At 36.8% G+C, this 269,290-nt stretch overlaps 4 protein-coding genes and 1 long non-coding RNA gene across 52 annotated transcripts; 2 read left to right on the top strand and 3 right to left on the bottom strand.

Moving 5' to 3' along the window:
• Positions 1-2,585: 2,585 nt before the first annotated feature.
• ANKRD37 (ankyrin repeat domain 37) lies at positions 2,586-5,209 on the top strand. The gene is made up of 5 exons (XM_014263239.2): positions 2,586-2,711; positions 3,039-3,191; positions 3,906-3,997; positions 4,453-4,682; positions 4,963-5,209. Exons 1-5 carry the CDS (start codon positions 2,685-2,687, stop codon positions 4,974-4,976), a joined length of 516 nt encoding a protein of 171 aa, XP_014118714.1. The 5' UTR covers positions 2,586-2,684; the 3' UTR covers positions 4,977-5,209.
• On the bottom strand, positions 4,681-20,339 carry UFSP2 (UFM1 specific peptidase 2). 6 transcript variants are annotated; one of them, XM_088056187.1, is made up of 12 exons: positions 20,294-20,339; positions 18,031-18,109; positions 16,069-16,249; positions 15,907-15,982; positions 15,439-15,596; positions 14,473-14,665; positions 12,865-13,011; positions 12,231-12,395; positions 10,815-10,939; positions 9,117-9,193; positions 7,304-7,428; positions 4,681-5,828 (listed from the first exon to the last, which is right to left on the bottom strand). In XM_088056187.1, exons 2-12 carry the CDS (start codon positions 18,092-18,094, stop codon positions 5,742-5,744), a joined length of 1,398 nt encoding a protein of 465 aa, XP_087912313.1. In that variant the 5' UTR covers positions 18,095-18,109; positions 20,294-20,339; the 3' UTR covers positions 4,681-5,741. The 6 variants fall into 6 exon arrangements, with proteins under 6 accessions (XP_087912313.1, XP_087912315.1, XP_087912312.1 ...); XM_088056189.1 differs by having other exon boundaries at positions 15,907-15,973; positions 20,294-20,337; XM_088056186.1 differs by having other exon boundaries at positions 20,209-20,336.
• A 14,070-nt stretch (positions 20,340-34,409) lies between these two features.
• PDLIM3 (PDZ and LIM domain 3) lies at positions 34,410-57,760 on the bottom strand. Of its 3 annotated transcripts, none has more exons than XM_005517670.3 (8): positions 57,434-57,760; positions 52,042-52,193; positions 50,377-50,461; positions 45,018-45,205; positions 41,234-41,497; positions 38,528-38,655; positions 37,294-37,405; positions 34,410-36,408 (listed from the first exon to the last, which is right to left on the bottom strand). In XM_005517670.3, the coding sequence occupies exons 1-8, from the start codon at positions 57,524-57,526 to the stop codon at positions 36,219-36,221; spliced, it is 1,212 nt and encodes a 403-aa protein (XP_005517727.2). In that variant the 5' UTR covers positions 57,527-57,760; the 3' UTR covers positions 34,410-36,218. The 3 variants fall into 3 exon arrangements, with proteins under 3 accessions (XP_005517727.2, XP_005517726.1, XP_087912245.1); XM_005517669.3 differs by lacking the exon at positions 45,018-45,205 and adding an exon at positions 44,494-44,561 and having other exon boundaries at positions 57,434-57,682; XM_088056119.1 differs by lacking the exon at positions 41,234-41,497 and having other exon boundaries at positions 57,434-57,758.
• Positions 57,761-71,206: 13,446 nt separating this feature from the next.
• On the bottom strand, positions 71,207-264,074 carry SORBS2 (sorbin and SH3 domain containing 2). 41 transcript variants are annotated; one of them, XM_088057052.1, is made up of 30 exons: positions 263,946-264,074; positions 195,498-195,625; positions 147,313-147,362; positions 140,361-140,453; positions 139,724-139,750; positions 138,631-138,755; positions 137,031-137,648; positions 130,724-131,203; positions 125,746-125,890; positions 123,352-123,527; positions 118,017-118,083; positions 117,156-117,200; positions 115,790-115,973; positions 113,291-113,405; positions 106,181-106,264; positions 104,022-104,078; positions 100,253-100,305; positions 99,388-99,575; positions 95,597-97,156; positions 92,825-92,916; positions 90,403-90,449; positions 88,973-89,087; positions 88,749-88,877; positions 87,581-87,784; positions 83,799-84,587; positions 82,512-82,622; positions 80,425-80,532; positions 76,854-76,903; positions 73,985-74,091; positions 71,207-73,226 (listed from the first exon to the last, which is right to left on the bottom strand). In XM_088057052.1, exons 3-30 carry the CDS (start codon positions 147,320-147,322, stop codon positions 73,165-73,167), a joined length of 5,841 nt encoding a protein of 1,946 aa, XP_087913178.1. In that variant the 5' UTR covers positions 147,323-147,362; positions 195,498-195,625; positions 263,946-264,074; the 3' UTR covers positions 71,207-73,164. The 41 variants fall into 41 exon arrangements, with proteins under 41 accessions (XP_087913178.1, XP_087913177.1, XP_087913175.1 ...); XM_088057051.1 differs by lacking the exon at positions 263,946-264,074 and adding an exon at positions 263,717-263,886; XM_088057049.1 differs by lacking the exon at positions 263,946-264,074 and adding an exon at positions 231,960-232,157.
• Positions 96,944-108,210, top strand: LOC148184139 (uncharacterized). Its single transcript, XR_015772813.1, has 4 exons — positions 96,944-97,064; positions 98,195-98,342; positions 98,709-98,795; positions 107,515-108,210. It is a non-coding gene; the product is annotated as an uncharacterized LOC148184139 (long non-coding RNA).
• Positions 264,075-269,290: the final 5,216 nt, after the last annotated feature.

Raw genomic sequence — 269,290 nt, 5'->3', positions numbered from 1 at the left:
ACAACACGACTATAGGCGAAAGGGAAAGAAACGCTGAATGCAATTCAGAGAAAAAGGCACCAGGCCATGACACTTCAGTTTAGCAGGCGGGACTTCACTTCCAGTGATCAGAAACTGTTTGTTGTAATGCAGTTTGCTTTGCCCATATAGATATTAAAAAAATGATAATTGAGGGAAAATGCTGTTCGAGGTTTCTCCTGGAATGTAAGGCATTGCTTCTGCTTCCGTCGATTGCTTCTAGCTGTGTCTATTACAAAAGGGAATAATATCAAAATGCCTGAGAGTGCTTTCAAAATAGTCTTTAACCGTGTACCCAGCTTCTTCTTTTTTTCCAGATGGTTATCATCCTTCCATTTTTGGCAGTGTGATCTGTTTCTATAGCAACAGGGACAGAGGCAACAATCAAAACGAGAGAGTGATGTCTGCAGATTTGTGTGGTTAAAACTGTGGGCTCAGTGTGATGTTTTCCAGCAGCCCCAAGTGACTTTAAGTACAAAGAAACTCCTAAAATTAATCCTGATTCATTTTGTGTAGATGATACAACCAAAGAAATCTACAGGAAAATAAACGTCTTTTTTATTATTTTGTTGTTGTTGTTTTGGTGTTTTGGTGTTTTTTGGTGGGTTTTTTCTGGGCTTTGTTTTTTTTTTTAAGCATCAATTAATTACTTCATTTAACAGGCAGAGTGAAAAACAGTCTGTGAAAGCAGCAGTACTTTTCAGCAAAGACAATTAACAATGGGCTGCATGGCTGCTTTTGATGCAGAAGGGTGTGAGATTCACCAGCACACCTTCATTTATCTGACTGCTTACACATTTATTAGAACAATTTTTCCAATTTAATTTTGTTGATACCTATGCAAGATGTGTGACCTGAGATAGAAAGCACAGAGGAATTTTTGCTAAGTTATATTCCAGAACAGCTGTAGCCAGAGAGCCTCGTCCTTAACCGGCACTTGGGGCTGCCCCATACAAAACAGATGAAAATCATTGCTTCTGTATTTATACCATATATTTATACATTTATACCATACATGAATGTACTGGATATTGAAAAGCAGAAGAGTTTTGCAGGCACTAAAGAGGTACACCAAATGTGACCTGAAGCTCAAGAACTAATTAATTGCAGGAATTTGAAGAGAGTTTTGGCTGGCCGGATGCAGATGTGTGTGTGTAGGGGGTGCTAGGCTGGAAAGATGAGATTCCTTGGGTGCAGCTTGAAACCTCTGAATCACTGAGGTAATGTAGGGAGGGAAGATCTTTAAAACAAAAACAAAAAAATCAAAACACAACCTCTTGGGCAATCCGAAACTGTTTAGTCTTAAGCTAATTCTGGATATGTGTGTTTTCAAGTCTTTTAAAGTTGCATAAACAATGACTGTGGATTTCTGGCATCTGTGCAGAGGTATTTCATCCCTAACAAAGCATAGTTAGAAATGTAGGAATTTTGTTTGTTTTACTAATTTGCTTGGCTAGCTGTTTAGGGAAAAAACCCAATACAACAATCTGTAATTACACAAGTGTACTTTCCATATAAAAGAGAAGTGAAAACTATCACTTACTGAAATAATTCTGCTGAATTGATCACAGGCTATCTACCTTTAAAATTTTTACTGTAAATGCTCATATTCTACTAAAATAATTTATATTACCTTTCCCGAAGGAGAAGTGGAAGGTAATTTCATGTTTGTGAATTCATTTCAGAACTATGTATGCCCTAAAGGAACATTGTTAGGCTTCTTTTTCCCTATCTCTGTTTATTAAAACCATGCCATTATCATTTGTTTTTTTAAATATGTGACTTTCCATTATTTTTTTTAAGTGATGGTAGTGATTATGAGGAACTTCCATAACAAACATGTAGACATTTGACAGAAGGAAATACCATAATGCTAAGGGAACAGAATTGTGCACCTTGGACACTCAGGCTTCTCTGGGATACTTCAAGCTCATTAAGTGACAATCAAAGTTCTGTTTTTGCAAACGTGTTTTGAGCAGAGATATAACAGGTGGCTGTGCCCAGAGATCCACCATTGCCAATTCTAGTTCAGACTGGTGATGAACTTGCTGTAATTATCTGTGCTGAAGGGGAGAGCTGGGTTTCACACCGTGGCACGGCCGGCCAACCTCCCTGGCTTAGAGACAGAGCATGGGCAGAATGACGGTACGGATTTATTTTTACTAACTTAAGCTTTTTTGGGGGGGAAATACCTAAATTAGTTCTCTATTGTTTCCGTTCCTAGATCCAAGTCTGCCTTGATCTAGCCTTCCCAAACCAGCGTTAAGGTCCGCTGGCAGAACCGCCGTGCAGCAGCACAACCGAGAGAACACCAGGCCGCGCTCAGGGCTCGGTGGCTCCCGGCTGCCGGCGGCAGCGGTGCTTCCGGCGACGCCCGCTCCCGGCCGGTGCAGCAGCCGGTGCCGGGCTGCCCGGGGCTCCGGAGGGCGCTGCCGCGGCTTTCGAGTGTGTGCGGGACGTGCCGGGCGGCCCCGCGCCCCATGGCCGCCCCCGCCGCCAGCCCCGGCCCGGCGCGGCCGCGGCCCCGCGGTGCCCCCGGGGCGGCCAATGGGCGGCCAATGGGCGGGGCGGGGCTGCGGGCCCGGCGCTCGCAGCCGGACGGGGCGGCGGGCACGGACGGACCCGCGCCTCCGGCCCCGACAGCCCCGCGCCAGCAAAGGGAAGCGATGCTGATGCTGGACTGCAATTCAGAGGTGAGCTTTGCCAGGGGCTGTCTGTGGTTTTGTCTTACCTGGAGCCCAGCTGTGAAAGTGAATGAGATGTAGTTTGGCTGGAGCTGCTGCTGTTAATGTTGGGGCACTACCGCTGTCGATCGGTATTTCTGGTTAAGAGATTAAAAGCCAAAAAGTCTTTCTTGCACTGCTCTTTAAAAAAAAATATTTTAAAAGGTAGTCTCAAGGGATGTGAAGGTCCAGTGATTTGGAAGGGGAATGTTTTTTGCTGTGATGCACTGTTCTGACACCTGCCTTGGCTTACACTGGCAGTAACATTTCTTTTTTTCTTTTGGTGTCTTGTTTCAGTCTGGAAGTTTCAGCAGCCTATTTGAGACAGGAACCGGTGTGAATGCACCTGCAGATGCCTCTGGTCAGTCTCCAGCTCACTTAGCTGCTTGTGGTGGTGAAGCTTTTTTTCTACTTTGGCAGCTGCAAACAGGAGCAAATTTGAACCAACAGGTAAAAAGCACAAACATTTTATTCCTTCCACTTCCAATCTGGCATGTCAGTAAATCCACGTAATATTATTTACATGCTTTTTATCTAAGAGAGGGTTTTTTTAATACTCATTTGTATTGCATGAGGTATCTGGATTTGCTTATTCTAGAGTAACTTCTAGAATGAACCAGAAATACTGTCTATGTTGCATTGGTAACTTGCAATGTATAATTTCATTTTCACACTTACAGAGCTGCATGCAGATGTCTAAACAACTTAATTCTTTTACACAACTGGGTATTTATTTTTCCTCCAAAGATTTGTCCCTACTTCCAGTAAATGTAAGGATTCTTACTCGATCGAGTTGCTTGTCTATTTCCTTATACCTCTGAGCCGGTAGCAAACTCAGATTGCTGTGATTGCTGGTCACAGCAATCCCTGAATGGTGCTAAGAGATGCTGATAATCTGCGTAGAGAGTATTCTGTTTAAGTTATCTTTTAGATAGACAAAGGTTAAAAATGAGTTCTGCAGGAGACAGCACTTTTACTTTGTGGTGATGAATACATGAGACATTTAATGGTAGTTACCAAGTATGCTTTACTAGCTATATTCCTTTAACCTATCTTTCAGCTCACAACAGACTGGTATACATAAACAGTTATTTTAGAGAACAAGACAGCTTTATCCTACTCCTCTTCTTGCAAATGACTGTTATATATAAACTGTGTTTTTAGGATTGCCTTGGAGAAGCCCCGATACATAAAGCAGCAAAAGTTGGAAGTTTGGAATGTCTTGCTCTCCTTGTTGCTGGTGATGCTAAAATTGAGTAAGTTGAGCGACATTTAGTAAATTCAGTAAGAGTGTGAAAGGATGTGCATTTTACAGAGTGCATTTAACTTGCTCAGAACACGCATGCTAAGGCTGCAAATATAGCATGCCTATAGCCATATGAGTATTAAAAACTGACATAAACACCAAATGAGCACAGACCGGTGCTGACAAGTTGTTTAGCTATATACCTCTGCGGTAACTGCTGAGAGAATACTCCTGATCATAATCTTACCCTCGTCTTGCCTTTCTGATATGCTAAGACAGTAATAGCCTGATGACAAATTTATTTTAAAATAATTATTCCTTTCTGTATTTAATACCAGCCCCCTTGGCAAATCTTCTTGGTATTGATTCTCAAGACTTATTTTTATACACCTGTGTAAATTACCACTTAGTCAGTGCTTGCTCATTATTCCAGTTTAATTGGTTATTGTTAATTCTGTATTTCAGCTTGTGCAACAACAGTGGACAAACAGCAGCAGACCTTGCAGTGGATTATGGCTTTCTGGAATGTGCCAAGTTCCTCAGGACAATTCAGCACACTCAGACAATGAAACTGAGAGGACAGTCTGGATACTTGCTAAGTGACAGACATGGCTTGTGGAGAGAGGATCCAACTGCACAGAAACAAGAAAGCGAAACCAGCAGATACATAAACAGGAAGAGGAGAAGATCAGATGGTATGTAATAGTGTTGGTTTAATACAATTCAGAATATTTTAAAAACGTTATTAGCATCTAAGTAAAACAAATGTGTGTCAGACACAGAGCAGTTAGATTTAGAAGCCTCCTAGTAAGGATGAACTTGCATAGGTACTTAAGGTTAGGGTCTTCTTGGAAATGGACATGTGGAATGCCACTTAAGAGGCTACTTTAATACAGAAAAAATAAAAATCATAGGTACTCTTCATGATGTACTGATGACATAGCTACAGACTTATTTTGTTTGTTTCTATGACAGATCTTGTCTCCTAGCTGCCAGAAAAAACAGTAATACCAACATGAAATATGGGGAATCCGAAGTCTGAAGAACCATGACTGGATGAAATACTGAGCAGTCAGATGTGTGTGCTGGGACATTGTCTCCTTCTGAGAAGGAGGAAAGCTTGTTTATTGTTACTTCTTACAGAAGAATGTTGTGAGGTTTTTTCCCCCCCTGGAATACTTGTATTCGTTCAGCTATAAATAAATGATGATGGAAAAATGAATTCTCTTGGTTTTTTTTCTGTGTAAATATGAGAGCAAAATTAATAAAATGCAGTAAATATAGCCATTTTTTTTCCCACTCCTAAAGTGCATCATCAAGAATACCAGCAACAAACAAGGCCTTTGAACAGATTCATAATGGACACAGCAGCTGGCTAAGTGGAACCCTAAAGGCAGAGGACAGTGTATCTTTTTGTCATGAAAATATTCCATAAAACAAAAGGATTTGGCATTTAATCTATAAAGATTCTAATAGAAGAGAAAATACTATATAACCCTAAAATTGTGCTATGAAAAATTACAGAGTGTTTGTTGCCTAGTACAATGCATTTGTAAGGATACAGTTCAAAGCAGGTAACTCTTATTTCTAGAGGTTTCATTAAAAAATATAGTTTCTCAATTTAAGTCATTCAACCAACATTTCTATTTCAACTGGGTTTTGATTGACTTAAAGCATTATTTTGATAAATAACAGGACAGTTTTATCTAGATTAGCTACTATTCTGTCTCAGCGCGTTCAGTGTAAGACTGAATTTAAATAGCTTTTGGTCGTTGAGGTAGGCACAGATTATAATAGGCGTCCTTGTTCCAGAACTCCGGGCCCTTCCATCCACACCAGCCCTGCCCAAAGAAAAGCAAGACAGCTTTTAAATCTACTTCAAATTCTGTTTTTTCCTGTCTACTATAATTGAGTCTATTCTAATTTTACTAATCATACTAATCGAAGATGTATGAATTATTTTCAAATGTCTACAGAATGCAATGGCAATTTTCAGAAAGCTCTCTACATACCTGGAAACACATTAATGAAAACATACTACAAATACTCTCTCCCCTCTCTCCCCCTTCCTCCCTCCCCAGCTTAGTTTTTAGAAAGTATCATCTTCCCATCCCACCTCCCTTCTGCTGCTCCTGAGAGGCTCTGAAAGTCCGTCATTCTCACAGTTTTCCTTTCTTATCCTGAATCCTTGCCTTCTTTGGTAACAGTTGATATTTCAGCCCCAAACAGAGCTCCTAATACCAGAAATTGTGCTATTCAACCTGATTCAGCAGAAGCAAATAGTCTAACAAAAGCTTTCAATTTTGCAGCGTACCACATTATTGGAGGTGTTCTTAAAGAGCCTCACTTTTGATGAGGAAAGTGGGTTCTGCATTTATTTTATCCTTCTGGACCACTGAACCATTCTTTACAGCTAGTAGCTGTAACAGCCTTTGGTCATATATATTCTTTGGAAATCGTTTCTTCCTGATCATTTCAAGCTTTGATCATTATAGGCCAGCAAAATATTTCTTAAACAGCTCTTTTTTTGTTTGTTGTTGTTGGTTTTTTGGTATCTTTTTTTGTTTGTTTGTTTTTCTGTTTATTTGGGTTTTTTGTTGGGCCTACACAAGGGTATCAAAGATTAGAAATAAAAGTTGGTATTTTCAACTTAATATGAAAAACAGAAAAGACACTGATTAGCTAACACTTAAAGGATTATTTAGCTGCTTTTAGAGTTTACATTTCTGATGCTATATTTACTGGTTTGTAATGGGATGCGTCATCCCTTTTAGTGGCTTTAAAAGTGGAAATTACATTACACACTCTTAAGCGGTTTGGAGTTTTTCCACATTTGCAAAACAATTCAGTACCTACCCTCTGAACATTGTTCAAGGCCTGATCTGAGAATGGTTAGTGTTGGATTTTACACTATCATCAGAAATCACTTTTACAATTTAAAATAAATTATCTTCTCTGCTTCATTTAGAGCATCATACAGCCTGAACAGAATTTTCTGTTTTATTCAAAATACAAAATACATTTATCATATATACTCCTGGATAAAGGGGAGATGGGTGAATTCATACAAAATAAAGAACACTGCTTTATAGTACTTGCTGATCTTTTACATCTCCAAAGACAGTATGTTTCAGAAACTGACAATACTTAGTGTATTGTAGCATGCAGGTTAACTGGGGTCAGTGCTTCTTCCATAAAGAATGGAGAAGCCATTCAACAAAATGGCAAATTTGCATTTGGCTGGACATTATTTTTTAAACTCCAAAATACATGAATATACATAAATGTGTGAGTATATATGTGCATCAAGCCTCACCTTTTCCAAAATAACATGCAGATCTTCTCCTCCAGTGTAATGTGGGTCTAGAATCAAGTATTTTATGTGCCCTGTAGTCTCATTCCAAGCCACTCCTAATATTGTGTGAGCCAAAACACCTCCACCTAAAATAGGAGAAACACATATAGCTGATTTTTTTTTCATTGGGATTGACTTAATGTGCAAGGGTTAAATAAAAGTACATCAACACCTTTAATTAACAGATTAGCTTTTATCAAGATGATTCTGAAAGTGTCTGACATGAGATTCTTCACATTATTAAACAATATATCTTTACTACATCTAAGAAAGGTTAGTTGTAGTAACTAAAATAAGTAGAAATGCATTTTCCAAATTTGTTCCAAGTCAGCAAGGCAGACTGAATCCTCAACACTTCCACCAGACGAAGTCAAGAATATTTCAAACATCTCTTCTGCACTTTAAAGAAACCTAACTGTAGGAAAGAAATCTGCAAAATTTCCTGGTTGTAAAAGGACTAAAATAGAAGAGAAATCAGAACTCCTGGAAGAAGTTTATCTGCTGTTTTCTACTAAGTTATGTCAATGAATATTAGGGGCAGAATAGTGAATTCTAATTTCCCTTTCCCCAGCCTGCAAACAGGAAAAAGGGATATTTTGATGAGATGGGCACAGGTTAACTCTTGAATGTTTCTTTCAGATAACATGCAATACTTTACGTCCCCACAGTACTGTAGTAATAACTCCACAAAGCATGTAGGGATTGCAAAATCGCTGGAAGAATACAAGCAAAAACAATCCCCAAACCCCACCCTCAAAAAGCCCAACTCCAATGATAACAAAAATTAAACAACCTACAAGGGAGCTTTATAGGGAATGGTAAGTTACAGACTAAAAGATTTTTCAATATTGGATTGTACATTCTTGAAATTCAAAGAGGCTGCTGAAAGGCCAAGAATATTTAATAGAATCATAGAATGGTTTGGATTGGAAGGGACTTTAAGTATCACCTAGTTCCAACCCCCCTGCAATGGGCGGGTCACCTCCCACTTGACCAGGTGCTTAAAGCTCCATCCAACCTGGCCTTAAACACTGGGCCCCTGGCCTTGGGCCATCCACAGCTTCTCTGGGCAGCCTGTTCTTCTGTCTCACCACCTTCACAGGGAAACATTTCTTCCTAATATCTAATCTAAACCATCACCATATCAAAGTCTGGACTTCTGGCACCTCTGTTTTGAGAAAGTTACACTGTGTTATGGAATGACGAATACAGACTGCAAAATTGCTTAAATTAATGTTATTAAAGTTGAAAATAGTAATATCAATATTACTCATTTCCTAAAACACAGCATGGAAAAAATAGTTTAATTAACATCACAGTATTTTTACAAATGGCACTTCTTATCATACCAGTATTTCAGATTATTAAAACTATTCTTAAAGCAAATTTGGATAATACCCTTCTCTTCCAAGCCAGATAAACAATGCTCTTCTCTGAGAGGAAGTTTTGGGGAACTCTATGAACTTCTGCTTCTTAGAGAATGGAAGTCAGGTCAAGTTCTGACTTAATAGCAATATTTAAAAACACCCTTTAGACTGGCTTTTGTTACCATGTTTAATTAATACTGAGCTTGAAAGAAATAATGAATAAAAAGCTACCAACTAGACTAAACTGTATCATTTTTGAGGCTGCCTTGGGAAAACTGTAATTTTTAATTCGTCTACAGTTTTGATTAACTCTTGTACAGTAAATTAAATGGGTTCTCATTGAAACGAAATTCAGCACAGGGAGGCCACGCCCTTTCATTACCATTTGTCAACACTCAAGCACTTACCAATCATAACTGGAGTTCCCTCGGTCTTGAAATGATTAGCAAGCTCTCTTCCCTGCAACGCTAGTTCAGAACCCTGGCTAGGTAAGAAAAACAATAGCAGATTTGTCATTTTGTCTAGGTTTACTTCTCCAATTATCCATTAAACTCGTTCACTGCATAGATAACCAATTAGAAGGTCTCTTGGATTATTCCTGTGTAAACTTCCTGAGAAAATCTGAAAAACACTTTCTAACACAAGGTCTATTTGCTAGGCAAGGAAATTAATACAGACATTTTTAATGTCTTGTATTTATATTTCTTTATATAGTGACTAATATTTTTAAAGCCCCAGTGAGAGTCTGTGTGCCTGCTTCCCAAGTACAGAGAATTGATTAAATGCAGACAGAATACAAAACTGGGAAATGGTGCATTTAGTATAATGGATCCAGTACTGGTATTGCTGGTGCAGCTGTGAACTCTTATTTTCATAAAGAATTAGAAATGCTAGCTGGAAATAAGCCCAAGACAAAAATGCTATCCACTGCCAGTGACCAGCTGAAAAAGCTGCATGATTGTTTCCTCTTTCCGGCATGGTAGTGACGTTGGTTTTTCATAACACTGAGATAAACTGGTGCTCCCTTGTAGCAGCACTACAAGCAATTCTATCCAGTTCAGAAAAGAATGTATTCTATATTCTCATATGCAGGAATAACAATCTTCTTACTGGCAGGGCTCGTCATAGATGCTATAAATAATAGGTGGATCATCTCCAAGTACAAGCTCTGGTACAAAAAAAAAGGATTAAAATACTAAAGACCTGAACTATTTTCCTAACATCCCCATGGAAGGATCCCCATCACCATGCTCTTGTGGAATAGCTATAGTTTGAATTTACTCTAAATAAACATAACACATGAGAAGTATTTTGATTTGTATTTTCATACAGACTCTTAGTGTATGTTCTTAATTTCACGATTGTATTTATTTAATGTTCAGGGTCTTATTAGTCAGCTAATAGTGTTGGCTTAGTGCTGCCTAAATGATAAAAAATATGGTAATTTTTCTTCTGATAAATGGTAAGGACTATTCTTTTTGTCCCAAATATCTTCTTAGGGTCCTTCATTGTGTATGAGAGCATCAGATTGTCAGAATGGAAACAAATTCCTTGCTTTATATGTCACACAAATGCAGAAAGGGGAACATTATTTTCCAGACTTCTGAACAATTTGCCTCAATCCTAAACTCACAAGTTAGGTCTGTAGCCACAGTAATTATTTGTCAGTGTACATTCAGTTCTCTGTGGACATCAGACTGTGTGCCTGCATCAAAAATTGTGGTGCAAAGGAATAGGATGAATTCCATATCAGTTTGCATACCATGAAGGAATTTACAGATTAAGCACACCCACTGGGAGTCACATTTCTTGTGGAAGCATTAGACCATAGCTTTATGAAACTGGGCAATTTGCATATTATTAAGCAATTTATAGCAACTGGAAACAGGAACCCCAAGCTCCCAAGAAATTAACACTACCTTCATCTATAAGCACTTAGTACAACTAAAGGTAAGAATAGAGGGTTAATGAGCAAAGAACCCTTGAAAGATTTATTATCTCTATAATTATACCTCTTCTCCCATGTACTGTAATCACGATTTGCATTTTAAGGCATTCAGTCTTTTTAGCAATTACCAAGCTACTAAGCAGATAGTGATTCTTACCTGACAAATAATATTTTGGATGTTATTCCAAAAAGCTGATTCAGAACAAGCTGTACCTCAATCGAACCAATCCACTGCCGTGACCCAACAAATGCTGCAGGCTTGTCTCCAGCATCAACCAGTGCCTTTGCAACACCACAATGAGGAAGAAACAGAAATATTAACAACATATAGCAGGGAATTCCACCCTTTTTGTCAACCAAATAGGTTTATATATATGAGCATGTGTTTTGAACCTAGCTAGTCAAAAGCAGACCAATGAATGTTAAATTCATTCACTGCAGTTCTGTTTTGGAAATGTTCCTTTGAGCAGTAATGCAGAACTGTGTCCATGAGCAGAGACAACAATCCTAGGTCCACAGGCAGACTTCAGGCTGGGAGGGCGACCACTGAGCTCTTTAATAATGGAGTGCATCATCTGTACACTGAAGAAGCCACTTCACAGACTGAAAGGCTTGGATTTCTATTCAAAGCACTCCGGAAAGGATGCATAAAATAGTGCTCTGAGGAAGAGGCTACTGATCCGTGTCAAAGGTTATGGTTTATTTTAAACTCTTCCTCATTCTGAGGCTTATATGTTACATTCAGCACTTGAGAGGGGCCTTTTCTGCTCAGGACACAAAGCCCAAAGGTCTTCTGCAGGCTACTACCCTCTTTTAGACACCTACAAATACTACAGGAGTGCACGGATTTCAATGGCATTCAGATGTGGATTGAGAACTGTTCAGGAAATGTGGTTTTACCTTTAGTATTTACATCCCTGCCACATATGATAAATGCTTTTTCACTGAATGAAACTTTACAAAAATGTTCAGTAAATAAATAAAACATGAAGAATTATATTTAGAAGACTGAAGGTAACTGCAGTATTCCTTGATAGGCATACTCAAGAATGGGTATTAGCTACAAGTCTACAATTTTACTTCAGTGCTGTTAACAGAAATTAACATATTCAGGTATGCATTTCAATTCAAAACAGAAAAAGAAGTGAAAGAGAGTTCAAAAATCAGGAAAAGTACACTACTGTAAAAGGCAAAGTTGCAGAAGTTGTCAGTAAATTCCTGTATAGCATCTGGGAACTAATCCAGCTGTCACTGAATATGACAGCCAGTTTTAAAACTGAGTTTAGCATGACACATTGGGTTCTTTGTTCTTTTCATTTCACAAAAACACTGAAAATGTCATATCACAGCTTCTAATAGAACATTAATCCAAGGAAACATTTAAAAGATTATTTTAATGTATCTTATTTGAACAGATAATGTCACTCAAAGCAGATAAACAATTCAGAACCACCAGTCCAATTTAAGGGACAAAAGATATCTTCTAAAATATATGAATTTGATATTTTAAAATAATCTACATAAACCTTTTTAGACAAATATGCATAAAATAATCTCCTTAAATGTTCTGTACCTGTTGAATTTCCTTGTGTGTTGGTATAGGTCTATCCATGTAGCCTTGGTGCTTGAACCAAGAGCAGATTGTCTGCAGAGACCGATAGGCACAGCCCCAGCCACTGTCATCCATGCGGTCCTGCATATAGTGGTGGTAACTGTATACACCTTGCACTAAATAAACCTGCACAGAAGGGGAGAACACAGAGCCATCTGATCACACTTGCATCAGTTTTCAGAGAAGTCGTATGACCTGTCACTACCACTGTAAAGTTTTCAGTTGGGGACTGCAAATCTTTGGAAGATTGAAAGGGTCATTATTCACACATGATTACTGCACTTGGTTTTGTCTCCTAAACTTCTCTGTTCATAGTTTTAGTTTCTTGTCCTGGTTCTGAGGAACTTTTTTGAATACATGCTAAAAACATGGACATTATTTTCACAAGAAAATCCAATTTCTTTGGGACAAATACAGCAAATTAAAGCAATGCCATTTTGTGCAGAGAAGCCCTTTTGCTTGAAAGGTCAAGCCAATTATTTCATTTCTCATCTACACATCATTGACTATCTAAATTACTTCTTTCAATAAAAAAAAAAAAACCTCAATTAAAATGAAAAGATACTTTCTGCAAAATGTTGCAATTTAAACTTACCATACCAGACTCCATGCCAGGTGAACTAAGATGTAAATGTGGATTTCTGAGATACCCATCTTTATATGGTTCATCTGGAAAATGATAAGCATTTGCTCTCTTGAAATATGGTCTGTCACAAGGCAGATTGTATAACCCATGCAATTCCTACATGCGAGTTCAAATAAAAGTAAGAAACACAATTCAAATTTTGGATTAAAGGAAAGACCACATTGTAAGCAGCAATAAAGATATAATTTTAACAGCACAGTATAGCAAATTATTGAAATAGGCTTAATTAAACATTCAGCAGTTATGTTCACTACTAGACCTCATCTCTCCAGGGAAGCTCATGCAGGCTTACCTCCCATCTCAAGGGCCCACTACTTTATGCAGTCTTGTTACATAACACCTGCTGCTGGGGCCCCACTAAAAATACCATGAGTAACAGGTTTGTTATGAAAGCATGATAAAATACACCATCATAGAAAAGGATTACAGCTTCATCTACACAGTAATGTAGATACACCAAATTATAATCTTAACTGATACTGAAGCATACGAATAACATGTACTGAGACAAAGTAAAGGTATTGGGCTTATGGTTCAAGCAGATTCAGTTTATTTTAAAATCTCTAAAGCTCTGTTTGCCACACAGCAGCCACATTTAAAAGAGATATATTGTCTTATTTCACAGAGCTTAAGAGTGGAAGGCATGATGAGATCATCTAGGATAATGTATGTAGCACAGGTAATACATTTTAGGCAGGTGACCCAGCACTGAACCCAGCTACAGGAGCTGCAGTAACACTCCCATCAGTGGGTAAGCGTGAACAGCAGACAGAGAGCAGGAAACACAGGCAGTGCCACCAGTGCCTGAGGCCTCTGCAAACACAAAGCTAGACTGGGTTTTATACACCCAGTAATGCTTCACATAGAAAAAATCCCCACAGCTTCTACGCCTCTAAGCTGCAGAATATTCTTTCCCTGCTCTCAGTACATGAAACTGTGTGACCTACACTGGTATCAGTCTCAATCTGAAAGGACTGCCACATCTTGGCATTCTTTCACCTTACCCATATTATTCTTTCTAGATGTGCCAACCCAAAGGCAAAAACAAGCTAAAAACTAGCTAAGTCTGGTCAGCTGTGAGCTACAAAAAGCAGCCCCCTCCAAACAGACAAAAACCCCACAACACCATAAAACCCCAAGAAAGAAACCAAAACTAAGAAACCAATACTACCCCTTTCAGGACGTTTCTTAAAACCTGAATGCAGTAATACATCAACAGTAAGCTGATGTTCTACCACAGAAGAACAAAAAAAATGAGAAATTCAAAGAATACTGTACTGGAAGTATAATTTAGAGAAAATATTTATCAACCAAATTTTATGTACTTCTAAAGTTTCTGTTGTTCCCTTACAAAAATTGTATCTGGCACATTCTATAAAATAACTTCTAATACATCAAGCTTCTTCATTCAGTATACTGCTTTGGTTATAATAAAAATAAATCTAAACAACAGCAGTATCTGCTGTTGACATTGACTAAATGGAAAGCCTTACCACTGCTTCAATTGCAGTAATTAAAAATAAAAAATCAGATTCTATTCCAGTTTGTTGGCTTTACCTTTCTGTAACTTTCCAGCTGATCATCTGAAATACCCGTAGGATATGAGACTGTTATGAGGTGATTTTTTCCTGGTAACATGAAATGAAATTGTTCTGGTACCACAATTGATGTTCCTTTCACATATTTCATGATACATCTTTCCATGTCAGTTAATTGCCCATGAATTGCTTTCACTAGGAGATTCTGTACCCTGAGAAGTACAAGGGAGAATATTTCAAATGATTGTGAATCATTTTTTCTCACAGCTGTGAGTTATACAATACCTAAATGCATGTCTGACCTGGTGAGATGACTGCACTACTTCAATGCTTCTGCTCCCACAGGGAAAGGCAGAGCCCAACTGTGCCTTACTCAAAGCTGGTCCACACACAGAAACGAGTCCCTACTGATTCAGTCCTCCCAAATGTGGCTACCCTGCTCTCTTATCAGAAACACAATCAGTATGAGCATTTGCCAAAATAAAAATTAAATGGTTTTGTTTTGCATTTTATGCACTCCATTTAGCATCGTTCAGAGTCAAATCCTATGGAAAAAAAGCAAGGAAAAAATACACAGGCAGAGTCAAATGTTTTCCATCTGTACCAACCCTGCTGCAGCCCCAAATGTAGAGCTGAGATTACAAAGACTCATCAAATACATCCCAGCTCTCACTTTTATACACCTCACATATAAACATTTCTAGAATGTTTTCCTGATTTTCTCAATTCCTTGCTAAGCAATGGTTATGAGTTATCAAATCTGTCAGACATTGATAAACTGAATTTTTTATAGATAGCAAAAGGATCATGTCTCAAGATTATTAACAGCTGTCTACACGAGCTTTTATTATTTACACAGTTAGAAGTACACCACAAAAATACTATATACTTTTCATTAAACTGATGAATGATATAGTTTGACTTCATTATTTCAAGAAAAAGCAGAAATTATGCTGAAAAATTCCACGTCCAGGATAACACTTACTTTCCCCACGGTTCTTCTGGAGAAACAGATACAACAACATCAACTGGTAATGTCATATTTATGTAGTGGTGTTCCTTCTTTTCCCTTTCAATGACTGGAGCCAAAGCAGCTAATGAAGATGTCATTTCCAACATGAGGTCTACATTGATTATCTGCTGCTGCAGAGTATAAAGACACCAATATTACATCTCCAACTACACATGAATCAAGAAGGCAAAAGTAAAGTTGCAGATATTTGGTATCAAACTCATTAATTAAATACTTGGGTTAAAAAAATCTGGTAATATTAAAGACAAACTTTTATGTGCTGATCTACCATAGGTGGATTTCTGCATTCATGTTGAGTCTCAATGACTTCAAAAGCCTTCTTTAAAGTCATGCCAATGCCTATTTGTGTACGGAAAGGCCTAGGGAGGGCAAGTCCAAAAATGTTTAAATGATAATTTGTCTTATATGTTGGAAACATACCGTATCCTGTAACTTTTTATCCTTTTTTTTGCCATGCTTTCGTTTGGTCTCATCATCTTGATCAAATCTGAATTGTCAACAGAAGGAGAAATTTCTATAATATGAAATTAATCTGTTAACCTTCCCTGCCCCCCCCCCCACCCCGTTTTTAAATATACTTACTGTATAAATCGTCTTATCTCCTTACATGCAGACTCATCAGTCAGCTCAGGAATTGTAGTCATACCATTGTTAGGCCACACATAGACTGAACTGTGGCAAATTCTGAACACAAGAACCTCTGAGGATAGTTTGTTTTCTAGATCACTGAAAACATATCCTAATGCCTTTTTTGTTGATGCCTCTGAAACACAGTAATGATATAATTAGCCTAGAAAATTCCCTCACCATTTTTTTATAGCTGTTGGGCATACATTTAATAAAATTGTTTTGACTTGGAATAAAAATGCAAGTGCTGTTATGATCAGAGAAATGACCGGGTAAACAAAACTGAGTTAAGATTTCAATTAACAGGTCTGTCTGACACATTCACACTCACCTCCCTGAATGAGAGTGTACTGTTTCTCTAAGATGCTGTCAAACTTCCAGGAGAATAATCTACTCTGCTGTCACCACATCTAATAAGTCTTAACCAAGCCTACAGCTGCAAACAAACTTTTATGTACAAATTTTTATGTATATTTAGACTTTTGAAAAAATCCTGAAAATATTCAATCTAAGTCACTCACATGTTTCTGACCTCATATCATTGTTCAGAAATACAAACTAAAACCAGACTAAATCTTTGGAAAAGCAGGGCCTACATTCTAGCTGAGGACCAAATTTTGGCCAACATAAACCTGTACGCCACAGTCAGGTTTGCCTGAATCTTTATTACTGGTACGTACAGCTGTCTTTCAGAGCTTGGTAAGGTGTTTTACCCACATCTTACAACCTGAAACAGTAATGGATATGACACTATTGGATATGATAGAGTAACTTTGGCACATTAGCCACATTTTTTTCCTTACTGTGAAGGTTAAAAACCATAACTTTGAATACAGTAAGTTAAAAAAGCCTAACAAGCTATCAAAGACTATGCTGTATCTCTCTGATGCATCAACTTAAATTTGGTCACTATTAGATAACTTTTGTACTAGAAATCTGTAAAAACTACATTACTAGAAAAGCCAAAGGAAAATTGCTCCAAAAGAAAAAACACTGCCCTTCAAAAGGAGCAGTGTGCCATATTTACCCAATAACAGGTGTGAATACCATACACTTGGACAATTCAAACACCGCTCTGCTTCACTGTGGTTACAATTCACTACACTGTAGACGAAGTCAAATAACCCAACTAAGGATGCACTCACAAAAATCTGCTTTGGAATAGGCAAACCTATTCAACACTTCTGCTCCACGTCATGAATTCCAATAAGCCCAAGTTCCTTACCAAGGTTCACTAGATGGAATTCAGTGTTTCTGCTAGACACATCCTTTCAAAATGCAGAATGACCAAGAGCTGAGCTCAAAACAGGCTTCTTCCCCCATCCTACCCTATCACAGCCCAATGGCCACTGATCAGGTGGGCCACCCTGAGCAGGTCTTCTGAGGAGAATGTCACTTTACTGTAACAATGGAGGACTACAGGAGCCCCTTAATGCCTTATGGACTAATCCCTTGCTATCACATGGAATTGCAGTAGTCAATCTTGCCTAAATTCAGTAGAGTGACTTGTTAGCTTGCTCCCCTTCTCTATTTCTCTGGACAGATTGGACCACAGTCTCAAAACTGCATTATTAATACAGTCCCATTATAATAAAATCCATTGCCTTAAAGCTATTGTTTGCTTAGAATTTTAGGGTCAACTTCAGCTTCAAGCTGAAAAATGATCCCAATAACATATCCATAAGTAAGAAGTATATGCAAATTAAAAATGTCAATGTAAAGTTTATTTCAAATTAAATTAAAAAACACAGGGTGGAAAAAAGTGTCAGAAAATTTATGGAGATAAAGAATAATCTTTACAGGTTTGTGTATAAGCACTTAACACCTTGTAAAATGCCAAGAAAATCAATATAACAAACAGTTTCTTAATAGAAGTTCATATAAGTATTAAGAAATCTATTAGTATTATAAACACACCATCAGTAGTTGCAAGCTGAAATGCAAGATCCAAGCCTCCTCTTATTCTGAAGAGTATATCCATAGCTTCTAGAATTACCTAAGGAGGAAAAAAAGCAATGAAAATGAACAGCCATTTCAACATATCTTCTCTCAAGCCACAACTCACTGCTGTTATACCACAGTATGTAAGCACAACAGCAATTACTGCAGCCGCTCAGGTTACAGAAGGCCAGTGAATAAACATGGAAGTGCGTGGTGCAGCAGTGCACAGTCGCTGCAACCAGCGCCTCAATTACACCTAGGAACACATTTCCTACCTCGACAAAAAAAAGCCATAATTCTATACTTCTACCATATAGAAATACTTTAGGAAAAATGTCATTGTTTCTCATTGTTTCAATCCAAATGTTTCCCATAATAAACAGTCACACACACACACACAGACACATATATATTCTTCCAGCTCAAGTAAAGCAAGGACAGAACTGAGCAGAAAGATAAGTAGGCACATCTGCAAGTATGCATTCACGAGTTAGGAAACCACAGTTTCAGGGAAATGAGAAAAAATAAAGCGGGGATGATGTGACATGCACAGCCTCTAGAATTAAGGCTGAGTTTCATATTTGACAGGAGAGCTGCTTATGCCACCATAGAGACCAGCCAGCTGTTTCTTCCCACTTCCAAAGTCCCTGCTCTGTGTCCTCATAACTGCTCACTGCAGACATTTTACCAGAGAACTCATGCAGATGGAAAAACACCCTTCTATTTAGAGATGGTTTTATCAGATAGATCAATCCCCAATCAAGTTCAATGTACTAGACAAAAACAGCTGTGGCAGTACAGAGAGGAACAAAAGGTGATAGATGAGTGTGCGTATTGTTCAGTGTAACAGTCCACAGAAAGAATGCTTAACAGCTTTAACTGCTGCAAAAAACCACCAAGCACCAGGAAAAATAATTATACTAGGACCCTTTGGAAAGATTTATTACACAACTGTTTGCTTACAAAGTATGAGACACACATGCAATGGCATTGTTACTCATGAAATAAAAAACTCAAAACATAGGACTAATTTTCTTTCCATTAAAAGCATTCTAAAGAGAAATATGCAAAATATGCATGACTGTTAAAATATAATCATCTACTACAGTTTATCTGCTGGTGATGGATTTTCATGTTTCTGGAGATGATCACATGTTTCCAGTGATTCTGGAGTGCCAAGAAACAGTTTGGTTCCTGAAGCATAATCCTGAAGTATTTTAGATAACACAGTTATCTTCATTAATAGGGTCTTGGGGTATGGGACCCACAAAAGCTCCAGCCAGAATACGAAAAAATGTTTGCCTGGGTTGATGTAAAAGATGTTTTTTATTTGAATTATTACTATGCGAGAAGAATGCTCATGAATAAGAAGAACAGCTCTGCAAAAGGAGCTCTGATAGTGGCTCATCATGGACATTATAGAATCAATCACAGCATGGGTGAAGCTGGAAAGGACCACAGTAGGTCACAGAATCACAGAACCTTCTGAGTTGGAAGGGAACCACAAGGACAACGAGTGCAACACTTAAGTGAATGGCCCATAATGGGGATCAAACCACAACCTTGGTGTTAGGGTGATATGGTCCAACCTCCTTGCTCAAGCAGGGCCATCCTAGAACATATTGCACAGGATTGTGTCCAGACAGTTCCTGAATATCTCCACTGAGGGAGACCACAGTCTCTCCGGACAATCTGTTCCAGTGCTGTCACTGCACAGTAAAGAAGCTCTTTCTCGTGCTCAGGTGAAACTTCCTGAGCATCAGGTCCTGCCCGTTGCCTCTTGTCCTATCGCTTGGCACCACCGAGAAGAGCCTCGCACCATTATGATGACTTCTTCCAACAAATCCCTGACTAAAGCCAGGCAAGCTGAGTCCCCCAAGGGCGATGGAGAATGGCAGGGGGTATAGCAAGGCATCAGTGAGGGCGGCACCACCGCCGCCCGTGTGACACAACCTGCAGAAAGTGGATCGCGGGGGCTCAGCACCTCCCCCCGCGGTAGCCCTGCGGCTGGAGGCCCAAACGCCACGGCCGAGCGCGCATCCGGCAGCGGGGACACCGGTCCGCCCCGCCCGGCCCCGCCGCTAGCTCTGCCCGAGCGGGGGCGCTCCCCTCCGCGCTGAGAAAGGACACCCATCCACCCACCAGCCTACCTACCTAGTCTTCCACCCATCCATCCATCCATGCATCCGTCCCCCGGGGACGGGGAGAGGGGGGCCGGCCAGGGGAGGGGCGGACTCACCACGTCCGTCAGCGCCGCGGCGGGGGCCGGGCCCGGCCGCTTGCTGGCGGCGCACGCGCCCTGCGCCGGCGCGTGCGGGAGCGCCCCGTGGTGCCGGCGGGCCCCGCCTCCCCCGCGCCCGGGCCAGAGGCTTCCCCTTCGGCCGGGATGGGGCGGCCGCGCTGCCGCGAAGTTACCCCGGAATCACCCCGCAATCACCCGCCTTCCCTGCCGTGCTGCCGTGCCTGCCGGCGGCCGGCACTCTGCGGGGAGTGCGTGGGGCTAAGCGTTCTCTCCTTGGGCTGCCATGGCTGCGCTCAGCGCAGTGTGTCTGGGATCAGCGCCCTGCTGCCAAACGGTGCTGTTATTTCCTCCGCATTTCTGCAAATCCATGGGGAGACGCTCCAGAGTCCCTCTGGCCCGGCTGCTGCCTCGCGTTACTGCTCCTTCCAGGCCAGGCTTGGCCACATCCAGGTCCCAAAGTCGTCCCCATTAATCCCTTGATAAACGCTCTGTGCGTTAAGATGTAGAATTTAACTCCAGGTCTGTTTATATCCGATAAATTATTTCTGTCCTCCTCACAAATAATGCTAACTAGCTTCAAACAGCAAACCCTTAAGCAGGTTTCCAAGGATCATTTTTCCATCAGCTCGGGTTGTTTCTTTCTTGTCGCCTGCCCTTCAGTTCCTTACTCGATGTCGAGGTCTCCCAACAGTCGAAGAACAGCATTGAGCCTGATGAAGTGATGGTGCATTTCACACAGTGTGAACCAACACGTCCCAAAACCCCTCCCCCAAAACAACCAAAAACTTGAGCTCTTTAAAACTTAGGCATACTGTTTGTTCCACATGCTAAGCACAAGTAAAATACAGCTCACCCTTCCATCATACAAAGTGTTTCAGCATATTGTTTTTTATAATAAAATGTATAAAATCTCATTAGATGTGTTTGCAGTGCTGTGCTGCTGCAGCCAGACAGGGCTGATGTGTGATACTCATCTCTCAGAGCTTTCTGTTGGAAGTTGTGGTGGTTTCACCCCAGGCAGCAGGCAAGCCTCACACAGCCACTCACTCAGTACCCCACCAGCAGGACCGTGGAGAGAATCAGAAGGGTAAAAGCCAGAAAACTCATGGGTTGTGTTATAGATACATATTATATTATTGGCTTTTCGCAAATATTAAAATGAATGTTATATATATATATATATATGGTTAGAAAACTTTGCTGTATTAATATAGTTCCTTCTATTTCTGTTATTGATGAAACTTAGAAATAGTGGTATAATACATATATATGTTAGGCTGTGGCATAGTATTAAAATAAAAAACTGCTTTGGTTCATGTAGCCTAGAGACTGAAAAGATCAGAAATGCCCCTGCGTTCTTAGATTATTTCATCCAGATGAAGACAGCTGTGATCAGTGCTCCAAGGGAAGAATTTATTGAACCTCTGTTATCAGGAAGTGTGAGACTCAATGGAGCCAAGAAGATTGATCTATTGGGGAGGGGGTGAGTTAAAGCTAAACAAAGGAACATCTAAAATTTAAGAGGAATGTTTGAATCATGTATAAGAATTTACAAATATGTACTAGGGTTCTGTTTTTAAGTGACAATCCTTTGTTAGTAAGGTGTGCTGTCTTGGCTGAATGCTGAGGCACTCGGCTGTATTTGTACATTTTGCTTTATTTCTATCTCCTAACTGTCCTTCTATTAAACTTTTTAAATTTTATATAAAAAAATGTAAACCTCGTTTTTCACAGGCTGAGAGACAGTTCAATACGGAAAGCAAAAGCCACACACACAGGCAAGGCAGAACAAGGAATGAATTCCCTGCTTCCCATGGGCAGGCAAGTGTTCAGCCATCCCCAGGAGCACAGGGCCCCATCACAGTAACAGTGACTTGGGAGGACAAAGCCATTGCTCCAAACCACTTTACATACTGAGCATGATGTCACATGGTCTGGAATATCCCTTTGGTCAGTTGGGGTCACCGGTCCCGGCTGTGTCTCCTCCCAACCTTCCATGCACCCCCAGGCTGCTCTCCAGTGTGGCAGTACCAAAAGCAAAAAAGGCCTCTTGGCTCTGTAGATATTTTTAATCTACTGTTTTTTTTTTTTTGTTGTTGTTTTTTTTTTGAGAAATCTGGCAGTATCCCACAAAGGTTCTACCACTCAGGATTTGACCTTAATTTTTTATTTGGAGATCTTAAGCAAGAATGCAATTGTGACCAAACAGTTCCAGTTGAAAGCACAGTAATAGTTTTATGTTCTCAGAAGAATGGGACCACATTATCTTAGATGCTATATAAAACCCCTATTGTTCCTTTTCTTGTGTAAGTTCATAAATATAAGGAAACTCATAAATTTTCTTGCACTGGTTTTATTTATCCTCTATATGTTCACCATATGTAGTGAAAAATGTCAGCCAGAGAACAGTTTTGGTCTAGGGTAAGGAAAAAATTAGAAGAAATAATTAAACTGCCTGCAGTTGAGACCAATTCAGAGTCAAAGCTAAGCATTCAGTGCAGAAAATGAAAACAGAGAAAAGAAGGGATAGTTTCCACCGGGAAGAAAAAAAGGAAAGAAAAAAAAAAGGAAAAGGATGAAATTGATGGGAATAAATATCTCTGCAGGGCTTAGAAGGCATAAGAAATAAAGCCTGGAGCTTGTATGAGGAATATATAAGAACACACTTCATTAGCTGATTAGTGTCTGAGATGCAAACCTTAAGGAGTTTTAGATTTTGGAGAAGATGGGGTTTTAATTGGGAATTGACATTGCTGGAACTAACTAGAATGGAGTAGGCTGTGCTGAGATTAATGAAAATAAAGGGGCAGGCCTTGCTAAAACTAAAGGCAGAGAAGCCTTGTTAAGGTTAGAAGTTAATTGTTAACTATGCCAGATGTGAATGTTTACTCAGCTGGGCTTGGGAAGAGAAACAGGGAATCTGATAAGGAACTTCAAAATTGTACATTGGAAACTCATTGAAGACAGGAAACAAGGAGCCCAGCCAAGGGCCCATTTGTCACTTTGCATTGAAAAGGTAGAAAGTTCAGAATGAAGAAGAGATGTATCCCTTCCTCCCTTCCATGATCCCTACTCATAAAAAGACCACCAACCCATTTCAAAGGACAAACTCTGCATGTTTAATTGTTTTTTTTTCTAATTAGCATAAGAAGCAGAGAGTGGGTGGTAACTGGGTTATGAAGATGTATTTGTATTCAATACTTCTGTAAGTAAAAATCCTGTACTCACCTGTACTCAGTGCTGCGGGCATTAAGGGGTGACCCTGCACACCGGCCCAATACTGTTATTAAACATACACTCTGTGACTTTAAATGGTTAGAGAGTCTTTGTCTGTCTCAGTTGGATATCGATACTAGATCATATCCATACTTTGGTAAATCATGTCATTGTTTCTTAAAATCTAAACGGATAATATTGCATTCCACAGAGCATTTAATCTTGATCCTTTCTTTTTTTTTTTTTTTATGATGCTAAATTTATGCCATTCCCTTTAGACTAAACTTTAATTTCACTTTTAAATGGGTTTATGATGCATAAATATCTATTCAGTGACTCCAGATAACTAATACAATAACTAATACAATAACATCTGTTAATCTGCCAGTTTCCAGCTCTTCAATTTGGAGCTCTGTCATCAGTCATTTAGTACTGCGCTCTGCTAATCACAATTTTCCTTTTATTATGTTCTTTACCTTTGATTTATTTGACTGACATTGATTCATCTGAGGAAGATGATGAGAGCAAGGAAAATGTAACTATTCCAAAAGAGAAAGCAAAAATGCTTGCACACTTATTACTGTGCTGGGTGGTTGGCCTCATGGATGAAGCACCTGAGATCTTTCAGAAGGGAAATCTATTCAGAAAAGTTAGCTGCCAGAAAGTCAGGCTTGTCAGGCTGACAGTACTGGTGATCCCATGGCTCCCATGGGGAGCTCCAGGCTCCCTATCCTTCACACTATAAATGGTTTTCCCAGACATTTAGGTTACACATACTTCCTAAGCTACTGCACCTTTTCCCTCTCTGCAACATAAATTATTATGGGAAAAATTGCTTTATTTTTGATTAAACTGCTTACATCTCTACTTAGAAATGTAGCTGCAGCAGACTGGGGTTTAGCTGTACTTGGAGATTACAAAAAACTAATCAGATCCCACAATGTTTTTTAACTAAAATTTTCCACTCTTGCAGTATTGGTGGACATAATGTTTCATGAAAAACCAGTGCTGGATTCAATCCTCTATGTTAGAAAGCTTATTGACAATAATGCCCAAGCTCTTTTGTATGTAACAATCCCAACACCAGTACTGGGCTTGGAGTTTATCACTATAAACTGCAAGTGACATAGGAATTTCCTTTTTTTTGCCACATCACATCTCATTTTAGTGTTTTCACTTTTTCTGCCACATTTTTAAGATCCTTTCCTCAAAATCCAGTCTTATGAAAGAACATTTAAAACTAAGAATTCCTCAAAATAATGACTAAAATTTTCCTTAACATTTCCATTGGAAATCTGAGGAATATTTGGGGGTTTTAGGGGATATATATATACACCTATATATATACATACATACATACATACATGCATACATACATATATATATACACACATACATACATATATATATACATATATATATACATATATACATATATATGTATATATATACATATATATACACATATATACATATATATACACAAAAATATGATGCAGTCATTATTCAATATTATTACATGCTTCTGCATAAAAAATATTTTCATTAACTCAGTTATATTGTAAATTGGCACTTGGAGAAGGTCTTTTTTTCAGCCAGGTGATACGAAAGGAGGCATTTGATCCTTACTCAAGGCATTCTGCTGACCCATGTGTAATTAAAGTATAATTTAAAAAATCTAAGGATGTCATAAATAATAAAGAACAACTGATTTTTCATCATCCTCGTGGACCAAAAAGCAGACTTGTTACAAGCATAACAACTTTAAATGTGATAAAGTATGCTTCTCTGAGTTCTTGTTTTGTATATGCTATCAAAAGTGATTAGCACAGTTGTTTATTACTGTCTAAAATAATGAATAAGTGAAGAAATGAATTATTTAAAAAGGGGGAAGAACTTGGCTTTCAAAATTTATTCCTACTCTCATCTGAAATTCAAGATAAGGCTATATTGGTCACAGAGACCTTTAAAGTCATGCTATACAGATGGCACAGAAAAATTACTATATTTTATTCTTTTCTGACTTGATAAATGTAAAAAGACCAGGACTGTTTCTGTTCAAAAATGTTTTCCCCCTATGTTTATGGCATAAAATTGGCTCCCTCTGCTGGCAGACCTAACATTCGTTGATTTAAGTCTCTGAAGCTTTTGGACGATGGCACTCAAAATGAACTCCGAACTACAACCAGTGGAATGCTAAAAGAGATTTGTTGTACACACTGCATATATATATAGGTAGGTATGCACAAATATTTTTTTTCCTGTTTTATCCTTCTAAGCTGTTCCGCCTGAGGAAAGACATAATTGCTCCTTTCTCCTGCTCCGGGATTGTCTGAGCCCTGCTGCCGTTCCTGGCACGGGACAGGATGATCCACAGGAGCATTAGTGCTGGGAGCGGCCCTGGGGAGCAGCCGGGGCTCCGCCAGGAGTGACTCCGCAAAGAGGCGAAGCAAACCGTGCACAACAGCACCCTCGGGGCACTCGGGGCACCACCGCGCCGCTCAGGGCCAGGCGGGACAGCCCTTCATTGCAACACAGGCTCTCCTCCGCTCCGTTTTCCTCCGCTGTGGATCAGCAGCCCCGGGGCCCGGCCGCAGGGTGGCGGAGGAAGGCTGGGAAGGGAGGCCACGGGCAGCCCTCACTGCCCGGCCGCCCTCAGTAGTGGCGGCGGCCCCCCCCTGCGGCCCGCTTGGCCCTCAGAGCATACCGCGTAAAAGCTAAAGATCTGGCAGATTTGTTGGTGAAAGAACAAGATCAAACACAACCTTTTAACAAAATCTGTAATCTAATGATTAAAACTCTGCAGAGCGCTTTCTGGATCAGGACTTATCTGGCTACCAAGGCACTCACAGGGAAGAAATCTCTCAACAGAACGCTGGTGGCGCAGTCCCAGGTTTTTGAAATATAATTGCTTGTCTAGTTTAGTGGTAGGAGATGTTGAAGAAATTTGGGCTTTTTAATATTCAGTCGCGGGGCTTGTCATTCAGTGCTGATGCTGAAAGTTTCCGTGTGTTTATAGAATTGGAGGGTCATAGCTCTGCAGACTGACAGAGACATTGATAGTTGTCCATTTGAGCATTGTTTTGGATGGGTAATTGCAGTTGTGTAGGTACAAGAGTCAAAGTGGGGTGATGACCCTCAGTCCTTAAGAACGGTAATAAGGTTTTCAGGGTCTCTGAATAGACCTAGCATGTTTTTGCAGAAGTACAAAGTTAGTGAAACCACTTTACACCTGTTGAGAGACAGCTGAAGGGTTTAGTGTCTGGAATTAGGCCAGCAGTATTACACAACAGCAACGAACATGAATCTTATATTTAGCTACTTATCAATGGAGAAATAATGTATTTTTGTTTTTAATTTTTGTGGCATCACAAGGAGAAAAACAAATTTTGGTTTATGTGTGCAATCCATAATAAATACAGCGTAAAATCTGTTGCTAAAAATCTGTCCCTTGTGTACAGTTTTTGAGAATTTTATGGATCCTGTTCTAAGATTAATGACAAAGTTGTCTCAAGATGTGTTTATTCAGTGCTTTTCTGTTCACTAGAATTAGAATCTTTACTGGGAGTCGCTGATGGAGAAATTTGCCCTTAAATTTTCAGGAATGGCTTTTAACAGTTACTGGTCTTCATCTTTGAGTCAGGCATTTCAGCCTGTCCTTAAGCTAGCAAATCAAGTAGGATTTTTTTTGTTCTTGTATTGGGCTGTTTTGTCAAAGGCAACTTACAAAATGTTTGTTAAATTGTAAAAAAAACATACCATGAAAGGTCTGGGGGACAGCAGAAAGCATTTTTTCCAAGGAATGCAAGAGCAAGAAGGATGAACTAGTGATGCAAGAATAATTCACCATTTGAATTGAATAAATGTTAAATTAATCAGCTTCTGATACAAGCCATCCAAATTGTGGAAATTTCTCAGAATATTGCATCTTCTTTATTAATGAGGACACAACCATTAAGACCCACAAGTTCTGCTATTATATGTGGCAGGAATTGACATACACATCAAGTTAGCATTACCAGAAGTATGTGTGTGAATCTCAGCCAGGCAGAGAGTTAGTCCTGTGGTATACTTTCAGTTTACTGACCACATAAGGGTTCTAAATAATGAAATTATAGATCTACCCTGAAAGAGAATGTTTACTTGGAAATTTCTTCATGGTATTTTGCTGCCTGTTTGTGTCATTGTGGGGGTTGTGTGCAATGGAGACTGTTGTTTGCTTATCTGTGTTGTGATCTTCCTAGATTCCTGAAAAGTTGGTAAGACCAGGAGGGACAACAATCTGGAGTTGTCAGCTCCTATTTGCTGTAAATAAACAAGATGAGCTCTTTGAAAATATGACAGCTTCCTAAAGAGAGAAAATTGTTTAGTCCCAAATTTGAGACAAACAGAGAATGGGTATGGAGGTCTTGACCTGAAAACATAATGGAAGTCCTGGCTTGAAAACAATAGGATCATTGCAAAATTCAGATGTACATCTTTATCTGAAACAAGACCAATACATTGCTTTGTTTAGCAATAAACTACATTGTGCACTTCATTTTCTATAACTGCACATCCAGATATTGACACATGAGAGACCCTCTGTATTTCTCCAACAAGAAAACCAATGAAAAATAATGAATATTCTTTTTTGATTTCTTATGCGAAATACAGGAAAATTTTCCAGTGCAGAAAGATATTCCAGGAAGTTAAGCAGTGCGCAAAATCACAGAAAACAACAGTGAGACTGTTAGTTAATTATCTGAAAATGAAGAATTGGTTTAGTCAGTCTTAGTTTTTTCTGTTTTAGCAGCCAGTGATGATTTATGTAGCTGTCCTTCCTTGTCTCATGAGCTCTCTCTTATAATATCATAGTTATCTGTTGTTAACATAAAGACTCATCTAATTTGCAGCTCCATTACAACATGTTTCTTATTAAAACCATCCAAAAATATTCACAAGATGAAAACCAAGGACAGGAGTAGATTAAATAGAGCAACATTGTGCATCAGGAAATTGCCAGAAATTCAGCAATAAATGAACAAAATTCAGGAAGTATTAAGAAGTAAAATGAGGAAAGGCATAGTAAGGATTCTGAAATACATGATTTGTATAGTGGCATGCAGTTATATATTCTGGTATATTCTTAAAAACTGCTGAATACATTCTGAACCCTTAAAATACTGCCTAGGTACTGATTTATTTTACAAAATGCTTCAACTTCATCTAATTTAAAGCTTTAGGAAAATGTCTGGCATTGCTCTTTCAACATGAAGGTTCAAGAAGTGCCAAGGATGACTCCTGTTTTCCTTAACTGGTGTTTGACATTGGTTGTCTGTTCCCTAAAGAAAGCTTTTACAGAAAAAGTCAGCAACAGTTATTTGCTGACTGGTTTTAATAAAAAAGGAAAGAGAAAGGAAAGAAGAAAGATGTATTTGAAGCAGTCCATTGTTCTCATAACTTGCAATGTCAGATGGCAGTCTGTTTTCAGAGAGCATGACTCAGGTCTTTATGGCCTCATGAATCTTCTTAAGGAAATATGGGCTAAATATGAACAGCTAATGTAATTTATCTACATCACTCATTATGATAGAAATGTTAGAATTGGCTACAGGCACAGCTGTTGCTTGTTGATTATTGTGAGATGATCAGTAGACATGTTCCACCAACCTTTGAACAGGTGCAAGCTTGACAGGTTTATTGAAACATGATAGAATATAGAAGTATGTGAGTCATTGGGATCTGACCGGGTGATCACAGAGACAAAATCCGTTAAATACTTGGAAATGTCAGTTTGATTCTCTAGCTTGAGAGGCAATGTGTGAGTCAGAGCTGTTTATGTAAATTGACCTCTCCAGCAATGTCTGAAGTATCAAGGGCAGTCATTTAAGAAAGAAATTCAGAAGAGGATTTCTGGTATCACACTGTTGGCAAACTTGCCCACTTTCATATAGGAATCTGTATGAGTGTAACTATTCATACTGTTCTGCTCTACTGATTATTTTGTACCATGTATCCAGTGTCCTCTGTTATTGGTAAATGAAGTACAAAATTAGACACAACATTTTTATCTGACCTTGGAATTTTGGGAAAAAAGAGATTGTCCTACTTTTCTGTATTATGTCTTGTATTGCGGTGAGAACATGAGTTTGAGCCCCTTCAGCACTCAGGAGGAGGCTTTGTTTCCAGAAAATTTAATTGCCATGAAAAGTCTTTTGGCAAACAGCAGTGAGATTAAGTACAACACTGTGTTCTGAATGCCTCAAAGGTTTTGCTTTTTTTCCTTACATGCCATAGTAGACCCATGATTGATTTGACAGCTTGTTACTTGCCCAGATGTTACCAGTGTAAAGCATACTTTACTCAGTCCTTACTTCTGCCTAGAGCAGGACAGTAACTGCTGTAATTTTTGCTAATAGGCATCAAAAACCCCATCTGTGTTTAGGCATGTTTTTCAAATAAAAATATCACCGGGTCATTAAAACTTCAAACTTAATAAGGGAACTTACCTTGTTGGCATTTCTGTGGACTTGTAAGGAAAAACAGCACTGTGTGTCAGTGTGTAATTTCTGAAGCACTACACTTTCATACTCTGTCAAGGGTGAGAGTAGCTCTGGATTCAGAAAGGCCAGTTGTTAATAAACAGTGAAGAGGAAATATGTAGGGAAGGCCATTACCAGAGCTGGGTGGTGCATGTGCTCATAGAGAAGAACCTCCTAACAAGCCAGAATGGAAACACTTAGATGAACAATGAGTCAGAGAAGTAACAAGTAAATATTTTTAGAATTATACTCTGGTATTAGGATTAAGGAGTCTTCTGAAGTTCCTGAGATTGTGTAGCCATACATTAATTTATACTCAAGCATCAGTTAAAAAAACTAGTCCTGTTAATACAATACAGGATCCTTACCTGACTTCTCTTTTTTAAATTAATTTTAACTTAAGGAAGAGAGAAGTTGTTAGGAGCCAACCGGGAATTGGATCAGCTGATAAAAGATCTTGCTGGCATATTGGTGTATGACTAGTTTTCACACGCTGTGTGTTCTTTCTTTGTGCTGAGTGATTACCTGTGCATTTCTCCCACTTTGCAGTTCTTACAGCTTCTTTATTTTAACTTCAGTCCATTAACCTTGTGTGAAGAAATGTTTATATAACTCATCATGCCATTTTCACTTCCATACTGTAACTACCTTGTCTGCTTAGTCTAAATTTTAAACTGTGAGCTACCAATTTCTTTTAATTCTCAATACAGTGGCTGATAGAGTTGGACCATCTCTGCTTGATCTTGTAATATACACTTTAATTGTAGGATGAGGTAAGGTAGACAGTGGAAGAATTTAATTTTGAAACAAGTAACGTTTTAACTTTCTACATCCTACTTGTGTGTAGTTTTGAACTGGATTGCTGAAAGAGGTGCAAGAGAACTGGAGCAGTGAACAGAAGCTCTCTGTAAACATGACCATGATTTGGAATATAGGGATAATCTTGCAGTGAAATTAAAATGAAATTGAAGGAATTTGCAACAGTAAAATAGCAGAAAGGAATGCAATTCTTGGAAAATACTAGAAAGCCAGAATAAGTGTCTTAGTTAAGTGTCTCATATTTGACAGTTTTATTCCACTCCAAATTTTTTTAAATGTGCAAGATATGGAAGTAAAAATGTTAGAAGTCCAAACTGCACAAAGTAAAACAGAGAATTATTTGTGACACTGGCAATTATAATAGAGAAATTTCATTCAGAAAAACGATTATTAAATAGCATTCATTTATTATTAATGCATTGAATGACTCCTATACAAATGGAATTGTCAGTATGTGAAAAGGATATTTTGTCTGTAAATAGAGTGAAAGAATGATTGCCATCTGTGCAGTCATAGATTCTCTTTGGGATTTACTCTTCCTCACAGAAAATTACCTATTCCTGTGCTTTCTGTTTACAGCCTGTGAGTGCCTCATAGTTACCCTGCAAAGCTGGTGCTGGGAAACTCAGATTCCTTTCTCATTGCAAATGAACTGGATATTTCTGTGCTTTGTGCTGGGGCTGTAAAGTGTTGCTACTGACACCCTACAGGTTTTGCATAAAATCGGAACATTGCTTTTTGTTGTAATACAGAAACTTGGTTCTGGCCTGAATGTGTATAGACAATTGGCTGCATGTATTAACCGTTGTTTTTTTTGTTTTCTTTTTGGTTGCCACTGAACATATTATTCCATTCATATCTCCTTGGATGTCTGGTCTAATTAATATTTAACATTCTAGAAACTCTTGTTTTTACAGTATAATTAAAACTTTCTCAAATCAAGAATATACTATTTTTAAAAATTATACAGAGAATGAGTCATCTGTATAAATCTGGTTTTGAACAGAAACACGACAAGAAAAATTTTGAAAACCTTGCAAGTCATTTTTCCTCTCAGAATCCTGTTGGTATTTAGGGAATGTTTTGTTTTCTGAGTAAAAGTAATAATCTTTAGCTCTTCTACAGTTTCTGTGTTTTGTGATTTGTCACTCTAACACAGCTGTAATTTTGTTTGCCCTGTATAAACCAGTATTTATTTAAAGGTTTATTTTGGACAACTGTCCTCTCCTGTGCCAAAGAGAGCATTATTTTTCATAGTAATATAATATACAATCTTTCAAGAGTAGTAAAAGCTTTACTGGTTTCTGGATTATGTTCTGTTGTGCAGAGAGGGAAGATTAGGTGGAGCGCATGCAACTGAAAACACTAAAACAAACGTGTGCTTTACCGTACATAGAAACAAAATCCTTTGTGAACTCAATTGTGTAGATAACATTTTTTATTCAGCATATGCTGTGGAGGCAAAGACTTTAGTTGATGCCACTGACCATAAACTGAAGCATTGTATTTTGAAACTTCATGCACTTAGAAAAAAAGAATAATCTGCTTGTGGAGATTTCTTGTTAACACTTTCAAAGAAGCTATCTGAATAGCTTGTTTGGATGACAGGAGGAAAAAAGAGAAACAGAAATGGGTAAATCTGCAGAGCATGCTTGCCTTCAGAGAGAAAATTTGCTGGATACATGCCAGCAAACATTGTATTTCCCACCATTTCATTTATAAATGTATGAACCCACTAGAAAAATAATGGTCTTGTCCTTGTGAACGAGACACATAAAATGGAGTTTAAATCAATATGTAGTTTTTAAACAAGTTGGGACTATGCTGAGCTGCACAGTTATTCTCTTTGATATGGTTTATAGAAAATTGAACCAGAAGTCTTGATCAAACAGCTCTGAGCTTTGAAACATCTGAAATCAGGTCCAACTTCTGAGACTGGATAAGCAGTCAGTAGTTTAATTTCTGTTAAGAAGCCTTTCTGCTATGAAACTTGCAAGCAATTATTAAAACTAGGTGTGTTTTAAAAGGCAGAGGGGCAATAGGAGCAGGTCAGTTGGTGTTGAGGCATCTACCTTAACACGTTTCAGGCGTGCTCTATTCAGCTCTAGTTTGATTCTGTGGATTGAGTTGGTGCCATTCATTAGTTGGTATGCATTAGCAGTGCTCCCAGATCACAATCTCTGGTTGAATTTCATCCTGAAGGAAACCACTTTGTTCACTCTGAAGTTGTGCAATGTGAACCAAAATGCAGTCAGTGGGAACAGTGGGGGGTTTACATTCTATAGCCCACTTCTGATCTGAACGAAAGTACTAATCTAATTGTTTAGGTGATGAAATGTAGTTGAAAAAATGAAGGGAGCTATTTAGTTGATGGAAACAACACAATTTCTTTAAGATACTTTAGAGTACTTTCTAAGATTTCAGATTTTTGGCAAAACTGCATTACTTATAAGACCAAAAGTATTTGTCTTGGAAGAATTGATTCAAAAGTAACATGTAAATTAATCTATGCATGTATTTTCAGAAGTAATTCTTGGCTTCCTCATTTGGCGTACTGCATTTTCTTATTAGTTCTTAACATCTCCCAGAACAGCCCTGCTGTTATGCAGCAATAGCATAGCTAGGGAAAGCTTTTCACACTTGTTGATTGACATCTGAAAAGTTGAGATGAAAAGCATGTGAGGTCACACTTCCTACCTTTTTCTCTAGCTAAAAATAAATGTCATGTCTGCCTTTGGCTTGTAATATGTGTAAGAGTCTAGGCACAGCTGAGAGGCATAGTAGCATTAAGCTACTATCATGATTGACTGGCTTCACTATTCTGAAGCTGGAAGATAAAGGGGGTAGATCTTTAGGTGGACACCTTGTGTGCCAGGAGCCAATGACACCCACTGGCATAAAGAATTTCACCTTCAGGATGCAATAGAGAGAATTGGTGTATCTTCCTCTCACATTTAAAACTATATACAGTTCTCCCAGACTGAAGTGACTGTAGGATGAGATTTCCTATTAATCTTCCCTATCAGGATCAGAGATTTCAGAATCTGCATTAACTAAAATCATGGTTTATTTGATGTTGTATTGTTGCATGTGTTTTCATATAGGTCAATATCTGCAATGAGATAGGCTTACCTTTTGATTCTATCAAAGCCACATCCAACTTCAAACTCCCCAAAATAGCACTACATGATGATGCAATACCACTGAACTTACCCCACAGTTTTAGCATCGGGTCATGTTCTATGACTTCCTAACACTTCCTGTATCTGCATTTCTGAGAGTTTCCCCATGTTTACAATTGGTATGTTTGGGGTGTTAAAGAGAACAGTTTTGAGTCTTTAGTTTGGAAGGCACATGATCTCGTTCTGTTTTAGAAAACCCTGGATGTGTACTCAAATGCCTAATAGAAAAATTGTCTTTCATTCTTGCCAGGGATTTGATCAATCCAAAGCATACTGCTTTCTCAGACTGAAATCCAAACCTCTGTTATTGTCAAGTCACTTGACACTCACACTTGCTCATTTTCCATACCAGATGAAAAGAAACACAGAACATTTAACATATGTAGTAGATTTATTTTTGCTTTATTTACTCCACAAAGACATAAACATTAAACAAACATTTTAAAACACCAATGACATTTTAAGTTTGTAAAAATAGACATTATGCACACTCATATTTTCAGAAGGATTTTCAGATTTATGGGCTTTATCAATGGAAAAATATTAATACTACAGATTACCTCCATAATACTTGAGGATCAGAATTATGTTTTGTGCCCAAAAATAATTCAGGAACTAACCTTGAAAAGGATGCAACACTTTTCTTTTAATCGCTGCTTTTGATATGGAAATGTAAGAAATGAAGTGATACATTTTTAAAACTTTTGAGTTCTGAAATAATACTTTAAGACATTTTGAAAAGTCTTTGACTATGTGGACATTGTATTTCAATCTTCAGGACTTGTGAATTTTAAAAATAAATTTAAGGTATGTATAATTTATTTTGATTCCATATTCTACTTGCATTATAGGCTTGTTACATTATAGAATGGGAAAAGTATGTAAGATTGTTTGTCACTGGGTTGTTATTTTTTTTTGCTAGTGTTGTGGACTTGATATAAAATTTTGTAGATTTTTCTACTTTCGAGTGCGTTCAAAACACCCCAATAAAGAATTTATGACTTGCTTTGGTATTTTCTAAAAGTGCTGAGTATGGTTTGCCTGTTAGGTGTATTTATGTAGCTGACACCTACCAGAAAGCAATGTAGCCCTTGACAAGTTTCAGAAATTGATTACAATTCAGTTTGTTTTTTCTTTTTTATTTCTTAGAACTTCACTAGGCTTTTTGATAAAAGACCTTGCCTTTGCGTATTTTAATTAACATTTATTTTTAAAGCTGTCCAAGCTTTTAATTTACCAGCAATATATTGTGATGATGTTTCCCCATTGTTTCTATTATGGAAATTGAGTGACGGACATACAAAAATCCAGTATCATTTTCTGCAGAAAAGGTTTAAAATTTACTTTCATTCTCAATTCAAAATGAATTCCTGTTAGAGTGTGAGGTTCTTTTTACAAGAAAACCCAACAACTTATGTGTGTGCATCCCTCAGAACAATCTTTTGCAAAGAGATGTGGAAGTTGATATCATTTCAAAATCATTAAGACAACGCAGGACTTCTGCTTTGCTTCATACTAACCAGTCTTTATTATACTAACCATTTTATTGTGTGACTTGACATTTATTTTTTTATCACAGTTTCTGCATCAGAAAATTAAGGCAATATAACCCCAAATTCAGAGCAAAGTAAGCAAAACATGTTTGGGGTGTACATTAATGCTAGTTGAATAATAGCAGACATGAACAACTGCTTGTTTTGTATTAAACATATAAAATAGCTGCTTTTCTAATGACCTGTCAAGTTTTTACATTTATTGTGGCCCAGCCTGTAAGACTTTGATGGTGTTGGTGTTTGCACAAATACTTAATTTATGTTAAAAATAATGTCTTGATTACAGCACTTACGTATATTATAAATATATATATATATATATGAACATAATGCTGTAGCATTCATGTAATACCTCAGCTGTTTCACTTTTTGTATTCCAGGAGAGCTGTTTTAGTTTATACTTCCTTGAGTTATACTGACAGTTTTAAAAACAATATTTTAGCAGAATTTTGCTGGTGTAATGTGCTATTGCTGGCTAATAAGGACTTCCACCTCTCTCAGAATCCCACAGGGAAAGGTTTAAAAGCTGCTACTTTGGGTTTAGGCAGAAGTCCTGACACTTGTACTGCAGTTCTAAGCTGGTAAAGGCTCTTTGTGTGCATGCATATGTTTGTGTGTTAGCCTAAGACTAGCATTTTGGGTAAACCGTAACTGTTTCGTACCCCTCCGGTGGCCTCATGCGGGCGCGTGCGTGAGCTTCACAGTAAAGCTGGCCCTCCACAAAGAAATAGCCTTTTTGTTTCAGGTTGAGATCGCAGTCGGAGCACACAAAGCATTCTGGATGCCGGTATTTATCACGTGCCTTCACCACCGTCCCTCTGTATGGAAACAATGAAAAGAAAAAGCCCAAATTAATTAATATGAATTTAAAATGAGAAAAGAAACTGCAGCAACCCGGTCTACTAGGTGTGCCTACCCTGGCAGGAGGGTTGGAACTAGATGATCTTAATGTTCCTCCCAACTCAAACCATTCTATGATTCTATGATACAAAGTATGTTCTAGTTATTTATTTTAAGGCTTTACAGTTGTTGATCTTGGTTTTAGAAACTAGTGTATAATTTAAGGTTGGATGCTGAGTTTGAGTAGGTGACAAAATGTAGTAGAGTTGATAACATAATTCATGAGCACTGGAAAACAAATTTTAAGAAACATGTTAGTTTGGTTACAAGACAGAAAGCACAAACTAACCTATCAAAAGGGTGGCCAAATGGCTTTCAAAACCACATTCCTTTTTCTTTGTGTCTGTGTTTTCTCAGTAAATCATTATCTGTGTTCTTTGCTGAAGTTAGTGATGTCAATCAGGTAGAAATCTGATTGTTTTAAAATAGTTCTACAGAGCTTTCTGGATATTCTCACTGGATTGGGAGAAGGATGTTTTGCATTAACAAGAAATTTTTGAATTCACAGCCTGACACAGTACAGCATGGATAACTGCTGGTTTCATTAGATACTTCTTAATGGTTGACTTGCAAAAGGTCCTCAGAAATCTCAATTAAAACCTCAGTGGTACTTTGTCATAATTTATGTAATCTGTATTGAAATTGTTGAAGGTACAAGTTATAATTTGACATTTAGACCAATATATTTTTATATCTTGTTCTCTAGAAGCATGATGGGAACACACTTCTGTAGTTTGCAGGGGTGTTTGGGGATGACGTGTGCTTAAGCTGGGGATTTCTAAAATGAAAAAGAAACAACTTACAGAATCCCACTCCCACATTTGTCACACAGCGGCACTTTCTGGACACCAGGCATGGCAGTAGGTATCTTTGTTACAGGTGCTTTCACACTTCTTGTTCCCACAGGGCGCCCATCTGAGAAACAAAACAATCTTGTTATGTATGGGCTAATATAAAAGCATCTGTAAGTACTTTTCTGCAGTCTTCTGTACTTTCTGTACTGTACATACACTTCTGGATGTATTTACAGGCTTTCACTTCCATGAACAAACAATGCAGTTTCACTAGAAAAGTTTGGTAGGCCAGATTCCACATCTTTGGAATCAGGAGAAATATTGTGTAAGCTGTAGCCAAAAGCAAGTACAAAAAAGATTGCATATGCAGTGCTCTCTGCCTCATGGACATCACCTAATTCTCTGAGAGTAGGTCTTGGATATAGCAGAGAGGCAGGAGGATTGGGATTTAACATAGAAACATAACATAATCAAGGCCTACTGTCAGAAAGCTTCTTATTTATATAACTAACCATACAACAAATTGGAAAGATTAGTAACGTGATATGAATACAAAATAATAGCAAAATACGAGAAAATGATAAGTAAAATCCCACAATGATATATATGCAGACAGTTAGATGTCTTTATTCCTTCTCTAATAAATACTGATATATAAACATTAACATTTAAAATACTACCTTTTAGGTTAATTTTGCTTGTATTTTGCTCTTCATGCTTATTGTAAATATAACAAACTTGCAGCCTTTAATAATTTTATTTTTGAAACTTCTTAATTTGAAGGAAATATGACTGTAAATTAAATTTTCTCTCAGTTTTTATTTAGAATGAAGAGGAAATAGGCTTTGAGGGGAGTTGGTTTAAATTCCTCTTTTTCTGGATGTGGAAGAGAGTGTTTTCTTTCTTGGTGTCATGAATATAAGCACCTTGTCCCAAAAATTCTCACAGATAAAATTTTATTGTTCAGTTAAAGTCAACTTTGGATATTAAAGTTCTTAAAATCTGAGAAGAGATTCTAGAAAATGTGATCAACACCTGCATTGTATTCACAGAGGAGACTGCTTGCTATACAAGCAAGGAGGTGAAATGGCAGGGGACTGGTGTGGTAGCTATAGGGTCTGGAATGATTTGGGCTTTCAGAAATTTTTGTATCTCTAATCTTTCTTATTTTCTTCATGGATTCCCCCCTCCCACAAGCATTTTAAAATTATTTGAACAGGTAGAATATGTTGTTTTTAACCACCTTCCTCGGAGACTAAATTCTGGAGCACCTTAAAGGAGCCAGACTGGCGTGGCTGACTGGGCTCCTCCTGGTTGGCGTGCAGCATCTTGTACACGTCAGATTGAGACACTGAGTTGGGAGATGGGTCACTGTATTAAAGGGAGGAAGAGCAGATAAAAACAGTTTATCAAACATAACTCTAAAGCAGTATCTCTACCAGGCATACAGTATGATTCAAGAAACAAACATAGACAGCATGTTCCTGCAACTATTGAGAACCTTCCTTCCACGTAGCATTGCTTTACATAGCCTCCTTTTGATCTAAAAAGTGCTGAAAAAATTAAATTAATGCAATTGTTACAAACATAAATCTAGAAACTCATTCACATATTTCCATAATTACTGTCTTGGCTCTACTGGCATTTGAGAAAAGGCCATTTAATCTCAAAGTAGTTTCATTCCAGTAATCATCTGCTGTTATTACCAGGTGCTCTTTTCTGTGATATCCAGAAGTCCCCTTTTTGCAGCAGCTGCTCTCAAGAATGTTGTTCAAGTCAGAGCTCATGCCTTTACGTAAGGTCAGCCAAAACCTAACAAGTCAAATCTTTTTGGACAAATATGATTTCTAAGTTAGCTTGATCACTAAGTAATATAGTGATTATCTGGCTAAAATAATTGTTATTTACTAAACTTACAGAGATTAAAAAAAGGAGTGAAATAAGTATTGCAAAATAGGAAACATTGTAAGGTGAATACTGAAAAATAAAAGTTCTATTTCTTAATTTAATACAAATTAGATAAGGCTTTCTTTTGCAATGGCAATGTTATGCTAAAAACATAAAGTAATTTATTGTCTAAACAGCAGTTTATGCTTGAATCTCAAATTATTTGTGAGACAAAGATTTTACTAAGAATATTTAATGGCGTTTTAAACTCTGCTGAATATTTTAAATTGTTCATGATAAATGGCATCCTAAGTAGTCGAGAGGAAGAGTAGATAACTATATACACTGACAGAAGTTTGATTGAATATGTGGCATTTGTAAATTTGATACACTTACTGGGGGTAATCAGAAACATCCAGATTTACTTTGATGAAGTCTGTTATCTTACAGCTACACGCACAAATATCCAGTTTAAATTCCCTGTTGCAACTGGCTTCCTACTGTCCACAAAGAATTAGACTGGGGTTGGCATTAAATGGTCTGGTTTCTTTCCCAGGGTACTATCCAAGCTTCCAAATGGCCCAGTAAGAGCAGCAGAAATTGGACAGTGACCCTTGTTGCTTATTTTTTGTGGCTGAATTTTTTGATCTTCATCAATCAGTAGATTTCTTTGAGCCATCTTTAAGCTGGTGAAAAAACTGCCAGTTTCTTGTCCTGTCAGAAGCTTTTAATGAATAGAAGTAGTGTAGTTTTTACAATTCTTGGCAATATTTAATAAAAGCCCTGAATTCTCTCCTCTTTACTAAAATATATCTAAATATAAAACAAGTGATAATGCAATTACATACAGAAGGCAAAAAAACCCTAGACACAAATGTGTCATCTTAACATTTCGTAGTGCATACGTAGTGAAAACTGTCCCACAGCAAGAGTCATTTCAAACGTGCATAGAGAAAGTGGGTTCTCAAAGTGGCAATGTCACAAGCAGCGTGAAATCTGATTACTTTGGGCTTAATCCATTATTTCACAATAATGAAGCGGCAAATTTTTCTTTTATGTTCTTTAATTTTTCTGATTGAAAATAAATATTCAAGCAATAGAGTGGCTTCACTCTGAAAAGACTTCATGAACCACAGTTTTCATCAGAGGATGAACCTAAATACTTTTGTATAAATACATTTTTTTTCTGTTAGTAGCAGCCAAATTGAAAGGTGCTGAAGAAGGCTCATTGGTGCTAGTGACTATTGCTTATTTAAAATATTAGTAATTAGCTGTAGTTTACACCATACATATTATGAATTATTAACTTAAGTACTGTTGTGAAACAGGAAAATAGGTTACTATTATGCAAAGGTAAAGATAAAGCAACCTAAATGGTGAATTGTCTCCTGAAAAAAAAAAAGAGTATTTTAAAACTTTTTATTGTATAATCATAATTGTTGTCCATATACATAAGTTTCCTACCTGACTTTAGTCGTTCACTGAATAAATTCATAAGTCATACATGGATTTGTAGGCCTACTGTAAATTCTGCCTCTTTTTATATGAGAGATAGTTGTTCTGAATGAGTTGTCTAGAGTGGGAGTTAAGTATCCAGAACACTATGACCATCTACAATATTTCCTAATCTTCGTCACCTGAATTTCAGCAGAGGAAATAAATTTTATTTATTATTATTTTATGAATTATTAGTAAGAGGAAAATATTAAATCATTATTAGATAAATATAATAGCAGTAAGAAGTTTTAAATTTTGGAGGGAATCAGATTTGGGACGGTCAGTTAAGTAATAGTCCAGGCAGTATCATAGTTTTTTATTTATTAGTTGCAATCCTAAAATTATTACCTATGAAATATTTATTTGTATGTTCTGAAGGATTTCTTTCGTACTTTGGGTTAAAACACAGAAATTAATAATAATTTAGTGAAAAAATCTAATGGTTTTAAATTACTTGATTTCTGTCTAACCCTTTTCCCCTTTTTCATATAAGCAGTGTGATACTATTTTTTGGTATATTTTAAATTTGTGTACTCAAAAATATTATAGATCCTGCTCCAATTACCTTATGACAGGTGTTTCCCCCAGAGCTGTAGAAACTTGGCCTTGCAGTGTTTCCATGATATTGTCATCTGAGTACAACTGCATAGGTGTGTTAAACTGAGCGTGCACGATCTTGACACCAGGAAGCTCCATTTCCAGGGGAACGTTAGGGGCTATCTTAGACACAGCTTTCAGCTCGGTGGGGCAGATGGAGCTGACCGTGCTAATTGAAGAGGGTGTACTGCGCCCACTGCCACAGTCCAGCCCCGAAGGAGTGCTGCATCCACTGTGTTCATGGCCAGAGTGCACGAAAGGGTGCAGTGGGCATTGGATTATGGAGAACAGAGACAAAAGCACAGGGATACGGTGATGTTAACAGGGTTGAGAAGCATAAATGGAACAAGCTCCAAAAAGCAAAAGTACAGAAAGTAGAGAAAAGCAAAAGTGTGTGTAGTCATTGGTGATAGTTTTCCTATATAAAGTATCAATGCCAGCTATAAAGCAGTCCTTAAAATTCTGGCATGCATTTTCTTTAAAGATAGTAAAAATCCTTAGATAGATTAAATATAGTATAAAGATTATTTTATATTTTTAATGATAGGTTTTATTGAGGAATGATTAGGCTTCCCTAAATGTCTTTGTGTTAAGTGAGTAATTCCTATAATCTATAAAAAGGGTGGCAGGCAAAGTTTATGTGATTTGTCCAAGTCAGAGACAGAATAAACACCTGCAGCACTGGAAGAATCCTAGAGACATCATTCCAGTTCTGTACCTCACAACACTGCTGAAAAAATACTCTGAATCAGTGTGCAATACTGAATGTGACATTTCCTAGAGTTCCGTAAATTCTAGAGTAAGATATTTATGAATCTTTTAAAGCTAGTTTAACAATTTAAAAAAAAAAAAAATTTGTTGATCATTGCAAAGAAGAAAAGTTACTAATATATCCAGGCTTACTTTTGCTTTTCTAAATTACAGTGTTTCCAATAGAATGTAAAGTGGTCCTTCACAAGAACAATTCAGAGAATTAATTTCACTGCGTTTGAAGTAGACTTTACATATAATTTATATCTAAAAAATAAGTCATACACTTCTAAAAAATATTAGTGTTGCTTGACGTTACTGAAGTTACTGTATATCAATTCAACATACCTGGAAAAAGATTAGCAAAAGAATGTGAACATTAGACCTGAACTCTTTTTCAGTATCACTAGTTTGAAGGCTTCAATCTTGTCTGCATAGTACTTCAGAGGCTTTCTTTGTTATGGGATATTTCTTTGATGTTGCTGTGTAACAGACCATAACCAAATCTTTCTACAGTCATTGGTTACCATTTATGTGATGTTCTCAGCTGTGGGACAATAAATGCTTCATCTCTGTCCTCCAGCCTGATATCAGGGTTTTGGGTAGTTCTTTCCAAGAAACAATCCTGTGTAAACCTGGGACAATGCTCTGTTTCCCAGTTTGATAGTACAGAACTCTGCCCAGTAGCTACTTTGGAGCTAGAAAACCCCAAGTTTTCCCTTTGATTCAAAGCAGAATTTGTGCAGGACCACTTTCTCAAAGTTTTAAAGGGAAATATACATTTTTTTTTATCAAAGACATGTCAAACAAAAGCATTCCTGAAACGGTAGGCAAGCCTTAATGCAAATAGAGTTATGCATCATCTCCAAGCATGAGCCAGCCAAAATATTAACACAGGGCAACATAAATATTTGTGTGAATTTTCTTTTAGAAGAAATAATACTGCCTTTAGATTCTGCAGTAGAATAAGTCAGTGCTAATAGTGTTAGCAAATGGGATATAGCAGGAAAAGACTAGAAAAAGCACAACTCTCGCTCTTGTTACGCCAAGCCAAAATAATACTAAAACAGGATAAATTATAGGTAAAAAATAAATACCATATAGTTATATATTAAATACAATTTCCAGTTAGTTTCACCAGAGTAAAGTCCAAAATTATGTCCAATGTCCAATCCATTAGCTCAAACCCACAGTCCACAATCATGTCCTTTTTTAGTCAGTTCTGTGTAGCCTCTGCTGTCCGTCCTAAAGGGATATTTAGAGCTGAGGTGGTAGGGTGTTTTTTTTCCTGTCTTTAGCAATGGATTAAGTCAAACTGATGAAAAAGTAGTAGAGAAACTGTGACAACCAAGGTTTTGTAGATGTAACACCCCGTGTCAGAGATTCTGCAGTTTGCAAGTGCAGATCTCCCCAGCGCTAGAGCTCCAGACAGACCTTGCCCAACTGAAGTTCTTAAACTTGTTGCATTGCTGCCAGGATGGTTTTTGCAGTTTATTTTCTTCATCATGCTGGTAAATGGCCATTTACTTCAACAATTTCATGGAAAATACTGTTTAATTTTTATTTCTGAATTGTGAAATCAGGCTTTTGATACTCATTTGACACTTCACAATTGTAATAGGTACTTGTGAAATGGTACCTGGTGGTCCCGAAGCCAGCTTTGTGTGGTACCTAGTGGTCCCACAAACTGCTGCTGCTAGAAAGGATAAAGGATCATATCACAATGCGTTTCATCCCTCAGGCTCTTTTGAGCTTCTTTGTGTTTTTAGCCACAGAGTTTGCATTGTTTTTGTCCCCTTCGTAATAATGAAAACAGTAGTAAGGAATTCCATTACCAGTTAAGACAGAGATTTATTACACTAAAATGGTGGATGTGAATATATATGATTTTCTGCATTGTAACTTCACAAATCTGTGGCATCAGTTTTCCTACTTTTAGCACAGCAGTAGATTGCCCTCTGGAAAGAGATCTGCTGAAATGCAAATTTGAAATCTCTGAATGGCCTAGCTTATAACTCTCTATCTTTAGCTATCTTTTATTTATATGTAGGGTATCTTTTATTTAAATGTAATATATATGTATTATGTGGCTATCTTTTATCTACAACATTAACAAATTACACTGCATTTGGTCAGAAGAAGTTCACAGTGCCAAAGATCTGTAAGTGTACAATATCTGGTACTGCGCTGTAAACTGGATCATGGCTGCAGTTACTTCAGACTCTGATCAGGATAACAGATGGGAGTGTAGATCTGCTTTCTTTTGTAAAGAGAAATTTGAATTTGAAGCCTGAGCTCTGAAAGTGAACCATTTAATTATTTTTGTTTGTTTGCTTTTAATTTCAGCATTAAGCTGTCTAGTACTGTAAGTAAATTTCAAATGCTTCATAATGCTTAATTAATGTCAGTGGTGAGTATCTGTCCATTAAAAGAATAACACCATGCATCAAGTCCAGCACAGCACTCAAAGTTTATAACCTGCTTCGGCCTGAGATTATGAAAGGTTTGGGCCGAATATTATGCTTGTGTTCAAAGTAGTTGATATCCTGTAAAGAAAAAAGAGATAAATAGATTTCTTTGGCCTACAAATGCTTATTCATCCATAATGCTTTTTAGTTTAAATGTATCTAAAATTGTTTACAAATTTTAACCATGAAGTAACCATGTTCAGTTTGTTCATTCCTGGTGTTCAAAATACAATCACTGTAGTGTTCAGAAGCATTCAGAGTAAAGTGAAGTTACAGGGGAGAAGGTGGGAGGGTAGTGTTGCAGCCCAACACAGAGGGCAAAATTTAGCTACCTGCAGCAGTGCTACTAGAAAGCTGAATGGATAGTTCTTGGTGTTGGAAAAAAATGTTTCCTTGAGCACCCTTTTTTTGAATAATGTATAATCTCCTGATTCTCAGAAAAAAACAGCAAGAGCTGGACTTTAAAGTTAAAAACAGAACAGATAATGGTGTACCACAAACGACCACGTATCATAAGTAAATTCTAATACTCACTTTTGTGATGAGTTAGGAATGAGACCCCTCAGTTGTCCATGAAGCGCATCTTGAATATTGCCAGATGAATAAAGCCCAATTGGAGAATTATAGGAGGAGCTCACTACCTGTCTTTTGTCATCAATATTTGCTGCTGCAACAAAAGGCTGGGCCCTTCTGTTGTGAGCTGTACCAATAGGCTTGAACTCCTGTACGTGATAGGCAGACAAAACACACAGAGCTACAATGCACACCAAAGCTAGCAATGAGTAAATCTGACAACACCAGTATTGTTAATAACTGCATTTTTACTTTTGCAACTCTGTTATTTTTTAACTGGTACAAGCATATTATATTTTTCCATTAATTTTGTATATATTGCTTGAGCCATACACATTAATTTCCCATGTCCAGGCAAGCAGAAGGCTTAGAAGAAATGGGAGGGATGAATATTAAAGTGACCTTTCATATTCGTCACTAGATTTGACACCTTTTACAGTATGCTTTTAAAACATTTAATGTATGCTTATCTTAATTTCTTTGCTTTAGTACTGATCTCTAGCTTCTTAATTTTCATCACATACTGATAGAGGGACTTCCAAAAGTATGATTTTATTGTGTCTTACCTAGAAAACACGTAATTTTTAATGCTTCTTTTAACTGAAATTAAATCTTAAACATACTTCAGATTGAGGACATTCTTCAGAATGTATTTAATTTTTAAAGCATATCTGTGTATCAAAAATTTCACTGCTCTATAATTTAATGTGAAATCATCATAAATAAGTAAAACCCAGAAATGGGTAAATTTGAAATCATTCTGCCTGTGTGCCTGTATTCTGACATACTTTCTCCTTTTTTTGTCATTGGCCAAGATAATTTCCTCAGTTTGTGGAATTCAAATGGTTAAGGTCTGGAAAGAAAATCTTTGATGATCTTTCAGATACCTTAAAATGTCCTTATGTGGGGGTTGGCCAGGAATGATGAAGACTTCTGACTGCATGAAAATTCACTTATTTCTATTCTGTGTATTTATTACTCCTAAGCCTCAGAAATAGAGACTTTGAAAAAAATTATGTTGTCATCTGCCAAGGGTTTTTTTGCCTTTTACCCTAGTGGGTGAAGAACATTAACTGCTGCAGTCCATCACCTTGTCCTGATGACACGTGGCACTCTTTGGAAACAGTGCTGTGAGAGCATTTCAGCTTCCATCCATATGGAATAAATAGCTTTTATTTCTAACTAATAGGTTTCTACAACCTGAATTGGTCTTTTCCTTAGAGACTTGAATTGCAATGTTAAGATGGCACAGGTCATTAACACTTCAATTTTCCTAGAAATCTTGTCCAGTTCTCCAGTTTGGGTTTGGTTTTGAGTACAATTGTTAAACAACAGTTTCCAAAATATGTTTAGGATCAGACTAAAGAAAAGTCATGGATATATAGAATATGCAAACAGAAAATGTAAACAGTAAAAAGCAGTTTTATTAAATGAAAATGTGTAGCAGCATTGCACTTTAAGAGACTACTGAAAGCAGTAATCAGATAAATGAGCACAAAGGTTTTACTTGCAATTCCTTCTTTCTGTCTGATAGAATGGAGTTGCAGTTAACAAAATGTATTAGTAAATGGAAATAATCTAATAGTTTAGGACCATGGCTACTTAATGAAAGATATTAATGTCAAAGTATTAAAATTGATTCAAATCCATATATGATACAAAACGAACAAAACCAACTGAGAACATTGTAATTTCATCCCCATATTTCATTTCTCATAGAGAAATGAACAGAAGATGTGGCACCATAACAGCATGTTTACAATGGAACAGTTGTGAAACAAATATTTGCAGTTAGTGAGACTTAAATTCTGCTTTCTTTATAACTCATCTATTAATATAAAATGTCAGTGACAGAACATACAGCAGCAAAAACAGTCCAGCTCTTGTGTTTATTTGGTATCATTGAATGTGTGAAAAGTCCTCTTTTAGTTCAAAAGCTAAATGAGAACTGGAAGTTGTTGAAATTTCTAATTAGGAATGTGGGAGAATTACAGTACTTAATTTTTAATTATTTTTTCCAATTGACAGATTTTTTTTTTTTTTCAGGGCTAGGTACATTTTTGCATTGATACAGGTATCAGGAATAGAAATAGTGTAGCACCAAAAGCCTGTAGAAATTTATCCATCACAGCCCATATAATGGCATTCCTTGCGGTAATTGTTACAGAATTCTGTTACGGTAATTCTGTTACAGAATACAAATGTGTACCTTTTGGAGGTATAATGTGACTAAGATCTTTATCTTTGAAAGGTGTTATAAAGATGGGTAGGTCTTCAAAACTAGCCCAGGACAATTATATTGTTTCAAAAATTGATTATAAATGGTAATAGACTATAAACTTAGAACAATGGGATATGTTTTTCTTAGATTTTTATACTTATCTACATGCGTAATAAATCTCCCAGGAATGTATAATCTCCTTCATGGCCAAAAGTCTAGTTTGACTGAACAAAATGTTCAAAGACAAAGATAGAAGTAAGGAAGAGAAGTTCAAATAAAAACAATTCAAGAAATTGTGGTAATGAAAATTATTTCCAATGAGGTTAAAAGGATTGTAACAGAAAACATTTATGAGTCATTGTATTCTTTTACACTTACAATATAGCAGAAGGCATTTTAAAAATAATTTTATGATACAATTTGCCATTTAGACTTTTTTTCTCTTTCTGCTTATAATTGTTGAGAACCTTATGTTCTAAATTGCTTTTATTCAGAATACAATGTGATTGCATTAGTAATTCTTCAAGTGGTCTGCGATTTCCTACTATTTATCCATCACACTATAGGTTGCTCCAGACTATCAAAATCAGTGTGGCTGTTTTTTGTGGGGGAATGTGTAGCTTTCAAGAGTGACTCTAAATCAGCCACTTATTGCTGTAAATTAGAATTGTTGCCTCAGTTTCCTCTTCCCAGATTTACAAATAATGAGAGCTTTCACTGTGCTCCAACAATTGCCTGTATCAGTCTCCAAATGGCTTTTGGGAGATTCTCAAGAACTGCTGACTCAGAAGTTTGCTACAGTGTGAAGGCTCCTTGTTCTATAGCTGTACGTAGGCAGAGTATTTAATTGCTTATCAGGTTTCACATTGCCATCTCCGTGCATCTGTAGAATAATTTTCATTCATTGAAGCTAAAGTAAGCATTCTTTGGCCAAATATTTAGCCACATTGCTGAACAATTTCAAACAGGGTTTCCATTAATTTGTAATTATATTTTATTAGGTTACAGATTTGAATGAGGTACTTATTAAGGAGATTGTGTATGTTGTCATTTGTTATTGTTATTTAGCTGGATTCTAATTTTAAATAACTGACTTCTCTTAACTTTCTTAGTGACTATAGAAATTTGATGAGAGTGAAAAAAATCTGATACATTCATAAAATCCATGACCTTTTGGGTAATTTTGGTTATTATATAAATAGAACTCAGTGGTCTTCCATTTCTGCACACCAGTAAACATATGCAATACTTCTGAGTAAAAGAGTTTTACATTTGAAGTAACAATTTCTGCTTTTGCATTTTTCTCCATTCATCCTGGCTTCAGTCCCTGTATTTATTGTTAGAATTCAGCAAACTCTCATCAGACTTGGACAGCACAGGTAGTAGTTGTGCAAAAATTTGTCATCTGAGATTCAAGAAACTTCTTACTGTTTTTTCTACTGGTATATATGCTTCTGCATCTCGTGTTGTGACAAAATATGCTGTAAAATTTAATTTCAAATCCCAGCAATTGTAGAAAAATAGGCTATATTTATTTTTTATTCCTCAGGAAGAGATAGATACTCATATGGAAGAATTTAATCTAAAATGTAAAACATTCCAGGAACAGTTTAGTACATTTGTTTACAAACATTTCTACTTTTATGATGCCTACTATTTATTAAATATACCCAGTACTCCTGAACTTCCTAGGAATGAAAAAGAGATACATTAAATGAAAAGACTGGCCATTTAATCTAGGAGGAACAGTTATTTCTGATTGCCCAGTGGAGACTGCTTTTCAATAGTCTGCCAAATAGCACTTAGTGAATTCTTGTAATCTATTTTTAAGGAACCGTCCTTTTTAGGAATGCAGCTTTCACGCAGAGGGATTACTCTTGTGTAATGCATGCCTGCATGGTTTTCTCTATAGTTTTTTAGTGAATTTGTTCCATTGCTAGTCATAGCTATCCATAATGTGTATCCTAGCTCTTCCACAAGGATATGCATTTAAAATACTTTTGTTTCTTCACTAAGGTATTCCTGCTGCTGAAGAGGCTATATTATTTCTGATGGAGTTTGCTGTGTCACTTAATGCAAGTCTTAGATCAGAAAGAAGAGAGAGAAATGTAACACTGAAGTGCTGTATTCATGTTGGGGAGCATCTCTGTGAAAACAGAATTGGTGGAAATACTTAGTGCACAGGGTTTATCAAAATGGAATCTAGACTTTTTTTTTCCTCTTGGATATCATAGAATAAATACTTTGACATATTTTCTTTGAACCTGGCCTTCCAGGATCAGCAGAATATTCTTCCCTCCCTGCTCTTGAGATAACAGCAAATGTTTATGTAGGTTAAAGAGGAATGACAAAAAAATAAAGTTATAAAGTTGATAAAGAAATAGTTGTAACCAGTACCTAGCTAATTCACTATTAGCAATATAAAGACTTTGACTCATAGTAGCTTTTTCCTTTTTTGAGTTTGAAAAGAGAGATGGCTGTTGATTGATTGGATTTGCTTTGGCCATATACAACGATCAAGACTATCCTAGTCAGAAGTGGTGAGTGATTTGCTTATTGACCAAGTACATGGGTCTTGTGTGAGTATGTAAACTTCAGTTCTGTGGCATAGTATAAAAATGTATGGAGGTAAAGAGATCCAGCTTTTATGGATCTCTGTGTTTAACTGACTGCATCTAAATTAATTTTGTGATCTGATGAGTTCATCACTTAAATACTTGATATTTATTCCCGATTGAAGAACTTCCTCATATGATGAAGAATCTCTAAAAGAGTTAAAGCAACTTAAACTGTATCAGAATAAGAGAACATATTTTATTTCCATAATAGAACTATGGTGATATGTGGACTCTTAAAGAAAAATGAGAATTTGTTGTAGCTTCTTAATGTTTTTTTTTTTCTGTTATAGCTGAAAAATCAAAAACATTGAGTCAGATAAAATGGTGTTCCTGAATGTCATAATCATGGTGGTTCATATGAGCTTAAACTGGCCAATCATGGATGAAGTTCTAGTTAATGAATTTTAATGACCACAAGAGAGATTATTTGGTGTTTAAAAAGGCAAATGGAAATGGTTAGGTAACTTTGCACAGTTCATACCTGAGGTTCAGCTTCCAAATTTATCTTGAAGGGATGTGCTCTGCCATCTTCTGAAACTTGTGGGGACCATAACTTAGTTCCTGCCCTAGAAAGAAAGAAAGGCAGAATTGAAACAATTTGAATTCCTACAGAGTTGTGTATGTCCCCATAAAATATAATGGAGCTTGTAAATCTGTAGGTTTTTTCTATGTTTTTTTAGTGTTTTGACATAAAAATATGTTAATGATATGTAACTGATATGTATAAAATGTATTTACATTTTAAAAAATTATGTATCCTATTAACAATGGGAAATAGGTTCTTAATAATTACCAAACACAAAAGGAAAGGGAAATAAGTGCCTTTCTGACCTGAGCTGACCAAACTTTTTAGTTTTATTTTTTTAATGGTTGCTAGAATGAATGTTGGGTCCTCAGAATATTTTATATGAACAATCGAGTGTATTAGTAATCATCCTAAACATCAATTCATTTTTCTTTAAAGACCATAATTTCCATGTCAAGCCTACTTTTCAATGCTGAAGTGCAACCTAGGTATGCAAAGTATGTGCAAGGGGAAATTGAAGTTGCACAGATGATTCTTTCAGCCATGTAGGCAGAAGTAACAAACACAAAATATCAGCTACATTTCTGTTTTCATTGACAAAGGGAAATGTGGCAGCTAATTTTAAAGTAGCATAATAGTAATTTTAAATATTAATCTGGTGCTACTTGTTATATATACATTTATAACATTTTGAAATTGGCTTCCCAAGATAGTTGTTAAATGGCATATATCAATCTGTAGCGGAACCTTGAGTTAACAGAAGGAATTTTTAACTATGGTGTGTGCTCTAATCATTCAACAGTATTCCTTAAAAAAAGAGAAACACTTCTATGTTTCAAAAGAAATATTGCAGTCAGCTGCAATAAAGAGCTGTGGCTCCTTGAGAGCCTCAGGTTAATCAGCCCTGTCTTAGTTTTGGAGACAGCTTAAAAGAGTGTGCCAAGTGATTCTGATTACAGGCTGAGCAAACTCAGCTGGAGATGTGAAGCCACAAGTTGTTTCTTTTCCTGGCTCTAGTAGAGAGAAGTGAACACAAAAGTTTCTGGATTACTGCAGTTTAGGTAAGACGGTGTTTCTCAGTTTTATTTTGAACATTGCTTGAAAATCCTTTATGAGGCTTAATATGTTGTGACCAAAGAGATTGATTTGCTTTAAACTCACTCCTTTGTTGCCCCTTATGAAAGTGACATGATGTTGTTTTCCCTAACTGGGATGATACAGTAGTGGCTTTATGTGTGGTTGGGAGGAGGCAGTGATAGGCACCTGTGGCTGAGGGAGTGTTAGAGCAGAGAGGTCACTGAACAACTGACACTAGATGAGGATTTTATTATTTCCCCAAAACATGAAGAACTGCTTGCTTACTGACAGTAAACAGAGGATTTGTGCAGTTGGCAGAATTACAGTGTGAACAACCTGAGGGAAGCTGTTCTTTTTGTGCCTACAGAGATGAGTTCTGGGGAGTCTTGCTTGACCTGGAGCTTAAGAGGTAGGTCTGGTTGCTTGTAAATTTAAGGATCTTGGGAACTTCCTCAAACTGTTTGTAATAGTTACACCATATAATAAGTATACTGTTGATTGAGTAGTATCTTCTTTAAGCAGTAGGCAGACATGTACACGTACCTCTCTATTTTCAAACAAAGCTGATGTGTAGCTGCTTTAATTCTCTCCTGGGCATCATTATGTGTCATGTTCTCTGTGCCTAGACCATCAATAGCTATAATAACATCACCAGGGCACAGGTTGGCAGCTGAAGCCTTGCTTCCAGGTGTAATCTGAAAAGACCAAAATGTGACTGCTTAATCACCCGAAAATTGCATGCCCGAAATTGATAGAGACAATGAACTTCATCACATTCCCCTATTTCCTGTTGGATGGGGGAAATATTTTGCCAAAAGTTCTGTAGTTCTATCGTCAGGAAACTATATGAATGTTTTATTCATCATAACTCCAAATTAGATAGAAATTATCTTCACATTTCTGCATTAGTTTCCACTCTGATTTCTGTAATTATTGTAACTTTACAGTATTTAATCTTTAAATCTTCTTTCTCCACTGCCATTATATATACAATTTGCTTGAAAAAAAAAAACATCAGAAGAACAAACAGCAGAAGAAAAGAACTGGCAAGAAACTGTGTTGCTGAACTCCTTAAAGTGCTTAGGTTTAAGTCCCATGGCATTTGAGTAACAGTGGCCCTGATCCTCCATGGTGGTCTGTGTGGTGCAATTCATACCTTGTGTACCTATACCACTGTCTGTGACATTCAGAGAAAATAGCCCTAAGCTTATCTTTATATGCTTGCTTTTTTTTTTTTTTTTTTTTTTTTTGTCGACAAACTTCTGTATGGTTGTGGAAATAATTGAAATGCAAAAAAATTTTGCTTTAAAACAACTACTGTATAGAGGCCATGACCTTAGATGTTACTGAAGCTTGTTCTAGGATTGCAGGCCTCCATTTGCAAGAGTTGACTTCTCCTGCCACCACAACACACATACCATATACACCACAGGTCTTAGGTCACTGAGTGGGATGTCTGTCCCTTACGTGTGTATTGCCATTTTAGGCAACTCTTGATTACCTAGACGGCGACATGAAATTGATGAATGTAGCCCATAAGCTTCTGAAATTCAGCTCTTGAACAGCAGAAGGGACAAGTTGAGTCATGCAAAGTAATATTAGCTGCCTATATGTAAGTAAAATAATCCCAGTGAAGGAAAGAAATGTCAATATAGTCTTATTTCCAAAAGCAGTTATTTTATCTGTGGCATATATTAAATGAAAAAGCTATTGGAGAGATTTTTTTTCTTACTGTGGGTTTTGCTGTTCACAAACACTGTGAATTCTGTTCAGCAAAAGCACATCTTATCTTGACTGGAAAACATGCTGTGGAGACATTATTCAGCTCTGGTGTTTCAGTTTTCCAGCAAAGGAAGAGAGTAAGCTGCCCAATGTACTTCCAGCATTTCTAGTTCTGGTGAAGCTGGCAGACTTGTCTCTGAAGGGGACACTACTGTCAACATAAAAGCCAAACAGAAATTATTTTTAATATAATTTGCACTGTATTAGTATTAAAATAATGGCAAAAATCAGTGAAGAGGTGTTGCTCTCTCCTCCTTCCATCTCCATTAGGTGAGTCTGAATGATCAGAGAAATTGTTTGGTGAGCTCTTTTTCTGCATTCCCATGTGTAACCCTATTTTTGATATCACTGTAACAAACTACAATGCAAGTGTTATTACCAAGTCAGGCAAACTTTCCAAAGAGGTCCTTGTGGCCAGCTGCAGGCTTTTACACCCTCACTCTTCAAAAAAATGGACTAGAGTACTGTGTGCTTAACAAAGTGTTCAGGTGCCTGAATAATCTGTTTGAATATGAATCAAGGAAGTTTATCAATTCTAAGTCTGAAATTTCTAAAATTGTCTGCTTCTCAAACTTCAACAGCTGCGAGAGTAAGTGATCAACACTGAGACCACTTACACCACTATAATAAGACAGGGGTTAGAGGTGTGATTATTCTTCTCCCTTCAAGGTAGAATTGCTCCTGATTTAGCTTAGCATGTTGTGAATATGTCTGCAATGACAACCTGCAGCAGAATTCCTCGTGTTCCAATGTGACTGTTGATGCTTTAATACCTATCTGGGCAAACCAACCATTCTTGGTTCCCTCTAAAGAGTAAGTTAGCTTGTATAACCCTTACGGAGGTTACTCTGCAGATTATGTTTTTTGCACGTCACCACAAATCATCTGCTGTACCTGTGACATACTGCAGCAAAGCCCTGAGATAGTGATCCTGCCTTATAAAGCAGTGTATCTGCCCAGCACAGTACATTCCCCTGCAGCTGTACTGCTAGCAGGGAATGCCCTGCTCTGTGTTGCTGCTAAATCCCTTGGCTTTTGTAAGTCATCAGTGGCTGCAGTGATACCATTTAGATGTTTGAATGGGGTTACCATCATTTGGTGGGAACGAGGAGGGAAAGACACAGGGGTCTATATTTCCTCTTCCTTGTTTGAAGTGATCATTGCCAAGCTTCTGAGATGTGTCTCTTGGGCCTTAACACCTTGATGGGGGTGCTGAGCTCTACATGCCCAGTCTTGCTAGGGTGCAAAACAGGCACCTGCCCTGCAGAACGTGTTTTATAGAAAGGGACCACATTGTGCAGTGCAAGATATCATGGGTAAGATGTTGATATTGTGGGTACCTCAATAATATAAGTGGTACTATTTCTTAAGGACTTACTAATGACACATTAACTGTGTATTTTGAACACTTAGAATTCTGTTCTGACTGTAGTGTTTGTTGCTCGCTCACCCTGGCTTCATGAGGTAGCTTCTAGTGTTGCTTTGGGAAAATTTTTGCCTTGCTCTTCAGGCCATGTCTGCATGATAAGCCTGTTACTCCTGTATCCTGGGTATCTTGGATTTGGATAAATACAAAAATATGTGTTGATCATTCAGATGTTGCAGACTAATTATTTAACCACATGAGGGTCAAATGTCTCCAATGAAACTTTGAAGAAGATCTCTCTGCATCTGATAATAGACTTGAAAAACTTATCACGTTGCACAATCATAAATATTTCAGGCCCTGTGTTTTCTGAAGAAAGTTATGAATGTCTGTGGACAGAGTGGCTAAACATAAAATTGAGTTGATATGAATACTTGCTTGTGATTGGTAAAGTTCTATAAAAATAAAATAGAATTTAAATCTAGAGTTGATAATACTTTACCATTCTCTCCAAATTGCACAAGTTTCAATTGTTCCTGTAATCAATTCCATTAATGCAATTTATTTCCATCTATGCAAGATTCCAAGGATTTTAAGATTTTCAGTCTTTGTAGTTAATTTGTTGTTTCTGACTGTAATAGAACTTGAATGTATTGATTTTTATTCCCCTCCTGTCCTTCCTCTCTCTCAGTGATTATGGTCTGTAGTTTTTGCATTTGCTTGAAAAAAGAACAATTTTCATATGAGCTTTTGAAGTGACATCTGTTCTTTAGACAGGTGGATAATGATCTCTTAAGTCATCTGTCTCTCTTGACAAGTCCTGATAAAAGCTGTCTCTTGTTGAACAAGGATATAGCCAACCAATCTTGACACCTGTCCAATTATTTTATTCAGAATATATTTACAAGTAATTTCTATTTATTGTTTATTTTTTTTCTTGTCAGGACAATTAAGCCTAGTATGAATGGGCTGCTTATGATAACTTTTACAAAAGGAACACCTAGGCCCAAAGAGGCAAGACTGATGAATCTTTTGAAATGTTCTCTATTTCTTAAGGGATATTGCATGAATACATATTGAGGGACTCTTCTAAATTTATGCAGTGGCAACAAAAATATTAACTTTAAACAAATTTACTGTTAATAATCTTAAGCCTTAAATAAGTAAATGTGACCTTTTTTCCCATATGTGTATATATATATTTAATTGTAATACTTGAAATGTGATTTTGGGCATTTCTGTAATATGCCAGAAAGCAAAGGCTTATGTCTTGTGAGGCATTTGGTAGGTATGAGTCAACTGCAAAGTAATTTATTCTTTAGAAAGTTATATTTATAGTAACATCCTTTGTTATTGCAGTTTTAAACTTCATTGCTCTTAATCTAAACACAAAGAAAATACAAACCAGACACCGCTAAAATATTTTTCATTAGAGATAATGGAAACTATTTTTCTTTTAGAGGCCCATAAAAGGCAATGAAGGCCGCAAAACATCCAGAGATTTTTTTTAATTCAATGTTTCTCTCTCCTGTTTCTCCAAAGGCTTTGCTATATTCTGTGAGTATTTGTTATGTAACTACATTCAGTCAGATAATAGCATTTTGATTTACTTATATTTAAGATACATAAATTTTTTTATGCTTTTATAAACCTTGAATGAATGACTAAGTTAATTTTTATGAGTTAATACTGAAAAGATGGCCCTTAAACTTTCTACTGATTCTTGTTTGGAAGCATATTTACTGCAAGACATCACTAGTGGTATCCATCCTTCAAGGCTTTTGACGTTTACTCAATACCAGGCATCGTGTATATAGTGAGTCATAGTGTAGGGATTTTTTTTTTTAAACAAAAAAGGAAAAACGAAGCAGAAAAACAATAGGAATCTGGAGGTTCATGGAGCACAAATTTGGTGTGTCTAAGGTCCTGAAAAGCAGCAGAAATATAAGGAGAATTAATTCTAGCCTGGTGTGCATTGAACACAATTAAAAACAAAAATTCTCAAAATATGTATCCTGTCTTTTGAGCAGATCCGCATCTGTAGATGCAGGGCAGCTGACAGTGTGTTGTATGCTACATTGATCGAGTCACTGGTTTCTTAAATTGCAGCTAAAATCCATGAAAAATAATGAAGGCTCAAATTCTTGCCATTTATTGAGGGGGGGGGGGTTAAGGTAAGCTTTTAGTTTCTAAATATGGCAAAACTCACCAAATAACTATCTCTTTCATATGCAGGACTGGTTTACTTTCTAATAACTTACTCATTTAACATTCATGGAAGTGAAAACTTTTAGATATGTAAAAACAGGTATTGTTGCCTTTTCTGGCAATAAACAGAACTTGGTTTAATTAAATAAGAGTCAGATAAATTGGCAAAGTACAAACTCCCAGGCATGAGGAGCTGCTGCCAAGCAGTCTTCTCCCCCAGTGATCAGAGAGGCTAGCTGTGGAAAGCACAAAAGTGAGGTCTTGCTTTTAGTAGGTTTAAATGTTAATTTTGAAAGCCTGGGAAATCATGCCAGAGTTTTTCTGCTGCCAAGGCACTTGAATTTAATTTTGAGACCTAAGTAGAAGTGCAGTTCAAGTCTCTTAGACCAATCACAGAAACACGTCACACAAAACTTGTAAAAACTCTTAGTATTCAGCTGGCTCTCCTCAGAATTGGCAGCTAATTTTTAATCTACTCACAGCTTTATCTGCATCTCTGAACTCTAGAAAAGTAAAAGGTAAAAATCTACAGCAGCTATTAAACGGAATAAATAGAAAGGAAATGTAAAAAGTACATACCCTGGTTATGATTAAGGGTTGGTTAAAATCTATTCCTCCTGAGAGCCTGAATCCCCAGGGTGACGGTCCTTGGAGAATAACGTTTTGTGGCATTGTGGACAGATTTTCCTTGGTTAATGTTCTTTTTCCCTTGGGTCCGTGTGAGGAGTTGAGCTATAGGAGGAAGGTTGCTGTCAGCAGAGCACCTGCCAGACAGGGCAGCCGACCTTTTTTACCTCCTAAGAAGTTTTACTCATTCCAAAGCTGTGGGCACTGCACTTTATCCCTACTCTTTGGGTGACGTCAGCCAGTCCCTCGGCTTCTCCACCCACAGAGGGGAGTATCAAACTCTGACAAATAAAGCTTGAATGCTGGAAAGTTTACAACAAATGCATCAACTTTATCTGCTGCTTTAGCTTCCCCTCAGCCCGACAATCAGTAAACTTCAGGATGCAGCGTCCTTCTGGTTTCTTAAAGCAACCTTGTTCACTTGATAGCACGCTGTTTATGTTGCCTGTGTTTAATTCAGCTATGCAGTGCAGTGCTTTGACTTTGCACATGACTCTGGTTCATGTAGACAGAAATACTAATAAGGAGATTTCCCTCTCAAGGTCCTCTTTGTAATGTAATAGTTTATTGCATTAAACAGTCCTTCCAGCTCTTCAGCTGCATTTTTTAGATAGTCACTTGAGACCATGGCATGCACCAGTCCTAATGCCTTCAAAAATCTGGACTGATGTCATACATATTTCTCATACTGTGGAAGAGAAATGTGGTATTAGGTGATGATGTCCTTTTTTCTTTCTAGAAATCTTGGCTTTCTAAAGGTAGTTGTCCTTTACTTGTGGCTTGCTAGTAGGTAGTAGTGTTCACCAGAGGTTTTTGTAACTGTGTTCTTGTCAAGAATATTTCAAAGATATGCTCCATTATTAAAGTATAATTCACATCCTGATCAGAATGAAACACACAGTAGTGACTCTTTGAAAGTAAACCATCAGAAAGGGTATCTGTATCACAAAGAGCTTGCAGGGTGACAGTCAGCTGGTGGGGACACAGCTTACCTAAGGAATGTGAAGGAAGAAAGGCACATTTAAAGAAATAAGGCAGGTGTTTAGGTCAGTGGTGTATAAGTCTTGATAGCTGAAATACTTTAGTGTATTTTGAAGTTGAGGAAAAAAACCTTCTCATTCCTTCTGAGTGGTGTACATACTCTGGTATGTCCTAACATTTTGAGACTGGTTCAGTATATGCCTTCAAAGTATTGCCACTATACAGTTCATCCTGACAGAGTACACTGTGTGTGTTCAAGGTCAGAACTTATCACAAAGTAGTACTTCAGTTTCTTACCTTTTCTCCTCTTCCATGATTATATGTTTTGAGTGAAAACACCCTGCATATTTGGTACTCTGTTCACTTCTCCTAGTGAATCCTGTAGTGTGTTTTGATTTGTAGGAACTGAACAACATATTAGATGTATTCATTTAAAGAGTTCTTTCCTGTGCAATTTGCATTTTCTTTTTCTCTGAACACTAGCAATGTCAAATATTGAGATTGCAAATCCTGCAGTAGAAAATATTTTTGAAATATAAGAATTTCAATGTCAGGTCAAACAGTATAATCAGACCCTGAGTTTCCAGTGTCAAAAATTATGCTTGTATAATAACTTGTTCACTGGAGAGATTCCTTCCAAATTCCCATTCTGAAGTTTCTGATTTATATCTTAATGTGCAGTTTTACTTTTTGGTGTGGTTTTTTTTATTTGGTTGTTCGTTTGTTTTTTTAAGAAACCCAGGTTTGGGATTGCTTAAGTGTCTGTAAAGTTTGTTCATGTTTCTGTACTATACTGAAATTTGCTCATATGTTCCTTCTAATCTTCCTAGATATAGGTAAGGGCAGGGTAGACTTAACCTTTTTCTAGGCAAGTGATTGCTCTCAGTTTACGTGGAAATCATATGCATATATGAAGCTGAGCTCTCGCTCAAAGAATGATTCTTTTTCTGCCTGGTTTACTGGAAGGGTGGCTTGCTCTCCAAGGTGCTGTTGCTCTGGAAAGCAATTGCTAGATCTGGTTTTATTGATATTTCCCAGATTCAGCTGGTTGGTTTTTTTTTTGTTTTGTTTGTTTTTTTTTTTTTTTTGGTTGTGGTTGTTTTTTCCTCTTGGTAATTAGGGAGGGGAAAGAAAAAAAGAAGATTTGAAAGGCAGTACTGACTTGATGCTTGTCACATAAGACTATTTCATAGTTCCTTTTCAGTGACTGCTTTTAAGAAAGTCCTTCACCCACAGTATGTGTATGTATTTTATTGGTTTATAAAAAAAAACCTAGAGTAATTCTGTTTTTACATGCTAGACCAAAATGACCAGCTGAGCTGGACTGAAACCAGAGCATTTTATCCACTTTCCTTTCAGTAAAGAACATTTTCTTTTTTTCTTGTCTGGTTTTAGGGCATCATATTTTCTTTCATAATAGTTGTAACTATGAAAATGTATTTTTGTAAATATGAAGCAATGTGCTGTTTCCTTTTTTCTTTTTTCCCTTGTGTCTTTGAAGCTTCCATATAAGAAAACAAGTATTTTTAATAATTTTCTTGTTTTGTACTGTAGGATCATTGGTGTTACGACTCTTCTTACCTGCAAATATATATCCTCTGAATTTAATGGTGGTGTTATGAATTTTTGTATAAACTGGCCTCCTCAGAATAATGATGTAGTCTTTTGGTTTACAGTATGACTATCCAAATGTTTGAAGCAGACTTTTGCTTTCCAGGTTAATATTTCATTTGATTTTTGTGCCAAATATCATTCTTCTATCCAGTGAAATCTGGAAGAGTACAACCACCATTTTCAACCTGCTTCCTCCCCCAAAAATTGAAGGAGAGAAGAAGCTATGTCAAATTCCTTTGTGTCACTCAACGTTTTGAGATTTGGGAGCTGGGGTTGCAAATTAGGCATTGGAATGGTAGCATGGTACACAAATCTGTCATTGCACACCATGACACCTCTCTAGCTTTGGACAATCAAACTCCTGTGCCCATGGCACGGCATTGTTTTCCATGTTGCAAGCAAAAGACATTCTTCTTACCTCACGTAAGAATGTTTTTGGGCATAATTTTCTTGTTTTTTCTCCCAGTATGTCTCTGTCTTGATGGAGGAAAATGTTGTTTTCCTGACAACTTGGCAGACTGAGAGTTGGAGAAAAATGTTTTAAGGAGCAAATGTTTAAAACCAATTCATCCTTCTGTAAACTCATGGAGTGCTCTGCTTCAGGCTGCAGAACCAGAATAAACCCTGTACAGGCTGAAACAAACAAAAAAACCTCAAACATTCCAGAGTCCACTTTTTAAGTCCTAAACCTCCTGTCTTACTTCAGAGCTTAGTCTATATCATAATAAACAATATTGGACTTCATTGTTTGTGGTGTTTAGACAGCAACAATCTAGGATGCTGAATGGAGCCTGAAAATCACTTGCACATGTGGAACAGCATGTACTGAAACTGGCTGTACAGAGGCGAAAGGTCAGAGTGTTCCAAACTGCACAGCCTGTTTTCTGTTTCAAAACTCATGGGTATATGGGAAATCTTTTTATAAGAAATACTACTTATTTTAAAAGAGTTCCCAAGGCAATAAGACTGATTATATACAGATTGTAGTTTTTCCTAATTCCATTGTTAGGGAACAGGAATGATTAATAATTTGAATCCTGGTGAATTTACCAGCTTTTGGTTACAAATTAGCAGTACCCTAAGTTTTCCCGGCAAGGGAGAAATCCTCTCTCATTTTCCTGAGTGACGAGCACCTCTCTTATTCTTCTCATGCATCTAGAAAAGAAGGGAGGAGTGGAGCTCTTGTACTTTACCCCTCTCCCAGGCATTAGAAATTCCTAGGCTGGAAATACATGCGAGGTGGAGGACATTCCTACAACTCCTCCCTACCTGCCCCAGCTTTGCAAGTGCTTTGAAGTGGTGATTTAGGTCAACTGACCTCTAATGTTAAACTTCTGGCTATCATTTTTACATAACTCTGGTATTTTTTTCTCTGCTGTTTAGATTCTGAGTAGCAAACTGAAACTGATAAGCATTTTCTTAGATTTTTTTGTATGCAGATTTGGGAAGTCAGGAATGCGTGGTTTTTTTTTTTTTTTTATACCATTTTACCAAATGGTAATGGTATATTTGTTCCATGAATACTGCAGAAATGGAAGATGTAAACATCATTTTTTTTCAAGAAGCATCCTACTTACCAAGTGAGGAGTAGGTGTCTTAGAGCCTTTTAAAGTGCACATTAAGGATCTGTCCTAAATTAACAAGCCAGTAAGTGGAAAGTAATTTTTTTTTTAATGAAATGATATGTTTCAGAGGTGTTTTATAAAATTCTAAGCAAATTGAAACAAATGGAAAATAGAAATTAAAATATTTTATTTTCAAAAGTTTTTTTAATTACAGATGTGATTGGTTTTCATCTTAACTGATTTTATTCCCCCTGTTTTTTAATTTTAAAAAAATGTAGGGGAGGAGTTGGGGACATTTGTAAAATAATTAAAAATATTTTAATAGAATCCAGAGTATATTGAATGGAATGAGATGCTGATGTCACATTAAGGTATTAAAATTACTGCTTACTTTAATTCTGAAAACTCATGTCTATACCCTATGTTTACAGCTCTGTGTTTGCAAACTGGCCTATGCATATATTGCCTTGCAATCTGTGTTGCTAGTATTCTGATTATTCAACTCATTTTCTGAAGTGTTGCTTTTGTCATATTATTTCAATTTTGCCTATTTTGCAGGGGTTTAGATATGGTTATGACTAGGAAAGAAATTTGTTGTCCTTTATCAGTTTCATTGTGAGCCTGATGTAATGTCATCTCATAATTATGGCTCCTGCCAAAAAAGTTGCAAAACATTTCTCAAATTTTGTGCTTAATTGCTGCATTTCTCAAATTTCACAATTAATTTTATGTGAGTTAGATGTTTTCTGAGAGGCTGTGTTTTCCTGTTGTGTATGGAAAAGGGCTTGCCCTTCAGTTCTGACAGCCTGTAAAAGTTCTGATGGAGAATCTTAAAACTGAGCGAGGAAGGAGTTCTTCTTTTCAGCTCATTTACTCATCAGTGGTTCTGCTCCCTTTAATAGCTGCAGTCAAACGTCATGTCCAAATTTGGCAAGCTGATGCCTTTTTTGTTTAAAGTTAAAGCCCATTTTGGCATTGGAAATGAGATAAGCTCATTTCAAAGGACTGAAGTTGGAATGAAGTTAACAAGGCTCTGTGCCAGCAGATAAGTCCAGTATGCTTCATAAATTAACATGCTGGCACTAACATAATTTTTTGAACAACGTAAGCTGGCTGTTACACAACTCTCTGATGTGTTTGCTGTTCAACATTACCTGAAAAAATAATGCACAGCAGTTGTTAATTTTATAGAACCCCTTTCATGAGGCATATTATAGAGCAGCATTCAGGAAACAGTCCAAATACTTCATTAGGTGTGCAATGACATGTACCTACAGGAACGATAACATACCACTTCAGACACTCAGCACTGCCTCTATTAAAGGCAAAGTACTACTATTTATTTCTATAATAATTAGTCCTATTTCTTAATTTCATGTGTGATTTTATGCACTTAGCTATGTAATCTTTTATTGCTATGTGGAAACTTTTAACTGTGTCTTTTCAAGAGAAAAGCTTATATTTACGAAAGGGATAGTGAAGACATCAAATGGCGTCAAGACACTTATCTCTTGTTCTTTTCAAACCTTAGGTGTAAAAGGTAAACATTTACCACTAGATTATTATTGCTTGTGTCTGTAGGCCAAAATACATGTCTGGATGCTGTTAGTATGCCAGTGGTAGCCAACCATACATCTTTTCTTGTGCTGGGTTGTATGATACAAGTCAAGTATGGCAGGGCCCAGGAAAGAAGAGGCTGGAGGAAATAAGATGATTAGGACCAGGGAAATGGGCAGTAGAAGTGATGCAGGCAACACAAGGCCTTCCAAAGAAGTATGTTAAATCGTAATTTAGCAGACAGCAGTAATTTTAGATACTCAGACACTGTTGGCCAACTGTGTTTCAGACATGATCCATTCAGCTTCTCCTGTATACATGTTCCTTAGACATTGCATGCTTTCTTTTCAGACATGTATTTTGTAATTTCTATTCAAGTCTCATTCATGGGATATGAATTACTGTATCCACGCTATTCATAGACTAAAACTGGCACAAAATGCTGTGGTATGTCCCTTCAATGTTAGTTATAATTAACCTTTTTCTGCTCCTTATCTTATGAAGATAAAAGGTTATAGGCAAGTGAATGTACTGGAATTACGTATGCTCCTACTGGAGAAGGAGCTGGTTCTATTCAGTAGCACTAGATGTAACAAAAATTTCAGAGAATTTTGCAAAACTCAAGACTAAGAATAGATCCCTAGCAAAGCTTGTGTGACTAGAGGAACCCATCAGGCAGGAGGCAATAGCAGTGCTTTTTGAATAGCATTTTATCTAAAAAATATTAGATGACAAGTGAGAACTTCTTCTTAGAGTGGTAAAACTGTCAATGAAGATCCTGTCTACAGTGTATGTCCCTCTCTATGGAAACATGCGTGTGTATGTATGTTTTCTCCCTTCTTCTGGTATATTTTTGTCAGTGAAAGTTATATCTGGAAATGACCTGAAGTGTCAAGAAAAGAACAGTGATTTATTGGTTAAAAAAAAATGCTTATCCCTGTGTGGTTGCGATTTATACTTTATTCCTGCTCTAAGATTTTAAATTTTTTTTCCATCTATGATTTTAAAAATCATTATCTTTAGACTTATTACGAATGTCTTGCATTGTAAATAACAGATAATAAAAGTCTGGGATTGCTATGACTATCTATCTACAAAATACCTTTAGGAAAGACAGAAACAAAGCAGGAGGCAGAGCTGCTTATCCTGTCTGGATCCTCTTCTGAAGTTTCTGCTAGTTTTCATTCTAAGCAGTTCTGTTTAACCACACCTTTATCCTTGGCTGTAAAATACTCCTTTTGCATAGGGCTCTTGGAATATAGCAAAGTGCTTATATGCAATATAAGCAATATATGCAACTGTACTCCAACTGTGTGAATGCCACTGAGAGTGTGCCTGGTGTTTCCCTGGGGCTGGCTACAGGTGTTTTGGAGGCATCTAGGCAACAAGAGACCATAAGGATTTGAACCATGGTGGCTCATTCTGTATTGCTGTACATGACAGGTTTTTCTGTCAACACCTTTCTGTGAGCTTGTGTGCATTTGTGTCTAAGAGAGACACAAATGCTTGGTAACAGGTATTTACAGTTGTTCTGTGTTAGTCTACTGACCCAAGACCTCTATCTGGGAAGTTTAGGAAGATGGGAAAACAAAAGTTCATTCTGTCTTAAACCTGAAAAAATATATGGATTTTCTTTCCTAAGTACAGAGCAGTCAAGTGTCTCTTGAAAGCATGTGTCAAACCTCTAGATCAATACCTTGACCTATTTTGTGGTCTCCCAAGAGATAAGACTCCATACACAAACAAATGATGAGATCACATGTGAGATCACATGTTAGGTCATAGTCACTTGTAGTCCAAGTGCCAAAACTTCTGTATTTTTCTCTTAGAAACAGGCATCAGAATGTCTTTTAATATGCACTTGTTATCTTATGTTCCATAAAGTACTGTATTCAGCATCTATTTTTCTTTCGCTTTGTGGCTTGGCTTTAGCATTTTAACAGCAGTTGCTATGGAAGAGTTAGCCATGTTTATTGGGTCATGACAAACGGCAACAGCTGAAAGACAAATATTGTATTCTGTTTTAAGTATAAGGTGGGCTCTGAGCCAGAGATTAGAAGCTTCAGAATATAGCTAGCCACAAAGCTGGATCCTTGGGTCCTGACGCACTCTCCAGTAACTCAAGCAGAATGCTTAAATGTAGCTAGAGACTGTAAATATTTTCCCCATTACTATCTTGATTAATCTCTTTCTGCTTATTTAAAGGACATTGGCAGCCTTTTCATGTCCATTAATTAGTTTTTTATCAGCAAAAGAAAATACTAAATGAAAGTAATTAATTATGTATTTCACACTGTGTCCTGACTGGATTTCTTGCTTGATTCTGTTCAGTGAATGTGTGGATAAGTGCACCAAATTGAGAAAACATTTCCAAAACTGTCTGTATTGTGAAAAATTATGAACTTCAGCAAGGATAAAAACAGCAGAAACTTAAGCAGCACAAACTTCCCATTTTATCAACATGTAAGAACTGTATATGAAATGGTAGATGTGAAAAATGTCAGATATGCATATCCACAGAGAGTCTTAAAATTGGTATCCACTATTGCTATACACCAGCATGTGGGGAGTTAATATAGTTCATACCATAGCTGGGAATTTTTGTTCTTGAAGTTTGCTGCCGCTGTGGAAATCCAGGCCAGAATATGGGTGTAATTCCTCCATGGCTTTTCAAAGGGTAATCCTCATTCTACAATGTAAAGTAAATCCTGGTATTTACAGGTAGTGCTTTGAAATGTGAGTAAACTCTCCCTACAAAAATCTCTCTGGAAATAAAGACCTGGAAACGGTTTTGCTTGCAATCCTTACCACCAAATCTCTCCAGCTAAAAAAAAATCTACCCAACAAACCAAACATCAAAAACACTGAAAACTAAAATACTCTTCAGAAATGCAAAAAAATGTCTCCCTAAGACTGATTTTTTTACCCCCTCTTGCTTGTGTATTACATTTCAGCAGTTTCTTGTTTAGCACTTCTCAGAACTTAGAAGTAAGGACTTGCTAAAGTCCTCTTGTTTGATATGGCTTGATTGCCATAATATTTAAAGTCAGGGTCTTCTAACCACCTCCAGTCTGTGTGCTGTGGGAGCTGTTAGCTAACATTAGTTTTATGGCCTGATGCAGGAGACCTCATCTTTGGAAGTTCTGGATTTCAGCAATGATGTCAAGATGCTGAGGTGTTTTGGTAGACCTTTGGATAGGGCAAGAGCCAGAATGTCAGGCTTGAATGGAATAAAACAGAATTGCAGTAATTTTCAGTAGTAAAATGTTCTGTATTCCATGGATGTCTGCCTTCCCCTCAGTAGTACTTTTGCCTCTGGAGCTGACAGGAAGAGGAGGAGTGGTAGAACAGGAGAGAAAAGTAAGGTAAGTCACTGGTAAGGGGGGTTTATGGGGAGGCTGAGCAAGCAGCTTACTTTCCAGCTAGGCTTAAAACCAGGAAAGTCAAATATCCAGCTGGGCTTAAAACCAGGAAAGTCAAATATCCAGCTGGGCTTAAAAAATATCCAGCCGGACTTAAAACCACACCCTTCAGGGTGGGCAGGACCATAGAGCCTGAAGGATTTCTTTGGGCTTGCTGTAGCTGCTTGTATCTTCCCCTGTTGATCTTACTCTTGACTCTTTTCAGTCTGGTCTGACTGTAATTGTTACCTTTCTAAGGCTTTCCTGGGGAGCTATAATTCATGGAAGCACAGGATGTGTGTGGTGAAGGAAGAAGCCTGACAAGGCTGGCTCCATAACATGGCCAGGTATCCTGTTTCTAGGGTCTGAAACAGCTCTCCTTGGTTTTGTCTGCCTCTGATGTCCCAAATACACTGCTCTTTCTTCACTAGTAGCCACCCAGCTTCTCTGATTTTGGTGTGTTTTCTTGTGTATTAGGGTTTTTTTGTTTTGTTTTGGTTTTTTTTTTGGTTGGTTGGTTTGGTTGTTTTTTGTGGGTTTTTTTTTGGTTGTTTTGTTTTGTTTTTTGGTTTTTTTGAGTGGATGAGGTTGAAACATCTGCTGTTCCTGTATCTGAGGTACAGGATGTACCTTTGAATGTATGTCCATAAGTGACACAACTTTTTTTAATTTAGTGGTGTTTTCCCCCCTGCATTAAAGCAATGTTTAAGACCTTAAAGGACCAAGGACATCTTGGCATGAATGCTGTACAAGTAAGTTGCAGGTTTTCTGCCTTGAGGATTCTTGTCTCAAAGCCTGCACTGTTTTTGACCCTGCAATGAAATAGATAAACAAAGGAAGTGTGTGTTGCAAAGAATGGAGAAAGTCTGGATAGTTAGCAGTAATTTCAGGATCCTATGCACAGATTTTATCACTGTTATGAATTGAAAAGTCAATTTTCTGTAACTACTTAAATTGCAGAAGTTTTATAATTAAAGCTGTGATGGTCAGAATTTATTATCTGATACTGATGTAGGTTTGGGCCAATTTCTTTCCTCCACCACTCTTTTTAAAACTCCTTTTGACTGAAGTGGTAGGTACAAAAAATTTGCACCCCTTTGTAGCAGTACACTTGTTTCAGAATGTTGAGTATGGATTAGTGGCTATCAGAGGGGTTTTTTGTGTGTCCTGGGTGTTTCCCTGTGGTTTTGACGGCATATGACTTTCATACTTTCTGCTTCAGATTGTCTTGTGTGCTGCTTTATGTCTTGTTCCTCAGGGCTGGCTGCAGGAGCAGTTGAAATGAATCTATAAATACTTCCTTGAACTCTTCTATGGCATATAAATATTGCTCTTTACTACCCCAGACATACTGGGCACATTCATTTGTCCTCTTTTATGGTGTAAAGGAGGGAAGGGCTCATTCTCACCTGTTCAAATACTTCCAGTTACAAGTGAAAAAACCCCCTATCTATAACAGATGAATCTGCGATAGTGTAAGAAAAGCCTCTGGTGGGTATTAAACCAGCTGGTATTTGTACATGTTTCACATTACAGTTTGGAACGCTAACCCAGGGAAGCATGAGTTGGGTCATTGCGTGCTTGGGGTTTATCTAGCAAATCACAGCGACAGAAGCGGTGCGATGACCCACGTAGAACGACATGTTCAGGCTCCTCAGCGTTCCCCATCTGCAGTGCTGGTTTCACTTGGATGCTGAACTCAGGGGTGAGGGAAAGAATCTCAATGCAAACGACTGAAGGCTTGATTATTTTAATAGAGCAGTTTATTTCTTTGTTCCTTAAGCGGCACTTGTAGAAAATCTTGAGATAATGTTACTCCATTTTATATTAATGTAAGGTGGCCAAAACAATCTTAAAGGACCAGACACTTTAAGACAGTTAAATAGCAAATTACTCTTCCAGTCACTTGGAGCTAGAGCTTGGCCCCCGAAGTGGACACAGGCGAATACTGGGCCCTCTCTTGCAAAGGGAAACTGGCTTATGAGAGACAGAGAAGTGAAACCCCTCCTTTTGGAGGGAAGTATCAAGAGCCACTGCTTGTAACTCTGGTAATTCTTTACTGGTAGAAATAAATAATTACATTATTCTTGGGATGTTTTTAAAGTGGTTTACTGATTTATCTGATGGATGGAAAAAGTAGGAGGATTACTTTGCTATTTGTTTACGTGGGTGATGAAATAATGGCTTCCAAGTTTGTTCTTTGTGTTGGCAGCAAGAAACATGAATTGTTGAGATGCGAGTGTCTGTACTGAGGATAGCAACACATTTCGTGTTGTCAGTCAACATTTCCCCCCACTCCCTGCCCTCGTGTCACTTGTGATGTAATGCCATTCTGATGCAGTGGAACCCTCTGGGGTCCTGATTTGTAATTAGATGTGAGATCATGATACAAAGGTTGCTCAAAAAATTGGTATGGGATAATTTTTATAGGTGTTCAAGCTACTTTAGTAAGAATGTTTTCTACTTTTTTGTGGTATAAAACAAACTTAGCACAAAACTGCTCCTTTGTGACTCCTGAGGAAACAAAATCTAAATATCAAAAGGCATATTTCTAAATACACTATATATGGGATTCTCATTGATGCAAATGAAACAGATGGGAGTCCTGGGTGCAGCTACAGAGTATAAGTATTTACAGCACATTTGCACTAGAAGTTGCACCTGCAGGATTTTTCAGGTTCTTCCCTGCTTTCATCACCACATATTAACTAGAAGCCTCTGCTATTTTTTTTTATGTTTCAGAGGTGACATAAAACCCATAAATGAGAGCCTAGCAGTCACCAGTATCACTTTCTTTGGTTTAATTAGTTTCTGACTCAGGGAAGTGCAAGCAGGAATTCACTCATTATTTTGTTTCAGTGGATTTCTATCATTCTGCATAAATATGTATAAAAGTATTTTTAATTTTCAAAGGAATGTGACTTCACTAGGTGGATGTGGACAATAGATTATATTGGGCAGTCTTTAGCTAGGACTTGGGAACTTTTTTTATCTGGCCATTACAGGGAGGATAAAAGTAAAATGACAGTTTTTGCATCCAGTCAAATAAATGGCATGATGTTGATTATTGATACAGCTGCAGAAGAAAGATTTATTAAATTCAGCATTACTATTTACTGTGTATGGATAAGGTAGCAATTTACACTGTGTTGGTCTGGCAGTTCCCTGCTCTGTGAAATGGATGGATTCACGTATTGGTCTGATTGATATTTGCTTGTTGCAACAAGGGGTTGTGATGGATAAAAGAGGTTTTTTTAAGCTAACTTGACAGTTAAGTATTAAAAAAAGAGAACTATCTGCTTTGCTCTGTTGGGGGAACAGTTAAAGAAGTGGATTCTGGTGTCTGTGTGCGCTCACACTTTTCAGTATAATAAAACCAATCCAAACTGGATATCCAGTTGTTCTAGTGCTTCTTTCTTGTGCAGTTTTAGTTTCATGTTAACAGAGAAATCATTACCAGTACTGTGAGATCTGTTGACTTCAAAGGAGTTTGCTGTTAACTGGAGCCAAGGCAGGGTTTCACCCTGTAACTATTAATGCTGTAAGGGACTATACTTAGCAATGACCTAAGGTCTTTCTAGAGCTACTGACTTCATGTTTCCAGCTTCCCATGGGCTCATGCACGGCGTTTTCAAATGCACAGGAAGCACCTCGTGTTCCTGTCCGGGTTCTGTATATCAGCATTTAAAAGGCAACTAGTAAATACCAGGCATGGCAGAATGACACCATGCTTTGCTTTGGCACGGGTGACAGAATGTGAGACCTGCTAGGGTGACCCTTTGCTTAGTCTGGGATATAGATCACTACCCTGAATTGCTCATGCATTAGTCGCCCTGGCTTGTTGGTGTGTTACGGGCTTTCTTGTTTTAGGAAGCCTTTGCCTCAACAGCAAATATACTCGCTGCAGGCTAGGGACTGAGATCACCTGGTTTTTAGGGATGCTGTGGTTATGTTACCTATTTGTCTGTAATGTAGTGCAGCTCTGCAATAGACTTGATTTTTTTGCACTGGTGCTGACTTTTTTCTTTTCTGCAAATCCAGCTGCCAACTCATAGCATTAAAAGCAAATCCTAAGAGAAATCAAGAAGCACGCTACATATGGTGACATGAGAAAATTAATCTGGTTTGATACATAATTTTTTAGAAAAACAAGTGAATATTTGAGGCTTTTCATTGATCCGCTTTCATATTTTCCTAGATATTAAACTAGCTGGCCTCTAATTTCCCCCATCTCTTGCTCTGCTTTTAGGACAAAACATCCCTACTCGTGTGGGGTGTCCTTCATGGTTTTATAGGGGCTTATCCAAGGAAACACATAAATCCTTTAGTTTGTCCCTTAAATACTGTAGTTGGGATTTCAGCAGACTTAGCTTAATTGAGTATGCTTGGTTTACCTGGATATATTTAAATATTTCTCTACTTTTTAACTGAAAGATTAAGACTACAATCTTCTCCTGAAGTGTCAATGGCTTGCCATTCTCATTACAGTGTGTGGGGTGGGTATGTGTAGGTACAAGGTGTAACTGCATATAAGCTTGAAGAGTTAAGCACTTTGCAATACTTAAGTGATAAGTTACTTGTATTTGGAGAAATGATGGGGGAAACAGTTTTGTACTCCAAGCAAAATTTATTAGAAGTCTATTCAGGAAAAAAAACCACAGAGACCTTTTGCTTGTAGGAATTCAAAGTCAGTTACCTGAAAGCCAGGTATGAAAACCCTGCATTTTCTAAAATCAGATACAGAGTAGAAACAGTACTTTTTAAATATCACAGGCAACAGATATTTAAGTCCTCAATCATAAATGGCATCAAAGATAGTATTAATCTCACAGCAAAGCTGCATGCAGATCTAGTTTAAAATTGAAAGCCTTTGAATATAAAGCTTTTGCCATGAAATCTGCAATAATAAAGGTATGCTGCACAAAGATGTTTCTTTACCTTTGCCTTAATGACCTTTCTCAGTAATAAAGACATATGTACATTTAGATTTGGCTGGTAAACCATATTTTAATTAATAAAATTTTGCATAAAATGCTATCTTACAGAATTGCACTATCCAGATGTGCTTATGGTAAACAGAGCAAGAAAAGAAAAACACATTGAAATGTTCTGTATGTGAAGAGGGCAAATAAGAAACTTAATCTTTTAAAAATCAATAACCGAATGGCTCTGTACAAAAAAGCAAAATTATATACAAAATGCTACAGAGACTACATACATTTTGATAATTTTGATCCTTTTCCCATGAGAAATGCAGCAGAAGCTTTTGCCATCTATAAGGTGCCAAAGAAACCAAATCCAAATTTTTATTTTTATAAAGCCATAGTCATTATCATTCTGTGCCTTAATTTCATTTGCTATTTATGCTTACCTTTGCGTATGGAAAATGTATGTTTCAAACACTTGTTCATTCACACAAAAAACCAAAACCCAACACCTCTAAAATATATCGGTTTTAATACTTGTGTCTTTTTTCTGTCTAAATTCCTAAAAAGAATGTGTAACTTGGGTTTCATTAACATACATACACATATATAGTGAAATAAATCAGTACATGATGCTTGTGAATATTTTTCAGGTGGCTATGTTAGGAAAGAAAAAAACCAAAACCCAACAACCCTTTGCACTAACACTGTTTATCTTCCTGCTTCTTTAATTTCCTGATAAGTAAAAACACTAACCTCTTATACTTCATGGTGCTTACTATTACAACATTTTGATTACAACCATTTAATATCAGACATCAATAGCAGGTTTTTATTGTCTATGCTTACAGCATTGTCTCGCTTTTCCTTAAATCCTCTTTCCCAAGTCTTTCTGCCTTTTGTACTTCTTACCTTTTAACAGAAAAAAACATGTTCACTACTGTTTTTCATGAGGGAAAAGACAAAAGATTTAGCCAATACCATTGCACCCATTCAGAACACTTGCAGTTCTTCCATTTTTCACTTTGCTTCCTTGAGATTTTACAATCACTGTGCATTTGTTACAGCATACAAGTGCAGGCAAAAAAATCTATATTATAGTTTGTCATACATTGTAAACCAGTACAATAGGCAAACCCGTGACACAGCAATGTGGAAGCAACAAATGCTGCCAAGCTAATAAGAATGTGTAAAATCAATTTTTTAAAAAATAGTAAACAGCAACTTTCCTCTGTATTACATGCATGCTGAAAAAAATCCCACCAGACTTCATGGTAGTACCACAAATGTTCAAACTAGGAATAATTTTCCCCCCTTTCCCCCTACCCCCCATGGCAACTCATCTGTGTACCTGTCATCAGGCTTCTCCTATTGTGTTTCACATGAAAAGACTTTAAAGCAGGGAGTATTTAAATGTTGAAATGATTCCTCTTGTCTCAGAAAAGCTTAGTTATTCACACTGTGGTCGTTGCTGTAATACTGCTGGAACGGTTTGGCGGGTGGGATGGGATGAGGATGAACTAGATGGCCTCTATTTGAGACTGCAAGCAAGAAAACAGAAGGCCAGCGTAGCATGTTTTCTAGCAGCTTTATGCAGATGTGTTGCAGAGATGCAGCATAAATAAGTAGAAAAAAAAATTTCACAGCCTCTTGACATAGTTTCCAGGGAAAGTACCAAAGAATTTGGTTCTTCTTGAGGTTCCTGAAATTAGAAGCAAAAGATGAAAGATGGGAATAATAACAGAAAATCACTATGTAAGCATGGCCTTAAAATTTTTATGTTTAGTATTGCACAAACAGAATGATCTACAGTTCCTTATGCTAGATAAGTTTATTTGTGAGGTTTAAGAAAGTGTAACTGCAGGAAGGCAAATGCAAACAAAGAGGCATATTTGATTAAATTGTTAGGCCTGATTAAAAGCTGTGCTAAAATTCTTGGTACATAGAAATAATTTAATTTCAACAACATAAATTCTAAATAATGTGAATTTTTTAAATATTAGGGGCTTGTCAGATGATTAAGTTAGCTGCTGTATGCATGAGGGTTTATGAAATGTTAAGCCACTCTATCTTGGCCTGGTTATGAAATCATCGTTTCTTCAGTAATTCTTCGGTTTCACAAGTGGTCAATGCTGTGGATGTGTTCATGTGAGAAGGTTTTAAGTTACCTGGCATTTATAAAGAGAGGCATAATACACAGTCCATTTGTGTCCCAAATGACAATGATGCTATATAACAATCCAGAGGCGTGTGTCAATTTGTGTCTATCAATTTTAAAAGACAAAAGTGCAAAATCACCCGCTAGTTTCAGTGGATTTTGGTTGGGATTTCTCCTGATAAAGCCAGGTTCATGTTTATTACGCTACATGCCAAAAATCAAGTTGATTAAAAGACACTACACAAAGAGGGCAGCACAGGTCAGGGGAAAAAAAAAAAGAAAGCAGCCAAATTAAAACATACCCACAAACCATCCATCATCACATTTTTCCATCACATCAATGACATCTCCCTCTCTGAGCTCCAATTCATCTTCGTTCCTAGGAGTATAGTTATATAGAGCCTGAAACCTTAAATAGGACAAATGATGCATTTTAAAAAGAAGAAAAAGTTCCTTGCACTTTTGCTCAAGTAAAGGAGCTGGTTTAAACATTAAGAAGAAACACTTGCAAATAGAGGGGAAAAGGACTTTATTTTGCCTGGTGCACTTAAGGATTAGGAATTTATAGTAAATAAAACCTTCATTAGAAAGGCAACTCATGAGACACTGAAGACTGGGTTTAAAGGCAAGCCTGATGGCTCCTCAACCAGTTGTTTCAAAAACAGATTTATTTTTTTTTTTTAAACATTTTCGTGTTATTTTATAGTTCAGTCACCAAACAGAGCACTTCTAAAGGAGAGTCTAGATGTGCTAGCCCTGTAACCTTCCATGATCAGCACCTAACACTGTGGTTCTACCTTTAAGCTCTGAGAAGCCAGTGGCAGCACAAGCGAGGGTACCCAAGACAGCAGCTCTCACGCGCTGTCATTGTGGCTGGGGGACCTCCCTGGGCTCTTCAGTGGCTACACAGATAAGCCATCTCTCCCTGAGAATGAGGGAGAGGCCTGAATCAAATCAGAGGACGTATGGATGGAAACTCAAGCAATATTCAAACCCTGGGCCATGCTTCTACACCTGGCCATAACTGCAGATTGCAGGATGTAAGGTGGATAAATGGTAAGAGGTGTGCAATTACTAAATGCATTGTATTCCAGTTCTTGCCAGCTTTTAATTAAAGTTTTTTGAATTGAAAGAATAAACTCTGACTAGGGGGAACTGAAGGTTCTTGGGCTGACGGCCCACAGGAAGATTGTTACACAATCCTGTGAGTCCTGCAGAGTCAGAATTGGCCTTTTTCCCTATGCAACTGTGCCTCATAACTGACTGTCTAAAAAGAAGCAGGGTACAACTGCAGAAATTGAGAAAAGGATATAGTTTTCATTTTAGATTACTGAAGCAAAATATTATTGTATCCATTCTTTGCTCTTAAAACAGTTCACTGAATTTTTAACCTTAATACCATAATTACACTTTCCCCAGTAAAAACAAGATAGCTTGCTCATTGATGTGTTTATCATTCCAGCTAAGTTTTCATGACTTAAATAACATGTTTATTAAAAAATTCCTGCTCCTGAAAGCTCAGTTTGAAAATCGTATATACAGACTGGTGCTAGGTTTAGTTTAATGATGTCTTCTTGAATAAACTACACTTATTTTTCACATTGCTGGTTTGGAGATTAGAAAATAAGAAAATGTTCCAAGAAAAAAAAAGAAAAAATTAACTTAATTTCTCATCACTGGCAATCATCTTCCCAAGCCACAAAAGTATCTTTTTATATTTTAATTACACTAACAAAATGGAAAGAGACTGGTTGTTTAAGCAATTACCTTTAGTAATTTATGTAGCAGGAGTAAGAGCAATCTGTGCAATAAACTAAGTGGCAATAATATTTTCTGTTATGCTTATCATCATTTCAGGAAAGCAGAGCTATGGTGATATTCCAAAAAATAATTCAATGCAGCTTCCAAGGGGACAGGATTTGCAGATGTAATGTGTCATGAACAGGATTCAAGCCAATTACTCAAGTACAGTAACAAGAACTTCCCAATGAGCACTCTTTGTACTTGAGAAATTGAATTTTAGTAATTTCTAGATAATCCATTTAACAAACTTCTTTGTAGTAATTTCATTCTCTCTATGCTAATCTAAGACTTTTGTAAATATGAAAACTCTACTAGCATTTACAATACTGACAGAAAACATATTCAAGAGAAAGAATGGTTAGTTAGCAATTTAAATGTATTTCTATTTTTCATTTTACGAATCAGTAACTTTAGTCATGAACTACGTATACTATCTTGAAAAAAATGAATTAGACAATTATTGATTTCAAAACTGAGTTAGGTGCTCCAGTATGCTCAACAATACCAACAGAAAATTTTGGTTTTAAAGAGATTAAATATCCAAATCGAATTATATCTGTAGTATAGCTATTTGGTAACTTTTTAACCTCTCTTTTCCTTCTACAAATGACTGACGAAAACTTAAAAATATTTTTAGACAATAAACCCTAGGTACATTTTATGAAAAATGCTATAATAGAGCATATGCTGAAGTGCTCTGATGCTAAAGGAAGATTGGCAACTGGTTTCAGTGATCACTGAAGTAGGGCCCGGTGTCAAGACTTGGGGTGGGGGGGGGGTGGTGTGAATCTCAAGACAATCTTGCACTGAACTTGCATTTTAAGAGTCAGTAATGAAATATCCCAAGCACTTTAAATGTTTGTCAAAATAAGACTCGAGTTCTGCAGTTTTCAGAGAAGCTTTCCTTGTATCTCATATTTGAATTGCACTTGTAAATCACACCAAAATGTGTGAGCCTGTGTTCCTGTGATCAACATTATCAAGTTACTTGTTTTCTCTCTATTCAAATCCAGAACTGCTTCTGGATAAAACAGTAAAGCACATCAATTGAATCAATGCTGAATCTGTTATTGTCATTTTGCTGAGATGTAAAAATGGAGAGAATAAAAAAAAGTCAAAATCTCTTCAGTAAGTACAGACAATGAAGAACTGTTAAGTTGCCATGTCTGGCTGCACTGAATGTAAAATTAAATAAATAAGGCTTTGCCCTCTGGGACTTTCTTGGCTATCTTCCTACATCATGCAGTTATCTATAAATCTGTGAAATCACTTCATAATTGTACTTGGAAAGTTAAAAAATTATCTGATGATGTGCTGGCTGTTACTTAAACGTTAGGTTTTGGTTTAGTAGACAAGAATTATACTTACGGTTCCCCCCCACTGTGTATATTTTCATGAGAAAGCACAGGGCGCTGTGGCTGAAATGAAATGATTTGAAATGTAATAAAGATTTGCAGTTTAAGGTCCAAATAATTGGATAGGGGTGTAACACATAGTTGCTCAAGAGTTCATATTCTACCTTGTGTAAAACCATGGCCCATTCTGCCCCCCTTCCAACTCACAATAAATTCTTAAGAGACAAGTCAAACAACTGAATCTTGGTACATTTAAAGATCTGATTTTTGGAGATCATAATAAAAACTAAACAAAACTGTGAACATCATCAACAGTCCATTCTGTTTATAGAATAGTACAAAGCTGGAATAGAAGCCTGCTGCCTCTTCACTGTGAAACAGAAATAACTTAGAAAAATCAGATGCAACTAATGAACATCATACATTCTTTGGGTAAAATACATTTTTAGATAAGCAGAAATAAAATCTCCTACACATAATGGCAGAATCTAGATTATTCACAGACGAACAACATACCAATTTACATTACACACACAGAGTACTAACTTGGCAGGCATAACATGCTATGCTTTAACTAATTCTGTTTCATCTCAAGCCATGCGGGCTGCTGGGAGGCAAAGAACAGGAAAAATTTTTGGAAGAATACAACAAATTGTGTGAATATAACAATTAACACTTCAACAGAAAAAAGTAGTCTGTATTTCCAGTGCAAAGCTTTTTGAAAGGAACTATGTTCCTTCTTAATGGAGCATTAGTGAGCAATAATATTCAATACATCTGGATGTGATGGAAATTGAAAATACTAATCTTCTACAGAAACCATATCCTGCTTAGAAAGTCATTGACCTATACTGATTAGAATCTGGCTGGGGCCAGAAAGTGCAGGAGCAGCTGCTTGGGAAAGCTCTTGATATGAGCAGGGATCATATTCTTTGTTGACTGAGGATGCCCTCTGGTCATGCTGTAGAGACAAGTCTGGGAACCATATCTGTTTTGGGAGTGTGGATATCAAACACTGCTCATAACACTTTCTTTCATGAATTGAGTAAACTGCAACCTGATCTCTAAGCCATGGAATTTGTCTTGTTGCTCCATGGTTCTCTCTTGGTTTGAGTATTCCAGTCACTCTTGTATCACTCTTGAAGATGATATAGTCTTCCAAGAGAGAAGGCAACAGTAAACAATCCACAAGCTGATGGCAAAAATTAAATGGAAAAACACAGGACGTAGTTTGTTAGGTTTCTTCCCCCCTCTTTTCCCTCAGCATCTCCAGATGAAATTAGTTATATTTCTTTTCAGAAGTTTCTATGAATATGTGCAGAAAATACTGTGAACAGTCTGTACTTTACAGTCTATATAGTATAACTTTTAAAAAATGCCTAAATATACAGGCAGGTAGATAATGGATTTTTTTTAAAAAATTCATATAGATTTTCAAAGTAAAAAAAAAAATAATTTTTTTTTATACTCTTTACTGTCTTCTCTCTCTCACTTAACTCTCCTCTGCCAGTGTACAAGAAAGATGGATAATTTTTACTGAAGAATAAACAGTAAAGATTGCAAATTAAACAGTTCCCAGTAAACCTTCTTTTTCCTTCAATTGCTGGCTTGTCAAGCAGTAGGAGAATAGTCAGAATGCTTTGTATTTAGACTGGAATCTGACCTGATTTGCTGCTAATCTTTCATCAGGTCTGTAACTGAGCTGAATGCCAAAAATAGTCAGAGATGCAAAAGAACTCAAGCGAGGTTAAGGACTTCTCCTATAAACAATCGAAGTAAAAGTTCTAAACAATGCTACAAATGATTTAATGCTTTGAACATAATACCAAGCCAGGAAGAAACTGGGTAGGTTAGTATTACCTTCTTTTTTATGCATATGCTTCATAAAAGGTTCTATTGCTAATTAACTACTGTAGAAATAAATAAGAATCAAGGTGACTCGTGATTTTCAACTGTATGTTATTGCCACAGAGAAAACAGTCTTGTGACAAAATTAAAATCTTGGAGAAACAGGGTGAAGTAATTGGTGCTATGTCTGAACAGGGGGACCTTGGCACTCGCTCTTTGTTTGGATGCATTCCACAGTAACACCCCAGCTGACATCCAGAAGCTTTCTCCCTGTTTTCTTTCCCTAAGCTCTCATTCCCACATACAGTTGCATTGTCTAGACAGGGGACTGTTACAAAGATTCCTAGTTTTCAACTGCACCTCACTTTACTAGACTATCCTAATATTGCAGGACCTAATCCCAAAAATATTAAGGAGTGTGAAATCAAGTCAATGGTCCCAGTTGTGTGCCTGATTTTCATGCATGATTGATACTGCACTTGCATATAAGTTCTGTAAAGTCCTGAGCACGCAAAATTAGGTGCACGATATATGCTCTTGTACTTTAGGAATTAAAATCATAAGTACACTACACATCAATACACTCCTCGTAATATACTGGTTACATGTCACTCATTTGTAGCCATGTGCAAAATTAAAATAGGGCTTAATTCCTTTTTTACAGCTCTCATTCCTAGTTGGACTTTTTGTGAGATGCTGTTTGCTACTACAAGAATCCTGGCCTTCCTGGGATTGAACTGTCTTTCTTCAGTAATGAAGAAAGCACTGTCCCCTCAATACCTGGAGGCAGAGGCCTGCCAAAAAGCTAGGACTTTGGAAGTTACACAAACCTGCATATTTTATTCAAATTTTAAAAAGGGAGACACCAGAAAGATGATCACCTAAAATCAGCAGCAACAGCATGGAAAACAATTCATCCCATTACTATTTTTACGACCTAAATGTTAAGAAACCAATGCAAAGTACAATTAAATCCTAAACTGAAAGTAAAACATACGCCATAAATTCCCATTCTCATATTTGTTTAGGTTGAGGGTGGGCTTTTTGTGTTCGTTTGATTTTTTTTTTTCCCTTTTTCATAATGTAGATTACCTTTCTGAGCAAAATCCATGCAAATTCTAAACAACCTTTCTGGCTAGATGAAAATATTAGAGTTGTGTTACAGTTACATTACAGATAAGAAGTGAAAGGTTAAAGAGTATTGAAATCTGGAATGCTTAGATAAAGAGAACAGTGTTGAATGAAAAAAATATAGCAGGTGCAAAACATTTTGAAAATAAGGATGTGGATTCAAAACCAAAAATTCAGCCTGTATACATGCTAAGGCCTGGATACATGCAATGGAGAACAAATTTTTGACTCTTAGAAGCTGTAATTTAATAAACTAAAAATGCTTTGAAAGAGAGGAGTGATTTTAATACTATATACTAACAATATTATTATACTATTTATACTAACTGTAAAGAACCAGACTAAATATAAATTTCCCTATAGCACTGGAAATACCATGCAGTACTGCAGAGATACAGTACACTAACAGATTTATATAAAAAAGTTCAGGCACACAAAGACCCATTGCCTTTACTCAGTCATAGCACAGAAACACAGCAGAAAGAAAACACAGCATACTGATAGTATTGAGACACTTGGGTAAAAGCAAAATACTTAAAGACTAGACACTGAGCTCCTTGTCCATGGAAAAGCTGTTATTGCACACTGGGCATCCAGTACCATACCCTGTGTGAATAGCTGTGACCTCTGACAGGAGAGCTGCAGGATCTCGTAGTCATCACTGGGCTACGAGGAGGTTTACCCATAACAAATATCTCCCTCTTTAAATTAGCCTAGAAGAACCACAAAAACTTTGTCAAGTGAGAGTTTAAGAATGAAGCATTATGGGATTTTTGTTGCTTCATTCATACATGCAAATTAGACATGCTTTTCCTGATAACAAAAAGCAACTGTTACAGGTAGAAGGAAGGTACTATTAGTGTACAGTATTTTCATTGCTTTCACTGTATCTTTTTTCCCCAAGTGTTTCCTGGTCTGGCACATGCCCTTACTTGTTACAATTAGAAGATTAAAAGATGAATAACATACAGCATATGCAGTTGGAATAGTTATTGCATGTGTACCCCCTGAAGTAGCTCAGATAATAACAGAGAAAAGCTCAACAGCACTGAGCAGAAATGCTACCTTAGAAATACCAATGGCAAACATAATCCCTTGCTGTTAAACGGAATACACCCCTTGGATTTGCATTTAGAAAGCAAGTAAATGCTTGGTGGAGAGTACTTCATGAAAATATCCTCATTTTGTTAGCATCACTACAAATCAGCTTCATGTTTGTCAGAATTCAGTTCTTAAGGGGTTTGTGTGCAGCAAATGTGAAATCTCATGAACAGGGGGGAGCTGTGGGGGAATGTGAGGAGAATGGAGTGCAATATTGGAAACCTTTTCTTAGGTATTTGTGACTGTCAGTAGAATGCGACTAAACAAAAAAACAGCCCCCTCTTAGGAGGAGAGGGGTGAATAAGAACAACAAAAAAGATACCAAGAGAGGCCAAGGAGGCAGAAAAATGTCAGCATTTCAGCACATGTTAGGATGTGTCTTCAGACTTCTTCTTTTGGAAGACACATCCATCCCACCAACAAAGTGCAAAGTGACACTTCCCACCCATAGCTCCTTGTATTCCATTTAGTTTTAAGCCATATAAATATATATATATGTACACACATGTATGCATTTTTAAATTAACAAAAGTTATTGAAGCATCAATATACAGTTTCAAGGACTTATATTCCTTCTATTTATTTTCAGCCCAGATTAACACACCTTGCTCAAATAAGGGCAAAGACTATAAAGGTCACCAAAAAAGAATTTCAGTATAGATGAGGAATATTTTTCTGGTTAGGCTAAGCAAAAGCACCAAAAGCACTCTACGAACTGCTAAGTTATTAAAAGTTGCAGAAGCAAGTGTAGTACTCTGTTTTACCCCTTCTTTGAGGTGGAACAAACCTAAGCTCATGATAGATTCATGTCCTGGAAAGAAGTCTATTCCCTACTTCAGAAAAAACCCAACAGATTCTTTAAGTCCATTATGACTGTGTTTTCTGTGAATGCACATTGTAAAATGTGGTAGCTCTTAAGGGAAAAAAAAAAAAAGAAAAAGCAGGGTATTTATGACTGATGTAATGATCACTTTTCTAGGATAGTTCCTCTTTACATGACTTTTTATCCTTTTCATGAGCAGATGAATCTTCTGCAAGTCAGCACTGCAAAATAACTTTGTCTTCCTAGAGGAAGTTTTTATTTTTCTGCCACAGAGCTTAAATGCTGACACAAACTGTAGTCCTGAAGAGGAAATAATCTTTGTCTAGTCCTTTGACTAACACAATCGGTATTTAGAACATGACCCTCTGCAGTGGTGCTTTCCTGTGAAATTTATGACTTTTCTCCCAGGCTTTGGATTAAAATAGAAAACAGAAACACAAATGTTATCTAGTTTCTGCATACTTGAATATAGTATTTCCATCAATTAACTAAGTTACATTGGCTGTCCTGGTATGGATCTGAAAATGAGTTGAAGGCTTTCTGCTTTCCTATCATTGGTAGCTCCTTTAACTATTTAATTGTATCATAATGGTTATAGTTTTACCTTGTGTTTCATTTGAAAAAGGCCTATCAATCCTCCAATTCCTAGGTTATTTAATATTAGTAGAGAAAGCAATACATCTGCGAAGATCAAACTCAGTGTTAGCCTTGCAGTTATTTAATAGACAAGAAGATTTACAACAATCCATATTCAAGAGGTGCAGTTACCTTTAACTGTAGTGAGTCTTTCTCCTGCTGATGTAAGGGTTTAGAGAGGAGAGGAGGTGAGAGGGAAGCAGTAGACTGGGATATTGTAGGAACCGAGTGGGAAGTAGGTGCCTTGGCAGAGGGAAATGGAAGAGTAAAAGAAAGATGGAAAAGAGGATCAGTCTCCTGATGTTCCAGCCCAAAGCAGAGCTGGCTTAAATTTTTAAGAAATATGAGAAGTAGCTGTGCTATAAAACTGTGTTACAAAATCAGCTGAAGGATGTCAAATGCTCAGTAAGGGGACATGTAACTAACCTGAACAACCACAAATCTCACGCTAATCTTTTTATTAGTCATCTACTTTTCTGGAAGAAATTTCTTGCCTCAGAAAGCATTAAAAAGTTGCCATTTGTGGCCATGGATTTCACCTCTGTTTTTAAGTTTTTCTCCTGTGTTTTCAGGTCATTTAAAAGTAGAGGTAGACTGCAAAATGTAAATAAATAGCTTAACATTTGGCCTAAAACACATTGTCCTAAGCACCTGACTTGCATGCTGACAGTGAAAGCACCTGAATAGTCTGTTGAAGTAAGTGCTGGACAAAAAAAAGATCTATGCTGGAAACCACACAAGCTGTATAGCTATATTGTGGCATTTAATGGCCAGCACACATTTGGGATAGTTCAGTGATGTACTGTCCCAAAGAGGAACTGGGGAGGGCTTCAGGAGGAAGCATTTGTCTAACTGCCAAACATAACCTGATCTGTTACTGTTAGTCAGATCCTCCTAACAGAGCCTTCTATAAATACATCAGCTGCTGAACTGACACATGCGAAACACAAACCGCAGTCTCTGCAGGAGGAACATGCCCCTCCCTCTGGAGGCTGTTGACAGCATCTGCTTGCTGGGGCCTCTCTCTCAAAAGGGGCAGTAAGCAATGGGCTAGTGAGGGAAATGGTTCACTGGTATTTCACGTCAGAAACTCCTCGTCAAACAAGGACAGGAGGGAAAAGAATAATTGATAGATCATAGAATTTACAGTGGTGCAAATGCCTGCTTCTGAGAAGGGACTGTCCCCTAATGCTGATAATTTTTAATCATAGAATCATAGGATGGTTTGGGTGGGAAGGGACCTAAAGATCATCTAGTCTCTGCCATGGGCAGGGACACCTTTCTGCTTAAACCAGCTTGCTCTAAATGCAGTTATGTAAAATGTGCCTGTGCACAATACAAACATGTAAATACAAGGCAGAGTATAATTATACTAAGTTATCTGAACACAGAAGTCAGGGTTGTCAGAAATTAAAATACCTTATCAGTATCTGGTGAAGTATATCCTTCATAACAATCCACAGAATCTTCTCCACTTGCTATTGGGAATTCTAAATAGTCATGTACCAGATCCTCATCTATATACAGTCTAGTCAGTTCTTCTGTTGTGTCTTGTGTTTCTTCAGAGAAATCTGATTCTTGAGGTTCTGACTGATCCCCTCTATTAAGTGACAGGTCTGCAGTACAGATTTCCTCTTCATTTTCAGCACTTGCAGCTAGCACACTGGACAAGGAACCTTCTTCATATGGTGAAGGGACGTTATGGATAGCACCATGTTCACCTTCTCCTGTAGTATCTGACAAATCTCTAGATTCTTCAATAACTAAAGGGTCAATTATGTCTTCTAAGTTTTTATCTTTTCCTAACTTGGTATTTTTGCTGACATGCTTATATGCTGTGTCATGAGATGAGCTGGCTGAAGATGAGACAGAGGGAGATACAAGAAAGGACAGAGGAAGAGCTGTAGGAGAGCTGAGAAACACCTCTGTATTTGGCACAAAGTGACCATCCTTAACGTGGTGAATGCTGTTATCTGGGGAGATTGCTACAGTTTGGGAGGCTGCTAATGCCAAAGAATTGAGTTCTTCTAAGTCACAAAGAAAACTGTCTGGAACCGATGGAGGAATTAAGCTGCGCATGCCTGAAGGTGAAAGCCCAACAGTCCTTGAGAACAAGTCACTAGAGTCAGCCTGGAGAATCTTTTGATCAGTGTGTGACCAAGATGAGGGAGGTTGTCTGGAAAGTGGGGTCAGTGCTTGGGAAGACAACTTCAAAAAGAAAAACATGGGGATTGAGATAGATAAGCATGACAGAGAATTAGGATATGGGTAAACTGGAAAAGAAAAATGTCTGTGCCATCATCTGGATTACAGGGTACAATTCCAGTGACCATGGGTGTCTGAAATCACTACTACATGAATCAGAACAGCGGGAAAGACATTTGAAACATGAAACTATCAGGTTCTGGCTTAGGGCATAAATGTCAAACATTAAGACAGATTTGAATCATTACATTCATGAAGGCAACTGCATTTGATCTGCTAAAGTTATGTTACTTATGGTGCTCTGTTAGTGAGCTTGTCAAAGGTTATTAAATCATACAGTTAATATTAATGAAAATTTCCCAAACCATTACTCTTATTTTGAGAATAGCATTTTCAGAAGTACACTTCAGGTGTCATTAAATACTTCTTTCCAAGTATAACAACTGAGGTAAATTCTAATTATTAAAATGAAATATTTCTACTTTTTCTTAGTAGTTCTAAGTAAATGTTTAAGAAACATCTTTAATACATTGCATACTTTTATTAAGGCATGAGCAGCTACAGAATGAATGTGTTTTTCAAAATTAACCCTATTCATTCCAAATGATGTCAACATTTGTGAAAGGTACATTCCGGTCAAGCTAGACATAGGCAGTCAACAATGCTTTTAAAATAGTGACAACACAGTACACAGCAGTATGCTTTGAGTACCATTACACAATATTGATTGAAGTATCCTTCTGGTAAAAGAAACGTCCTTTTCTAAGAATGAGAGACTGGTGAGTCATACGTACACAGCATCAGTAGATATCCATTGCTTCAGTAAATACTGAAAATGCATTTTTGTTACTATTAATCCTCAAAATTAAAACTAAGCAAAAAATATTTTGATTTTATCATTACAGCTATCCAAAATAATTAGATGTACACCTCTAAGTTATCTGGACTACTACCAACTTTAACTATTAATGTACTAGAGAAAAATATTTTCAGAAGTCTACATTAATACTGCAGAATAGGGAGGTTAGTTTACTTACCTTCTGCTTGAATTTTCTTGAGACAAACAGCTTTATGTTAGACTTAGACAAACCTTTGTTACACAGTCTTCTGTACCAAAGTAAACAATATAGATTGATACAATCTGCTAAAGCAGAGCTAGGCTCTTACAGAGATACTCAGCCTCCTTCCCTCATCATTCCTCTTAAGCAAGGGCCCCCTAACCTGTGGTTTTAAGGTCAATAATACTGCTGAGGAGACCACCATTTTTACTCCAGAGGAATAGGGAAAGTGGTAACAGAAAGTGTGGTAAATTCTAGAACATCTTCTTCATGGTATTCCCATTTCTGAGTACAGCTAAATCCAGAAAAAAGGTGTCTGTTTAAGAGTCTCAATGGAAGTTGTCTTTTTTTTTTTAACCTGATTATTGCAGAAGTATCCTGTGTTAAAAAGAAGGCTTCTACCAATTCCCTTCCCTCATGAACTGATTTAGGAATAACTAACTTAATAATAGTGGCAGGATAGTTTTGTAATATGGATGGAAATGCTCTGAAGCATCACCTGTGCTCAACAAGGGCCATGGAGCTTTAGCAGGATACCTGAGACAGAAGCCTGTTTCATACAAAATAGGGAGAGGCATCTCTGGAATATGAAGCACTTAAGCTGCCTCATAGTCTTGACTTGTCTTCAGGACCCTCTGGATTCCTGTAACAATAAGGGGCCCTAGCTTATATACCTCAGTTGGCAGCTACAGAATTTGATGTTACTTGAACAGTTTTGTGGGAATAGAAGAGATAGGATCTCATTCTCTGTTGTGACACATTCTGGAAAACCAGACAAGACCTGTTCTAGCATCTGTCCCAAGCCAACCAATATGTAGTAATAAGAAATATTTTCAGAAGATACTGTTGCCTCTAAATGACATATTTTGGTAGCTTTTTACAACCCCAAAGCAGTAAGTAAATGTGGACCTTATTTCAAAGTTAAAGCATGTGGATGACCACCAAGTATGGAAGTAGATCATAGTAGAAAAGGAGACAAAACCAAATGAAAAGATGGATTAATAGCAGTATAAAGAAGTTTATAATTACACACAAAACCCACTGCCCATGTTGAAGAGATAAGCAACAAAGGTAAAGAGGAAGATCTAGGCAGTTTCCATCTTGAGTGTTCAAAATAACTGAAAACATGTTAATTCTAAGCATGGTTTGTATGCAGGAATTTCCTTAGTTTCTGTCACTGACAAAAAATGTTATGTTCCCCACACAGGTGAGTGCAAAGCCTCACAAGTGAATGATAAACCAGAACACAGGAATCTTTCTGCAGCATCCTGTAGTATGATTTGTGATGGAACCTACGATACACATTTGCTGTGAAAAATATACAACCATAAAGGTCTGAATCCAAGTTCATTGACAATGTGATGACAATCTACTTACTCCTAAATGAAACAATACTGTCAGTTTGTACCACTCCAAAGAATGTACCAACAGCCTCCTCCTCGGCTGATTAGCAATAGGAGGAAGGTTTTGGTACAGAATCACTGGCTGTTCTCCTTTGCTTCAAAAGGTAGAGAACTGGTCTTGGTAAGCTGTGTCCTGCATGCTTATGGAACTGTAGGCTTTTAGGACAGCTGTGTTATGGGAATGTCTTCACACTTTACTATTAGAAGTCTGCTAGGTATACCCTTAATGCTCAAAATCTTGCTAAGATTCCCAAATAAATTTTTCTGTTGACTTGACTTTTCTGCCCAAATTTGGCCTGTCTCTACTAAAAATAATGTAATAGCCAATGAAGAAAAGAGCATAAATCCTGGCAGAATGTGAGACACACTTGTCTATAAAAAATAATTTATTAATAACATAGTAATGCAATTCTACCTGTGCAAGAAAGAAAATGTTGTGTACTTAATGCCTAAGTTATGTATAACACTAACAAAAAAATTACAAGTCCTTCTAAACCCACTCTAGGGGTTGCAGCTAACATCAGAAAATCCTTACCTTAGTTGAACTTAAATGATGTATTCTGTCACTAGAATAGCTTTGTGGTATTGGAGGGTCAGGATAGTCATCAACATTTTTTGATGGATTCTTTTTGATGACTTCTACATAGGAAACAGGGAAGATGCCTTGTTTGTTGGTTCCTGGTATTTTACCTTCATACCAGTTTTGATCAACTCGCTTAAGAAGAATTACTCTGTCTCCCTGAAATGCATTATGAAATAAGTTATCAGCACATACATTGAAAGTTAATTTTGTACATAACAGGTATTATTTTAACGCATAATAGTATCTTCCCTACAGTGCTGTTTCCCATCAGTGTTGAGCATTATCTCCATTTTCTCATTTTTCCTCCCATTAATAACAACCATATATAAAATTACCATTCCAGTAAAATGAGGGGTTAGGCATGGACTGAAAATGTTGTTCTTTTATCTAAGGGGAATCTCATGTAGTCCCCTCCTCTTGCTTGGGAGATTAACATTAATAGTTTTCTTTGGAACATAACCTGTTTTAGTTGTTGGCCAAACTACTAGGTAATGCTCCAACTATAGTATGCAACAGTGACTGCTATGCCCATTTTTTCTGAACTCCTTAACAAAAAGAAAAAAAAAAATATGGGGCAGAACTTCCCAGTGGATGAGAAGTACACACTACTTACAACTTAATATTGAGTATTTAATATCTGCAATAATAAAGTTTCTCCACAGTATTAATATTCCAGTGTCTAACAAACTTTAGAAATTAAACAATTATTTTCCTTATGTTCAATCAGGTATAGCCACCAGGATATGCATAGGAAAGATAATAGAACATTATAAACAGAGAACTGTTATTAAATAAAATATTTACATTCATAAAAATATCTCTGAGGCTTTTTTTTTTGGTATCTTCTATCTTCTGTAATTTTCTATTTATTCTGCAGCTACTCTGCCACAGTCCCAATTAAAAGCACAACACATTTACAGTATTTTCAGTATTTGAAGTACTTGGTAGCTGAGACAAACTATCAAGTTATTAATGTTAGAATTTCCTACCATGGTAGTGCTTTGGGCATTGCAAATCTCTAGTGCAGAGTGCACAAAGCACAGTATTTACCTATATATTGATTCTGTGTAGCAGGAGACATTATAGTGGTATTTTGATGGAAGATAGCTCTCAACTGTACCTTTCTAAGTGATAACTCCACATTTGTGTCTGCGCTGAAATTATATTTGGCAACAGCTTCCCCAATCTCTCCAATCTGTGCAGGGGGAGGTGGCCTGGCAGGCTGTGCTTTTTCTGGGGGAGAAAGTTTCTAAGGAAAAAGAAAAACCCAGATTTTCATCATACTCATGTGGTTTGTGGACCTATTACCCAAATTAATTAAAGGAATTAAAACAAAGAACAAACCTCAACATAAGAAATTGGGAATATTCCAACTCTTCCATGGTGCTCACCCTCATACCAGTTTTGATCAATTTTCCTGAGGATATAGACAGTATCTCCTTTCTTAAAGGACAGCTCTCTGTAACAAATTTATTTATATCAGATGTTTATAGCTTTACATTTAACTCTTCTCCCTGCATGGTTCCTGAGATCATTACAGTTTGGAACTGAAACAGAATGTAACAACTAAACATTTGAAGAAAGTGTGTCACAGCTGTGGTACATTTACCAGTTACCATACCATATAAAATCAAATGACTTGCATTTATGAATCCCATGCAGTATGTATAGGTTACAAAGGCCTGTTTAACATTGTGATTCCAAGGAAGTATTGCTAGTTACCACCAGACCACTTCTTATGATGTCTGCATGCAAGTATGATGTCTTTTGGATCACCTGTTTAGGTACTGATTTTATGACAGGCATCAGAGGGGTACTTGGTGTGTTCTTTATGAATACAGTAGGGAAATCAGAGTGTATTCCACATCTACATGGCCTGTCACTACCTTCTGCAGCATAACAGCTTGGTGTCCCTCTGCTCTACACATTTTTTTTTCATAACAGCTATTCAGAAGCATGAAGAATGCAGGATTATGTTCTTACCATTTCTTGATACTCAGAGACTGTGATATGTTAAATGTTAGATACCAAAAAAGGGACTTTTTAAAAATAATTAAGAATATTTTCAGATCTTGGTTCAGGAGATCTTTGCTGTATCATCCATTTGGTTTTTGAAGAGCTAATGTGCTGCTCTGGTAATTTCAGCTGTGAGTTTTGTCCCAAAAAAGCTAATGTAATTCTAGTGTCAATGTTTGGCCATATCTAAAGATGGTTTAAATGTCTTGGATCATTGGAACAACAGCAGAAAAGACTTGTAGACATTCTGCTTTGACTCTCTCATATCCTATATCAGTGGTTCCCAATCTTTTGTTATGGACCACTGCTTTTTGTGTTGCTTTGTGTCTTATCACATCCTGCAGAAAGCCTGTGCACGTTAAGACAGACAGGAAGAGGCTGAAGCATTATACAGACTAGACTTCTGATAAACTCATTATCTATGACAGTAGTTTAAGCAATTTACCCTCTGTCACCTAAATGTAATTCCCAACAAAGAGCATTCAGTGTATGTCCCTCACAACCTGTGCTCTAGAAGGCTGAAGATGCACAGCTATTCATGTGCTCAAACAGATACGATTCAGAATATAGTAATTTAAGATAATTTTATTAAAAAGTAACTTCTCACACAGTTTGTTAATGCAGGGACTACTGTGACAGCAAGCACGGTTCTTGTGTGCATGGAATTTGCTGTTGAAACTGGCTCGAACACCATTTAGGTGGTAGAAAGGATTTGCTTGAATTGCGAATTCTTAAATGAACAAACATCTAGTACTTACTTAGAAGTTTGAGCCTTAAAGTCATATACAGCTCTAGCTGGCAGTTTCTGAAAAACAGGCAAAGTGATTAATATATTCAGGTAGTATTACTATATGATAAATGTGTTTCAATTTTTAAAAGGTGACCAAAAAGAAAAGGATGACCTTTACAGTGGTTCTTGACAAAATAAAAATACATTCTGTTGTATTTAATTACTTTAAATTAAGTTGAATTTATTACAAAAATTAATATTCTGTAGTATTTTAGGTGCCTTTTATGTTAAACTTGTTATCTGTAGGCTAATTTCAATTGCAGATGATGCATTACATTTATATATATATGTGTGTATATATACTCTGACAGCTGGAAATGGCTGGAATATTTTTGATTTCTATAATTACATTCATAGTTTTAAGAAAGCACAGGACTGGAGGTGATCTGAGTCATCTGTGCAGCTCTCTTGCTATCATAGGCAATGACATTATAACATTTCTTTCATACATTTATCAAGTTCTGTCACCAAGTACATGTAAGCTCAATATTGTTTCAAAAAAAGCCCCTGTAAAACAGCCCTAACTTTCCTCACCTGCATGGATGACACATTTTCACTGTTTTCGAAGCTGTAATGAAAATATAAACTGTGATCTGACCCAAAAGCTTCACTCATGGACTGTCTGCATCTGACAAGTAGCCAGATACTTCGGAGGAAGTGATAAGCAGAACCACATGAGGGCATTTGTTCAAAGTGATTTAGTCTTTCTCTGCAAGTACTCACACAGATAAGATTGCCCCATGCTAAAATATGCCTCTCTAGGATGTACTGGTGAATAGAATGAGCTGATTATGCTATTTATGAGAGATACTACTTGTCATGAAGTAAAGGTGCACATCTTTTTATGACAAGAATAAAAATGGACACTTAAAAATTTTGCATTTTACCTGTATTCCAGGCCATGTGTTCATGACTTGATTCTCTCCCTTCTTGTCATTTTAAGACTAGCAAATCTAGCACACCTACAGAATTGTCTTCACTATAATAAGAAGTCACTGAAGTTATTATAGGGATCATGTCAACTTGAATTTTGCAATACTAATAAAATTTTTCATTACAGATCTCTTTCAAATAAGATAGCCTAAATTTAAAAGCATTTTTCTGTTCCTTGCTGTTATTAAAAATGGTCTTTTAGGCAGGGGGGATATTCATATCAACATATGATTCATATCAACTGTAGCTAAGCCCTATTCAGTCATTCCTGATTTTGATACAGCTGGTCCTGTACATTGTAAATACATCTACAAATGTAGATACATTGTAACTACCAAAGCAAATAGCAGAAAAAGTGGCTATTAAAAGAACAGTGGAGCTGCTTAAATACAAAATACTTTGAAATATACAAAATATACTGGAAACAGGGATGCCTTTCCTCTTTCATATTTTTAAAACTTTTAAAGTGATCTTAAAAATGGCTTGTAATTTAAGTATTTTATGTATTTTCAAACTGAAAGATGACTTTCCATGTCACAAGATTCTTCAAAAGAAGCACACAACATGGCTCCTAGAATTTTTTAGCCTGTATTTTGTAATAAGTCTTTTGTAAAAAAATCAGATTTTAATCTAATTACAGCAATAAAAGCATTTCAGTGGGGTATAAATGAATCTGAATTCAGTTCTAACCATACCACCATTTATCAAAGTATATATAGCCAAGAACAAAATCTTATATATTAGCAATTAAAATACAGTAATCTTTTATGTTGTTTGGAGAGCATTTATAGTTCTAGATCTATAAGCATTCTTAAGATACAGAATGATATACTTTATTTTTCAATATATACTTTTCAGTGATGCTTTGTGTTACTTTAAAGCTGGTATACCTGCTTCCATTTCCTCTTCCAAAGCATGACTACAAGCAATCAGTATCTAATTACACCCACCAACTGCTACAGATGTTAGAAATTGCTCTTAGGATAACTGGTTTTGTCTAATCCACTAACAGCAGTGGTTTGCTTTCCAAACAGAAATAATGGTGAAATATTGATGTTTTGTATCAGTTTTGAAACTACCAAGGCAGTTTGTGTAATACTTTGTATACCCGAAGTATTTGTGTAATACTTTGGGTTTCTAAAAAGCCTTTCCCCAGTCACATCTGTTGTTTTTCTGTGTTCCAAACACACACTCCTATCAGCTATGACAGAGCTGATCAATAAATAGTGAATTTATGTCAATATCTATTTAATAATAAACAGAAGAATACAGTTTATCTTACAAAGCTTGATATTATTTGAATTTATTGAAGTACCAATCTTCTTAATGAAAAAGGAAGATGCCGTTCCTTTTGTCTGCATTATTATAATTTCTTAAAACCAACACAAATCTTGTCTTAAATATGTTACCAACTTTCCATATGGATATTGCTGCATTATTTATTATTGTATCACTACCTCTTTGTCTGTAGTTCCTCTTCTCTCCCTTGGAGTACATCTTCCCACATCAGTGAAAGCAGAAGAATAGCTTCCAGGAGACTCCTGGTCTACTGAAAACAGAAATTATGTGAAACTATGATAAACAAACCCATTCAAATCTGTGATGCTGTTGCTTTCATTTAGAGGGGTGAAAAGATACTGAAATCTATTATTTTACATTTAATAGAAAGAAAAGCACATGATATGATGGTTAAGAGTACCTTTAAAGGAAAAAAAAAAAATACTACTAACTTTAAGCAAAGGCTAAGGCCATCCTCTGATCCAGAGCAGAAGAAACTAGATGACAGAGGATCGAAAGAGCATATTTATGCCTCACTGTGGAAAGGGATGCTCCCCTACTGGGCCAAGTGGAAGACATGACAGCAGTACTTGGACTTCATCAGGCTGCATGACATTGTTTTGGAATGCCAACAATGTAAACACATAATTACATGCACAACACATGATTCAAGCATGCTTCAATGACAAAATGTGAACAAACACTGTTTCCTCCTAAGTGATCTAAGATGCAGTTCTACTTTACCAGGGGCACATGTTAGGCAGCACAAGGGAATTTAAAAGGATGTTACTTCATAAAAACAACTCTGTTTTAAGAGATGGAATGCAAATCATATTAGTCACCAATCTATGTGGCAGACTTTTCTAAAGCACAGTTTACCAATGTTTATCACAGGATGGTGAATATTTTCTCATGCTTTAATAAGGTTAAAATCAAAATCTTATACATTCTATAGCTCTGCAAGTTGCCAGTGTGAAATGAAAATAGAACTATTTAATGAACTGCCTCTTAACTTCTGAGATGCACTGTTTTAGTCTCCTACTACCACAGTGGTACTTTCTAGTGGAAATGTGATTCATGTTTGTCTTTGACATCATTCCCACAATCTGTTGTTACCAAGCTCATACATTTCTAAAGAAAAAGAAGTGGAACAAAGAAAAGAATTGAAAGCATCTCATCCATTCTAATTGGTTGTTGGCTAAGCCACAAAAACTTGGGGCTATTGATAAATACAATGGAGGTAAAGAGATAATTTTATTATTTATTCCATTGGTTGCAAGCATGTCATTCCCAGTATCTTACAGCCCCAGTTCTGGACAGCTTTTTTGATGTGGCACATAATCCTGAATGAGGATATACATCTGCAGCATAAACCTAAAGATACAATGACTCCAAACATATCTATTTTTATTTTTTTTTTAATTTCTAGCAATAAGAGAAGGATATTGGAAAGGAGTGAAAATGCAGGAGCTTTAGGACAAACATTTTCATTTTTTTTCTCTGCAGCTCCTTGTGCAATCAATATTGGTAGTTTCCAGTCATCTGCTATGACCTTCAGGTCCCTGTATGGCAGTAAGAGACACACACAGATCCAACAGAACACGAAACTTGATTAGAAGCAGAGCTCAGCCATGACTGGTGCTGATGGAAACTAACGGAATATTCTGTTTTACTCATTTTCCATGCTACTTTAGGGATATTAATGTTGACAGAGTGTATTGCTTTCCTCATACCAGGCTCCTTCATAGCTGCAAAATATTTCCTTTACACTATGGATTTCCTTATTTTCATAGACTGTAAAATTCTCATTTAGCAACTATAATACGTGACCAGAACATTTTTCAACAATTTCACACTCATCGTGTAGTATTGTCTGCCAGGGTTAATCATGATCAGGCCTCGAGTATGACCAATTCTGAACTGTATTTTATAGCTGGTTTTTTACCAAATTTTTTATTCTAAATGTGTCTATTAGAACTAGTTAAGAAAAGATGGTAATAGCTTCAATTCTGATTTCTCTTGAAATATTTATTATTGTGCTTCTTGCTAAAGTTACACAAAAATATGTGAGAATAAGGATTAGATGGGTCTGATCAAATATTGCATAATTTCTATATTAAAGAAATTCTCTCTTACATCCACTTGGGATTTCAAGAATATCTTTCAAGTTATCTTTTCTTTTTTTGATTAAAATAGAAGAAAAGAAGAAAAAAAGAAAAAAAAAAGAAGCAGAGCAACAAACTACTCAAAGCAGTGACTTTAAAAAACAGATTGGTCATATTTATCCTGACAATTTAATTCAAGTTTTTATTATTGAGAAATTCCCTTCTAAGAAGACAGGAAATGTCTCAAAAATTCATAGACATTTTAAAATTCTATGGAAAAAATTAGTTTTGCTGCCACAGAAATTGGAAATTGTATTGTTTGAAGAGTGGAAATGGAAACTTCCTAAAATGACCTTAACATCTATTCACAAAGTAACACAAAGCAGTGAATCATAAGGAAACAGAATCAACTTTCTATGATATTGGCAGAATTAACAGCATTTTTATCACCTACATTTAACAAAATTATGTAGTAAAACACATTTTAGATTTAGATTATTTTTTTTTTAGTGATAAAGGGTTATCTGCATATTGTTTTCAGTTTGACCAGCATCTTATGATGCATGAATTTACTGCTTAATAACATCATTGTAATTTATAGAACTAATTTAGTTTCAATTAGTTGAAATGCACTGCTACTTCAGTTGTCCTGATTACTGTATTTTGTGAATAGACAGCAAATTTATCTATCCTCAACACCTTTGTGAAAATGATGTCCTTCACTAAGAATTTTGTGGGATGAAAGCCTCTTATAGATGACACAAAGTGGAATAAGAAAGGGTGGGAAACACAGGGAGTAAGGTTGGATAAGTCAATCACAAGGATAGAGGAAGAAAGTTAATCCACCTTGGAAACACAGTGCACTATCATTGTTGTTAGTTGCATCCATGTCTGGAAAAGAGGCACTAAGAGGTAATCTTCCACAATCATTCTGGTACAGTGGACAATGGATAGCACCATCTTGAGGCAGTGGATGAAAAGGCTGGTGCGTGGGACTCTTTTTCAGAGCTTTAAGAGATGAATTCCTTTCTGGAATGTCTGGAAGCAGCTCAGTAATAAGTCTGTGTAATATACTGTTGTCGGGCAAGCTTCCCCGCCTTTTTTCAGCTTTAATTTGGTCACAGATGTCTTTAAGTGCAGAATCTAGTGCTTCAAATACAGATGACTTGCATTTTTTCTTTTCAGTTTGTTTTTTAGGAGCTGCACTTTTTTTCCTGCGGAAAGGCACTGGACTGACGAGGAATGCTATCTTAGACAGGCCAGATTCTGCTTCCTGTCTCCTTGGATCCTCAGTGGTTTCTTGCTTAGCCCTTTCATGTTTTAGCATGGTGGTGAAGCGGGTGTAGGATGCTGGGCATCGCCCTTTGCAGGAGCTGATGAGATGCCTGTGGTGGTGGTGATGGTGGTGGTGGTGATGGCCTGATCCATAAAAGCTTTCAGATGAAGTGAAGGAAAAGTGATCGAAGTCACTTTCACTACAAAAGGATGAACCCTCTATCTGGATAAAGTCACTGAGATCAGAAACCACTCCATCTTGATCGCTGTCTGAAAAATCGATATGTGATCGTTGTGGCTCATCACTGGTCACTTCAATATGAATTGGCACCAGGGTTTTAGACTTGTAGCTCCGTTGTACCTGAGAGGGATGTCTGACTGGAGTTTCTTCTTCCAGCAGGGATTCGATAGAAAATCGCCTCTTTGGACACAAGCCATTTTTAGGAGGCTCTAATGTAACAGTTGACAACATGTCATCACCAAGGTTCGGCATTGATTTTGACTTCTGAATTAACTTTTCAAATTCAGATATTCTGGTTGGCACCATGTCTCTGGGCACCTCCTCAGTAGAAGACTCTCTCCAGCCTTGAAGAATACCTTTGTGCTGTTCTTTTTCATACTGCAGTATTCTGGACTTGACAGAACAAATCACCTCAGAATTCATCAAGTCCTTGCGATTGATGCGGTGCATCTTTTTGTACATCTTCAGGAAACCTGGAGCATCGTGTGCAGATCTGTGACGAACTCTTGACCTACCACTACCACGGCCCTCAACATAAGGGGAGTTCCAGTTCATTGAGCAAATTTCTTTGGAGTCCTCCTCACATAACAGAGAGCCCATGCTTTCAGCCTTGGCCTGTGCATCGGGATAGCTATCGTGATCATCTGTTAAGAGGTCATCACAGCTACGAGATTTCCTCTTTGGAGAAGCGGTTTCCTCTGTGCTACTCCAGACTTCTGCATTTTGGCGAGTCATTTGCCAGCCATTCTTGTAGCTGGTTGCCCTTCTTGAATCATTTGGAACAGCTAAATGTTGTCTGTAAGTGCTACAGTAATCTAATTCATTTGAGGTGTTGTGGTTGTGCACCGAGTAACTTAAAAGGGATGGATATACTTTGCTAATATCCCCACCTTTATAATCCACAGAGCAGCATGGTAAAAAAGAGACATTGCCAGAAATTAAAAGATTCAGAAAGTTGGAATTAGCATCAGTAAGTATTAGAAAGACTAGAAAAGAGATAGCAATTAGTGCATCTATCAGCTTAGGTCAGCACATAGTTTGTTACAGCCTAGGACAGCAGAACTAATAATTAAGTTATTTTCCAGCTGCAAAAATGCACTCATCATAATTTGAACAACAAAAAGAATTCCTTGTTAATTACGGAGATGTTATCTCCTCCACAACCCCTGCCATCAAAGCAACATAAGAAACCAGGCATTAACTGGGGATTAATTGGGATTTTTAAGCAGGTTAACAGACAATAAAAGCTGCAAAGGATTTAAAGATGAAGCCATACAACAAATCTAGACCTCTGGGTAATACTGATTTTTCTACCTGGGCATTCTGAAAAAGTTGTTTAGGATTTTTAACCTGTATAATGCTCAGAATTCACAGCATCCAAATATTTTAAATATGGTTAAAATAAAGATAAATCTTTGTATCAGATCAAATAGGAAATTTCTCCAAGTCATTCACAGGTAGCCTGCTCCTTCCCTGTGTGATAGCACTGAAGGGAGAAGTGTTTTGTACAGCTTTTGCAGGTCAGAACAAGGCAGCTCAGGAAGTGCTATGCAAGTATAAAGGAAGGTGCATCAGTTTACTGAGCCTAACGACAATGTAGAAGTAAAAATAACCCTTAGACTGACTACCATGACAAAGGCCTGAGTTTTCAAGCTTTAAGACATATTTTTATGTGCATGGTAGATCTAGAAGACACTATGAGACAAATTTGGAATGGTGGTCTTTCATAATTGTATTGAACTTTCAAGAATGGTCTCAAGCGGCAACATTCAGTTCAGTAATGATGCTTCAAACAGCTCAGTCTGCTTTCTAGAAAAGAATTGAATCTAGATCTGATTTGGGTTCAAAATTCATGCTGATCAAATAATTTATAATGTGCTCCTTCTTTAACAAATCGGTTAATTTCAAGAAAAATTAACATTCTACAGGGGTCATAATGCTGGGAGAGAACAGTGACACCTTCTGAAAGCTAACTGGCTGTGGAAGATATTCTTAATGGAAGGATTTTCAAACACAGGAAGTTCTGAAGTCATACTCAGTGCTTGTTATTGGTGGTGGAGTCAAAGTCACATGCAGGCAAGTGGACTTTATCAATTTTTTACTGCCTGGCCTGGTAAACCAAATGGACGAGTTAATCCACTTCTAAAATTACTGCTATAACACTTTAAGGTTTTAAATGTTTAAAATACATTTACTTTTCAACCACCTCACTCTTAATGTTCCTCACTGCTTTTCTTTGACACATTCTGTTGCAGCCTGGATAGTATGTTCTTTTCACTGAGAATTTACTTTTACAGAGGTTTACTGATTAGTATAGCTACAAAACAGAGCAATTGAGATAATAATATTAATAATTTGAACAGAAGCAGACATATTCTATGCAGTATTATACTATATATTGCTTCTATTTTATGCTTTGCTGGAAGTTTTTTGTCTTTCTAGAAAAATCCATCCAAACCTCCAAACCCAAATGAACAACTGACTCTGTGATCTCTTTCCTGGGGAGATGTGGAAAACAGTAACAGGATGGTGAGTTACTTGCCAAAAACAAGCTAATTATATTGCATCAACTATACTAAATACTTCCAAGGATTTAGAAAGTAAAAAAATCAGACTATGGATGCTTTTGTGATTAAATTAGGTCCTGATAACTATGGCTATTTGCTTGATTACATTAGGTCCTGATAACTGACAATGTCTAAGGTATCAGCTATGTATTTAAAAGGTCTACTATCCTGGAAACACATCTTTAATCTTATGGGTTATTTGTCTCGATTTACTTTGTCAATCTAATAAAACTAGTATTAAAATCACAATAGTCTAGTAAGAGAGTAGTAGAGTTAAAAAAATGCTTATATATTCTGGTAGAATTCATATCATAGTCTTTTAGTCAATTCTCTTTTGTTAGAACAAGCAGTTGAAACTGGAAAATTTTTGTTACAAATCCACCTTTTCAGCTTAAAATTACACCCATAAGAGTAAACAAGTTAGCCTTTCATGAAAGGCCCCTCACATCACATTCCCTGGGGCAACACACCGAGCAGCAGGAGGCTATTGCTACCAACACATAGTACAGCACATCATCAGTGGTTTTCTGCTAACTAAAATGCTCTCCTCTTACCTTTTGCTCTTGATGGAGAAGAAGGAGATGAGCTAGTTAAAGGCTTCCTAAGGGTGGTAGATGGGCCCTGTGTGTCTGTACGGCCCAGGTTAGGTCTGTTGGCGTTCTGATCACTGTGTGCCCTCTGATGACTTACAGCAGGTTCTGACTTCCTTCGCTTTCTGTAGTCACTCGCAGTGCTTGCAGAACTACAGAAAAAAAGCAGTATCAGTAGCAGTCTGATTCTGAGATCAGAATTCAGGAATCTAAGAAGTAAGGTCACAATTAAATTACTGGTTTATAGATTAAAAAATGCCAAAATAAATAAATAAATGAAAAGCACATAAAGAGAAGAAGCACTGGTCTTACACATCTTACAGCCTATTTCCCAGTGAAAAGATTGATTTGTTCTTAACCTGATTGTTTTAAAGTTTTACACAACATTACTATGCAATTTTCTTTGAAATAAATGTACTGAGTTCTTTTAGACTATTTTTTGCAACTAGAATTTAAGTGCAAAGATAGGAAAAAGACAGAGACCAAGAACAGTCAAGGCATCATGCTTAGGAAAACAGCACTGAATATTCTGCAGGCAGTAAGGGTAAAGAATAAATCACTGCTGTTGAGAGAGAAGCTTCGGGATGCTAGTGGAAAGACCCAGAACACAGTATGGTTAATTTGAATATAAACACAAAGTCCCTGTAAAACTAAAATAAAATCTACACATCAGTATCAAAATCAACACTCTCTCCAAGCATCTAATTTGCCAGTAGCTCACAAGGTAAATGTTAAAATATGACTCTTCACAAAATCTGTTGATTTCAGGTCCCAAAGAAGACCATCAGGCTGGATAATCCGTGTCTGTTGAAGTAATAGTATGTCTTACCTGGAGGGCCTGTCCAGGCCTCTGTCTGTTGAATAGTGATGATACAAGGAAGCCTGTGAAAACAAACACATGGATTGTTACAACTGTATTTGAAAAAAGAGTGACAATTTTTGTTTATCATGTTTGATGACTCTTTGTTACTCTGTGGCAAATCCTATAACAGCCATGATGGTTAACATCCTGGGCACTCCATCACAGACAGGCAACATTTCATGAGAATAAATTATGCAGCTTTTAAAAAGCGTCATTAGATTTCATTTCCTATTCTACTTAAGTAATATTTTTTCCTTAAAGCACTGCTAAGTAATGAGCCCAAATCATGCTTTTCTATACATTTTTCAAAACCAGAAACAGAACAGATGAAACAAATCTTTACTATAAAAACATAAAAATCTGAAAATTATTCCTTCATGTCCATGTGAGATCTGCAAAGTTTCTCCTCATCCCTCAGTTACTCACCAAAATCCCACAGTCAATAATAGCAAGAAACTTTTGTCAATCCCATGACGTTTGTGGTCAGCAACTGGCCTTATATACCTTATAACCCTGGTAAGAACAGTTCTCATCACAGAACATTAGTCATTGCTTATGGAGTTGCAGATGTAGCTACTGCATGAACACTGGGAGATCGAACTTCCATACTTGTATTTTTAATACAAAATCAACCTTGAATGACTACTGATTTTAAATCAACCATTTCAAGCCTTCAGCCAGAATTAAGTAATATTACAATTCTGGTAACCAGGTATGATTCTAAAATGAACTGTATGGTTCCTGGGGTATTTGTTCATGGGTACATGGCAGTCTGGTTCAAGAATTAAACTTTTTTCAAGTTCCTGGCATGTCATTTCAGCTTTCCATAACCCAATGGACTAGAAACAGAACTATCATACAGATTTCTAAGGTGCAGGAAATATTTTTCCCCCTTAGAGAGAGTCTTGTTGGATTTTTCCCTGCATGGAAAAACCTTTGTCCTGAAGCATTTCCAAAGTAATGGCACTCATGGCCTGTCTAAGTCATTTCCTTTGTAAGATTCTTTTTTCCCCCAGTGATTTGATTTGCAAGTTCATGAACAGAAATTCACCCAGATTTGTTAACTGACACTTAGGTACACCTCCAGAAGTCACCAGTAGTCTTAGAATATTTGGGAAAAGATTTTGTAGGACTGTGGGACAGGGAGAGCCACACAAACATGCCACAATATGAAACAAATGTTATCTAAAACTCAAGCTAAGATAATTCCAAATGTTCATGTAGTTCATATTTTCAAGTTTTTCTTTACACCTTCTGAAGACTTAAAAGTACTTTATGACGATTCTCCCATCACTCTCCAAATTCACTGATTTTAACATATATATAAAATACTATGAGGTCTGTCTGCACTAAAACCATAGAAGCCAGACACAGTGTTGTCACACCAACAGCCAGTATAACCACAGTGAGCAAAGGCCTCAGGTCTGGGTGCTTCCCTACACTACCCAAAAAACACACATCCAGCCCATCCTGGAAAACATCTGAGTCTCACTTCTAAACTGGCCACAACCATCTTCCTTCTCTTGACCAGTCACTGCCATGGTCTGGAACCAGCCAGGAAGGAAACTCAGGACCACAGGTGATCTCTCAGAACTGTTGCATGAGGTGGTACAAACATTGCAGATAAATTGTCATTGTGGATTTTTCTGTGCAGATACCAACCGCTTCCAGTAGTGACCACTGACCACCTGTGAGGTGACAGTGGCCAAATGGCCCTGAGGCAGTGATTGCTTCCCACCACCTGTGGTAGCTCCACAGCTGTAGAGACCATGGTGTCACTCCCAAGGGTGGAGCAGAGCCTCACTGTCTCCTATGGAAGACTATGGGTAAATCCCACAACAGAAGTCGCACCAGAGGGAATTTCCTTATGCACAGCATTTCCCAGGCCATACACAGTGCCAGTGATCAGCCTAAGATGGCTAGAAGTGCATATCATGCCAAAATTGACTGCTGGATTACCATATGGCTTTCGCTTTTCACCCTTTAAGATTCTCTTATCACCTTGAATGTAACTTGCCCTTTTATCCTTTATTTGATGCTGGTTTTGAAGTTTTTTCTGTATGACAGATCCTGCATGTTGCCCATTCTACAACAATAATTTTTACTACAGGCACATTATTGTTTATAGAATGTGTGGCGTTTATACCTTCTCTCCACAGCTTCACTGATGTGACATATAGAGGAAAGGTGAAAGTAAACACTGTGTGTGGTTGTTTTTTACTGCTTGTTTTACTGTTTGCAGCTGTCCTGTCAGCTCTTGGGTGTTTATTGACCTGCTTTTAGATGGCCCAACTGAACACATCTCTCTCATCTCCGAAGATAATTAGCCATCTTCCACAATATTTAACACTGCTCTATTTGAATAAAGGCCACTTGAAAAGAAAATTAAATATTGGAGATGACAACTCCAAACTATCAAATACAGTCTTTTTTGAATATTTTGATTTGGTTTTACTAAAAAAATGAGATATACATTTAAAAATAAGCCTGCATTTTAGCTGTTTTCATGCATCAATGCTTTAATACTGACTAAAAATGGAGCTAAGGAAAGTAGGTAAAAGTAAAAGATAAATAACAAATAGGCTTGTTTGCATGATGGTTATAATACTTTATCAAGTTATTTTGAATAGTCTCCCCTTCTGGAGAAATATTAAGTTGCTGTAGTTTTTGAACGTGATTTCTCATATTTAAAGATTATTAAACTTTCAAAATTAAAGACAGAGCTTTTTGTAAATTAATCGAAGAGAAAATCAGTGTTACTTAGCAACAATTTTACCCAGACCTACTGAACACAGAAATATTTCAAAGTCATGTTATGACTTTTAAATTGTCCTCCTTGTTATATTGAAAACCAACAGGAATTAGAAAAGGCCAACAAACATTCCCTTTCAGAGAACTGGGCCCCAAATTTCACAACTATAGTTTTTTCTAGATATATAGAGAGCTTAAAAACAAACCACAGTAAATTGCAAACAATTAACAATTTAAGACCACAATTTGAGTTTAACTTTTGGAGAAGCTACGGAAGATGAGAGTGAATCACAAACATGAATGAAGTAAAGCCACCATATGAAGCAAACTTGCCAGCAGAAGATTTACTGACTTTTGCCCTAACACTGTTAAAATGGGGAGGGAGTGGAGAAGGAATGAAAGCCTGAATCTCTCCCACTCAGAGTAGGGCAATGTCAGCCCACGACCTGATCTTGATGAATTTTATTTGGAGTACTGACAGCAACTGTCAATTCTGAGTTATAAATTACAACAGTATTATTAACTGCTGTTTTACCTGATGAGCAACCTTAGTCATAAATACTTAATAGGAGAAATGACAGCTTAGCCACAAAGGCTTTCACTTGACACATAGAATTTGCAGTCAGATATTTTAATAAAAAATATACTGTGCTGATGGATTAATTGTGCAATGCACTTGCCCAACTCTGAAAAGTGGGAATTTGTCAAAGAGTTAGATACGTATGGAGTATTGTGTAATTCTGGGTGTTAATCTCTGCGAAGTTTTGGGGATAAGGACTCACAGTTCCTAGGATAATAAGATCAACATCCAAATGCACTAGTGATCTGGAAAGATATGAAGACAAAGATACAATGATTGTGAATTAGAAATGTCTCATAGCTATCAGAAGGAAACCACTAAATTTTAATGAACTTAAGACATAAATGGTGAGCATTCCAACCCTTCTTCCCAAGAGAATCATCTGAAAAAGAACCATTCATTTACCTCATAGGAAACACCAGTTGAACTGTCTTGAACATAGTCCAAAAGCTTTTTAGGTGGCTGCATCATAAAAGCAGAAGTGTAGAGATGAAATGGAGTAGAATCAATGGCAGCAAGGAATGAAACATGTGGAAAAGGTGACACAGTTAGAAATTAAGTGTTGACAGCATCAGATACAAAGAGTGACACACATGGGTAGAATGGAAGGATAAATGTGTTATTTTTAAAAAATCTTAATAAAATGTTAGTAACTTTAGGTGGTAAAATTTACAACTGGAATGGCTGAATAAATACCAGCAGTTTTTAATACTGATAGAGAAAAGTGTAAAGCATCACAATTATGCTCTCCTGGAGGAATTTCAATGTATTTTATCTTAAAAGTTATTGTTATCAGTAAAGTATTGTTGTAATACAGTTCATCAGAAGAATTTATCTGTCCTGTTTCTTCCCACCTAGAGGGAGGAATGACAATATGACTTGAAAGGCAGGATAATGGAGATAAAAAGTAATCCATGACAATGTGGTAACATTATAGACCACTGCAGAAATTAAACCCAGATATATTTACCCTTTTTTTTTTTTTAATTTTCTGAGGGTATTCAATGGATAATTCTTTAAAATGCTATGATTAAAACATTAAGGTTTTAAAGGAGTGTATACGATTTTCTTTCTCTTCTGCTCTCACTGAAATAGCAGAGAGTTCTGATTTTGGCTTATGGCTAACTACAGAAAGGGACTAAGGTCTTCCAGGGTGTCCTCCAAAGCACTGTGTCAAGTGCTCAGACTCCTCATGTAGCCTGGCATGTCACTAATTTAAATTCACATAGGCTTCCAGAGGTTGACAGGGAAAGAAAAGAGTGGAGATATTTTAAATTCTGATACTTTCAACCTCATGTCCACTTCAGATTTTCTGCCTGCAGCCTGTGGCTTCTGCTTTTTAAACTCAAAAATTCCTGGGGTGGATCCTGTGGAGCTATGAGAATACTTAAAAAGACTGACAGAATGCTTGGGTTTACTTCCCTTCTTTTTCTAAGGGGATTTTAATTTCTTTTAATTTTTCACCTGTCTGGATATTCCAGCTATCCTCTTAGATACTCTTCTGGGATGAATACATTTGCTATCCTTTTTTCTAAAGATGTTAGAGTGTACGGAAAGAACTTGAGCTCTGTGGAGCCAGAGAGGGAGTGTGCAAAAGCAAGAGCAGGTGCATCTCCAACCTAGTTGTTAAGGCATTGTGCAGGGGATAAAGTGAAACCTAGTTCTCGGTGTTGCCTCAAGGGCAATGTTACTGTTTTACTGTTGTAAAAAATATACAAACAGCCTTAGGTGCTTAGCTACAATTAAGCCTAGGTTAAGCAGAAGAAATTTGCAAGTGCTTAAGAAATCAAGGTGAAAAATTGAATATTTCTGATTTTTAGGTGTTTCAGCCAGATGGAACTCTTCAGATTTATAATTTTAAATGTAAGCACTTGCAGCAGGTCTAAACCAGCAGCTGTTTGCCAGAGCCCTTTTTTTTTGGGTAGGGGCTACGTGTGAAAATAGGAGCAGAACTGAAGTCTGTCCATTCAAACAGGTGTCCAGCTTGAAAACAGAGCAAACCAATATCTCTGTGTTCAGGTACACAATATGAATCTGCATATATGCATATAAGAGATGAAAAAAAGGAAAAAAAAACCTCTCAGTATTTCCTGCTATAAGAAGTTAGTTTATGGTTTCATACATTTAAATTCCGATAGAGTCCTTTAATAAAAATATATTTTTATTAATTGAGTTGATCTGCAACTTAGCATCCCTAATGCAAACTGTCATGTTTTTCTGTCCTAGAAGATTGTTCAAAAATAATCTAGCCAAATGCAAAAGATTTAGGCAAACTAGCAAGCATCCCTGTTTAACACGGAATTTGTCTTGTTATTTAATACTTACACACTACTATATATCTAATACATACTCCTTATTAAAGCTATTAGTATAATGACTCTAGCAAGTTGAGTCTATTTGAAAAAAATACTTATATTCATGGGACTTTACTGCCCTTCTTCAAAAAAAAACCCAACTTATATTAATTTTACTGTCATATACTTGCTGAATTTGGTAATTTAAAAAGCTCTTTCTAAAAATATTTTTTCCTAAAGTGTATACGTCAATATTCTGTCCTCACTTACCGGACGTCCAAACTCCAGCTCTGAAAAGAACTTATACCAAGGTTCGTTTTCTAAATCTATGTCATCTGGGTTTATGCGATCAGTCTGGAGCAGTTGTGAAGGAAAAGGGAAGGAAAAGGCACACACTGAGCAAAGTGCTAGAAATGCTGTCACTTTAACAACAAACACACAGACATAAAACAAATACGGGGAAAGAAATGAAATAAACTCAAAGAATAAAGATGGTATTAAAGACAGAGAATATTCAAGTGTTCAAGAGCTGTCATTCACTGGTAGCTTTAATACTTTTCTTTTTGTTGATGTTATTCCAAGGACTGGAAGATGTTAAACATATTAAAATTACACTTTTAAAGCTAAGAGGGTTTTTTGACCTTTTCTTTAACATCACTGCATTAGTTAATTACATTTAATGCTGCTAAAGATTCCTTGTTAGGAAGATGGTATAAATGATTGTCTTCTCCAGCACAGGCAGCAAATTGCCCATCTGATCAGCAATAAAGACACAACTTTATCTGTACTGCTTTTGGTCATTCCTTGTCTTCTCACAGAGCGTGTTGATTCTGAATCTTGATGTCTTGAAGCAAGCATTGAGCAGATATAAGGAATATGCATCATGCAAGCACAACTATGTTAAAAAGCCACTTCAGCATATGAAAAGGAACTGGTATATTTTAGATCCTATGTTCAAAACATAGGGACCAAAAAAATTATGCATTCCATAATATTTGTTTCAGCAGTACTGTGAAATGCTTTATCTCACATAGCCTTGTTGACATAATGAAGCATTTTTTTCCACAGTGAAATACATTGTTTTCATCTGAAAATTCTCACAGCCAAGGGATAAAGTAGCAATTGAAGATAGTATTAAGGAAATCCTTCAGTGAACAGAAGAGTAATTGACAGATTTATTCAAGCAGCGTGGAAACATGACAGTGCAAAACAGTACAGCTCTCAATGGGATATGTAATCTACTGTAAACTTGGCTGCATTAATTACTTTCTAAACAGCTTCAGTTTCTTTGTAGCATCTGATGTAGGCTTTCATGCAGCACAGAATTACAATGAATTGCTGGCTTAAAGATCTCTGAAACAGAGAAATCCTCTTGTTAAAGACATTTTTGAATTTAAAATTTGCTTCTCCATAACTCTGATTATCAGAACGTAGACACTAATTATGGTATGCCCTAGAAAGCAATCAAGAATGACACTGGTGATCAAGTACATAACACTTTCTCCTCGGGAGTCAAACTGTCACTAGTAGACCAGAGCAACCACATACAGCTATTTCTGTTTTCAGAAAGACAAGAGATAATATTGTGTTTTTGACCATTTCAGGTAATTAAACATCCTACAGCACTTTTCTTGCTGCTTTTGGTGTTACTGGGACAGCCTGCCAACTCTTCTGTATTGAAAGGTCAACAACCCTTCACAACTACCTTGGTGGTCACATATCTACGAGCTGTTCATGCAGTATCTGGATCCCAGCTGTTGTTTTATGCACTTATGTTCACAATGCCCTTTCAAGTAAGGGAAGCAGTATTCCTGTGAATGCGGAAGGAAGTGAATGTCACTGATGAAAAACTTGCTGTGCTCCAGAGAAGGGTTAGGAAGTGAAGTGCCTCTAGAGTTTTGCCCTTATATTTCCACCATCCACAGCTGAATCTCAGCAGTACTGACAAGTGCTTGAATTCAGCTATACACACCCAAGTCCTTTGTAGAGAAATCCTACTGAAATTAGTTTAATGAACTGACTACTAAAAGTGTGAATTTAATAGACACTATGACTAATTTAAGAAAAAAACACGGGATTCTCTTCTACAGAGATATGAAGGCATGAGGGCAAAAAATAACAGATACAAAACGCAGAAGATAACTTTGCAGTATATCAATTTGGTTCCCATTAAGAGAATACTTGCCATATTTAGAGGGGTTTTTTTCCTTACCTTAAAAAAATTCCACAATTTTCATCTGGATAATCTGAGAAGACATTACTAACCAATTCTTTTCCATCCTTTCTCCAAACTAAGTTACCGTATGTTGAAATATTGCATGTTCTTACCTTTATATTCTACCAAAAATTTAATTTCTACAGAAATGTTGGTATCAATAAGTGAGTGTGTTTACATAAAATAAATATGTATATATTTTAAAATATTTAAATAGGGTTGGATTTGTGGAGTTCTTGCCCCTAGAAGTTCTGACCTACTGACATAACCCTGTGAGCCTCAAGGTGCCCTAAAGAGAAGCAGCCCCACAGCTACACAGTGATGGAACATGTCCCTCCTTGCAGGGAGGCAGAACACACCGACAGATCAACTGGGCTCCCCCAATGCCAGCCAAGGAGACAAAAATGAGAATGGGAATTGCCTCCCTTTTCCACTTCCAATACTCTTGCAATTAGCCACAAGCTTAAAATCACTTGTGTTTCTGATGGTAAAGAAAAAGCTAGAAATAATGTATTTTATCTAGTTCCTAAGTTTTCATTTCCACTCCTGTAGTAGTTGCAAATAAAATGAGACCGATACTAAGTATGTAGAGCTAACTCCACGCAGCCAAGTCCACTTTAATTTACAGCTTCAACCGCAGAGGGCAGCAAACAAAAAGAAACTGAGCACTGAAGTCTGCAAATTCCCTTCTGCCTGGCACTTCTGGAGAGGACTGCATGCCCTGTTCTACGAAGATCAATACACAGGCAATTGATTTTGCCGGGCTTTTGGATTCAGTTTTGCTGACAGACCTTTTTCTATTATCTCCCCTTCTAAGAGACTTAAAATGAATAAATCATTTTGACTTAAAAGCTGCACTTGGCTTAGTCTCACAAAGTATCTCCCAAACTACTGGAATAGAAAGTAAAAGCAATAAATGAAAATCCCTTTTTATGACTTGCCAGTCAAGTACTGTTCCTACATTCTGTCCTTCAAGTAGCAATATAGTAATATTTTGATTATTTGTTGAAAATATACAACTAAAGACCACTAACTTCACTCCCTTTGCATCAGATGGTCAACACAAAACTGCATCAGCATTCTCAAGTATAGAACATGGTCAATGAAAAAATTACATCTGTAGTATTACATGTAGCTTTGCCTGTTCTTGGTTTGATATACAAATAGACATCAACAGGTAATAATCAAAACTGCATTTCAACTCGTGAGTTAGATGGTTCTTACATGTAGATCAGTATTTTGCATTTGCAGGTTCAGACACCAAACTGAAGCCTGTGTGGAATAAGCTGAGATGCCTGTTGTAAATTTGGCTTTGGCATTTTATTATCTCTAAAGAATAATTTTCTTTTGGTTTTCCTTTTTTGGACTACTTTTTAAATAGCTGTGGTAACTCCAAGTCTACTACCAGATGGACTTAGTCTATTTCTTCATGAGAAGAAATATTTTTTAATGACATATTAAGCAAACCAAGCAGAATATTCAGATAACCAGATTGAGATGTCAAAAGCAACCAAATGTGCATGTTCTAAAGAAAATTTCAAATTTTTCACTACATTAAAAACCAAACCAAATGAAAAACAACAGATGTACATCATGGAACAAGCCCAGTCTATTTCTGGTATTTGACAAAACAGTAATTTAAAAAAAAAATATTATAATTATGAATTCCTCTTGCAAATAAACTCAGCAGAAAACTTGTATGTTGAACAGAGATTAAAAAAAATAGAACTAAAATTTAACCTCACAGTTTTATTTGACTAGCACATGTATACTTTTATGCTTAGAGTAAAAAAACTAATTAAAATAGAGGCATTGCTTGTACCAATTTTATAAGGTCTTTTTTTACAGTAACACTGTGATCTTTCCTTACTCTACTGTAGAAATAGATATATGTACAAGTATGGAGGAACTGCTTCTCATATATACAAAGTAGAAACTACTGAATAATAAAATTTAATTTATTTACACATGATTAAGTCGTTACATTGTTATTTACTTTTTAATGGAAAGTAAGCATCCATTTTAGGAAACAAGTCCATTGTTTGGATGATACTGGAGAAAAAGAGGAATATTTAGTTGAATTGCAGACACTGGAGATGGAAACAGACATCAAAACAACTTATATACCACCCTATCAGTGGCTTCTTGAAATAGGAAAAAAATGAGCTGCATCACCATGTCTTGTAATACTATTTAATGCCTATTTAACAACCTTCTAGTGTAATCTCAAAATACTACTCCAAAGCCTCTACTTTTTGCTGATGTTTTATACTCTTACAAATTCAAAATATGGAAGAAAACACAGTAACTTCCTGTTTCATGGAAAAGGCTACTACACAACACAGCAGTCTGAAACTTCACTCATCCTTCTGCATCTATAACTAAGATAATTGGTTATTCCCCACCAATCTATCCATTTAATGTTTATTACTAGGTCAATGTTTTAGTTTTTATTTCTCACATTGTTTTGATTAACACAGATCTTCTTTTGATCAGTGAGGATCTGCTGAATAGTGTTTCCCACTAAATGTCAGCTTTACATTGAATCTCAATTTCCTTTATTCTTCCCATGTTTTCATCTCCACATTAATCACAACTGATTCCAATCGACTACATACACCAATAAAGGGAACACTGATCTGTCAAGTCTGACTTGTCCTGCTCATTATGATACAAGGTAGCTGTAAGTATTTTGTATTTTTGACAGATTATTTTGCCATGAAAACTACAATCTTGTAGACATGGAACTTATGTAATTAAAAAAAAATTGGGGATTTGGATTGTTAGAAAAACTCCCTTTGACTTTTTTGGTTTTGACAAAACAAATAAAGTATGAATTTCTAGTTCAGACACTATAAATGTCCATCTTTTGCAATATTAATTTAGTGCATTTATTTTATATTCCACATTTTTATTAATACTTCCCTTCAGTATCATCAAAATTTTTCAGACATTAAAAATCAAATCTTTTGAGATTATCAAGATGGAAGATTTAATTCATGCAGTACTGACATATTTGAGAATTTGGAGTTTTCATCTGAATTCGGAGCCAATGCATTATTTTCTGCTGTCAGCTTTTCCAACACTCAGTGAAAAGAGCTTCTGACCTGCTTTGCTGATCATCTTTTAAGGAGTTAGTTTTACCTCCTATATCCCATTCAATGAATACAAATACAAGGAAAGCAAATACTTCCGTGAAACAAATTTTCTGTTAGTAACATGGTCCAAAAGCAGTATCTTAATTACATAAAACTAAATAGCATCTTTATCAACAGTAGACATTCCAGACTGATGAAACTGTGATAGCTCCCTATTTTTTTCAGCTATGTTACGTTAGTGTCAATACAGCTTTCATCTTATATTTTGTTATTTTTTACAGCTCTGAATAAATAAACAAAATCTCTCACAAACAAAAAAATCTCACAATTCTGTACATAAATGTACTTTTCTCAGCTCTAAAAATTTCTTATACAATGAGATGGTTCCTTGTATGTACATCAGCTAAGCCTAAATGTTTAGTCTAAGCTTCAGATGACAAAATATGACCTAACCCTTGATGTGTATTGCTTAGTAGGTACAACATGACTAAAGCTTTCCTGCATGCAAATATTTTAAGGACCAAAAAAAGCTCAAAATTCCATCTCTTGATTTAGATTAGCAAAAGTAAAATGCATAAGCAAGTGGAAAAAAGTGGAAGAAAGCTCACTTTTTTGTTATTTTGTTAGTTTGCTAGAATTGAAACAATGTAGCTCTGACAATATTAATCAGCACTGCAATTGTCATGTCAATTAATTTTGTTCACATTACATTATCGGAAAATGTAATTTATTAGAAAAGTGAGGCCACTCTTGGAATACCTGAAATCAGTGTAATTTGCTTATTTTTAATTTGAATCTGCTATTACTCTTTGGCATTGGGAGGACTGGAAAATTACCTCACTGTTTTTAATGCATCCATGGCACTCAGAAAGTACTCAGGACAAATGACACTGCCTTTTAAATAAAATTATTAAGTTCATCTGCACTCAGATACTAATTCTATTGATTCATTACCAGTTCCTACAGAAATGCCAATTTCTTCTTTGAGAAGCACATCAGTTTGGCAAGAACTCAATTTCACAGAAAAAGAGCTTCGTGTTTTCTAGCTAACAAAAATTAGATTCCTGCAAAGACCACAAAAACAAAGGAAGAGGTACTTGGTTCAGGTGTTCCACTGTTGATATATTGCGTATTTAGAAATTCAGTTATTTCCTTAATTTGCTTTAAATTGGCAAAATAAATTCTGTGAACAAGCATATAATACAGAAGTAAATAGCAATCCAGTACTGATTTCATAAACCTCTTCTTTAAACCTGGACTCCCTCAAACATTTCAACCTTAAAGTAAAAGACCAAGAAAAGAAAATATGCCATGACATCTTTCCTAAAATAAGAAAATGTTAAGATAGTACAAAGCTAAATTGGAAGGGCCGGGTGAACGTGTCTTTCAGCAAATGAAAACTTCCGTGAATTGTCATTTTGCAAGCATTAAGCACAGCTTTATTCCAAAATTACAATCATTATTCAGAAAGCAGGAATAAAAACTTCTAATTACATGTTAAGGTACACTCATTCATAATGTACACTCACTCAAATCACAGAGCATTTGGGGCTAGAAAGGACCCCCAGAGGTCATTCAGCCCAACCTCCTGCTAAAGCTCTAATCATATCAGGTTGCTCAGGGCTGTGTTCAGGCAAGTCCAGTCTGGGCAACCTTGGCCAGTATTTGACCACAATCTCCTTAGATATACAATTCAGCAGATCCTGAAAATGCAAATATTTTATTTATGCATTAATTAATCAGATATCATATGTGCTGTTAATACTACTGAAAGTAAGTGTTGTAGATGCACACCAGTTAGAAAAACCAGCTTCCATCTGTTCTGCCTGTCATCCATGAGGTTTGCACAGTGGTGATTTCTTGCAAACACTGCAAGATGTAAGTTGAGTAAATAAGCCAAACCCCATTTTTCAATACAATCATCAGATAAGAACAAACACAAATTTCTGCAAAATTGTATTGTAAAAAGGATCTTCAATATTCCTCTAAGTAGTTATTAAGAATAGTAAACAGATAACCTCTTACCAAATCTCTTACTGTATTACCCATTTCATTTACGTGTCTTACCGGTCTTTCGTGTTCAAGGATCGATGACTTTCCCGGCTCATATTCAAAAATACTTCTTGGTTCAGAACGGAACTTGCGAGTATCTACCTTTCTGTCAGGAGGATCCCAGTCATTCCTAAACAGCAAATACAAGCAACTGAGCTAATTTACTGTCATCACCTTGTGCTTTACAGCTCTGTACAACAGAAACCTGCAAAGCCAAATGATGTTCAGAACAGCAAATCTTTCCAGATCTCAGCTGTGGAACATCTAGCTTGGCATCCCAGTGTTTTGCTGTATAAAACCGTAGCTCATACATATTTTTATTTAACTCTTGTGTAAAATGACACACTAGTAACTCAAAGGTTGGAGGAAAGGGAAGGGGAAATACTACCATCTATTGTCTGTATTTATGATAAGAAAGAGCATACACTGATTAAATTTTATCTGGTGTGACTTGGTTTGATGTGACCTGACATAATAATGCACATGTCATGTGCCTTAAAAAAATCTATGGGGTAGCTTTTGTTTATAGTAATGCTTGCAAGTGCATTTCAGTGACACAGACGCCTCTATTTATAAAATACCCTACATTTCAAGGGAAGTAGTTCTACATGGCTTTATTGTTTATTTTCACTGAGGAAAAAATTGTTTTCAGAGCAGAAAAGGTTGCATTTTTTGAGAATGAACCGGAAAATGGAAATATTCTGATGAAGTTGCAGTATACTGCAAGCCACTGAAGAAAGAAGGATGCTATTGAAATTCTGATTCATGCTCGGTTCAACTAATTTACAGTTTTCAGGTTTTTATCCTGTATGGACTATATTTTCAGCTCAGCTGCTAATGCAAACCATATCTTGCCTCTCAGCTATGAAACATGATATATGTGGACCTAAGCCTCTTATGTGAGATTTTAAAATACTCTGGCTTTATAGGCAATTAAAAAAAGAATCTCCCAATGGCAGGAAAAGATTGACAAGCTATAGCTTTCAGCAGTGGGCAAAGCATAACTAACATGTTTGGCATCCCTTGGCCTGGAGAACACAGATTTCCACTGCCTGTTGTATCATGTGGGAGATTAAAAGCAGAGGTTAAATAGACAAATTCAGTGCTGAGCAGTTGTTTCTAAGTTTGACAAAAGGAACTGTAACAGGCCTCAGTTTCTGTGACTGAGGCATTTGGCCTAAGCACAGGACAAAAACTCACACAACTTCAGAGATCAAAGCTAAACAGTGCCACATTTTGGTGTCTTGCTAAAAAAGTCTGCACTTCTGTATGACCTGCAAACAAAATTCAAGCCTCATGGCCTCTGTGAGGCAGACCAGCTCTAACCTTTAGATTTCCTCTTGACAATCTGTCCTTGGCAACAGGAAAGCTAAAATCAGTAACCATCAAGCAATCCCATCTTCCTCTGCACTATGTGTATCTACAGAATTACGTTTTGGATTGCCACTACCTACAAATTTTTCAAAAAGCCATAGTTGTGTCTTAATTCTAAACACTTAGTATGGTCTTTCCTCACAATATTTTATTCAATCTGCTAATTACTTGAAACTGTTAAATATAATTAAATTTCTTCATATAAATATGTCTGCAATGTCCAAACTGACAAAAATGGTCAAATTCTCTTTTGTTGCTTGAGTGTAACCAAGAGGGGAGCTTGTAGGCACAGATGAAAGGGAAAAATATTACCCTTTTAATATAGAATATATACATACCCCCACACATATAGATTTATAATAGCATAATATTATATTAACATGTTGTAGTACTTAATGTAAACAGTAAAGAAAAAGATTTTTGCTTAGCCAGTACCTACAGATATGCTGAAGTCAACAGAATTTGTGTGCAGGTCTATTGCATGGTTTTATCACAAGGATAAGAACTTATTTCCTGAGTTATTCATTACTAACTTCTTCCAGACTGGGCTCTAACCAATGGGAGCTGGTTTTGTGCAGAGAAATTGGACAGAAAACTGTGAGATATCTGAAATGCCTCTTTAATCTGTAAACACTATCTTGGTCTACCAAAATGAAGATTGAAAAAATGGAGGTATAAAGTACTTCTAAGCTCTGGGGAAATGTGGGTTAACTGCTACACTCTTGTACAGTTTTCCTCTCCCTTGAATTTAGAATTACATCATCTTTTTGATCCTTTCTCTTTGGTGCTGGATACAACGAATGGCCTTTCCTACTCAGAGACTATTGAAGACAGCTCCTAGAGCACAGACTGTTCTGAAACACAAGAAGCAGGACAATACCACTAATGAGAATAAAAATCCTTAATGCTTATGGTTGCATCATGAATAAGAATAAACACATCTTTAGCACACTGAAGAAATGACAGGACCATGCATAATGCACAGACTCCTGGTGAAAATCACCCCTCATCATCTGACTGGCCCTTGAATAAAGCCCTTGAAGTCATATTATTCTAGAGCTTCTATTTCATCCTCTGTTATATTCTGCAACTGGAATACTGTACATAGCAAGAACACCGTGCAAAAATGCACTGACTTACTTTTCTGGTGTAGACCGTTGGCGCATACGATGTGGTGGTACCGGTGGTGGCACATGGGGTGGCAGAGGGGACGAGACCTTAAAGGCATCGGAGCTACTGTCAGAAGCGCTTTTGGACAGTGGTCTGTACGTCTGTGTCTTTGCAGCGGGGTGTGCCTGAGCAGAGAAGGATGGACTGTAGCTACCTAATATGAAACAAAATCAGTAACAGTTGTTTAAGACTTACTCTTAAAAAACCACAACATGGAATGCCACAAGAACCCACAGTAACTCAATGAAGCGGCAAGATTACAAAAATGTGAAAATGAGTTTTAAAAGTACATTGCTGCATATTACGTAGCTCATTAGAGAACTTCTTATATATTTTTACACAAAATTACAAACACACAGATAAAGTGCAGTACAATTAAAAGAAATTAATTTGATGGAGAAGTTAATGGGTGTATAAATCCATCACATCTGTTAATGACAGCCTGTAATTAATCTCCAGGCACATCCTGTTGCTCAGTCGTTCCATGTTCAGAAGGTAGAGAAGAGGCAGGAAACACACCTTTTTTCATTGTTTTAATAGCTAGTTGGTTTGTGATGATGAGGCAATAGCCTATCTTGAAGAGGATCACAAGGGTACAAAGAGATGCCAAACCACTGACCCACAACAAATCTTCTGAACAGCACAGAAAAAGGCATGATTGAGAGCATGTTTAATGCACCAAAAACTGAAATAAAAAAATTTTGAATGGCAGTTTTGCAGAAGGCACTGTGGCCTTTTTTGCACATAGTCTATTCATGCTTTCATTTTTGCTTTTTTTTTTTGGAAATAATTTTACTATATGGGTATAATCTTCTTAAGACACAATAATTATATATCTTAGATAAATATGCCTTTTCTTGTGTCTAAATAACGTTAACATGAATGCCTATAGCAAAAATGGCCAAGTTTGAAAAACAATCAGTTTTATTAGGCATTCTTGCTGCATATTTTTAAAGTGTATTCAGTACATTCTTTTTATCTTTCCATGTCAGTAATTAGTATTTTCATTTTCAAACAGTAGTTCCCTTTCCATTTCTATAAGGAAAGGCTGCGTTACTAACAATCACTAGTGAAAATAAATGCAATGTAATCAAGTAACCACAGTGCTAAGTATATCCCTCTACAGTAAGAGGTCCACAGCTGCAATTAATTTCTGTTGCAAGAATGAAACAAAAATTAAACTTGTTTCATTTGGGGGAAAAAGGCATGAACAACTGAGATCAAACGACAATAAAGTGTGTCTACAAGCTTTATAAAAGCGAGCGTGAACAGTTAACTACACCATTACTTGCTGACATTAACAAAAGCGTCATTTTGAACATGGAACAATTCCTACCAGTATTGTATGCATATGCAGTATTATACAAGTCTGTGTCGTCATCTACAAAAAGAAATGCATGTGTTACAGTAGTGCCATACGTGCCAGTTCATCACAGAAACTGAGCTTTGTTTTCGCAAATACAAATAGCAGACTGATAGGCAATCAAGCACTGTATTTCTTTTCCTTGTCTCATAGGTGCTTTTGGATGACTCCATCTTCCCATTATACTTAGGCTGTATTTACCATCTTACATCTATATTGTATTGTATCTTCTGGTCACATCACTCATATTGCATACTTAAGAAATAAGCACTGAACTGCAGATTACTTTTTGTCTGTTTTTTTCCCCTCCCCAAGCTTGATTCCTTCCTTTCGTCAGCTTTTCTCTGCTACAGACTGTTAAGTTGTTGTTCCTATCACAAATCCAGTATATCTACTATGTGACTAGTGCTCAAAATAGAGCTTGTAAGCCAATATTCTGCTGCCTACATTTCTTATTCTCCCACTAACATTCTGTGTGACCATACTGAATGTTAGCTCTACCTCAGATGAATAAAGTCTCCTTCCTTCTGGAGGTGCAATGAGAATCGTTTCCATTTATACAGTTTCCTGACATCCTTGGGGCAAATCATAAAGGACATTAAAGCTAGCAATGTCACCAAAGCTCTGTTTCAGCAAAACCAAGTAAGATATTCTATGATAACAATGAAACTCAAGCACAGAATTTGTCCTTAAACCTGCCTGTTTACTAGCCCACACTGTTTTAACAGTGGAGTTCTCCAAAAGAAAGGCAGTACAGATGGTAGAAGATTTGCAGTAGACAATTTCTCATCCCTCAAACTGGACATGAGGAGACAAAGATAAGAACATACTCACCAGGCTTATGAACCATATGGATTTGCTTGAACATTGTCTTGTACCAATCCTTTGGCCTGTCAACTGTCTAGAAAAATATAGTTTTGACAATTAATGACAAAATAAAAATACCCACGTGTATAGATGGGATTAGACATTTAATGTTATTCTGGACAGAAATATTACATGTTATTATTTACTGTAATAATTTTCATGTATTTTGAATGTATTTATGCATCCCTGTAACAAATTCTGGAAGACACTGAAGACTGAGTCAGTCTTGGACTCTGATCTTGGGAGGGTGTAATGGTTCAGAACATAGGAATTATTGTGAGATCAACAGTTCATCATCTTAGTGCCCCATATCTGACAATGATGAATGCTAGATTCTTCACACGAAAACAGAAACACCTCGGCAGTTATGATTACAAGCATGTAAGAAGAGCTTCTTTGGACCTCCTGGCAATTTCCAGCTTAAAATACTTTCAAAATGTAATCGTTAAATAATGCAGAAAAACTTTGTAATACTACTGAGGAAAGAACTAGGACCACACTATATTTCAGAGTTAATATCTGGATTTGTAAACAAAGAGTATTCTTTTAACCAGTTTTAAAAGCCCTTTCCGGATAACTTTATTTTAACATTACTCATTAAATTATCCTTATTTTTGCAAACTAAGTAATCCCAAGGCTCCCAAACTCTGCTCATATCGACACCTTTTTGTGCTTCTTTTATCTCTTACCCTTCTGAATTTTCTCTTTTGCTTCAATTTTCTTTGAGGTAGGATGATATTATTTCAGAAAATTATTAACGCAAAGGCAAACATGTTTTCAGTATTATCCTTAGGTGCTAATATTTTACTTGTCCCACAGTAGTCAGAAAACCAGGAGTTGTAATGCAAAGAATCATGGAATCATAGAATGGCCTGGGTTGAAAGGGACCTTAAAGATAATCAAGCTCTAACATCTCTCCCATGGACAAGGACAACTTTCACAAGGCCAGGTCTCTTGGAGCTCCAACCAGAGTGGCCTTGAACACCTCCAGGGATGGGGCATTCACAGCTTCTCTGGGCAACCAAAAAACCCACCATATTAAACCTCATGGTACACAGAGAAATTCAAGGGCCCCCTCTTGGAGTGATTATCTTGCACCAGCTAATACCAAATTTGCAATCACTTTGCTTACTCCTCTTTACCACAAAAAGAAAAAATCTACAAATTCTTCCCTACAGACTACTAGACAGATTTGTGTTGTTCACCACACACTGCCATCTTTACTAAATCACACCTTTGCCATGATTACTTGTTATCTGTACATAACAAATACGTTTTGTTTACAATGGTGAGCTCTTAGTATAAGGGACTAGGCAGAAATGCTACTGTATTCTGAGGACTCATACTGACTTCTCATAAAATTGTTACTAAATAATATTACAGCAATGTTTAAAATAAGAGCTGACAGTCAGTTTAAGAACTTGGGGATCCCCTGGGTAAGAAAACAATTAAATAGAGTTATTCTTTTTACCTAGGCCTGCTTGCAGGACAGAGATAAAGGAGATTCACTTTTGTCTTAAGATAAGATGGGTCTCTTCCCCCACCTACCAATACTGCTGAGTTCTGCCAAGTGTAAGTTACTCAGAAGCAGATTTGAGTAATTTTAATATTGTTTCCCAAAAGGTATTAAATATCCATACTACTGGGACTCTGGTTAGAATAATTTAGCTGGACTTGAAACAAGTACGTTGTTTTGTGCTCCAGGGTCATATATACCCAAAAATTTACAATTTCAGGAGGTCTGAGGGAATTCACACTAGCAGGGCATAACCTCCCTGCTCCTCCTCATTTCCCACAGTAACATTCACATGATATTGCAACTGCCTTTCTGATTGTATTGAACCAAGAACAGGCTTCCAACAAGTGGTAGGTGAACACACTGCAAATAATGCATAAATACTACTGCTACCTCCCTGTTGTTTGTCAAGCATTGCCTGGTCCTCCACAAAGTCAAAGGAGGCTCCCACATAGAGCTCAGGTATGGAGAAGCTCCCACATGAGTAGAGAAGAATGTTTCCCAACATCTTTCTGGACATTTGAATGTTTCTTTCTCTCATCATTTCCCCAGCAAACCCTTCCTAGTGGTTTCAAGCCTCAGCCAATAACTTGGCTTTAAGTTATAAACCAGATAGGATTAAGAAATAGAATACTCAAAATATTAATTTTGAAATACATTTTCTCAATTTATATTCACTAATCCCACACACCAACATTGTTTGAGGAATTAACAGTATTCACAATGCATGAAGCCATTCAGATGCCATCCTCCTTTGCATATATTATAGCTGATGCAGTTAAACGTTGGAACATGGTATCTTCGTATGTGAAAAAAAATCCAATCAGCCAAATAGCACATAAAGGACATGAGAAGTAACTGCAATTGCTTAGGAGAGTCCATAATCACTGCAGTATTGTAATCATCCACAAGGAAGTATGCAATTAAAGGAGGCCTCTCTGACCCGGAGTTTAGCTCAGCTGGTGCGAACAGGGTGCTAATAATGCTTGGATCCCCATATGGGCTATTCACTTAAGAGTTGGACTTGATGATCCTTGTGGGTCCCTTCCAACTCAGAATATTCTGCCACTTCTAGTGGACCTCTGGCTTTTTGGCTTTTATTATTTTTTTTTTGAGCTGAAATATTACATCACTAAGTATGGAAAAGAAACGTAGAAGGACTTGATTTATTTTTTTTTTTCATTTTTACTAAGTAGAGGCCTTTTCAGTCTACAGATTAATTTTGATCATTAGATATAAAGCAATCATTTTGGATAGATTAAAACAGTGCAATTTTATCGCTTTTCATGAATCTGGCTTTTCCTTTCCCAGGTCCCCATCGGTGGTAAATGGTGCTGTATTTGACTGAATGCTTTTCTGAGTGAACAGCATTTTACCCTCTCTTTTTCAGAGAGTTCATTTTTAGTGACTTGGAATTTGACCATCTTTGGGTCAGGGCTTGGCACAAAGGCAGAACCTAACAACAATCTGAATTTTCAGCTTGCATTTCCCAAACTAGAAGGAGCTAAAGTGGCATAGAAAGAGCCTGCTAACGTGGGATGGGGGGTTTGAGTGAATAAAAAGCTTTGTATGAGTCCTTCCCTTCTCAGAAGCCTGAGACAGATTGGGTTAGCAGGAATAGAAAGAAAACATCTTTCTGTTTTCCTTCAATAAACAGAGGTGATCTGAGAGTAAAGACAGATTTGGAGGAGACAATCACATTCTGCAAAGCCTCTTTACCCCTGAGAAGCATGCAAAATCTGGAACACAGATACTCCCGAGCTCTGAGTGACATGCTACACTTTGAGCAGCACAGCATTTTGGAACACAGTCCAATTACCCCTGAATCCTCATTTACTGCTTTTTTGATAGACTGTTGCCATTTTTGGAAGAATAAGAAACTTCTAAACATTACAAGCAATGATAAATTGAACTAATTTGAAAACTTCTCTCTTCAGATGGACTAAGGATGAACCTTCTGGGAGAAGATTCCTATTTGGATTGCTCACTGACCTCGGAGAAGGGGCAGGTGATATACTCTACCTTCTACTGTTATTGGAAAATGCAATTTTAGCACTTTTGCAAGGTGCAGCATATTTGAGTCTTTTGCTGACAACTATACCAACTTTGTTCTTGCTCAGCTGGGGTACACAGGGCTCAAATATACTTGTACCCACTTATAAATTAATCTCAAATAAGTATCTTGAAAACAATTTTGCTACCAGCTATGTCTTAAGGAAGCAGAATAAGGATGCCAAATGGCACATCAGAGACACTCTTACACATACACACACTAGCATAAAGTTTTAACTTATATCTCATTGCGAGAATTATTTCTATAATACTAAGATTACAAGGTGTAAGATTTCTTGAAACTGAAACACAACAAAAAACAGAGCAAAACCATCAGGAAAATGTCCTAATTCAAACTGAATTACATTTTAGGAGAAAATCTGAACGACTCAGATCATACAACCTGAAAGTTAAATATAGTTTGGCAGACTGCCAGCTTCATTAGGCACACTTAAGGGGGATTTCTGTTATAATCTTATATAACTGATATGCACCCTATTAGAACAATCTGCTACTAAAAAAGCACGAAACCAATTACTATATCTAATATAAAGCAAAGGGACTACTTACTAAAAAAGAGGACAGGAACCTAGAGCATTGCTGCAAAGAAATGTCTTAATTTTTAAGATATTCTGATTGTATTACTTTTTATGTCAAAAATAAAGCAAGAAATGCCAGAGTTTCTCCCCCATTCTTATAAAAACTGTCCCCATCTTACCACTTATCCTGATTTTTTCCTATTGAATTTTTCCATTAATTCCTGGTTTCCCCTCTATTTTTTCAGTCCCTTGAAGCAATTCTTGGCAATACAACATAGCCCCATATGTCAGGATTGGCAGACAGGATATATCCAACAGCTGCTACATCCCTGCACCTCACTAGGACTTCACCTGCAATGGCTCTGCCGCTTTCATCCTGGCTCCCACTCTTCTCACTTTCTCCGTCCAGCACAGCAGTTCTTCTCTGGCTGGAAAGGCCAGTAAGTGCTGCCTTTACAGACCTAGTGCAGCTGCCTCTGTGCTCTCTGGAGCAGCCAGAAGAGGCTGCCCTGACAGCAGAGTGGAAAGAATGCTTCAGCATAGTGAAAACAAAACTCTTCAGTTTGACATCCTGGGACCACTCAAGCAGTGACCAGCGGCAGATGATCAAAACTGGGCTGGTCACAATGAAAAGGCTCCCCAGCTATTTGCTTACGTGTCACTCAAGGGCACAACGATTATTTACTGCACTGCCACGAAAATGCTACTCCCTTAGACTGCCATCAGAACAGAACTATGCATTTCTATGCTACCCTGATGACATGAGAACGCTGCCCCAAGAAATGCAGAAATGTAAGATTTTTACATGTATGCACACACAGACGTATACACAAATATTTGCAAGCACACACACACACACACACACACACACACGTATATATGTAGCATGAATAAACTTTATTTCAGAGATAAACCAAATGCAATTACTGTGCATCTCCAAAAGGCAAGAACTACAAGAGACACAAGAAAGACACAAAATTTTGGCTACTTCTAATTAAAACTAGAAACATGAGGTTGCCCAATTATGCTCCCATCAGCATTCTCCTTTTCGTCAACACACAATATTATATTCACAAGGCTGCTGATTACGCACGCTCTATTCCAAATTATATAAGAGTAGAAGAATGTGAAAAACCCATTACCAACAATCAGTTCATTGTATGAGTTCATACACAGATTTCCCAGAATTTCCTACCGTTCTAATTGCTGTAGGGATTCCAGATTCATCTACCGGGCCAATCCCTGCATAATGTGGTGCTTTAATTACTGTAATTTTTTTTTCTTCTTCTGAGGATCTACAGATTGGTATTGTACTGGTGGTGGTGGTGCTGCCAACATTCTGAACATGTTGTGAGTATGTCTCTGTGGACTCTGTAAAGATAACATGACAGAAAATTGTGTAATGACACAGTAATCATACTTGGCAGTTAAAACACACTTCCCTATTTCACTACACTGTACAAAGGCTGACAATCTTAATCATATATATATACATTATTTTAAAGAAATATCAACTAGGGATTTGCCCTACTTAATGTTACATTACCAGAATTATAAACTTATTTAAGGACCAGACAAGCTATTGAAGTCAGAATTAGAGTAGAAGTACTTTTTCACAATGCCTTGCTCAATAAAAAGAGAAAAAACTCCACAAACATAGCAAAATCTATTGAGAAAGGGGCATCAGCCTTTCTCCTATAAATCAAACTTTTGCACCTTTTCTACTCATTCCTTGGAAACCAGTGACATAATTTCAAAACTTGCACCCACTTGCAAGTCTAGCAAACTATAGAAAATTGCTGTTCTGTAAGCACAGCAAACAGCCTTGCATAAAAACTTATGTCATATATGCCAAGAAACATGAAGTGTTGATGCATGAATATTTTTAAGAAAAAATTTCTAACATAAAGTGTTCTTCCCTTAACATGTGTTGATCTGTTTATATGACTCCACATATAATCCATAAAAATGGTTTTTGGTAACCTGGCACCTGCAGAACAACCTGATGATCCACCTACAGTAACTCAGGTGAAATGTGTAAGCTGCTACTGTTTTGTAGTGACTTGCAATATTTCTATCCTTCCCTCTCAAATCTTCCTTTATAACTAATGAAATTAATACATCACCATTTCCTTCTAAAATGCAGACTATTTTACTTAACACAAAACACCTCAGTGCTGGGATGTGACATGAAAATTTTTATTTCTGCAGACAATACACTCTTTCCTGTATAAAGGAAAAAGAGCCCTACTCCTTCAGCAGCAGGTTTCAGTAAATTAGTGGGCTGTTATTACAAAGCATCTATTTTGCAAGTGCAGGTACAGTGAGACAGTTCCACTGCAGGATAAATGAATGCAGGGAGTGAAAATATATGTTTTAACACTAATGGTGACAATTACAATTGACTTTCATGTGGCATTAACATCCAGTGATTATTCTGAAGAAAAATAGGAGTTGTAATATGAGCCTGCAAAAGGAGCTCCAGTGACTGAAAGCTCTAATTTTAATTTGAGTATTTCTGCTCACTCCCATTGCAGTGCAGGATTTGGCATGGCTGTTTCAGCTGTTTACTCAAGTCTGAAATCCTGTAAATAATTCAGTGCTACACATATATGGCGAGGGGCAACTCTGTGTGGCAAATGTCTGAATATTTGGAACTTTTTCCCAAAATGCGTGATGTTAAATTTAGAAAACATTTTGGATTTGATCCTTCATTCTTCACAGACCTCAAACTGAGGCCATCAGGGGGACTTCTACATGAGTAAAGAGAATTAAATCAGGCTGTTACTGTGGAACACTGAACTTCAGCATCATACAAGAGTGAAAGTCATGGGAAAATACATATTTTAGGTATATCCAAACCAGTATTGATAGATCTTTAGATCACCAAGCTGGAAGCAATCAAAAAACCTAGAATTCTGGGAGGTGGAGTAACCCATGTATACAGTTTTTGTACTTATCATTATGATGATAGCAGCATTTGTCTAAGATGTCTCAGAGCAAGAACAGTTGCCTAATTTCCTTGCAAGCACAACAAAAATATAAACTGTGGGACCACATTCAAGTTACTTTGCATATATAATCTTTTCTAAATATGCACTACACTGGTGGAAAAAGCAGCAAGTAAATTATTCTCTTGGCAAAACCGGATTATACTGGCAAAGAGCCTAAGGGTGATAGTATTTGGTTTGTGTTTAATTTTTAAATTAAAGATGCCCTAAAAAAATACATGAACAAATTTTAGATTGATATGGCTTTAGGTTTTTAAAAGCCCAGAGCCTCTCCCTTTGTTGACAGTATTTCTGCTGGAGAATTACAGAAGTTGTAGGGAGGAGCAAAGTACAAAGTGGGACCTTGGTTTCTTAAGGCAAAATCCGAAAGGGCTGGACAGGTTGAGCTATTTTGATAGACACCCTTTCCTTGGTAAAACCAGTAGAAAATTGGCTCACACACCTACCTTCCCAAGGTAGATGAATAGACAATACCTTCATTATGGGCGTGGAGCACTCTGAAATTGTTTGCAGTCTTTGCCACATGTATCAAAATATGTTGTGTAATGTATAAAGCAAACATTCTGTGTGAGGCTTACCCATCATCCTGCCATGCTGCATGATAACAATGTTGGAATTGAGTGAAGCTGGTGGAGGGTAAGCTGAAGAAGGGGAAAAAGGCCTTTGAAAGTGACTCACTGGGCTGGCAGCAGTGCCAGAATTCCCATTCACTGTGATCTGAGCCTGAGAGAGACAAAACAATATCCCATTAAACTACACACAAAGCTCTCCGACGGCTGTCCCAAAGAAAGAGCGATGCAAGACTGTCATCCACACAACAATTACCAGTTGTCAGGTACACAGCCATAATGGCATCTGCATTCACTGAAACACAAAACTTATCACAAAGGAAGCAGAGTGTGTTCCTTATATTCCTTGTACCTCCCCTCCTCTCTCCTTGCGTATGCTGTCTGTGACGCCTGCTGTCATGGGAAGGTGACAGAGAGATCACGGTCAGGGCAATGAAGATGGCACAAACAAGGTCTGCAGATGTCTGACAGCGATACAGAATGAAGATGGCAGTAAAAGCTCCCAACACTGTGTGACAAAGGCTGTCTGCCACAGATCCCTCACACCAAGAGACATATTCCCTTAGTGCACATGGTCAAGCACTACAGATATTAGTGGGAACTTCTGTGCAGACTGAAAGGAAAAATCTCATTAGGACTAGCTGAAAAGAGCGACAAAAATTTCTTTAAAAAATGGAAGCCAGCTGGAGTGACTGTGGGATGCTGATATGTAATCTATCACATTAAAAATAAATAGCACCAATTAAAAAAGCAACAATCCACAAACATAAAATGACAGAACAAAATCAAAAATGGGAGAGCTAAGCAAACTGGAAATTAAGCAGCCAGGACCTAAAGCCATTTAGGTTTTAGTCACCAGAGGTACTGCACAAGAGGAAACTATCTGCCCCCAGGTTTAGAATCCCTGCACTGTGGCTGTATCACTTTCAGGGGGAGTATTGAAAGAAGCAAAACTGAGATACTGAGAAAGCATTGAATAAAAGAAGAGGACAGTGACTATTTCAGCAGAAAAGCAAGGCAAGCTCTCTGCAATATCTCCTTTAATGCACAACTGTTCTTTAAATCTGAATTAGAAGAACTACAAACTTTGCTCAATTTTATATAACAAATGAAATAAAACTTGCTGCAGATGTAAATAAGAGACCACCTGAAACAGCAAAGCATAAATAAAACCAAATTAAAATGCATACTATTTTTATAGATAAAAATTAAATGATTCATGACCTTCTGTATGCATTTGTACTTTGGAGATTACTGAATTGATTTGAATTTTTTAACATCTTGGTCTCCCATAGCTAAGAAAGAAAAACAATTTCTGGGTCCTATGCAGACATCACATAAACTTCTAGATGCATTCAGGGGCTTCTCACTTTGTAGATGCCTGTTTTCAGAAGTGAGCTGAAATGTTTCTGTTGTGGTGATGTCTCCATTGAAAGTTTTGTGTTTAAATGTCTCCTCTCTTGGTAAACTCTAGAACCAAAAGTAGGTTGGCTTTTCCTACGTGATCCTCTCCTTCAAAAAAGAAACCAGGTTCAGAGATGTAAGACTAGAAAAGCTACACAGCTCAAAGACAGCATTTCAAGAAGTATAAAGGCATGTTTTCAGATAAGGTTTCAAAATGAGGCCAGCCATCTCTCCTCTACTTCAGGTGTTCACCCATTCTCTTTTCCTACATATTGTCTTTGTGGGAAAGCTTGTTTCTAGGGAAGGCAGGTGCAACTACATGCAGAGCCTTACACCTTCTTACTCATTTACTATGGCTTTTGTTTCGCTGACAAGAACTGGTGTGAGTTCTTTGCAGACTAGAAAGATACTCCTGTGAATTTCTGTAATAAAAATTTGAGATATTCCTGAGAAGGACTTCACCAAATAGCTCAGTTAGATGGTAAGACACTTATACTAAGTAGTATAAAATATAATGAAAACAGGACCCACACAAATAGTTGAAGGACATCAGTCATAAATGTGTATGTGGCATGTTCATATATGACATTTTTGGGTTTGCTTCTGAAGGTCTTAGGGAGAATCTCAGCTCAGCTGTAATTTCTTAGATTCTAATGATTTTCTCCTTGAGGGAAGTGTCTGTGGAGGTGGCTGTTTCATTTGTTCATCTGATGCATCTTGCATGGCTTACAGGGTTGGCTATAAAAGACAGTTTTATGAAGTTTCAAAGGCCTTTTTTTCCCTTGGAATCATTTGGTAGTTACTGACATTTCAATCTGAGAATGTGACACTTTAGGTCCAGGCGACAGAGTTTATTCTCAGATTTTACAAGGAAGTGATATCCTTTAAGATGCCTATTCATGAATTAGACATGTTGCTTTCCTAGGTCATCTTTGTGGGAAAAGAAGACAATATGGGAAAAAACCCCATTCAATCAAAATGCACCTATTTTCCAATTTACTGGGAAAATAATAATTTTTCATGATGTTCCCTTCCCTAGCAGCCTCTATTAATTTTTTTTCTCCAGTATACTTAACCTGTCCTCCACTGCAACTAGAGCCACCTACTTCTGCAGCAAGATAATCAAGATCTTGTAAAAATTCCTACGAGGTATCAGGTTTAAAATTCTCTAATTTGCCTTAGCATCGGAAAGAGTAGCTCTCAGGATTTCTGAATCAGGACAGAAGAAGGCATCCATCTGGGACCGGAGCTGCTTTCTGACTTTCTCTCTGCTGAGACAGGGAGAAGAGTTATGGATGTCTGAGCAGTCCTTTGCAAGAATGCTGCACAGCACACACCTGACCTCAAGACACTGAAATACATTAAAATACCCAGAATCAACTGAAGCTCAAGACAGTCATGGAACTCGGGAAAAAGCAAAAATCTAGTGTACTTCCATTTCCAAGTTTCCATTAGTTTCTACAATTTCAAAGTACATAAAAAAAACCACCCCCCCTCAAATTATTTTATAGGGAAAATGTTCATAACTGAAATACAATCAGAAAAAAACAGTTTCCAAAACCAGCTGTTCTCTAATTTTAACTCCAATTCTAAGCATAAGCCCAAATAAATATTGCCACAGTTTTACCTTTAGGTCTGCCTTTTGCCTCAAATATTTGTCAGTTTTGCTTACTCAGCTCTTGCTGATGCTGATGCTTCTTCTTAGAATTAGTTTTACAACTTTTTTGTCTAGTCTCATTAAGTCCCTCAAAAATGAACAAACATCCCCAAAATGGACTTTAAAGCATGGTTATATCTTACGCAGGTAGAGTGGTGGATGGCCCAATCCTATATTACTTTTATCCCAGTGTTTTTCACTGACAAAATCAACAGCAATCTGAGAATGAAGATCATTCCAGGATTAGAACCACTAATAACACGTGTGTGTGCCACCAGCTTCCCCATCGTTTTGTCATTTCATGGATGCATTTTTAGCCATCTGGCCCTTCTCTGCAGAGAGTGGGAGATGATGTCTTTTCTATACTGCAGAGCTGGGTTTTGCCAGCAGTTTAATTTCTGTGGGGCTCTTAGGACTCCTTGGGGACTTTTGTCCTTAGGTGAGTGTCTCTTCATTTTGCTTTGTTCATTAATGGTGAACAAACATTACGCTCCTCCCTGCCATGTCTAAAAGAGAAAGTGGTGGTCAGACTTGACTATTACATAGCCTTCTACTGGGACACTAGCCCAAAAATAGGAAAGAAAAACTGTTCACTTTAGCTTGCAAAAAATGGTGCCCAAAGAAAACAAATACAGTTAGCTGACAATTTTAGAAGTAGGCTATAAGAAAATAGAAACATTCCATGCTTCCCATAGCTAGCAAATGGTCAGGTAGTGACTCTGTCTGACCAGTCTATACTGATTATGGTATCTTTGGCTACAAGTACTGTGTTGTATGCAGATTCACAGTAATGATTCTTTAAAAAAACCCAAAACTTTCCGAGCTGTGTGACAGACGTTACGAATTACAGCTTTTACATGCCTGCTGTTAATATTATTTTTTAGCAGCATCCAGAGCAATGACAGCCAATCATTGTCTTTCCAAGGTGACTATGAGCAAGGTTGGACTCAAAATACCTTTTATAAATTATACACAAAACTTAAAAAATATATATACAGTTTGTTTTTTTCAGGCTTGAAAATTACTGTATGCTAAAGTATTTGTATAAAGTTAGAACACTCCTGTGACCCAGTAAAACTTTGGATTCAGAACATCTCTCTGTTTTGCAATTCAGCAATGAATTGCTCAATTTAAATGAAGGCTTTGTTCTGACTCATTTTAACCATGTGGATAATCTCAAAAGAAATCAGAAGTGATCTGGGTTTGACCCAGATTCCATACCTTCTTTCTCCCCATATGTAAGTAAACTAAGGTACTGAAAAATGGATGTATGTAGAAAGTGTCTAACTGCGTACTGTTTTTTCCCTTGACTTAACTAAGAGAAAAGTAATGGGACACTTGAATAATTCAAGATTATTTATGCAGTTCAGTCCTATAAGAAACTGTGCTTAGGAGAGGAAAAGGTTAATTAGAGGAGAGAAAACCAGTTTTGTGCAGTCAATCGTCATGGCTGGGGGAAAAAACTGCATTAAATACTGCCAACATTTACTGTGAATTTAAAAATTACATTATTGAAATCTGCATCTCAGTGAAATCAAAAATGGTGGTAGTCCATACTCCAAAAACCTGTAAACTGTTAACAATATCTTAAAAAAGTCTCTTCAAACTCCACGGAATGCCTGCTTTTAATACATTTGGAACAAGTATTTCTTGAATTATTTTCTTTTAAGCAAAGTGATTGATACACCTTAGCTGACCACGCTGTGCAACTGTGCAACAATCATTTCCTACTCCCAAATCTGCTATGTCAATGATATTTTTTTTTCTTTTTTAACAACTATTACAAAACACTGTCAGACCATGACCATGGAAAATGACTAATAAAATACTTGTGTGTGTAATGGGATAACAGAACGGGTCGAATTCTGTTCCCCTTTGACAACCTGTTTGAACAAAATGGAGGAGGAAAAAAGGAAGCATAATTACATGAGAAGTGGCAGCAGTGTTGGTTAAGGTGGTGCCATCTGACACAGCAGACATCTGGCTCAAGGTTGGGGAAGGTGTTTCAGAGCGGTCAGTAGTATCATAGCTACAAGTCTGCAGCTCATCTAGAATGGCTGTGGAGGACTCGCTCACTGTGCGGGAGGAGCACTCGCTCATGGCAGAGTCTGTGCTCACAGAGGCTGCTTCATTCCTGTGGACAGCACTGTCAGGAGCTAGGAACGGGCATTTGTATGGAAACTGTGAGAGGGATGGGGGTTTATAAAAGTGTGAAGGCAAAAAATCATCAAGCGTTGGCAAAGAATATGGTACTAGATGGGTGCCACTGTCTGGTGAGAAAGAGGCTCTGTTAACTGGTACCACAGGAGAAGGAAGAGGCAGTGGAGAAGCTTCTGTTGCTGTTTGTCTGTGTGTCTGTGAAGCATTTACCTCCATCACAGGGGCAGTTACTTTCTGGTTTCCAAGCTGAGATTTGAGGAAAAAAAAAATAAGAAAAGAAACAGATTACTTAATGAATAAAGAACTTTTCCCTTTGCCTCTTGCTGGGTGTAGGGGAATTACAGAAGTGTAAGTTTTTCAGCCACCCGAGGGAGTTCACATTCACAAAGATTAGGAAATAAATCAACCATGCTCTATATTAGAGTAGGACAACATGAAAGAAATGAGTGCATAAAATACTAGTGGAAGCAATGCCAGAAACCATAGTGTGCTGAGGATGAATATTCATAATGTACTGCATATATTAATGATCTCCATTGTGCATTGAGAGGGTTCACACTATTTTATACTTCACATAAATATGAGGCTAGAGTATGTCACGTTCACATAGTTGTCAAAGCAAAAACGTATCTGCAAATCTGATCTTGGTAAATGTTACATATTTTTTTTGTGAAGGACAGGTATGACTTCGAAATTAACTGTAATATAAAGATGAGCAGGACTGCCATCTATACAGAAACACTATTAATAAATGTTCTTATGGTCTACAAGTAATAGGTGGTGGAATTTTTTGCCTCTTGTGACCGAATACCTCTTCTCCACTGCCTCTCTAATAAAAAAATTTGGATGATCTTAAAATTTCCAAGCACCCTGGAAGCACCCTGTCAACCTACTCTATAAGGTGTATGCATAGAAGTCTTTTCAACATTAGAGGACATAAGGATTGTTAGGGTAACTGGTATAAATCTGAGGAATAAAGACTGGGAGCACAAGAACAGGACATATTGAAACAAAACATGCCAGTTTTTTGGATTCAGCCCAGTTCCTTAAAAGTAGAAGGGAACAGTCTCATGAGAGTGCTTCTGAAAATGGCCACACAATGTATGAGCTTTATGTTCTGTCATTTCAAATCAGTCACAGGACACTCAGTTTAAATTAGTCCTGCAACTGGCTTTTTGCATCTGCAACTTCTTTTTGAACTAAAGCATGTTGGCATCTAATATTTGTTAGACAGCTGCACAAATCCTTCTTTACTGCCTATTAACCACAGGCTTTCCATCAATTCCTGAGTATTCAAAATACTGCCTACTTCAGCACTAATGGTTTCACTGTTGATAGGGCTAAGGACATCTGGAATAGCTACTGGGAAAGAGTGTTTGGGATTTTAAATTTATGTAAAACAGAGGACAGTAAGACACTATATGCAGTAAATAATATTTTAAAAAGCAACATTCAGTCATACATATCACATTGTTATCAGAAATGTGGTTATTTCCTATGCTTAGACTAGGCAGATGTCTTTAATCATTCAAAAAATGTTTCAAGCCATCAGATTAAAATGCCATTTTGGCATTTTAATCCAAAATCTGAAAATATCTTCTAAAGCCCTTATGGAAGACTTGGAACACAACACAGATTATGCTACTTACAAGAGGTCACTGGGGTTCCAGTTGCATAATTCTTGTTGAGATCAACTAGAATTTACACAAATAACCTTACTGAGGTCAATGGGACCATCCCAATGAATAAGCATTACAGAAAAGAATCTTAAGTATGTGAATAGGTATCTATTATTTGTTCCAATTGATTCAAAATAAATCTTTGGCATCACTGGATCTCTAGGGTACATAAAAATAGGCAAAATCTGCTGTTAAAATCTGCAGTTAAAACAGTGAAGAAACTTAGTCAAACAGCTTAAAATCCAAGTCTTATTCACAGTAATGTTTCAAATCTACAGTTGAACACCACCCTCCTCCCTCCATCTTAATCTTTTCATAGAGGAAATCTGAACAGATTACTCCTCAATTAAAATAATCCATAACTGAGTGTATCCTGTAATAGGACATAGTGTTTTCATAGAAAACTAATTTGCCAAAGGAAACTTCAAAAGAACAATGGAATATTATTAAAAATAATGTAATGAAAAATTAGGATGATTATACAGTATAATATATCAGGGATTTAAGATGTGTGCATTTACATACACATATAAGAAACTGTAATTTCACCTCTCAGGGCACATAAAGGGAAGACAGTCATCATTCATGATGATTTTCATCATCTGTGTCAGCAGATGATCGTATCAACATCTCCAGCAAAAGACAGGAACCAGGAGATCATGCTGTAACTATGAGGCAGAGCCAAAAAGAAGCTCTGAAGTTCTTGAGACCACTTATCCTCTCAGCATCCCCAAAAGAAAAGATACGTATGACTGAGCCAAAATGTGTAAATTGATCTCTATATCGTTAAAATAACAGGAAATTTTGGGGAGTTGAGGCATCTAGTAAAACTTCTGGCTCTGAACTGAGATTTCTTGCATGCTTGAGAAAAGGAGGGAGTGACAACACAAGGACAGATATTCAGGGTGCATCCAGAGAGCTATTGAAAGATTTAAAAAAAATTTAATTCATTGTGTTTGGAAAATAACAGCTGATTTCATCAAGCCAAATTCTTAAAAAGAATATAAAGTTATTATTCTTACAACACAGACAAAAGGAATGCAGCAATTCTATGTACTGATTCCCAACATGGAGCTTCTTGGCTTTGTAGAGTAGAACTTCTCTTTTGCCTAGCTCTAGAATACTCTGGTATGTACAATCATCTTTCTGGGAAAGAGTGGCTGAAATTGTGATATAAAACAACATTGCTTTTGAAAACTGATTTACACCACTTAAAAGACATGGAATGTTGGTAATCTAAAACACATACAACAAAAAAAATCCATATTTTTCACTGTGCATGCAATCTCATATATGAATCATACTTTCTTATATTTTTCACTGTGAAAAATATGAGAAAGACAAGGCTGAATGCATTCCAGAAAAATTTTAATACTGGTTCCATTCAGCATGCTTCAGATTAGGTTTGTTACTGATATAGCACAAGAAATGCTAGCAGAAGTCAGGCAGATTAAATGCCAAACAAGTACTTAATGAATTAGATTGATGAAAGACTAGCTAGACTGTGTGTCTGTCTTGGGTTGTGCAGCAACACATGAGAGATAAATGTCATTATTCTTGATGTGAATTGGAGGTCTGAAGAGCAGCCTTCTGCTGCAGCTTTCTGCTGGTCCTTTGAAATGCTTCTCTTCCATCAAATAGTAAAATGTCAGGCCTAAAGAACACAGTTGGTATCAAAATCATATAAAGTAGATAGGTGACCCAAGTATGGATTTCAAAATCAGTCTATTGTTTTAATGCAAGATATGTGGGGGGTGGTGTGAGATTACTAATGACACCAGAGTACTGGCCTTGCTTCAACAGTCAAGACACAGATAAGGAGACTCAGAGATAAGTGAATAAATTCATTGTGTTAATACATAGCAGAGTTTAGTAATCAACAATCAAATTACACCCATACATTTGCATAAATGGGTAAAAATACCTCTATTTTAATTATTAAAAGCTGATTACAAAATGTCCAAACTAATGATGCAAATTATATTCCAGTGGCCATTTTTCTACCCAGCCCTCTTATTCTAAATTCAGTATAAGGAGGTGGAGTTTAGCCCTTGTCTAAAGTGATGCATGTCTAAAATGAAAAATGTATGCTCAATTTTCTTTGCTTCACGTCTGCCCCCAGAATGCTGAAACTGGTTTTCTCTTTCTTCCATATCACTCTACATATTGCCAATATCTAGAACTCAGAAATGTACTAGATGAGTTGATTTAATTGATTTAGATTTTTTTTTTTTTAATTCCAGGTTTATTTTCCTTGATGCACATTTCTACAGCTATAAGGTTGTCCATAGAATCACTTTCATAAACATCTGCTATAGAAGTTTTACTCCTCCAGGACATTGGGACTAAACCAAGTGTTCAACTCATCTGAGGAATTTAAATAACAAAATAAATGCTTTGCAAGTTCAGTTTCAGAGAGTGATATCTAGAACAATAGGACACTTAGGAACCCAGGAACAAAACAATCAAAAAAATATGTGATTATTTCCAAAGAAGCAGTTCAGAATTCTTCATCAGTTTATAACTTATAAGAAACTTATCTGGACAAGAAAATTTAGCTCCACTGGTTTCATACTAACAAATAAAAATTTCTCTGTTGACATAGACGCAGTTATTTCTCCTGTATCTGCAGTATGGTAGAAAGAAGCAGCATCTCTTGAGACTGTAATAATGTAAAAAACCTTAATACTGAGTAACCTGAATGCTTCTATTTTCATATATACTTTTAAGGGGTTTAACCTTTCTCTGAGTAGGAGTGTTTACAAAATGTCATTCTGAGTCAGAGCACACTTCTGCTTGCTCCTAAAGTTTCAACAGATGAGCACTGAAATTAAGTGCAAATAGGAGCACAAACATAGCAAGATACATTAACGTGGACCACACAAGCTCCCTCTGGGCTGTGTATTTTCATACTTTGTGAACAGAATACGGTTGTACATGTTGGCTGGACACAGATACCCCCACATGCACAGTATTTCTTCTTTACTGCCTCTTAAGAAGTGATGATTACCTGATTTTACCTTATTTTCCTTCACATACATAAACCCAGATGCAGAGGGAGAGCTGCACCTTTCTAAATATATTTGCTTTTTGAGAGTTTCTCTGGCAGCTTTAAACACTGCTGGCAGGCCTAATTTACAGTCTGAGAGCCTCCTCTGAGGACACAGCTCGACATACAACCTATAAGATTCATGTAGAAAAGTATTTTAACCCCTATACAAAGTCCTGTAGAGCTTGCAGATCTGAAACAATTTTAAGAATTAAAATACTATCCTGCATAGTATACTGAAAGTTAATTTTCTATGTGAGAGAAATCGTGAACTTTACAAATACTATGATCTATAGCACTAAAGGGATCATAATATTTGGCCATTAGCTGAAACAGTTTCAAGGTTTTAAACTGAGATCTGAGTCAGAAAATAAATATTTTTAAACACATAGCTGTAGCCTATATTTCTAATTTTAGCTCATGGCATCTTCATTTTGGGAACTCACCTGATGCAGAATTTTACACCACCTCACATGCTGATTTGTACTCTAGTTTTAGGTATGTATTTTAACAAGGAGCTACAAAACCCACTTGCTCCATGACTCAATTGTGATACCAAATACACCCGTTCATTAGAATTTATTTCAAAATTGAACATCACAGAAAATGTCAGATGAATTTTGCAGATAAGAGATCCATAAAAGGATACAGCTAGATGTAGATGTAACATGTAAAAGATGGCTACATGCCTTAATGATCTATGTGATCAACTGAAATTTTTCTCATTTTATTCAGAGCAACCCAGTTGCCAAATTTCTGATAGTACTTCCCACATACTGAAACCAAGGAGAAGGCAGAAAACTAAGTGCAGAACTTCCAAATAAGCCACAGATACTTTTCTGATTTTTTTCAGCTCAAAGGGAAACTAAAAATTCTAAATTAAAAAGAAAATGAAAAATGTGTTTTGACTTTTAAAATTCTAAAAACAAGCAGCTAGAAGATTAATTGTTTTTAGTTCTTCTGATTAGACTTTCAGTATTACTCTTGATCATGAAAAGGTATTTCCCCTCATGCTTGTTAGCTATGATACTCTAGGAAGAGCCACCTGAGCCGATGCATCACCTACAGTACACTAATTTCCTATGGTGCATTTGCACTCCATGAAGTCCTCACAGAGGAACAAAGAAGTCTGCCTTCCATCTCAGCTAGGTTTTGTTTTTTTTCCAATAACCTTCCAAAACCTTCAGTTATTGATCATTTAATTTTGTTCATTTTTTGATCCACGTGACAGGTAGTTTTACCCAGAAAACAGAGATCTAACTTTGGTAATGTAAGTATAACTAAACAGATGGTTATTAAGTGATTTATAAAGATCTAAAATAAAAGATGGAAAAATTAAATATACCACATGGCATTCTGCAGCCTGTGAAGAAGGAAGAACTGTAGACTTTTGTCCCAAATCCTTTGAAGACATCTTTGAAGTGTCTGGAGAAATACTAGGTGGATGATCTTGGATTTCAGGCTCTGCTTTATTGTCAGGGGTGGGAACTATTTGAACGGAAAGAGATACTGTGTGTATCTCAGGCATGGGGTTACAAGCAGGTGAGATAGGCCTTTGTGAAAATACTGGCTCTTCAACAGGCTTGAGCTGTTGCTGTGAATTACAAGGAATGCTACTTGCTGGGTCACGTGTCCGGGTTAATTTCAGGGTAGATATCTTACGTTTTTGAGACTGTTGCCTTTGGCCTTGATGGAGAGTAGCACTAATGCCAGCTACTGTGCTTTTGTCTGCACTGGAGACTGAGGTCAGTGGTTTAATGATTTTTTGTGCATAGGACACACTTGTGTTAGATATCTCAGAAGACATTGTCTCCTGAACAGACGTCTCGCAAGAGTAATAGGCAGTATCTGTGGGGAGGTGTTTAGCTGGACCAGCAGTTACTGCCTGGAGATTAATTTCGTTCTCGTGATTAGTTACTCTTCCTTTCCGAAAGCTTTCTTTTCTAGGAGGTGGCAGAGGTGCCTTATTTGCCAAAAGCATCCACACACAGCAAAATAACATTGAAGGAGAAACAGAAAGAAAGTAAATGTTAGTAGAAGATATAGTTCAGTTTTACTTTTATATTTAAGTAGAGGAATTAGCAAATTGAAAGGCTTCATCTCAACATTGCTAAATTCAATGGACAACTAAATTGGATCCCACCACCATTTCCTGTGCGACTTCTGTTTAATAAGCCAGATGTTCTATTTGCTCAGACCAAAGTGGGATCAGAAAGGATCAGAAGGGAGCCCACAATAATTTGTTTTCTTTTAAAAAAACAATTATTACACTGAAAAAGAATTGTTGCTGTAAAAGCATTCAGGTATGTAAGTACTCCATGATCTTAGATAGCAAGCAATTATTCACAGATAACACACATATATGAAACACTGAGCCTCTTTAACTTTTGAATTAAAATAGTAACGGAGAGAGTATTAAAATTGGTGTGTTGATATTTTTTTGACAGATAAAGATGTTTCCAAGTGTGGGGGTGGTTTTTTTGTTTATGTTGTGCATGTTTTACTTGATTTGTTGTTGTTTGTTTCTGTTTTTAGTGTGCTGTAATTACATTTTTCTTCAAAACAGGCAGAAGCATTTTCTACCATATAATTAATACATTTTAATTCTCAGATATTTTGATGACTGGTGCATTTTTCCAAGTGTAATCTATTAATAAATACTCTTTGAAGTCTGTGAACACTCCTGGAAAGCTTTTACTAGTATGACCTCGTTTTATTTAGCTGTCTGTCTTGCTCATTGAAAGCAATTTCTGGTAATTAACCTGGGGGCATACAGCCTGTGTGGAGTATGCTTAATCTGTGCAGCAAACCGGTCCGTAGTGACCCATATGAACAGGTGATTCACACTATCTGCAAGACATCAGGACAATGTTTCATAGAGTTATCCCATCTATACGTGCTAACGCCCCCAGCGGTGGCATAGCATTAAACGTGTCCGGTTTTACCTGAGTTGGTGATTTTTTATCCTGTAGATTTGGCCGCACGCTCCTAAAACCTTTTGCTGAAAGAGATGAACTGCTAGCGTCTCCATTCAGTGTCTCTCTACTGCCATTATTGTAAGATCGCCAAGCTTTTGTAAATGGAAAAGAATGAAAACAATTTTTTTGGTGTGATTAGTACATCTCCACTGCTCTCAACATAGCAACCCAGCCACTAAACAAGCTACACAACTGACAATGATGCTGTTTTACCATGGAAGTTAAGAACATGGCTAAATATTCATCTTTAAAATTTAGAAAATTCAAGCATTGACAACAGTCCTGGTATTGGGCAGTTCTAGACATCTACAATGTTCATGCAGACTATGGATTTTAACCTTGAGTGTCCTTTTGAGATGCTGGTGCATCAGCCCCTGTATAAATCAGGCTCAAGTTTTTTCACTTTCAGATTATGTTCTTGAACTTCACGGCTGCATTGGATTTTGAAAAACATCCCAGCTCATGTAAAATTAGCTGGTCATGGCAGTTTCACAGAATTTCACCGCAGTCCCCAATTAGTTGTTCCACCAGTGTACTTTATTGCCAAATCTGAACGACACCTCTATTTTCCAACCAACCAAACATGTTTTTTTCTCTGTCCTCAGACCTGGAATGCCCTCAAAGCGTTGGCCAAACATAGAGGGAGATGTTGAAGACAAAATACTGTCAGAGGCTGGGAAAAGTACCACATTATGTGAGCAGGCTGCTAAGTGAAGGTGGGCAGAACTTGCAATCCTGGGTAAGGCTCTAAAAAGGAAATAGCAAGTACCACTAAATGGTGCCACAGTGATAAAGCTAAAGGTGGCAAATTAGCAGTCTGTTTTTTCCCACACAATTCATTTTTCTAACAACATATTCTGTGCTACAGGAAATAACTGCTTTCAAATGAGACCTGGATTTGAGGGCTTAAGCATTAACAATGAGGATTACAATTTCAGTGGTGCTTTCCTTGAAGAATGAGGAAGTATGGAGTAATGAAATCAAATAAATGGTTGATTGTTGTAATTCATCCACTTACATGGTATAAATATATACATAAATAATACAGTGTTTTATTTACCTGAATCTGGAGACTGAGAATCAGACCCTGAAAAAGAAATATCCAATATTAACTTGTGTTAGAAATAAATTAATTTTGTAAAAAACACACAGGGGTATTGATAAGAAGCAGTTCTGCCTGTCTACTGAGTATTTAGTATGTTTTAATTTTTATGAATATTTTTAGGTAAACAATCTTCATAAATGATTTTTTAAAGTAAATCTGGCTTCTGACAATCAGTTTACAACAACACTCAGAATCCTTTCCTTGAGAAGAGTTTTTAAATAAAACTTTTTTTTTAAAAAAAGGTTTGTAATAATCCAAACCTCTTTTTCATGCTTTGTTATCTTGAAAAAAATACAGAGGATGTGAGACCCAAAACACATATCAAGGGCAAAATTAATATATTAATTTACTAATTTACAAATAAAATTAATTTTTTCCTAAGTAGTCTTGTTTTTTTCTTTCATGAATGGCTACTAAACATAGGCAGAGAGAAATTAAGACCACTTTTTAAAAAGCATTGTAGAAGTAATACATCTGTCAGTGTAATAGAAAATAGTGCTACCCTTCTCCTTCTTGTAAAGTAATACAGCAGGAATGCATAACAGTATAAAAAAGCCATTCAGAAGTTGCATCTCAGTGTTAGTGGTTATACCTGAGGCCAATAGGTTTGGAGAACTCTGAACCCTCTTCACAGCTGTTAATGTGACAGACATTGCAGCACGTTTGCGAGCACACCCACCGCTATCTGGAAGCACAAAACAATACAGACAGCAGCCCCAGACAAAGGGAGCAAGCACATGCAACATATCAGTGTGAGGTATGCCAAACACATATGAAAATAAGCATGCAGTTAGGGAACTGCTGCAGAAATGTGTGAATTTGAAGGTTTGGCAGATTAGCAGAATACATAAAATTTCACAGGCTTTAAACAACAATAAACCTCATAGAGAATAAGTGAAGAAAGCTTTATTTAATACTTAATCCACTAGGGAAATATATACACTCTGTTACCTGAAAGACTGCTTAATTACAGCTAATTAGTAAAAGCAAACAAGTAATCAAGAAAAAGGCTTAAGCATTCCAGAATAATATTAATCAATAATCTGCACTGTAAAATAATTTCATTGTATGCATTAAAAGGACACCATTCATAAACTAAGCTCATGTTTGATCAGCTGACAAAGTACTTTTGTTCAGTTTTTTGGATCCTTTATGCTCACAAAACAAAATTACTGGTGAAGGCATACATTTCTTTTTCATTTGATGGAAAGAAATTGGCTGTCCTTCTTCCCCTTTTTTATCTAATGCAAGTTACAAAATGAAAAGAAATTTATATCTGGAACTGAATAACATTCTGAGGAAATGACTAGAAATCTAAAATTATTAAAAAAAATCAGGTATAGGAAAAAACCTTCCTTCTGGATCTTGCCCAACTCCTTTCTTTATTCTGCTTCTCTCTCACTGGAGCTGCCATTACATTTTATAAATACTTTCTTATTATTAGAAGACAGCTTTCCCACAACTTAGCTTTTTAGCAACTCCAGCATAGTTGTAAAAGAAAGTTAAAAAATATTCTTACCAATTATATTTAACTAGAATATTTTTCTGCTCTTCACTAAAATAATTATTTTAATTTTAACATTTGATGCTACTGAAATTTCATTTAGTACCTCAATGAAGTCAAGACCTACAAGTATGATAAATATCTTTTTTATTTCTGCAACCTATGACATGGAGTTTTATAAAATTAAGGTCTTAATGAAGACCTCCAAACTATTTGCAGAAAGTATTTTCTATAATAGCAGTCATTTGAGCCACAGAGTCATCTTTAACCCAAGCCTGCAAGAGAAAGTGAGCTTGTGATATTTCTCTGGTCATTCCAATATTCCCCTGCTACTTCAATATTTCCAATACTCCTCTGGCCAAAGGCCCTGAAGGAAATGCATTAAGTAGTTGTTAACACTGGCAAACATCAGAGCCACTGCCTTAGATGTAATTGGTACCAAAGACTCATTGTCAATTCCAAGGCTCAAGGCAAAAGGCCAACTTATTTCAACCAGCAGTAGCTGAAAGCAATACATTACCTGCCATTAATTATTGGCATTGTACATGTGAAACAAAGGCAGTGGCTATCAAATCTGCACATGTGTTTTGGCTTGCTTACATCAACATGGAATGGAAATGGTAATTAAAGTTACATTTTCCATTCTTGTGTTCCTTTTCCCCCACCATCGACATACATCAGAGGTAATTCCAATGAGATCTGATGATGTGTTGATACTGAGGTTCTGTTCTAATCTGAATATTGGCAGACTTTGAAAGCATACTACATTTAATATAAGCTAACAGGCAAAAAAATTTGTTATACTGTCACAGTTCTTATTCAAACAAAGTGGTAATTTATTTGTAATTTTTCAAGAGCTACCTTCCTGAATTTCATAATAGAGAAAGTGAAGACAACGAGAAACTGATTACAAACATTTAATTATTTTAACTTCAGGAAATTCTGCTTCAGTTTAGTTTTTAATGTAACTCAGCTGAGTCAGAGTTTTATACTTTGTGGACCCATAATCTAGAAAAGTGTTTTGGCTTCATATAAGAGAAATAAAACAGACTGCAACTGACTACATACAATATTTACCCCTATATATATAATTTATATATATTCACAAGTCTGTACCTGCATTATTTATCAGTATCTGTACAAAATAATGAGATCTAATCAGAATTCAGTTAAGACATAACCTCACATTTATATAATACTGAGTTGTGCAAAATTTCTAGTAGAATAGAAATGTGTGTGGGTAAGCACATATTGATGCATGATGGATTTCATCCTCTCATCTATGTTCAGGCCAGGCTCCCAGTAAGTGGAGTATTAAGAAACTGTAAGGGAGACTGAATTAATGATCTTCTGCTCATTTCAAACAAATGAGCAAACTATAAGCAATTAATATTACGCAGCTGTTACTTCAGGAACAAATGAGATTATATGAAACAATCTATACAAAATGTTTGTGTATATAAAAGATACGTGCATGAATACGTACACACACACACTTACAATTCCTTTGACCTGAAAAATTCTTCAGGAAGGAGTCCTGTCTTCACTAGGAATTGCTTTCACATTGAAGTAAAGGAGACCCAAATCAGCTAAGTTCTGCAGGCAGTGCTAGAATATGAAGTTGGGCAATAGCTCACAAAACAGCTGCCTAAAATTAATTGCAGCTTCTTTTTCTCTCCCTCTCTTAACTGTTTCCACATTTAACCCTTTCCCCTAAGTTCACAGCCCCAAGAGGTGCTTCCGCTAGTGACAGCATCACCCTAAGTGAGCTGTATCTGTCTTTGACAAATAATCTACTGGCTGGGTCCTGCCCCAAAGCAAGATGGAGATGATTCAAAACACCATAATTTCGTTTTTTCTTAAAAACACTATTTCAGAGAGTCAGTAAAAGCAGTGGCATAAACAAAGGGGAAAAAGATGAAAGGATGGTGACCTTGTGTGAAGAGGCGAGAGACAGGAGCCAGGGGCAAGAAATTTTTAATAAGCTCTTAAAGCTTACTAAAGAAAAGAGAAATTACATCCAAACATCAGGTTTGCTGATTATTATTCAATTTGCTGTACTTGTGAATGGTATCATTTTTCCTTTTGTCTGCACAGTGAATTCAGTTTTAGAAGTCTTTAAACCAGGGCTTCTTACTCCTCATTTGCATTCTGACCTTTTGAGCAAATATATAGTGCTGGGTCCAACCGTCCAAGACAGACAAAGCTGCTGCCTCTCTATGTCCCCAGGTCCAGCCAGGAGGGGGACTGGAAATGCGTCCCCAGCAGACAGATGTCAACACCACAGCCATACATGGCTGGACACACAGCTCCAAACACACTAACACGGCACAATGGCCTCACCACCCTCCCCTCCCTGGCTGAAGGTCCACTAAGGAAAATTGCTCACGTGGACAGAGTGGATCCTTCTAGCAACTGGGCTCAAACATCGAGTCTGCCACTCATTCCATGCCAGGCTCTCCTGTGACAGCCCTGGGAAGGCCCTGGACAAGGGAGACCCTTTGTTCCTTGGGTCTCCTCAATTTGTGTTCTTGTCTCCCTTGTGTCCCTGTGCTCTTCCAGGCTTACAGAGATAGACAGGCCTTTGATGGCTCCTGTGATGGGCCTGCGAGCATCCTGGCATGGCAGGCTATTACCTGGGCTTCCTCGCCTTCCACTCTTTCTCTGAATTCTTTTTTGGATGTGCTGACCAGTTATTTACCACATAATCTACACTGACAGGTAAAGCTATTATTTGGTTCTTTCATGCTGCTAAAAAGTAAACTTTTAGTAGAATGCCTGGAGCTCAAGCCCACCTAATTTACTTCAGTGATCTAAAAAAAGTGGCTTAACAATCTGTTCAGGAACTCTGAACGGACCCAAGAAATTATGTTCTTGTCTCCCAGAAAAAAATGTACGAGAATAGTCCATGTAATGACTTCCATTAATAATTTTAACAAACAGATAATATTTGCAGTCTTCCAGAACTGCATACTTTTCACTCTTGGCTGTTCTTTATGTGCTTCATCTAATGCAAACAGCTAACTTGTTTAATAACTTTAAAATCAGATGCATTTATCAAGAATGATCTGTGTGAAATTCAGCCAAAATATTTACAAATGGACACTAAGAATCAGTTTTAACCACTAACTTAAATCCATTTATTATTCCTCAATGCAATTAGCTCTCCTCTGACATGACCTATGCATGCACATACGTATAATGAACAATAAGGACATTGTGAGTTTCAGGGCAGCTCATGTTTTCTGTGAGTTAGTTAATCAAGCAACCAAGTTAATGATGCTCATCAACCTGTAAAATACCTGAAGACTTATAGAAGAAACCCCCTAAATATAGCTTAAAATATTATTCTGTTGATGATTGCTTAGTCTGGGTTTAAAAACACACACACATTCTATGAGACTACTATTTTAAAATTATGACAACATTTGAACTCCAAAAGGAAGCATGAGCCAAAGTACCCTTGATACTTCTGAAAAACCTCCTCTATATCTTACCTCTGTTTCTTTGCTTTCGCAAAAATGTTTCATTGCCTTATGCTGCTGAATATTCCTTCCTAACATGTGGTACAGAATTAACATCAAATGCTGAAAAATCCCTCCCATATATGGTAGAGTACTGCAAACCAAAGCTCCTCAAAACATTTTCTCTGTAGACAAAAATATCTTCCGGAGGGTTTGCTGAGACAGACTGCCAAGTCTGCAGCCACAGGGAACGCTGGATTAGAGGAGCCCAGTCTTAGCAGTAGATTTACTTTTTATTTATAAAGCTGTATATATATTAGCTTTGCCACTCCACCAACTACTGGCATCAAACTAGAGAGCTCATTTATCTGCAGGACTCATTAATGAAACACATAGCTTAAAAACAAACTAGTGGCGAACCAATAGCATCTGATAACCTTCAATTGCACCATGTACAAATTTCTGTTATAAAGCAGTGAAATAAAAACCAATACCAACCCAAAACAAAGCTGTAGCACTCATGTTCAAAAGACAGTGTAGTGCAGAAAGAAAAAATAAAAAAAAAGGAAAAAAGGGGAAAGAAGGATATAGCTAGACCAGAACAGCACACAGAACATCTTCCAGCTGAGTCACTCTCTTAATGAAGTAATGCTTTAGAGATGGGTGCAAGGATAGGTGCAAGATGTCCACTTTTACACCATACTCACAGGTTTTTAATGGTTTTTTACAGTCAGAAAACAATCTACATTAATAGAACTGGTAAGAAATGCCACATTTTCGGTCAATACCTTCCCTTCATTGCAGCTGATAACATGCACATTAACATCAAGTATAAAGAAGATGAAAAAATGTTTTCACTGTCCAAGTGCAGAATAGATTAAAGTTCAACCTAAAATCATGGACTCTTTAAGGAACTGGAGAGGATTTCAGGTGTGTTCATGTCTTTAAGGTCTATTTTTAAGACTATTGTGTGATCAGAAGATTCTAAATCCCCAAGAGAAGTCATTTAGTTGCAGATTATTTAAATCTTATGTCTTCTCTCTTGAGAATTCATAACTTACAACAAAAATCTTAGTACAATATCAAATACAGTCATAGTTCAGGGCTCTGATAGCACAAACTGGCAATTTACCTCTTTATTCACATTTTTTGAAGCAGGAGCTATAAAATTACCTCTGTCATATGATTTTAATTTATATGATGGCAATGCACAATGTAATTATAGTATGATGATTAGCAAAGTTATGTCTGAAATTACAATTCTATGAAATAAGTAATATTTTAGTACTACTTTAATTATGCAGACTAATACATTTAGGAAAGACATCTTCATTAAAAATTAGAGAGGACAGGACAAATTTAAAATAGTACTTTTATAAATGAAAAATACACACACCACCCTGGTCAGCATTTGAAAAACAATTAAGAACAACCAAAACTTTGGGGAACAAAAGTACACACTCAAATGAGGAAGTTAATTTCTCCTGCTTATTCTATTTATAAACGTAGTGGTTCAAGTGAGCCAATGTATTTTAACTTTGTACTAAAAGATATGCTTAAAAAATAGATCCTACTGAGTTCCAGTTGTCTGAGACAACAGGAAGCCATGAAGCCGGATTAATACAGTGATCTAGATAATGGCACCTATACCACAGAAAAGTTAATCCCTTTGATTTAGAGCATGCTGATGAAATTCAGACTTCAAAGGTAGTTCTGGTCCTCGGGTCCCACATATCATGTCATGGTGGAACACTGAGGTCAATGATAAAGCCACTGCTTTGGAAAGGATGGATAAGTCTATCTTTGCACCACAGTTAATCTGCAAACCAGACAGTTCACCTATGGAGTCTAAAAGAGCTGTCTGCAACTGAAAATTTACACCTGAGTGAAGCCAGGATTTCAGCAGTCTGCTTTCAAGGGGTCTATTCCCTCTCCCAGCACAAAGAGCAGCACTGTCTTATTGGCTTCAGAAGTTCAGGAGCAAATATTAGTACCCTACCATAGATCTTGAAGATAACTTTCTATAGAGTACTTAATTTGGTCAATAAATCTGTTACAGCAACTTGAGAGAAAACACAAAGCACAGTAAGTAGAACATATCCTCAAGAATATCCTCAGCTGATATGCAAGTGCAACTTATAATACAGGGCAGTGTTTATATGCCCCCTAATTTAGTGAGAGTAAAGAATGGAAATAAAGGATTTTTAAAGCATGTGCATTTTCTTAGGAAAATGTGATACTTTAACAACACTTTTCCATCACTGTTATATCCTCATACTATGTATTTTCACATAAAACATACACACACACAAAACTGATACTATTAAATTAAGCACAGAAGGCTAAACATGCACTTTTATTTTGTGTATCCATATATGTCCATACATAGAAAAACATGTATGTAAATTTTATATATGGAATACAGATGAACATAAGCAGGCATACTATTAAAGTATCTTGCTTATTTTGAGTTCAGCACCAACTAAAGTACAATTTGTTTATGAAAATTCTAATAAGTTTGGGATCTTCTCTGCTCACAAAACAACACATAAAAAAATCTCACAGATGCAGCATACCTGTGTTCATTTTGACACTGGAGGTTTTGCTATAAAAGTCTTCAGATTTCCTGCGGAAAATAAAATGATCTATTAATTTGCACAGGACAAGAATGTGTGGTACAAAATGGCAGCAGGGTTTTTTGGAGGGGTGGAGAATCACTGTGATACAAATGGCAGTCCTATTTTAACACTGCTTTAATTAAACTGGTATTGCTTGTCCTTCCAAAGTTAAAGATGAGCTGTCACTTCCATTATAAGTCACCTTATCTTCAAGTATTTAGTAGTTTTCTTGTAAATATTTACTCTAGGATAAAAAAAACTAGAGATTAACTTCTGGTCTTGAAACTATAAACTAAGAATATTTTCCATACAGGAATGTGGAAATATTTTTAAAAGCTGCTTATAAGGTTTATTCACTCCTTTGCACAAACTAGAAGATGTAAAGAGTAGTTCTCTCCAAATATTTTCTAAGCAGCCAAAGTTACCAAGTCTTTTTCAGTGTTTTATAAGCAGATTGGTTGTTTTCATCCAGTGATTTAATATGTCTCCCCAGACAACACTGACATTCTTAATGTTGTTTGATGTATTTCCATGCACAGAATCAGGCCGTGTCTTGGCACTCACAGGAATCCTTACCAAAACTCCTAATGGAATCACCAGGTAGCAAATCAGGTCACTATACAGCAACACACTTTTTAAAGATAGTAACTTGCACCAAAATAATGTAAAGCGCACACGAAGGTTGATTCAATTTAGATACCCCAACTCTATACAGCACTTACAAACAAACAAATAGTAAAATGCAACAAGTCAAACTACAACTGCAGAAAACTCAAAACATGCTATATTAACAGCCAATTTTAACCTGACGTCATGGGACAAAGCAGATGCTGTTTTTCCACCTACTGACAGTTTATGTCACTTTATCTCAGAATAAAGTGGCATCTGTATACTAGCCAGTCTTAGCTGTATTGTTACTTATACACTGTCCAATATAACCTGCTTTAGCAAATGGGCAGACACACTAGAGGCCAAATACTGAGGGCTGAAAAAAAAAAGAAAAAAATTAATTCTCCCACTGCATTATTCCCACATCAAGTCCAAGATAAAACAAAGGGAAAATCAGATTTTGTAATGTAATACAGCTTCAAAAAAATTAATTAAAAATATAAATTGCCTGGCTATGTTGGAGTAAGCTGGAAGGTACACATGAGGGATCATTTTTATGATGGGAGACTAAAGGCACTAATTAACACAAGTAAACAAAATATCAAAACAGAATTCCAGTTTCGGTTCAACTCAACAGGAACCCTGAATTAAATGCACCTCTGAGGTAACATATATTTCCGTATTCCCTTGTATTCATAACAAGGCCAGACGTTCCACTGCTCAAAAAAATTACTGTTTTTCAGAAACTATCTGATCACTGCTGCTATTATTCAGTCAGTTTTGTGACAAATAAAGACATATGTTAAATTTCTTGAGAACAATGGAAATAAATAACTGGCAGTGAATGAAGTTTTATAATATTATTTTTATGCTGCAGCTATCAGCAAACTACTGTTGTGAATTTTAAAAAGATCTTATAAAAATTAAGACTTTTTTTATTTTGTATATATGGTCTCTGACTGAAATTTTTCATTTCTTTAACTGCTACAGAATGTTCTTACAGCCTCAAATTCCCACTGCATTTTCAGACTGCTAGAGGAGACACCATTTCCAAGCCTTCTTTTAGCTTGGAACTGAATCACTGACTGTATCACATATAAGATACAAAATGCAACATGATATTTATTTTCAGACCAAACAAGTACAGGACTCTTGGAACATTGCAGAGCCAAAATGATTTCTAGCAGGTGGCTTCGATATATTTACCCAAAGCATGAGTAACTCTTAATCTAAGTTTTAACAGACAAAACTCAGTTTCAGCACTACAGCTTTGTACTTCTAACAACTTCAATCTGAACAGTTTAGGCTACATTGCTGATCATACTCATACGAATCACTAATGTTTCCACTTTAATCTAATTTTGCTGAAAAACAACTTAATCTTGCATACCTAAAAGATATGCATGTAAATAAGGCAATCCAAATCTCACGCATGCAAACAGCAGGCCTTGTATTTAATACTAAAATTATTTTGAATTCTGTGCTTCCAAGGAGCTAAAGCACCATTCAAATACTTGATGATACTGGGGTAGAAGCCAAATGAATGCAATGAAATTAAATGCCATATGCCTGAAATTATTTTATTCAACATTGTTTCAATCAGTCTTTAAGATCCTTGCTTCAAGAAGGAAGTGGTGGGGGGGAAGAACAGGGAGCAAAGGGCTGGTTTTGTTTTCAAAACCTTCAGCTCCTTAATTTCCTCCTGAAAATTGTTCTTTGGTAATAGGTCTGCCCCTGACAGAGGCGAGATGAAGGTTCCACTGGAAGCATCAGGCACTTTAGTGCCAAAATGTCCACCCAGTGATCAGCTGAGATACTCAGCTCTCAGACAGCTAATGCTGTGACAGAACAAAGGCCCGCAAGGATTGTGTGAACACAAAGCACTGCTGAGATGCATGATTTTCAAAATCAGTCCCCTAGATCGGGCAAGTCTTCCACTCAGCTCACACCTGATCTTTGATGCTGAGGTAGAAGAACACTAAGTCTAAGCACAGTAGCAGTCCTAACTTTTGCAGAGGGAAGTCCTGGATTAATTTTCATGGCATTCCTCTATAGTTAGCTTCATCTGGAAGAGCTAATGCAGCAGGAAATGAATGACTTTGCTAATGCACAAAAATGGGTCTGTTGGGTTGCATACACCATTGCTACATTCAGTTTCACTAAATACATATCCTTCATTAACAGTTCAGAAATTCTTTGCATTGCAAGAGGTTACTGAACAGACTTGTGGGAATCTCATTGACATCTGCCCTATTTTATCCAAGAGACCCTGATATCTACTTGTAGTCACTTCTGTTCCTGGTAAGTTCTGAAGCGTGGGGTGCTGAAAGAAAACATTCTGACACCCCTTCTGTTCCACATTCATATGGAGCTATAAAAAGGGCTAGTGAGAAGTCAAGGAAGGTTTCCCCACCCTCAGTTTATTCATGAATCAAGATGGATGACTTTACTGTTAGGGATTTAATTCCATTCTTTGTCAGATCTTCAAGCACCTATGGACATTAAGGCAGAAGAACCATTTAGACACAGTTGTGCACAGTGTGCTCTCAGATGACCTTCCCTGAGCAGGAAGGTTGGACCAGGCAACCCAACGTGGTCCTTTTCAACTTTAGCAATTCTGTGATTCTAAATTACCTGTTATTTATTCTTTGCCATTTCACAAAAGATACTATAAAAAGCAGATTTAAAATGTAATTTTCTGATGGAGTATTTATATTAATTCTAAATCTAATTCTAATATTTGCTCTTTATTGTTACTATCCTTTGTATTGAATTCTACTCCAAGGACCTTTGGTGAGATGAGCAGTAGATTTAGAACATGGAGTGCAGATGGATCAACAGCAGGATAGACGTGTGTGTCTGGCTGGAAAACTACAGATTTTCATTTTCTTAGATAGAGAGCAGTTCCCAGATATTTGGAGAGGACAGGAACCTTCCTGACTTACATTAGAAGGAGTGTCAAACTTCCATTAATGTTGTTTGCCAGTTTCACTATTAGAGCTTGAGAGAGTAATCTACTCAAGAAAATATCTGCAAAGTTAAGAAACCAAATCAGTTGTGAGTTTACTACAAGGATTGTTTATTCAGTCAGTTTAAACATTGCAGTTGATCTACAAACATGCATTTATTACCAGGCAGGATCCTATTTTGCATGTGGCACTATATTCTTTTAAGGCACATCATCAAGACTCTGCACAGCATTCCTGCTCTGCAACAAGTCACTATACTTCATATACCAACTCATACATGCAGTGATGGAGGGTAAAAAAAAGTATGAAGTATTAGTTCTGAAAGTACAGTGAAACTGACTATTTTATTTCTCTCCCTATTTAAAAGAAATTCTTTCAGGTGTTTACTGTTAGCAGGAAAACTATGGCAATGAGAATGCAATGAAAACTTGATAAACCCCAAATGTTTAGATTGTGACAACAACACTCACATAAAGAAACAGTTGTCCTGAAACTTCCTTGCCAGAAGAAGTCTCTCCTGCTGAGCCTATAAGCAGGTAGAAAGCTTATATGCAAATATATTGTTTGTATGAAAAAATTTTTGATGGAGCACAGGTAGATAGATGATGCTTATAATGAAAATGGTTGCCCCATGTTTCAGTTTTGTTAACATGCAACAAGAAGTCCCCAAAATGGCAGGGGATCTTTACTAAGATCCAACACAGTAAAGCATATGCTGAGCATGTGCTTTAGTATATGCTTTGAGAAAGCCCCACAGAACTATTTCTATGCTTTAAGTTAAATACAAACATAAATACTGTTTTCCACTGTTCACACTGCCTCAACCCTATAAGCAGCCGAATACTCAGAAGCTAGAACTCTAGTTCTAATTAAAGTGTTTTCAGATAGATAATCAAAGAGAAAAACATACACAGACAATTGACATCACAGTTTCTGTAATTTTAAGTTTTTCTTAAAAGAAGAGATCCTCACTCTATGTGAAAAACCATTGTATATATTACTCATGTACATTATCTGAAATGTACTGATCAGGTCATTAAACAACTGGGATGGTGAATAATTTGTACTTGGTCATAAACTTCTATCGGAACACAAGAGATAAGTCACATTGTACTCAGCAGCAGTAAGTGCGTGACCAGAGAGATCTCTACAGACAAAAGCTCTGTTTCCTGGATCATCTGCAGTACTATGAAAACTATCTTAGGCTGATATCTAACTTACAGCAGATCAGATATTTGAGCCTATTTCCTCAGCAAATACAATACTAACATTGTTATTCAGTGTACTGCTAAGACTTCTTGTTGGAAAATCCAAGTGGTTCTAGCTCCTATGTACAAATGTTCAGAGTACCAGATACGGGGAAAACAATCACAGGAATCTATGGCTGATTATTCTCTATAAGCACATCAAGAGATTGGATGGAAGAGGAGGAAATAAAAGCACTATTAACCATTTTGTGTATCTTAAATGTGAGTTGAAAATTGTAAGGTAATTTCTATTAATGAGAAACATTAAGGGCTGAAGCACTTGTCATGAGTGCTATGGTCAGACTCAAGACTGAACCTGACAAGTGTATGTGAAAAATGTGACTGTCTGAATGCAGGGGGATAAATCTGATGATACAGAAACTTCTTTCCAGATGCTTTTCCTAATGTTATTTCTCTGAGAATGCTATAAATTCAAGATTAAGAGAAACTAGTATCATCCTTTCCCATGTTTCTTCATGAAACAAAGAAAATTTACTAATTGTCTGATAGGAAAAGCAAAGACTACATGTTTCTAAACTGTCAGTTTCTAACAGCAGTCTTTGTTCTTGCACATAGCATCAGCAGAAAAAGTTCAAACACTTGCATTTAAATTGTTACCAACATAAGTCTCTCTCTCTAGAGAAAACATATGAAGCTTAAAATTTTGTCTGTTTGTAGCATGATTTGTATTAGATGCTTATTTTGACTTGGTATGTAGTGAAAAACAAACAAAATTTCAGCATTTGGTTCTAAATAGGTACTTTCTGTCATGTCAAAATACTTCTCAGATACTTCAGTAGCAGAACATTTTCCTAAAATGATACTGCAAGTATAAGAGGATACCAAGAAAGTTATTCAAGCCCACAACATTCTGTACATTTTACTGGTTATTTTTACAGCTGCAAAAGGAACGAGGACGACAAACTGCTGCTCTTACATCCTGCATCTCCTCCTCTACCACTAGAGAAAATTTTATTAATAATTCCAATCATGCTTGTGGTGTTTGTAATTTTTTTCATTATTTTTACTACTTCAATATAAATAAAAAAGGATAAAAGTTCCATTAACTGAATAAAGGTTAAAAGAAAAGTTCCATTAACTTGTTAACTCCACATTTCTTACCCTTTTGTCCAGGCACCTACTACTGCTTTTAATATCACCAAATTTTAAATTTCTAGCCTTTAGTGGTGGTTATTTTTGTTCCTTGCTTTTGTCTTCCACCTTTGCTGTTGTTTTACAGAAACTGTATTTGTTCAAATGGACTCATTTCATAGGCTGGAAATTATTTAAGATTACTGTATGGAAGTATGTCACTGAATTAATATTCAGTGGATTGGTGTGCACAGACATAATTACAAAAAACTCCACTGTAAGACAGAGTGCCTTAAAGGTATTCTGCATGTTCTTAGTACTTCTGAAAGTTTTCATTTAGCATGATGAAGTATTTGTCTTCTAGGAATTACAATTTTTAAATGATTGTACTTAGAATTCACCTGTCAAATCTTTTAGACATTCTTTAAAATTTTATTTTGAAGTTTCATTTCCAAGAAGATCCAAATATTCACAGAATATCCATTTTCCCATCTTTCTCAAGACAAATATTAGAACTATGTTCCTGTTAAAAATTCATCATTGAAGGGTTAAATCTGGATTCTTTAGATTACAGTAACTAGCAAAGTTATCAGGAACATAAGACAGTTTTAGTTTCATTTCCAGAACTTTGCAAGTTACTTGTTGCTTGAATGCTTCAAGTATTGTCTAATTTTCTGTTTCTATACAGAACGACAAACAATGCATTCTTGTTCTTTTCTATTAGGTATGTAATATGTATCAATTTCAGACTAAACATACCTTAATTTCCAGCTAAATTAGAACTCCTTCAAATAGGGCTTTCCCCCCCCCCCCCACCATGAGTCAATACCACTCCCTATAGAATCAGTGGGAATAGTGTTAATTCATGGAAGATAAGTCCATTTTTGTTTGCCTCCGTTGGTTTTGTCTTAAATATAAAAATATCCTACCTGAACTACTGGGTTACATATACAATATCTTTAATATTTTTGTAACACCTGCATAAAACCAGAAAGAATAACTATAACTTAAAAGATTAATCAAGAAGATACCAAGTGAAAGATTTTAGGAAATAGGAAAGATCCTTATTCTTTTCTAAGATATTATTTTGAAGGGATTGTTCAGGAAAACTTTCAGTACCCCTATTGACTACTTAAAACCTGTGACCAATCTTGGCTAAGTTTTACAGAGATGCAGAGGTCTTGAAAATATTAAAGGCTTTCAAGTTCCATAAGGAATTCTCATAGAGAATACAGACCTTACCAGAGCCAAGTGGGCAATATAGACTAGCATTATTAGATAAAAGTGAATTCATACAGGAAGGAAGACTTAGGAGCTGTATATGGATAAATGCATGGACCTTATAAACCCAGCCATAAAACTCTCTGCCACACCGCATCCAGTTTAATTTGCCTTGTTAGGCAGGAGGAAGACAACAAAAACAACCAAAATATTTCTGCTGTCTAAAAAGGTGAAGAGTTGAACCCAAGATTTTTCCATTGCATTCATTCTGAGCTCTGCATGGATTGATGACTAATACAGTTGGAACTCCCTGAACTGCCTTGGTGTGATTCAGTTCCAAATGGTGTTTCAGCATTTGAAAGCAGAAGTAACTTTCTCCAGCAAAGGGCATCAAAGCCTGACATCCACACAGGGGCTTGACTTCAAATCAGCTCTATTCTGGCCTTGCAGACCAGAATACTACTGACACACCTACTTCAGTGACCTCCTGGCACAGGGAGCATGTGAGGCTTGTTCCTTCAGCCACATCTACCAATTCAGGTTTGTTGGTACATCTGCAGATCTACTCTGTGAACCCAAAATGACAAGAACCAAAGAGCAATAAAATGGGGGAAAGATCATAAGATTTTAGTTTAGATTAAAGAGTTGTGAAGCAAAACCTAGAGTACATTTATTCACTGTTGGTCTGAACTGACATATGCTTTCTTCAGTTCTGCTGCACAAGAAATACTTCTTGCCTTTCAGACTTCATGCTGATTTATAATGCCTCAATACCTAAATGACTCATCAGTGACAGCAAGTCAAATGCTATAAACTTCTATCTCTGCTATAAAGCTTGCCTTATACCATGCAGTGCATCTTATTAACTCCTAGCCCAGTTTTCCATTTCTAAAGAATCATAGCACTGCTCTGCATAGCTGCAATCCCATTACAGACTTAACTGTTTACAGGAAAGAAGATATTTAACAGCAGGAATACTATGTGCTCTCAAATCAAAAGAAAACTCTGTATGTACAACACATGAAAACCAAAATAATCAGCCTTGCAAGCTTGAATTTGAATGTTTTGCTGATACTGTATTTTGCCTTTTCCCATAGGGCATAATCATCTGTTTTCATTTCATAGAGCTTCACTCCTCCAGATAATAGACATCAAAATAATGCCACTACCACTGTTTACAACAAGAGTATGTGCACTGTACTGTCAGCTCATTTCAGACCTCATGAAATCCAATATGCCTCAATGCTATACAGAACAACAACAAAAAAGCTACATTTCTTCCTAATATAAATAGCCAAAGAAAGAACTACCAACCATTATGGTTGGGAGCATAGTCAACTCATGTAAATGAGTGTTAATACTAACTACCTGCACCTGATAACTGAATTTCAGAAGATCTAGACATGTAGTAATTTTCAAATTGTAAGCTTATCCTTCTCTCTTCCTCTCAATACTTTATGCTTCACCAGCACATTTAAGATTTCTGCTAATGAGCACACCCTTTACTGATTCTAGAGCAAATTAGAAACGGTCTAAAGCTAAAACTCACAAAGATTAAGCAGAATGGTATTGGAACAACTGTGAGATGGCACACAAAAAAGGCTCAGTCTTCACAGAAATGTTGTAAGAAAACATCAGAGGTTTGTGCCAGGCTTGCAGCAAACATGGGGCAAGGTTAGGGATCATCTGAGAGGTGACTGGGTGCCTGTACAGAACCACCTTATGTGGCTGTGCAGTGCACTGGAATCTGCCTTCCAGCCACCCACAGAGCTTTTCGTGCTCTTTCACAATAATGTACAAGACCCACCACCACAGGAATGGAAGAGGGAGGGGCACAAATCAGGGCGAGATTTCACTCTTAGTTCAATAATACCAAAGCAAACTGTGCCAGCAAATGCGAGAAGTGCCCTAAATCATCTACTACTGACTGCATTCCTTACACAAACCTACTCCCACAGCCCATGAGGAGATCCAGTTTGTGTTCTGGATGAGGCCACAGCTTTGCAGAAACAAGTGATTACAAAACTATTGCAATAACTAAATCCATATTGAGGGAACAAGCTGAAGCAGTAGAGGTAGCATTAGCTGGCGTTTCCTATGGCAGCCTTCACAACATGAAGTTAATTCCTTTGCCCATCACCTTCCAGATTTCCCTTCCTTCTGAAAGGAAGGGCAAGTACTGAAGTCTCGTTATCTGGCACCACAGGGACACCCAAATCACTTTTCTAAAGCCATTAGACAAACATCTGCCTTCTAAGCTCTCAGCCCCAGATCCCTTCCTAGCCAGTCTTATCTCTCTTAACTCAATTCCCAGTTTTGTTGCCACCACTCTCTAAAACAAACTCCTCCTTCTCCTGCCAAAGGCAATTTGTCACAGTCTACTGCTCTTATTCCCTCAGTCTTCAAGCCAGGCAGCCTTTTCCTCCACAAAGATTGGTCTATAGTGGGTCTGGAAGAATAGCAACCCCCAGCACCTCATTTTCAGATTGCTCTAGCATTCATTGCAGTACCACATTCATGCAGACTACATGAATAGTCCCACTCATTCCCTATACTAGCCCTGGCACTTAGAAGCATTCAAGTACTCAATTCTAATTTTCCATTCATGTGCAATGGGAATAGGTTTTCACATTCTGCTTTTGCCAAATCTCTACTGAGCACCTGCAAACAGATTTTTTGGTAAATTTTTCTAATGAGAAATTAATTTTTCCAATGAGAGGGAAAAGTCACATTCCTATCAAAGATGTGTTAAAGTTTTTCACTGTATTCCAGACAGTGAGTCCCAATTTAGCTAAACTATAGGTGACCAGAATTTTTAATGTAAACAAAATTTTTATATTGTAGAACCATGACCTCTAGGTTTTGACAAGAAACTTGAAACAGAATCTTAAACAATGAAATTATGGTAACAGTTAAACAGATAATGGATCTGCTGCAGCTAGTTAACAGAGGCTAATAGTGCAGCTCTAAACAAAATGATTGAATATTTTAGTTTTAAGACAAGGTTTGTTTCAATGATCTATGATAATACATAAAGCCTGTTCTGCTTTCTAACCATCCAGTGACATTTTGCCAAGGGTACGTTCTCAGGAGCACCGATGCCAGCAGGACTGAGTGGGTTTAGCACTTGTTCCAAATGCAGTGTGTTACACTGAGGTTATCAGATTAGTGCAAATGTACCTGCAGCGGCCCCAGTTCTGATGCCACCACAAGTGCTATTTAGAGCTCATTGTTCTGCTTGGTAAGTGTCACTCAACTAACTCATGGAGTGCCTCCACATGGGATGGTATCTGTTTCAGGAAAACACATAGATCAGTTACATGCCTTGCTGTAATACCAGCTGTTCAACCTCATCAACTGCAGTATGAGTAACAAAAAGGGGGATAGATGATGTAATGCAGCATGACAGAATATCTTCCTTCACTTACTACCCCTCAGATTACTTAATATAATTATTAAAATTATGTCCTCAGCTTAATCTGTTGTACCCAGTATCTTAATGTCAGTTTTACAGCACTAGGCCTTTTCATGTATTTATTTATTTTAAATTGGCAACAGTAAGTGCCATTCCCTTAGCAGATGTTCTCAGTTCCAACAGTCTTAATTATAGTTTTATAACTACAGCCACCTCCCTTACAGTGCAGTGCAGCAGTGTGTCATTTCGAAAGCCACTGTTACTTTCTCATTAAATTCCTCTGCTTTGTAGAGCACAACTGATTTCAGCTGTATGCCAACCCACATGCACGTAACAAAGACACAGGCTTCAACTCCAGCACGTGTATTTCACATGAATGTGTACAAGTTAACATGGAGGCATGCTGACTTTGTTTAGGAGTGTTCAGAAGAAGAAAATATCATTGAGGTAAAAGCATTTTATGATTTTAATTAATACATGACACTGATTGTTAAGTGGCATAACAAGTTACAGCAATTTTTCCTCTGAAGAGCTATTTAAAATAACTTAAAAAATGGGAATTTAATTGTAAACAAATCTTACTATCAACAAACTAGGCAGAGAAACAGTTACCTTTCTATTGCTTTCACTCACCACTATATGAAAATCTAAAACTTTAAACAGCATTCTGACCTCATATTGAACAGCGATGGGAACAGCATATGTTCCAATACTGTCATGGCAGCCTGTCACCTTCTCCTTTCAGCTTGGCCATATGAAATCCCACAAGATTTTTGTCAGGAAGAAGTGTCAGGGTGCTCTGTCAGTTCTTGGTTTTCTCAGCAGCTTTCTGGGATGTTTCTCAGCACTTATAAGTGACTTACAAGCTACCAGGCAGCAGCCCAGCAATTCTCACAAAGGAGTACAGCATCTTTAAAGTTACCATTTCCAGATTTTTCTGAAGACAGAAGAGTTTGCAGAGGCACTTGGTAAATTTTAATTATCTTACAAATTGTGTTCCTACATAGGAGATTGGTAAAATTTTTAAATCTTTAAAAAATCATGGGGCTATAGGCCTGAAAATATACTAACTGTGGAATTCATCAGTACCTGCTTCGTAAAGAATTTTTATACTTAATAGTCTGGGTAATAGCAATATTATTTAGAACTTGTTAGTTCATAATCATTCAGATCCAAAAATGTGTAATTGGTTACATGAAGAGAGAGAGTGTATGGCAGATAAGAAGACAAGTAAGTGTTTCCTTTTTTAAAGGATTTAACATTTAAAGGACCAGCATTAAATCAGATTTAAGAATTTTAGAGTTACTCAAATTATTGATATTTTACCTGAATTTCATGAATGAAAAGGAAAAAGGTTTAAACTGACACTGCATTTTTAAACATGCATCTTCCTCGTCCAATAAAGAAGTTATGCTAACTAGTCTTGAAATTTCCTGAAGTCATGAAATGGCTATCTGTGAAAAGCTGTAAAATTAATAAAGTTAATGAACTGAAAACACAATTGCTTTTTCATTCCTTACAGCAGTTAGTGGTGCTGCTTACAAAACACACTGTACAAGAAATCAGAAACCTAAAAGAAGGAGTAATTTTTAAAATGTAAAAAGCTAGTTTAATACCTCCACAAAGCCATCACCTTAAGTTGGTCCCTGGAGATGTAAATACATCCCCTGAAGACCAGTGACATTTGAAGTAGCAAGATGTTCTTTCTCCCATCTAAATGAAATGGTATCAGAGTACTTCTGATGAAAAATGAGCTAATTCTGAAAGTCTATGCATAAACAAAGGAATGCATATAGGAACCAATTTGCCTTTGAAAGGAAATTTTAGAGCAAGACAGATTAGTGCTATGATTGCTATTTCAAATAATTAAAAATCATATACTTCCTGAGAAACTAACAGTTTTAGAGAATAAATGACCTGTATTATTGCTGATGTATTATTGCTAGTTTTTTCTTTCTGTTCTACAGTCTTGCTGAAATTTTCTACTTCCCTTCTTTCATACTGTACTTCTTTGCATACTCAGTTTTCACCTGTGTTTCTAACTCCACACTATCTCACATTCCTGACATCTTTTCCTTATTTCTGAAAGTGATCTGAGATAACTTTTTGCCTCTCAATTTTTTTTTTTTGATGATGATGATGATGATGGTGATGATGCCATTATCAATGGCATAGGTCCGGAAGTTCCTAAACTAAGTCCTTTCGTTTCAAAGGCTGTGAACATCTCTGCTTTCTGGTATTTTGGCTATAGTTTCATCCCATTCTGTCTTACCTCTTGGAAGTCTCCCTCTCACTCAAAATCCCATTCTTAAGCATCACATCTGCTGATGACAAATGTGCACTTCTTTGTGGGATAGTTGTAATGAACACTATGTATATCTCCCTTGTGAAATTGGTGAGGTCAAAATTACCATCCAAACGCAACATTTTGTAGGAAAATACTTTCTCAAAGAAAAATGTGCATAGAAAAGAGTAGCAATTATGGAAAATGGAGCATAAGTTGCAAAATTGTTAAGAGGTCCTGTTTTGACTTTATTTATTTGTTATCTTGTTTTCAAATTACATGTTTGATTTTTTTGGCTTGTCTAAGCTTTTATTTAGATATAAGTTAGTTCACTGTAAATTGACTGTGAAGAGCAACACAAACTAAATGTTTCAAAAAATTATCTTAATCTGGTCTTTCCACTTACAGAAATTTGACATTGATGTTCAGGTTTTCATTTGCCAAAAAAGTCTGGAATACTTTCTGTAATTTCAAAACAATTTCTGTAAAGCAAAGCAACAGTTTTCCATGAACCTCCACTCAGGTCTTTAGCTCTGCCCTATGATTCACCTCAATTTAACTACTGACACAGCAACAGTGTCTTGCCTTCAAGCATATTTTAATGTAGTATTAGTTACCTTAAAGAAACCACAAGGCAAACACCAGATTTCAATGAAGATAAGTTTTGTATTTTTCTCCTACTACCTTCTGCTATATAGCTATAATATATAACTTTTGCTCTTATTTAGAATAATTTATACCTCCTTGAAACCAGCTGCCTCAGGTTATCATGTTCATAGTTCCTCTTTAAAAACCTTCTAAACTGCTCCTACCTGATACATTGTTTAGAAGATTTTTTGATGTAGCACAGTCATCTAATAAAACTCATAATTTGCTTAGGTAAGAGATGTCCGCTTAGATGTACTTTCCAACTAATTTCTAAGTGTCATGCTGTTTTTCAATATAATTATTTTATTATTTCTTACTAAAGAACACATGTTCTCACTACTTCACAAAATTGGCGGTTTCAACACAAACACTACAGTGAAAGACTGTACAACAGATAAATCACTCTTGCTAGAAATTTTTATATCACATGGTAAGCCAATGCTAATACCAAAAAACCTTGATCATTTTGAAAATTAACACTGTCACTCAGTGGTTCTGTGATTCTGTCTTCCCAAGTCACTGTGAACGTGAAGGGACCCTGATCTCCTGGAGATGGCTAAACACCTGCCTGCCCATGGGAAGCAGTGAACGAATTCCTTGCTTTGCTTGAGTGTGCAGCTTTTGCCTTCTCTATTAAATTGCCTCTATATCAACCCACAAGTTTTTTATCTTTTACCATTCCAATTTTCTCCCCAGTCCTGCTTGGTGGGGGAGTGAGGGAGCAGCTGTGTGGGGCTTGGCTGCTGCCTGGGGGTAAACCACGACATGCATTCTTAGTTTGCTTTGACAACAGCCATCACATTTGATCCATTAGTAAAAGCAATAAGCACTGCTGCATAAAATTCTTAATGAGTGGTGAAGCCTTTGTATTTTAAAATATTTATCCTATCTTATCAAAGCCAGTAGAATATGTACCAAATAAAGAGAAACAAACACTTTGCAATTTTTCAGTAAGCAATCATGGTGGTAAAGAAGTATACTGTACAATCAGTGTCTAGCAACAGAGGTTCTTGAATATGACTTTTATTTGAGAATTGCAGGCTAGCTTGCTGGGAGAAAATGCCAAAAACTGTATTATTAGACATGGTAACAGATGTGATTACAGGCCTTGTGGATGTCTAAAGAAAGATACAAGCTGCATCTGTGCTCTAGTGCAGGACCATGCTGCATTGTCTTCAGCTGACTGAAACTGCATAAGCAAAACTTAGAGTAGAAGATAAGGCCCTATGAACGTATCAGCAGCGAATTAGTAACTAAGGCCATGCCATCCAAAAACCACTGAATTTTTATGAAATGTCGAAACTTAAAACAGAAGCAAATGCTTCTGAACATTAAGTGAAGCAGAACTGTAAGTTTCAAAAATTATTAACTGTTCCCTTGTGTCCTTGGTACTCTTACTTTACATTGAATGTCCCATTGTCTCTTATGGCCTCTGTGCTAGCTGGCAAATACAATCCATCCTTCCACTCCACTCTGCATTTTTAGAAACTGGATCATTTGCTTCAGTTTAGTAGATTTTAGAAATAGTGATACCAGATGAAGCTATGGCCTGAGCTAAAGAGCAAGAAAGACACAAATTCATACCTCATCCTCTACCACAATTCAGTGATGGCAGACGGCTGCTCTTATGCACCCAATTTCTAGTGGGTGTCAGGCACAAGTCTTCCAAACACCTGACCTTGTACAAAAGCTGCCCATGCATGCATAAAGCCTCTTTATTTCCATAAGCATCCAGAACTAAATTCTGCGTGTTATATCCCTCCGAGAAGAAATCTTGCACTTAATATAAGAATGCATTCCTCTACATTTCTGCTAAGAGCAAGGAAACTGTGCTGAAACTTGATGACCTCTGAAGTTTTGCACAAGGAGGGTATCAGCTTCATTTAAATTATACCGAATCACTACATAAATTAACTGAAAAAGTGAGTCATCAGAGTTAATAAATACCGATTTGCATAGTATTAGCAATAAAAGAGAGTCCCACTCCAAACTAAAATGTTCATTTTCTGGAACACACCATAATTTTTTAATGTTTGCTCTCTGGTCAGCTCTTTTCTCTCTTCCAGTCTTAGAAATAGTGAAGAATGCAAATACTTCCTGCTATTTCCTCAGCTGTTATAAACCAGTGAAGTTCAACTGAGGCCAATGGAGCCCTTTTACTCTAGTTTAGGACCCAACCCCTTAATTATCTCACATTTACTAAAACTTACTTGCAGAAGCACTACAAAGCAGATCTGTTCAGTGGCTCTGATGAACTTTTTGGGCTTTTTAATTTCAGATAATTCACAATTTTTGTTTTGTGATAGATACACTTACAAGTGACCAGAATTTGTCTTAAATTCTCGTACACAATTTGTGCTCAGTGTTTAAATACAAATTCTATAGTAACAGAATTCTATGCAAGAGTCTCCAAAGTATCAGATTATTATGAAATTCAAATGACCTTTGTCAAAAATGGTGTAACTATCAAAAAACAATTCTGTCACCTTTTATCCCCTATGCATCACTTCAGTTTTTAGTATATTTTAGAAGAGCAAAATTATTTGTACATATTAATGATTACCAAATCAATGCAAATTTCTTATGCTGGTTTTGTATTTTTCCATTACAGAAGGCCTATTTCCATACCTCCAAGGACATCTAATACCTTTCTGACTTCACAGCATTAAGACAGCCTGATTCAGGGGCAAAACATTTTTGTGCTATCTCAAAGGAACAAAACCTGTCACTCCTTTTTCCCCATGAAATATATAATTACACCATTAAAGATTTCTATTCTAAAAGAGCACACACAGTGAACACTGTTGCAGAAATAGGCACTTGAAGCAAATGAGCAAGATTCCTGCATTGCTGTACTCCAGCAACATCTGTGCTTTGAAAACCTAACCATAGCAGCTCATGTTAAGAATTTCATCTTAATGTTTAAAATAGAAATTATTCCCTTTTAAGCGTTAACCATTTTCAGCATATTTGAAGCAGGTCTTGAGGACCTTTATCGAAGTAACCAAGTAACCAAGACCAATGTTGTAACCTGTTACATAAATATCACCACATACACAAGTAATTTTTTTTAACTTTTTTTTTTTTTTTTTTCCCCAAGCCTTGTTTCCAAGACATGGGAGGATGAGGAAGCCTCTTCTCCACTGATCTTGGTTTTTCATCTGAGAATTTTTGTACTGTATATGAGCTGACGTGTTATTCAAGAAACTTGCTGTCAAAAAGCCATACATCTACCAAGCTAGATACTAGAGATTCACAGAAAAGCAGCCCTGCCTTTACTAAAATGATACTTTTGAAATTTGTTTGATGAGAAATTATTCAGAAAAGGACTTTAGTTTGTAATTCATGGCCACTGTGTCCAGAAGGTTACCAAACCATTCGCTTCTTTCTCCAAGAATGCTAGGCTAAGTGAATATAAACCTTACTTATAGTGAACTGCTGCTCTCCAACATGTCTCAGCTAATTATGTTTAGCAACTCTTTTATTTCACAGAGTTTTGCACATATGACTTACACATGAAGACAAAGGGCATTAACACCAGTAAGTAGTGTTGTTTTCAGCAGCTACTGTTCGGCTGCTGTAGAACATTTTATACAACCCTGTCCCACACAGACTTCCTTGAAGTATGACACCAGGAAACAAATGTGGGTGTAGCTGGACAGGCTGTAATTGTTTTGAGCTTCCACTGGATGTAGAGTTAGCAAGTCACTCAGAGGTCAGAGCTGTCACAGTGTCCCACCAGCTGAGCAGTGCTACTCCACTGCCTGTTTGTCTCATCTTTGGAGCTCTCATAGCTGCTTCCAGGCAGTCAGACATGGGAAGAGCTTAATAACAGAGAAAGCAGGCAGTGGTTTTGTAAGAGTAATTTTCTCTGCACTGCTTTTGACAAGTCTTTTTAAAAGGCATTTGAGAGGAGCCTGGAGATTTCTTCCCAGGAGCAAAAGGTGGCCATTTTGAGATGTGAAGTAACTCATAGCAGTAGCCACAATGGACACTGTGGAGCACATGCTAATGAACTTTCTGCTATATTAACTTAGACTGCTACAGTTTCCTTTAAACAAATTGTCTGTAAATGATCTCAGAGTAAATTAACCATATGGTTTTAGGTACTCGACTGCAACTCAGGGTACCTGGACTAATTTCTCAATGTGAGAACAAAGAATCAATATGAACTCTGGCTGTATCATTTTGTTAAATAAATGAAACAAAATATTCTGTGAAGGAGCAAGAAAAAATGCCTGCCAGGAATTTTTGTATTGAACTTTCTGGAATTTCATGTACATTTGGCACAAAGAGACAGGTTACCAGACTTATAAGTTTGGCTCCTTATTAAAAAAGTAAACATTCATTGAAACAGCACAACTGTTCTTTTACGGGTCATTAGCACCAAGCAAATTCAAGTTCATGGAGATCACCAGCCTTGGAAAGCTTCTGTTACAATGGAGGGACCCCTCAAATGCTGGAGGAACAGGCTGATAGGACACTCATGAAATTCACCAGTCCTGCACCGGGATGAAGTAACTCCAGGCAGCACTTACAGTCCAAGGAGCAGCTCCCCAGAAGAGGACCTGTGAACATCCCCAGAAGAACAGAAGTGGATTGCATGCCTTTAGAGCAATGACAGCCACCTGCACAGGAGCTAAACTAGCTATCACAGGTATGTCAGGGGTAGTTACAGGTTGGCTCTGCAGCCCCATTTTAACTCTTCCACACATTCCATTTTTGTGCTTTGGAAATAGCAGTGGACAGCCTGTTTAAACCCAGACAGTTCCAGAGTTTCAATCTTGAATGCCATTACTTTGCACATCAAGAAAAAATATGCAGTGGTGAAAAGGGGCTCTTTTGCACTGTATAAAAAAAAACAACCCAAAACCATAACAAAACAAAGAAAAAAATAAACCAAGTTGAAAATCCAACAGATGGCAGTACAAGAGGAAATTACATAAAATGACCTTGATGATCTCACCAAGAAAATGATGATCAGAAATAAACAAGCCTGGGAAGATGAATGTATTTAGGCATTCTCTAGAGTGCATCCTGAGCAACTGCAAATTGTGTATCAACAGTAAAGTGAGTGAACAGTGCAGAGGTAAGGGAGAATTGCATTTTCTGTAGCTCAGCTTTAGAATAAAAAATGTACATGCTTAATCTACAATAAACTGTTCTGGGTTCTGTTTATAGTGTGTTGGCACAATTTTATTATGCATAAGCTCATTTTTGGCACAAGCTTAAGCTTACTGTAGGTAAAATGGTGGGTTTTTTTAGAGCTGTTTTTGCATTAGCCAACAAAAGTTCCTAAAGAGGTGTCCATGAAAAATCATTACACAAGAGACTCAAAATCTACAATTACAGGCTAACCTTTTGATAAATTATTTCTGGCCTCTGCCACCAGGAGCAGTCTAAGCATTATAGGAATTTCATATTTTAGCTTTTTAGCAAAAAGGTCATACAGATGTATATACATACTATATCCATTATTCAGAGTAGATTCAAAAAGATTCTCATTTTACCGTGTAAAGAAACATAAATGCATTGGCCATGCAAACACATTGGCAAATAGCTTTTGAGACTCATGCTCAACAGCTAAAGCTAACTTATTACCTGCCAAATCTATCCCATAATGTAAACAACTCACAGTGCAAGTAGTAATACAGAGAGGCAAATGGCCAAGGATATGAAAACTGTCTTAGCTATCTTTTCACTAGACATTTTCACTAGACATTTGTGATGAAAGTAGTTTGGTTGATTTTTTTGTAGTTTTCTTAAAATTAGTTATGAAAAAACCCCATCACCTAACCACAAGCTGGTAGCTGAAAACAGATACAAGGCTTGAGTCAAGGCAAAACATGGCTAAAGCACAGGCCTGAAGAGGTTCTTTTCATTTCCATAAACATATCTAAAGAACTTATTTATTATGAAGTAAATTTTGTCTCTCTTTTGAAAGAGCCTGGTTTTTATGGAAGATATGTGTGCATCACATTTTTCCAACCTGTTAAAATAACATTCCAAAAAATACTATGGGACAACCCAATACATCAGAGTTTACTGCGTACATTTGAAAGCATCATAGACAAATAGAGGTAGTTTACCTATTTTTACTTCTCCTCAGTAGAACTGTCCAATGCTTTAACTCACAGTTCTGCACCCCCCCCCAGCTGGGATCAGTTTTTGCATCAGTGTTTGACTTAATTTGGAGTTTTTATGGGACCTATTTGCTATTTGCCGTTGTGTGCTCAGTCTTTATACTTGTGTTCTTCTGTTGTGACTGTCGCTTTTCTGAAAGAAAAATTAGCATCCAAAGGCCATTCCAAATCTTCCTGACATCTTTATTTTTACACCTCTATTTTGCTAAAAATTGGTGGAAGAGCCAACAATTGCAAGGACTTTCATTCCAAGAAGGAATATATGTAAAAATTATACATATGCATATTAATTTGCTTCTTGTAGTGTAAAGTTTATACAAATACCCTCCTAGGATTTTCTAAAGCTCGTGAAAATTGACATGAATGGCAGCTAGAAGGGCAGGCACCTTCAGGACATCTCGTGTGCTTATATGACTCTTTAGCTAATTACAGATCTTGAAATAGTAGTCCTTGTGCATTTATAACATTTCAGAATAAACCTTTGTGAAACTGCAAACACAGCACAGACGACTATCAGTAATTCTCAACATTTTTATTCTGTTCTTGGGCTGTCTTCTCAATCTGCCTTCCTAACAAGCACAAACTCATGCTTGACATGAGTGCGCTGACCTTTGTACAAGAATGTGCACGTGGCAGGAATCATCAGCTGTCAGCTATTCCCTGTGAAAGGACCAGGATTTCCCAGGTCCAGACACTGTCCTTGCAATTTCCCAAGCCCAGCCCAAGGAGTACAGTACTGGTTCTGTGACTTTCCATTTTCGTACTGGCAAGAGATGTGAGAATCGCATATCTTTGTGAGGCCCAACCTGCAATAACCATTTGCCTGAGAACCTCTATAAACCACAAGACATGTATTTTTTTTATTTTTTTTCCTCCTCTAGCCCTTGCTAAGACCTTGAGAAGAAGATTTAGTGTCCATCCTACAATTTTGCTGAACATTGAGATCCATTGTCACTCCTCAATGTGGAGGTGCCCGTTAAAAATTATTTCAGTAAGCATGCTACACACTAAGCAGGAAGACAATGTAAAGAGCTCAAACATATTTAACACCATCCTTTAAAACTTCTTCTTCATGGTATTATTATGTGTTGCAAACATCATCTCACAAGATGTAATGTTTGTAACCAAACACTTTCATCTGTGCACACCATCTTTATCTCATTCCCTTTATAACCAGATTACAGCTAAGACTTTACATCTCTTCCTTCTTCATGCTGACCAAGAATAAGAGTTTATTTCAATGTAGCCTATAGCCCCTACACTGAGCTCCCTGAGTTAGCTGAAATTCACCATACTACTTTTAGGTTCCATCTAAATTTCATGGTACAAGTACCCCAGTAATCATTCTGTTCATTGCTCTCCAATTCTGACTGAAAATGTGCAAACACCTCCTTACTTATTTATCCAGTTTTAGTAACTCACACTGATGTTGCCAGTGAAAACAACTTTTTAATTAATTCAACAGCATTTTTCACAGTAACTGACGGTTAGCCTGTGCTGGTTTTTTTTAATTATTATTTTTTTATTTTATTTTTAAATAAATCACATTACCTCCACCTAACACACAATCCAGGCATTTTTTTTGATCATTTCCTGTTAAGGGGCATACCAGAGGGGCCTGGTGTTCTCTGCCTTCATCAGCTTTTCACACAGTTTAATCCAATAGGCTGATGGTGGAGAATAAAAACTCTTAGAAACCTCATCTTAAGAAAAATAATATTTGGATCCTCCTGGTAGTGGTAGCACACACCTAGGTACTCTAATGATTAACTAACCAGAGGTAATCTGTCATGATGCATGCAAAATGTGAAAGAATTTATCTGTGTATACACCAAACACTCATTTCTACCAGGAAGACCAGAGCAAAACACTCTTTTGAATCTTTCACAATTCCATAGTCACTGCTGGCATGATTAATTCTACTACCTACAAAAGTAAATAATTTTTCTATTTTCAGTCGATTTAGATCTAGAACTCAGAACCTAATTAAAAACAGGAAAAAATTTAAGCAAAGTTTTTAGAAAGACCTTGTGCCATGCAGTTATCTTTTTAACGGGAATTTTCAGCAGGGATCCCTTGTCCATGGACTAGTCCTGTGAGTACTACAAATGCCTCCTAACACCATGACTGTCTAATTAGATGACTGTGGGTCCTATTTAGAAACATCCCCAGCCCATATATGTGTAAATAGCTTTTTGTATATAAACAATTGTTTCATGAGATTCACTAAACCCATTCATTAATATGTTATCATCCTGCTTGCACTAAAAGGAAATGTTCAGTTCATACTCAGGAAAGGTGTATCAAAAAGTATGAGTCCTACATAATATTTTAAGTCCATTTAAAACAAAAAAGCATGGAAGCGTATTTTGAATTTTTACCTTCTCATGAAAGAAGGAACTAAATCAATGTAGTGGAAGGACACAAGGCACCAGAAGCAAAATTAGTAGCCATGATAAGGTATGTAGTCATATTTTATAACTTGATTTCCTTCCCAGAGTAAATACTTAATCACAGAAAAGGTATTAAATTCCAAGTCCTACAGAAACTATGCAGACACACCTGACCTTGCCTCAAATAATGGAATAATTTACAACTATTGTAGCAATTTCCAGACCTTTTTGTTTCATGGCATGCAAAGGCTTCAGCAACACACTGCTCCTCCCTTTCCTCCAGCCTGCGTGGCTCAGGCAGCTTAGCAGCCCAAGAACTGCCATGATAACAAGAGTTTTCTTGACATGAGACAATCTGCAAATTGAGAAATGATGGAAATCAAGGCAAAGGAAAACTGCTGCCATCAGATAATTTTTTTCTACTGACAGCAGTGTTGATGTATTCCCTGTAACAGACATTGCTATGGTGTTTTTCGTAGACACAAATCTGTGCATACTGTGGAGAAATTAAGCTTTCTGATTTGACTATCTGAAGCTGTAATTATGGCTAATGCCAGGCTTGTAGCAGGATTCCACTCCTAGCTTTCCCATTTAAAAATATTAGGGCTCTGAGTCAAAAGTCTTTAATATATGCTCATAGAATCCATAGTCTTCTTTGAGATCTAAAAACAGGCATTTCTGTATAAGGATGGGATTATTCCCAAGATACAACTAACCATGCACTGTAGAAATCAGAAGAAAAAAAACCCTCACATGGAACAGATTTTTAGCACTGATTTTGCATGCTAGAAAACATACATTTTCTACTTGCACACAGTTAACTGACCTCAGTTAGCTTATATTAAAAGCAGCCTAAACAATTTTTTGGCTACTGTAAGAACTGGAAAAGCAGCTTTAACTCTGCAGTTTTGCAATGCAGCAAGTTCAGGGATATTTTTATGCTTTCTGCTTTGTCAAACTTTTTATAGACTATTTCTTTTCTTTAATTCATTCCAAAAATGTCCCCTCCAAATATTTTTTCCATATCTAGACACAAGATGTTGTTTCTTTTCTAAGAATACACAATACTTCAGTTTACAAAACTGTCAGTCAAACTCCTTGACGTGAACATATCTTTATATAGTAAAAGCATCCAAAGCCTTCTTGTGTGCTACGTGGTTACAAAGGGGCAGCCCTGTGAGGTGGGAATCTATAAAGTCAGATTTCCCTACCTACCTGATTGGTCACACTCACAGAAATTTCCAGTGGAAACCAGAAGAATATTTGTCTTTTGCTTCTTTTCTCTGTTTTGCCTGTTTGCATTAAATGAGAAGTCATCTATATCTTTGGCCTTTAATATACTGAATATGGTTGCTCATGTAAAAGAATCCTGATCATACTGCATTAAATTTACATTTCCAGCTGGAGTCAAAGGATTCATCCATGCTAAAAGTTATAGCATCACATGTGGTGGGGGGAGGGGGCTTGCAAATTAGCTGTCAAGTTGAATACTAATATGAAGAATTTAAGAAGCTGACAGTTACCATTTGATACTGCATTACTGATCATGCCTTACGGTAAAGATTAAATTATGTTCATATTGAAAAAACTGCAGCTACTGCAAAATTGAGCAACTAAAAAACCTAAATCAAATCTATTCACCTCTGAATTCAGAAGTCCTTCCCTCAGAATAATAAAAATGTCACACATTAAAAAATTATTGATTTATTTTAATGCTATCAAACATTTGACACAAGGAACAGCCTAATAAATGGTTTCTAAAGTCAGATTATTTATGTGTTTATAGCAATTCTCCATTGACAAATAAACTATTAGTAGTAGTTTCAGAAATTAATCATTTAGCATACATAGTGAAATAAAGAAAAATTATACTAAATATTGTAGACTCTTATTAGTGTATTTTTCCCAGCACCTTTCAAACACAAAGCCCTTTGTTACTGGTTTGCATGGTTTTGGCTCACTTCTGCATTATAAAGTATATGAAACATTGTATTTATGGTAATAGGAAAAGAAGACAGCAGGTCTAGATAAGAGCGCCTCGCTCACTTGAAGAGCTGACAAAAAATCCCCAATCATTTTCTTCAAAACCTACCCCCACCTTATTTCACACACAAAGTATCTGCAATACCAAGAAACTCACAACATCAGTGACAGGGTGACAGAACCTTAGGGCTGAAGGCACGGCTTGCTAAGATTTAATATTCTCTGCCTTTGATAAATTCCAAATGCCATATTTTGTTGATACAGTCGCTCTAATCCAGCCTCTTAATTTGTCCTACCTATCCTACGTATAGGAATTTCTCACTGTACATTTAAATGCCATTAACTTTGACTGCTATTTCTAATTACAAAATGTTAGCAGTAAACATTTCATGGGAGGAGAAAGCATCTTGATGGCTACAAGAACAGATGCCTTCCCATCCCCCTCCTTACCCTCTGCAATGGGTTAAGTAACAACACTAATAAAATATAGATGATGGAAAACTCAGCCCTTGAGAGAACAAGATGAAGGCATAATATATTTGTGGGAATAATGCACATAAACAAAGCTCGTTCTATATATTTACTATTTTTATATTGCAAACAAGTATTTCACCAGCTGCACAAAGAAGAAAAATGAAACTGAAAATTATTATTAATTTGAAAAAATGAAATACCTATAAAGGTAAGAAATAAACATGTTCTTGTGTGTCAGCTTTTAAAACAATGGGATGTATGACTTAGGCTTTTATATATCTTCTTTTGGTGCTGCTTTCTATAACTGATGAATGTAATGAACAGCAGATATGCTTGACAGAGAAACCAAGGGGAGCAAATACACAGACAATACAAATCTCTTTTCTGAGCAAAATCAAATTCAGAACACAACTGCCAATAATAATTAACAGACAAATATTTCACTTAAACTTTTACTAATAGTAACAGAGGTACAGTGCTATCTGTTAATGAGACAGAGCATGCAGAAATAAATTCTCCTTAACAAGAGATGCATGTGTGAGTGACAGCACCTGCTATCCAATTTCTTGCAGAAATCCCAGGGAGGCCATGCATGTAAATACAGAAACACAGAATTAGGATACAAATTTTAGATTGGGATACCAAGCCAAGTGAAGAACCCAGATATATAATAACCATACTGCTGAGCTTAGCATATCCAGCTTTCTAATCATATGTTTATAAAATTCAACTGCCATTGCTTCAAGATCCCAAGCTGGCATCATTCCAAATTCCCAGGTATCTAAGTACAAAAGATCATTTACTCCTAAGAGTAGCAAGAGTCCACATTTTCCCATACACATCTTACTAGCTCAGGTATGGTGTCACGTTTACAGGTCTATTCTAGAACTAGCACAATTCTGCACTGCTTGTTTGGGTTATCTGAATCCTCACTGCAGGTACACTTTTCTTCCACAGGCCCCAAAGGAATTCCAGAAATTTCAAGCTCACTGTCCTATCTAGGTTCCCTATAGAATACAGAAGAGTTTGAATTTCTAAACCGAAGTAAATTCTAACTTGGACCCTGGCTGTATGATGTTTTGGAAGCAGTTTGTACTATGTCATTCAGGGAGGAGTGTCTCTGTACCCTGAACAGTCAGAGCAGCCTAAGAGGAGAAAGCATGCAAATGTGTCACAGCTAAATTGTAGAGCTCCTTTTTCTCTCCATTTGCATTTTTTCTTCAGGCTAATGATGCAGATGTTCAACATCTAGCCAAATTTTCTGTTAAGCTTGTAGCATCAAAGGCAAAACTATGAACTTGGACAAGTGTTTCTAAAACAATCAAAATCTGCAGCTCATTCATCTCACAATGCATGACTTCGTGAAGCAAGTAAAAATTACGCATCTCTCTGCATAAAGCAGAAGCACCAAAATATGTGACAATGTAAACAAACTCTGTTGGATGATTCAATAGATTTGTAACAGCAGGATCTCAGATTTTTTAATTTGGACTCCTTTAAAAGTATAAATGAAACCAGTTTGTGTTTAACTAAAGTAATACTCACTGTAGTTAACTATATGACTATTGCCTCTACATGAACCCTGCAACTATAAGTATATAAAACATTTATAAACATTTTACAAAAGAAATGTGCATATAAACAGTGCAATAAATTGCCACACAGTGTACCAACATCAGACTAGCAGGAAAGATCAGGGCCAAGGTCAGGATTTACCTACTACAGTGTACCTGGTGTTCAGAAGACAAAGAAGCCACACATACCACAGTACTGGAGCAAAGAAACTAAAGTCTCCAGTTTCCTTCAGGAAATCTCTGGATACAATTATGAACTCTAAATCAGCTTTTAACACTTTTACAGTACAGAATGAATTGACAGGTTTCCTATGTTCCAGAACAGGAACAACACACAATCACTAGCACCTCATGGCTTCCACTTATGCCACAGCATACAAATCTCCTGGTATGGGTTAAACCCAGGACTAACCTCACTTTGCTTCTAAAATGCTAAGAGTGATGAATAATGTGGTGAATGATGTCAAAGTAACAGATCACCTAACGAACCGGTGAAAAGAGTAAGACTCACTTTCCATTGCCTTTTTCAGAATATGTGATCTCAGAAAGATGAATAGGAGTAGGAGTAGAAAAGTTTGCTAAAGAATAAAAGAAATCAGCAACTGGAAATACAGTTAGAATGGGGCAATGAATCCGTAAGACAAAAAGATGACTGGGGAAAAAGTTGATGAAGAGGCCAGGCCTGCAGAAAGGCCTGATTGGTATATTTTTAGGCTACCTGTGCACACTACTGAGATCAGGAAACATTTGAGAGCTTCACTTCAGATAACAGGATGTAAAAAGAGTAGCATAATAAAAGTCTTGGTAGAGCTCTGCTGCAGGAGCACTCTCTTGGAAAATGACAGAAGCCTAAACATGCTCAACAGTCGTCCCTGACTACTTCTCATGTGCATCCAGCTAGGCAGAAGAGTTAAAGCCAAGATCTGCCAAGAAAAAGTAGAGACCTAAAGCTTATATCCAGAAGGCTGTGAGAAATGAAATTAAAAAAAAAAATAAAAATACAGCAGCAAAACCAACAGACATTACCTATTACTGTAACAAGCTCCACAATCTCAACAGCACAGCTGCTCAAAGTACACATCCAATTCTGAAAATGGGAACAAGAAATGCATAGAGAAAAACAATGGCTGGATTTTTCTTTTTAATTGATCTAGATTGAAAAGGAGATATTTATGTATTTATCAAAGTCATTAACACAAAGTGAAGGGAGGCATACAAATGGAGGCAAGTTTTTTTTTTAAAAAAAATTCATTGTAACTTCTTGAACTATGTATATATGTTTATATATTATATTTATATTTTTATAAATATATGTATATATATGTAAAATATGTATATATTTATATGTACATGAATTTCACCTTATTTCAACTATAAACTGTAGTGTGGTGTCAAGAATTTTATTTAAAATGACAAATTTCCACCATAATTAATGTATTAAATCCTTATCATTCTAGGAACAGAGGCATACTTAAGAATTCAATACATTTTATTTTAAAACTATCCATATAATTTGCAAGAGTGTCTTGGAATTGAACTTGGAAAAAGATCATTTCAGATTTAAAGTTTTAAAATGAGTCAGCAGTTTCTCATAGAAAAACAGAAATGAAAAGTTAATGCACTACTCCAGAGTTGCTCCTGTTGTTTACTGTAGTTATGAACATAAGCATGACAGACATTAGGCTTCAATTTTTAACATCAAAGTTTCAATTCAATTTTTCCCCCAAAACTGAAGCAACCTTCTTTGAGATGGCCAGGAAGTTATCCCATAAGGGAAAAAGGCATTTCAATGAACTGTCAGAATCATGTCTTACTAGAATACCTAGCATATGATTGTATCTGTTCCACTAATCACTTGAAAAGAGTGCCTGATCACCTCAATGTAAACACAGCTTGTCAACAAAGAATATTTTGTACAATAGGAAATGGAAATGTACAGTTTCTTTGGACGTATTAAGAGTGGTAAGTCACATTCCTCTTCAGCTTTTACTTCTCTTTGTGTTTGGGAACATAATGTGTGTTTACTCTGCATCTATATAGGATAACAAACTGTAGTCATTTCCTATCGACCAGTTCATTGTGCAGCTCAAAGAATGTCAAGGTCATATTTTTATTCCAATCCATAGTTATAGCCCTGAAGGTAGCATGCAATGCTTCATTAGCCACATTGAATTGTACAGAACATTACTAATACCTAGATGAACAATCTACTTTAAATCAATGCAGCATCTGACATACTCTCTAGAATACGAAAGAGCCAAAAAACCACAGTAATTTAAAAACCTGTGATTTGATCACACTAAATATTTTTCCCAATAATTTCTTTCATAACCAAAATACATATTCTTTCCAGGCTGGAAGTGTTGGGTATGATTTTGGGCCAGCCTTGACTCAGCCCACAGATGAGTACACCCTGGTGCATACAGCAGTGTGTCCTCATCTTTTCAGATGACTGTGTGTGAAGATAAGTGATAAAATTTGCATATGCATAAAGAAAAGTCACATGTAAATTCCATAGCTGGGTAAACATGAGGACCAGTGTGCCAGAAATTATGTATGCAATTAGTATCACATACATGAAATGGTGCGTATAATTACAGACCCTATTTGAAAATGCATCCTGTGTCTTCTGTACCCTTCCATGCTCCCTCTCTACTCACCAGGACCTCAAGTGCTGGTCTGTGCACAACACTAAGCATGAGTGTCTATATTCACTGGTCCAGCTGTCATGAGTTTTGCCTTCCAGCTATCTCTCTCAGATGCTCATCAGACATGCTTATTCCGACCCAGTCAACAGAATGAGTGGTTCAGCTGCTGTCAGCAGAGTGGAGTTTTTAAACAGCAGCTGTTGGGTAGTCATGATATTAAGTCCATATTTCTAATGGACAAGATATTCTTGCAGAAAAAATTGACACATCTGCTTTTGGTTTTACAGAGGTCTTAGTTCTCACATTTTTCTGGTACTAGAGCTGCAATGCCAGAAACTGTAATCCATGCACTTCCCACAAAGGAGGCAGAAAAGTACGTTCACAAACATGGAAAAGACTATTTCCTCTTGATTTTAAACAGACATATAGTATTTGTTTGACAAACTGTGCAGTTCCAGTATGTAATTTATATTCTCTTAATGATTAAAAAAATACTTGTTACTATTATCTACTGAAGGGCACTTTCACCATAATAACAGTCTCAATGTTACCCACGTTATAATTCTATAATTATAGTTATAATTCTATAGCAAAATAATTCTATAGTTATAATTCTGCGTAAAGGTACTCAAGTACACTTCTGACACTATTTTGTGATTTTTTTTCTCCTTGGTAAAAACTACAGATTACTCACATTCTCTTTAAAGATCAATACAATTAAATTTAATTATAGGATGCCATATAGTAAGTGTCTGTGATAAGTCTGTAACTAAAGTTCCTTCTGAATTACTGTCCTAGAGATCATCTCTCTGATCACAGCAATTGCCACTCTGCTAAAAAGAGTAAATTTCAATTGAAAGCTTAATTAGACATAAACTGTTTCCAAAACCATTGGCCAGAGAATTGGAGGCCTCATAACCAAGTATTCACTAGAAGAAATTAGAAAACTGTTAACCAACATAATTGACACAGAAAAACTCTTCTCACTCTGGTAAACATGAAACAGAAGGCAAATCTGGCTGCAGATAGCACTGGGCAGGCAACAACCCCAACAGGAGGACATTCCAGATACACACAGAAAATTCTAAGATTTGAGGTATCACCTTCATCCCAAAACCAAAGATGATAGACAGGCCACAGGAAACTTCAAACTTCTATGCTTCTGTTGCCAAGTCCAGAATAGCCCAGTAAATGGAATCCTTGCCATTACCAGTAAAAAGTAACAGGCTTTATACTGGTCTGTTTTGATTGAACTTATAGCATTGACAGACAATAAATTCCTGTTTCTGCACACATATATGCTTTTTGGCTGTTAAAGATTCTGAGTATGGCACCAGGAACCATGAAGTATTTGTCTAGGTTTGGAAGAGGTGGCAAGCTTCAGAGGAACTGCTGGTTTGTATTACCCAAATTCTATCCCCCAACACAAATATCTGCCCTTATTACCAGAACTCATGCAGGTTCTGCGTTTTCTTATTTTGTCTCCTAGAGAAACTTACAAACCCTGTTTTGAGTTTTAGCACCACTGCTAAGTATACATCTGCTGTTATCTCAGGTAGAGTTTGCCAAGTAGAATATTTGTATGAAACTTAATAAAAACATTCCCATCCTGTGACAGAACACTTTACATCTTTTCCTCAAGAGTCACCAAAAATTGCCCATTTTTTTTTTTTTTTAGAAAGTACCTTATTTGACTAGGTTTTGTTCTGAGGACATCTTCATGAAACCAACAGAAGTTTACAGAGTTTTCTGAGTTAGAAGAGACCCAGAAGGATCATTGACTCCAGCTCCTAAATGAATGTCCCATATGGGCATTGAGCCCACAACCTTGGTGTTCTCTAACCAACTGCACTCATCTCAATAGGAGAAAGTTAATACAATTAACTGGAAAGCACTCAGGAATTGGACACAACAGGACAAAAGGCACTGTGCAAAACACTTGGGTTGGGGTTTCTTGACCATTTGGGAACACCCATTAAAAAAGAATCCTCAGTGGCTTAGCACTGCCAAGCACTTTTGCTATGGCTTGTTCACAATCACCTTCAGCAAGCAGTTTGCCTGTCCCTGTGCTGAATCAGTTGCCAGACCTCGTGCATTTGAAGGGTCTGAGTGCAAAGAGCTTGGCTGTTGTCACAGATCGCACAAAACGTTTCCTCAATCAGAATGAGATCAGGGTTCGTGTGCGCTGGTCTATCCAAAGACAGCAATTATGCTACAGTGCCCTTATTAAACCTGAGAAACTGCAGTCTCTTCCCACTTGTTAGTTAAATGCTGAAGAGGGTTGGCTGCTGCTGGGACCACCATTGACCAGTATGGGCTGTTGACAAACAAAGATGTTACGCAGAGATCTTAGCCTGGCACTTTGGTGTCCTTCATGTGGGTATCCCCCCAGTTTGAAACTCATCACTTTATTAGCAGGGATAAAACTCCTCCATTACATTTTATAATGACAGCTAAGAGACTGGAACTGAAATGCCATGAACATGCTGCACTCAAAGCCATGAAGCCACTCTCAAACAACCTCCTTCCACTGCTCCTCAACAGTTTTAGAGAGGCAGAAACTACTGCTTTCTACAGTAGTATACTAAGCACAATTAGAAAAATATATCCAGAAAATGGTTGACCTAATTCCAACCCTTGCATTTACATTTAAAGCTTTGAAGGAGGTGCCACAGGCTACAGTGCTTAATTTTATCTTCATTAGTTTGCAAAGATAATTTCTTTGGGGTTTTGAGACTAAGTGCAGAAATGAGCTCCCTTTGAGCAGTGCTTCTTGGTTTTTGGAAAAGGTCAGCCCTAATTTTAAAATTTCTTTCTAAAAACAAGTCAGATTACCCTATGATCACTGTTATGAATCTTGATAAACTATTCTAGAATTGGGACTCAAGAAAAAATTGATTGTGATTCTTCCTGCTGAAATCCTGTAACATGGGTAAAGCTTTAGCATCCACCTAGACGTCATACAGCTGATAAATAAGTCCAGACCACCGCTGGCTGAATTATTTCCTCCATTCAGTTTATCCATACCATCTTATGCATTTACACCTGATTTGCCTATTTGTCTCCACTAAAGAAAAAATAAAGCAATGTAGCTTCAAAATGAGACGACTCTGAACTTGAATCATAACTGCAGACCTCAGTAAGAAAATCATTAGTGTGAATGTTTGTTGTAAACATTCAAGGTTGCACCTTGAAGCTACAGAATGAAGTTTCTTATTCTCAATAGTGACTGATTTTCAGTAAATAAACAAGAAATACATTCTCATTGACAGGCCCAGAATTTAACCAACAGGCTGCAATAGAAAAAGCCTAGGCAATAATTCATATTCAGTTTTCTTACAGGGTTCTTGTTTGTTACATTACCACAGAACAGTATACTCAGAAACTAAAAATACATTGCACAAACTCTTCATGGGTTTCTCATCATCTCACCAGTTTCCCCTACTTGCATTTGCTGCAAGTGAAAAATAATACTTAAGAATGTATGAAGAGATATAATACCTTTAGGAATTTTAACCTATTAATTTAACAAGTGAAGGTTCAAAATAGATTTTCATTCAGATATTTAAGAATGATGGAAAAATCACATGCTACATAAATAAAACTGCTGCTCTAAATGTAAAACAACTCATCAAAAAAAAAAAAAAATCTCTGTGCAGATTTATTCAATCATGCATGCCTCGTGTTACTACTACAGCAAATTACCCAAAAACAATTTCTCTATTACTGAATAGACTCAATTAATCTACCAGTGCTTAACAAATATTTGATCCTAATTAAACTTAATGATTTTCTCTGGTTCTGAGATGGTGCTGCAGATAAACTTTTTTTTTAGCACAATACTTGATTTAAAAGCAAAATTCTGACAACCTGGTGTGAATTCTGTTCAAAGATGAGCTAACATGGAAAAACTGTGTCTTCTCTATCAAGAGATTCTAAAAGAGGAAAGTTGGTTATTCAATCTGTGTTGCTTCCCAGATGACTAAATTAGATACATTCCTGTCACCAAAAAACTGCTGATAATGAAAAGCCACTCAGGACCTCAGAGCCACTGGAAATTGATTCACACATAAAATAAATCCTCAGTATATTCTATACTTGATCACACATTTACAAATGATGATTGTTATTTTAAGGTGTTTTGCCAGTTTGTTTCCTTTAAATAAGGAAGAAAAGTTGGAGTTTGCATGTTTATTTTTGTGTTCACTTGCAATTTCCAGTGTTCTGTTCTATCAGGATATTTGGGAGGTCATCTTTTGAAACATTTCTACAACTGCATAAAAGGAATTTTTGAATTTTCTTTAAAACCAGAACATTCTGCAACTTTTTTTTGTTTACTTGTTTGTTTTTTAAATTAAAAACCCTGTTCCAGCTTTGTCAAAATTCACGTGTTATCCCTTAGGTGTAGGAAGGTTACCATTCGGAAGACAAAACATGGCAGCCAAGCCATGCATACAGGATTTAGGGTGGCCAGCACTGGGGAAAAGAATTCCAAGGCCTAAAGCTCTTTCTTCTGTCAAAAGAAATCTTAAAATATTGCTTTGAACATCTCCCATGAATGGCACTGGTATTCTAAAGTCAAATATATTCCAAATGAAGTATTCTGTCACGTATTAAGCTAATTTCACAGTAATTCCTTTGTCGTTATTTTACACCTCACACTCAGGTTCAGAACTTCTCATTTTGAACACCTACAGTTAACTCTCACTTAAAAGTACTCACAATTTTTTTAAGTGTGGAATGAATCTGTCTGTGCACAGCTTATTTGCTAGTTATCAGAAAAACAGAATTGCCACCTTATTTGGCACTAACTGGTGGCCTCAGCACAGAAGGGATTTGCATGCTTGCCTAGACAGAAAGTCTCCCCTGAGACATGCTCCAGAGCTGTGTTCATGCCAAAGGAAATGCAACATATGCTTCTGTGAATTCTGGTGCTGCCCAAGAAAACTTTTATTTTAGGGACTCAGTCTCTTCCAAGAGGATGTATTTCACAGATTTTCCTCCAGCCATGCAAGGAAGAATAGCAGAGGCAAACATTCCTCCCTCAAGCTGAGCCCATAAATGAAAATTAGAATCTAAATCACTCATGTAAAGTAATACTGGCAGGAGTGGGTGCTTAGAACTAGTTTAAACTAAACATTCTAAATTGTTTCATCAGACACCTGCAGGAATCCTAATTTATTTTAATGCATGCAATTTAGCAGTTGCAGAAACACCACATTTCAGCAGTATTGACAGTATCAGCTATTTAGGCCAAGGCACTTAAAAACTTCAAAACAGAAATTTTTTAAGGAATTAAAATGAAGTACTGTATCCTCTGTACCTGGAGCTAACCCACTTTCTGATTTGGGGACAACTAGAATGTCTTTTTATGCTTTGGGTAGATATTTCAAATTTAAGCAAAGTTGAAATTTTTAGGGGATACAGAAGTGAGACTTCATGACACACAAACACTTGTGCATAAAGTGAGAAGAGATGGCAAGAGAGACTAAAGGGCTAGAATCACTGTGTTTACTTAAAGCTGAACAATTTGGAACTTTTGGAACTCCTATTTATGTGTGCAAACCATATGAGCACTTTCAAGGAGTGATTAAACCTAGTCCAAACCAAATCGGCATGACTGAACTGCTGTTGACTCCATATGGAATCCCAATTCTGGCACATTAGTGAAGAGCCTGAAGTTCAGTGGGTCCAACCCAAGTCTTGCAGAAATACTGATTTTCAGGTATATAATTTTAAAAATGTTACTTCACAGGAACTCTCAATTCCTTTCTATGGATGCTAAATCTGAACCAGAGTGCCTGTACAAATTACAGGCCGCATAGCTCCTCAGGCTTGCCTGAGAAAGTAGTCTGGGAAAAACATGAGAAGGAATTAAAACAATCCTCAGGGACACAAAACAGCCTTGCAGGTGTTGTTTTCTATTCCTTGTTTTCCTTGCAGGAGAAAGTCAGGGGGGTGGTGAGCCCCACTGACCAATGATGGTGATGTAGCGGTTTACTAACCAATAAGAGTTTCCTTTCTGTACTTTCCACGTATCTGTCTATAAAACAGGCCTGAAGTAATAAACTAGAGATTTTCCCTTGTTCTGACTCCATGACAGTCTGTGTCATTCTTCTCACTGTTCCTAATAGAATGACACCTTTCTAAGGAGCATCTTTGCTCATTGTAATGGTTTGAGTTACAGGTTTTAATGCTTTTGAAGTTCTACTGTACATCTGCCCCAAGCCTGAAGACATACCATCATTATTACCTGGTTCTTGAAGAGTTTACATTTCTTTGAAGAGTTAATACAACAGGTTTCAAGTTTCTACATGACTTGAGTATTGCCAGAGACTTCCAGCAGCAGAATTTGAAGTCTTCATCTTAGCTCTCCCTGAACACCTGTACCTTTCTAACTGACAGTAAAAAAATATTTCATAGCACCATCTATGGATACAAATCATCATGGATACTGTTCTATGGAGAATTCAAGGAACAAGCTAGAACAAAATAGATAAGGGAGGAACTCCCTTATCTTAGAATCCTTATGATCATAGAACCATTATGTTTGAAAAAGACCTCTGAGATTGTTGAGCCCAACCATTAACCTTGCACCACTGTGTTCATCACTAAACAATGACTGCAAAGAACACACTGACACATTTTTTGAATACTTCAGGAATGGTGAGTCTAACACTTCCCTGGGCAGCCCGTTCTAGCACCTGCCCACTCTTTCTATAAAGGATTTTCTCCTAATATCCAATCTTTAGTGCTGTATTATGATTTAACGTTATTAACACTTCTATCATGTTAAGTCTTTCACCTGCTTGCAGGACCTGACAGATTTCCAACGTACTGCATCCAAAGTTTCTATACTCCCCAGGATTTAAGGCTGCAGCAACTACTATATCAATATCATATCAATAATCAAATTCTACATGCACAATACAAGTTTTAGAAGTTCTGATTATCAGTATCTGACATTAAAGATGATGTGTGAAGTCAATATATGAAGATACTTTAATGTTTAATGAACAAGGTAAAGTACAGTAAAACTCGAGATGCACCCAATGTAAGGGGTTATGAAAATTCCATGTAAGCTATGAATATTTTATATTCTGAGAACACTCATGATTTTTAAAATTCCAGTGCAAAATTATCAAAACAGTAATTTGCATCTGTTTGTTCTCCAGTTTTTGCTGTAGAGTAAAATTTAATTTGGGATTTGAAATGCACTACTGTCTGTGGTTTTAAGCTCATATTTAAGTGATTCTGCTTTTTAGGGTGGTAGAAGGCATGTGGGTGAATTTTTTTTAAAGAAAGTAATAGCTAACCTTCTACCATGTTAGTGAGCTATATATCAAGAAACTATACACCTAAAGACTGTTTTTACATAAGTATTTCAGTATTTTACCCAAAATCCAGCTAAATTTTTCTTGTTAAGGAGGCAGCATAAGAACCGTCAACATTTATGATTAAACAGAAGCCTTTTAAATAACTTAGTAGCATACAGTTGCCTTGACAGAAGCATAAATGGATTCTTATCTCTGCTCAGGGGACTGGGAAAGCTGACCATCATCTGCTACCTGCTGTGATGAATATGCCTTTGCTTACCACGTCTACTAATTTTTCAAGTGCACTGATGTAAGATGACTGTCTAGACCAGGTTTTCTTCCATCATATTCACTCATAGTTCACTCAGAGTTCACCTGAGCAGCTCAAAAAAGGCACTTCATATTAAACACAATCACTTTGATCACTCTTAAATTACAATTAGAGAATTAAAAACAGGGCACCTCAAGAGTGTGGGAAAATATGGTTTATTTAAGAGATTTCTCTACTTCAGTATGCTTTTATTGACTTTTTGTAATCCTGTACCTCATGACTGCTTTGGTCCTGCTTGTACTGAGACAGAGAAAGGAGTTGTGCTGGCAGTTTTATTTATGTGTAGGTCAAGCAGTAGAGGTCATCAACCCCAACTAGTTCTTACCTAAAAAGAACAAAGGAATAAATGCACTCAATATGAAACCAGCTTACTGTACATGTTAGGTACAGTCCTTCGGGGAAAAAAAATCTTTCCAGCAGAAAGAAGAAAAAAGCAGAAGAAAAAAACATACAGCTAAATAATTAACTTGTTTCGGCACAAAAACTACTCAAGTGGTGTTTGCCTTCCCAGTCACTCCTATCCACTTCTAGAGTTCATCACCTTATTAACACGTGCAACATAACTTTTTATGAAATCAGGTATAAACTTACCCCTGAAATAAGCTTCATTCAAAGTACTGCACAAGCAGTTACCCTGTGCAAAACCAACCTGATAAATGTTAACCTTAAGAATGATTACTTTTGAAACATAATTGAAAAATATGGAGGGAAGGGAAAGATCTGAATACAGTTTTGGCAAAATATAGCCTTGCAACAGGCTTTTAATTTTTTTTTTTCATGGAGTCATGAATGATTAGGGTTGGAAGGGACCTTAAAGACCGTGTACTTCCATGGACTGGGAACCTCCCACTAGACCAGGTTACTCAGAGCCTATTCAGTCTGGTCTTGAACACCTCCAGGGATGGGGAGCCCATAACCTCTCAGGGCAACCTGTGCCAGTGCCCCACCACCCTCAGAGTAAAGAATTTCTCCACAATAACTAACCTAATCCAAGTCTCTTTCAACTTAAGACAACTCCCCCTTGTCCTGTTACAGCCTCATGAAAAGTCCATCTCCATCCTTCTTGCAGGCCCCATTTAATTACTGGAAGGGGCTGTAAGGTCACACTGGAGCATTCTCTTCTCCAGGATGAACAGCCCCAACTCTCTAAGTCTGTGTTCATAGGAAACATGTTCCAGCCGTTTGTTGAAAAGAAAACCCAAACCAAACCAAACGCCCTAATGGGACTAATTGGAAGTCATTAATGACTTCAGATAAGAGGAATTCCACAGCTCAAGGAAAGTGAAGAGCCTGGCTTCCAAATTAGCGTCTCTACAGCACAATGCACATTCTCCATGCAATGCTCCAAGTCCCCAGGTCATCCAGACGTGCAAGTCCAGACAAGGCAAGGTCCCACCACTATGGCTGCAAATCCATGTGCCAGCTATGAAGCACCTCCTGTAGTACCGTGTCCCACAGTGTAGGAAAAAACCTTGTAGACTGAAGATATCCAGTTAGTAAAATATATAAGAAAACTATGCAAGGGAGTTTCATATTACATATTTTAACTTTACATGGTTGTTTGGATCTAGGCAAACCTGGTATTTTCTGCATGGCAGTCGTAGCATATACCACATAACAGTGGTATCTTTGATTCTTCAAGTAATCTGTTCTTTCAGAGGTAAAGAGGAAAGAAATGGTGTGTGTGGGCCATGCAGTGGCATGAAGGTAAAGTAACTCAGGCTAACTTTTAGTGGTGACAGCTTATTTCCCCATGTTTCATCCCTGTCTATTGAAATAGAAACCAACAAAGCTTTCTTCAGAAGGCAATAACAAGCAAATATCTGAACCTGCCTGGCCCTTTGACAACACTGTTCTGTCACACATTAAAGCAGTCATGGTGAATGGCCCAAGAAGGTTAGAGTTATCATTTGTTAATACCACCCTTATCTTCTGTTCTAAAAGTTAATGGTATGACTTATTTAAAAATACTACTGGAATCTGATTTTTATTACTCAGGAAGTAGATTCTGTTAAACTGCACGTCTTGGAGGAATCTTAAACACTCGTGTCTACTCAATGTTATATTCAAAGGTAGGACTACTGATCTGAAACTACTAGGGTATCTTATAGTTGAAGTTTGTATACAAACCAGTCATTTTTCTCCATTTCCTTACAAAGGCTACCTAAGAAAAGTTACATAGTTCTAAAGGTGGTTCAGCTCAATCTGGGATCCTGTCTTCACCAGGAAAGGTGCATCTCCTTTCTCAGTCATTTCTGCTTCCTCCATGTTAGGTCAACTGATCACTTGATGTGGGATAAACAAGAACTAGTCCTGCAACAAGGACCAAAAAATTAATGCCTGTTTTTGCATATACATTTTCAGCTAGGTAAGTTATATTGATTTAAACATTACTTTGAAAATGTGAGCATGGATGGCCTGCAGTTAATATGGACTTCATATGCAAGGTGGTTCAGACTAACAGTTCACTGCCTAACGTTCTTAATTGTACCATTGAAAACAAGCAACTAGTCAGACAAGCTTATCTGAGACCTTGGTATCAGCTGCAAAACTAGTACCTCTGTCTAGGCCAGAAGGACTTCACCATTCCAAAGTTAGCACACTAAGGAAGCTAAGGGATGACAACTGATTTTTTAACCACATTAGTTGCATTATATAGTGATCTAGCAGTGAATAATCCTGAAAGACAATTTGTCTTATTATTTCTACTTATACCATCTCCTGCCAGAATATCCTATATTTTTTTAATATGATAATGCTCTGCAACTTGCAGCTTCAAACAAACAGTAAAAAGAGATTTTGCTCTTAGCTATTTAACCTTTACATTGTTCTAGACACTGAGATCAATAATATTCCTTCTACTATATAACAGCAGAAGGAGAAGATTAAGAAACAGCCACAAAGGTGAATGATGGTATTTAAATAAATTCTGACATTAGAAATAGGGACAAAATAAATTACTCAGAAAATGTCATTTCCAAAGAATGATCTGTCCATTTGTAACAAACACTATGCTTTGTATCAAAAGGGCAAAGTCCAAAAGAATAACAAGTTTTAAAAACCTTTCTCACCATTAGTATTGACTTAAAATGTGTCATTGCTTTATTAAAGTTGCTCCAAATCTCTAAAATACAGTAACAGAAAATATAATAAATTACCAAATAATCAAATTTAAAAGGTAATTCGAAATTTAGTTGCTGTGTTAACAGTACAGAAAGAGTTCATGTACTCTGCCTGGTCTAAACAGAGCTAATTTCTCACAAGGACTCTTTTAATTCCTAGTATTAAGCATCTGTCAGTGTGAAAGGGAATACTGTTGAAAAAAAAAAATAAATTTGTAACAGAGGGCCAGGCAGAAAATGGGAATGATGCACCTGCAAGAACCAAGCAACCAAAAGCTTACACTGACAAAATCTGCTCTGCAACAGAATCTCTATTCACCTGAACATCCCTGAAGCATATGACAAATTCCTTCAGATCGCAAGTCTGAAATCCCCTTATTTTCAGAAAAGTAAATTCAATCAAGACTGAAGCTGTCTTAGGGCTTGTGTTCATATAGAGTTAAATGCCCATTTGACAATCACTGTACTATTTGCAACATTAGAAAAAACTTGTGACAACTTCCTGCTTCCTTCCTTTCCTTCAATTAGGCTTTCCTCACACGTAACAAACTTTACCCTTTACACCAACTGATGGATTTATAGGAATGACTATTGGTATTGCTGCAAGGGTATGTGTGAGGATACAGCTGTATCCTGAGGCACAGCAGCGGCTGCCACACCACAGCCACTGAGCGAGCTGCCCTTCCCTCACCTCTGCAGAGCAGCTTGTAGAGTCCCAGTGCTCTCCTAGACACAGCTCTGGAAAGCCATTCTGAAGCTTTAAGCTCACAGGCAGAAAACATCAGCAGAAAAAAACAGATTACTGTACCAAAGGTCTTAATGAAGCTTTTGACGTTCTCCACCCCTTCAAGCACTGAAATTGCATCCTGGCAATTAATGAGCAGAATATTTGACTGTACTATGATCTCGGTCTACCACATTTTAAAAAAGCTAGCAGTAACATTTCTGGTAAAATTCTTTATTAAAGCAGTATATTTTTCTTGGTTCCAGAAAAACATTTTTACTGGCATCTTTTTAGGCAGGCATAGCAAATATGAAGAAAGCCTTTAAAAAGGATCAAATGTACAATAACCATGTCCTCACTCGCCATTGGATTGCAGAAAGCAATGTACTTGCAACCCAAAGACTGAAATTGTCACTGAACATTCAGCAATAATGCTGAGAGAATATGATGAAGTAATCCCTAAAGTCAGGGCACTCTGACTTGACACTAGACTGGAAAATTTATAGATCTAGTTTGACCTATCACAGCCCCTCAGCATGAGCACAGACAAAATATAAAAGTTCCAATATGCATCTCCAATATAGATAAGAAAACACAACATGCAATTGAGTAACAATATTTTAATAGTGAAAATATTTCTCGAGTTCATAATTAGTTATAAAAAATAATTTAGGAAAGTTTTTTTTAATTTTTGTATTTCGCCCTCATGACTAATTTTCTATTTCCTCTATTCCTTTAGATAGCCTATCTGTGGAATGATAAACACCATCCAAACAGCTGAGCCTTTACCACATGCACTCACAAAGCTCTGTTTTGTTATGCTAGCCAAGTTGTTTTCAGCAAAGATATATCAAGTTCTGAAATCCATTAGAAAACAAGAAAAACAAACAAACAAACAAACAAAATCCAGTTTTATATCTATCAAAACCATCAAGGCAGAATTATTCCAAAAAGACAAAATTTGATAAGCAGCCTGATTTAAGTGTTAAGTACCTTACAGAGAAGAAAAATTTTTATTGTTGTTATAGCTTGTTATTTTTTTCCCATGAATTCATATCCATAGGTAAGTTGATGATATACTTCAGAAATCAGATAATTCTCATGCAAGTCATTATGTTCAGAAATAAGCCTACTGAAAAAAGCCCTAAGACATCTGGTTCAAAAGGAGGTCTTTTGTACCTCAGATTTTGAAGTATGACACATCAGCTTAATTCTTTATACCCTAACTGTACCTGAGCATCTTGGAGTTTAGTGCTAATTCAGTCTGAAGTTTTACCTAGTCACAATTAGTCAAACACATTTCTTGAAAATATGCACTTGAATTCTGAAATGCAATTGTGCCTCATATATTGCCTAGAAAAAAAACAAAACAAAACAAAACAACCAGTACTTATTCCACAAAAAATGTTTGGAATGAAGTGCAAAACCATCCTAGTGTCAACTGATAAATATATCTTGGGCTGTCCCTGTAGTGACAGAGAGATAGAGCAGTTTAAATACCTTGCTCATTCCAGGCCAGACTGGAACACACGAGGTCTCATCTCAGGAGATACTGCTTCGCCAGCAGAGAACTACCTCTGTCAAATGGACTAAAGCATTTCACTGACTCCACATGGACCAAACTGCTGTGATTGAAAACCGTGTGTGAATACAACATGCAAACTCTGTACAGAAACTAATCACAGTGACTTTTATTGATGCCAGTGTGAAAGGCAATGACACTTTGCCAATAACAGCATAAACTGAAGTAGCTGAAGTGACTGAAAGCCTAAGGTTTGACATGTCACAGCTCATGTCAGTAGCACAGCTATATCTGAAGGGCCAAACCAACTACCATGGTCTTAACTCAGTGGTCTTATACTGAACTTTGAGGCTGTTTTCTTTATTTCATTTGCCCACAGCGGGACAGTGATTTGCATGGTTACATTACCAATCTTGGCATTGGAGTTTTAGCACAGATAGGTAGACAGTGCTTGTAGTGCTGAGTAGTCAAGTATTCTGCAAGTGCAGAGCTGTTTGTGACAGTTCAAGAGGCTCAGACACACACGCAAATCTTTTAAAGCCTTAAGAATATGAACAACCTTTGTCCAGGCCACTATGGTTTGTCAGATAATTGACAGATAAGTTAGTAAACTCAATGAAAAAAACATTTTGTAATAAGTAGTTCAACCAGCTGACTCAAAGGTCTTTCAAACTTGCTCTGTTGCGTTTGCTGGTCTGTAAAAGACTTCCTCAAAGAAGTCCAGATTTCAACTGGAAACAGCTCTCCAACTCTAAACAAATATTCTGGCCAAGAACTTATGTATTATTGCTAAGAGTCGAACAGACTGCAAATATTAGAGCACTATTGTTGCACTACTGCTTTTTCTTCCACCTGGCCCCAAAGAATACAAAGATCTGAAAATGTAACAAAAGCATGCTGCTTACCTATTTCACATAATGGTACTTTCAATCTGAAGTAAGATGAATGGTTTTGTTCAAACTCTGATTAGAAGTCAGCACTCTGTTGATTTCAGCTGTTCTACCCATTCCTTATTATTAATATATGTATTTTAATACCTACCCAGAAAAATGTAAATTTTCTTGATGAATAATTAGGTTTTACAACCAAACACTTGGCACATCTCACTACAGAAATCTAAGCACTCTAAGTCATTTGGATCAGACTTCCTAGATCCCAGGAAGACAGATCAACACCACGCTGACCTGCCGCCTGTCACTTAAGTGTTTTGCTAGAAAACCACCATGCAGTCATCTGCTACAAAGCAAGAAACCACACAATTATTTCCAAGTCAGTGGATTTATGCTTATTCTATTTACATAAAGGAGGGAAATTCAGATAGGGGTGGAGAGGTCAGTGTACAGCAACCTTTGTACCAGCATAGTACAAACTACACAGGATATAAAAGTAATTCAGGCAGCCCATTTGCAGTACATCTATATGCCTTTTAGGAATTCAGATGTTTGCCTACCTGTTTTTCAGCCTTTTAATTAATTTAAAGTTTTGGGGTTTTGTTGGGGTTTTGCTTCTTTGGTTGGTCTTGGTTTTGTTTTTAAAAAGAGTATTTGATAATAGTGCTTTTCAAAAATTTTGCCCTCAAGTCAAAATTGAATTCCAGTCCAAACAGTAGATTAAACTGTACATCTGCTCAATTTTAACAAAGAATCTTTTTTTAATGCAAAGTCATTACTGCAAAATGTTTTGTGTGAACATATTATTGAGGCACCACTAAGAAGTGGTGATACAGCTTTAAACATTCAGCTGTTGCATTAGAGGTAGGCTTTTAGGAACCAGTCTGCAAATAAAGTTGAGACACACATTAAGGCAGATTTTTCAAAAACTTTCAACACTAGTTAATTCTGCTTACAGAAGGCTAAGGTAATTTTTAAACAGTTTTTGCCACAGGAAAAAGCAGAATCTTTCAGTACATTAGAATGTCCCCAGACTTTAAGCCATAACATCTAGATTTCTTGTTTATTGCACATACATTTCATATCCTTGCTTTTAACCAAGTCTTACATGAGTTTTATTTTCACATTTAAACTATTACTTTGGGCCTGAGTGGTAACATTCCTAGAATCGGCCATCAACTTCCCTTTTCAGCACTGCAAAGCTCTGTGCAGGACCCAGAAGGGAAGTAGGAATCAAAAGGTGATTTTTCACATTTGGAGATCCCAACAGACCTCTAACAGCAAGTTCCAAGTGCATTTATTTGACTAACCATCACTGTGAAAAGATTAACAGCTAATTCTGTATATTGAAGGCTGTGAAAATTCTAGAAAAATTCCATCCATTGGTCAGAATTTGACTGTTCTGAAAGACTAAATCTTATCAAACAGAGGACTTGTTCTCCAAATCAACTGTCCCTTTACATGAGCAACATGGCTTGCCTTCCCAACTCTGCCTTCTTCCCTCCCAGGAATTAAATAAGACAACAGTACATTATTAGATATATAAACGGTTTATCTCTTTTTGTTCTTATTTCAACCTTTTTTTGACTTTGGAGAAGAAATCTACTGCTTTCCAGAAGTTCCAGAGGCCTCACAGAGATTCAGGGTCACACATACAGTTCCTCTGCATTCAGCTGCACCTCACATTTTAGCTCACTAGATCTATCAAGATAAACCACACAAGTAAGTGAATCCTATGCAGGTGCCTCAAGGAGCACTTGTAAAGTTGAGAGGCTACTTGCACACAGGAACTTGGTGCTTGGACTTTCAGCTTCAAAAGGCTGGAGCTGCTACTACATTTTTCACCTGCTGTTCTTGCACAGATTAGGGAAGATACATATGCTAAAAGTCTCCTTTGCACCAGGACAGCTCCTTTCTAAATGCATTTTTACTGAATGACTGTGACAGGGAACCTTTCTGGTTTTGTTCCCTTGCTCTTTCTGGGAAACAAGTCAAGCAGTTTCAAGTGTGGAAGAAGCCTAGGTGTCCAAGTTATGTCCAGCACTAAAGATGACACAGCATTAAACATTCTAATAGCATTAAACATTTAGGGATGTAAGTCACTAAGGAAACATACCAATTCTTAGGACATTAATATTATGGAAACGCATGCAGTCTTACAAGTATAAACAGATAATGCCTTATGTGAACCACCTTGAAAACAGATTAAAGCATACTTATTAGATTACTTAGGAAGAGAAAGTGCTTAAAAGCATGCTCTTCTCAATAAAGTACAAGCATACAAGTGGAGGACAATACAAGTTGGACCAGATGACCTCACTGTGCTTTTTTCCAATCTTACCCATTCTGTGGTTCTGTGGCAAAAAAGGTGAATTCTTATGCCATGTATCATGCAACTTTATTCCCAAATCAGTACTTTTCAAACTTATACACAAATTAGAAACAAATGAAACTCAAGGCTTGGGGCAGAAGTGAAAATTATTCATTATTTCGTATGCAAAAGTACCTGCTTTTGAATTGCAGCTATTACTTTTTTTTTTTTAAAGATGGAAAATGAATACTTTTGAACTTGCAGAACAAGAAAAATGTTTATCTAAAAGACAGTTTTTTTTTAAGAAAAAACAACAAAAAAACAAAACTTTTTTTAACGAAAAAGCAACCAAAAGCTTAGACATTACAGTTAAAATTATTAATTCTGACAAAAGATGCTGACTGCTGCACTTGAGTATTAATAAAGTGATTAATTTTACTCTCTTGCCCCAAACCACAGATTAATGATGATGAGCAGAGGCTACTGTGAGAAGCTGGGAATGCTGCCAGTTCCTGTTTCATTTGGATCAATCGAAAGGTTAAGCACAGCCTAAGCTCCAAAGCCAACAAAGAGGCATTGCAGTTTTGCACTGCTGCAGACACGAGATAACCAGTATGCCATAAAATTTGCAAACCACTAAGGCAGGTGGTTACATACAGAATCACAACACAAACTTCTTCCAGAGCTATGTACTGCCGTCTGAAAACACCACACAGACAGGCAGTCTAGTGCAGACACAACTCACAGGTCTCACATACGAATGTTCTCAGCACCTCCATTTGGTATAACCCCAGCCTGTGGTTAATGTGAGGAAGAGATGGCTGCATGATGGCCTTTTACTCAGATTAATTTTCTCTACCACCAGATCTTGATTTCAAGTTTTCAAAACACCTTTCCTTCTCCAGCACTATGGCATATTAAATCCATGCAGTTTCACCATATTACTAGGATCTGCTGATATGCTTAGATCATAGATGGGAACCCCATACAGAACAGTATAAAATAAAACTCCCCATAAAACTCCACTATCATCAGTAAATGAACAGAAGACCACACCATGGAAGTTACACCATGGCTAAACAGCATATTAAATTAAGGTCTTTCTCAGCACAAAGCTTTTAACAAGAAATCTAAGTTATCATGATCCTTTGTTTCTCAAGGTAGCAGCTCAGTAATATCATATTCTGTTTAGATAACACATTTGCAAAAAGAAAACATTTTCAGAGATGCTTTGATAAAATAATTCATAAAATGCTTATAGACACACCTGCCTCCTACCCTTCTATTTGAGTTCACAAAGACAGTAAGGAGGGAACACTGTTGTGTAACCAACTGTTCTAACAGCCTTTTTTCTACATGCACAAAGAGTTAAAACAATGGTGTTGGGCCATCCCATATTTAATGGGTTCTGTGGGACCATATAATTAAGTAAAATGAAAAATTCAAAAAAGAAAGTTGGGTTTTTTTCCCAATGTATTTGACACCCCTTTTGGGAAGTGAACAAAGACACAGTGTCAAAAGCAGAAACTTGCACAAAATGTTACCATTTGTTCCCCATGAATGTGAGGTATACTTATTCAATGAAAGGAATTCCACTGCTCTCCTGAGATTTCCTCTCTTAAGTTGAATTTTGTGCCAAGTTCACTCAGCTAAAGTTTGGGTTGTGTTAGCATGCCAGATACGAGTTCCTCTAAGTCAGCCCTGTTACTCACTCAAAAATTAAGTGTAAAATATATGGTAAATTCAAACTTACATGAATTTAAAAATGACCATTAATAGACCATCACTGGCCCTTACTTTGAACAGTTCAAGCACTGTTTTTAATTGAAAACAACTGGTACATGTTTTTGTCTATTTTACAGCCTATTTATGTGTCATTTCTCCTCCAGTTATGTTTTGGACATGTTAAGGGATCACATATTTCTAAATTGCTCAAAAAGTAATTGCAGCATCACATCTGAGGTGTCTTAAGTTCCTTCAGAACCTTTAGCTTTTTGAAAAGTAATTCCCAAATGACAAACTCTTTTTATATGAAAACCATCAATGTAAGAAAAGTAAGATTTTTTAAAGAAATCTAGACATCCATTTCAGTTTTTCTCTTTTTATCAAAAAATAAGATGGAAAGCTTTTTCCTAAAACTTAAATTAATTGGAAAGCCTCCAAACAGCTTTTATGTAAGAGTCTTGATCTGTTTTGTTTGAGTTTTTTTCTATGAAAAGATAAATATTGTTTACATTCAATATTACATTTATTTTAAATATGACATTGGGTTTTTGACATATTTTTTGAAATAAACTCATGTTAGGGCTACAGCAAAGCCTACAAAATGAACTGTGCAGAACTAGGGCATGCAGTATGTAAGTGCACAGTAACTGGTAAGCCAAAGCACTGCAGCACAAGTGATCAGATGGACTGGGTATATATAGGGTGCCATCTAATGCCAGACAACTGCTTAGAAAAACCTCAGCATAGAGCAAAAAATTTTCTGCTATTCCAAGACTTCATTTGATTGTAATAAAGAAAAAAAATAGAAGGTAGAGAACAAACTTGCTTTTGTTTGGGTCAAACTCAGTTCATACTCTATAATCAAAAGAAAAAAAAAAGTTTCAAGCTGTTCAATCAAAACTCAAAGAAAGTGTAAGACATAAATACCTTTAAGAGAACTGTTACAGAATTATATAATCAATTAAAGACTACTGACATGTATGCTTACTGTCCCATGTTATAGGCACATCACCAAGAAAAAGAAAGCATTTATTGACATCAACCTATTTTATCTACAAGAGGAAAAACCAAAAATCAATGAGACATGAATGAATGTTGGGAAAGTTTATTTTTAAACTCTTGACTTGACACAGAATATACTTTACCATACGCATTCTTAAGTTAATTTATTAAATACTGAACATTCAAACAGGTAAATCCAATCCAAAATCACCACTTTTGCTTTAAAACATTTAATGCCTTCATTACACTGAGCACAAAGTACTAGATAAATGATTAAACCCCATGTATACCAAAGCACCATACAGAATCACAGATACTCTTCTGAAGTTTGTAAAAGCACCACAGTAATGCCTTTGGAGATTAGTCTTCGTACTTCATATACAGAATGCACCAGAACTACCAGGAAGCCGAAGCTGGTTTTCTCTGAACACTAATTAGAAACTCAATGCAAATCATAAGGGCAGGAAGAAAGACAAATCCTTAAGAAAAGTATGACTTACCAGACAGATAAGTTCAGCTGTGTCTCAAATGCAGCAGAAGTAAGAAATTTTTGTATATGTAGACCTTGTTTATTTAGCCCTTTATGAAGGTTTCTCTCAATAAATTAATTTAAATCACATGCAAGAGTCTGAAAAAGAAAAAGAGAAAGAGTCCAAGCTGCTGAGTTTTTCTTTTCTAGGAACATTTGAGCTATTTTCAGCAGTAATGGGCTTGCCTACTATCAAAATGAAAATGTAATACAGAACAAGCTCCCAACCCAAACTAAAAAAAAATCAGGAAATCCATAGCAAAAAAACCTTTGTTCATTGTCCAATTTTTTATATAAAGAAACAAAAGGAGCAGGGAACAACCACTGTTGATGAAAAAAACCAAACCAAACTACTGTTAAAAGGAATTCAGGGACCTTTAAGATTATAACTTTTATCTCAGACAATCAACCACCACGGATATTTTTTAATGTGAAGAACACTTTTTGAGTTTGGTCATTTCTGAAGATGTTTTGCCTTCTCTACACAAGGTTTCATCTGAGATGGGAGTAATTCTATTTGTATAAAGTCCATCATATCTTACTGGTATACACATCCAAGGACAGGACAAATCAGTATACGAAGACTGAAGCTAGTAGTTTGTTTGTAGTTTGCATCTCAAGTTTTCAGTTTCAGCAACAGTACTATTTTGGAAGTCTAGTGACCTGAAGCTGCTGGCACTCCTTTTCTTTTTTTGACCAGGGCCATTCAGTGACATGACAAATATCTCCCTGTCCTCCTCTGTCACACTGCCAACCAACCAACTTACCCTCTCATAATGTAAAAATACTGGGAAACAGAAAGTATCAATACAAATTAATGACTCTAGGAAAAGATCCTGAACCTCTTGATGGGTAACATAAAAGCTAATTACTTTGAAGTTTAAGAAAACATAGATAAACTTAGTCTGTGAAAAATTATCACTGTTTAATTTTTTGCAGCTTCTTCTGGTAGAGGAGAAAGCTTCCAACATATCCCTCTCTATAACTTCTCTCTATATATGTCTCAGAAATTCTTGGTTTTGCTTCCTCAGAAAAACTTCTCAAACATCATCAATGAAAATTTTGTTACTTTTTTTCAAGGAAAAGTTATCAGACTTGAAGTTACTCTCACAGCTCAAAACCTACCTGGTGTGGTAAGATTGCAAAATGTTTCAGTATCTGCTAAATTTTCAGTCACGTCTACTTAAGTACATTCATTCGATAACATTTTAGAACACCATGGGACACCTTTCTGATTTATTCATGGACAGTAGCTGTTTGGAGGTTATATGGATACATGAAACAGTATGCCAGATACAAGCTATTTAGTAAAGCATATGTTAAAAGAGTAAAGCAATGCTCATTGTTATAAACAAACATGTCAAGCACATTTTCTCCTGAAGATTTGCATAAAAATCATTAGCTGTAAAACACTTCATAACAGAAAAGCTGCTAAATGTAAAAATATAGCACAAATTCATTCTGTGTTAGCTCAAAAGCATCCTTTCCATTTGATCTCAGCTATTTTTAGTGTTACAGCAGTTAAAAGAAGCTACAACAAAACCCACAAACTCTAAACACCAACCTGTTAAATTAATCATTATTGCTACTTCATTCCTCGTGTCTGGTTTAAGACCATCATTTTACCACAAAACTAGTTCAGGAAAGATAAAAAGCTCAGTTTATATTTGAGATTCAGGAACAAAGATATTCAAGGACTCCAATAGCTTAAATTTCAGATAATGTGTGAATTATAGCCAGCTGGAGAGCTGTAATGGTCAGGTGGAACATGCAGTATAGTTTGTAACTAAATACAAGACCTGTATCTACCAGACCACTAGTGTCAGATTCTACATGACCTTGCCATCCATAATGCTTTTATCTGGTGGTTACAAGTTAAATCAATAAATATCTGAAACATGCTAAATATTAATGGTACACAAACACAAAACTAGAAGTGTGTGTTAAAGTCATTATTAGCAGTATCAATTTACCACTGACATAATTTAATATGCAACACTTTACAGCTCAGTATTTCTTTTCAGAGGCATTTTCTCAGAAGACAGATTTACCATTAGCTGAGTCACCATCAGCACTTAACCCATATTGGTACCTTGTTTCTTCACACGCTCTCTGCAACTGTATTTGTGTAAATAGATGACACTTCACCTATTAGTATTTACAGCATTTACTAAACATGACATAAGAACTGTTTTGATATATACTAAGGTGCTTTAACTACTGCATACAGATCAGATCATCTTTATCCACAGGAAACATGAGATGTCAGAAATATCACATGTATCATCTAGGTCTCAAAGATAAATGTATATGTATGTTTATTAGTAAAACAGACAAATATGTCAGTACTACCGAGACTGTCACCTTATGCTTTTCAGAGACTGACAATCATCTCTTTCATTTTATGGCTATCAGCAATAGTAAAATTATGAATATAATTTCTTTAGTGACCCACTAAAGTGTGACTTAAAAGACTTAGAAGTGTGACTAAAGTGACCCACAGTGTGATTTAATCCATTTTTAATATTAAAGAATTCAAATATGATCAAGAAGTGTACAGTTCACACTGCTGATGTAGGTACTTGGTGCAAGTCTCCAGGTGCTCTGTGGCCAGACACTACAGGATAGATACTACCAAGACAGATACGACCAAGATTTCCATAAACCAGAGGAAAGAATCGTGATAGGGGAGAGATATAGAAGGTTGTTCAAAATACTGAGAGACAAAATTGGCATACCTGCTTCACTGCACAGATTCATATAAAGGAAATCTTGATTTTTCTAAGCCTAGCATTTCAAAGACATTTGAGTCACTGAACCTTCATATGGAAATGCTGCAGGAGAATACTCCTTTTGAGAAGTGTCCCTGTACATTTCAGGATATGCAGGTGAACACAGCACAGCCAGGTGTAATGACTCCTTTTTTTTTCCTATTCTATACATGATTCTAATAATATACTTTAATATTAGTGCAATACCTTCGAGTAGTATGATAGCATGTCTAAATGAATTGCATGTTACCTGCCTCAGGAAGAAATGAGGAGTGTGGATATGATTTCTTTCATTTTTTCTTTCTTTTTTTTTTTTTAAGTAACAGTATTTCTTGAATTTCATCTGAACTATAAAATTTCATAGTAACAGTAAATGAATTTAATGTTAGAGAATAGAAGCAAAATGGACATGCTCTGTTTTCAGAAGTCTCCCTTGGGAGCGTTCATTCACAGAACTGATCATCTCAGTCTCCAAAATGAATATTTTTTAGAGTGCAGGAAAAAAGAAATCTACAGAAGGAAAGCTATGGATCACATGCTTTGTCCTGGACTTCCCCTAGTCTCAAAAGTGTTTTAGACATATATGAACTTGGAGGATCTTATAAGACTTTTTTTTTTTTCAATGTCAGTGTGCTTTTGGTAGCCTCCACTGCTGAAAAGCAATGAGCTATGAAGAAGGATGGCCATGCTCCTGGACAGGATGGAACCTTGCTACACATAGGTCATATACACCATTATTTGTTAGTAATCGTATATAATGTAACATAACTAAAACTGCATGAGCATGGTACTGAACTTAGTGCCACGAATGCCTATACTCAAACAAAACATCAAAGCAGCCTTTTGAATTTGTCACAGAAGTGTTACACAGATAACTCATGCATTTGAAAGACATGGATCAAGACAGCAAGTACAGAGAATCGCACTCTCATGTTATTAACATGAACTGGTCTGCAAAATGGTGTATGGTTGATGAAGAGTTGACTCTGCTGTTCTTCTGCAGAACAGCAGACTTGCATTCTCTTTAAAAGACACCAAATGCCTTTAGCTATACTGAGTTCTCATTTTTGACTTTAGATTTATGTTAGTCTGAAACCCCTAGCCATTTTTTGGTAAGACATTTTACAGTTATAATAAGCAGCTAGTTTATGATTTTTAGTATGCTTAATAACACCATTATATCATATAGAATCCATTAAAAAATACTGTACCTTTAAATCAGCACCAAATAACTACATTAAAATGTAAAGATACTTTCGACTTTGAAGTGAAATCACAGGTATTTAAACCCCTCCAACTACTGAAAGCATATTATCTAAATATTTAAAGCCTCTTAGTCATCTGTTAGAACCAATTCCAATACTTTAGGCAATTCCATATAACTGAGTGCAAACCATGTAACTGCTCTCATAATGATGTGAAAAATGACTACAGCCACTGCACCTATCATTCTGAAACTGAACCAACAGGACAATATGCCTGCCTATTTTGCTAGTAAAACTAACTTCCTCTGTTCCAAGAGTAAACAGTTAAAAATTAGCAGGAAAATAAATATGAAAAGGCCTTTTCAGGAAACGGGGAACAGAAGCTTATTGTTAATCTCATTCTTAATATACATTGCTAACCCATTGTTTCAAGAACTTTGTACCAAGTTATTTGTCCTTCAGGCCTGTTTTCTGCTAGAATGTGCTTAACTCCTGTGTGAGACTGCAGCTGTTTTTTGAGAGGGTGCTGAGGGCATTAAGGAGCGTGGTTTTCCTAAAGGCCCAAACTTCAGAAATGTAAACAAGCTAGGACTCTCAACCTGTGACTTACCAGTGCAAGTAAAAAGGTCTTTTGAGCACAAATGGCAAATGGCAATTTAAAAAATAATTTTACACACACACACACCTGTTGGAGTCAGAGGCACAGAGAGTGTGCCCTTAACTCTGATACCTGGCTCTGACATCCAAGAAAGCACTGAGTTTCATATGACATCCTGAAGACAGCTGTTAAAGTTAAATAGAAAACTTAGGAATGTAAATGTGTAAAGTAGAAAGTTTCTTATGTCACTGGGTGAAAAAGTTAAAGTTTGGAGTTTAAGTTAGTTTAGAGAACAGAAGACAAGATGGAGGATTTAGGGTGTTGTCTCTTGTCCTTCTTTCTTCTTCATCTTCTTCTTCTAGAGGTTTTTAGGTAGTAGTAGGTGATTGGATAGAAGATGCCACAGTGCAGCACAGAGGTGTTGGGTCATTGGGTCATTAAGAAAAATAATTTACTTGGCATCTGTTAATTGGGTAAACAGACATATAAAAGACCTTGAAGAAGAACTTTGTTAGCCATTTTGCGCCTATCTTACTGCACATAGCTCCTTGTACCTTGTATACATGTAATGCTGATAAGAGAAGAATAAACAACCAAGTCCGAACTAGAGAGAAAAACTGCCTCCCTCACATCTACTTCAGTTCAAGGGGAAAAAGAACCTAATCATGAGTAGCCTATAGAGACATATACTCAAATTTCTAAGCATCTGTATGTCTTTTAACAGTTAGCTAAAATTCTCCTCCTGAACCAATCAAGCAATGCCTTGCCTTAATTAAATGACTTTGGTGACAGCTGTCCTGTACAGCCTTATCAATCCTAAACCTGAGGCACAAATATCCAAAAGATGTTCTCAGGTTTTTCCCACTCTTTATCAAAACCATGGAAGATGATGTTATGCTACCACATTATTTTTAAAAACACTGTACTGATGGACATTAAAACATCTGCCAGGGATGTGGAAAACCTGGATTAAACTTTCAGAAGGATTTACAGTCACATCTCCCACTTCCGTGGCACAATACCAAGCGTCATGCTACTGTCTGGTCTTCTGAGGACACTGGCCCTCTTTCATAGAGTAATCACATACTTCATGTGGCTCACAGAGCAAGAACTGGACTCTGTTTCATGAGCTTAAGAAAGAAAAAACTTACCTAGGAGAAAGGAAAGTTTGAGCAAGTACCTTCAGTTACTCTGAAATATTTACACCCGAATAATATCCTCTGAAATATTAACAGCTCCCCAGAGTTATCTATGGATAAAATTGTGCTCACTTCTCAAGGGAGAACTGCCATCACCAGGCTCTGGGGCCATGATCCTGTGTGCAGCTGTCACTCTCAAGCTGCTGGTCCATGTAAGGACAAGGAAATCCACAGAAGTTAACACAAGTCCCAAATCCTTCCTTCCGCTTCACAAAGACTTATGTTACAGAGCACACAAGGCCTAACACCATTCTGCTTTTTCTTAAACCACTAGATTATGGCTAGGCCAGCTTTACACCTCCGCACTCTCCATTGAGCTTCTATTCCAATTACCATGACTAAATCCACAAAGGAATTTAGGCTTCTCAATAATTAACACAATGGTTTTCTGCCAATTTGCTAAGCTGCCAGGCTAGTAATGGAAAAATAAGGGAACTATATGAAAAACAGTCCTTAGCTTTACCAATCAAGTAATTTTAATGTTTTCTGCTACTCATAGCGTAGAAGGGAGGAAACAGCTGAGGTACTGCAATGGAAGCTTTCAGGCACTGAACCCTAGGGTGAACACTTGTCACCTCAAATGAGTACAAAGCCTCTCACTACAAGTCAAACAGTGTAGAGAACGATCTTTCCACCAGTGTTCCTTCAGTCAGTTTATTCATTTTACTATGATATACCAACTGAAAACACAAACTAAAGAGATAACTCCTCAGCATTTTAGAATACAAAGTAATACTACCAGAGCCTAGTATTTTTCCGGTATCTTTCTTTTTTTCCCTATTAGTCTGATTTCAAAGGCAATATCTGGTTTTCAGCAACCCACATCTGTATTTATGCTTCCTACCCCTAATGGCAACGCATGATATTGACATAATATAAACAACTGAACTCAGACAAAGCACACCGAGACACAATTGCTTTGGCAAACTCTTTCTTTGCTGCTCACAGTTTCACAAAATTGACAATTATCAGTCCTGCAGGCTGCAAAGGTAATATTAAATAATAATAATAATAATAATAACAACAACAACAACTACTATTTCAAGAGCTCAGGTATATGACACCAGCAGACTGAACCTACTTGTAGCTACACTGTCTCCACCTTTGTCCACCTTCATGTTGTTTATCAGCAAGAAAAGGTTCTGCCAAAATGCCTGAGCCTACCAAGCCTGCTGCAGCTCCCTACCTAAGAACTCCTTTCTGCAGTATGATGTAGCACACTCAACAGGAAGCTCCTAAAACAGAAAACTGATCCCTCCTTGTTCAAATCTCTGTGTTCCTGAAGATCATTATTTCCCCAAAGATTTGACAAGTCCTCATACTAGTAGCTTGGAGGGAAAGGAACCCCAGGAAAGGTTTCCAGAAGTTTTACAGCTCCCAAAGGCTAAGTTAATGCACGATATGAACACCCCCCAGTGGATACTCTATACCCCACTTAGTCCTGGCCCACTAGGAGAATGGCTCAGGAAATCAGTGCTGAGCTTGTGTTTGTTTTGTCTTCTTGCTAACAGAGGCACATTATAATGTAGTCATCTATCATGTATTGCTTCAGCTAAGTGAAAATGAGAGCTCTTTCACAGTTTTTGTTTGCTGTTTGTGTTCCTTACAGGATTGTTAATTGCAGAACAGGCGATTAGTTTGAAACATTTGTTTGAGCTATATTCATGCTTTTCCTAGCTGAAGAAAAACAATTTGATGTTTGCTGCACTCAAGGAAAGGCAGGACATTACAGTTGTGCTGCCAGTTAATTGCTCTGTGTTGAATTATCTGTAGGTCAGAACAAATTTTTCAACTAATAGAATTTGACCCTTGTTTAAGTGGCAAATAACAGAGATGAGAAGAGCATAGTCGCCATGGGTGACAATACTTCAAGGATTTTTAGAAATTTCCTAATTCTTTTCCATCAGTATGCTTCCAGTGCTGATAAGTGAACATCAGTAATAAAGAATTCAAAACTGGAGCCATATTATTTTCCACTGCAAACTTTCTCCCTGAATGGAAAAATTCTTCCACAAGGAAAACAGTCCACAGACACAATTCTAAAACAACACTTCTCTACTGTTTTCAGTAGCCAGTATGACTACACATTTTATGTAGAGATGTAGTGTATACTCCTTAAGAAAATTAAGCCATTAAGGAGACCCCAATTCATATGACAAATGCCATTGCTACCCAGAAAGATAGAGAGAAAAGATCCTTAAAAATATTCTTAAACAGCAACAAACTGAAAGCTGGAACAATATGACTATACATATTTTGCACACTTGGGTAGAGAAGGGAGCACTGTGTCACATCCATAAATCTGAGGTGGTTGAAGTTGCACAAAAGAAGGCTGTAATAGGGGTTCTTAAGATAATGTGAGAACTGGAAATCAAAGGGAACATAATCTGAAGTAGATATCCTATTTTGTAACCATGAAGTTTTATGCCTATTAGGTAGTTTCCTCTCTTTGAAAAATAAACACATGGAAAGGTGGATTTCCCTTCCTAGAAATTGTTTACTTCCTCAGAACTTTAACATCCTCTGCTTTTCAAATTCATCCGCCTATTAGTAACAACAGCTCAAAAGACACTTCTTTCCCCTCAAGGCTGTTTACTGTTCATCAGCTTGATGAAATGACTGTTCAAAACAGAAAGTTTCAATTTTAACCCTAAGACAATGATCGCTATGAGCAGCAGCAGAGTAATAACATTTGCACTTGAAAAACCTGAAGGATGAAGTCCGTGACTTGTGGTATCCTCTGCTTCTACAGCAGCTTGAAAGCTTTAAGTTGGAAGGTAAATTTTCTCTACAAAATTTATACAGAACAGCTAATCACACCGTTTTCTATCTTACTTCCCAAAAGAGTTTAGAGATAAAAAAGTTGTCAAATTACAGCCTTGTATGTAAAGTATTCAAAAATAGACAGCAGACATATCTTAGCAGAAGTTTAATTATTACAAATTTAATGTCCAAAAACACATTAAACAGCTTGTGTTCTGTTTGCCCTACCTTCTGCTTTGAACCCATTGACTTAAAATTTAAGTTCAGGCACATTTGATTCCTACAGCAATTAAACAAATTGCTGATAAGGAGAACATTAGAAAAACATTTGATGTTATTTTTTTCAGCCTTTACATTCTGATCAACAGGGTGAAAAAAAATTACAAATGATTGGCATTTATCTGAACACCAGAGTTTGAAACCAACAAGGCCAACAAGGGAGAGGGGAATTCACTAATAGTTTTACATAGTGTCTGTACAGCTTTTGGTTATTTATAACAAAATCAGCTTATGATAGATGGGCAGCATGAACTAGAAACACGTGAGTTAAGATCAAAGTCTAAACTTTCCGTAAGTTGAGTAGTTCAAATCACTTTAATAGTATACTTTTAAAAAAAACAAATAGCATTGAAATATATATATAAAAAAAATCAAACCTCTGTGGTAACTTTCATGTCACCCACACCTAAAGAAGTCAACACACAAAATCTTTTTTATGATGCAGTACTGAAACATTGATGCCTTTGAAATGACAACACAGGCATCTCTATTTCCTGATTCCTTCTCCTCCTGAAGCTAGTGACCACTTACCCTGACTTTGATGGTGACATTTCAAACTGATAGGTGTGTCTGATACAGACTGCACAGAAAGTTTAAGATGCAAAAACATCACAATTGCACTGACCTTAGTTTGCAAATCTGGTTACCATTTGTAGGATTCCTAGTTTAAATGCACAGCATAATTTGAACATCACTTCTGATGTTCATCAAGTTTTAAGAGGCAGGACTATTTATCTAACAGAACATCCCCAAAATATGGTAAAATTCGTGTATATAAACATGTGAAGCTATTTCCAGTAATAAATAAACTGTAAATAAGGTTAGCAGATTCATTCAAGGCGATGCCAACCTTTTCAGCCCAGATCTTACTAATGATAGTAAGACTTAAATGCCTATGTAAGTAATGACAATCAGACAATCATTATATCAAGGGACACAAACACAAGTGCAACACTTTTTTTTCAACTTTAGCTAAATCTTTCCAATATTCTTCAAAAGAAATTTACAGCCACTTTGAGCTGAACCTAAAGCTAGAATAGCAAAAAAGCTGGACTCTAAGGCCTTTTCAATGATATTTTAAAAGCACACAGATTTACTGTAACTACTTTTAATTAATTCAGGGAGGATTCCTATCATTGCATTTGAAGAGAAAAAACATCAATAAGAGCTTTCAAAAACACCAATGTCTATAATAATTTCATTTGTAAGTGTCATTTTGCTAAACTCCTCTCTGCCCTCTTCCAATAAACCTTTAAATAAATTCTAAGTTCCTTGTTTAGAATGTGTCTTGGTAAAGAAAACACTCAGGTTTGAGGTGTGTCAAAGACAGAACAACTGCCTTGAAGTCATGCCCTTGCTTTTAAAAATATTATTCAGACTGGATTCTTACAAGGCCAAACTTGAATCATCATTTCAGCACTTAACAGCTTAAGATACTAATTTAGGATTATGAGAAACAAGAAGTTAGGTTTCACAGTTTTGCAAATGTAAGGGTAAAAATTCCACTATTATTTCTTGTTCCCACCAAAAAGGGTATAGGCCTCAGAGTATAGTTCCAAACCTATCCCTAAAAAAGTTAATTAAAAAAATTAACTGATTCTGGGCAAAGCTAAAAATCCTTTTAGCTCTTTAAGGAAGTGCTTAGTAAAACCTATACACATGTCATCACTAGAGAAAATAAGTCCAGAATTCAAAAGAAGTGTTTTTTGGGGTTTTTTTTAATGAAGATTTAAATTACATATATTGTTAGTTTGTTTTGACAATTTTAGGTATTGAATGTGAAATTTTCACAGCATTATCTGCAATTAGTTCAGAAAAAAATCCACACTTTTAATGAATATAAAGAGAAGCTGTTCCTAAACATACTGGAAGATAAAGTCTATAGAAGTCGAACTACAATATATACAATACTGAATATGACAGTAGAATTACGTAGATTTGACAGGACTACACACAAGAAATCTTGCAGTATAATTATTCTTTCAAGCCATGTTTGAACTCAAGCCACCTCAAAGCTCCAGCTCACAATTTTAAAACCAAGTAATACACTGAGAAATGGACATTTTCCATAAAAAAATTTGCAGCCCTAATACACTTGTGTATAAAGCAAAATACATGAAATATCCCATCAACATTCTAACAGAATTTGTCCCAATTAAAACAATTTGGTGCAAAACCAAGGGAGGGAAATTAGAGCTCCTTACCACCTGATCTCACTCCCAGAACTGCATTATTTCATTGCTGGGTGCAGGACAGCTAGAGAGAATCCCCTCTTCATAATGGGTAATCACATTGAAAATGTAGACTTCTAATGCTTCATCTAAAGTGCTTGTGAAGAGACAGGACTTGATCATTTAGGTCTCCCATGAACAAAATACAACATAAGGAATAAAACCACAGAAGGACATTAATTTGTTTTCAAATCTGAAAATTTCAATTGGAATTACTATGTGTGCATATGAAGACTAAAAACAATTTAAAAAGTTAAATCTATAACTTTTCCTGGCACACTGTGTATAGGTTGGAAATTTGAACAGAATGCAAACATGACTTTTTGGGTTTCTTTTAAAAATAAAAGCCCCCAAAAAACCCTTGAATGCTCAAGTATGTGAACTCTTTACTGGCTCATGTTTCTTCACACCAGTTTCCCCTTCACTCTAAGCATGTTTTGTAGCTTTTCCTGAGAGGACTGATTTCTCCACAGCACTTTTAAAATCTGATTTCTAATTTTTTTTTGGTCCCCCATGAGGAATGCTATTGTTTAGGCCTCTTGTCAACACACAATTTAACTACAGCATCTGAACCCATGGTTTTAAGTAACGCATTCTGCTGTATGCAAAATACACCCCATGAGACCAGTGTAATTTTTTTATCTTTGAAGCCACTGTAGTTGTCCTTGCCCCAGAATAGAGGGCACATATAGATGGCTCCTTGTCTTGTCACTGCAGCAATTAGATCTATCTTTCTCCTCTTCCCTTTCAAGTACTTTTGTAATTCTCTTCCCGTCTCCTCTTGCAACGCCCAAAAGTCTCTTCACACTATCTGCTCAAATTTTCCCACATACATTTCATCCATTCATAAGAAGCAGTAATCTTTTATCATAAGAACATTTCCCAAGTTCATCTACAAAGCTACTATTTTCTTCTTCCTCAGACACCTTTTATATTTTCATTTCTGCATTTTCATCTCAGGAAATCTAGAAACCATTTGTATTGTAGTCAAGCAGTGGTCAAAGCCATCTGTTAATAAACCTGCTTTTCAGTTTACCTTTGCATCAAGCCTGTTCTATACTTTATGTTCAGCACCTATTGCAAAGAGAAAGTGACCCTGCTGTACTTTCTGTAGCTCTTACTGGCATGTTTATTTTTATTTCTGTTTTTTTATTTAAACAATGACTGATTTTAGAGAATTATGTTTAAGAACTTATGCTTAAGAACCACTAAATAAAACAAAAACCAAATTCATACCTGAATTAATTTAGCATACCATCACTGCAATTATCATTGCCTTGCTCATAAAAGAAGTATTTCCTCAAGCTGGAAGGCATCCTCCTACTGCTTTGTATGTATTAATTACAACAGGTGCTGGCTTTCAAACAATTTTTGTAGAGTTTGCAGTCCTGGCAGTTAAAAGTGTGTCCTGAATTTGGCCTTTGCTCAAGACCATAAATCAGTCATTTGTGAATCAAATGCCAGTGGCAAAACCATGTGAATGTGTAAATCTACAGCTATGCAAATAAGGAATTAAAAACCTCTCTCTTGTACTTGTTTAAAAGTAGAATGATAATCTGCAAGGCTCAGATTACATGATCTGTATCTGTAAAGTGACCCTTATAGAAGAGGTCTCCTAAAAGACTTGAATTTGCCTGATTATCTGCATGTATGTCAAAACAAAGCCTTTGATTTGGTCTTTATTCTACTGTCAAACCTGTCAGCCTTTCGTTTTGCTCTCATACAGTAGCACTTCATTTGATTAGCCTCTTTTATATTTTACTTATTCAAAGTAAACCATTTGATTGCATCAGTCACACTGAAATAATTATTTCCTTCAGATTTCTAACAAATACAGATTTCTCGAAAAGAAAAACTACAATTACCATGAATTTGATTATCTGGAGAATGTCACTGCTTAGAGTTCCCTGTTCATTAGAAATTCACTAGAAACTAAATTAAATTAAATTTGTGCTGGCAGCTGCTGTCTTCTGTCATAATTTGCTTATTAAAATACGTAACTGGCCAGAAGGAGCAGTGTGACGTACCTGATCAATATATGAATTAAATGAAACATAACCAGTGTTTTGCACTGGCACACCTTTGGGTTTCTACCGCTTGCTTTTCTTTAAAATCTTTACTATTAGTGGGAAGAAAGAAAATACAAGGTTGATGCCTTAATCAGACAATAACTGTGTAAGATTTTAACAAGTGCAAAGCACAAAATACAGAAGTCAGTAGTGTGACCTGAATGTTCAAAAGGGAATTATTTCTTGTATACATCACATAGGCCAATCCCTAACATTTAGGACTGTCTCACAAGCTGAAACAGTCTGAAATTCAAAAATCACATGATGTTTACAAACAGCAGTTGAAATACCAAGACAAACTTGGGCCATCTGACCATTAACCCACGCCTTATGAAGGTCCATGATGGCTGTTTTATTGGAGAGAGAAAAACATCCTGTGCCAGAGATTTACTAAATAACCTTCCTGAAATACAATTTTTGTATTCTCACCAATCAATAATTGCTTCATACCAGTTATTTACTCTTCCTTATTTATCATACCCCAATGTACTAGAAAAGCTCTCGTATCAACAAATAAGAGAATTTGAAGTTCTCAAATGAACACAAAATTCAGTGAGAAACAGGCATTTAGTACCTTACAAATGTCATTTTTCTTGATGCCTACATGTTAGATTATATTTATGTTTACATAAATGTTTATACATATACATTTATGTTTAAAAAAGGAAGATTTTTTATATTTTATAATCTTGTCTAATGTTTTATTATTAAGAAAAAGGAACATTAAAAAAAAAAAAACAACAGTCAAAGCACTCAATTTATCTAACCCATGCTTTGTTCTATTGCCTGAATCACTACTTTTCCTCCCTCTGTAATAACATGTAATTTCTAGTTCATGCATTTTTCAGACATCAGCATTGATCCAGAGAGCTGAACATTGGGCTCCTCCACCCCACCATTTGCTAAACCTAAACTTTGAGAAAGAATTAGTTTTCAGCAAGCGAATCCCACTGAGTGATGTGGATTTATTAACCATGATACAGGGTACACTATGGTGATGAAGCTGTGCATTCAGGCACATGGCATCATGCTGACAAGAACACTCTGTGGCTGTCCTGCTCTTAACACGGTCCCTACCCCTTCTAATCACAGGCTACACCATCCAACCCTAAGCCTCTTAGGAAGGGCTACAGTCACCTTTCAGCCTTGCTGCAGCTGAACTGGGATTTCGCCTATTGGTGCTGCTCAGGAAAAAAAAAAAAAAACACTTAAAAAACAACAAAAACCCAAACTGAAAAAAAACCCCACATAAAAACAAGAATACATTAAGGAACCGGACATGTTGCTTTTAAACTGTTTGAAAAAACACAAAGATCCTTCCACTTCTTTTGACCTTCATTCACAACTACTGATTTCTGATTAGCATAACTCATGATCCTACAACCAAATGCAACCCTTAGAAATCAATGCATTTTACTGTTTTTATAAACTTCAATTAATCCGATTTTCAGCTGTGAGAACTGCAGTTACTGATTCCATTTCCATGTGGTTCCATGATGCATTCCTGCATACTCTTTTGGGTCTTGAAGAAGCAAGCAAAAATATAAAGCTGCTATGCTTATGGACAAATTTAGTTGATAAACCACTGCTGCTAAACTAAGGATAGCTTTAGGTAGCCATCAAACAGCACAGTTGTACACTGCTTTAATATTTGTACATAAAATGCAAGAAAAGTACCCTTAAAAGAAGTAGAACTTATCTCTCAGAATTATTTAGCAGCTGTTTTATGAAAAGGCTAATGAAAAAGTTTGGTGTCTAGTTTGATCATAGTAATGATTGAGAGGTAGAATATTTGCTTATCCTTTTAGTGTATTTTTCCCACTATTCTTTGAGACCCAGGACCTTCAGCATCACCTCTTCAAAAGTGAACTATGTTACTCAGGTTACTTAAGAACACAGAACCACATCTGTGCTATTCAACCCCCTGATGGTGGTTGGTAAGGTTTTTAAGGGTGGATGAGTCAGAACACTATCTGTATTCAGTACAGAAAGACCAAAAAAATCAATCTATTTAGGGAAAGAAGTTAGAAATAACAGAAGAAACGGGTCCGCCTTTGGAATTTCCTACTTTACAGCAGCATTAGCTATGATGTATCACTGTTATGGAACAAAACATCTGAACAGAAAAATACATTACATGCTTCAAAAACACTGAAAGCAGGAGTAGACTTAAAATGTCGTCATCTAGCATGCCTTTACTCAAATTTACATGCTGCCCTTTTAAGTACTTCTTTCCCTTTTCCCTCCCATACATGAACTTTTCCATTACATCAGTGCCTTTGAAAGTCTTTTTAGCTTTTGTTTTAGCTTTTAAATGTTAAGAAGCTTCATAATTTCCAAAAGGTCAGTTTATGTCAAAACACTTTCATGAAAAGACACCAGATTATTTGAATAAAAAATGAACACAGAGCATCTATGTCACAGTCTTCTTTCAAATAGGAAGCTACATACTACATACAACAGGAAATTCAGACTGGCAACAGTAACATGCTAATCAAATAGGAAATAATGACATGAGAAAGGACTGGTATCAGAGCAGTAGGACACAAAGTATACATTTCTACAATTCTAGTTTACAAATAAGTAGAAACTGACAATTTCTATTTTTCTAATTTTGTGGAGATAGCCTCACTGGAGCAGAAATACTATTCCAAGGTCACATCTGATGGAGGTTGTGCACTCCAGACACAACCCCATAATTGATGTATTACGTTCACTACCTGATCCTTCCGGTGCAGAAGTGACATCCAGCCATTCCACAGTGTAACATCACACAAGGTACCCTAACTCGATACCCGAATGTCTTCCCCAGGCACATCCCATCTGTATTGCTGCTCACAGGTTGGCCATGTATGTAAGTACACTGAGAAGAGTCCACAGGCTCAGGGTAGACAGCACATTTCCACACCAGCTCTTTTAAGGTTACTGTGCTCCACACACCCCATGATTGGTTGATACTTATCACTGTTTGCTCAAACCTGATTATTTTAAACAAACAGCAAACCAAATAAGCTGATACACCACTTCATTTTACCTCCTTTGGTCATCCTGGTCTCTTATTTATATTATTATTTGCACCTGCTATTATGACACTGCATTTTAGGATTAATGCGCTTGCTTTTGCTTTGTTGGTACTCTAAGAGCTACACATAGACTCAGGGTCACCTTCTAAGGTCATCTGTCTAAAAAATGCTTGAAGTGACTGTAATGTTAAAGCATGACACCTGATGTTACTTACATCTCTGCTGACCAAGAGAGAGCCTGACTTTGGACAACCTAGAGGCTGTCCAATACTGCATAATCACCTCTTAATAAAAACCATGGCTCCACTGAAACCTAAAAAACTTCTAGACTTCAACTAGAATTCTATGCTACCTTTTCTAATACAAAACTTTCCAATTTGTCCTGTGTCATATTATTGTCAAGGTCTTCTTGTAAACCTTCTGTTTATAACTACAATTCATCATGAGAGGAAAAATGTCCCTCTTCATGCATGCCCATTTGATTTCTACATCAGTGATCCAATTCTAGGCTTCTAAAACTTACATGATGTGGAATTAGTTCGCACTGGATACGCTCGTTACTTGGTTGCTGTTTCTTACCTCTAACTCATTTAAATTCTTCCTCCACATCAGATTCTATTGCAGCACCTCCATGACCACTACTGACAGTCACCGATTTGATTTACAAATAGCTCTGATGAGATCAGATGTTGCCAAAGAGACAGTAAGGAAGCAGAAAGAAGCTAGGAATCAATATGAGAAAAATAACAAAAGGAAAAAGCAGGATGGGAAGAGCACAGAATATTGGTTTAAATAGTACTGACTAATAAGATTTATCTATCAGCACCTAATGGGTGCACACTGTTTAGTGATTAGTCATTGCTAGTCTTCACTTGTTTTCTTCAAACCATAAATTCTTCACAGTGAGAAGAACCCACAGTGAGAATCGATTCACCTTGAACTGCAAGGTCCTTTACTTTGTATACTGCTATATCCATGTTTCTTATTGTTGTAACAAAAGCTCCCCCTTTGTTAAAGACTTACCAACATCTTAAATACTAGCTCTGCTAGTTTATAATTTTCATCATAATTACAGACTCAATCATAAATATTCATGCAGCACCACACTGTAAAGGCACATTCCACTTTCTAGATCACAGATGCAGGCAGTTTTCTAAACCACTTAGTGTATGACTCCCTACACAGAGGCATAGAGAAAGAAGTTGATGTGTGTGCATTCACCAAAAAACAAAATCCTGAAATGGTTCAAGTAAGATGGAGCTTTTCTAATGAGGAGAATGCATAGTAGCAATTAAATCATATACTGCTGTTTCCAAATGCAATGTCTCACTTGGGGGATAGTTGCTGAACATGCTTGTTCAAATGCCTTTGCAGGATATATACAGAAACAACACTGGAATTTGGCTCCTAGTTACAGAGTGCTGGTTACTAATTTAACTATAAAGATACCAGACCTCAAATTCTTGATTTCATGCCCACTCAACTGTCCAAACACATGGCTCATCTCAGTGGGATTTAAATCCACATAATTATTAAAAGAAGGCTTAAGACCAAAATATCATCTTATTTTCTATAGGTGCAAAGTGAATCAGAATATTTGGATCAGTTGTCAGAATAATTTAATGCATTTCATTATTAGGAAATTCAGAAATTGTACAAATGCATAAGAATACAGTTGGTAGTTTGAAAAATGCTATTTTAAATAGAAATGTTATCCGTCCCGAGGGGTCGAGGTTTTATTGACCTAGGTTTAACTACAGCTAATGTGTTGTGATTAATAACACTCAGAACAATTCCTTTTGCACCGAAAATCTACAGCATTAACACACAGTCCCTATCAGAAAACCTCTCCCATTCCAATTAGTTCCTTATATACGTCTCAGTGTTTTTATTGTCTCTACCTTCAGTAGATTATCTCAGAATCACTGGGATTGTTCAATAAAAGTTTAACCGTCTTGCGCTATTAATGTGCCGGTGCTCCATGTGGAGTGCTCGTTTCCTTCCTTTTATTGAACGCCAAACGGAGGGACACAATGGGTGTGTTGTGCTCTGTCTAGCACGGAACGTGCGATATCTTTAAAAAGGAGGTGTGAGCTGGCTTTAATACCACTACTCTTAACAGTGCAAGTACCACAAACTAATCAACCGCAGCACTGGGGCATGCAGTCCATTGAAAGCTGGTGAAAAAGCTGCTTTTTATTATGACCTACATACTGCACAGCAGCAGTTGGACAATTTAAATCTAACGCTGAGGCTGAACACAATGCAAGGAATCCACTAGTGATGAACTCCGTGATGTAAGGCAAACATGCTCACGAGTACTATAATATTCTATTTCACCCACGCTATCCTGATAATAAAAACCACAATGACAATCCAAACAAAAAAATAATCCTTGCCTTTTAGCAGAATTATCTACTAAAAAATTTATCATCTGTTGGAAGCATCCTTCTGAATCAGCAACCATATGGAACACACTCACATCGAAACGTTTAAGGACAACGCAGACAGATCAATGAATTCAGCAACCACTCTAAAACCAGCCAACCTTCCAAGGCACAGATACCGAGAGAAGCTTGCTTCTTGCCCGAAGTTGTGCCCAGCTGTGCCACAGACCCGCACCAGCCCGTGCCCAGGTACCTCTCCCGCAGCAGCTCAGGCGCACAGCGGCTCCCTTTTGTGGCCGAGTCCAGCGGCAGCAGCTCTCCCTGAGGGAGCAGCCCGGGAGCCGCAGCGGGGCCGGGCCGGGCCGGGCCGAGCCGCACACCTGCTCCGGGCAGCGCCCGGCGCCAGCCGCGCTCCGAGCGGCAGCGGCACTCCCTTCCCCGGGATCGCCGGCTGGGCTCCGAGCGGCGGCTAGCGAGCTGCCGAGACAGCAGTGCGGAGGAGCCCTGCCTTCACACGACAAACCCCCGCTCCGCCGCCTGACAGCAGATATGCAGCATTATCGCCCCGCATTCCACCTCCGCCGGGCAGCGGCGGCAGCGCCAGCCTGTCAAAATGGCAGCTCGCGAGCCCGCTCCGCCGCCGGGATTACTCACTAATATGCCCGTTTCTTCTGCGTCCCCCGACGGGATTTCTGTTTATTCCCCGGTACAGCACAGCATAATATGTCACATTGTTTTCCATAAGCAAAATGGCTGGTCCCCTCGGCACCGGCGCAGAGCGCTCATTGGGCTCCCCCGGCTTGCCGGAGCCATGGCAACAGCCAACAGCGGCCCGGCCCGGCCCGGCCCGGCCCGCCCGCCCCGGCACCGCGCCCGCGCTCCCCGCGCCCCCGCGGCCAGCGGCGGTGGGGCCGCGCCGACAGCCTGCCGGGCCCGGGGCTGCAAAGCACCGTGTGAACGCGGCCAGGGAAGGGCCTCGGATGCGCCAAAATTGACAGGGAACTGTATAAGCGCTCAGGGTAAATAATCGTCCTTACTTAGGAAATAGCCATTAGGGATAAACATTATACAATAGTCACCTGGTTTTCCAGCAATAAGTCCCCACTCATTCACTAGCTTACTCACGAGCTAACCCCTGACATCACAATTCCTTGTGTTCATAAACACATTGGTTGATCTTAAAGGGTTAATGGTTGCTGCTTGTTAGATGATTTCCAAAGATTGTGCATTGCAATCACCATGTACACCAATTTTATTCTATTTAGAATGACATATTTTTTTTTCATTTCAGTTAGAAGTAGGAAGAAAAGAAGACACTTGTGAGCAATTTAAAACTGCTCATAAAATTTTCTGCTCTTCAAGACCTGTCACAAACTTGTATCTCAACTGCCTAGAGAGTCAGGAATATAAACTGGAGAGCACAAGCAGCATCCTTCAGCCTACAGTTCTCAAAAAGTCATTTAGAAGCATTAAATGTATCTAAGCAAGCATACTGCATGTCATACACAGGAGTTCGGAGCATTGGTCAGAACTTCCCAGTTGTTAGCAGGGATTAACTTAATACATATATGAAATAATGGCCTTTCCTTGTTCAGTTATGCTTTTCTAGGGCTACAGCAGAATTTTCACTTCTGAATAACAACTTGTAGACAAAGCTCTGCTGCTCCAAGTGAATTTGTTGCTCTCAGGATTCAAAGGCAGCGGTGTCACAGTGGAGTCCTGGGCAGAGAACTAAGGTCCACTTGGGTGGATTTTACGCATTTCCTCCCTCAGGATCTTTAGCCTCTTTTCCTTGTCTAAGTTTCCCTGAAAGTCAGTACTGAGCTCTGTGAAAATGAGGTGGGAGGGGCTCACAAGGAAACAAGTAAATTCTGTTTAGATTTCTGAGGTGTTGGAGCTGAAACATTCCAGTATATTTAAACAGGTGTTTCAACATGAAAGTTAATTTAGTCTTGTTTATTTGTCTCAGCCTTCTTTAAAAAGATGGGTGGATGTCCACGTCTCTCAAACTGCAGCTGTGGCTAAGGGTCTGTTCTAGCATCTGGTGAAAGTACTCCCTGCTCCTGTGACTCGAACACATATTTTAGGTGCCAGGACTACTGTTCACCAGTACTTTTTCATCAAAAAGGGATGGTCTGCTGATTTGGCAACCCAATCCTGAAGCTTTTGCCTGGAAAACATTAAACTACTGAAGTAATTATTTACATACTAAGTATTAAAACAAAACCAGCCTGCATTACAAGAACACTATTTCACCATGATTGGTTTACTTTTTTTTTGTTAATGAGCAACATGAGACAGACTGCACATCCAGTCTCTTTCTTTTTAATGCATTGATACAGTCACTGACTTTAAAAAAAAAATTAAAAATGCTCTTCAGTAAGGGAAGACACAAACAGGTTTTGTATCTCTTCATTTCACTAAGTGTGGTTACTATCATAGTACTCTCCACAGACAGGCTAAAATAGCTTTTGGAAACATAGAGGCCATGAGTTTTTAAACCATATGTTTCAGCTTGGAAAGATTTCAGGATGTTTGTCCATATTTCTGTATCTATACATACCCAGCGCCTGAAAGCACAGCGGAAGTATATCCATTAAAATGTTTTTGAATTTTTTAAAAAATAATAACCTGTTCTAAGATTTCAAGTTCATAATTCAATATTTAGGGATTTAGAACTCAGTCTGTAATGCAGGCACACTCTTATCCAGAAAAGGCTGATGGGGTTTTTCCTGCGGTATCCTATAGGACTTAACAATATACATGTACATGCAACCTTTCCTTCTCTGCAGTTTCATAAGTGATTAGGCAGAAATTAGAAGAGGCTTAACCCAAGTGCAGATTATGGCTCCAATTCAGCAAACAATTAAAGCACGAACTGTGAGAAGCTAACTTAAGTTTACCTAAAAGGTCCTCACAAGTCCTAGAAACAGTTTCTGATGCATGCAGCATCATAACATTTCTTCTGGCAAAACCCACTAAAATCATAATGTCAAAGAATGTGAACTGGACCCACAGTGAAGCTGTGAGACTGAATAACCTCTGGCAGTCCCCTGAGGCTCAGTTACACTGATACCAATGTGTTTCTAGGAAAGCTCCAGAACCAGGCAGCTGAAATAGTGGCTGCTAGCATGCTTCCCTTACATAAAAATTTAAGTGTAAGGCATAGAAGTCATACTGACCCTACAATGAGTATTTAAGTGCTTAAAGATAACCACTTGCCTGCTGTATTAGAACAGAGCTGAAAATAGAACACATCATTTGGTATCTTTGCTCAAATCCTACTCCCACGTTAATTCAAATGAGCTTCCTAATCTCACTTGTAGTACCTGGAGAACAGTTGCTCATACCAGAGCAATAAGAGCTGGAAGAAAACCAGTATTCACCAATTCTTCTGCAGAACATTGCTAACAGTCTTCAGTTTGGGGACAGAAATAACATTATTCTCAGCCTAATCTATAGATTCTTGTATTAGTGTATCATTTACCACTGTAGTTTACCCTGTCCTGCTATTTTCCTTCACAAACTGGTTTCCAGCTTCTCAATACAATATAAAACACATCTCCATTAAAGCAACATTTAACTCTTAAATCAACTCAAGAACTGTGATTTGCATACAATTAATTAAAAATCATTGGTTCATGAATAATTAATTTGTATTCTAACACTTTTAAAAGCATGAGCAGTAACAAATATTAAAAGGCATTGTCACTCTTGGACGGAAATATCAAAAGAGCAGATCCTAACTTAAGAAGTAATTACTGTATTAAAATCATAATTTTATTTATTGCATGGCATTGAAATTATTCCTCCATATATTAACTAGCCCAGTGGAAAACACCTAGTGTTCAGCCATCCTGAATATCATTAACAATAGCCGATCTTTCTGAGCCTCATTCAATTTCTGTAATCACTTGATGATATATTGAAATGAAAAAGACTTATGAAAGCAAATTGGACTGTTATAATCATAAAGAAATCATCATCTATCGAATGTCTCAAATTTTAAAAGACTGGTTTTCTTTTTTTCAATATTGTTCGGTCAGCTTGCTTGACTGCAAAGCAGTAGATATACACAATGAATACCTGTATGTGAGCATGCTGAAGTACAGAGCAGTTATTATTGTTTTTCCAAGATTCCAGCTGATAACAAGCCTATGAAAAAAAGCACTAATATCCAATTTCCAAGACATTACTATAACTAAATGCCTGAGACACAACCTGTAGATAAGTAAACTGGAATTCAAAGAGTTAATTTTATCTGAGGTCAGACTTGTTTGTGGCTCCTCCAGCTACTGAATACTGAGTAACTCTAATTATTTGCTTTGTATTTTCAGGTTCTCACCAATATCAACTCTGATGAATTTTCTGTACTGTGGATTCAGTCAGATGATTGGCAAAGATGCTGACAGAGAATTCTATCTAGACTGAATGGAGCAATGAGCGGATTTAAGTATTTAAGGTATGTCATGCATTTAAATAAAAAAGTCACAAGAGCATTGCAGAAACATCTAGATTGTATTGGGGAAATTCTTATCACAGGAAATACATTCTTTTATTCACAGTTGCCCTTTGAGACGCATTCCTCATCACATGAGTACAGCCATAAAACAGGAGAGAGAAGTAACTCTGATTTTTGTAAAAACAAATATTTAAAAATTTTAAAAGGAAACCCTGAAGCCCGTTTGTAATTAATGAGATGAAAGAGTCTTAACCTAATAAGACTAGATCCCTCATGTTTTATACCAGCGTTAAAAATGCTACAGAATTCCTGAAGCAATTTCCACACTATTTCCTATCCTACATTTAGTGTTTTACTTTCTGATATAATTTAGTAAAAAGGCAACAGTGAAGGTATAACTGTCTCAAATACAAAATATTACAGAAATTAAATTAAGCTGCTTTTTTAGCTGTTTGGACATGCAGTTTTGGATTATTTTCTGCTGCATTTTAAGTAAGATAAAAAAGAATATAAAATAGACTCATTATTTTTCTTTTCTGTTTGCTTGGCTATGAAATTTGATTATTTAATGCATTATATAAGTTAGAAAGTTATACATATATACATATGTATATACTATAACACAGATATATATAACTATGTTTTCACTTATCCCAAGAAAAAAATCTCAAATGTTATGGTGTATTAAGCAGATTTTAAATCAGAAGAACTATAGTATGGAAAAATATTCCACTTTCAGATCTTTAAGATTTTATTTAAGAGGAGAAATATGAACTTGAGTTCAAAAATACTTAATGTTCAGGGTTCTCCCAAAAATGAATGCTTAAACATGCAGTTTTAAGAGAAAATAGCAAACATTCAAGACAAAACTAACACACAGAAAGGAAGTATCTTAAAGGTTTACTCAGAATTTTGGAAATAACACCAAGAGATCAACTGTGACCTAAAGCAAAACAAAAATTGAGAAACTGCTACTGAAATGCACTGGGATTTCAGAGAATGCCAAGGAAATTGTCAAGACAACTAATAGTTTATCTGGTCAATTTGTACTTGAAAGTTTTCCAGTCCTGATTGTGCCATGTACTGACAGTTCCATTAAATAACTACATTAATTCACAGCCCTAAGAAAGAGCTCAGATTAAGTTCTGAAGAACACCCCAGGCCACCTAGTTTCCAGAAACCAAAAAAAAAAAAAAAGCAAGTTTTGCCTCTGTTACTGTGAACATCAAATGCTAGTCTCAGGGTAGAGGCCTGAATTTCTGACAGTGCTAGAAATTTTTTGCTTCCCACTGTATTAGGAAACCAAACTTGGCAGCATACATGACGTCTTATTGCATATTTTACACTTGTGTAGAAAAGTATAAATTTGAGATTGATAGCTACATAATGAAAAGGAACTGTTTTCCCATCTTTTCTCCAAGAGTAGGGCAAACAGAATTCTTAAGTGAAAATTTTATTGACTTCTCAATAAAAGGTTCCTCACATATTGCAATTTATAGAGGAAGCATAATGAACAAATATCCAGGACAAAGGTTATTCCCCTGGTTTAAACACCAACAGCCAGCTCCTCTATGCTAAAATTTTGTGAGTATTTCTCAAACCTCACTTTTAGATATTTAGGAAGATAAGCTGTCAGTCTCCAAACCTCCTCTTTCCTCCATTTATATTACATAAATCTGAAACTTTTACCTACTCCTCTATTGTTATCCTTTATCACCTTCTCCTCACCTAAAACCTAAAGCCACATCTCTGGGCTATTGCCACTGTCCTGCTGAATTGCACCTTCTCCATTGCCATCACTTCCTTAAATCACTGCTTCAGCTTTTTAACTCTTTGAGAGCAGCTGCCTGAAAGCCTCAGGTCCTTGTATTTCCAATTTGTTGTCCCTTCATTTCAAAAGCTTGCTTCACACCACTTCATGGGCTGTTCTTTCATAGTCTGGTAATTAGGATATGCATTCCTCTTCTCCATTTTGACAAACAATTCTTAACATCTAATCACTACATTTATACAATATCAATTGTGAGAAATGGTAAAAAAAATGGCAGGAAGAAGAGTTTGTTAGTGAAAAAATGGGGCAAGAATATTGATTTTCACATGCTACCCACAATTCTTGCAAATGTTTTGCAAGAGCCTTTTACAACTTACCTAGACCTCCTCATGAATCCTAGCTCAGGCCTGCTTAGCACAAAGACCTAAACCAACAAGAATCATTTCAAACTGATATCTGTACAAATATCTGTACGATTTGAACTATCTAGAGATAGCTGAGTCATTGCTAATAATTAGGGTGGGGAGTTGTTATTATTTCTTTAAAAAAAAGAGATTTGTTTGTCTGTATCTATATTATTTTTTTCCTTATAGCCTCAATCTCTTTCAGCCACCTGCATTTAGTTGTATTTTTCTATCTCGTGCTCAATTACCCAACAAACAATAAGTATGCTTCTTAATATACTTCTGACCAATATAATTTTGTTCAGCCTGACATAGGAAAAACAAAGAAGAAATTAAGTAACAAAATCAACCCCGAATGATCCCTTTACAGCTCCCACACCCATTACTTTCAACATCGCACAATGCTGAGAATCAGCTTACTAAAAATAGAGAGCACTTCCCTAGACATGACCATACTTGTGGCTCTCATCTCAAAAGAGTTGTTCTTGCCTGATTAGATTGGCTTATTAAGTGATAGAGAGCATGTTGGGCTAGTCCAATCTGTCTCTGACTCTCCTCAGAGCTAACCAGAGAACATTTAAAGATCTGCCCTTCATTACAGTGAGACTCCACACACCCTGAACACAGCATTTCTTACCTTCACAGTCCTCCTGGAAAAATCACTATTTAAAATCTAAGCTCAAACATATCAGAAAGAAATGCCAGTAGCTATGGTATTTCAGATAGCAATAAGATTTGGAAAGAGCAGATGAATGGGAACACCAGCAGCAAATAAGTACAATAAAGGTAGCAAACCACCATATTTTTCCAAGTTCTTTGAAGGGAGGAAATTTTAAATAAACTTGGAAAGGGGACTTAAATTTTATCAATTCTGAGAACTTGGCAGCATCTCTCTATGCCAGATGAGGTCACAAATCAATCTCAAACACTTCTGACAAAGTATAAATACCATAGCAGGGTATGTCTAAGTCACACTAACATGTCTGGCTGGCATAACTACAATAGCAGAGTTGATAAGGTAGCAACCGGCTTATCCACAGCATTCTTTTCATGAAGAGGTCATTTCTTCTTTTGTGCTAGGAAGTGAAACAATGCCAAAGCATTCCAGAATTGCTTAAACAAATAGCAGCATCTACCTCCACTTAGAGGTCAACAGTTTGTACTTTTTTGGTAGCTTATTTATTTTCTCTAGAGTATAACATAACACATTAGGAACTTTAGCAGTCCACCCGCCAGATACACCCTTTATTCTAGGAAGTGAATCAGCTTTTTTGTCACAGTACTTCTGGATTACAATTGCCTTCTCATTTGGTTTCTGGTTTGGCGTCTTAAAATTAATTTAACATTCACTTCCTCCTTTTAGCCTGAAGTGACTTTCAACTCTCTTAAGTTTTGGTCTTGAACAATGTTCAAGCAATAGGTATAAAATTACAAAACATGACTACATGAAAATGTCTCCTGCCAGTTTTCCATCATTACATTACATTAAGAGTTTATCATAGAAACCTCATCTGGACTTTGCACTAGAAAGGGGAAAGGTGAAATATTCAAGTGGGAATGTGATCCTTTTCCTCTATGCAGTGCTGGTGGGGCCACGCCTGCAGAGCTGCAGTATTTTGTGTCTGATTCTGGGCTTCCCTGTAGCCAGTGACACACTGGAGACTCCAGCAAAGGGACACACAGTGGATGAAGAGAGCCATCCCTCCTAGTAGGAACAGCCAAGAGACCTGGTACTGTTTATCCCAGTGAAAGCTGGGAGAGGATTGGTGGAGGGCAGGGGCCAGCATCTCTACCTGGACACACCAAAGGAGGCTGTGTACACTGACTGCAGGCTGCATGCAGTGGTATCCAGGATTAGAGACAATGGGCACAAGCTGAAATAAAGAAAAGTCTGTCCAACATCAGAAAACACTTGTTTAATGTGAGGGTGACTGAGCATTGCCACAAGCTGGCCGATGTTTGTTGTGATCTCTGTTACAGAAGATGTTCAAAATCCTTCTGGATGTCAGCCTGGACAATTGACTCTAGATGGTCTTGCTAAAGCAGGTGGGTTGGGCCAGGCAATCTCCAGAGGTCCCTTCCAACCTCAACCATTCTGTGATACAAGAAAAACCAGTTGTCCAAGTTTTCATTTTTCAATTACTATAGATATTTATTACTTTCTGGCACAAAAATTTAGATATTTTATTTTCTGCAAATAGAATCAGACTCAGATCAGTAGAAACACAAAAAGTAGTATCAGAATCTCTGATATAAGAATGGTTGGATCCGACAGATTCCTAGCATTTAACTTTAAGGAAGCAGCAGTGGAGAGTCTGCTCAGCATCCCTTTCTGAAATAAACTGCAGATTTAGTGTGGGAGGAAAAGAACCACTGTATATAAACAAGAGGAAAGAAAACAAGAGACTCAAATGTATTCAAGATTTAGAAGCTCACAACACTGATTTTGTTTCCATAGCAACTAATATACTTGAAAGCAGGGAAAAAACAGGGTGAGGATTTTAAAGGACAGCACCACATACAGATTAAAAGCAGATACTGCCCACCCACTGATAATCTGACGTTTGGGTTGATGAAATCAGGCAGTTTATAACAAGAAGTATCACTTGTTAAGAGAGTCAAGATCCAATGAAACTACCACACTAACAAAATTAGAGTGAAAGAATAAAAACAGCACAGTGAAACACTCCTGGTACTTGACAGCCTACCTTCCAACTCTTTAGCAGCTAAAAACAAGAACAGTACACTACCAGTTAATAAAGTTGTGCCTTGGGCACTCACCACTCACTGTCAAAGGTGGTGTCCAATGTTATTTCCCTCTGTAGTCACAATGAATGATCTATGTGACTCCAAGGAAGTACAGGACAAAGTAGATAAGAAGAAGCATGCATTGCACTAAGTTGAATCAGATGACTCAATTGGTTTGCAGTGCTTATGTTTTTATAGCTTCTTGCCCATGCAGTTGATGGCATTGGTATAATTACCCTTTCCATAAAAAAAATACAAGCTAAGAAGAGAATTTATACTTTTTGAGCTTAGGGAAGACAATGCCAGTTCTAGCAATAATATGTAGTAGTAGGAAAATGCTTGGTAATAAAGGTAATAAATTATAATTCTGCTGGATCAAGGCCTTAACTGGTCTCTTTCACAGCAAATACTAAAAAAATGCATAAGACCCCTAAAAGAGTAAACCCTTGTATACAATTCTTCCATTTAGCACCATTTCTGAGAAATAAAATAGCATAGGCTTGTAATGTAAGTGCTATCTATGCTCCATAAATGGCTTTTGCACCAATGGCAGAAAAGCCTTATGAACAGTATATTTCTATACTACATCAGGCTACATCTGATATATAGCACCACTTCAGAATTTTCAACCACATAGAAGTTACTTGGGAGGCAAAATGCAATTTCAAGCTAATTAGCCACATTGCATAGCTGTATGCAGTTTCATCGTCACACGTGTCCAGGGACACAAACCAAAGGAATTCCGAATCACAAGTGCCAGACTCCTACCCTTTGTAAGTGACTGTTCAGGAGTAGGATCGCAAAGACATTCTTGCTTATCGTAAAAAGGGAACGTCATGGAAAGATCAGCCTGACGTTTCAGAGGGGTGCTAACAGCACTCTTGGGATCTTCAGAGGTACGCAGTTAACATCTATGAAATGAATCAGTTCAGCATACTATTTTCAAATACTTGGTTTGGTGTAATAATAATTTTCAAGTGTTCTGCCAATAATCAACAGGTAAAGTCAACATCTACCCAAGACCACTTCAGTTGATTTGTTCCTCATCTGGAATTTCTTTCAAGTACCTTATCTTTGTAGAGATCAGTATCCTAACATCCATACAAGAGGTAGAATACATAACCAAACAAAACCTACAGTAGTTTCCCAGACTGGTCTATTTCAATATTCAAATTATGCAGAAAGTTCTGGCACTGGATGGCTAAAATTTACTTTTGTTATTAGAACAAAATAAGGAAAAAGCTTGATTTTTTTTTTTTTTTTGCCACTACAGTGGTAAAAAGGATGTAGGTGGGGACAATAATTGACACTAATTATTTGTAGGAAAGGTCAGGGTTACCTTTTACCAACACTGTGAGGCAGCTGATTATCAGTCACATCTCTGGAACACAGTCACGAATTTGTCAGTGACTAAAGGACAAACAGGCCTTGGCCAGCAATCAAACTTGGCAACGTTCAACAACACAGCACAGCAGATGTCTTTTTAAAATAGGTAAATTGTAAGGCACTAGATAGTGTAACGCTAGATATCGGTAATGCTGAAAAAACGTCGATAAAAGCTACTGTTTAAGCACTTAATAGGTGACTTGGCAGTATGAGCTCCTCAGCATTTGAAGAGCTAAAAAGAACAACTATATCACAAAATTCCAACTCAGTTTTGAACTCCCTCAGAAAGTCTTCAGTTTCTACAGGATATGTAATTTAATTTATTTGATACATTAACACCATTTTGAACAAAAACTGCACATAAAAGTTTAAGACATATGTCAAGGTATTTGGAAAATAAAGACTAGATTGAGTAGTTTAAAAATATATATTACCTCAAAAATTAGGGAATTTTGTCTCAGAGTCTCAGGAAATACCCCTTTAAAATTTGAAAATTATCATACCATATTATAATTATTATTGTTGCTGAAAAATCCAACCAGAGATCTGATACGTATTGCTCGATAACTGATTTTTTACTGGGATACTACTCCAAGAAAACGTTGTTTGTTATTTAGTATGTCCCTGGAGAAGTTTACTGTGCATTAAGTGAAATGAAAATTCCACCACTGAGATCCTCTTACTGCTTTTCAGAAAGTGGAGTTTACAGGGATGAGACAGTTCATTCCCAAGTAGCATTGGCTCAAATTTTAATCTCAGAACTGTAAGAAAGGAAGAAATCCATATGCCCATGTACTCCTACTTAGTTAGCTTTTACAAACAAAAAAAGCTACAAGTTAGCTTTTACAAACAAAATCGCTAAATGTAATAAATTCAGTGAGACTTCACTGTGTGCAGTTTTGGATATATACATTATAATAGTAAAAAACCCTTGCTTTGCAGTGATTACCAGTCTGTAATTAAAGTTATTCATCAACTTATTATTTTTATTTTTTTTTTAATATAAAGAGTTTATTTACAGTTATGTTATGCAGTTCTGCAGCAGCCAGTTTAAATGCCATCAGCTGTGGCTTTTGCCTACATGTACATACATTCAGTAGTCAAACAATGCTGAGAGACTGCAGTGCAGAATCCTGACACCACCACTCTTCCTGTTGCTGAGGAATGCTATATCCAGAGGATTAATAGAGCACCCATCTGGGCATTTCCAGTTCTCTGAAATTCTTTAAGTAGTACTACAAATTTCATGCCAAAGCAGCAGCTCTGGGGAAAATTTCTGATTTCCTCAGATGTTTCAGGGTGACATTTCTAAGAATGAATTTTGACAGGGAAAGAAATTGATCACTTGGGCTCTCCAGATAATGGTAGTTTTGATTAGTAAGAATTTAGACTAGCAAAACAGGGAGAAAAATAGTTATGCAGTTGTCATGCTATGCTGGTGCATAGCAGTTATCAGCTTTCTTTCCTTTCTTGACCTAGTACACTGCAGAATTGTGCTGTTCAAGCTTCAGAAACCACACTGAATCCTGGCTCCTGGTTTTGCAGAAGTTAGTATGCAGTAGTTTGCAACATGATACTCCCCAAGGGAAACCCCAAAAGTTTTCTTAGTTCTCCTCAGCAGAGACACAAGGTTATTTGTGAATCAATCCAAACCATTCTGAAGCACAAGTGTTAATAACTGCAACAAGCAAACTGAAAAAAAACCTACCCTGCTTTTAATTTATAACTGACCACCTTTAGCTGACAGCACTTTGCTTCGTGTAAGCCACAGGACTCTCATGCTTACCGGGTAGAGTAACTACTTTTAATTCCAGTGCAACAACACTAAAGCTTAAAAGCAGAAAGGTTAACAAATCTTTCTGACTGACTACAGGGCAGTGGCCCAGCATGACACTACTGTTTTGTGACAGGCCTATAAATTTACCCATAACTCATTACAAATGTCATGTTTTCATCTGGTTTATACTGAATGTATCTGAACAAGAAGAATGTTATTACGTTGTTCAAGGGGTGACAAAACCAGACAAGAAATATGAAAATCCTAGTATCCTTTCTGAATAGCTAATCTTTTATTTAGGGATAGAAAGATGTCTCAGTGCCAAAGATTAACAGAAAAACCTGACTTAGAATTGAGAGACGACGATCAGGATGAGGGTGCAAGGTTTCCATAGCTTGTCTGGGACTCTAAAGCCATGCAATTCACCAGAGTCAGGCTAATCCTAGTAATACTCAATTTACCAAACTAAAATTTACCAAAATAAAGGTTACAATAGATGCGAAAATATATGTGTCTACAACATACTTATAGCTATCCAGTGTTTCAAACTCAATTTTAACATTCATTCAAACTTTTTTTGGGTTTAGCTAGCTAATATTAAAACATCTTAACTTCTCTAGAGTTAAAGATTTTCAGTGACTTCAAAATGCCTGAAGCTGAAGAAAATCTAAACAATGTTAGAACAATGAGGAAGCTCTTCAAAGACAAAAAAAAATTAGGTACGTAATCAAGCATAGACAAGCAACTTGCCCTGAATCATCTAAGGAGCCAATGGCTGCAACGTCAAGAAATTTCACCTTCCTGCTTTTTCCAGCATTTTCCTCTCCAGCTTCCCAGACATATCCTATGATCTGACATCACACCAGTGCCAACCTCAGGTTCCTCCATCAGTCCACATGGTGAGATACCTGATTTTCACTGTCACTGTCTTTAGTCCTGGTCAAGCCTTAACCGATTGGCCCAGTTGTTTTCCTCTAAACCATCACTGCTTCCAGTGGCAGCTTTTTGAATTTTAACTTCCTGCTTGAAAACAGTATATAAACAGTCAATAAACTTGACTTCATATTCAACTTGACTAAAGCAAATAGTCAGGAACACACAGGAGAAATCTTACTGCATTTTGGTGTGAAAAGGAATTCCAAATAAGTTCCTTCTTTTTAATGAGTTACCCGAAAACTTAATGACTTGTCACTTTCTCCTTCTCCAGTGGCATATATTTTAAACAGTGAAACTCTGAATACACTATTACATTTACAAATACCAACTGGGTATTTTTTTCATTGGCCAAGGTCAAAATTGAGGAAATGTTCAAACTTCTAAGTGAAAAAAGAGCCCAGAGTTTTGAAAATGTGTGAGGAGACAGAACTGGTATTTCTAGTGTACCAGTCCAAAACAAAACAGAATTCCATTCCCCAGTTAGGAGCACATAACCAATTTGCATTTGCTCAGTTGACTGTGAGGTGCAATCCTAGTTCAAATTCCACTGTGCAAATCCTCACACTACTGGGTTCTGGCTCTAAATTCAAGGATACAGAAGAAAAAGATAGAGCATGCTCTCTGTCCACCTCTAGCCTGTACAAGTCTTTAATCCATACATGGAAAACAAAAACATTTCTTTTGTGCACCTTGTGTCAGCATTCCGTAGCGGGGAAGGAGAGAGGCATCACATGATGAAGGATGCAAATATATTAGAAAATCAGATTCAAGAACAATGAATATTTTATTGCCTATGGAATGAGTCATGGGATTTGAATAAGGACAAATCTCAGTTGTCAGTTTACACACTTTCTTGTTAGACAATTTCTTTTAAGACTTGTAGTATCAAGAAAAGAAGTGGCAGAGAGTCAGTTTTACAACACACCAAAACAAAATAATTTCAGTTTCATCCGTTCAATACAGTTTTGTAGATTGCAATGAAAAACACCTTTCACAGCCAACTGTTTCCAGTGTTTCTGTACTGGAACCTTACCTACAGCTTATTATTAATACAAGAATTTGAGGTATACCTTGAGATACACTTGAAGTTTCTGTTCTGACAGTAATCGTGGAGTCCCCAAAGAAAATGTAGGCGGAACCAATTATATTTATTGAAAGAAAAAGAATTCTTTGTTACTAAAAGGATCTGAAAAGCATGATTCACAGAATAGAGAATATTCAAAGTTATAGTATGGTGACTTTTATTTCACTATGAGAAAAGCAACTTCCAAGAGCCTGAGGGAGGTGGAGGTTCACTGTATAAAGCTGAAGATTTCCTTCTTTCGGATTTAGAATCTAGGCAGAGAATTGAGGGGGAAATTAAAAAAAAAAGACTCCAAAGCTGTAAATTTTTATCAGGTCCTTAGTTTAACTAAGCTTTCCTATAAAACAAAAATTTCAAGCTGCAAAATACTTAAAGGGTACACCTTGGTAAATAATCAGACAAGCTTGGCTTGGACTTTTTTTGTTTTGGTTTCTTTTTGCTTTCCTAAATTTTTCATTAAATTTATTAGGTTTTAGTCATTTGATTTCCTGAACAGTAATAAAAGTATCGTTTAAAAAGTTCCAAGAAATCCCCATAGAGCATTCAGAGGTCACATCAGTAAATTTTAAGTGGTAACCTCTTTTACTGCTTCACAGACATTTATTTTCCGTGTACCTATGTTGGTGAAGAGGTAAATTTACATGTGTATAAGGTAGCACATGAAAAAAAAAAATTTGGAACAGGTCAGGATTCTTCTCTCATTTTTTATATTTGCCTTTAGATTTTATATACCTTTATTAATCAGAGCTAGTAGCAGAAATAGGTGAAATGATAGAATTTACACTGATTGTCATATCTGATGAAAGTATAAAAATAAATATCAAGATCTAGATATTCCCATAAGGGATCAGGATTTGTGTTCCTAGAGTAATGTAAGTGTGAACTCTGTTCAACAAGAGTAGCTGTGTGAACTTTCATAGCTCTTGATAAGAGCTGTTAGTCATAATTAGGAGCTACAGTGGAATTACTGATAATAACTCTGAACTGAGCAGTTATTCTAATTCTCCACAGTTAACACCTTTCAAGGGAGTACTGGGTAGGTGTATGTGTATTCCCAGGCTCCAAATAAAACAACCTTACTGTTGTTCCATACCGATGCAAGACAATTTTCAAAAAACAGAGAACTGGCGTTTCTCTCCTGTGCAGCATTTGAAAACAAGTTTACAAGAGAGTTAACTGCCTTTGCCAGGGGATGCTCTAGACAATTGCAGGAGGGTGAATTATCAGGGAGCTTTCATGACTACCCTGAAGCATGTAAATTGTTTTGGATAAAGCCGCATCAAAATGGTTTGTTGTCTATGGATTAGCCATTTCTATCCCTTAGGACAGATAAATGACAGGAGAAAGATCTCACATCAAACAATGAGATAAATTACACTGGAAAGAGATAAATCTTTTCACTCGGATGCGCTCATAGGAAGACCAGGGAAGTCACTGTATTTCCTAATATGAGCTCTTTGCTCCTTATTTCCTGAAGAGGAACAGCTAGCATCAGACCTTGCACAAAATGTATGTAGTGTGGATACAGCCATCCCATCTCTCTCTTTCATATTCTACCAATTACTATGCCCTTGGTACCACCAGCAGGGCCCCAGTGACCAAGTCTGCCTACAAGCATCTGCTTTGTGGAATTGAAGATTTACACTGCAGTAACATATACACTTCAAGAACAGTGCTAAGAGCCAAAAACTTGTGGGAACACAGAATTTAGCTGCCCTTCCAACACTTCCACTGAAGGCTGATAATATCCATAGCTAGTTTCTTGTCTTTGGGACTACAACAGACATTCAAAAATGAGGAAATAAAATCTAAGTGATTCTGTATGCCTTCTTTGTAAGGAACTCTCAATCTATTACTGTGGTCTGAACAATGCAAAACTAGTGTTTAAATGATAGTAGCATTAAATCTAGAGATAAACATAAGGAATTTCCAGGGAAGCCAAAGTCTAAAGTAAAATCCAACCTTCTGAAGCTCTAACTTAACTGAATAATTTATTTTCTTATCACTTGCTGTAGCTTGATGCTATTTTAGAACACTAGGTACTTATGAAAAACATCCATTCATTACTAGCCACATCCTGAGGAATATATGTCCATTACATCAGCTGAGCTAAAACATGTCCCTGCTTTCAAGCACTCAGACTCTAGGGAATAGCTACTTCATTAAACAGTTTCCTTTTTTCCAATTTCCTATCTTTTCCTCCTGAAAGCCCAGTGCAGTCCGAACTTAGTTTCAAAACTTTATAGCATTTTTAGTCACCAGAATCAGACATATTCAAAAAACATTAAAGCAGTTTTTGTTTATAATTCTACCCAAAATATGTTAAGCCAAATATTTAGTCTCATCTTTGATATTTAGAATATTACAAATAGAAATCATAGTCAGAAGTATAGTTTTTTTGATTGGTCATCAGTGATGTCACCAGTTTGGGAAGTTATATAATCACATACTGTACATTCCAAACGAATGAGATGACACCTAGTCTTTTTAGCTGAAAAGTTACATTTTCACACTTGCTCAATGAATTAGCATCCATTGAAGGTCTATAAACAGAGTGATATGTACATTTCTGAGACTCATCAGCTTTAAACTGTCTGTTGAAAGACTGGCTTGCTAAGAGCATACTTTAGAAGAGAACAGAAAAACAACTCAGTCTCTTCTACTGCCTGGGCTCCCACCTACAGGAGATGCCAGAATTAGCACTAACAGTTGGTTAAGTGGTAGGTAGGAGCCCTAACTATGTAAGTAGCTAGCTCAGTGTATAGAAAAGTGCATGATGAGAAGTCAGTTTGATATGCTGAACTCAAAAGAACCTATTCTGGATTTTTACAAGTCTTGCACTAGTTTTAAAAGCCTCAAGTTCCACACACTTCAGAATTGTATTAATTCATGTTTATCATTAAGATCTCACAAGTTTCCTCTTTCATCAAGAGTAATCAGTGTCTCCTTTTACACTTTTCTGCAAGTTTTCCAGATACTCTAAAACTGTATCATCATATTTTTCTTCCCTAATTTCATGCTGATTTACATATCACTATGAGGATACTTATACTGTAGTAAAACAGGTGATGATGCAGTTAAGATTCATTCTGCTAGTTACTAGATGTTGAAGAGTCTGCACTTCTTAATGGCATCATCCTGAAGGTAAAAAGGAAACATAGGTGCAGAAAGGCATTTTAATAAGAAGCTTAGCTACAACAGTATCTTCTCATAGTGTCCTGTTTATTTTAATGAGAATTTGATTCCACCACAATAAAGTGTATAAATTTATATTCACACACTTATATTTCCAGCATTTCAAAGCTTGCAGCAAATACAGAAACATAAGCAGGTATCTTACCAGTCTGACATGTCTTGCCTGTTTGTTTTGGTCGGGACACGGAACAGGAGGGAGCAGACGTCAGGGCAAGCAGTCAACCTGAAGAACTGGTAAGAGCACACTAATGTTTCCCCACCTATGTCAAACTGAGCTAAAGACATCCAAAGAGAACGGACCTCTAAACTCTAAAGCTATTTATCTACTTTGAAGGAGTTATCTACATCTCACTGTACTCATTTTAAAATGTGCCTTTACAGAAAAATTTGTCTTTTCCCTCTCAGGGGAGTTCTGATATCCTTGAAAGCAGCAACGCTTCTCCTGCCTGCACTATATATGGTCTGTAGAGAGATGTGAAAATTCTGATGGTATTTTTGGCCACGTTGTCTGTATTGGATTGGTCTCACTTATTTTTAAGTGTTCTGAAAAACAAAGAAGACACATTTCTTTTTAAAGAAATTATACACTGCCCTATTATGACACTCCAATTAATTTTTTTGTTTGTTTGTTTTTAACCAGACCAACATCTTATTCTCGTTATTTGGTTGTATAAGGTAAGACAAAGCACTGGGTGGCAACTTGCTGCAGTGTGGTTAATTATAACCACCATATCAAATATGAGCTGCCATTCAAGTTAATCAAGGTATTCCATTATTTTTATTATCAGGTTAAGAGAATGAGATCATTAGCACTAGTCAAGCTATAAAAAGCTGTGGCATAACTGAAAGCTGATGCAATCCTAAATTAAACTTAAGAAGAAGTTTGTCTTTTTCCAAATAGATAATTTAATTCCCTTAAATATCATTGCATACACACTTGAAACAGTTATAGTGTTATTTTAAAAATATCTGGATTGTTAATACAATGAAAAACATTCATTGGATATCCAGCCTTCATAAGGGCAGGAGTTATTTAAGTGCTTGTAAAAGTAACATTGTAAAGTTTATTTTTTTTCTGGATGACTTCCACCACATTTTACCAGTAAATTTCTTTTCGAAAATGCTAGGTCTCATTTTACAGTGAGATTTGAAACTACGATTATGGTCACACAGATTCACATGACCATAGAAAACATCCTACAGTCCCAGTACCATCCCAGGTCCCATCTGTGCAAAATCTGTGCCCTTAACCAATGCATTTACTCTTTTTTTTTTCCCAATTGTGTGTAATGAGGTACAATTTTAAGTAGTGAGATTGATCTAGGTATTACTGAATTCAAATGAATCAATTGATCTAAGATGCAGAAAAATATTCACTTTCTCACAACACTCATAACTCAATAACAATTGTAAAATAGGGAGTCTATTTAATATGCATAACCATTGCATATTAACTATTTATTATACAAAAATAGTGTATGACTATATTAGATCTGAAAAATAAATCTAATTGTATTAATAAAGAAATGATGACATTTACTGAAACATCACAAAACCAGATAAATTAATCACTTTAAATCAGTTAGTGAATTTAAATGTATTCTTCATCCCTGACCTGCTGCATAAAGCCTCAATGCTTCATTTTTGGGAGAGCTTGCACATTCAGAATGAGATTAAAATAAATATCAAACTTCAGCTGTGAATTTAATTATTCTCTTTAAAGCAATTAACTAAATTTCTTGCTTCTCTGCTCATCCCAAGAGGAGAGGTCCCAAACCTTAAGATAAGACAAATACTTTTAGCTCTATGAAATTACTAAGAATTTGAACTATATTTATTTTTTTTTTTCAAGTTATGGGTCAGCAAACTAAGATGCCACAAAGATTTTGCTATTATGACTTCTAGCACATCAAATAGGTTACCAAGCAACATCAAAATATAGCATTTCTTTTGTATGCACAGTACCTCTCTCTGTTTCAGGGAAGAGGATATGTCTGGGAAAGACATATCTTTCTCCTCTTTGAAAAGCTTTAAGCATAAAGGTAATTCACCTCCTCACTGATTATTTCAACCTAGTTAGTCTTGAATCTAAGCTCAAAAAATACATGTAAAACATCACTAGACAAAGCCTCAAGTGTGCAACTACACTTAGTCCTGCTAAAAAGGAACTGTCTTCCAGAGTTCTGCCTTTCCAGTGTAAAGTAATGAAGCAACATTCCCCTCCCATGAGGGGAAAGCTTCCTCTTCTATTGACTTGAGGTCTTGCTACAGGATTCCCAGTATTATGCTTAGAGATATAGCCACACTGGTACAATCCACCACAAAGCTGTTTATTAATGATTTTTCAAGAATAATTATTATTGACAAAAGCCATAAGAAAAAGCTTTTCCTATGCTGGAAACTGCCCTGACCATGTATTCTTATCTTCACTCATGTAATTGGATTACTGAAGGCATAATTTCTGACAGGTAGCTCCAGCCAGTGATTATCATAAATCATGGCCAAGAGTCCTATGTTTATGGCTTAGCATCATAAACTGTAATACTGACATGGCAGATGTTTGGCAGTTTCCTTATTCAAGATGGATCCTTGTAGGCCTCCTCCACTCATGCTGATATTTTAAGAGCTTTATTTAAGAAGCAATGCTTTAAGAAGGATTTTCTAGTAAACCATAGCTGCTATTTGTAAGTTAATCTCATTAACACACGTTTACACTCACTAACAAGCTTCAGCCTCAGCAAATTTCCAGAGGTGAGTGATGCACATGGAAATTAAGCAATCCTGAAGGCTTCCAGTAATTACTGTAGCACAATGGCATTATACGGTTCAAAACATTTTTAAAAGAATATGGACATTCTAGAACACTGAAACACAAATATCAAATGCACAAAAGTCTGTTTGCTTATTCTCAAGCAATCACATATATGAACTTAGAGAGTCCTTATTTTGTCTTGGGTAGAACCAGGCTATTTGAATGTTTGAGGTAAGATAAATATCCTGTTTTATTTTGACTATTCTAAGTGTGTTGCATTTTCATGTGATAAATGTTTAAGTAAGTAACAGACAACTGGTATTAGATGGCTTGCTACAAATTCTTATCTGTGTTAATCTGCATCCCTTAAACACAAAAGAAGCTTTTCTTGGGAGTATATCACTATGCTGGACAAATCAGCATTCCTGGCTGGGCAGCTCATTCCAACCATTCTTACAAGCAAGCTTTTACAGAAGCAGTTCCAAGGATGAAGACAAATTCATGCCAGGTTTCACAGCAGGTGGTCAGTGGCATGGCAGCAACTCCACATCTCTACTCCCAATCCTGAAAATACCACTCGTATCTGAAATACCCCAGGTGTATTTCTACATGCAATTGCTTCAGTGATAATGTTAGAAATTGACAAAAGGTAGTTTGAACAACAGAAGATGCAGCGGACTGCATTTCTCAAAAAGTAAGAATACTTGTTTTGGCATAGTAAGTCCTAATTCTTCTTACATAGTTATTTGATATGACAGCATTCACTTGCACCAAAACAGTAAGTTAAATTGCAGGGACAAAATACATGAATATACCAGCACACCCATTTTATGATATGCTAGGTCCATCTCTGAGGCTTTCTGCAGTGATACAAGTTTTCTGTCTGCTTTTAGGTTTTGGCTGTCATTTTCATACAGGGTGTAATCTCAAAACATATTGTACCCATACCTCCTTGGACATGTTCATTGCAATCTTGCAGACTGTAAAGAACTCACAATTCAGGACCATGCCATGAGAATGGAGATTCATGACATGCAAAACTATCTACCACCTAGAGTCAGCATTAGAAAAGGTAGTAATTGTCCCTAGTATGACAGTGGATGAAGTCCTTAGTCTGCATTACAACACAGGCATTGCTCTCACAAGAACTGAAAACTGTTAGTAGATTTGAAGTATTGCATTATAAAGATGAAGCCTGCATCAATGATATAAAATGGTCAGCTGAGCCTGCAAGACAGAAAGCACTGCACTGGGAGTATTTACTCTGTAACTGACCATTAAAATACATAAGTGTATTATGCATGGTTTTGAAAAATAACAAGTTCTAACCTTGCTAAGTATGTGTTGCTTTGCCTTGTCTTAGTGGCATCCAGCGAAAGAACAATAAAGCAAAAAGCACAAATTGAAACAAGAAATTCCATTTTAAAACTACTATGAGGAAGTCACCCAATGAGGTTGTGGAGTCTCCAGTCTTAGAGATGCTCAAAATCTGTCTGGACATTGTTCTGAACAACTTGCTGCAGCTTATCCAGATTTGAGCAGAGTGAATTGGAGTAGACAATCTCCCTAAGTCTTTTTAAACCCCAGTTATGTTGCAAGCCTGTAATTCATCAGGTTAAGTAACTGGAGCATTGACAGAAAACACGTCGAATTGTGGCGGAAGATATGCCCCTATATTTAAAGCAGACAGCAGTTTAATCAAACTGTTAATAAACCAAGACAAAACCTAAATTTACTACATCTGTTGCAAACTTTTGTGATTTACAGGTGTTCATCTTAGTTGACAAACCAAGCATATATTGCACAGAAGTAATCTAGGAAATGTAAAATTGCCTTTCATATTCCACAGGCAGATTTTCCTTTTGTATAACACTCAATACAGCATTAAGCAGTTAAACTGTTCTGTAAAGCAAACAATTTTTACACTTCTATTTTTATTTATATTAGAAAGAAAAGCAAATATAGGTCCCTTTCACAGAATGAAATTATGTCAAGATCAACTATAGATCAAATTCAGGGGCAGTTTCAGAAGATGATTCTCTTCTTTCTACTAATCCAGGAACCGTAACTTTAACCAGTTATGCCGTTAACTTGTTTTTGTGTCACAAGTCAAGTTTCAAATAGTTCTTGATTGATCTGCCCAGGCATGTTAAAAAACTTATAGTTTTGTTTGTTTGTTTTTTATAATAATGTTCCTAGCTTAGCAAATAAGATGTGCCTAAGGACAAAGACCAACAATCCACACAAAAAATTACCCAATAAATTCATAAGGGGTCACCTGATGTTGAAGCACTACCTTTATGTTTTTTTTTCTAATTCTGAACCTGAAGCACTAAAACAGCAATTTAAAAATTCGTGATCCTATGTCTTGAGTGAAGCTTGATATTCAAACAGGCATTTTAAAAAAATGTAAATTAACTAATTTCACATGAGATAGCAGTATACTTTGAGATGCAATACAAGCAATAGTGCACCAGCCCGCTCACTTGTTCAAGAGGAAGGCATTCCAAGTAGTTTAGAATAACTGAACTACTCTAAAGAAAGTAGTATTTGTATTATATGCTTGGAGAGCAATTTCTAGCTAGACCTTTTCTGAAATCTTCATCTGGATTAATACAAAGTAGTTTATGAATTGTGACAATGCAGAGAACTCAAATTAGACAACAAAACCAGAGAGTTGTAGATAAATATCACAGGGAAGACAGATAAAGTTGTACTGACCGAGTTTTAGGTGCAGATACGGGAAGAGACGTTCAGTGCATTTGAGTAACCACAGTCAAGATCACCTTTCAGGCTAATGGATACCCAGCATAATTACAAAAACCACAGGAATTTACTTAGTAGAGGATACTTCATTATAGGAATATACTCCAGTTCAGAGTTAAACAGTTAAATAGTTCTTGTAACTTCTGAGCACAATCTTAATAAATGTTTAAAATGTGAAAATATTATTTTATTCATACTTATATGGTATGCTCAAATGCTTCCAGAAACTGATAAAATGTCCATTACTACTCACCAGGAATCCCCATTAATAGTAGTGTCCCCATGATAAGTGACTCCTGATTATCCTGATTCATCACTTACACCGTTCCTGTACTGTCACTATAGAAATAAACCACTCATCTCAACAGAGGATTTGGTGTGGATACCTTAACCCAATTTAGGAAGAAAAAGCAGAGAGTAAAACAAGAGGATGTCTGAATTCTAGAAACCAGACACAGGAGGGTTGTTTTTTTTTCCTAATGGAGCTTGAATAGTTTGTTTTCACTATGTTGAGTTTCTACAGAACTTTAGAATATGACTAAAATGTAAAAAGATTTTGATTTTGAACTTTCAGGGTTCTTTTTATTTATTTTTTCCCTCCTGCTCTCCTAGATTCAAGCAAATAGTAGGAAATTTCAAAAGGGTCCTGATGCTCTAGAATCAGTTTGCTATTCACGCATCTTATAAATATGCAGGCCAAATAAGGCAGCTTAGAACAGGTTAGTCTGGCACCAGAGATATCGGTGTCGGCACACAGAATCACTGAATCAAGTTCAGAAGAAACTTAAAATCATGTAGTCCAATTGTCAACCCATACCAATATAAACACAACCATACTCTTGAGAAAAATCCTGATATTCTTTGTGGCTACCAGTTTCCCCTGGTCCTCAGTCAGTAGAGAAAATATGTTTAAATTTCGTACTGCAAACCAGCATGATTCAAGCTTATGAAAAAAGTGCCTTTGTACTAACATGGTCTGAACCTCAGTTCACCAGGTTCAGTCTCAGTAATTATTTTGGTGAGGCTAGAGATTTATCTGCTTGTCTCACTGATCCTACAAGACATCCTTCAGCTTGTACTGCACATCTATCATTCCTCAAGAGCACAATTTGGGATTCATCACAAGTTTGTGAAAAATGCTATATGGAGCTGAAATACAAGACATTGGATAACTAGATGGTTTCACTCAACAGCTTAGTAACATAGAACTGCACATAAACTCAGTTCCTGTGGTAAGTACACTACAGAGTGACAGCCAGCCTGGAAATAGGTGTCCTCTAAGGAATGCCTACTACAAGCAGAACAAAGTTCATTCCAGCCCATGGTCTATGTATCAGAGGGAGTGAGCAGATCCACTTCAGACCAAGCAACTGTCAATCCTCCACGGAGAACAGGGAAACCTTAAAGCACTTAAAAGGCTCCAGTACATATATGGTATCTTTTATTATACAGTTCCTTTCAATTAAAACAAAATACAGCAACAAGGACATATAACCTTGGAATTAATTATACTACCAATGACTTTAGCTGAGAAATTCAAAACTCAGTTTTACAAGTGACCTGTTTCTTAGGATTTTGTCAGTTTTTCTAGATTCACCGCATTTAAGATTCACCAAAAGTACAGAAATGAAAAAAAAATCTTCTTTCTACAAAAGTGCTATTAGACTACAAGCATTTATTACAGAAGCTTTGGGGCTTTTGAGTTCAAAACTGAAAACGTTAAATTGACATAACTGATTCATGAGCTGAGGACAGGATTTTTATTATTTTTTTTGTGAAAAATAAGCTCAAGTGACTAACATGAATTTCAATTAGCTACACTAATCAGCATGAACAGTAGCAATGAAAGATTCTCTGAATTCTCTGAACTGTGGAAATAAAGCTGCTGCTTCAGACAAATGACTGTAGAGAAGCACCTCAGGGGAAGTGCTGGGTTTGAGCAAGCACCTGCCTACTCCCAAGGCTAGGGAGAGTAGAGTATGTGCAGTCAGTGTTCTCACTTGTGTGTGCAAGTGTGTGCAAGAGCCTGTATGCAATCTGTGCAGGAATATGAACAAACACAATAGAAGCAGCTGCCTCACAGGGGAGCCATTTCAGCCACTCTCACACAGAAACAACATTTGATAATTACATTTTCAAAGCATATTACATCCTTGCTAAAGCATTTAGGATTCATGAACTAGAAGCAGAGCTTTTCTGGAAGGAACACACATAGTGTTATTGAATTCTACAGCCTATAAACTATATTTGTTCAGATGACAAGTACAGAAAATCCCACTTCTAGTAAACCCTGAAGAACTGTTTTTGTCTCATTAGGAGCAGGAATATAGATGGCATGTGGTACGTTTCTATTTTATTTAGAAGTTTTGGAAAATTATCACATTTAAACCAGATTTAGTTTTCATACTTTTAAAGTTGTCACAGCCAAGCAATATAATCAGACCTCATATATTAGGAGATGTCAGCCTAAGAGAAAAAAAGCGATGACAGGAAAAACCTGGAAGGCATGAGAATACTTATGTCCCTCCGTTTTTCACACATCAGTATTTCCTTCCTAGCTGTTACAGAAACTTAAGAATCTACACAGGAATTACTGCTGGTATGTAAGCTGTTACACTTCGTCTTTTGGGAACTGAAATGCTATTCTTTTAAGGATAGACTATGCAAGAAAAGCAGTTGGGAGTTAAAGTAATTATGCATAATTACTTAGTAGCAGAAATGAGAAATCTAGACTTTATTTCCAGGAGAAAGCATTTCCTAAGTATAGCAGCAGGGCCACCTTAGAGACATCTGTACCCAGCTATGTTTTTTAACATACAAATACCTTTAAAACTGTACTTTATAAAATTAAGAACTACTTAAAGAGTGCAGTTATTGTGCTGAGCATGTTTGCTGTACAGAAGGTGAATTAAAATTATTTATTTCTATCCTCACAAGTGCTCTAAAATAATTTAAGCTTGAACATAATGCTCTTGCCAACTGTTCTATACATGAATCCTTAAAGATTATTTAACTTTTTGTTTATTCAGATCACCAAGTACTAAAAACACAATTGTTATTGTACAAAACAAATTATTTTTTTGCCTTCCCCAAGAGGCACACAGTGCCATTTAGAAGTACTAACATAATATGTCAAACACATTGTCAAAAATACATATTGGTATTACATTTTAAAATTTGTTGCACAAATTCCATAATTGCCTTTGGAAACTGGAGACAACGCAGACAGCATCTGCTTGATGCTCATATGCACTGAAATAGCTAGAAAAAGCTACACAAGATGATTTGAAGACATGAGCTCAAAGGACTAGAATTCTGAAGAGTGGTTTAATATAGTTTTCTGTTCAATAGCAACAGTTCGAGCTGAAAAAAAATTTAGCCAGGAACATACTCTCCTATTAAAACTCAAAAAGTACATTACATTCCCGAATGTTTTAAGGATTGACTTTGATATCTTTAAGGTGCAAAATTCCAACATAATATGAAAAGTTGGTGTAGAAATTTTCCAGCAATACCTACGAGTATTGTAGATACAGTGATGTTTTGTGGTTACACGTGTCAAATATTACCAGGTAATTCATCCCCAGATGAACATACTGGAGTATTTGCTTTATTCTCACATCAGCTGTACTAATTTTGTTTCTACCACTGGTAAGATTTTGAGCAAAAACAACTACAGGAGTAACTAGATGAAAGAACTGCACTTCTTTAATACATTGCATTATCATTTTGCACTCCTTCTTCAACCCCAAAGGTCTCTATAACATATTCACGTAATCACAACTACAGTGATGTTGGAAGGACTTCAGGAGCTCATCCAGAGCAGCAGCCTGCTCAAGTGGGATCAGCTAGAGCAGATTTTTCTGGTCTGTGCCAGTTGGGTCTAACAGTTACAAGGATGGAGACTATCAGCCTCTGTGGGTAGTCTTTTCCAGTGTCCAATCACTCTATATAAGTTTTCTTGTGTTCAGACAGAATTACATGCATATCAGCTTGGGGCTAGAGACAGTTGACTTACTCTGATACACACAGATGTCCGAGTCCCACAGTGCAGCACGACAGCACTGCCTTCTGAGATGTCAGCCCATATGGAACAGCTCAGACACAGGCTCTGGGACACTCCTGCTCATTCTCTCAAGTATTCAAAGCTCCAATATACACGCATAGCCCTTCAATCAGATTGAAACCTGGAACTGGCCCTTCCAGGTAGGTACCCTTGCTCTTGCTCCTTTCCTGGCCTGTGGAAACATGAAAGGACATCTTCCTGAACACAGCAAAGAGAACTTGTCTTGCAGAAGTCAAAACACAACAGAGTATTCTGTAAGATAAAACAGGGAATTAAAACTGAAGGCAAGGGGAGACAGAGACACGTTCTTTAATTAAGGAAAAAATTAAGGAAAAGTTCTATTATTCAACTGAAATTAGTTAAACGACCAGTACTAGAAAAACCTGTGTCAACAAACATGGAATTTTTCCCTGCTCAGAAGTGCAGGGAATCAAGTAGAGCTGTCCTTTGGGTAGCTCTTCCTCACTGAAGAAAACGACAGGATTCTTTGGCTGCTAAGTATGAATTCTAGCACATGCAGTAGAATTGACTTCAGTATGTGCTTAGAAAGAATTAAGTCATGCTGTTTGCTTGGCTTTCAAGGTCTGTCTTGTTTTGCTGCCCTCCTGATGCACCCCTCATTTGTGTTACAAGCTAAGGAAAGGCTGCCTTTCCTCAGGCCTAGATAGAGCAAGGACACAGAAAATGCTTCTATTATTGGCTCTGTTGAGTGAAAACCTGACCTAGAAAGTCTATTCTCCTTGTGTAGATAATCATATTGATCTGTATGCAGAAGACAGGACTTGCCTTAATAAAATCCAGTTTATCCTAGAAATTAAGAATTGCAATGTCTATGACCAAGAGGTTTGGCAAGTGATTCTTTATAGAAGTGTAGAAAAAACAGTGCTTCATTAGAGGAATCACGGCTTCAAGAAAAAGCCTGATTTACATCCTTCTTCGGGATATAGTCTTACATATTCAGTATTTTTGAACAGGCACTGAACTAGAAAAGCTGTAATAAAATTTGAAAAATGGTTTTAACATTGGTGGGATTTCTGAAATTACAGTATTGATAAGACAAAATTTTTGTGCACATCTTTTACTGTATTCCATAATAGTGTGAAGAACAAATAATAGTTTGATTGATTAAATCAAATATGTCTGATTGGCTGATCAAATAGGTAATGTTTAGCTGACCTTGTCAATTACAAGCTGTCAAAAGAGTTCTAAGATCATGGATTTTAGTACCACAGGACCACAATTCTAAACTGCTACGTGGTAGTAGAAGCAGTGTGGAGATGTAAAGGTATTTACAAAAGTCTCATGAAATAACTATGACAATGGTTTTTTATTTGTTTTTTAAAATTTTAATATTTAAAATCTAAAGCACAATAAAAAATAATTTTCTTCTCTGATCTGCCCATGTGGAGGATATCTTAAGGATTGTTCTATCTTTATGTAAACATTCTCAATAATATAGCACATTATATCCAGTAGGTGGTACATGTAGAAAAGTATAGAAAAACAGTCAAATATATGCATGTTTGTGCCTGTTTTAGTCTAATAAAGTTCATTAGATAATACTTGTATAAGGAGCTATGAGTTTTTTCTTTCAGTTATCAATTGCAAACAAACGTAAATGGAAGCATAATTTTGCAAATTATAGCCACCTTCAATTTTCATTATGTTTGACACTAAGGTTACATTTCTAATTACTGCAAAGGAAGGATTAAGACATCCCACAGTTTTGCTGACTGTTTCACTTACAATTCTATGTCAGAAGAAAGGAAGCAGAGGTGCGTACTGCCAAAATATTTGGGGGAATTTAACCTTCAATTCACTGAATTTTTGCATTATCTCATTATACATGTGATATAAAACAGAAATTGTTGCCATGACAAGAGCCTGTATATATTTAAATAAATCATAATTTAGTCGTGAGTTTAAGTTTTCTCTTGCCAGCAGCATAAACAACTGGTCCACAGCTACTAAAGACATTTAACAATGACATTTAAACATGACATAACACTTCCTTCATGATAATTTGATATCTGCATTTGATATAGATAATTTGATATATGCATTTTTGATGAGGCCATTATCAGGTATTTTCATATTATTTTGGTATGTATATAGGTTCATAGCCCATATATGTATGCAAATTCCCTGAGGCTAGGTATTATATACAGGCTCTGGATAAGACAGAACTTTATTATATTTCTCTGTTTAGCAGTAGACTTAAAAACCGTCTTGGAGGAAAATCTTTTTTTTTAAATCTTTTGTTTTTAAAGCACGTTAGTTACCTCTTCACACTTCAGCTCTTTCATAAAATGTAGGTCTTTGCAACAAACAAGACATAAACCCATCTGCTATTATCAGAACTTAAAAGGAGATGAAGCTTTTAACCACAACATTATCCAGGGAGTTCATGTTCTGGTCATTATTCATCAATTATTCATCAAAAGCCCTGATCCACTTTCTAGTCAACCTGTCAAGTGAATATTTTTCTTGATGTTTCTTATAATTTTTCCTCTTCATCTGAGTCTTTTATTTGAGAATTCACCCTCATTTTGTTAAAGTGCTCTCCTCTTGACTACTATCAGGATGAGAGCCAGATGAATTATTACATTCAACATACAGATGGTTTTCTGTTTCTCCCTATATAACTAAAAGCACAGGGCTACGATATCTGTAAATACATATAATCTGGATATATTTAATATTTATGTTTCAGTCAAGTAATTGTTAATTTTACAGAAACCTCAGCGAACAGCACACAAATACCTTGTAACTTATGATGAAGCAAAACAAAACCATTTTATGTAATTACTGGCAATATGACCATCAAAAGTACAAATAAAATTATGTATAGAATCATAAGATTATGTAGGTTGGAATATCCAAGATCATCAAATCCAACCTTGGAACAACCTCCACCTCATCTACAAGGCCATAAGAATAAGTGCCACACCCAATTGTTCCTTGAACACTTCCAGGGAAGATGACTCCAGCACCTTCCTGTGTGGTCCATTCCAATGCTTTACAACTCTTTCTGTAAAGGAATTCTTCCTGATGTCTAATCTGAACCTCCCAAGGTGCAGCTGGAGGCTGTGTCCTCTTGTCACTTGCTGTCTGGGAGAAAAGGCTGACTCCAACCTCCTTTCAGATAGTTGTGGTGAACAATAAGGTCTCCTCCTTTTCTCCAGGCTAAAAACCCCCAAGCTCCCTCAGCCCCTTCTCATATGACTCAGTCTCTACACTCTTCACCAGCTGCTTTCTCCTTGCCTGGACTTGCTCCATCACCTCACCATCTTTCTTGTAGTGAGGGGCCCAGAACTGGACATGGCACTCGAGGTGTGGCCTCACCAGTGCCCAGTACAGGACAATCACTGCCCTGGTCCTGCTGGCCACAATATTTTTGATACGATCCAGGATGTCATTGGCCTTCTTGGCTACCTGGGCCCAGCTGGTTCCTGTTCAGCTGGCTGTCAACCAGCACCTTCAGGCCCTGGCTCTGATGTGTCTCTTCCCATCCACTCTGCCCTCAGCCTGTAGTGCTCTAGGGGGTTGTGATCCAAATGCATGACATTTGGATCATTGGACAAATAAGGCACTTGGCCTCACTCAGCCTCATACCACTGGCCACAGCCATTGATCCAGCCTGTCCAGATCCCTTTGCAGAGCTTTCACACCTTCCAGCAGATCAACATTCCCGCACAACTTTGTGTTGTCTGCAAAGTGTCTGAGGGCACACTTGATCCCCTTGTCCAGATCATCAATGTAGTTGCATTTTGGAGGCATTAGAGTTAAAATTCCAAGATACAGAGCAATATAAATACACAGGACTGTAAAGAAGCTAGCATAAGACATGCTTAAAGGCCTGTTTGGTGCATACAGTAATTGCATTATCATTACAGGCAAAAGCTTACTCTTTTGTTAATGCTTGAATTTAGTAAAGTTTTGTTCTAAAATTCAAAGCTTTAGAAACTCACAGAATAGCTTCTAAACTCTCCTACCACAAAAATCTCTAGTTCACAACCTGTATAAACATTTCTGTTCTAACACTAACATTCATACTACCCTAAATAAAAACAGCTTTCTCCAGTGTTCAACTGAATCCCTACAAAGGATTGTCTGAACAGAGTGATGTCAGTGCTTCCTACCTTCCTGTCAGCATCTTAAGTACAGGGATCTGAGCTGGTCAAATACTGCATGTATGTAGATTTCTCTCAAGACCAGGGTCTGTGCTTGTCTTTCCATCACAAAACTTCAGTCTACATTGAAGTGGACTATTGAGAATCAGTCTACCCTATTGGCTTAATTAAATATGTCAAAAAGAAGTTCAGTGCTATGTTAAGAAAAGTCTCCCCTTCCTGATACTCATAGAGAAGTTACAAAAGCTGTTATTTTATAATTGTAAGTAGGATAAGGAGATTGGTGTTTTTCATATTTGTATCTTTGTGGGTTTAGATTATTTTGTTTTTAAAAGATATTTTTAACAAAAAGAACCAGATTGATAAATATTAGCCTTTTGCTTATATTTGTAGTATGTTTGCTATACTTCACAGAGTACATCCAAATCTATTTTCCAATAGTGCTCTGGTTCCCACTGTTTCCCAGGATTATTTTAAGAGCTGAGCCACTAACAAGAATCAGCTTTATCAAGAAAGAGTAATTCTCCATTCAGAATGTGACCTCTGGTCTTGGGTATTATCATCCCCACCTCTGAGACAAAAGACTTTTGCTACTACCATTTATGCTTTATCTTTTCTAGGATCTGTCCATTCTAGCTATTTCAAATAGTTTGTGACCACCCTTGGAAAATCACCTCCAGTATGATTAGACAAGAATATCTCAGCCCACGTGTTCACACAGTTAAAATAGCTGCAGATCAAAGTCCTCCTCCTTAGTTTTTCAGAAACTAGACTGTATTTTTGATGTTACTTATTATTATTCTGCTCTGCTATGTGAACTCTCATAATTTTGTTCAACTATAGGCATACATATGATGCAAGGCATAGGCATGCTGTAGTTGGAGGCTATAACAACTGTATATGCCCTGTAAGTGTTACTGGCTTTTCTTTGAGACTAATGGATTTTCAGAAGCTATAGATAAAATTTTACATGAAAAGAAGTTTTGAAAGCCTTCACTGTTATAGAAGACATCAGCAACGGAAGCTTCTATGCTGACCACCTATACTAGCTTTAAAAAACAGTTGACATGAACTGTACAATTTATAAAACACGAATCAGCACTAGGAAAAAGGGCAGTGAGCAAATATTTTACCCAGATACCAGCAGTGCAGTTTTCATACTGCTTTTCCGGAGATTTTAGGACAAATAATGAAAAAAAAAAGTGATAGCCAAAGAACTGGTGGATAAAAGTTTAGCCTTCTGAAGTTAATTAAAAAAGCCAAAGGGAATATTATAGTAGTGTAGAAACCACAGATGAAAAGAAAGCTCTCCCATTTATTTAAATAAATGGAAGGAGAGAGTACATAGACTATTCAGGCTGGAATAAAAGAGCTACACAGTGCCAGAAGCAGAGATGTTTGATTTATGATAAAGAACAAAGTGTAACTTTGCAAAGTTTAGCAAACACACAGAATCAGTTCTTTAGAAAGAAAATTGGGACAAACTATGAAGTTAAAGCTTGTAATGCAACTAGCTAATTGAAATTCAGGGTAGTCAAGCATGTGGCATGATAAAAAGGACACAAGTCATGCTTAATATAACAATTTATGAAGAATTAATATAAGAATACTTTAATCTACATTCTACATAACAGTACATTTTCCAGTTATTGATGCATATAATGTCCTTCTCTCTTATATTAACAAATTATACTTCATCATACATATTAACCCAGCCAGTACCATCTCCTCCCTCAAAGCTCTAATCACAAGTCTCAGTGAAAGGGGACGTATTTTGGATCAAGACAGCAACAACATCCCAAATTTCTCTCCATAAAATGTCCTTTTAAAATACTTTCTCCCAGTTTAGAATGGGCTCAGTGTTTATTAATCAGCCAGAGATCCTCAGTTTGAAGACTGCAGTAAAATACAATAGTATTGCACTATATAATCTTCCAGACACTTTCCTCAATCCACTTGACATTTAGGTAAATTTTTGGCTAGTAAAGCCTCCTGCCCTACCCTTCCAGGGCAGGATCTACACCTTCACATTTCCTACATTTATATTTTTCATCAGCCAATGAAGGTTATCTAAATCTTCCGTACTAATTCCTTGCTATAAATTCCTTGTAAAGGGAACACATTAGTCTGACCTGAATAATTATGACATTACAGCACAGAGTTAACTGAAAGGTTCCAAGTCCAGAGTAGCTGAAATATTTTCCTGCAGAAGGCAATATTGCAGAAAACCAGCAGATTTTTTAGCTGTGGAATAGCAATTTCAGATGATGCTATGAAGTAATTCTAGTTGAAAGAAGGATACATTTCTTTATAATGCTGCTTATAATAAATTTTAAGTTACTTACTGAATGTTCAAAGTGCTGAACTCCAGAATTTTATACTGCAGTTTAAGTGACCATAGCATTGTGGTGCAAAAGAAAACACATTTATACTGTTAACCACCAGTTGTCAGAATTTGTTAATATTACTAGTTCTTTAATATACCATCAACACAAGGTCTGCTTAGAAACACGAGTGTACTTTGCATAAAGCAAAAAAGTGAATTATCTAAGATCTTCTCTCTTTTGAATAATAAGCCTTGAGAGCACATTTCAGGGAAACTCAGTTGCTACAAGTTTTTTAGGGGTAATTTTCATTTCCTTCTCATTGCATCTCATGAGCTTTAAAATTCAAGAACTGTTTTTACAGAATGGCTTCTGGAATACACCCCAAACAAACATAATTTAATATGACACTGTTCTCAAAAAGACTACACACGTTTCCCCATGTCAGGGTGGTAGAATGGACTTATTTAAACCTACATTTAAACTGAGACATACAACACTGAGCTACATGCACAGTGGTGGCAATATTTGGGTGAAATCATCTTGTCTCCTGAATGTTTTGATGATAAGACAAGAGTCCTCCCTTTGCATCTTGTGGACCCATATTTCTCAGAAATACTTGGGCTTGGTAAAACTGTCTTTTCCAATTAAAAACCACCACAATAAGCTTAAACACAACTAGGGAAACTAGAAGCACAGTAGGAATGCAGTGCAATAGTAATGGTGTTCAGCCCACATCTATACAGTGACAGATTTAATGCAATATTTGCATGTAAAAAATTTGAATACCTGCTTGGATAAAATCTGAGAGCCTTATTTTGAAACAAGAACAATTTGTAATTCCTCAATTATTTCATTTACATTAATAGCCACTTACTTTTAACAATTTCTTGTATGTAAAGTAGAATGTTGAGTGCTTTGCTCTATTTTCTTGCTAAAAACATGCTGATGGACAAATAGCAACATGAGCAGTGGTACCTAGATATACATCATTAGATTTTTCCTTATATGTAGGAGTTGAAAAGTTCATTTGTTTGCATTGAAAAAGTCAATGTGCAACAAGCAAAAATGGAAACGACTACAATTAAAAACTTAAATGAAATTACTGCTGGGAATTTTCCCAGTTTTTGAGCTTGATTGAACACAGATAGATTTCCCATTCTGCAAAGGGTTTCTCTTCAGTACTAGTGTTATATTCTTTCTAGCTCTCAACATATATGCAAATAAACAAAACTCAACATAGAGAGTAAGCAGAACTCCTTAAGTCTTTACAAAACAGTGATATTTTCTGAGCCTGAAAAAGTGCACTGTCTTCCATCTCACACAGAAAACACTCAGGACAACTAACTGAAGTGGAGCAGAAGTCTTCAGTATCAAAAAAAACCCAAGACCAAAGTATTCTGTATTTTTGTCTGTGGGAGCAGTATTCAAATTCATCTTGAAAGTTTTGCTTGAAGGACAACTTTTAAGCCAAATGCTCTAGGAGAATCTAGTACAAAACTCCACTGAACTATGTCATAAGATACAGTCCTGAACATTTTGCACACTGGACATCAGTCCTTATCTGCCTGTCTAATCCAACATTTACTACATCTTCTATTTTAACATCCTTGTTACTCTCACAGCCTTCCCAAATTACTCAATAATAATCAGCTGAAAGTATTGTTCAGGCTGTCTGGTTATTGCATGCCTGCTTTTCCATGCAGAGAATTATAGGGGATTTTTTTCACCAGCATTTTTTGTGTCCCTCAATGCAGCAATGAAAGAACTACCAAAAAAACTCCAGGTAAAATTCTGGAAGGTACTGCTGGATGTCATCTGGTCCCACTCAAGGATACAAATAGGGGTTTCAGTTCTGTAAAGGAAAGGTATATATGGGTGACCAAAGGGCTGTAAAATACCCATGGTAAGAATATCTCATAAGCTTCCTCATAGCACAACTTCTGTGTCTTCAAGGTAGGCTAGCAGGTAAGTGGATGGTAAAATCAACAGATTATATAAAAAAATTCCCACTGTTCGCAGAGCTGATAGCCCAATGCTGTTGATTTTTATGTGTTTTAAGGTAAATATGTTTTGCAAATTACTGGTTTGTAACATTGATTTTTCAGCCTTTAATTTCATTTGACAGACATTTCTTATTTTCTATCCCTCCCCTACTATTAAGCAAAAGTAAGGTCCTGTGCTTGAGGAGGACTATCTTCTTGTGCTGGTACACACAGGGAGCTGACCAGCTGGAAAGCAGCTCTGCAGAGAACTGCCTTGTGATCCTTGTGGAGAACATGATGAACACAAAACAGCAAGTCATCTTTGCAAATCAGGTTAACGGTATCCTTGTCTGCAGCTGAAAGAGCACTGTCAATAAGCTAAGGGAGGGGAACCTTCCCCTCAGCACTAGTCAGGCCACATCTGAAATCCTGTGTCCAGTCCTGGGTCCCTCATTGACATAGAAGCTCTTCATTTACTAGAAGAAGCCCTGTAAAGGGCCAGGAAAATGATTAAGGAACTGAAGCATTTTTCATATGAGTGTGAGCTGGGACCACTCAACCTGGAGAGAAGATTCATGTTTGGGATCTCATATGTCCCCAGTGGGGTAAAACCAAACACTGAGCCAGGCTGTTCTCAACAGTGTCAAGGAATAGGGCAAGAGACGAAGGGAATAAACTGAAACACAGGGAATTCAATTTGAACATAAGACAAGAACTCCACTCTTCATTCTAGAAGTAATCAGGTACTGGCACAGGCTGCCTAGGAAGATCTTGGAGACTTCAGTCATGGAAATATTTGAAACCCATCATAACAAAGTCCTGGGCAACTTGCATTAGCTGTATGTGCTCAGACAGCAGGAAAGTTGTACCAGAAGATCTCTAGATACCCCTTTCAATGCCAGCCATTCTGTAATTATACTCTATATTTACCTTCTGGACTAAAAAATACCCCACCTAAACAGAACAAAATAAAACAAAAAACCCCACCCAAAAACCCCAATGTTTTGTAAAAAACCTCCAGCTACTAAAGATTGCAGGATGCTTTTCCTGCACCTCATTCTGCACCAGACCAACCTAAACAATAGTGATTTGTGTGTTTATCCCATCCAGAAATGGGAAAGGTAAAGGCAAAGGAAGGATGGCAGTATTCATGGTGCTGCTGGGTAGAGACAATATACATTTTGTAGTTCTGTTTTGCTGTTAAATTTCTCTGTGATCCATTGTTTTTTCTTAAAGCTGTAGAAAATACAGAGAAGGAAGTCCTGATGGATTACTTTCACTCTTAGAACAAAGCTACTATGACTAAGATTCCTCTCAGGACACACTTTCTTGGGTTTTTAAGTCAGACCTGTGACTTTCAGACTTCACTGCATGAGAATAAAAATTAACACAAGAATTACTGTAAAGTTACTTAGAGATGCTACAGGAATGTTTCCTCACTATTGAATTAGAATATGAAGGAACCCTACTACCATGTCACAGAGCTGTTTTATAGATCTCTCCTCACTTGGTGTAGTGTTCAAACACAGGAAGGGCAAATGCATCAAACTGCCAGTCTGATCAATCAGTCAGTGTTCTACACGAAACTTCTTGCCTTCCTGGCAATTTTTCTTGCTAGCCTTGGTGATCCTTTCTTGCTCCCAGACTCCCAAAAGCTCTTTGTAGCAATTCCATACAGCAACACTTGGTGAACAGGCCTAGATTGGTGTAACTGCTTCCTCAACATGTTTTTATTTAGGAGTTACTTTCATTAACCAAATCACTACTCCTAAATGAGCAGAGCTTTTTGTTCATTCATTAAGCAAAACAATTCCTCAAGCATATTGAAAATAAACCACTTACCATATGCTTCACAAACAGCTAATTGCTCAGAAGAAAAATTCAGGCAATTGGCAGTGGTAGTAACAGAGAACACCTCTGCCCCTCAGCAGCAGTTTCCCTTTTTTAAAGGCTGTTCCTTATACCCGTACTGGGAACTGTGATCTACTTTGCAATGAATTGTGCATTTGCAATTTAGTCATCTTGCTTGAAATGAACTGTTTCCATAAGCAAGTTGATATGATTATTTTCTCCCTTCCAATTTCCACATAACCTGTAACAGCACACAGCTGGGTCAACATAGCCAAGAACATACTTTGACACACTGATTATAGGAACTGCTGCCAAGTTTAGTGCATATGAAGGAAACAAACAATTAAACTGAAGCTGGAAAATTGTCCTTTCAGCTTCACACTTCAGGTTAAAGTAATTGTGCTCTAAACCCACAAGTATTGAAAGGTTCTTCTGTTTCTACTCTGGATAACTCTGAATTCTACAGTAACAGAGATGTAAAAATCTATGTCAAAACTTTTCTAATTGTGAATATTTCATTTTCATTAATGAAAAAAAAGAAAAGAAATCCATGTTTTCATAAAAGCGTTTTCAAAGGTTCTACAAAAAGCACTGAATTTTTCCATCAATGCAAGAGCTTCAGTTAAGTGTCCCCAGAAGCTTACCTACACCATTAAATATAATGATCACATGGTGGTGCTGGAGGAGACTAAAAAAGCAAAAAAACTAAACAAACAAACAAACCAACCCCAAAACCTCCAAGATAAAAAAACCCAACCACAAAACAAACAAGCAAAAAAAAAGTCCCAAGTACACACACACAGAAAAATCAAGTGGACTAGTTGCTCTAACAATTGCTTTGGTTTAGACCATTTTGACTGTAAAGCCTGCCTTTTACATGCTATGAACTCTTACCTGTTAGGTAGCCTTCATAATCTAGAATGTAACCATAATATAAGCATATATTACATTTCTATTCAAGGATAATAAATGAAGACATGGGATAATGCAGGCAGAAATACCTTCTTATAGTGAGACTTCATTTCATCTGTAAAGCCGTCAATACCTTATAAATAACAGACCTCAGTTCCTAGAGCAACACAGGGGAAACATTAAATCTTTTTTCAACATACAACTGAGTTCTAATTTCAGATGCATCCAGCTGTGCTGAAATGAAACTCATTTGAATAAGTAGTCAAAATTTCAGTAGAAAGTCATAAGTTGATTTTTTGCAAAGAAGCAAATGGAGTTACATTAAAAAATTGACATGATTATCAACATGAAATTAAATTCTGGACAAATTATAAAATGTTAGTAATAGTAGGAGACATACGATAAAGAGGTCATGGGAAAAATACATGGTTTAAGTCCACTGTTATGCCAGTGGTGAACCAGTTTATAAAGATGGGTAACTAGCAGCTGTCCAACAGCTATCCAATTCAGGACTAAGCTTTACAGAATAAGTACTACATAAAGCAGCATACAAACTCACAGAAATGAAAATGCCAGTACATAAATACAACACACTGCCACCCAAGGATCCCTTCAAATAACAGTTTATAACAGGTTTTATGAAACCAGAGTGGCTCAAATTTTGCAACATAGTTTCTTACTCAAAAAATAGATACCTTAATATTTGGCAATAATATTTTGATTTTGATGAACTTTCTCAGATCAAAGAAATCTGCTTATGTCCTTACCAGCAGCTGTGGAATGCAGATTTCCAGTCACTCCAGACAGCATGAGAGATTGCATTCTACTCATCTAGAAGAAAAGGTTCCAGATGAACCTTTAAGGTCCTAACCACACATAGCTGAGAACCTGGTAACTTGTGAGCTTTCCTTTTAGAGCTTCTAGTTTATCACTCTTTAGGGATTCTTCTTATCCCATTTTGTGAGTCCCAATACAGTTCATTGTTCTTTTGGGAAAGAAAAGCTTTGTTTTCACTCATATAAAGTATTAAAAAAAAAAATTGTCCTTTTTGAGGGCAATGTAAATGTAGCCCTTTGTTTCGAACTGAGACTACTTGAAATACTTTACAGGTCTCTATCAAGCTTAGGACAATCAGATAATAAGCAAAGAAGTTTCATTTCAGGAAAGGTAAGTCACTTTTCTCCTAAAGGCACACTGATGCACGAACAAAAAGCTACAGATGAGTTAGCAACAGCAGAACCAATTTCAGCCACTTTATTAGAGCTGTGCAAAAATACAGCAGAAAAATATTTTAGACATTACTGAGATGAGGTCAAAGAAAACTGGCAGACATAAAGGGCATGCTCCCTGTTAAGCAAGATAGGGTCATAAACATTCAGATCATCCAAGGATGAACAAGGTCACAGAAGACAGCAAAGATGGAACGCAGTAATGAAAATATTAAAAAGCAACAGAAAACATGAGATTGAGGTTGGTGATAAATTTGAAGATTCAAGAGAAGGACACCAGCTTGGTTATAATTATCAGTTAATACCTGAAATAATGTACTATTGATGAGACATTTTATTTTACAAATACTTATAGATCCCAGTTCACTCATTGCTATGTAAGACAGACAAGAAATCATAAATTCGTTGAAAGATTGAAAGTTATACAATAAAATAAGGCCCCTTCCCTCTCTTTCTCAGTTCCTTGTTCTCAGCTTCCCCAGACTGTGCTCTGGGTTTTGTTAATACTGGAAAAATGGGGAACATTTCAACTAATTAGGAAACGTTTGAACTGGGGAGCAGCCTTTCAACTTTTGCCTGACAACTTGTGCTAAAATGACAAGTTCCTCACTTTTCACTAGGAATTTACCTTATATTGAAAAATCACTGCACGAAAATTTACTGAGGGGGGAAAGGCCATACAGGTGGCTGCCACTGTCTCTATTTGTTTTCACAGATTCTGCTGTATTTTCATTACCATCAATGTCACAATGATCACAATCCTGACACAATCTTGATCCTGAAATAAGTTACTAATAACATTAAAACTCACTCTGTCTTTAATAGATACATTTTTCAAGTAGGGCGTTTTCAGGATCATCATCACAATCAAGTAGCCATTTGGGAGACTGCACCCAGGGGAAATAAATCTCATGATGCCATTGATCCCAGCTTTCTTTAAAGCCTATTCCTCCTAATTAGTGCTGAAGAATTCTGAGTTAGCTTCCACTAGATTCATCTTTTGCATGTAATTACGAAGGTACACATGTCCTTGAAATAGAAAAGTAGAAAAACTAGTGTAGACTGACTTATAAATCACAGCTTTCTTGGTGACACACCTGATGTTGAAATTCTGTAATGATTTACAGTATTGTAACTTATATCAACATATGTTCTATTCCTTTGTGCTGTGAAGATAAACAACTGTAGGATGCCACTTCTGTTTTAAATGTTAAAGCTTAGGTAAGACTTAATTATAGAAGAAATTAGGGTGTGCTGTATTTTGGTACTGAGGTGTGATACTGCACTTAAATGAGTACAGTCATATTATTCAAAAACCTGGAAACAGGTGGTTGCTGCAATGTGCAGATAATTAGTATTGCTGGAATTAAGCTAAGAAAAAGCTACTGAACAGATTTGCCAGGTGTTATTACATATGGAATTACAAAATAGTCAATATTCCTAACATATGACTCACACCAATGAATCTCATGGTAAATACAGCTTTCCTACAGTGATATCCTAATTCAAATTAAAAATTCTAATAAATAATAACAAAAAATAAATTCTAATAAAAACTTCCTGACAAAAGCACTTTTAGAGCTAATTTCTGAATTATAGTGATGTTGATAGAGTGAGAGCAAAAAAGCAATGCCTCAACTTCTCTATCCAAAGAGTTCTGAAGATTTCACCCTTGCAGAGAAATCTGACTCATAAAAAAATCTATCACATGTAAACAAAGATCTGCTTGAGACAGCAGACTGAGCATTATACTCTTTGTTTTTACACATACATAGTTTTACCTGTTGGTTTAAATAATTTCAATGAATTCATACAAGTAGGCTTTGAAACATCATTTATAAAGCTTTCTTTTCATGAAAAAATGGCTCACTTCCTAAAGTATTTAGAAGTTGGTCATGCTCCAAATTTAAAGACTATTAGTCAGCTACAATGACTACTTCTAGTAGTCATCAGCAAGTAAACCTCAATTTCCCACTCTAAGTAGGAGGAAAATAGTTGGGTTTGACCTGATTAATATTGGATCTTAGAGAAAAGCAGAAGATTAACTCAAAACTAGTATCTCCACAGTTATTCACCTGTTTTCTAAGAGATCCTCCTATTTGAGAAAGGGATACTCGATATCTTTAACCCTTCAATACACATCCTAGGCAGCATATTAAGCTAAAACTGTCTTGAAGCCCTGCCATGCTTCTGGAACAGATGGGCATACTAACCATCTTCTGCAGTTTCCCTGTGTTCTATTAAGGACATAAATGTCAGATTTAAGCAGACATGCATTTTGAAGACTACCAAGCTATTTCAAATAACAACAAAGACAAGTACCACAGTTGGGCAGGCTGCCTACAGGCCTCTGCAAGTTCTGTCCTTTTAAGAAGCATGTCAGGCAGGCAGGATTTTCTCAGGTGTCTACACATTTAAATTCCAGGAAGGGAGCTAGGTTCTGCAGACTTGAATAGTGGCTAGAGCAGCAGGTGCAGAGAGTCCTTCATGGGCTCAGTGTCACACATGAAGAACCTTCTCTTCCAGTCCAGTTCACAGTACTCTTGTATAATGGTGGCATCACCAGTGTATGTCAGTCCGTGCATTACCATGCAAGTTTAGCTGCTCAGATGGCACATGTAGTGCTCTGCATAAAGTACATTTCAAAGTGCTGTTTAGTCTGAATGCAATCTTTAAGCCCTTCCTGCTTTTCAGGCAGATCTCTGACTAAAGCAACTCCACATCTGCGTTTGTGACACTATTTCAGATTATATAGGCTGACTGAAAAATATTCACACACATCTTTTTTTACAGCTCAGGAATATGATACTCAAACTGAACTGATATTGATATGACTGTTTCTGCAGTGCTTCTGACTTATTTTAATCATGGAGTGACATACAGAACTCCTGGCTCACCTGTCTGGATGCCTATACTAAATGCTGAAATTGTGTATAACTAAACTTTCTATGTACAACTTCAGCAGGCCAGGAGTAGACACTAGGTATTTAAAGATTTTAAAAACTACAGAGCTATTACATATGTGAATCCTGAAGAGTATTTATTATAACCTGAATCCCGAAAAGTAGTTATTTCCATGGAAAGTATCTTGCTCATCCAGCTCCATGAATAGCCTAATAGTGAGGCCAAACTATGTAGTGTTTGAATTAATTTCTATGACTTTGATATATAACTGATATTGTGTTTCTATCAAGCTCTCTGCACAGAGACCGTGCTTAAAGAGATATTACTGTGCTGCAACTCTTCACCTATGGGACACCATTTTGAAAAATTCAGCAGGCTACAATAACAACTGTATTTCTATATGTAGTTATACATGGAAAAAAGTCAGTACAATTGGAATACAGAATCATTAAAGATCCCTTTTGTAATTCTGTTGGCCACTCTATTGATGATACAGGCCAGGATGTCATTTGACTTACTGTAAGTGAATTATTCTCTGGATTGAAATAACTTCATGTCTTGTCTTAAGAATGCTGCATTAAAAAGGGCCATGCAGAAAAATATCATTAGAAATACCCAGAGCATAATAAAGTGGTTCTCAGAGGTCAGGTGTTCTGGGACTGGACACAGTGTAAGGATGTCAATAAGACTCATTGGTCTAGCACAAATGCAGCTAAATGCTGTTTAAGTGCTTCTAGTTCTGTGTTAGATTGCGTGAAGCTAAGTCTGTTCTCTGAGTGCATCTGAATGCTAATGTAAGGCTAGAAGAAGCTTGTGACCACCAGTCTCAAAGGCATGAGTATTTTCACTCAATCATCTCAATTCAGAAAATCTTTATTCATGTTTTCATACCTTCTGACTAAACATTACACTGCATATAAAAGAGTTTCTCCCAATCCACCCCTTTTCACAAAATATGAATAGACCAAAACAGAATCCTGAATGCAAGCCAGTTCCCACAATTTCGGATGTTAGCTCAGGTCTGTTCAGGGGAATAGTTTAATAGAAGCTCAAGAATATCAGTTTACTTCAGCACACAGTATCTCCTATTCTGTGTATTCATTAGCTCTCCACCTTTACAACATATTACATAGCTACTTAAAGTAACCTGAATCCATCAATTCACAATGAATTGAAAGCAGCAAATTTTTTTCAGCCTCAGCTTTCCAAGATGATCTTTCTCATTTAATGGGAAACTGCAGAATATTATTTCTGTTGAGTCTTTTAAGGTAAAATACCATAGAAAATTAAAGGAGTTACAACTACTCTAGTTTAAAAAGGCAAGTGTAAAATTTTTGGATGTTCAAAAGATCTCAGAGCAACAGCTAATTGGAAACCTAATCAGTTTTACAGGACATTTAGGATGTGTTTACATCAACTCATTTGCAGGATACAATAGTTATCTATTTTAAGTAAAACTATATAGTTCTATGGCCTCAAATTCTCCTTTATACACTGTGAATTAAAACCAAGTACAGAGCACTAAATATAATGGCATTAGAGCAAAGACTAGGGTGTTCAGTTCTAAGTAACAAAGGCCATTGTAAAATTTTAATCCTAAATGGTTTTAGGTCCAAAATTCTGTGGTGAAGGTGGAAGTGAGCTCTCTGTTCTTCTTCAGCATTATTCTAATTAAACCTGTCATCTAATGTGATCTCACAGGATGGCCAAGTAGGTAGTTTAGGGTAACTGGCTAACATACATTTCTTCTTCCATCAGAAAAACTGAGCACTACAGCCATATAAATTTGTTTTAAATTATATTTTGTTAGAAAAAATAGCAAATTCTAGTTAAATCATAGTACATCTACAAAGTATATTCTACTTCCTTTATTTTCTGATCTAGCATCTCAGCCAAATTCTTCACGGAAGATATGCAATCATTATTCTGAATGCATCAAACAAAATCTACAAGTGCCAAAACACTCTATAACAAAAGCCATGCTGACATTATGAAAGGGCAAGAACTTAAAATTCTAGTGCCTGTGCACAGCCTGCATGCTTCTATGGCACTCTACATAAGATGCATATGTATGATCTCCAAATTTATGAATGCCACACTGCATCACTCCAATGTCGTTATATGCAACAATATGGCTGAGAAGACAGGACATTGCTTCTTAATTTTGTCAGCCTGTATTTCACAACAACTGGTAAGTAGTAGCCCTCAGACACAAACAATTTTTCTATTTTTGAACATACCATAAGGAAAAAATGTCTTCTGGAGAAATGAAAAATAAACAATGTCTTCTGGGGAAATAGAAACAATAAAAAACCTGGTTATTAAAAAAGCATTTCTAATGAATTTGTAATTCATAAAAGCATTTTCCATTAATTTGACAAGATGTGATTATATTCATTTTATGGGAAATGAACTATAAAAAATATTATAATTATATGGTATAGGTTCAGTCTGTTTTACCTCCTCTCAGCAATACTGCAAGGATCGTGGCTACTTCAGTGAAACACACTTCAGTTGTTTCAAGAGAGTGAGCTAAAAAAGCAAGCTAATTCAAATGACATTTCCTCATTTTAGTGGAGATTGGCAAGAATTGTCTTGTTGCAGAGCAGTGAGGTGTATATAGAGGCACTACACACCCTCTTCCCCACCACACCTTCCCCCTCAGTCATTGAAGTCCAGTAAAAGCAGCAGTTTTCTTTTTCACCAGGTTATGGCAGCACCTCATTTCACACTTGAGTCATTCTCAAGATCACTTATAGCTCAGAATAAACTCATCAATTTTCACACGGGAAAATTGAAAGCACTGCTGTGCTATTCATCAGGAACACCATTCATTCACTGGTCTTCCCAAATACACTTTTACCTAACTACTCCAACAGAGGAAAGTGATCCAACAATTAAGAAATATTTTTAAAATCCCTTGACACAGATAAATTTCTGACCCATACTGGCAAGATTACTCGTAGTTTTACCTCAAGTAGAACACAGCAATTGCATAGATTACTAAAGCAATTTTGTTTTTCTGGGTTTCAGATTATTACATCTAAATTGTCATGATGCACCTAAGTTTTCATCTGTACAGTGATAGTAACATTTCTACATTATTCCTAGTAGTTATTCTAGAAACTAATATTGAAGATTAATTCCTTGATATTTAAATGCTCTTTTGATGCCTACAGCACTATGGTGTCACTGCCGCCAAATGCAAACAGGATTTTATGAAAGGACTCCCTGAAGCACTAGAACTCTAAGTCTATATAAATATTATTCAGATAGTTTTATGAAGTATTTGGTGTGTTTCACAGACTTCCTGGCAAGGGCTTCAAACCTCTTCTTCCCCATGTTTGTTGCTGAGAAACACAGGGCTCAGTTTTCAAGCTTTTATAGCACAGTTGCAAGCACTACCTTTATATAAAACCAGCTTGGCATATCTTGTATGCCATACCCATCAGGCTTGCAAGAAAACACATTTCTACAGAAAGTGAACATGTGTTCAATATCCAAATAAGTATACACAAAATGCCTATATGTCTATAAAAAACACTGCCTGTTTTTAAGTCTAGCAAGCAAAAGAAATTAAAATGTAAATTTTATAAAAGTCTGGCTTTACTTTATCTGAGGAAACATATTTCTGTGATAGCCCTGAGGCATTGATGATTATGCCAATTCATCCTTCACTGCTCTATATAAAAATTGACCTTTCCTTCCGAACCAGTAATAGTTAAATTGCTTAAAGACTGTATATTCTCAACAAAGGCATTTAATAGAAATGGTCTGTCCAATAGCTGCCTACTCAAACAGCTAAAATCCAGTAAATATTAAGAGAACAGAATAACTATCTGGTAATTCTTAATGAGCTTTTTAAAATTTGATTACACAGTGACTTTCTAGTACTTCTTTCAGGTGATATTCTAGTTTTAAGTAGAGTTTAAGTAATTGACATTATAAACTGATTTTAATCTCTAATACATCAGTTTAGATGTATATATATCAAGGTATGAGAAATAATAAATTTAAAGGCCAACACAAGTAAAAAACATGGAAATCTAAAAAGTCGAACTTTACAGAACTGATTACCTAGGGTGTGATGTGCTCTGAAGTCTGAATTTTATCTTTTATTAGCTATATTGACAAATATCCCTCAAGAACACAAATTACATGTTTTTTTGTGGTAGATACACCATCTTGGTTCACTTAGTCTGGGCTAGTTCTAGCATGATCCTGTGAAGTATTTCCACCCTAAGTGCAGTGTGGATAACAGATCCATGGCATCACATATTTTACAGACCCATCTTGTCTAACTATATTATTTGTTAATGGAAACTCCTGAAGGTCCTCCATGAATGATTTTTTATGTGCCATTAAGAGAGGGACCTTGAATTTGTATTGCAAATATTGTATAGTTAACTAGAACTATAAAGAAACATCTTTAGCATTTACAGATGAAATAGGAACACCGGCCTTGACTTTCTTTTCTAGTGCAGTCTCTTAATAAGGGATTTAATAAAGATATTCCCATGCTCCTCCCCATCTATGACTGCAGTATTATGGTTCTGTATCTTCTTGTAGGTCTATAGGAAATGGAGTCCCTTTTGGTGCCCATTCATGACACTGAAACATCCTATGAGCTGAAGAAGCTGTATCTAGAAAGACACACTCGTAAGATGGCTGTAAAATAATCTTTTGCTTTGGAGTCTCCCCAATAAAACTAGTAAAACTTAGTGCCTAAGGTCACCTCTAGTCCGTTAGTCTTTGCAACTTTTCTGGAACTAACTTCCCATGAACCTTGTCCCCTTGCAAAGGAAAAACATTTGAAGATAAATACAATTGCAAAAATTAAGTGCATTAACTTTTGTAAGTGGTACTGGTACTTTTATTTTCTCCCATTTGTTCTTTTAAAGAACTCATCTTCACCCTTACCCCATTCACTCCAGGAAATCAGTTTTCACGCACATGCACACCTTAATGTTTATTTAAGATCAGGTTTTCCCTTTCGCAGTGCCAAAGGCACATTATCCTTAGAAAAAGTTGAACACTAAAAAAAATATTAAAAATTTATTTAAAGCAAATGCTTTTCTTTCACATAAATATACAGTTCAAAGTTACTTAACCCCAAGAAATTTTTCTCCAAGCACCGCTTTTATGAGGTGTAAATCATTGATGACTTTTTTTAATTTGGCACAAAAAAAGCATTGAGTACTTGCCCAGTTTTCCTGTTATCTGAATATATATATATATATATATATATATTTATACACTCATATATATAGTTATATTCATATACATGAAACAGAAATACTCCAAACTGCCCCAGAACAGCTGGAAAAACACTGAGACCTTTGTTTTTCTTCTTTCCACTTAAAGATGTCTGAAGGAAAGGAATTGATCATCCAGGTTTCACTACCTAGATAATCTAATTCTTAGATATAAGCTATTTGAATTCCTGTCTATATCTAACTCTTCATGCCTTAATTACTGTAATGACAAGTTGTTGGGTTTTTTTGTTGTTGTTTGGGTTTTTTTCTGCAGAGAATCCACAAATCAAAGTATGTGCAAAGCACAAAGTTTAAACATGAGGAAATGGATAGGCAGCTAAAGTAAAGCAGGGTAACAAAAATGTATGATCAGAGTATTGACAGGGAAATAAATAAAATTGCCTGTGTTTAGCAGTTCATCTAAGAACACATTATCTGAAACTGTACAGCTGTATTAGAGAGTTTGTTTTTGTTAATTTGGGAGCCTTTGAAAGTAATTATGGCATCTGGAACTGAGAATCTATCATAATGATTGCTGAGCTTTTCACATATAAGGTGTTTGACCAATAACAGAAGATATAACCTGCATCCACTGAACTTCAGACGTGCCAGTGCTTTGGTAAAAATATGAACTTGTTCAAGCTGAGAAAATTAGAGACACAATCAGTTAACCAATTTGTTCCTGCATTTCATATCAGCATATAAACATAAATGAGCTTTGAAGATGCAATCCTAGCAAGTTAAAGATCAGAACTCTGATTTGTCCCTATGATTTCAGAACATGCCATCAGTTTCTGTATTACTCTTATACATGCTACCCACACATGGCACACATGGACTGACTTGACCATAATTAACCATATGTCACATTTTATTTGTAAATAAACACAAATTACAAATTGTTAAATAACATTGTTGCTACTTTCCAGTATTGCAACAACAGAACTATCCTAACAAGGAATGCCAGCCTCAGTTTAGAAGTATTTATTCAATACACTACACCTATCTGTGCTGACAGATAGATGCTATAGACAGAAGACAAAAGATGACATTCACTCAGAGTTAAAAAACATCCTGTAGAGTTTCTGATCCATTAAATTTCTTTACATCTTTAGCTTCAGCTTATTGACTCGGCTTTTAAATCGTCCTGGGACCAACAAAAGCATTCAACATACTAATACCAGCCTTTTCATTATAACTCTTAACACCATTACTATGACAGCACTTATGTCACTAGCCAGTGGTATCATTGAGCATATTTCAAGCAACCCACTTCCACCAAACTTCCATTTCCACTGCATAGCCATGGTCTGATTCAGTTCTTAGTCTGCAAGTTACAGTCTCCTTTCACTATTCCTTAAATATACTCATAGAGATCATCAATAAGATATGCCTTGTCACCCCAGCAGCAGTTTCTCTTCAATTCTGATTATGTATTTAAGTACCATTTATTTCACAGCAACACACAAAACCAAGTTATAGAAGCAGAAAAAGGCTTCTGTAATTAGCCAACTTTTGCAGCCTATTTTAAATTTCAAGATATAAAATACTCAGTGGAGATCAATTAGTAATACATACAACTTAAACACTTTAAAAAATGATAGCTTACATTATAAAAGTGCTTTCTTGCAATACATCCTTTAACCTAATGCATCAACAGTCCAGCAATCCCAATAAAACTTCTTATTTGAAGGAAATATTCAATTACAATGAAAATATGAATACCTTGAAATGAGAACACTCCAGCAAAAAAAGGTTGCAGCCTGCTTGCCAGATAGTGTGCAGGGTAATAATACAGCATATTCCTGTACCCTTCCAGTGTTGCCCTTTCTCCTCTGTCCTGCATGGCAGCCTTTACTACCCCATAAGGCGTTTACGACATACATGCGGCATTCACGCACAGTGAAGAACCACAATCAAATCTGTTACTTGTTAGGAAGCATCAAACCTTTACCTCCTGGCCCATCTGACAGGATTGCTGCTGAGCTCACTGCTCACACCTTAACCTTCAGCTGGGCTCATTTATTTCCCAGGAGACACATTCAGGAAAATGACAGTTACAGGAACAGTAGCAGGTTAGCAGAACTCGCCTGGGGGAGGGGAAATTCCAAACCAAGTAAAGCTTCTCAAAAAAGGTTTATAGCTTTCCAAGCTTGCATGTAGACTAAACAAGGACAAGCCTAATAAAATTAATTGCTTCACAATAACAAGCTTTGTGTTTATATTCTGAAAATACTGTAAGCTGTATCTGCTTAAAACAATATTGAATGGTCAGGTGGTTTGCAGTTTTAAAGCATGTTAGCATAATCAGCCTTAAATTAAAACAGATGGGAATGACAGATATGTTAAGGTTATTAAAGACCTCTAAAGGATAGAGTTAAATAAGGTTACCTAATCCATCTTAGAAGGGTATTATGAATTGCATCACTTAAGTAAGAATAGCATTCTTGTATCTATTTTTGATTTTACATGACTAAATGAAACAACTAACACAATGTAACCAATGGCATGCATATTATATATGCCTACTTGTCTCAGTTTTGAGCAAAAAAACAGGATGTTTCCTGATCTTGAAAGGCTTTCATCCAGATCTTTTAAGAATGAAGATGATAATTCTCCTGATGTTGCAGTACATAGTGAATCCTCACCAATCAGCACAATATATAAGCCCACTAAAAATCAGCATATTGTATCTATGTAGAGAGAATGAGAATTCTACCACTAAAACCCTCAAATATTGTGGTACAGACTTCTCAGGTGGTCTTTTAAACAAAACCCCAAACCCCCCAAGCCCTTCAAAGCTTACAACACATTGTTATTGTCACCTGTGCAAAGTGTGTAATACAAATTTAAGTTAAGAATCTTGTCTTCATATATGCAACAGCTGTTAACATGCCTTTTAAGGGCTTGTTCTTACTACCATAGCTATGATAAAAACGTCTGTGATACCTCTTACAAGTGGAGTGGGAGTCTTGCCTCAAGCTTCCACTCCTGTACCAATACAATGTTTTCTTCCTGTGAAACATTTTTCAGCTGAGTAAGGAGTTTTCAACAAGCAGTCAAACTAGCTTAAAGCCTTCTAGTTAAATATAGGAATGAAGTGGGAAATATTAAGGTTAAGAGCCTGCTCACATCAGAGGGAGAAAAACCTCAACTCACACGCACGAGGTAAATTCTTAGCACTGGGCTGTCTTGTAAAGGCACCTTTATCGACCTTCCCCATGGAATACAACAGGCTGTTCAGAAACCCAACCAGGAATTAGTGTTAAACACGCTTTCTGAGGAGAGGTGCCAGAACCAGCTTCCAGGCAGAGAAAGGATTCATGAATCCTATTTGGGTTTTGAGATGAATAGGTGTTAATGTGCTGAGACTTGTCAAAGCTACAATGCTATCTCAGTATGTACAAAGGCCATATAATATCCTTTTTTAACCTTCCCTGCCCCCATCTTGACAATCCCCAGACTAACAAATCCCAGTTCCCAAGGTTAACTGAAGATTGAGTAACAGCATTGGCTCTCAGAATCACTTCTCTGAATTTAGATGCCTATATTGAAGTAAACCCAAATTTGCAACCAGATTGGAAATTATTTTCAAGGATTTCCAACATCAAGATACGCAGACAGTTTAATTCAGCTGGAACACCTAACATCTAAAGTTATGTCACCGTAAACTTTGAATTTGGAAAGTGTGACTGAGGCTTTTTGAAATCTTTCAATGCCTCTATTTTTTTAAAGTAAATGACCCAACACCTATTTTTAATATACAATTTGCTAATAATCCAATAATTTGGACATTTTTTACTACTTCTGCTGCACCAGAAAATGCAAAGTGATCAGGAATCAACTTGTCTACTTCATGGCCTTTGTAAGATTAAACAAAGCTTTTATTCAGCTACAGATTACATCCAACTATTTAAAGATATCTACATAATTGAAGTTTTCCTTGTGCATTTTATGTGTAACAGAGCTGCGCTAGGTCAACCATCACCTATTGAAATGCTCAGCTACATTTTCCCTACTGCAGGGCGCTAACAATTTCTGGGTACATTCTAACCATCCACCAGGATTTAAAGTAACTGAACTGATATCTAACAGCAGTTTAATTCACTAAGACTAAATTCAATCAGCACTCAGAAGGAAAGGGGATTAGAATTACCATTCTAAATCTGTGTTTGTTAGATCACATATACACTTTCTATTCAGTAGAGAAAGTTTCAGTGGAGAATATGAAATGGAATCTTCAGTAGTGACAAAATACATAATTCCAAGGCAAGCATATCATGTGAAATTAAAATGCATAGCTCAGATAATATCAGCAGCTATAGAACCAGAAGAAAATTTAGGCTCATTAGTTTCATTAAAGAGATCAAACATCAAGACAAAAGAAGAGCTTTATCCATAAAAGCTCTCCAATAAACCTTAACAAAGAAAGAGCTAGTATATTAATCTCAGTACACTGCTATTTTTCATTATTCTACTTAAAAGTGTTTTTCAAATAGTTTCATATATGGTAGAAGTTTTGGCACAGGTATTTTTTAGGCATGGCAGATATATATCCATTTGTAAATACCTTAGATACTGACTTCTAAGTGTCTTCTGGCAAGTTATACCAGAGTTCCTCATCAAGTTCCCTTAAACAAGAAAAGTATCTTTTCTTAAATGTGTCTAAGAGAAAATGAATCTAAAGAGTTTCATGTAAAGCAGCTTTACTTTTTTTTAAGCAATATTTTGGAGGGCAGCATGAAGAAGTAAAGGTAATGCTATAATCATTCTTGGAAGAACACAGGAAACGTCTCAAGTCACAAAAAAAGCATTACAGAAACAAAAAACCCCATGTGCCACAATTTCATTTTCTTGCATTATTAAATAAAAATATCAACATTAAAAACAAAGATCAGCTACTTACCTTTGCCAAGTTGGTCAAGTTAATAATGAGTGTGCGCTAACCCCAGTCTTTGCACCACCTTTGCAGTGCACTTTGGTTTATGTTTTCATGAACTAGAAATTATCTTTAAGACAGAAAGCAAGACTGTCAAGTGTCATATGATTCTAGAAACTCTGACTGTTAAAAAAGCCAATTGCTTCCAGTGAAAGCAAGATCTGTCAAAAATTAGCAGGTTACTGAGTTGAAACAATCACTGATCAAGTAAATGTTACAAATATTTAGTAGACTCAATATTCTAATATTTTTCCTTGAAAAATATTGTATGCTATTTGAAGGACATTTGAAAAATACCAGTTAGTGTGTTAACAGGCTAAAAGCTACCGACACTGACATGCTGCTGTTATCTGAGGCATTAGTCCTACAGCAAACTCAATTCCGCATAGAACAAGCCCTGTTTGTAGATCTGGGGCACTCCCAGAGCCAGGAGGGACAGAGGCAGTTGGGCTTCAAGAAAGCACAAACAGATTTACAACTAATGGAGAATTTGTTACCTCCTTTCTCTGTGGTAGCCATCACTTGCAAACTCATTCCCACAAATAAATTCAATCTCCCGTACCCTCAGGCTACCAAATACCAAGTTGTGTAGTTCTTAAATGGCAAGTTCTAAACAATCCTCATTTATTTTCATAGCACCTATTGTTCAAAAAGGTAAATAGCTAGTGGAACTACCACTCTGATACTAAATACACTGTTTCTGTACATTATCCACGGGACCCAACCTCAAAGTACGTGATGTACTAGCGGCCAGATTTCAACACTGCTGGAATGCAAAGCCTTGACCAGAAGTCAGTGTTAGCATCCTATATGTCGAAATGAAATATGTCAGAAAAAACAGCAGCTGCTTCAAAGAAGGAATAAAAAGTACAACTATGAGATTAAAGAAAAAGCCTAGGAGGTGCTCACACATCCTCAGGGGATTGGCATTTTCTCCAGTCTCAGCGAGACTCTTTAGCACATTCAAGTACAACATATGGGCCTATGTAAGGCTACACTGTAGAAAGCAAAACTGACAAAGATTTTAATCCCCATTAGAAAAGCTTAAGAGCACAACATCCATTTATTTAATATAGTATGCCAGGGTTTTACAAAGTCTCAATAAGGAGGGCTTTCAGAGTCTACTAGGCAATTTGGAAGGCTGCTAAGTTATTATGATAGTATTCAATATGCTTGAGTTTATCTTGACAATGGCACACACTACTTTGAATAACATTATTGTGCAAGCTTCCAGTTGTTCATTATATCCCCCCACTTACTATTAGTCACAGCTGAGTACTGTAAGGCAGAAGGCAAGCAGCTGTCCAGGGCAGAAATAGCATCAGTCTTCACTGCCTACCTCAAACTTGACATAGTCTTGGAAGCATTTGCAAACTTGTTGTCTCTGAAAGAAAAAGGAGAAAAGAGTCTGGAACAGAATGTTACACAATAATAAAACTGTGTAAATAGAAAAACAGAAACATCTTTACCTCTCAATTCACAACTCAGGTGGCAGAAGGGCCAGACCTGATACTTCCTGATACTTCCTGACACTTCCTGACACTTCCTCTCTTCTGCTATGTCAGTTTTCCCTTATCACTAAGAAGCTTTGGGTCAATCTAGATAAAAATGCCCTGGAGTTAACAAAGACTGTAACAGCAGAATGGGAAACTACAGGAAGAGCAGATAAGACTACTTATAGCACTTCTCCCCAGTTAATAATACATTGGCAGAAAATTAGTTGAGGTTTTGGCCAGTTGTGTTGGAATACCATTTATACTACAGTAGACACTTGACAGTTTCTTTCACTCAGAACTGTATTTCCTAACTTAAGTTCAGATGCATTTTGCTATCTCTTCTCATCTCAGCAATGACTTAAACTGGAAATTCCTAGGAGACAGGTGATGTTCAAAAGGGATAAATGAAAACAGTATAAAAGTTGTAATTATTTCAACTATTTAGTTATATTGTTAAACAGAAGTGGACTACCTGAGGCAATCAGGACTGCCAACTGTTCTTCGTCTTCACCTGTCAGCATATGCTATGGCAGATTCCAAGATTTAAAAGTAACTTTTTATCCTATCACATCTAATGAGAAAATATTTTACCACTGTAGCTTTAAACCTTGCTGCCTCACTGCTGATTGCACCCAATGTAACTCCAGGACATACCCCAACAAGTGCAAAGGAGACATCTAACTAACTTTGTTACAGCAGTATCACTGTAACATCAGTCTCAGAGATGACCTAGAGACTCTTCAGTTAAACCACATACATGCAGAAAAATCTGAAAAGACCTACTCTGAGTGCTATTACAGAGTCTTTTCACTTATCAGTTGGTTTTTGAAAGGTCACTTTCACATTTCTTGTAGTAAATGCAGT

The sequence above is a fragment of the Pseudopodoces humilis genome, chromosome 6 (assembly GCF_049639895.1).
Source record: "Pseudopodoces humilis isolate 2021_Gansu_Grassland_sample_001 chromosome 6, ASM4963989v1, whole genome shotgun sequence".
NCBI classification, from domain to species: Eukaryota; Metazoa; Chordata; class Aves; order Passeriformes; family Paridae; genus Pseudopodoces; species Pseudopodoces humilis.
This window is presented reverse-complemented; position numbering and strand designations above follow the sequence as displayed.

Coding starts and splice junctions, on each gene's coding strand:
- ANKRD37 (XM_014263239.2), top strand. CDS start 2,685: ATGCTGATGCTGGACTGCAATTCAGAG. Junction 2,712..3,038: donor TGCTGGACTGCAATTCAGAG/GTGAGCTTTGCC, acceptor GTCTTGTTTCAG/TCTGGAAGTTTCAGCAGCCT. Junction 3,998..4,452: donor GCTGGTGATGCTAAAATTGA/GTAAGTTGAGCG, acceptor TCTGTATTTCAG/CTTGTGCAACAACAGTGGAC.
- UFSP2 (XM_088056187.1), bottom strand. CDS start 18,094: ATGGATATACTCTTCAGAATAAGAGGAGGCTTGGATCTTGCATTTCAG. Junction 12,396..12,864: donor CTGGCATGGAGTCTGGTATG/GTAAGTTTAAAT, acceptor CCTTCTGTGCAG/GTTTATTTAGTGCAAGGTGT. Junction 10,940..12,230: donor CACACAAGGAAATTCAACAG/GTACAGAACATT, acceptor GGTGTTGCAAAG/GCACTGGTTGATGCTGGAGA.
- PDLIM3 (XM_005517670.3), bottom strand. CDS start 57,526: ATGCCACAAAACGTTATTCTCCAAGGACCGTCACCCTGGGGATTCAGG. Junction 41,498..45,017: donor ATTCCTAACTCATCACAAAA/GTGAGTATTAGA, acceptor CCATGAACACAG/TGGATGCAGCACTCCTTCGG. Junction 36,409..37,293: donor AAATGTGGGAGTGGGATTCT/GTAAGTTGTTTC, acceptor GTTTCCATACAG/AGGGACGGTGGTGAAGGCAC.
- SORBS2 (XM_088057052.1), bottom strand. Junction 125,891..130,723: donor ACACTGCTGCCACTTCTCAT/GTAATTATGCTT, acceptor TGTCTCTCTCAG/GCTCAGATCACAGTGAATGG. Junction 104,079..106,180: donor AGCTGGAGTTTGGACGTCCG/GTAAGTGAGGAC, acceptor TTTATGATGCAG/CCACCTAAAAAGCTTTTGGA.